Genomic DNA, 273,605 nt, shown 5'->3' with positions numbered 1-273,605 from the left:
TGTCAGTTTTTACAATGATGGTTGAGTGTGTAAACAAGCAGAGAATTAAAACAAAGCAAGTTCTGGCTTCACCAAGGGAGTAAAATGACAAGAAGCCTACTTAAAATAGTTACAGTTAAGTAATTGGAGGTTGACGCACAATAGAGGAATCAACTCATGGAATTCCTGCTTACTAATCCACCTATGGAAAAATGCAGAGAATAAGAGTGAAAAAACGAAACCAGCTACTGGTCTCTTTGATTAAAGGAAATGAGTTTGATAGCATCGCAATTAAGTTACTAGGCCGTTGGCCAGAATCTTAGACCAATGTGTTTGAATGTCACCGAGAACTGGGGAGTTTAAGTTCAAATCATTAAATCAATTTTGAATTTTATAAAATGTTAGTCTTACTGATGGTGATCATAAATGCACTGGTTTGTCATAAAAATATCCACTAAAGCTTTCCAAGACATGTCATCCTTGCTTGGTCCACGACTCCAGACCTATGAATTTGATTGACTCGAAATCGCCTCTTATACCCAGGGTATAATTGGGGATCCCGAGATATCGGAGCAGAAGTAGGCCCATTGGCAATCATGAGCTGATCCATCCTCCAACTCAGCCTCACTCCCTGGCTTCCTCCTCATATCCCTCGATGCCCTGACTCGATCAAATTCCTGTTAATCTCTGCCTTAACTACCCCTCACTTCCACTGCCGCCTGTGACAACAGGTTCCACAGACTCGCGACACTGACTAAAGAAATTTTGCCGCATCTGTTTTAAATTGACGCCCTTTTATCCTGAGGTTCTACCATCTTAACCGAGAATCATGGGAAACATCCTTGCCACATCTACCCACCCCCACCCCCCATCCTTCTGTACTACGGGTTCAGTCCAGGAGCCAACAAACATTACTCATATGTTAACCCTTTCATTCCTGGTATCATTCTAGTAAATCTTCTCTCAGCCCTCTCCAACACATCTTTTCACAAATAAGACACCCCAAACTGTGTACACAGTTCTCTCAGCAGTACATTATGCAGCAGGCAGCAGTGGGTCTCAACCTCTTTCCACTCATGTACCAATTTGCCATTAGTCTTCTTTGGCTTGGCTTCGCGGACAAAGATTTATGGAGGGGGTAAAAGTCCACGTCAGCTGCAGGCTCGTTTGTGGCTGACAAGTCCGACGCGGGACAGGCAGACACGGTTGCAGCGGCTGCAGGGGAAAATTGGTTGGTTGGGGTTGGGTGTTGGGTTTTTCCTCCTTTGCCTTTTGTCAGTGAGGTGGGCTCTGCGGTCTTCTTCAAAGGAGGTTGCTGCCCGCCAAACTGTGAGGCGCCAAGATGCACGGTTTGAGGCGAGATCAGCCCACTGGCGGTGGTCAATGTGGCAGGCACCAAGAGATTTCTTTAGGCAGTCCTTGTACCTTTTCTTTGGTGCACCTCTGTCACGGTGGCCAGTGGAGAGCTCGCCATATAACACGATCTTGGGAAGGCGATGGTCATCCATTCTGGAGACGTGACCCATCCAGCGCAGCTGGATCTTCAGCAGCGTGGACTCGATGCTGTCGACCTCTGCCATCTCGAGTACTTCGACGTTAGGGATGAAAGCGCTCCAATGGATGTTGAGGATGGAGCGGAGACAACGCTGGTGGAAGCGTTCTAGGAGCCGTAGGTGATGCCGGTAGAGGACCCATGATTCGGAGCCGAACAGGAGTGTGGGTATGACAACGGCTCTGTATACGCTTATCTTTGAGGTTTTTCAGTTGGTTGTTTTTCCAGACTCTTTTGTGTAGTCTTCCAAAGGCACTATTTGCCTTGGCGAGTCTGTTGTCTATCTCATTGTCGATCCTTGCATCTGATGAAATGGTGCAGCCGAGATAGGTAAACTGGTTGACCGTTTTGAGTTTTGTGTGCCCGATGGAGATGTGGGGGGGCTGGTAGTCATGGTGGGGAGCTGGCTGATGGAGGACCTCAGTTTTCTTCAGGCTGACTTCCAGGCCAAACATTTTGGCAGTTTCCGCAAAGCAGGACGTCAAGCGCTGAAGAGCTGGCTCTGAATGGGCAACTAAAGCGGCATCGTCTGCAAAGAGTAGTTCACGGACAAGTTTCTCTTGTGTCTTGCTGTGAGCTTGCAGGCGCCTCAGATTGAAGAGACTGCCATCCGTGCGGTACCGGATGTAAACAGCGTCTTCATTGTTGGGGTCTTTCATGGCTTGGTTCAGCATCATGCTGAAGAAGATTGAAAAGAGGGTTGGTGCCAGAACACAGCCTTGCTTCACGCCATTGTTAATGGAGAAGGGTTCAGAGAGCTCATTGCTGTATCTGACCCGACCTTGTTGGTTTTCGTGCAGTTGGATAATCATGTTGAGGAACTTTGGGGGACATCCGATGCGCTCTAGTATTTGCCAAAGCCCTTTCCTGCTCACGGTGTCGAAGGCTTTGGTGAGGTCAACAAAGGTGATGTAGAGTCCTTTGTTTTGTTCTCTGCACTTTTCTTGGAGCTGTCTGAGGGCAAAGACCATGTCAGTAGTTCCTCTGTTTGCGCGAAAGCCGCACTGTGATTCTGGGAGAATATTCTCGGCGACACTAGGTATTATTCTATTTAGTAGAATCCTAGCGAAGATTTTGCCTGCAATGGAGAGCAACGTGATTCCCCTGTAGTTTGAGCAGTCTGATTGCTTAAAGTGGTCGGTGAGTGGGAAGGGAAAGTTGAGAACCATTGTTATAGAGTTTCAACATTACGTCCCTGCTCTTATAAGCTATTCCTCTAGAAATGAGCGCCAACATTGCGCTCGCTGTCTTCATCACCAACTCAACCTGGAGGTTAGCCTTTAGGGTATCCTGCACGAGGATTTCCAAGTCTGTTGGCATCTAGGAATTTTGAATTTTCTCCCCTTACTTTCACACAGATAGGTGCTTACATAATTAATGATGTCCATATTTTTGAAAAACTATCGGAGGTGGGATTCTAATCAACCAGTGATGCATTCTGGTTAGCATATCTCACAAAAGGAAGATGGGATGTGGTTGTTGAAGGCAGAAATGGGCTATTCAGTCCATTTTACCCCTCTAACTGGCTTCTCCCCATAACCTTTGGTGCCCACAAGTGTTTCAGCCCCAGGCATTCCTCAGGCCACATCATTCTTCAGCTGCCTTGCCAATGACCTTCCTTCCCTCCCAATTCTCAGGATCAATTTTCCTGAGGGCTATTCGGATTTCCACCCCCTTACAAAAAAGCTTCCCATTGTTTGATAACATAGCTCAAATTTTAAGGCCCCGGTTCTTCATTCTGGACTTGTACGACTGGTTTGTTTAAAGGCAGAATATAACCAGCTCTTGATCTTCAAGGGCACTTAAGGGACATTGCAGAAGAACCCAGTTCTTTCAGTGCAATCATTCCTCACCGTGACAAAACCTTCTGAGAACATCAGGTCTCTGGGGTGTTTCGTATTGGAAGTCTGGATCAATTTAAACTCTCGATTAGCCACAGGAAGCATTTCTGATGACAAGGAATCCACGTGTCAGCATTAGCTATTAGGAGGTGCAGAGAACAGGGGAAGGATGAGTCAGTTACATTCAGACATTCCTTTAGTATAGTCAGTCCTTGAAGTATTGTCCTGTTCCAGTCATTTTATGGACATATTCACAAGTTGCCCCTTTTCCCTCCCTATAAAGAGGCAGCCATTACCCACTACTTAGGCCAGGGGTGGCTCAAATATGCTCAACACAGGAGCCTTGTATGATAAACTTCAGATGTTTGAGAGCCACAAGACATGAAAAAAATTAAACATTTTTACACTTACATGGACATTGTTACCATAATTTAAGCAAAAATACATGCATGTAATAATTTATTCATGTATGCATTGTTTAAACTGCTAATTTGTATCATTTCAATAATAAAAATGTACAAATACACTTGTGTAATAAATTAATTTTGTGGACCAATTTTCAGGGGAAAATTTAGGGGGTCGACCATTACACACATACAACCTTTGAAAGTACCGGAGTTGATCGAGGCTTCAGGAGCTTGGATGAGCAGCCAGCCAGGACTGAATGGTAAGCCCATATTCGGGGCGACGGGCAGGGGGCCGGGGCAAAGATCTGAAGTCAGGGTGTCGCGGGCTGAGACGGGAGGGCTCCCTGATCACACTTGCTAATGCCACTGCCCACCACACTGCGCAATCACATGCCACACCCACTCACACGACCCAGCCAAAATACCTCCGCGAACCTCATGTTAAAGAGGTGCATGTGGCTCGCGAGCTGCAGTTTGGCCACCTCTGACCTAGGCTAATATTTTGCATCTTGCCAAATCTATGCTGCAACCTGCAGTGAACCACCTAATTCACACTTACAATACATTCAATATAAACAAATTCACTGAACACAAGAACAAATTTCATTTTATTTTTTTTTAAACTTTAAATACAAGCAGCCATTTTTTTTTAAATTGAGAATCTTAGGCTATTCTCCACGGATAGTAGTCAATACAAAGGGTTTAAAGATTCTAAGCAAAGGTTTTTTAATGCAAGGGAGATACAAAGAGGAAAAACTCTATTGCAAAAATCTCCAATGGGAATTGAAGAGAAACCTCCATCTTGGGTGAAGAGATTGTAGAACTCACTCCTATTGGGTACAAGCAAAATTGGATACAATGGAGAGGGAGGTTATGTAGTGACAGAGCAAGATGGAGATGTGAGAAGAGACTGATGCACTAGCATCGACTTGTCAGGTTGAATGGCTGTCCTTGCTCAACTTTGCTCTTTTTTGTTAGGCTGCTGCAAGGGAAGTGCTGCAACCTTTCCACCACAGGTTCAACTGATTCATAACAATTCCATTACTAATTGAAAACTTCCACCACAAGGTCCTTGATATTACACTAAATTCTATTACAATCTCTCCCAAAACACAAACAGCTGTCAATGAGAGGGAAAAAGCAGCTGCTGTACAAAGTGGGACATAGTCTTCTGTCCCAGAAGTAGAGGACACTGCGGAATATTGGAGGCCCTGGATTTTTTTTTTTTTAAAGAATTTACCACGTCAAAATTAATTTTGTTTTCATCCTTTAGAAAATATTAATTTATTTTCGGAGTGTGTAAAGGAGATACCTGCCTGATATTTTAACCTTTGTTTTGGAACCCACAAAATTAGGAAATTCCACGTCTACATGGCAGGTAGAAGGTACAAGGCTATAATATCACTATTAAACATTTCTCTTTGCCTCAAACCCCTATAAATTCACAGTGGAGATCCCTTTAATTGGCCATGACCTCATCTGGGGAAAAAAATCATCTGAGAAAGAATAAAATGGGCACAGTCTAGATACCAAGAAATCAGTCTAACAATCAGAGCTAAACACTCACCTCCGAACAACATCTGTCTGAGCTAAACAGAGCAAATGATTGGGTGCATTCACAACCCTGGCATCATCAGGCAAGTCACTCAAGGTTAACATTTTCTGAGTATAAAGTAGTGTAGATGGAGGAAGACAAGAGACCATCAAATGCCTCAACTCACAATGGTTCAAACCCACCCTGAACAAGATGGGATGAGGAGAGTTCCGGGAGGGAGCAGGAGTGGAGTTTTACATGACAGGAGCACATTTATCCAAAAGTGCCTTCATTGTCAAGCACTAAAATGAAGTATGGTCTCCTGGGTTTACCCATCAGTGGTAACCAAGGGATCAATGGCCAATAAGTCACCTGATCTACATAGAGGGGGAAGGGTCAAGGACGGAGAGAAGGGTGTCTGTTGGGGCAGAGTCTGAGGTGGTCTAAAATCAGGAGCGCACAAGGAAAGCAGGATCTCTGATTCAGGAGCCTTCTCCGCTTCTTTTGTTTCGGAGAACACTACACGGCTAAAGCGAAGCCCACGCGGTTGTTGGCACGGTCAAAGACAGTATAATAGCGACCGATAAAGACATCGCCCAAGATCCAGAGAGGTCCAGCTGGAGGTGGGATGTCCATGCCCATGAAACCACTGAGGCACAAGGTTCTTCCAAACTTGGTGACCTGCAGAACAAAGAAACAGCCAAAGGTTAGGGTGAAGTTCAGAAATTAACCATACACTAATAACCACAACGAGTGGCCTGATATTAGGAATCCGATCACAGCAGATCGAATCCAAACTATCCGACTACCATGTCGCCCTCAGACCCTTTACAGAGATCAGGGTATTATAAAGCCAAAAATGGACGTTGGCACTTTAGCACTAAACTTACAATCCAGATCATACCTTGGGGGGTTTAGAATAGGTCATGAGGTGTGACCAAGATTCAAAATACTGCAGATGGTAGAAATCTGCTTTATAGTAAAACCCCTGTTATCTGGAATTCAACAGCAAAAAAAAAAATCATAGAAAATAAATAAGCAAAAAAATACGGGTTTAAATTGGCACACCTCTCTATTAGTTCACCAATCATAACTGGAAAATTCATTTATCTGGCATCTACCAATCCCTAAAGGTGCCAGATACTGGGGGTTTTAGTATATAATAAAACATGCTGAGTGACACCAACCGGTCAGCATTTGTGGAGAGAGAAACAGAACGTTTCAGGTCAATGACCTCTCAAGACTCGGCGATCAAACCTTTAAGGTTGCTCACAGGTCCGCACTGCTGCGGACAGGAAATGTTTAGGGAATTTTACTGTGCAGCAATATGAACAGGATCTCTCAATCTAAGGGTGGCACGGTTAGCCCAACACTGTTACGGTGTCAGCGTTTGGGGTACGAATCTGGCGCTTTCTGTAAGGAGTTTGTATGTTCGCCCTCTGCGAGGGTTTCCTCCAATCCTTCAAAACATACAGGGGTTGTAAGTCAATTGGCAGCATGGGCTCAAGGGCCAAAAGGGCCTGTTACAGTGCTGCATGCCTAAATTTAATAGTAACCTGCTCAGGCACCTTACTTACCCTTTAATAAGATAATCTGGGAAGAGACTGCTAGAAATGGAACGTGTCCCACTCCCAAAGCTCATCTTAATCAGCAAGGAGGAAAAAAAAAAATCAATCTGTTTCACCTGCATCACATACTCCTTCCCAGTCAGCGAGAATCTCTTGCCTCCCAGCGTGAAGGTGATATCGGGGAGAGACGGAATTTTTGCACAGTCGATCATATACTGTTGGCACCAAGATGACAAAAGATTTAATGTAAACTTTCACCGCAGCCACAAAGAGCATCTTGTGCTTACAGAGGCATTCCAAAGCATTTTATAAATTTAGTCACTGTAGCAGCGTACAAAAACCACCGAACACGGCCAGCTCTCAGAAGCAGCAAAGTAGATAATGATCAATTGCTGCTTCTGGATTAACTGAGGAATGAAGGTTGATTAGGATAATGAAAGACACTGTCTGGGAGAGTCACGTGTCCTCCATCTTCACTGTTCTGACCCTCCTTGTCAAGAAGTATTGGCCAAGAGTGAAATTATCTTCAACGGGATTCACTTCAGGAGCGAAGTCTGCAGATGCAGTGATTGTCGTAAAACACACACAAATGCTGGAGGAACTCAGCTGGTCCTGCAGCATCCAGAGGAGGACAAGATATTACTGACGTTTCAGCCTGAGCCCTTTAAGGTACAAGCTTATAGTTCTACGTTGCTCTGGAAATTGAATGTTTAAGAAATTTCACTGTGCAGAAGTACCAGCAGGATCTCTCAATCCAAGGACAGCATGGTTAGCACATACCTTGAGGAGGGGCTCAAGCCCAAAACGTCGGTAATACATCTTCACCTCCTGTGGATGCTGCGAGATCTCTTGTGCTCTTCCAGCATTTACACACTTCAGCAAGCAACACTTGGTTTAACTAAGTGGAATATAAAATACTGCCTTCTCACTTCGAAGAGGCTGTCTGGATTTCTGTGCTCAGGTTCATTGATTTCTGGGAAAGTGGGCTGGTTACAGGAGGTAAAGACATAATGCAACACCAGCCAACACTCTTGTGTTCTCTAGAAAAATGAGAGATGATCTTGAATGCCAATATTCCTGCTGTGGTGGTCAGGACAGTGGTGAAGGGGTGGGGTATAAGGAAGTCAGTGAAAATAAGAGTCAGCCATCAAGGGGCAAGATGAGAATAGATATCTTGACCCAGGGGATTGTAAATCTTTAGAATTCTCAACTGAAGAAGACTGTTTGTCAAAGATAATAGACCAATGTGCTGGAGAAACTCAGCAGGTCACGTAGCATCCATAGGAAGTAAAAGGGTAGCCAATGTTTAGGGTGTGGGACCTTTGCCAGGAATAAGAGCCCAAAAGATTACGTCCAATGGATGCTGAGTTTCCCCAGCACTGATCCCCCTTGACCTCAGCATCTTTTTTTTTTGTTTAACTCAATAGGGGTACAGATTTTTGACATTAAGGAACATCAGCCATAATTTGAGGAAAGGCAGGGGCACGGGGCCGAATGACTTGCTTCTTGGAGCAGGACTACATGGTTTAGGTTAAAACTTTCAAACAGAAGTGTCACCAGAATTTGTTGTCCAATTAATAAGGAGCAGGAGCAGTTACCTTGCTTGGCATCCCCAAAAGACCATTGGTGAGGTAGCCAGATACCAATCTGAAAGGGATTGAACTTAGATTTTTTTTCCTTCACCAAGCCTTTCATTACGGTGGGATTTGAACCCGCAGTCTTCAAGACCACCAGTCTAAGGATATTATTGAGGCCTCTTCCTTTTAGCAGCGGACCTTCTCCATCCTCACTCTGTATGGACAATTCCTTGCCAGGAAACCACACCAGTAACCTGTCAATTGAGAGTGTCCTGTTTGGCTTCATTGTCTGGTAGAGTAATTGTATTGACTTCCAATCTAATGCTATGCAGAGGATCCACAAAACAGCTGCAAAAATACTGGGGTTTCCCTTCCCACTACTGACGACATTTACTTGGAGCTTAAATAGGACTCAAAGTATTATGGAGGACCCTTTCCATCTAGCACACAGGACCATTGATCTACTGCCGTCAAGGAGGTGCAGGAACATCAACATCAGGACTGCCAGGCTGGGGAATAGCTTCTTCCCTCAGCCTGAAAGATTGAGAAAAAGTACAGTAAATGCCGTCATCCAGAATTCCAGCAATCGGCAGCCTCAAACCACCAGCAAAAAAATTAAAAACAGACCAAAAAAAAGTACAGAAGTTTAAAATTGGCACACCTTGCTCTTAGTTCACCAATCACACCAAATGCAATCTCAAACAACTGGAAAATTCACTTATCCAACATCTACTCATGCCCATAAGTGCCAGATGCCAGGGGTTTTACTGTATCCCGTAACCAAGCAAAATCCCAACATATTTATACTTAAAATAAGATCTTTATGTATATATGTGATTACTACGTGCTGTGTATTATGGGCATAATGCTCTGTGATCTGGAGAAACGCTGTCTCATCTGGTTGTTTATGTACAGTCAGATGATAATGAACTCAATCAATGTATGGGACTTTTTCAGGTTACTAAAATTTCCCACACAAAAGATTTGCATTTTATCAGCCTTTCAACACCATCATTATCAAGTCACTGGTTTTAGAGTTTGCTGTGGTCATTTCCAAGACTACAACAGAGACATTTGAAGAATAATTTGATTGACAATGTCATTCTCTGTGGCCACCCAAAGTTTATGTGAAGCCACATAAATGATCAATTATAAATAAAAACCAGGACTGCCAGGCAATCTGGAAACTTGCAAATTATTTTTCTTTACATTTATTTTGGATCGCTATGTATACATGTCATTTATGCATAGTGTGTGTGTGTGTATATACGTACTATGGTCCGGAGATGCACTGTTTCTTCAGGTTGTACGTGTACAATCAGATGACAAGATTGAACTTGACATCATCTTTAATAGAAATAACCTTGGGTGCAAATCCCAGGAGCATTTGCAATCCAAAAACAGGTAACCGTGTCACGCAAGGTTATCTGAGCAAGTGATTTGCGGCTGGATCAGAGTTCTTTAAAGGAATCCCATATGAAGAGATGTTGTATGGCAGGGTGGCATGGTTAGTGCTGCGGCTGGCGCAAAGCTGTTACAGTGTCAGCGATCCGGGTTCGAATCCCGCATTGTCGGTAAGGAGTTTGTACTTTCTCTTCCAGTGTCTGTGTGGGGTGCTCTGGTTTTCTACCACTGTTCAAAATGTACTTGAGCTGTAGATCAATTGGGTGTAATGGGGCGGCACGGGCTTGTGGGCTGGAAAGTCCCATACACTGATTGAGTTCATCATCATCTGGCTGTACATATACAACCAGATGAGACAGCGTTTCTCCGGACCACAGAGCACAAGCATATGCCCACAATACACAGCGTATAGTAATCACATATATACATAAAGATCTCATATTAATATACTTGGGAATATTTGCTTGGTTCCAGAATACAGTAAATATTGTGGAGGTTGGCCCACAGCCACCAAAGCACTGATTTGGAGCCGAACAGGACTGTCAAGAGCTGAGAGTTCTGGTGGAGGAGGATGCAGATATTCTGCGGCGGGACTACAATGGGATTTTAAAAAAATGAAAACGGGCGGGAATGTCAAGATTAAACTGCGGCCCAAGCAAGCACAGTCAGTGAGGTCTGGAAAACGTCGTCTGGGGAAGACCAGGGGAAAAGGGATGGAGAGGGGTTATAACTGCAGTTTAGTGGAGATTGCAATAGAATTTCAGTCCTGGAGTTTGCCCCACAGTAAACAGAATTTCTCTAATAATACTCCTGCGAAGCACTGATACTGGACACCAGCTGCTCCTGCTCGTTGTCCATTTAAAAAAAAAGGCTCCACATACCTCTCCCATAATGAGGGGAATTGCACCAATGGCCTTCTGCAGGGCTTTAATTTCTTCCACAGGCCCAACAATGAGTGATGTTCCTGTATCCACTATCGCCTGGCAACCGCCTTTGCACAGGGTCAGCTGACTTCCCACAAATATTCTTCATGGTTTGTGGGTGGAGGGAGGAGAGAGCAAGGAATAGGTGAGAATTGAAGAGGAATATTGTCACAGAATCAAATTAAAGAAAATGTCTCAATACAGCAAAACACCAATAATGCACTCTCCAATTGATCAAAGATCACATAGAATATTGCAGCCCAGTTTGGCCCTCAATATTGTGTCGACCTTTATATTCCTAGCAGAAAAAAATGGAAACCCTCCCTACCTCATAACACTTTCTTTCATCGATGTGCCTGTCAAAAGTATCTTAAATGCCTCTAATGCTTCAGCCTCCACCACCACCCTGGCAAGGCATTCCAAGCACCCGCAACTCTACAAATAAAACCCTGATGTCTCCCTTGATTTTGTACACATGTCCTCTGGTGTTCATCAACCATTTCAGTTTCCCACGCTCCTTTGAAACTTACCAAGTTCACTGGAAAATTCGTATGTTGATTAATTAAAGCATCTGATCATCTGGAAAATCTGCCAGCCTAATGCTTCTGTGTGATGGATTATGGGTGTTTTACTGTACAACTGAATTCCCAGGAGGCACTGGCTTCTGAAGGAACTCCTGGATCCATAATCCTACCCGAATCAAGAGACGTATAGCACAGAAAAAGGCCCTTTGGCTCAACTTGTGCATGCTGACCAAGTCATCTGTGGAGGCTAGCTCTCTGAATTTGGCCTCTACCCATCTGGACCTTTCCCATTCAGGTACCTCACAAATGCTGTAATGGTAACTGCTTCTTCCACTTCCTCTGGCAAAGTTGAGGGTTCTGCCCCAGTAAGTGTCACGTCCATGAGAGGTCAGGAGAGGCAAATCTAGTGAGAAGCTCTCATGATGGCCACAGATATAGTTTAGGCCAGCTATTTATGTAAAAGCCTAGTTTTCTTTTCACCTCACGAGACACAAATATTTTATGGGTTTTTTTTTTTTAAATGTGGTTGGCAGAAAAAAAATGGAAGAAACCACTGCTTCACAGGGAAGAGGGCCCATAAACTTTAAGCAGAGCCCAAAGGGGGGGGGGTTGCCAAAAAAAAGGTTGAGAATGGCTGGTACAGGCAACAGAAGACATCAACCACCCATAAGGAACAAATTTGAGAAAGAAAATACAAGAGGGGTGATCAGGAAGAGCCAAAGCTAGCCTGGACTTACTGGTCAGCTTTTATTTGCCAATAAGCCTGGCGTGTGACATTCAAATAGTGGAAATCGCCGGTGTAAAACTTGGAGTCAATGCCTCCCAGCAACAGCTCTCCTCCTGGCTGTGTGCTTGGATTCCTGAAACAAAGAAACAGAAGACAGCAGGAATGAGCACAATGGTAAAATACATGGCAAAACTTGGGGAAAAGGACTTTTAAAAATTCAGTGTAGAGGTATGGCATGACTTCTGGGCCCATGCTACACCTACGTGATCCATCAATCTTCGAACCTCGTAACAGCTTTGGCACGTGGGAGGAAAACAGAGCACCCGGAGGAAATCCCACACAGACACTGCAAGAATGCACACGCTCCTCATGAACAGTACCGGTTTGGAACCCGGGTTGCTGGGGCTGCCACAATGTTGCACTATCCATATGTAGGGAAGAGAGGAAAATGAACAGAAAATACTCCCGTCAGAACCCACCTGTTCAGGTAAAATGAGAAGACATCACTTTCAAGCAGTTTCTGTTTCATCATGGTGTCAAAGACAGGCAGGACGCCGTCGACAGAAATGGCTGGGTAAGCCATGCCAAGGATCCCATCAAACTTTGCAGCAATGAAAAACACCCCAGGCTGTTTAACTGCCTCGGCAAAGACCTGCTTTGGTATCGTCATATTGCTGATCTAGAGATCAAAGTGAACCAAGATCAGAGCTCCACACAGACAATTCACCATCTTCTGAAAACTCTGCCATTTCCACTCAACATCTCAATTTTTAAAAAAAATTCCATTCCTGTATTCGAAACTTTTCTACAATCCCTCCCCACTGTTCAACATTAAAAACACCATGCTGGAGAAAGTCAGCCGGACAAACAGTGTATTATGTAGCAAAGGTAAAGAGACATAATCAAAATTTTGGTCATGAGACCACCAAGATATGAGCAAAATGTAGGAAGGAGCCTGAATAAAATGGTGGAGGAGTGGGGTAGAGGTTCACAGGCAAGAGGTCAGAGGTGGTTATGGGAGGCAGGGAGAAAAGAGCTGAGGTGATAGGAGAGAGAGGTGGACCATAGGTCCTCTTGCTGAGGGCCTCTGCCCCTACCCCTCCTGTCCACCAATTAGTTCAAGCATCTGCCTACATCTTGTTCATACATTGATGAAGGGCTCAAGCTATACAAGGTACACTGTTTGACCTGCTGAGTTTCCCCAGCATCGTGTTTTTACTTCATTCCCTGCATCTGCAGTCTTTCATCTTTTTACTCCTCTCTCCTCCAATACTGTTCCTCTAAGTATGAACCCAATTGCCCCCAAATTAATCCCATCAAAGGTTTGAGGTTCAGCTTTGGAAGACCACTACTATCAATAAGGAAGTAGGGATCCAAGTTGCATGGAAATAAAGGAGAACCAAAAGCACCAAGAACAAAACCAAGTACAGTAAAATCCCTGTTATCCAGAATTCCAGGAACCTCAAGGAACTGGCAAAAAAAAGAGAGAAAATAAATAAATAAATTAGAAACATTTAAATAAAGAGTAGACAAAAACTTCAATAATTACTCCCTGGAGATGCAGCAATGGTTAAATGTTTTCAAATGAAAATTTTAATCAGTTTTAGAGAAATTATAGTTAGCACAGCAGTTAATGCACGATTGGGATGGGGTTAAAATCCTGCGCTGTTTGTAAGGAGTTTGTACGTTCTCCTCATGCCTGTGTGGGCTTTCCCCGGGGGCTCCGGTTTCCTCCCACTGTTTGAAGCGTTCTGGGGGGGGGGGGGGGGGGTTGAATATCAACTGGGCAGCACGGGCTCATGGGCCAAAATGGCCTGTTACCGTGCTGAACGTCTAAATTTAAAATTGTAAAAGTAAATGTGCTCTGAATTAACACGTAAACCTTTGGTGAAAATGAGAGGAAATACCCAGCCAGCGAAGTGTCTTGGGTTTACTCATAGCAGCTATTTAAATAAAGTTGTGTGAATAAAATGGCATCACCCAGGATGAAGAGGTGATTTATGCCACCCACCACTGGCTGCCTGCTTAGCAAGAGTCTTTTTCTTTATAAGTACATTATTAAGGCTTTATCTGTAAATTTAGGGAGGGGGGGTTCATTACCTATAATGTTATTGTTCATCGCTCGGGCGGCTCCGTGGAGATGCAGCAACAGTTAAATGTTTTCAAATAATGTGAATGAAAATAAAGTAAAATTCTGTAAGGTTTATATATTCTTGCAAGTGAAAGTTATTCAGTGTTAAGTACACTTCAGTATTTTTGTATTTTAAACTGTTTATTCTTAATAAAGTTGTATTAGTTAGGCGAGTCTCAAGCAACTTGAAAATTTGCAGATCTGGTATCTACCAATCTCCATAGACTCCGGATACCAGGGGTTTTATGTAAACAGTTTCCACGAACAAACCACAATCAAATTCCACTGGTTCAGAGAATATTTTCTTTTACAATTTTAATTTTGCATTTTTTTTAACCTATTATTTTATTCTCTTTTTTTTTAAATCTTTATTTTCCTCAATCTTTTTCTTGCCTCATTGCTTGAGGCTGGCAGTTGCTTAAATTCCAACACAGGTTTTTGAAGAACAGGGGGAATTGAAGGGTTATGGGGAACAGGTAGGTACGTGGAGCCAATCTCTTACTGAAGAGTGGCACAGGCTTGACAGACCAGATGGCCGACTCCTGCTCCATATGTTAGAATCAGTTGGTCAATTGTACACCAATGAGAAGGGCAGTTGATGGGAAGCCATTTGCTGAGGACGGAGAGGAGAGGTTTATATATTAAAAAAAAAACAAGCTTCATATCAAGAAGTCCACCCAGTTTCTCTACTCAGGCTGGTGAACCTTGACATTTCTATCTCAACCATCTGGGGATACTCAATTTATTCAAGGTTGAAGATAGAATCCAGTGACAAGAGCGGGTACACGAACCGGAACTGCCATGCATGTTCGAGTCTGTTGTCATGTATCAAGGCACAGTGAATGGTTGCTCTAGTGAGCTATCCAGCAAGTCAGCCCATTCATAAACACAGCAAATAAAACAGAGCAAAGGAAATGTTTTACTTATAGGAGGTTCGTACCTGCACTTGTTTCTTAATATCATCAGAAACAACCCTCAGTTTTATTTGGAAACGTTTAAAAGATCGTTGAATCAACCGCTTGTATTGATACGTTTGCAATGTATTGTAACGAAGTTTCAACTTAGCCAATGCCGCCATTTTATCCTCAGTAATATTCTTTTGGAAATCTTTTTCCAAATCAGCTGTCTCTCCAACATCAAACTTTCTGCCAAATATCGTTTCTTAACTTTTGCTGAATAACTAATAATTTGACCCCGTAAATATGCTTTCAGAGGATCCCACAAAATTAAATTACTCTGCACTGAATTAACGTTTACACTTAAAAAGGAAGCAATTTGTTACTTAATATAGCTAATGAACTCAGATGTTTTCAATAACATTGCATTAAATCTCCACCGATAAGTTGATTGCATAACTTCAGAACCAACACAAGATATAAATAGCATGGAATGATCAGACACAATCCTGCTCTTATATTCAGCCTGAATAATTCGAGCTTGTAGATGTGCCGATACTAAAAACAAATCTATTCTGGAAAATGAATCACGTCTTAATGAATAAAAAGAAAAATCTTCCTCTGTTGGATTTAATCTTCTCCAAATTTCCACTAAATTCAGGTCTTTCATCAAAGATGCCATATGTATAGCCATCTTAGATTTCTTTATATTTTTTGGGAGACACCGTGATTCAAGTGAAAACACAACGCTGGAGAAACTCAGCAGTCAAACAGTGTTCTTTATGTAGCAAAGATACATAACCAACGTTTCGGGCTTGAGCCCTTCATCAAGGTAAGAGCAAAATGTCGGCAGATGTCTGAACAAAATGATGGTGGGGGGGGGGGAGGGAGGAGCACAGTCCCACAGGCAGGAGGTTATAGAAGGATAAAGAAGGGAGGGCACATCAGCAAACGGGGGGGGGGTGGGAGAGGAATGGCTCTGTGAATGGCGAGGAAAGGGGGCAGAGAGCTGGAGAAGAAAGAGAGAGGGTTGGGGAATAAAAAGAGAATGGGGATTAGGTTTGCAGAAACCAGAAAAGTTGCTGTTAATGCCATCCGGTTGGAGAGTGCCCGATGGAAAATTAGGTGTGTTTCCTCCAATTTACAGGAATGCGACTTTTAATCACCATGGTACGACTTAAAACAAATATTTGTGGCCACTCTGAGTTTTACTTACAGATATAGAATCCTGGCTTAGGAATCCAATTAGGCTCCCCGTTCCATAACGTATACCAAACTTTGTTCCATTCGCCACGTATGTGCTGGATGCATCGGATTTGTACTTATGATGGATCCCTAAATGGAGAGGGCTCAGTTAAAAGGCCAGCTTGAAATCTTCATCCCCTCAACAGCGATAAAAGGGGTTAAAATCGAGACGGTAGGGTTACAGCATCAGCGACCGGAACTGGGGATCAAATCCGGCGCTGTCTGTACGGTGTTTGTACATTCTTCCTGCATCTGTGTGGGTTTCCTCCAGGGGCTCTGGTTTCCTCCCACTGTTCAGTATGTACTGGGGGCTGTAGGGTGTAATTGGATGGCAAAGGCTCATGGGCCGAAAGCCTGTTACCGTGCTAAATGTCTAAATTTATAATTTATAAAATATATAGTTGCAACTGTCCTTTATTTTAAAAGGAATTTTCTCTTCAATTTATGTTTTACACATGTTAAACATTCTAAGCCAAATACTCCAAGGCAGGAAAGCACTAAATACTTTGGTATGTCACCAAAACCTCTTGCAAAATTTCTATAGGTGTACTGCGGACAGCATTCTGACTGGTTGCATCACTGCCTGGTACAGAACATGAAAAGGCTACAGAGAGTTGGGAGCTCAGCCAGTACCATCATGGGCATTAGCCTCCACTCTATTAAGGACATCCAAGAAGAGACAGTAGTCTCTGTCATCAAGAACCCTTGCCACGGGGAGTCACGTGATGGAGTAGTGGCCGGACGGTGAACTCCAGCCCTCTCCAGAAAAGTCAGAAAAAACAAAGCAAAACACAAAGGCACAAAAATAAAAATCAAAGTAAAGTGAATATAAAGGTGGAAAGAAGATGGCGACGAAAAAAGAAAAGTCGAAACCAACGGTAAGAAGAGAGGAAGAGAAGACAACGGAAGATGAAGGAAAAGGCCTTACCTGTTCGAAGAGGCCCGCGGTGGAGAGAGAAACCCGCTCCCTCAGGTTGGTAGAAAGTGGACTACAAAAATGGCTCGTTGAGCCGAGTAAAAGTGGGCAACCGCGCATGCGTGACTCCTCGCGCATGCGCGGTGCGCATGAAAAAAAAACACACCGACGGGAGGGGTGACCAGCTGGGGAGTCGATCTCCACAGCCGGCAATGACAGCTGCAGAACACCTGCAGCAAGAGGAGAACATAGAAGACAACAAAAACAAGAAAGAAGAGAAGAAAAGGGCAACAAAGAAACAACAGATGGCCAACACAGAGGAAGAAGAGGAGGAAGAGGAAGAGTACAGTGAAATAGAAGAAGAAGGGAAAGACAAGATAAAGGATATACTTTCTCTTATTAAAGAATACATGGAGTCATTTAAAGAATGGCAAGCGCAAGAATTTAATGATTTAAGAAGAAGAATAAACAATACAGAAGAGAAAATGAATAAAATAGATATGACCTTATCAGAAATGGGAAAAAGAATAGACAAGGTGCAAGAACGAGAAGCAGCAGTAGAAATGGAGGTAGAGGACTTAAAAAAGAAATTAGAGGAATCTAATAAAAAAGTTAAAGAGACACAAGAACTGTTAGCTCAGAAAATAGATATAATGGAAAATTCTCTTTGGCTTGGCTTCGCGGACAAAGATTTATGGAGGGGGTAAAAGTCCACATCAGCTGCAGGCTCGTTTGTGGCTGACAAGTCCGATGCGGGACAGGCAGACACGGTTGCAGCGGCTGCAGGGGAAAATTGGTTGGTTGGGGTTGGGTGTTGGGTTTTTCCTCCTTTGCCTTTTGTCAGTGAGGTGGGAAAATTATAACAGAAGAAATAACATAAAGATAGTGGGCCTTAAGGAAGATGAAGAAGGCAAGAATATGAGAGAGTTTATAAAAGATTGGATCCTAGGATGTCCAGAACTACAGCAAGAAATGGAAATAGAAAGGGCACATAGAGCATTGGCCTTTAAACCACAATCACAACAAAAGCCAAGATCTGTTTTAGTAAAATTCCTAAGATATACTACAAGAGAAAAGGTACTGGAGAAAACAATGGAAAAAGTAAGAGAGGACAATAAGCCACTGGAGTACAAAGGGCAAAAAATCTTCATTTATCCAGATATAAGTTTTGAACTCCTGAAGAAGAGAAAGGAATTCAATACAGCAAAGGCGATTTTATGGAAGAAAGGGTATAAATTTATACTAAAGCATCCAGCGGTATTGAAAATATTTATTCCAGGACAACAAAACAGACTATTCTCGGATCCAGAGGAAGCACGAAAATTTGCAGAACAATTACAAAATAGACTGAGAGATGAAGACGTGTAACGAGAGTACAAAAGACTGCAAACTAAAAAGACATAAGTTTTGAACTCCTGAAGAAGAGGAAGGAGTTCAAAACATCGAAAACGACCTTATGGAAAAAAAACTATTCTCGGATCCAGAGGAAGCAAGGAAATTTGCAGAACAACTACAAAACAAACAGAGAGATGAAGACATGTAATAAGAGTAAAAATGACCACGATTTATATGTATGTGGGTAAAGAGGTATATGTGTGTATATGTATAATGTGCATACATGAATGTATCCGTATTTAGAGGAAAATATAGATAGTATAGACAAGAATTAATAAGGGAAGGAAAAGGAATAGAGGGAATAAGGAGGGAATTAAAAGAGTGACCTTTGTCACATATGACAAAGGTGGGGGGGTGTTACGGTCACTGCAAAATCAGCTGACGCTTGCGAGTGAATTCGCAAATCCAAATGGAGAGGGGAGATGTGGTTGTCCGACAAGGGATAAAGGACAACTCAGGATTGGGGCTAAAGAAGTTTTAAATAGGAGAATAAGGAGAATAAGGAATAAGGAAAATGTTTGATGTTTTAGGAATGTTGTCTTATAAAGGATTCAAAACAAGAAAACAGAAATGGATAAGAAGGAAAGGTAATGATGGAGAAACGGAAAGGGAAGATAAACAAAGTATAAAATGGCTACGTTGAACTATATGACTTTAAATATTAATGGAATACATAACCAAATTAAAAGGAAGAAACTGCTAAATTTACTGAAAAAAGAAAAAATTGATATAGCATTTGTGCAAGAAACACATTTAAATGAATTGGAGCATAAGAAATTAAAGAGAGATTGGGTAGGACACGTAACAGCAGCATCATATAATTCAAAAGCAAGAGGAGTAGCTATATTAATTAGTAAAAATGTGCCATTTAAAATAGAAGAGGAAATAATAGATCCAGCAGGGAGATATGTAATGATAAAATGTCAGATATATTCGGAGTTTTGGAATCTACTCAATGTATATTCACCTAACGAAGAAGATCAAAAGTTTATGCAAGATATCTTTTTGAAGATAGCAGATACGCAAGGGAACATATTTATAGGAGGGGATTTCAACCTGAATTTGGATTCAAATATGGACAAAACTGGGAAAAAAATTAACAGAAAGAACAAAGTAACCAAATTTATAATTAAATCGATGGAAGAAATGCAACTTTTGGATATATGGAGGAAACAACACCCAAAGGAAAAGGATTATTCATATTACTCGGCTAGACATAAAATATACTCAAGAATAGACCTATTTTTGTTATCAGCTCGTATGCAAGATAGAGTAAAAAAAAACAGAATATAAAACTAGAATACTATCGGACCATTCACCCTTAATATTGACAGTAAAGATAGAGGACATCCCTCCAAGAATGTATAGATGGAGATTAAACCCCATGTTACTTAAAAGGCAGGATTTTAGAGAATTTATTGAAAAACAAATTAAAATGTATTTTGAAATAAATACGGAATCAGTGGAAGATAAGTTTATACTATGGGATGCAATGAAAGCATTCATTAGAGGGCAAATAATAAGTTATGTAACCAAGATGAAGAAGGACTATAATCAGGAAACAGAGCAGTTGGAAAGGGAAATAGTAAATATAGAAAAAGAATTAGTAATGAAGGAAGATATCACTAAAAGAAGAGAATTGGCGGATAAAAAAATAAAATATGAAGCACTACAAACATATAAGGTGGAGAAAAATATAATGAAGACAAAACAGAAATATTATGAACTAGGTGAAAAAACGCACAAAATCCTAGCATGGCAGCTTAAAACAGAACACGCTAAGAAAATGGTATTGGCATCAAGGAAAAAAGACAAACAAATTACATATAATCCAAAAGAAATTAAGGAAAACTTTAGAGAATTCTATGAACAATTATACCGAACTGAAAACGAAGGGAAAGAAGGGAAAATAGATGAATTTCTAACTAAAATTGAACGACCAAAACTACAAATAGAGGAACAAAATAAATTAACAGAGCCATTTGGAATAGTAGAAATACAAGAGATAATAAAAAAATTACCAAATAATAAGACACCAGGAGAGGATGGATTCCCAAAAGAATTCTATAAAACATTTAAAGACTTATTAATTCCGCCCCTCTTGGAAGTAATCAACCAGATTGATAAAACGCAAAGCTTACCAGATTCATGTAAAACAGCAATAATTACAGTAATACTAAAGCAAGGGAAAGATCCACTCACACCAGCGTCATATAGACCAATATCTTTACTTAACACAGATTATAAGATAATAGCTAAATTATTAGCAAACAGATTAGCAGAGTATGTACCGAAAATGGTAAATCTAGACCAAACTGGATTTATCCAAAAAAGACGCACAACAGACAATATTTGTAAATTTATTAACTTAATTCATGCAGTAGAAGGGAATAAAGCACCAACAGTAGCAGTTGCTTTAGACGCAGAGAAGGCCTTTGACAGAGTAGAATGGAATTATTTGTTCAAAGTATTGCAAAAATTCAGTTTACCAGAGAAGTATATTAATTGGATTAAAGCATTATATAAGGGACCATTAGCGAAAGTGACAGTAAATGGGCATGTATCAAAGCAATTTAACTTAAGCAGGTCAACACGACAGGGATGCCCAGTATCACCTTTATTGTTTGCGTTAGCTATAGAACCACTAGCAGAATTGATAAGAACAGAAAATAAAATAAAAGGGATAAAAATAAAAGACAAGGAATATAAAATCAGTTTATTTGCAGATGATGTTATAGTATACTTAACAGAACCAGAACTATCAATAAAAGAATTATATAAGAAATTGAAGGAATATGGAGAAGTCTCGGGTTATAAGATCAACGTAAATAAAAGTGACGCAATGCCTATGAATGATGCGGATTTCTCAAAATTCAAGAAAGAATCACCATTTAGATGGCAAATGCAAGCAATAAGATACCTAGGTGTACAAATAAACAAAAATCTCGGCCAACTATATAAACTCAATTATTATCCACTAATGAAAACATTACAGGATGATTTAGAGCATTGGAAAGATTTACCATTAACACTAATAGATCTAATCTTGGCGCCTCACAGTTTGGCGGGCAGCAACCTCCTTTGAAGAAGACCGCAGAGCCCACCTCACTGACAAAAGGCAAAGGAGGAAAAACCCAACACCCAACCCCAACCAACCAATTTTCCCCTGCAACCGCTGCAACCGTGTCTGCCTATCCCGCATCGGACTTGTCAGCCACAAACGAGCCTGCAGCTGACATGGACTTTTTACCCCCTCCATAAATCTTCGTCCGCGAAGCCAAGCCAAAGAAAAAAACGAATAGGAAGGATAAACTGTATTAAAATGAACATTTTTCCAAGGATATTATACCTATTTCAGGCATTGCCAATACAACTGTCAGAGAAATTCTTCAAGGAGTTAAAGAAAATAATAAGGAAATTTTTATGGAGAGGGGGGAAACCGAGGATAGCACTAGATAAATTAACAGAATGGTATAAACAAGGAGGCTTACAACTGCCAAACTTTAAAAATTATTATTGAGCCGCACAATTAAGATACCTATCAGATTTTTATCAAACAAGGGAAAAGCCAGATTGGACTAGATTAGAATTAGATAAAATAGGGGAAAAGACACCTGAACACATATTATATAAATGGGATGAAAAATTGGTACAACATAGAAGTTCTCCAGTATTACATCATCTACTCAATATTTGGAAGAAGATTCATGTAGAAAGAAATAAAACAAATTATCAATTACCAAAACTAATATTGACGCAAAACAAGTTACTCCCTTTTACAATAGATAACCTTTCCTTTAGAAAATGGGAGAAAAAAGGGATTAAAAGAATAGAAAATTGTTTTTCAGGAAATAGATTATTATCCTTTGAACAAATGAAAGATAAATACAATATAACTCAAGATACAGCACTGGCATATTACCAATTGAGATCCTACTTGAAGGATAAATTAGGAAGCAGTTTGAGTTTGCCAGAGGGAAGTAACATTGAATATGTGATTACAGATACAATGATAATCAAAAGATTTATAACAAATATGTATATTAAACTGCAAGAAAAGGAAAATGAGGAAACAAATGGTAAAACTAAACAAAAATGGGAACAGGATTTAAATATAAAGATAAAAAAGGAAACATGGGAGAAGTTATGCTCTGGAACGATGAGAAATACAATAAATACGAGGTTACGTATGATACAATACAACTGGATACACAGGCTATACATTACACCTCAAAAGTTAAATAAATGGGACCCAACAGTATCTGATAGATGTTTTCGATGCAAAAAAGAAATGGGAACAACAATTCATGCAATCTGGACATGTGAAAAAGTAGAAAAATTTTGGGAAGATCTCAATCAGATATTAAATAAAATAACAGAAAACAATATACCAAAGAATCCAGAGATCTTTCTCCTAAGTAACATAAAAAACAAAGTATTTGGAATTGATTTGGAGGATGCACAAAAAAGATTTGTTAAGATAGCTCTAGCCGTAGCAAAAAAATGTATTATGTCAACCTGGAAATTGGAAGATAATTTGAAAATACAACAATGGTATATAGAAATGAATAAATGTATTCCATTAGAAAAAATAACATAGTTTAAGAAATAATATTGAAATATTCGAACAAATATGGGAGCCTTACATTAAACGCAATAGCGAAAACTTACCGGGGACAATCACTACCTAAGTTAACGGAAGGAAAAGGAAATGAAAAGAATGGACTCAGTGGAATTTCTGGTGTATTTTTATTGAAAGACAACATTGTCTGACTGGTTTAATGTATCCTAGATTTTATACCTTAAATGGACGGGAGGGGGGAGGTGGGGAGGGTGGGAGGGGAGGAGGGAGAAAATTACATTGTATATGTGTGAAAGGGAAAAAATGTGTATCATGGTTAATGTGATTTATGGTGTGAAAAAAAAATTATATAAAAAAAAAGAACCCTTGCCACTCAAACCATGCCCTCTTTTCACTGCTACCAGTGATGGAGGTAGAGGAGCCTGAAGACAAGCACCTAACAGTACAAAAACCCTGATTCTGTAGATTCCTCGACCTTGTCCCTCATAGGGACAATTCAAGCGCGACGCCCTTCACCGAATTGAGGGCACCTGCAGACTAAATAATAAACTCATTGGTGTCCACCCCCAATTGATTTTAAAAACAATGCACATACTGGTTTGTTACTTACAGCAAGCGATGTCTAGCAGGGAGCACTGGGATGAAGGGACCCACAGGTTGGACGATCCAGTATCAAAGACCACAGAGAACAGCTGTGCAGGCGTGCCGATGCCAATCTGGCCATAATACTGGGCCTGAAAAGACAGTGATAGTGAGCACCATGGGTGACGTAAACAACCCCACCAGTGAAACATTCACTTCATGGGACATAGAACGCTACAGCACAGTACAAGCTCTTCGATCCTCAATGTTGTGCCAACCTAATTATTCCTACCAAAGAAAAAACCTCATAACCCTCTATTTTTCTTTCATCCATGTGCCTGCCTAAGTCTCAAATGCCCCTAACGTTTCAGCCTCCACCACCACCCCTGGCAAGGCATTCCTGGCACACACAACTTTGTTTAAAAAAAAACTTACCCCTGATGTCACCCCTAAACTTTCCTCCCTTCACTTGATAGAGTGGTGTTTATTCCTGCCCTGGGGAAAAGGCACTGGCTGTCCACCCTATCTATGCCTCTTAGAACCTTGTAGACCTCTATTAAGTCTCCTCTCATTTTTCTTCACTCTGAAGAGAGAAGTCCCAGCTCTACGAACCTTGCCTCAGAAGGTTTATTTTCCAATCCAAGCCACATCATGGTCAATCTTATTTAAGTAGAGGCAGCATGAGGCAAGGGTTGGGGAAGGATACAGCAGACAGACAGCACAAATCAACACTTGGTTTGGTGGGGGGGTGATTTTAAGTGAGTACAAGCAACAGACGAGCCCGAGAGCTAGGTATGCACTGGGCAAGCCAGACATTACTGAGCTGCTGTCTGTACTCACGTCCATGTAGTTGGTGAGCATTTCTGGAATCTCTCCTTTCTTTCCCAGAAATACTGTGTACTTCTTGCTCCCATGACGTCCAGCAGCAACAAGATCCTCAATGGAACCTGCAGCATCAATCAGTGAGTGGCGCACGGACTGGAATTTTGTGAGCTGAATTCTGTTAAGACAAAAAAAAAATTAAAATTTTTCCCCTCGTAACCAATGCCATTGGGCGGCATGGTTAGCATAGCTGGACAAATCCCCGTGCCTGCGTGGGTTTCCTCCCACCATTCAAAATGTACAGGGGTTGTAGGTTAATTGGGGGTATTTGGGGAGGACGGCCACATGGGGGTGGAAGGGCTTGTTCATGTGTTGTATGTCCAAATTAAAAATTAAAATAGTCCCTTCCAAACCATTTCCCTACAAGAGTCTCTTGCCAAACTATTTGTGGGCTTGTGATCAGGTGACAACATGCACAGCAATTCCACAACATTTACACCGGTGTCTATAGTAGCTCAGTATAGAATACTTTGCTACATTGGTGACCCGGATGGTCCAAACAATATTTGGACCCCAACATGGAAAATTTTTCTTCAATGAATGCCAAGGATCTGAAACTGCCAATGTTTTGGACTTCACAGCCACGTGTATGGTTTGACCAAACAGAAGCTCAATTCCAGTTGAGGCAGTTAACATCTGATTCCACGCAGTACTACTATGTATTAAGTGCCCTGGATCAAGAGATGGCATACCGAGTTTCCGATTTTCTGTTTTCTTGCCTCTAGAGGAGGGCAAGTATGTGGCGCTCAGGAGTCTGCTCATCCATACCCTTGGCCTCTCACGACGTGATTGAGCGGCCCGTTTACCTCACTTGGATGGCTTGGGAGACAGAACCCCTTCCACGCTCAAGAATAAAATGCTGGCACTAGTGGAAGGGCATGTTCGATCAGGCTTTCTTGGAGCAGTTGCCAGAAGATATCCACAGGCTGCTGGCAGATGAAAGTTTCAGCGACCCACGGAGAGCCGTGGCCGGTGCTGACATTCTATGGTGGGCTAAGCAAGAAAGCGTGACATCCGTAGGACAGGTCACCAGAACCAGTTCACAGCAGCAAGACCATGCAATTCCGACATTAGACCGGCAGCAGGGTCGATCAAATCTGTTGTCAGTCAGCCAGGAGGTAATGAGATGAAGATGACACCCACCAGTGTTTCTACCATCAACAATGGGGCTCAGAAGCACGCTGCTGCCAACTTCCATGTGGGTTTCAGGGAAACACCGAGGCCAGCCGTCGCTAATGTTGCCCTGGCTAGCCATTGAGACAGCCTTTTTTTATATGTCTGGGATAGACATTCTGGTTGGTGTTTCTTGGTAGATACAGGGGCTGAGATCAGCGTGCTTCCCCCTTTGGGGCATGACGCACGAAACAGAAAACCCCGAGCCATCACTGAAAACCACAAACTGCAGTATTATCCAGACATTTGGCAGGTGTAGGATCCTGCTTCAGTTTGACAATACCAAGTTCACGTGGACGTCGTTCACACTTGGGTTACACAACTGCTACTCGAGCTGATTTTATTGGCCTGCTGATTGATCTAGAGCAAATGTCTCCAAAGTGGTTGATATTGATCCCTGGGGGCCAATGGGATTATCCAAGGGGTCGATAAATGCCAAGGGGTTGAAATGCGGTCGATAACGCCATGGCTGGTAAGGGGTGGGGGGCGGGGGTTGATTTTGATTGAACTTTTGTGGTGGAAAGTAGGGGCTGATCAACAGAAAATAGTGCCTAAGGCAGTGGTGGCAAACCTCTCACAAGAGAGGGCCTTGGTGACCACCATGTTGTATTTGACCAGCCTTTGAATAAGAGTGAACAGGCAGACGGACAAAACATAGAAGAAAGATGAATGTGGTCTTTGTACCTTTGGTAACACCCCCCCCACCCCCACCATGTCAAGCGCCGGGATTTCATGCCTGGGTGGGGGGCATCAATGAGGGATCAAATATTCCATGAAGGTGTCAATGGTCTAAAACTTTTGGAGACCCCCTGATCTAGAGGGACAAAGGCTCATTCATACCAACATTTTCCAGACCTTCGCCTAGATGAGGTCAAGCTACCAGCCCTGCATTTAGACTCTGTTACTCTTTCAGAGAATTAATTCACCAGATTGTTGGCAGAATTCTCCGCAATAACGACATCACAGTTCACCTTGGCAATGCCGAAACATGGGGTGCAGCACCACATACCAACTTCACTGCATTCCCAAGCTCACAGGCTCCCTCCAGATAAACTTCGTTTGGCCAAAGAGGAGTTTGAAAGAGGAGGACATAGGAGCTGTACAACAGTCCGATAGCTCCTTGACCTCCCCGCCCTACCCAAGGCCACAGGCAGATGGATCCCTTGCTGTAATTACCATATGTTGACCAAGGTTACTGCACCGGATCACTACCCGGTACTAGATTTACAGGACTTCGCGTCCAACCTGCAGGAGCCCACATCTTTTCCAAGGTAGACCTGGTCTGGGGGTATCATTAGCTCCCGGTCCACCTAGATGACATTCCAAAAACAGCTATTATTACACTGAATTCAGAATGATGACTTTTGGGTTCAAGAATGCCACGCAGACTTCCCAACGTTTAATGGACAGAGTGAGACACTTTCTCGACTTTACAGGTGAAGCAAAGCTGAAAGTGGAATCAGTGAGAATGGGTTCAATGTTTATTTCCTCTCTATACTGTATAGTCTTCTGTTGTTTACATTAATATGGTTAGCCTGGACAAGATGGGCCAAAGGGCCTTCTCATCCAAGAAACTTTTGTCCATAAAATCCATGCCAGTTCTTCAGAGCAATGTACCCAATTCCCCAGCAAATTGTCCTTTGGAAGCACAAATCCAATTCCCCCATTGAAAGCCTCCACATCGACCACACTTTCAGGTCGCTCGTTCACAGCTTCTCTTCACATCAAATGTGATCAGGCTCCAACCATTTGCCTGTCCAAAGCTTCCAGCAACTCAGTCGGTATTTAAAGAACAAGAACTACTATAATCTTCAGCAAACAAAACCTGAAGGAACTCTGTGGTTCACATGGAGAGATGTGGTCAGTCATCTGTTTTAAGGCAGGCCCCTTTTTGGAGAACAGCCATTCTCAACAGGGGCCCTAATCACTCCCCCAACACCCCTCCTCCACCAGAGGCCAAAGTACATTTATAAGCAAAGGCCTTGGATTCTTCTGACCTCACAAAAATAATTTTAAAAATCTATTTGCAATGTAGTCGGTAGGATGGAAGAAACGAAAGCTTGACTGCTTCACAGGGTAGGGGGCCCATAAACTTTGAGCAAAGTCCTATCTGCTCTAGAACATTACAGGCCCTTTCAGCACACATGTTTTGCCTCAAGACTCCACGATCTAATCTTTTCCTACCCCGCATGCATTTTTCTTACACCCACATTCCTACCCAAGACTCTTTTGAATGTCCCCACTGTCATTTGATCTAGTTTGAAACCTTTCCCCAGCCCACAAAGTGGAGCATGGATATGGAATGAGGAGGTTGTAAAATCACGTCAAGAGACGGAGGTCTGAAATTGGCAGATTCTAATATACTCTATGTACAGTTCCCAGATTTGTTCAAACCTTTGTCTTTTAGATTGTAGGTATTTTTTTTCTAATGGAACACACTTGTTCATTTATATATACCATTGTTGAATTTTTAAGGTTGCTTCCGTTTTCCAAGTTATCGTTATGTACCTTTTTTGATGCTATCTTTTGTGAACACTGTCAAATTTTAGTCCCAATTCTTTTATCTTATGTTGTTTAACAGGAAGATTTTTGGGTCTTTTGGCATCCTATTTTTTGTAATTCTATTTAATATTAGGTTTAAATCCTCCCAAAAAGTTTTCACTTTTGTACATGTCCAAACTGCGTGTATTGTTATTCCAATTTCTTGTTTACAACGGAAGCATTTGTCCGATAGTGTTGGATTCCATTCTTTTAACTTTTGAGGTGTAACATTTGGAGCCAATTGCATTGAATCACATGAAACAGAGTATTTATTGTATTAATCATGGTACCTGTACATAGTTCCTTCCATATTTCATTCTTTATTCGTACATTTAAATCTTCTTCCCAACCTTGTTTGGGTTTATATATTGGTTTGTAGCGGCTACAACGGTAGAGCTACTAAAGTAATACAAACACACAAGCTAGATTAGTCAATTCAAGACTGATTTATTCAGATTTTACAAGCTTCTTTTGTATAACCACATGTCCCAGGCTCCACGGACAAGGTGGGACGTCACTACGAGTTTCCTGCCGATCCACGGGACCAGCAGGTTTAAATTGAGCCCTGTGAGTCTCCCGCGACTTCCGGCTGGAGATTCAGCAGATCAACGTGCCGTTCCTCAGCCCTCAGTATCTCTCGCATGCGGTCCATTAGGTGAGTATTCAGCTGTCCGTTTTATGGTTCCGCCCGCAGGACCACACGCCGGCGACAGTTCGCGATAGCGCGCTGTGCGCCTGCTCGGCACGCTACAGCTTCATCATTTATTTACCTTGTATTCCAATTTGCTTACACATTTGTGATCATTTTTTTAAACTATCACAGTCTCTATTTAAGTATCATAGCAGCTACTCTCAGGTCAATCTTAGACTAGTTCCCAACTTTTTAAAAATGTTTTCAACTGATAACATGAAAATATTGTACCATGTGATATTCCATTGTTTTTAATTGTTCAAATGTCAATAAATTATTTCCCAAAAAGCAATCTTTTATTCTTTTAATTCTTTTTCTTGCCCGTTCCTTAAAAAATTGTCTATTGTAAAAGGAATTAATGGGCTTTGCATTAATAACATTTTTGGTGTTTGATAATTTATCAAATACTTGTTCCAGATGTATTCTCTTCCATATTTTTTAGTATATGATTTAGTATTGGTAGGTTGTTATGTCGCACCAGTTTCTCATCCCATTTATAGAGTAAATGTTCAGGGACCTGTTCTCCTAATTTATATAATTCTATCTTGAGCCAAACTGGTTTTTCCACCCCCGTCTGATAAAAATCTAATAAATATCTTAACTGTAATAGTTTTTGAAATTTGGTAGCTGCAATATGCCCATGTTCATTTTTCCAAAGTCACTCTTGATTTTTTTTTACCCTTCCATAGAAACTTTCTTATTAATTTGTTTAATTTCATTAAAAAATCCCCGTCAAGGGAATCAGTAGCGTTTGGAACAGGTATTGTAGCCGTGGAAATACAATCATCTTGATGCAATTTATTCTCCTTATTAGAGTTAGTGGTAAATCTTTCCATTTCTCCAAATCTTCCTTTATTTTCTTTATTAATGGTTGGTAATTTAATTTATTCAAATTATTTTAAATGATCTATTCTGGTACCTTGGTAATGTATGGCCTGTGATGGCCTTTTACATTTTGTAAAATTGACTTTGCTCATTGGCATCACTTCACTTTTATCAATATTAACCTTGCATCTTGATATCACCCTATATTCTTTCAATTTTATTGATTTATCTGGGTCCATTAAATATACTAAAATATCATCCACAGATAAGGTCATTTTAAATTCTTCTTTTACTTTTATTCCCTTTATCATAGGTTCTTTTCTTATCAGCTCTGCCAATGGTTCTATAGCCAAAGCAAACAGGGAAGGTGATAATGGGCATCCCTGTCTTGTTGACCTACTCCATTTCAAAATGGTCTGAAACATATTCATTTGTTACCACTTTTGCCAAAGGACCATTATACAGTGCTCTAATCCAATTAATAAATTTTTCTGGTAATTTAAATTTCTACAGTACTTTAAACAGACAACTCCATTCCACCCTATCAAAACCTTTCTCTGAATCAAGAGTTTCGTGTTGATCTTGCTTCTATCATTGTCTTCTCCGTGGCTTCTCTCATTATAGTATTGGCGTCCGTTCCTTTCAGTTTCTTCTTTAGCATGCGCGCTGGCATTTCTTTTTCTGGCTCTGCAAGCCAGCGTTCCAGACCGCCTCGTGGGACGACATCGCCGAGCTGCCCACTTACCAGCTTTGTAGCTTGGACCATCCTCTTCAGGAGAGTTCCCTGTTCGCGGACTCCGGTAAGGCCTTCCTCTCTCCCCCCCACCCCCAACCCGGTGATTTCTTCACCTCTTCTTTACTCGTCACTGTAGTTTTTTTACTTCTTTGGAGCCATCTTCACGTTCTTCTTATATTGTTTATCTTGCAACTTTTTTATGTTTTACTTCTCAGTTTTGTTTTTCTGCCTTTTTTCCCCAACTTTCTCTGTGGAGGGCTGGTTTTCCCTAACCAGCCACTACTCCATCACATGACCACCCCCCACCATACTGAATCTCTAAAAAAAAACACCAAGGGACATGGGATTAGGTTGAAGGGATTAAAACAAAGCTTTGGTATTACAGTCTGGAACTCAATATCTGGAAAGCTCGATGAGATAACTGCTTCCATTTTAAGTACCTGCATGACCACATGACATACCCTTTGAGGAATTTTTTGACCACCATGGCCGTGCTGGGGAAAGAACTTCATAGTTAGATTTCAGATTTATTGCCAGAGTACATACAACCCTGAGATTCTTTAAATTTAAAGCATAGAAACAGACCCATCAGTCCCAAGTACAAATTCTGTCCTACAAATATTCAAATTCATGGCCCTATAAGCACCAGCACTGAACCTCCAATTAGATTCAAGTTTATACTGGAAATTTGGGAAGCTTCTTCATTCTCAATTGCCCTTGAACTTGAGTGGTTTGAAAGTAACTTGCAGAACTACTGCATGTTGGAGTTATGTGGATAAAAGTAATGCATTTTTGTTTTTTTTAAAAAAATACATTAAATAACTTTAAGATCTGTAAAGGCAGCACTAGCTGTTTATTGCAAATGTAACAAATTGAAATTCCTTAGCCAACATGTATTTGCAATCAGTCGATTTTTTGTTCAAGCGACGTGGATTATTTCTGGGATTGTTTTGTGTCAATTCCTAATTGCTCCAAACTGAAATGGCATTGGATTCAAACATGTTGATGGTTTGGGCTCAGCCAGATTCCAGACCATTCTTGAACATGGAGGTGCTAGGCATCAGCATTCTGAACCTTCCCGGCTGATGGGAGTGACAAGAGATTGGGAGTCAGGGCAATGGGAGTCTTTTGCGATGTTAGCTGCCTTCTTGAGGCAGGATCGCACATGCACAGATCAGCGTCTGTGACAGACTTGGCTAGGTTTGCAACATTCTGCACTCCAGGGCATTGGAGTATTCAAATCAGGCTATGATACAAGTTTATTGTCATCTGATTGCACAATTACAACCCAACAAAATGGCATCCTCCAGCCCTCCATACAAAACATGCAGACACAAAACCAAATATAACACATACAAACAATACATATATACAAAAAAATTAATTGTTTTGGAAATATGAGAGTCTCGGAAGGTCAGTGTGAGCAGTTCCTTTGGTGGTTCACCATTCTCACTGCCTGGAGGGAGAAGCTGTTTCTCAGCCCGGTGGTGCTGGCTCTGATACTCCTGTATCTCTTTCCTGCTGTGTTCAGGGTGGAAGGGGTCCTCAATGATTTTGCACACTCTCACACTATGTATTCACACTATGATCCGAGAAGATCACGTCAATTTGGGGGGTGGGGGGGGGGGGCAGGAGGGAGACTCCAGTGATACTCTCTGCTACTCTTCTGGTCCTGTGGATTGACCTCTGATCCATTTCTCTGCAGCAACCATATCACACTGTGATGCAGCTGGCAAGAACACTCTTGATTGAGCGCCTATAAAAGGTTGATATAAAGGTGGCCAGTAGCTTTGCCCATTTCAGTCTTCTCACTGTTGTGCCTTCCTGACCAATGAGGAGATGCTGTGTGTCCATAATAGGTCACTAGTTAAGCGAACTCCAAGGAGTTGTTGATGTCTAGTGGAGAGTGGTCATTCCTTGTCTATGATCATCTCCTTCATCTTGTCCACGTTGAGACTCAGGAGTTACTCTCGCACCATATCACAAGATTTTCCACCTCTTCTCTGTTGTCCAGTGGTTCTCAACCTTTTTATTTCCACTCATATACCACTAAATATTCCCTAGGCCATTGGTGCTCTGTGATTTGTATTGCTTAAGGTGGGATGTGGTTGGAAAGAAAATGTTTGAAAACCATTGTAATTGACTCATTTATGTGCATGGTTTCATAACTCCAAAGGAAATGGGCCAAAATGACAATTTTCTCAAGCAAAATATTTCACTGTGGCAGATGATGTTCGTGCTCAGACACCATCACATTGAAATAACGAGACCACACCTAAAGTTGTCAGCCAGCGAAGAGAAAAGCGTTTGTGTGTGTTATCAGGCTTAATAGGGACACTCAGCATGTGACCTAGCACTTCTCAGTTGACCTACAGGTGCTGCTGAGTCACTAGGCCTCGTGGCTGTAGTGGCCAGTTGCCAGTGGACAAGAAGCTATTCTGTCTAGCTGTCACAAGACAGGAGCTGTTCATGCTGGTTCTGCCCACTCCCTCCAAGCCTACTGTTACATCAGTAACAATTGGGTCTAGAGCAGTGATTCTCAACCTTCCCACTTACATCCCACACTAATCACAGAGCACCAATGGCACAGGGATTACTTAGAGTGGGATGTGAGTGGAAAAGATTGAGAACCACTGTTGTAGATGTACTCATTGCTGAGGAGGCCAACGACTGCTGTGTCATCACCAAACCTGATGACACTGTTGAAGCTGGATCTGGCGATGCAGTCGTGGGTCAGTCACAATCCTTCTCACAGTAGACAGAGAAATTGAATATTATGCCACAGACTACTTGCCCTCTAAATGGATACCATTCCAGGCTGCAACCAGGTTCTGTGAAAAGATTCCAACTCAGAGCCAAACCATCTGTGCCCCTCATGAATTCATACCATTCAGCCCCAACGCTAAGGAAACCCAACCCAGCCCACCCACTCTCTCTCTCCCCCCCCCCCCCCCCCCATGTAAAGAATACAGATACACTCCCAATCTGTACCAGGCAACAATCCTGATGAATCTTCCCCAGGACAATCAGGTCGTTCCTCCCCCCAGAGTGGTGGAACAGAACCACAATGACAAGCGAGTGTTTTAGAAAGTTGCACCAAACCTCCCTGCCATTTAATTAAGTTTTGAGGAAGTAATGAATCATTAACAAATCAAAAAAATGTTTTAAAATCCTGGCCAAGGCTTCTGGAGACATTCAACAAAGTACCACAACCGCAGGCCGGTGACATTATACCCTTCAGCTGCTTCCTGAATTTTGCAACCAAGAGCTGAGCCGAGAGATACAAAGCTTTTGGGATTGCCCGATAATAAGGAATTAAAATTTAACCAAGCCGGACCCATTCCTCCGCCCAGATCACAAGGCAGACCAAACATTTGTTTTAACCCCCCCCCCTTCACCTCTCCTTCCAGAAACATCGCCCCAAAGTTAACAGCAGAAGACAGAATCAGCCTGCTCACCTAATGATGGCATCAGAAATCACCCATAACCCGCAAAACAACAGCGCCTGCATCCAATTCATATCCGTGGCACTGGGATCCGAATCTTGACCGGGCTCCCTCCCTCACAATGTCCTTGCACAGATCGATACACCGTTCCGGAACGCTGATTGGACCGCGGGTGCTGTCAATCATCTGAGGTCATGTGATACAAGGGGGCTGGTTGGCAGTCAAGTGATACACATCGTCAGTCGCAATTAGTGCGACAAAGAAATGGACTAGGGAACTCTGTTATGTGTGTGCACGCTTGTTAGAACACCATTTTACAATGTAGCCTGCCTACTGAAGCATACTAAAGCAGACTAAACGTAACATAAATGATTGCATTTGCTATTATATTAAAGTTGCTTTGGAAGCATTTTATTTCAATCACCTGCTTTGGCTTGCTTCCTCACTGGTTCAAACAGAAAGTGCGTAGGAGTTAAATCGAGACCCTCACCATTCTCTCGGGTGGTGGGGGGTGGGGGGTGGGGGGTGGGGGGGGGGGGGGGTAGATGTCCCAGGGCCACAATTTCTTCCCGACACCCTGCTACTTGTCAAAAAAAAGCACCAAAAACATAGTCATGTGGTGGCCGCGAGCAAGCCGGCGCTCCGGGCAACCAAACACCAGCAGACTGTGCAGTGGCACTGGCCCCAGCAAGCGAACCGGCGGACGGACGGCTGAAGCCGGCGGAAGGGCCAGCGACCGTAAAATGGCGCTGGCCCCGCTGTATGGCCAACAGAGAGGGGTAGCGTGCGGGGAAGAGGGCATTTAATGCAAGGGGGGGACCCGCGCACGGGAAACCCACCTTTGTTATGTGAGCTGTGACGTCTGTAATCGGGGCAAACGGCAGGAATTTGAATGGTATAAAAGTCGGGCTTGAGCCCTAATAAAACAGAGCTTGTGAGTGTCGTTCTTTCGAGTAGTCCGTGGCTACAGTCATTTTGTTTTTGCAGTGGGAGATGGCCATGTACCCGTTAGCAGTAAAATCTCAGAAATATTGGAGGAACTCAGCAGGTCTTGCAGTACCCATAGGAGGTTAAGGTACATAACCAAAAGCACATGAGCCCTTCTTCAAGGTCCTATGGACACTGAGAGTCCTGCTCAGTTTCTCCGCCCTAGTCTGTGTTTTTACTACAATCACCAAATCTGCAGACTTTCCTGTTTCACTCCATTTAGCAGTTGTCGGTGGGCTGGTTGACTCTAAAGTTCAAATTTATTGTCAGAGTGCCCTGAGGCACTCTGAAAACAAATGAAGAAATGTAAACAAACTGTGCAAAAGTATGAGTTTGTTGTTGAGGGGTCTGATGGTGGAGGGGGTGCGGCTGTTCCTGAACCTGGTGGTGCGAGTCTTGTGACACCTACACCTCTTTCCTGAAGGCAGCAGTGAGAACAGAGTGTATCCTAGGTGGTGTGAATCCTTGATCGCGGCTGTTCTCCATCGGCAGCGTTTCCAGTAGATGTTCTCGACGGTGGGGAGGGTTTGGCCTGTGATGTCCTGGGCTGTGTCCACTACTTTTTGCAGAGGTTTATGCTCAGGGGTATTGGTATCCCCCTATCAGACCGTGATGCAGCTGGTCAGCACCACTTTCCACCACAGCAGTCTCCAGCAGCCAGAGATTGGGACTATCTGTCATGACACAGGACCAAATCCTTCCATGGAGTTCAAAAATCAAATAATTATATAGAGAATTAAACTCGTCATCAGTAACAATAACCACAAAACTATGACCTTTCCTCCCTGCAGATGCTGTTCGTCTCTGCTGATTTTCTCCAACACATGTATGTTTTTCTTTTCTTTGGCTTGGCTTCGCGGACGAAGATTTATGGAGGGGGTAAAAAGTCCACGTCAGCTGCAGGCTCGTTTGTGGCTGACCAGTCCGATGCGGGACAGGCAGACACGATTGCAGCGGTTGCAAGGGAAAATTGGTTGGTTGGGGTTGGGTGTTGGGTTTTTCCTCCTTTGCCTTTTGTCAGTGAGGTGGGCTCTGCGGTCTTCTTCAAAGGAGGCTGCTGCCCGCCAAACTGTGAGGCGCCAAGATGCACGGTTTGAGGCGTTATCAGCCCACTGGCGGTGGTCAATGTGGCAGGCACCAAGAGATTTCTTTAGGCAGTCCTTGTACCTTTTCTTTGGTGCACCTCTGTCACGGTGGCCAGTGGAGAGCTCGCCATATAATACGATCTTGGGAAGGCGATGGTCCTCCATTCTGGAGACGTGACCCATCCAGCGCAGCTGGATCTTCAGAAATATGAAACTACTGGATTGTTATAAAAATGTTTGGTTCATTTTTTGAGACAAGAATCCAAAATCCTTACCTGATCTGGCCTATATGCGACTGCAGAATAACCAATGCAGTGGACTCTTAATTGCCCCAGTCCAGGGGTAATTATTTGCATGTTGGCATTAGCAGTGAAGGCCACAAAACAAATTGTTCCTGAATTACAGCCTTGAGGAGATTTTAAACTGTAATATACTTTGACTCAATGTTCCAAGTTAATAAAGCATTTTTCCATTTTACTTCAGAAAAAGAGATTCAACTTCCCAGGGGTGCACTTTTATTTAATTTTGCCCTACCTGGTGTTCTCAAGGATAGGACCAAAATCAAGTTTTCATTCAGTGCAGGTGACAATTATCAATTCAACATTTCTTAAGTGGACAATCTGATTATTATCAGATTACTTACCTGTGTGAAGCACAGGAACCATAAAGAAGGCCATTCTGGCCTCTGCATCTGTACCAGTTGAAAAATGGCTACCTACCAGATGGCATTAACATAGATTTTTGTTTTGCTCATACCTTGAAGAAGGGCTCAGGCCCGAAACATCAGTAATGTATCTTTACCTCCTATGGATGCTGCAAGACCGGCTGAGTTCCTATCATGTTTCACTCCATCAACATCGATTTCTCTGGTTTCTGTCAGCCACCCCCACCCCTCCTCCTCTACCCTTCCACTATCCCCCTCTCTCTCTCTCTCTCTCTCTCTCTCTCTCTCTCTCTCTCTCTCTCTCTCTCTCCCTTCTTTCCTCCAGCTCTGCATGCACAGACACCCCCTTCTCCTTCACTTTTCCTCTCCTGTCCTCCTATCCATGTCCATTTTATCAGCCTTTTGCCTCTTGGCCCATGCTCCCCTCCCTGCCCTTTCTTCCCTCATCACCCACCTTTTTTATTCAGGCGCCTGCCTGCTTTTTGCTTGATGAAGCGTTCAGGCCCAAAACATTTATCTTTACCTCCTTTGGACACTGTGGGACCTGCTAAGCTCCTCTAGCATATTTATGTTTTTACTACAATCACGGCATCTGTAGACTTTCATGTTTCACTACCTTTCCTAATTTACCTACCAGCATTATATCCATAGCCCTGCCTACAAGTACACATCCATGATTAAAGATTTAGAGGACTAAATGTTTTATTAGGTCATTCTATTTTGTTTGATATCAATTTCAGATTACATTTCTTTGCCTGTCTCCCTCCAATACTTTTAATATTTTCAAGTACAAAACATTTCCAGTCCTTGAGAGTTTGTTTTATTTTTCCATAATGGTTAACCATTATTCTGGTGAGTCATACCTTTCCGATGTGTTCCACTTGCCTTGTTATAATGTAGAGTGTGGCAGCACCAACCAAAGTGTCCCAATCTGATTGACATGAAACAAAATATTCAATGTTGAAATAGGCAAGATATTCCTGTAATGGAAGATTCTAACCTGTTTTTTTTAAACTTGCAGCTCTGGGTTCTGCAAGGCTGAGAACCTGCTTGTGTTTAGAATAAGCAGACATAAGCTAAATTCCACCAAGGGGCCAGAGATGCTGTTATCTGATGAAAGGACATCTGTGTACCAAGATCATTTAATCTTCCTGCTTGTTTTGGTCACAGACTGTCAGAGGCCTAGCCTTGATGCAAAATAAACCATTGTATTCAAAGTGATAAGCTGAAAATTATGTTATTCATTAGAAGCCTAGCATGCTAGCTTGCTTGCTTATCTTTCTTGCTGTGCTGGGAATAGGTGCTTGGGTAAGCAGTTTTTGGGTAATATAAGCCACGGTCCCGCTGCTGAAGTTTGAGACTCTCCGAGAGGTGGCAACATCTCTCAGCAAGAAGAAGAAGAACTTCTGGAGTCCAGCCAACGTCCCGGTCAGGGGAGATGGAGAAGCTGCTACCGGCGCCCTGACAACCTACTACAAATGTGCAGTCGTTGCCTCGCTTCGGCAGTTGGGACCAGTCCAAGCATTGATAAGTATAGTTGGGAAGGGCTTGCATATTGTAGTGTGAAATCAGCTTTTGAATTTGTAATAAACATTTGTATAATCCGAACTGCTCTTGGTGTGTGTGTCTATTATCTTTCGGTAGCTCAAACACTGTGACCAATCTAAAACGAACAAAATGAGAGGTATAAGTTTACCCAAGACAATTCCAAATGAAAGACATGGGGCAGAAACAATGTCTACTTGCTGATGTGAGATTACCCCATATCAACGAGGTAATATTATGCAAATTGGAAAGGCAAAAAGAGAAATAGATTGGGAAATTGTTACATGAATACAGAACGCTATGGTTAGCACAGCAGTTAGTGCAACATACAGTGGCAGCGATTGGGACTGGGGTTTGTACGTTCTCCCTGTGTCTGCGAGGGTTTTCCCTGGGGGGGGGGGGTTCAGTTTCTTCCCACTGTTTGAAACGTACCAGGGGTGTAGGTCAATCCGGTGTAATTGGGTGGCTGAAAGGGCCTCTTCCCGAGCTGTTTGTGTAAAATTTAAATTAAATTTAAAATTAGAACAGTACAGCACAGGAACAGACCCTTTGCCTATGCATCTGTGCTGAATATGTTTCCAAGTTAAACTAAAGCACATCTGCCTGCACATGATCCATATTCCTCTATTCCCTTCATATTCATGGTCAACAAAGGTGCAATGTGAATTTATTAAGTAGATACCTCTTAAGTTCTCACAGCACAGAGGGGATAATTCAGCCTCAATTCCATACCAGAAGAACAATCCAATCAGTCCCATTCTCCAACATATCTGTGTACACTGGACAATGAAGGTCCAAAGTTCAGATTTTCTGTCAAGTTTATTGTCATCTGATTGCACAAGTACAACCTGACTAATCAGCGTTCTCCAGTCCTCGGTGCAAAACAAAAAGGCACACAACCAAAAATAACACACATACATAAAAACAAAACATATGCAGGACATATTCATACATACAAATAAATAAATATTATTTCATGATTATGAGAGACTCAGAGGGTCAGTGTGAGCAGTTCCTTTGGTCGTTCAGCGTTCTCACTGTCCGTGGGAAGAAGCAGTTCCTCAGCCTGGTGGTGCTGGCTCTGATCCTCCTGTATCTCTTCCCCGACAGAAGCAGCTGAAAGATGCTGTGTGCGGGGTGGAAGGGGTCCTCAATGATTTTGTGGGCCCTCTTCAGACAGCGATTCCAGTGGATCATGTTGAGTGGGGTAGGGGGGGTGGGGGAGAGGGAGACTCCAGTGTTCCTCTCTGCCCCTCTTGTGGTCCTGTGAATTGGCCTCCGCTCCATTTTACTGCAGCAACTGTACCACGCAGTGGTGCTGCCAGCCAGGACACTCTCCATAGTGCTCCTGTGGAAGGTTGACATGATAGTGGCCGGTAGTCTTCCCTGCTTCAGCCGCTGTTGCGGCTTCCTGACAAGTGAGGATATGTGTGATCACTAAAGGTTAATTGAACTCCAAGGAACTTGTCAGAGTAAAATTACCAGAGTGGGCACTCTCTTCCTTAGATAACTTTCATTGCCACCCGATCTTGATGCCCTCCTTTCTTTGATGCCTTTTTTAGTGTCTTCCCCACCTCAATCCCCTGTCCCTTGTTACCAGTCTCAGTCTATCCACTCGGTTAGACCTCCTTTCTCTCAGAGCCCTGTTCCCCATCCCTGCCTCCTTTCTTTCCACTTCATTTTCCATGCTCCCCACCCTCACAACCTGGTGATAATATAACATCATGGCAGCCAGACTTGCAATCAGACCTGCAGTATGAGCGTATTTAGTTCCAAATAAACCAACAGGCTGTAAAGCAGCTTGTGGTACTCACATGTGAAAATTGGTCATGCTTCATGTTCCAGCATGCTGTGAGAAAACAATAGTGTTTTTCATTGAAAATTTAAAACAGGCAGTCAGCTGTACAATATGTGGAGGAGTAGCTCACATCACACAGAGATGCAAACAGCATGGACCAATAATACTGCCTGTTGAATTTCAACTATCTGCTCTTTTCTCTGAACTCCTGGGATCTGGATGTCTCCAAGTCAATGGGTAAATAATGAATGTGTTTCCACCGAGTACGTTAACCTAGTTCATTATTTTAATTTTTAGTTTAAACATACAGCACAGTAACATGGCCTTTTGCCTCCCAATTACACCCATTGACCACCGCCAGTGGGCTGATATCGCCTCAAACCGTCCATCTTGGCGCCTTACAGTTCGGCGGGCACTAACCTCCTTTGAAGAAGACCGCAGAGCCCACCTCACTGACAAAAGACAAAGGAGGAAAAACTCAACACCCAACCCCAACCAACCAATTTTCCCCTGCAACCACTGCAACCGTGTCTGCCTGTCCCGCATCGGACTTGTCAGCCACAATTGAGCCTGCAGCTGACGTGGACTTTTACCCCCTCCATAAATCTTCGTCCGCGAAGCCAAGCCAAAGAAAGAAGACACCCATTTGACCAACAACCCCTGTTATGTTTTGAACAGTGGGAGGAAACTGGAGCATTTGGAGGAAACCCATGTAGACACGGGGAGAACATACAATACAGACAGTGTGGGATGCGAACCCTGGTCCCGATCACTAGCACTTTAACAGTGCTGCGCTAACCGCTACCCTAACTATGCTGCCCATTATGTCAAACAATTCATGGACTTAAGTCATGTCAAATCAACTTTATTGTTATTTGATTGCACAAATACAACCTGAGGAAACAGCGTTCTCCAGTCCTCAGTGCAAAACATACAGATACTAGAAACTTCTAGAAACCCTTTGTTTGTCTTCACATTATCTGCCAAAGCAACCTCATGTCTTCTTGATTTCCTTCTTAAGTGTTTTCTCATATTTCTAGGACCTCATTTGCTCCTTGTTGCCTATATCTGCTGCACACCTCTATCTTCCTCTTTACCAGATTGCCAATATCCCTTGAAAACTGTGGTGGTACACCAGCGGCCTACTGCAGGGGGCAACACCTCTACATGTAGGAGTGTACCTCCGGCCTACTGCAGGGAGCAAAACTTGTACCTGCAGGAGTGTACCACCAGCCTACTGCAGGGAGCAACACCTGTACCTGCAGGAGTGTACCACCGGCCTACTGCAGGGGGCAACACCTGTACCTGCAGGAGTGTAAGGAGACAGGACAACACCTGGCTGGGTGTCAATCAGTCTGCCTGAAGGGATCAAGCCCCACCCAGTCGGGTGTCAATCACCCTCCGGGATATAAGCCTGCGACAGCCTCCCGAAGCTCACTCAGAGCTACTGCAGCTACAGCCAGCCTGGCTCTGTGGAGTCTTTGTGGATTAAAACCTGTTGTACAGTCTTTACCTTGTATGTGTCTGCTTCTGGTTAACAGCGCACCACAATGTAATCCACAAAATTTTCCCACGGCTGCCATTGAAAAATTCACGCCACCCGGAAGCCCAGACATGCTTTGAGATCTGGCAGCATACGGTCGAGGCAATCATCAAGGCACACGAAGGCGGAATCCTGGACTCAGATCGGAAGGTTGGTCCTACTCCAGTCAAAACTGGGTCCCCACACCTTCCAGGCAACCAAAGGCTGCTCCACGTACAAGAGCACAATGGACACTCTCAAGAACTTGTACAAACCCCCCCATAAATGTGGTCTGTGCAAGGTACCTCCTCAACACTCGGGGAGCTGGCTGAGTCTTACCTGGGACACTTGAGAGAGTTGGCCCGACCGTGTCTGGCTGAACCCGGGGTAGGTGCAGAGGAGGTCGAGAGGCTGATCTGGGATGCCTTCGTACAAGGGCTACACTCGAGGGCCATCCAGCCCTATCCAAGACAGTGGAAGTGGTCCAAACCCTGGAAACGGCAGCCCTGCACATTGAAGCCTACGATTCCAGGTTCCCCCAGGTTCCCTCATGGCCCTCTCACACTGCAGCTGAAGCCCCAGACTAAGCTGGGGAGGAAAACATCGCTGTGACAGGTGCCCAGCGCCCCTGTAAGTACTCTGGGTCCTAATGTGGGTCAGACCGACGATCACGTCAAAACTGCCCAGTTAGGAATCAGTATTGTTCCCGATGCGGCAAGAAAGGCCACTTCACTAAAGTGGCCTCTCAAAACCAGCCGGCAGCTCAGCGGCCCTCTATGACCTCCCCACCTCCCCCGTGGACCCCTCCATGTGTGCGGGCCAGGTGGCGCCATTGTCCCCGCTACGACTTCCGCCTTCCCTGACCTCGACAGTGCAACATCAGCCCTGCCAGCTACTGTCACAGCATATGGCCCAAGCACCTGGACCAGCCCCCACCCTCGCCAGTGCCGCTCGCCGAGAACTACAGCGATGTCACTTCTGGCTCACAGCGTGACGTCACTTCTGGCTGACGTAATGATCTCACTGCAGCCAGCCGCGATGACGTCATTTTCCCCGGCGCAACGAACATGGCTGGGGAAGGAGGCCATGTGCCACCACCATCTTGGGCCAGGCAGCGGCCAACCCGGAGGGCCCCCGACGACATTGAGAATGTGGTCAACACGGGCGGTAACCAGGCCGCCCTACCGACGCTCCCCACGCCTCTGGATACCATCGGCTACTGCACACTGCACCCCACGACCGATGTCGGCGTGGTCAAAATGGGCAAAGACCAGGCCACCCTACCGACGGTCCCTACGCCTCCGGATGCCATAAATTGCTGTGCACAACCGGAGAGCGATGACTCTGACTCCAAGACGGTCCTGGCCGCCACCACACTGACCAGGGACATCCCTCATGACCTCGGGTGCTCTATGATGGATGTGCAAGTCAACGGGCAGGTAATGAAGTGCCTGTTTGACAGTGGCAGCACTGAGAGCTTCATTCATCCGAGCGTGGCCCATTCCCTGAGATTAAAAGTACACCCCACCACCTGCTCGATCGCCCTCGCCGCCAAGGATAAGACCCTCAGGCGCTGCTCAGCCGATATAACTGTGGGAGGGGAGACTTACACAGGGTTCAGGCTCCTGGTCATGCCCAAACTCTGCGCCCAGTCCTCCTGGGCCTAGATTTCCAGTGCCAACTGCAGAGTGTCACCCTTGCCTTCGGGGGACCCCAACCTCCTCTCACGTTACACAGCACGCCAACCTACCAGCCCCGGCCAACCTGCGGCCTCTCCACACTGCGCATCTCCCCACCGGCGCTCTTCCCACATCTTGCGCTAAGCTGCAAGCCGATCGCTGCCAGAAGTAGGCGCTATTGCGCCGCAGACAGAGACTTCATCAAGGTGGAGGTCCGGCAAAGCCTGTGGAAGGTGTCATAGAGCCCAATAAGAGCCCTTGGAGAGCCCAAGTCCTGGTGGTCAAAGGAGGAAGTAAGCTGAGGATGGTCGTGGATTACAGCCAGACCATTAACCAGTACATCCAGCTGGATGCCTACCTCTGCCGAGGATCACTGACATGGTCAACGAGATAGCCCACTACCGGGTTTTCTCTACGATTGACCTGAAATCGGCGTATCACCAAATCCCCATCCACCCAAAGGACAAGCCCTACACCGCCTTTGAGGTGGACGGGCACCTGTACCAGTTCCGCCGAGTTCCCTTTGGGGTCACGAATGGGGTCTCTATTTTCCAGCGGGAGATGGATCGCATGGTAGACCGACACAAACTGAAGGCGACATTCCCGTATCTGGATAGCATCATTATCTGCGGCCATGACCAGCGGGACCACGATGCAAACATGGAAAAATTCCTCCAGACGGCCGGGGAGCTGAACCTCATTTACAAGGAGAAGTGTGTGTTTAGCACCATCTGCCTCGCCATCCTGGGGTATATCGTGGCCCATGGAGTCATCGGCCCAGATTCAGAAAGGATGTGCCCATTAATGGAGTTACCCCCTCCCCCCCCATGCTAAAAGCCCTCCGCAGGTGCCTTGGCCTTTTCTCTTATTACTCAAAGTGGGACCCTCGCTTCTTAGACAAGGTCCGTCCACTGGCCCAAGCTACAACTTTTCTCCTCCCACCCGAAGCTCAGGTAGCCTTCATCAGCATCAGGCAAGACATCGCTGACACCATGATGCAGGCTGTGGATGAGGACTCCCCCTTCCAGGTGGAGAGCGATGCCTCTGAGGTAACCCTCGCCGCTACCCTCAGCCAAGAAGGGCTCCCTGATGCTGTCTTCTCCAGGACCCTCCACGGCTCCGAGCTAGGGCATTCTGGCATTGAAAAGGAGGCCCAGGAAAATCGGTTGACGCTTGCGAGCAAGTTCGCAAACCGAATGGAAAGGGGAGTTGAGGTTGCCGTCAAGGGACAAGTGGCAATCCAAGGAGGGGAGGTTCATTTGGGGTTAAAGGGTTATTGCTTGTGGGGATTATTGGGGTATTTCATATCTTAAGTGCGTTGGCATATATTGAGATTAAAAAGGAAAACTTTTAAAAACTAATGGAAAAAAAGGGGATGGAGGTGGTGAAAAGGCGTAAAAGAAGTGAAAATAAAGATATAAGATGGCCACGTTGAACTATATGACTATAAACATTAATGGAATATATAAACAAGTTTAAGAGTATTCCATTGAAAAAAAAATCACATATAATTTAAAAGACAAAGTTACAATGTTTGAAAAAACCTGGGAACCATATATGGAACAAAACAGAAAGAGCAGGCCTCAGACCACCACCACCTAAAATGCTAAGAAGATAAACATGATCAGATTTAATGTGTATAAATAGATGATAGGTCTTTTTTGTTTGTAGTCCTTTTGTATAAAGATATTGCTTTATTGTATTTTATATGTTCAATATTTACTGTTTTTGGAGGTTAGTGGGAGGGATGGGGGAAAAAAAGAGAAAATGTCACTGTGAATATTTAAAGAGATGCATCTGTAAATATATTGGTTGATATGTTGGTTGATATGGTTCATAGTGCGATAAATAAAGAATTACAAAAAAAAGGAAAGGAGGCCCAGGCGATTGTAGAAGTGGTCCGCCACTGGCGCCACTAACTGGCTGGCAGGAGATTTACCCTCCTCACGGACCAGCGTCCCGTGGCGTTCATGTTTTTTTAAAAAATTTTTATTTTTCACACTATAAACCATATTGATCAAGATACATACATTTTCCTTTTCAAATATATACAGTGTCGTTTTCTCCCCCCCTTCTTCCCTCCTCCCTCCCTCCCTCACCTCCCCTCCCACTTATTTAAAGTTCAGAATATAAGATACATTAAACCCGTTAAACAATGTTGTCACTCAATAAAAATAAACAAGAAATTCCACTGAGTCAGTTCTTTTCATTATCTTCTCCTTCTGTCATTTTAGGTGGTAGATGTCCACGGTAGGTTTTCTCTATTGTGTTTCATGTATGGCTCCCATATTTGTTCAAATATTGTAATGTTATTTCTTAAGTTGTATGTTATTTTTTCTAATGGAATACATTTATTCATTTCTATATACCATTGTTGTATTCTCAAATTATCTTCTAATTTCCAGGTTGACATATACATTTTTTTGCTACAGCTAGGGCTATCATAACAAATCTTTTTTGTGCTCCATCCAAGTCAAGTCCAAATTCTTTGTTTTTTATATTACTTAGGAGGAAGATCTCTGGGTTTTTTGGTATATTGCTTTTTGTGATTTTATTTAGTATCTGGTTTGGATCTTCCCAAAATTTTTTCACTTTCTCACATTGTCCACATTGCATGAATTGTTGTTCCCATTTCCTTTTTACAGCGAAAACATCTGTCTGATACTGTTGGGTCCCATTTATTTAACTTTTGAGGTGTAATGTATAACCTGTGTATCGAGTTATATTGTATCTTACGTAACCTTGTGTTTATTGTGTTTCTCATGGTTCCGGAGCATAGTTTCTCCCATGTTTCATTCTTTATCTTTATGCTTAGATCTTGTTCCCATTTTTGTTTGGTTTTACCATTTGTTTCCTCATTCTCCTTTTCTTGTAGTTTAATATACATGTTTGTTATAAATTTTTTGATTATCATTGTATCTGTAATCACATATTCAAAATTGCTTCCTTCTGGTAACCTCAGACTGTTTCCCAATTTGTCCTTCAAGTAGGATTTCAGTTGGTAGTATGCCAACCTTGTATCATCAGTTATATTATATTTATCCTTCAATTGTTCAAAGGATAATAGTTTATTTCCCAAAAAAACAATTCTCTATTCTTTTGATCCCTTTTTTCTCCCATTCTCTAAAGGAAAGGTTATCTATTGTAAAAGGGATTCGCTGATTTTGCGTCAGTATTAGTTTTGGTAGTTGGTAATTTGTTTTATTCCTTTCTACATGAATCTTCTTCCAAATGTTGAGCAGATGATGCAATACCGGAGAATTCCTACGTTGCACCAATTTTTCATCCCATTTATATAATATATGTTCAGGTATCTTCTCCCCTATTTTATCTAGTCCAATCTGGCTTTTCCCTTGTTTGATAAAAATCTGATAAGTATCTTAATTGTGTGGCTCTATAATAATTTTTAAAGTTTGGTAGTTGTAAGCCTCCTTGTTTATACCATTCTGTTAATTTATCTAGTGGTATCCTCGGTTTCCCCCCTTTCCATAAAAATTTCCTTATTATTTTCTTTAACTACTTGAAAAATTTCTCTGTTAATCGTATTGGTAATGTCTGAAATAAATATTGTATCCTTGGGAAAATGTTCATTTTAATACAGTTTATCCTTCCTATCAGTGTTAGTGGTAAATCTTTCCAATGCTCTAAGTTGTCTTGTAATTTTTTTCATTAGTGGATAATAATTGAGTTTATATAGATGGCTGAGGTTTTTATTTATTTGTATACCTAGATATCGCATTGCTGCGTTTGCTATCTGAATGGTGTTTCTTTCTCAAATTTTGAGAAATCCGCATTATTCATTGGCATTGCTTCACTTTTATTTGTGTTAATCTTGTACCCCGACACTTCTCCATATTCCTTCAATTTCCTATGTAATTCTTTTATTGATATTTCTGGTTCTACTAAGTATATTATAACGTCATCTGCAAATAGACTGATTTTATATTCCTTGTCTTTTATTTTTATCCCTTTTATTTTATTTTCTGTTCTTATCAGTTCTGCCAGTGGTTTTATGGCTAATGCAAACAATAAAGGAGATAGTGGGCATCCCTGGCTTGTTGATCTGCTTAAGTTAAATTGTATTGATATATATCCATTTACTGTCACTTTCGCCAATGGCCCCTTATATAATGCTTTAATCCAATTAATATATTTCTCTGGTAAGCTGAATTTTTGTAGTACTTTGAATAAATAATTCCATTCTACTCTGTCAAAGGCCTTCTCTGCATCTAAAGCAACCGCTACTGTTGGAGTTTTATTTCTTTCTACTGCATGAATTAAGTTAATAAATTTACAGATATTGTCTGTTCGTCTTTTTTTAATAAATCCAGTTTGGTCTAGATTTACTATTTTTGGTACATAGTTGGCTAATCTGTTTGCTAATAGTTTAGCTATTATCTTGTAATCCGTGTTAAGTAAAGATATTGGTCTATATGATGCTGGTGTAAGTGGATCTTTCCCTGTCTTTGGTATTACTGTAATTATTGCTGTTTTACATGACTCTGGTAAGCTTTGTGTTTTATCAGTCTGGTTGATTACTTCCAGAAGGGGAGGAATTAATAAATCTTTAAATGTTTTATAGAATTCTATTGGGAATCCGTCCTCTCCTGGTGTTTTATTGTTCGGTCATTTTTTTATTATCTCCTGTATTTCTTCTATTTCAAATGGTTTTGTTAATTTATTTTGTTCCTCTGTTTGTAATTTCGGTAGTTCAATTTTAGTTAAAAATTCATCATTTTATCTTCTTTCCCTTTGTTTTCAGTTTGATATAGTTGTTCGTAGAATTCTCTAAAGTTTTCATTAATCTCCGTTGGATTATATGTGATTTGCTTGTCTTTTTTCCTTAATGTCAATACCATTCTCTTAGTTTGTTCTGTCTTAAGCTGCCACGCTAGAATTTTGTGCTTTTTTTCTCCTAGTTCATAATATTTCTGTTTTGTCTTCATTATGTTCTTCTCCACCTTATATGTTTGTAGTGTTTCATATTTTATTTTTTTTATCTGCCAATTCTCTTCTTTTAGTTGTGTCTTCCTTCATTGCTAATTCTTTTTCTATATTTGCTATTTCCCTTTCCAACTGCTCTGTTTCCTGAATGTAGTCCTTCTTCATCTTGGTTACATAACTTATTATTTGCCCTCTGATGAACGCTTTCATTGCGTCCCATAGTATAAACTTATCTTTCACTGATTCCATATTTATTTCAAAGTACATTTTAATTTGTCGTTCAATGAATTCTCTAAAATCCTGCCTTTTAAGTAGCATGGAGTTTAATCTCCATCTATACATTCTTGGTGGGATGTCCTCTAACTCTATTGTCAATAACAGGGGTGAGTGGTCTGATAATAGTCTAGCTTTATATTCCATTTTCCTAACTCTCTTTTGCATGTGAGCTGATAACAGGAATAGGTCTATTCTTGAGTATGTTTTATGTCTGCCCGAATAATATGAATATTCCTTTTCCTTTGGGTGTTGTTTCCTCCATATATCCAAAAGTTGCATTTCTTGCATCGATTTAATTATAAATTTGGTTGCTTTGTTTTTTCTATTAATTTTTTTCCAGTTTTATCCATGTTTGAATCCAAATTAAGATTGAAATCCTCTCCTATTAGTATGTTCTCTTGCGTATCTGCTATCTTCAAAAAGATATCTTGCATAAATTTTTGATCTTCTTCATTAGGTCAATATACATTGAATAAGTTCCAAAACTCTGAATATATCTGACATTTTATCATTACATATCTCCCTGCTGGATCTATTATTTCCTCTTCTATTTTGATTGGTACATTTTTACTGATTAATATAGCTACTCCTCTAGCTTTTGAATTATATGATGCTGCTGTTACATGTACTATCAAATCTCTCTTTAATTTCTTGTGTTCCACTTCGGTTAAGTGTGTCTCTTGTATGAATGCTATATCAATTTTTTTCTTTTTTCAATAAATTTAACAGTTTCTTCCTTTTGATTTGGTTATGTATTCCATTAATATTTAAAGTCATATAATTCAACATAGCCATCTTATACTTTGTTTATCTTTCCTTTCCGTTTCCTCATCATCACCTTTCCTTCTTATCCATTTCTGCTTTCTTTTTTTGAACACTTTATAAGACAACATTTCTAAAACATAAAATATTTCCATTACTCTCCTATCTAAAATTTCTTTAACCCCATTATCCCCTCCCCTTCCTGAGTTGCCCTTTGTCCCTTGTCGGGCAACCACATCTCCCCTCTCCATTTGGATTTGCGAAATCACTCACAAACGTCAACTGATTTCGCAGTGACCATAGTTCTTCCCCACCCAGCCCCCCTGCAGAAAAGATTTTAATCTTCATATATAACAAAGGTCACTCTCTTAATTCCCTCCTTACTTCCTCTCTTCCCTTATTTTCCCTTATTAATTCTTATCTATACTCTATATATTTTTTTTTAAATATACATACACACATGTACACACATATATATACATATACATATACACATACATATACACACATACATATGATTTGTGGTCATTTTTGTTCTCGTTACATATCTTCCTCTCTCTGTCTGTTTTGTAGTTGTTCTGCAAATTTTCGTGCTTCCTCCGGATCCGAGAATAGTCTGTTTTGCTGCCCCGGAATAACTATTTTAAGTACCGCTGGGTACTTTAGCATAAATTTATATCCTTTTTTCCATAGGATCACTTTTGCTGTATTAAACTCCTTCCTCTTCTTCAGGAGTTCAAAACTTATATCTGGATAGAAAAATTTTTTTTGATCTTTGTATTCCAGTGGTTTTTAATCTTCTCTTATTTTATTCATTGCTTTCTCCAATATATTTTCTCTTGTTGTATATCTTAGGAATTTTACTAGAATGGATCTTGGTTTTTGTTGTGGTTGTGGTTTAGGGGCTAATGTTCTGTGTGCCCTTTCTATTTCCATTTCTTCCTGTAATTCTGGTCTTCCTAGGACCCTGGGGATCCAATCTTTTATAAATTCTCTCATATTCTTGCCTTCTTCATCTTCCTTAAGGCCCACTATCTTTATATTATTTCTTCTATTATAATTTTACATTATTTCTATCTTCTGAGCTAACAGCTCTTGTGTCTCTTTAACTTTTTTATTAGAATCTTCTAATTTCTTTTTTAAGTCATCTACTTCCATTTCTATGGCTGTTTCTCGTTCTTCCACCTTGTCCACTTTTTCCTATATCTGACATGACCATCTCTAATCTATTCATTTTTTCTTCTGTACTTTTTATTCTTCTTTTTATTTCACTAAATTCTTGTGATTGCCTTTCTTTTATTGATTCTATATATTCTTTAAAAGAAAATATATCCATGTACTTGCCCTTCCCTTCTTCTTCCATTTCTCTGTGTTATTCCTCTTCTTCTTCCTCTGGGTTGGTCATTTGTTGTTTCTTTGATTTCTTTTTTCTCTCTTCTTTCTTGTTCTCGTTGTTTTCTATATTCTCCTCTTGCTGCTGTGTTGTGGCTGTCAATTTCAGTTGTGGAGGCCGACTCCTCAGCGGTCCCCCCTCCCGTCAGTGTGTTTTTTTTCATGCATGGTTGCGCACTTTTGCTTGGCTCCGCGAGCCATTTTTGTAGTCCCGAGTTCGGGGCTTCAACTGACCTGAGGGAGCGGGCTTCTCTCTCCGCGGCGGGCCTCCTCGGACAGGTAAGGCCTTCACCTTCTTCTTCCGACGTCTTTTCTTCTTCTCTTCTTCCCGTTGCTTTTGACTTTTCTTTCTTTGCTGCCATTTTCTTCCCACCTTTATTTTCACTTTATTTTAATTTTCGTGTTTGTGACTTTGTGTTTTCTCTGTTTTTTTAAAACTTTTCCGGAGAGGGCTGGAGTTCCCCAACCGGCCACTACTCCATCACGTGACTCCGGCGTTCATGTTTAACACTACCCACAAGAGCAAGATCAAGAACGACAGATTCTGCGCTGGAGAGTCGAGCTGGCAACTTACAGCTACGACATCCAGTACCTCCCCGGGAAATTTAATGACTCCCCTGATGCCCTCTCTTGCACCTGCGCGACTATGCACGATGACAGGCTGCAGGCATTGCATGAGTCCCTCTGCAATCCAGGTGTCACCAGGTTGTACCACTTCATTAAGTCCTGGAACCTGCCGTACACCATCAGGGACGTCAGGGATATGACCGAGGACTGTTGGGTCTGCACGGAGTGTAAATTCCGTTTCTTCCGCCCACCCCAGGCCCATGTTGTAAAGGCTACTTGGCCTTTCGAGCGTCTTGGCATGGACTTCAAAGAGCCGCTGCCTTCCATGAACCGAAACATCAACTTCCTTACAGTTGTGGACGAGTATTCACGCTTCCCTTTCGCTATCCCTTGCCTGGACTCCTCCACGGCCACTGTCATCAGGGCGCTGGGACAGATCTTCACCATGTTTGGCTACCCCACCTTCATCCACAGCTACCAGGGGTCTAGTTTCATGAGTGACGAACTATGCCAGTACCTGACGCCGAGGGGGAATCGCGACCAGTTGCATAACGAACTATAACCCGAGAGGCAATAGACAAGTGGAACGCGAGAACGGGGTGGTCTGGAAGGCAGTCCTCATGGCTCTCAGGTCAAAAGGGTGGGGTGTTGAGTACTGGCAGGATGCCCTGCCCGAGGCGCTCCATGCCATTCAGTCGCTGGTGTGCACGGCTACCAATGAGACCCCTCACGAATGCTATTCTCATTCCCCAGGAAGTCGGCGACTGGAATGTCCCTCCCAGCATGGCTCACATCCCTGGGACCGGTGCTTCTGCATCAGCACATATGGACACACAAGGTCGAAGCCCTGGTCAAGCAGGTCTTCCTCCTACATGCACACCACAACTACGCTTACTTTAGGTTCGGCAGTGGCAGGGAAGACACCATCTCAACCAGGGACCTGGCACCAGCAGGAGCACCCACCACACCACGCAACCCTCCAGCCCAGGACGACGCTGACCGGGCATACATCCCCGTCCCCAGGCAGCTATGGGGCACGCAGGACCTCCTTGACCACCAGGGGCCCGCTTCAGTCCTGGGAAATAAACCTACCCCCCACCCATCCAATATGACCCTCATACATTGACCCCAGCCCCCCTCCGTGCAGCACCACACCAGTCACACAGACCCCTGCCACCAGCCCCCCCCCACTTCCCCTCCGACCAGAGACCAGGAGCCAGTCCTATGATGGTCACAGAGACCCCGGTGGCCGCCAGACCGTCTCAACCTGTAAATATTTTATGTGTATAGTGGGTTCGATTCCTTGTTACTGCACCCCCCCTGGAATTTTAAAGAAGGGGGTGAATGTGGTGGTACACCACAGGCCTACTGCAGGGGGAAACCTCTGTACCTGCAGGAGTGTAAGGGGACAGGACAACACCTGGCTGGCTGTTGCCTTTCTCCAATTTAGAATCGCAACTCGAGGACCGGACTATCTTGAAACTAATTACATTATGGTCACTGGACCCAAAATGTTCGCTTACATGTACTTCTGTCCCCTGACCTGTCAGGATCCCTAATAGGAGATCAAGTATTGCATCCTCTCTCATTGGTATCTCTAGATATTGATTTAGAAAACTATCCCGAACACATTTGACAAACTCCATCTACCCCCTTTACAGTATGGGACTCCCAGTCAATATGTGGCAAGTTAAAATCTCCTACTATCACAACTTTCTGTTTCTTACAGCGGTCTCCTTTCTCTGCAGATTTGCTCATCTAATTCTCCCTAATTATTGGGCGTTCTATAATACACCCCTATCAGTGTGGTCACACCTTTCCTGTTCCTCAGCTTTACCCATATGGGCTCTGTAGACAAACAGATGGAATTCAACTCAGAGAAAGTCACGAGAAAAATACTAATGAGAAAGTATTTAATTTGGAAATTAAGTACCTTTCCTTGTCTATACCTCGAAGAAGGGCTCAGGCCTGAAACGTCAGCAATGTACCTTTATCTCCTATGGATGCTGCAAGATCGGCTGAGTTCCTCCAGCATTTTGGTTTGTTTTTAACTACAATCACAGCGTCTTTTGTGTTTTATTTAATTTGGTAGTTGACTGACATATTTTAAACCAAAAATTGGTTTTATTCACTATAAATTATTTACAAAAAGAAAACCGTTGAAACCTTTGTATCGTATCCATATGTAGGTGTACAGTGTTTCCATCACTGTACATTGTTAGATTCATTTTCTGTTAAGCAGCATTGCCACCACTGAGACACCTTGTTGATACTCATCCCTCTGTTGTTTAAGGGACTTCCCCTCAGTCTTAGCCCAATACCCTGTGACAGGACTCTAGATTGTGGTCCTTCCTTGCAACTGCAGATGTTTTTGTTGTCATTCAAACAGTAGATCAATTTCTTTTTCAGAGGTGATGTGTGGATTGTGGAGAGTCATGTTGTCTCTCCATCAGGTATCTGGTGGGAATGTGCATAGCGAAGGGTCATGTGGCCTTTCTGGTTGCAGCCTAGTTATAAAGTCACCTCACTTGCCAATGAAGGGTTAGATCTACCCACCTGTGAGGCTGATGTGTGATTGGCCTGGCAGCTGACGTAGATGAGTCCTGCATTGCAAAAGTAGCATGTGCAGTCTGTCGCTTTCCTTCCTTGCTTGCTGCTGGCTTCAAACCATCCCTGAAGTCCAGGCTGCAGGCAGCTCCGGAGGGCTGACTACAATGGGCCCATCCAAGATCCCAAGCAGCAGGGATACTGGAGACCAGGTTTATATGTATGTACTTTTAATCAGTATACCTTGCCTGTGGGTGGTGGGCGCTGAACAAGTTAAACCCTCATTTCTTGGTATACCTTGCCTGTGGGTGGTGGGTGCTGAACAAGTTAAACCCTCATTTCTTGGTATACCTTGCCTGTGGGTGGTGGGCGCTGAACAAGTTAAACCCTCATTTCTTGGTATACCATGGCTGTGGGTGGTGGGCGCTGAACAAGTTAAACCCTCATTTCTTGGTATACCTTGCCTGTGGGTGGTGGGTGCTGAACAAGTTAAACCCTCATTTCTTGGTTATACCATGGCTGTGGGTGGTGGGCGCTGAACAAGTTAAACCCTCATTTCTTGGTATACCATGGCTGTGGGTGGTGGGCGCTGAACAAGTTAAACCCTCATTTCTTGGTATACCTTGCCTGTGGGTGGTGGGCGCTGAACAAGTTAAACCCTCATTTCTTGGTATACCTTGCCTGTGGGTGGTGGGTGCTGAACAAGTTAAACCCTCATTTCTTGGTTATACCATGGCTGTGGGTGGTGGGCGCTGAACAAGTTAAACCCTCATTTCTTGGTATACCATGGCTGTGGGTGGTGGGCGCTGAACAAGTTAAACCCTCATTTCTTGGTATACCATGGCTGTGGGTGGTGGGTGCTGAACAAGTTAAACCCTTGTTTCTCGGAATACCAGGCCTGTGTGCTGCGCACATTAGTCTGTCAGCGTGTGTAAATAAAGACCACTGTTTGTTCATTACACATGTCCATTCTTGTTTCTCTTTGAACCCCTTCGAACCTATTCTGAAAACTACCAGAGGCCAATGAGTTCCAGCTCCTCTTTCACAAGCCTGGGCGCATCGTCCTTGGTATGGTACTGAGTGCACTAGTGTTGGGGGTGAATATGATGTTAAACAAAAGGCTGCCTGCCTTCTCCAACAAGGATTTCGATGAAGGCAAGAGCCATCTCTCTACCCTCACACCCGTATCCACCTATGACCTCCTACTTGTTAGGAGTAAAACACAAAAGCCTGCAGACACTGTGATTGAAGTAAAAGCACAACGCTGGAGAAACAGAGTAGGTCAGTGCCCTTTATATATAGCAAAGATAAAGATGCATAACCAACATTTCGGGCTTGAGACCTATATTTTGCTCATACCTTGACGAAGGGCTTGTTGCGATCGTGTTCTTACCTTCGTCGGGAGCAGTCCCAGCTGCCACTGATGATGCAAACGATGCAACGCGTGGAAGTAATGGCGCACATGCGCGGGTGTGTTAAGCGTCAGTATATGGGTGATATGTCACAGATGCAGGAGGAGGAGAGTGAGAGCGTCAGGATCACCTGTGTGGCCATGAGCCAATGAGAAGGTCAGAGGAGTTTAGCTGGGTGTTGTTTGGGGAGTTGAAGAATGCAATGTTGTGCCTAGTGAATAATTGAAAAGAAAGTTGACTTATGGTGTACTGAAAAAAAATGAGTGAGTGTACTCTTTACTTGTTTGTAAACTGTGGCAAATCAGTGCTGTTTAATTGAAAAGAAAGTTGACTTATGGTGTACTGAAAAAAAATGAGTGAGTGTACTCTTTACTTGCTTGTAAACTGTGGCAAATCAGTGCTGTTTAATTGAAAAGAAAGTTGACTCATGGTGTACTGAAAAAAATGAGTGAGTGTACTCTTTACTTGTTTGTAAACTGTGGCAAATCGATGCTGTTTAATTGAAAAGAAAGTTGACTTATGGTGTACTGAAAAAAATGAGTGAGTGTACTCTTTACTTGTTTGTAAACGGTGGCAAATCAGTGCTGTTATTGGCTAAAGTTCCAAACATTGGTTATGTATGTATCTATATATTTGCTTTATAAAGCTGTTTGACCTGCTGAGTTTCTCCAGCATTGTGTCTTACTTCCTACTTGTTAGCCTGTGCTCCTCTCCCTGCTCCTTCTTCCCTCACCTCCCCCGCCCACCTGCCTGGTTTTTGCTTATACCTGACCCAAAACGTTAGTTCCCCTTCATTTCCTATGGATGCTGCATGACCTGCTGGGCTCCTCCAGCACTTTTGAGTGTTTCACTTGACCCCAGAGTCTGCAAGGTTTCTTGTCTGCCCTCACCCCTGTGGATCACAAAGGAGCCACCTGGCTCCATTTTCACATCAGCGCCGAAACCCTCACCCATTTCCTCCTGACTCACACCCAACCGAAGTAAAATATGAAAGTCCGCAGAAATGTTGATTGAAGTAAAAATGCAATGCTGGGGAGATTCTGCAGGTCAAGCAATGTCCTTTACATACCAAGATACATAACCAAAGTTTCGGGCTTGAGCCCTTCTCCAAGGTATGAGCAAGATGTAGTCAGGTGCCCAAACAAAGTGGTGAGACGAGGGGAGGAGCACAGGCCCACAGGCAAGGAGGCAACAGGTGGATTGGGAGGGCACAAGAGAAAACAGGGGGAGGGAAATTGCTCTGTGAGTGGAGAAGGGAGGGGTTGGAGAGCTGGAGGAAAGGGGACGAGTGGGAGAATGGGGAGTGGGAGAATGGGGAGTGGGCTCGCAGAAACCAAAGGTCGATGTCAATCCCGTCCGGAGTGCCCTGATGGAATATTAGGCGACAGTGGTTTGGCAGAGCTTGAGGCCATGGGCAGACATATTGGCTCAGGAGTGGGGGTGCAGAATTAAAATGGTTGGCCACTGGACAGAGCGAAGGTGAAAGTGAAGCGATCTCCCAGTCTGCGTCTAACCTCTCTGATGTAGAGAAGGCCACAACGGGATCACCGGATGTGGTCGATGACCCACAGATTCAAAAACATCGTTTGGGGCCCTGAATGGTGGTGAGGGGAGGAGGTATGGTTGTGTGCTTGGCACTTCCTGGGCTCACAGGGGAAGGTGCCAAGGGGGCGATTAGTGGAAAGGAATGAGTGGACGAGTGAGTCACGGAGGGAACAGTCCCTATGGAAAGTGAAGAGGAGAGGAGGGAGGGGAAGGTGGTGGAAATTATGGAGGATATGTTGGATGAGGAGGCTGGTGGGGTGGTTGGCGAGGACAAGGGGAATCCTATTCTTGGGCAGAGGGGGCCAGGGCAGATATGTGGGAAATGGAAGAGGCTGAGTTGATGGTTTGAAGAAGGGCATCTCAGATTATCTGTATTTTAGGTGTTGCTCCTCCAATTCTGGACTCCTGACTATTTGCATATTTAATTTTCCCTTCATTGATGGCCATGCCTTCAAGCTACCCGAGCTCACCATAAAACATGGAGGGTAGAGTGTAAAGTGAAAAGTGCAATCGAACAGTGCAAGACATCTTATTTTACCAATAGGAAATCCATTCACTAGCAGCAGGAATTAGATCTGGAGCTGTGTGTTTTCAAACTCATGTATCTGGGGTGGCAGGGTAGGCAAAGAGTGTGACGGAGATGAAAATCAATGTTGGATAATTACTAATTACTAGGCTATCTCCCGTGGCATTGTAAGTGCGATGAAACAAAATGAGAATCCATATTCCCTTATTATCATAATTCACATATCTAGGGCTCTAAGGGCATTGTCTATAAATTTAAGAGCAGGGAGATTATACTGGGTCTATATACCTATATATAACACAATATAAACCATCAGAAGCTTCCACTTCACAAGTTAAGCCTTGGCTTGAATCCCTTATAAAATTCTCATCACAATGTTAAAGGATAGATAGGAGTGCTCTATAGAGATCGCAGAGATCTCCATGGCTGGAACATTGGCTAAATAGATGTTGCTTTACTTGTAACAGAGGAAACTAAAAAATAACACCATCTACAAATTTGCTGATTATACCACAGAGTAGGTTTTTTTTTGAATATTTTATTTTTGGGTTTATTTTCAAAAAATATACATAGTGACATTTTAATCATACAATATATTAAACTTTTTCTCTCAAAAACAACAACAAAAAAATTCCCCCTCTCCCTCCAACCTCCATACATACAGATCTGTTAACCATCAGAGCTTACATATATTTTATAGAGAGTACAGTTGGGGAAACTACTATACATATATATCTATTAAAAAATGAGTTACTTTTATACCCTTTTTTATTCCTGTATCTGGGCCCCTATGTGGTCCAGGTCTAGCTGCCAGACCTTTACAAAAATGTCATATTTAAGTTATATGTCATTTTTCCATAGTTGTTCATTTCCGCAGTCCATCGTGCTAGAAGTAGAGGGGAGTCGGTCTTCCAAGTGATCATGATACATTTTTTTGCTACGTGTCAATTTGTCCTGTGATCCTGGTTAATTTTTCTGTGATTTCTTGCCAAAATAGCCTCACTTTCACACGCTGCCATGTGGCAAGTAGAAAAGTTCCTGTCTCAGTGCCACATCTGAAACACATCTCTGAAATTTCGGCTTTTCATTTGCGAAACCTTTGTGGGGTAAGATATAATTGGTGTAAAAAAATTATACTGAACCAGTCCATATCTTGCACATAATTGATTTCATGTTGCCCTTACACCAATCTGACCAGCTTCTTTCTGAAATCACCACACCTAAGTCTGACTCCCATCTTTCCCTTGTCTCTGGAACCCTAGTTTTGCACTTCTGCACCACGGTAGTAGGTTGTATAAAGGAGGAAGGATGAGTCAGCCCACGGGATGGAGATTGAAAACTTAGCTGAATGAAGTACCAACAACTTTGCACTCAATATCCCCCAAACTACGGAGCTGATTGCAGACTTCATGAAAGGAAAGCCAGAGGTATACAATCCAGTGATCACTGGGGGAGAAAAGGTGAAGAAGATGAGCAAATTTAAATTCACTATCTTGGAGGATCTTTCCTGGATCCAACACACTAATGGCATCGTGGAGAAAGCACGTCAGTGCCTCTACTTCCTTAGGAGTTTGCGGAGGTTTGGTATGAGATCAGAAACACTGGCAAATTTCTACAGAGGTGTGATGGAAATTGTGCTGACCGGCTGCATCACAGTCTGGTATGGAATAACCAATACCCCTGAGTGTAAAGCCCTCCAAAAGGTAGTGGACACAGCCCAGGACATCACAGTCAAAACCCTCCCCAGTACTGACTACATCTACAGAGAATGCTGCTGTCAGAGAGCAGCAATTCTCACTGCTGCCACCCTGAAAGAGGTATAGGTGCCACAAGACTCACCCCGCCAGGTTCCGGTTCAGCTGCTATCCCTCCACCATCAGACTCCTCAATGACAAACTCAATCAGAGACTCATTTAAGGACTCTTACTTGTGCACTTTATTGATTTTCTTTTTGTTCTCTCTGTATTGCACAGTTTGTTTACATTTGTTATCTGTTTACAGTTCTTTGTTTCCACTGTGTAGTTTTATTTTTTTGCTCTACCAATTAGTGGTAATTCTGCCGCGCCCGCAGGAGAAAGGAATCTCAGGTTTGTATGTGATGTCATGTATGTACTCTGACAATAAATCTAAAATCTAAAAGGAGTAAAAACTCAATCATAAAAAATATATAGCCAACATTTTGGGCTTGAGCCTTTCATCAAGGTTTGACCTGCTGAGTTCCTCCAACATTGTGTTTTTATTTCAATCACAGTGTCTGCAGACTTTCGTGCTTTACTCTTGAGACTGAAAGGAGTCTGGATACAGGTGGGCTTAGGTAAAGTAAGCAGAAGCATTTATTTTCTTTAGCAGAGATTGAAAAGGGGTAGGGAGGTTGAAGGGTTTGGATTTAAATTAAAACATTAAAAGGGAGATCAACATAAACGTGTCTTCAGTCAGAGATTAGTGGGGATTTGATATTCATGGACTCAAAAAGGCAGGGATTCTAGCTCTTTAAGAACATGGATGAGCACTTAAAGAACTATGATCTGCATGGGCAGGGACTGAGGATTAGGTGTATGAGCCCATTTTGACCAGTAGTTGATTTGGGCCAAATGGGTTCCTATGATGTCTATTTTCCATGAATCGGTCCTATGTCCTCCTGTTAGTGAATACGCGCTTCCATTAAACCAGTGGTTTTCAAACTCCCCCCCACCCTCCTCCGCCAAACTCATATTCCACCTTAAGTAATCCCGATGCCATAGGTGCTCTGTGATTGGGATGCGAGTGGAAAGGGAAGGTCGAGAACCACTGCTCTGGACCCCATTGTTACCGACATGTTTTGCTTGAGAAAAATTGTCATTGGCCCATTTCCTTTGGAGTTCTGAAACCGTGCATCTGAAAACAGTAGTTTTCAAACTTATTCTTTCCACCCATGTCCCAGTTTGAGCAATCACAGAGCACCGATGGCATAGGGATTGAGTATGAATGTGAGTTTGCGGGGTTGGGGGTGTGTGTGTGTGTGTGTGTGTGTGCAGTTTGAAAACCCCCCCATTAAACACAAATGTACAATAACCTCATGACATTTTTCATTTATATTCAGTTTTACTATTGCACACATCCACATTAATCTTTGACACACAAGTGTGGTGCACACATTGTTCACATCGACATGATGGAGTGATTAAGAATACCTGATACACCACTTGGCCAGGTACAGGAGCAAGTCCGGGGATGCCAGCCTTCACTGGGAAAGGTCAGGGAGGTTCGGACTGGCCAGTCCATACATCTATGCAAATTGTGATGGAATATTTGGAAATGTTTTTGGGAGATAAATTGGTAAAAGTAGAGTAGGTTGCATACATACACACACTTTAAAATGGATCTTATTTGAAATACTGAAGAATTCATATTCAGTGACTTTAGTGAAACTGTGGAGAATGCGATGCACATTTCACAAGTAGGTGCTAATTGAAACGATGTCATAAAATGAATAGGCTATTGTCTTGGAAGAGTCAGGTTGTTGGTGTTGGACCTTTTTGCAAGGCTTTTGACCTCTCTACAAAGTGCTCACTCAGAGGTCATTGAGAGTTTTGTTTACCTAAAACAATCGATGGACTAGAAGACTGACTCCTATTGTTTGCTGGAGAAGTTTGTATCTCAGAGAGAGAGGGAAAGAGTGAACAGTGTCAGCCAGGAGAAGCTTGTTGGAATTGAAACAGAAGCTCAATGGCGGATGGCCGGAAGTGCTATCTGATGTTTCTCTTAGAATAAGGGGAACAGAAAGGAACTCTGTGATAGCCTGAAAGAAAGGTCATCATCTGGAGAACCCTGATGGGGCAAGTTTCATCATCAAGACATTGAGGTGAGTAATGGTGATACCTCAGTTGTGGAAATCCTGGAACCACAAATCTCTCTCTCTCTGCAAACCTTCCTGAGCGGTAACCATTTGGTGCTTTCGAGCACCAAAGCCTGGTGAACTTTGTACCTGTTAAATTGTGTGCACAGTAGAAGAAGTGCCTGCCACCAGTGAACTTGGAAGAAGGAGAAGTGAGATTGGACTGTGAACCAAAGAACCCTTCTTAAATTTACACACACCTCATACACGTGCGCTTAGAATTAGAAGGGAGGGGGCGGGTTAAGTTGGGTTAGTTAAGTTAATAGTGATGTTTGATTCTATTTTCATGTTGAAAGATCACTAAAAACAACTTTTGTTTAAGTGACCCTTTGTCGTGGTGAATACCCATTGCTGCTGGGTTTTGGGGTCCTCTGCCGTTCACCGTAATAAGGGAGCAAGGATTTTTATTTGGTAACAGCCTACTTTAATTGATTATAAGGGTCTTGGGGGGGGGGGGGGGGGGAAGAGAACATGGAACAAATCCAAGATTGAGGCCAGGCCCCTTCAGTGTTGCAGGCTTCTACACTTTTACCCTTTGCACTTTGTGCCAAATCATACCCACTGATGTTTTACTAAGTCATACGAACATATAACTGTTAAATGTGGTCAAATGGACCAAATGCTTTATTTCTTACTTGGTGCCCCAGTGTCTGGAGATAAGACTGAATGGACCTGCAGTCAAATGATAATAAACTTCAGCTCGACAATCCTAACTTCGTGTTTCTTTCTCTTTTGCTGTTTTAAAATCCATCACTTGCGGGCCTGGAAGAAAATTCCATCCATTGGGTTCTCATCGCCCTCGGCTGAGACCGCGACGCTCCGGCCACTCGAACTTGGCCGGCCTTGGCCACCCACCGCGCACGCGCGAGCGACGCTCCGGCCACTCGAACTTGGCCGGCCTTGGCCACCCACCGCGCACGCGCGAGCGGTTGCCGGGCGACCGTCGGTCTCTCCCTCTCTCTCTCTCTCTCTCTCTCTCTCCAACTCCCGTCATGCATCGGGAAAAGAAGGTCCTTGGCCTAGCAAGATGGCGGGCGGCTTGCAGTTGTTGTGTCTGTCAACTAGCAGTGGCGTGCCCCTGTATTGCAGGAGCAAGGGAGAGAGCAGGCAGGTAACCAATGCGTCTTCCCCCCCCCACCCTCCCCCTCCTCCTCCTCCTCCACTCCTTTCAAAACCATCTCTCAGTCTGAATAAAGTTTAATATTTGTTGAATTGCTTCAACTATAAGTTCATTAGGATGATGGTGATGGGACGGGCAACTGCCCATCAGTTCATTGCATCAGAAACTGTGCCATTTATTATTGAAATGATAGAAGTAAATGACACTTGGGGTGAGGGGCCGTACACAGCCTTTAGAGCCTCGTAGAAACCCCTGAAGAACAGCTCCAAGAAAAGTGCAGAGAACAAAACAAAGGACTCTACATCACCTTTGTTGACCTCACCAAAGCCTTCGACACCGTGAGCAGGAAAGGGCTTTGGCAAATACTAGAGCGCATCGGATGTCCCCCAAAGTTCCTCAACATGATTATCCAACTGCACGAAAACCAACAAGGTCGGGTCAGATACAGCAATGAGCTCTCTGAACCCTTCTCCATTAACAATGGCGTGAAGCAAGGCTGTGTTCTGGCACCAACCCTCTTTTCAATCTTCTTCAGCATGATGCTGAACCAAGCCATGAAAGACCCCAACAATGAAGAAGCTGTTTACATCCGGTACCGCACGGATGGCAGTCTCTTCAATCTGAGGCGCCTGCAAGCTCACACCAAGACACAAGAGAAACTTGTCCGTGAACTACTCTTTGCAGACGATGCCGCTTTAGTTGCCCATTCAGAGCCAGCTCTTCAGCGCTTGACGTCCTGCTTTGCGGAAACTGCCAAAGTGTTTGGCCTGGAAGTCAGCCTGAAGAAAACTGAGGTCCTCCATCAGCCAGCTCCCCACCATGACTACCAGCCCCCCCCACATCTCCATCGGGCACACAAAACTCAAAACGGTCAACCAGTTTACCTATCTCGGCTGCACCATATCATCAGATGCAAGGATCGACAATGAGATGACAACAGACTCGCCAAGGCAAATAGCGCCTTTGGAAGACTACACAAAAGAGTCTGGAAAAACAACCAACTGAAAAACCTCACAAAGATAAGCGTATACAGAGCCGTTGTCATACCACACTCCTGTTCGGCTCCAAATCATGGGTCCTCTACCGGTATCACCTACGGCTCCTAGAACGCTTCCACCAGCGTTGTCTCCGCTCCATCCTCAACATCCATTGGAGCGCTTTCATCCCTAACGTCGAAGTACTCGAGATGGCAGAGGTCGACAGCATCGAGTCCACGCTGCTGAAGATCCAGCTGCGCTGGGTGGGTCACGTCTCCAGAATGGAGGACCATCGCCTTCCCAAGATCGTGTTATATGGCGAGCTCTCCACTGGCCACCGTGACAGAGGTGCACCAAAGAAAAGGTACAAGGACTGCCTAAAGAAATCTCTTGGTGCCTGCCACATTGACCAGTGGGCAGATATCGCCTCAAACCGTGCATCTTGGCGCCTCACAGTTTGGCGGGCAGCAACCTCCTTTGAAGAAGACCGCAGAGCCCACCTCTCTGACAAAAGGCAAAGGAGGAAAAACCCAACACCCAACCCCAACCAACCATTTTTCCCCTGCAGCCGCTGCAACCGTGTCTGCCTGTCCCGCATCGGACTTGCCAGCCACAAACGAGCCTGCAGCTGACATGGACTTTTACCCCCTCCATAAATCTTCGTCCACGAAGCCAAGCAAAGAGAAATGACACCTTGATGAAGGGCTCCAGCCCGAAATGTCGGTGATGTATCTTCACCCTTTGCTACTTAAAGGCCCTGCAGGTCTGGGTTTCTCCAGCATTTGTATCTACAGAATCATGATTTACTTTGGGTAAAACACAGGATTCTGTTGACACCGTGGTTGAAGAAAAGAAAAAACCCCACAAAGTTGGTGGGGAAGCTCAGCGGATCAAACGGTGTCAAAAACACCGAGTTGGTGGGGAAGCTCAGCGGGTCAAACGGTGTCAAAAACACCAAGTTGGTGGGGAAGCTTGACACTGACCTCCTCCAGCAATTTCTTTTTTAAATTGAAACGATAGACAGGCTTGTGATAAGTCCTCACATCAAAGTACACCTTGAAAGTGGTGAGTTTCCCCTTGAACTAATGCAGTCCTGGTGAGGTAAAAAACACAAAGCTGGAGAAACTCAGCAGGTCAAGCGGTGCAGATTTTCGTGTTCTTCGGTCCCAATGAGGCTTCTCTCACAGACTGCATGAAGATGCAAGGTTTAGGAATATTCAAGAGGGAAATGTTTGTGTGTATTTTGATTAATATGGTTCATAGTGTGAAAAATTTAAAAAAAATTTAAAAAACCAGCAATGTCAGGTTTGCTGTCAGGTATGTGATGCTACATAAATAAATACTGGTCAATGATTTGTAAAAAAAAATGCAAGATGAATAAGGGAACTTACTAAGGAACTTAGGAAGGGAAGGATAGGGGACAATGTACCTGTCTTCACTGGCAGGATGGTGATGGAGAAGGGCTCTCCTAGTCCGGCAGATTGAGGCAACCTTGAAGAAAGTACACCCTCATCTCTCCTTTCTAATGAGCCTGAGGAAATTTGCTGTGTTATTGATTACTATATCAAATTTCTAGATGTATACAGGTGTACCCCACATTATGAAAGCAGAGTTCCTATGAAACGTTTCATAATCTGAAATGGCGCAAAGCGAAGACCCATTCACTACTATTGAAGGCTATTTTTGTGAAAATCCACTCAAATTTTTTTTCAGTTAGCGAACACAGGAATTTTCGTAAAACGAGTATTGGTAAAGCAGCGTGTACCTGTACTGTAGAAAGTACACCAGGCAGTGATCCTGGCTGGAAATGTGAGTGCCCAGGAATGCATAGAGCTGCAGAAAGTTGCTACTTTGCCAAGTACATCTCAGGCCCTGACCTCCTGTCTGTAGAAGACATCTACATGAGAGACTTCCTCGAGAGGGCAGCCAATATCATAGAGGACCCCCATTACACTGGTCACACTCTCCTCACTCCTACCTTCAGCCACCTCTAGGATCTAGAACAGTTCTTTTCTCCACTGCTATTGTGATCTCGAATCTTCCTATACTACTTTAACCAGAATACTACTCCAGGACCAAAGATCTGTCTGCACTATTGTAATATTCCTTTTTTTTTTGCATTAAATTTATATTCTGTCTGATTGCATCACTGTCTGCTATGGAGATGCCAATGCTCAGGTCAGGAAAAAAATTCCAGAGGATTGTTAACTCAGCCTGTGATATCTCGGGCAACAGTCTTCACTCCATCAAGGACATCTACATGAGGTGGTAGCTTAAAAAAAGCAGCCTTTGTCCTCAAAGCCCCCACCACCACCCAGGTCATGCCCTCTTCACTCTGCTACTATCTGGGAAAATGTGCAGGAGCCTAAAGTTGAGCACTCGGTGGCAAAAGGAAAGCTTCTTCCCCGCTGCCATCAGATTTCGAACAATTTAAAAACGAGCACTATTTTACTTTTTATTTTATTTAATTTGAAATGTGGGTTAGAGAAATGTTGGACCTGAGATGCTGCTGCAGAACAATTTTGTGTCCTTTTCATTTAAAAAAAGAGGGATTCTGATATTTCTTACTTTCTTTCTCTAGTGGCAGTTTAATATATGCTTAAAACCCAACACCCAACCCCAACCAACCAATTTTCCCCTGCAACCGTGTCTGCCTGTCCCGCATCGGACTTGTCAGCCACAAACGAGCCTGCAGCTGACGTGGACATTTACCCCCTCCATAAATCTTCATCCGCGAAGCCAAGCCAAAAGAAAAAGAAAAAGAATGTTTATTGGCTTCATAGCTGTGTGGTTGTAGCAAACAAAGAAATTTGGTGCACATTCACTGTACTTGTGTATATGACAGAAAACTCTCATCGTTTAGTTTGTGGTGGTGGTGGTGGTGTTAAAGTCGAGCTCCTGGCAGGATACAAAAAGGTTGACCAAGTCACACAGAACAATTCAAACCGACTTTATGTGAATAATGTTAGCAGGAATAGGCAGTCTTTAGCATTGGGTAGACAAGGTCACCTGAGTAAGACTGTTTGGTCTCATTCAAAGAACACAGTCACAGGGAACAATATTTAAGGCACTTTCCTGCATACAAATTGGATATGATTTGTTGTTGCTCATTTAATCTCATGTACCAGAACATCCTTCTGGTATATAAAAAATCAACAGAAGTCTGGAAGGGTTGCTCACAGTACTCATCAGTATCTATTCTCTGGCTGCCTGATTTCTGGTTTCCAACTTACACATGTTAATGGCTAGTTTCATACTAATCTTAGATTCTTGAAGTTGACAATGGTGACTAAAACTTCAGCACTGAAACAATGCCATTCAGGGACTGAATGGTGCTGGACACTTATTGCAGTCTTTAGATCGCGTCTAAGTTAGTAGTCAGTTAGTACTATTGTGTTAAAGAGATCAGGCAGATATTAGGATATGGCTCAGTAGAAGAGGTGAGAATTGATTCCTGTCTGGAATGTCCTTGGTTACTCTCTCTCTCCCAGCTTATTGGCAAAGTCTGTGTTATGGTTTCTTCATCATAATTCCCATAACTATATATTCTATAGCTAATATTCTACAGTGGTCTCATGCTCTTTTGAATGATGCACGAATAGGCTTTGGTGAGATACTGATGAAGTGGTCTTCTTGAGTTGCTATATTGCTTCTTGTATACATTGCCACAGAGCTCTGTTGATGGTATGTATGGGTGTTGAGGTGAACTGATGGTTAAGAACCATCCAGTCTCATTTCAATAGCCCATTCAATTTGATCACACCTGATCTTTATCGCAATTCAGATCTACAAATCTTGGTTCTTGTCTGCCGTAAACATTTTAATTTTGAATGTTTTTTTTATGGAGAGTCGATCCCTGTTTTTCCCCACTTGCTGCTGAATGATTCCAGCATTCCCTATGCCTATTTTTGATTTCCAGCCTCTGCAGTTGGTTGGACTTTACATTTTTGCTGGGTATCCCGTGGTAATGACTTGGCTCAATCTTCCTAACGTCTACAGGGCACAAGTTGGAAGTATTTTGGGCTCTGCTGTCAGATCATTTTAAACAGTAGGAATGGAGTCAGAAGAGCACAAACCAGTCCTCATCGAAGGCTCAGCAGTGGAGGCGATCAAGAACTTTAAATTTCTGGGTGTCAACATCTCCGATGATCTTTCCTGGAGCCTCCATATCAATGCGATCATGAAGAAGGCCCACCAGCAGTTATACCTTGTGAGGAGTTTGAGGAGATTCGGTATGTCACCAAAGACTCTCTAAAACTTCTATACCGTGGAGAGCATTCTGGCTAGTTGCAGCACTGTCTGGTATGGAGGTGCCAATGCTCAGGACAGGGAAAAAACTCCAGAGGGTTGTTAACTCAGCCTGTGTCATCATGGGTACCAGTCTTCACTCCATCAAGGACATCTACAAGAGGCAGTGTCTTAAGAAAGCAGCCTCTCTCCTCAAGGCCCACCACCACCCAGGCCATGCCCTCTTCACTCAGCTACCATCGGGAAAAAGGTACAGGAGCCTGAAGAAGAGGACTCAATGGCACAAAGACAGCTCCTTCCCCGCTGCCATCAGATTCCTGAATAAATAATGAACCACAGTCTTTGACTTTTTCTGGCACTATTTTTATTTATCCTGTAAAGTGGTTTTTATAGAAATGTTTGCATTACAATGCTGGTGAAAAACAACAAACTTCATGACTTGCACATGACAATAAATTCTGATTCTGAGTTCAGTGGATCATCTGATTTTCATGCATGCAGACCAGTTGTCCATTTTGTTTGCAGCTTTCATTTTCTGTGATTGGCTCTCTAAATGGAGTGCACATGTTTGGAAGTAACCAGGATGTTCTGCTGACCAGCACCAGCACTGACAACTGCCGGGTCTGTTGGAGAGTCTTCCACGATAGGTGAGATGTGACAATATTGCAAGAACGATTACTGGTAAAAACACACAGAAATGTTGGAGGAACTCAGCCGTTCTCGCAGCGTCTGTAGGAAGTAAAGATATCTTACCGACGTTTTGGGCTGAGCCCTTCTTCAAGGTATAAGCAAAGGGCAAGAAGGTGGAGACTAGCAGGGGGAGGAGTGCAGACCAACAAAAGGTGTTAATTGAATATAATGAGAGGTGAGAATTGATTTGAGAGAGCTGGGGAAGGGTGGGGGGGGGGGTGGTTACTGGAAACCATAGAAGTCGAATTTAATGCCAACAGGTTGCAGGATGCCCAGAGAGAAGATGAGGCAGTGTTCCTCTGATTTATGGGTGATTTCAGTGTGGCAGTGCATGAAACTACAGATAGACATGTCAGCAAGGAAATGGGATGGGGAATGGAAATGGGGGGGGGGGGGTCCCACTGGGAGATCCATGATCTTGGGTAGGAAGAGCTGAGATGCTCAACAAAGCGGTCTCCCAGTCTGCACCCAGTCTCTTCGAAGTAGAGGAGATGACAGCGGAATGATTACTGGGCCTGGGATATTCTATATACGTGTAAAAGTTGAATTTTCTAGACCATTTGTAAACAATAAATTTATGGGGTCGACTATCATGTTGGATGCTACTTTTGGCCATGGTAAGTATCTGGATCGATAGATGCGTTGGGAGTTCAGTGTGTGGGCAGCTGGGACCAGGTGGGAAGTCCGCGGTCGAAGCGTCGGGAGCCAGGTCGAAGTGAAAGACTAGAGGCCACTATTACACACGTTATATGGAAAATACGGTGAGGGGCAGCACAACTGCTCATCAAAAGGAGGTGTAAGGTGCTCCTTCCGTCTGATAGCCAACAAATCACGCTTGGGCAAGGTGTAGTACCTGTTTAGCTTTCCAATCGGGGTCATGTGAAGCCATGGATTGCAGATGGTGGATAGTTTTTACAAGCAGATTCTACAAATTAGAATTTATGGTGTAAAACTGAAAACACTGGGCAAATTAATCTGCTGACCAATGACCAGGATTACCCATCCAGTATGGCAAAGGGAAACCACTTTAGTATTTTTCCCTTGTATAATTATGAACTCAACATCGACTACAGGCTCATCTCAAAGATGGAGCCTTCACCAAAAGAGAACAGGGGAGGCAACAACTGCAATTTGGAGGGTCAGAGATTGTGACAGATGGAGAGACATGATCGCCCACACCCAACGGCAAGGCACCTGAATGATATGGAAAATATCAGATTTAAATGGGGGTCTTTTACATGGTATCAATTTTTGCACGAGTATATTCGGGTAAGACAAAATTACAATAATAAAAATCCTTAAAAGCAAAGTGCACAATTTATGTGGTGGAGGAAAGGATGAGAAGAGCATCTTAAAACATTTTGAGTCAAAATATACAGGTGGGGGGACTAGAATTTGCTTTGTCAATACTGGACTTTTCATATTCTTGGAGGAGCAAAGAAAGAATTGTTTCTGGTTAAAATTCCTGAATGAAAAACTTGCATTCAGTGCACAATATCTTCTCTGTTTAATTGGGGCCCAAATATTAATAAGGCTCTTTAAAATCCTCTGATGGGGTTCTGTTGAAAGGGAAGATGCATATTGCACCCAACATTTTGCAAATGATAATGGATCCCTGAGAATATCAATCTAAAATTAAATATTAAAATTAAAATAGATACCTTTATGAAGGGCTCAGGCCCAAAATGTTGGTTACTGTATCTATCTTTATCTTTGCTATATAAAGTATGACCTGCTGAGTTACTCCAGCATGGTATTTTTACAGCAATCACATCATCTGCAGACTTTCGTGTTTCACTCGAGGATTATATTTTTGTGTCTCTGGAGTGAGGATTTGAATCCACCATCTTTCGATTAGGTCCAAGAGACAGCTGTTGCATTCTCTTTGTCGAGATATTGGCAGCCCCGATGTTGCTGTAATCACCTATGGCTAAGCAGTGATTCTGCTGTAGTGTGACTTTTGCTTGTACCCTCATACAAGTAATTCAGTGGTGTTTCTGTGACGATCTGGCCCTTGCTTACATTGAAGGTGGTTCTGTGTCTTGAGCAGATATTTGAGGAATAGGATGTTTGTAAGTTGTTGAAGCAATGTATTTTATTTTCATGCAATATTTATTGTATGAGTTCCAGTTACACCTTATTGGCTCCTCAGTTTAGCTGTGCATGTGTTTGAAAAATATACCTGGAAGGTTGGTCCATACTGTGCTAACAGCTTGTTTCCATGGTTACGCAGCATCACGCTCATCGTCATGAGCTCCGAGGAAGATGCCAGTGACCTTTACTTTGGCCGCCTGTTAGAGAACGTTTTCAATGCCATGGTGAGTGGGCAAAGTAACGCATTTTGTCAGACTAGCAGTGTTTTTTATTAGCCACATGGGCAGGTATTGGCTGTGACAGGCAAGAAGAGTGGTCCTCTGGCTATGACCTGTGAGGTGACAGCCTCTGCTTGGCTGACCTGTCCGATGGATAATCAGGTTGCCATCAGTTCCAAAGCTGTGCAATGAAGAAGTTGTTGCTTTGTTAGGTACAGGCAGATAGAGTTGGCTCAGTCGATAGAGCTGTCTTATTCTTACCACCGACCCCTCACCTGCTTATAAACTAGGGGTAACTCCAGTGACCTACTACCAATCTGTGCATCTTTGGGATGTGGTGGATGTGGGGGGGGGGGGGGGGGGGGTGGGGGGGAACTGGAGCACCTGGAGGAAACCCATGCAGTCTCAGCACTCCATTCCAGAGCTCTGGATCACTGAGTAGCAGCTTCACTAGCTGCATAACCCACTCCAGTGCCCTGAATTCACACTGGCACTCCCAATATAGTTGCATTCTTGGAGGTTCTGTTGTTTAGATGAGCCATTGAACAGGGTTTCCTCTCAGGTGGATGGAAAATTCCCATGACATTTCTGCAGTGAGAGCAGGAAATTCATCCAGAGCCCGTATCCATCCCTCAACAACAAAGAACTGATATCCTAATCATCATTGTTTTGCTCTACATGGGTGTATTCATGTTTTTTTTAAAAATCCCACTACAGCAGGGTTAATTGGCAGTGGCCATGAGGGATTACAGACTCCAGGGAAGAGGTGGTCCGGTCGGTGCAGGGCACCGAGAAATGGGAGGACCCCCCCTCCCATTTGAGAAGGAGGAGATGACCTATGGGATGGTGACCAGTGAGGGGCTCTGAGGCTAAAGCAAGAGGCGAGCTGCTTGAGACTGGCTACAGGGGTACCAAGTATTGGACCTGGGGTATGAGAGGGTGCTGCAGCTTCCGGATCATGTCAGGGGTGTGCATGCAGAGCTCGAATTGCTGAGGGTTCTGACCAAAGCCTATGGCTGCGGGAGAAGCTATGGACATTCTTTTTGCTTCTCTTTCTTTCGCTGTAAGGGGCGCTTGGCAATTTTTGCCAATAGCGAATCTTTGTCTACCTTAAAGGAAATTACATGCATCACATTTTCTGTTTTATTACATGACAGGAAAATAATGTTGAAATTGCTTGTTGCCTCTGCTACTCCCGATATTGCATTGTAAAGTGCTTTGGGGTGGTGGAAGGTGTTAAATCTTTTAAGAAAAGGCACACCTCTCCTTACTTTGAGGGACATTGATGCTCGTATCTGTTTACCTGGTAGCTCTGGTCCCAATCAGTGTAAGGACTTTGCGCTAACTACTACGCCAACCGTACAGTCACTAGAACTCTTCTAAAAATGATAGATCAATGACCTGAAACTCTTTCCACAGATGCTGCTTGACCCACTGTTCATTTCTAGAGTTTGATTGTTTTATAAATCTATAAGGTACTGAGATAGATGTGTGAACAGAGTATACAGGCTTGCTTATTCCAATTTTTAAGGGTAACTAAATGAAGTCGTAGAGAAAAATGTACAAGATAGTTGGATTTGTAAACAAGGAACACAAAAATAGTGGATTCACTGCCTGGAGCCTCCGAGACTATACGCAAAGACGGATGTCAAGGTCCTGGGGAGAACCTGGGATAATGCTATGGGCAGGTAGCATTCATGATGTGGTGAGATTGTAGAAGGCAGTATTGGAGAAAATTGGTGGGGATAGGGGTGTAGAGGCCTGGAAGAGAGGCTTTGATATGAGGAGAAGCTGTTACCTTTGCAGATGTGTTAATCACAAGAAATCATAAACATAAAATAATTTCTGTATGAACCCCAGGGGCAATGGGAAAGAATATTTTCACGCTGATATTTTAAATCCAATGGCTTTGAACTCTTCAAGCACAATTTGTAGTGGATTTGTTTTGTCGTGTTGATGGGACAAGAAGTTAATTTTACGGTGAGTTAACTGGTCTAACTCTGAAATAAGAATAAATTTATGGAATATTGTGTCAAAATTGTAAAGAGAACAGAATGTTGTTATCTGATTCATAGTTTGGTCACATTTTACAGAGCCATTTGTGCATCTGACATTCTTCTGTTCAAAAGTTTCCTGCAAGTAGTTTCGTCGGGTCGGAACCATTTATTCTGGTTTCATTCCATGGTTTATTCCAATCTTTCATGTGACACAAAGCCCTCAGCGTTTGCTCACCGATGGCTTCCAGGGAACTGAGTGGTGAGGTGGGAGGTTTGTTAAGATGCAGGGGAAGGAGATAATTTTCAGCATTATGTAGGAAGAATCTGAGAATTGGAGCTAAACTGGGTAGCTGTTTCTAATACCAGCACAGGCCACAGTGACTGAAGGCTTCCTTTCCTGTAGGATTCAGTTCCAACTGTTGTTTACCCCTGTGCGCATCGCCCCCCCCCCCCCCTTTCAGCATTCGAGATGGTACCTAAGCCCCACACTTTGGAACTCTTGCCTCAGCTTTTCTGCCTTCTTCCAACCTCTAATGCACATGATCTTCTATGTTATACTAAAGCTGCTAAAAATGATGGCACTTCTTTGCTTAAAAGATTTTCTTTGGATACCTTGGTGTGCTATAAACTTCAATACGAGCACTCAGCAGGTTCTGAACGAACAGTGAACCACAGACACGACCTCAGTTAGTCTTTTTCTTGCACGATTTTTATTTTGAAATGTGGTTGATAGAAACCAATGGATTCCATGACAACAAATTCTGGCCAAGTGTTTGAGAGGGATGTTAGTTTAGAAATTAGCAAGTTAATTCCTTTAATGGGGAATGAAAAATAAAGACATATAATCTTAAAAGTGGAATAAAATCGTGAAGCTCTTTAACATACAAAATAAACAGGTTCTCGGGGATTGATTGGTTGGTTCTAGAATCAAATTAGAGCACCCAAGGACTTGGTCGAATTTTCAATCACTAATTGATTAGGTCAAGGATCTGAATGGCTTCCTGATGTCCTTTAGTTCCACCCCAAGAATAAATGCCTTAAATTGAGTTGACTCTTCAGGCAATTTTGAACTGTCTGTGCTGCAATTGTATATTGAATGGCTGATGGATCATGAGATATTGCTCACTGATATTGGTTCACCCTAACCTTTGTATTCCTAATTTTGGAAGGTACTGGTGATTGGCTTGGATGATCTAGTGAACCTCAAGAACGTCGAGCGATTGAAACGAGAACTGCGGGTGAGCGAAGCCACAAAATGACCAGACTCGTTGCTGGTGTTGGTGAGGTTCAGTGGGTAGCCTGAAGTTAGACACGTGAGCTCATAGACAAAATGTGAACCAAAACTCTATTGTTGCCTTGTCAAATGAGATATTAAACCCAAGGCTTGGTGAGCTTTCTCAAGAATACAAAAGTTTCCAGAAACTCTCTTGAATATGAGCAGTGCAACAGTCTTCGTATCTTTGCCAATGTGACAGTGGCAGAACATTAATTCATCATATTGACCTTCATGGAACCTTATGGTGGGTTAGGAAGAATTTAAGATTTGGGTCCTGATTTGACTCCTGTCAGGAGGTGCCAACGAAAGGAACAGCGATCTAACAGTAACATGACTCTCCAGTCTTGGAGTATAGGATTCTGGGGCCAGCAGGATGTGAACCAAAGATTAGAGCCAGACATCTCAGGAGCAATGTTGTGGAAAAGCATGGGCACATCATTGCAAGTAATAGAATCACTTAACACTGAAACAGGCCATTCAGGCCATCATGTTTATACTGATCATCAATTATCTATCCACACTAATCCTAATTTACTAAGCCTCAGTGATTCAAGAGTTTGCCCAGATGCTTCTTGAATATTGTGAGTGTACTCATTGAAAACAAACACAAATACAGCTGCAAAAACAAGCCTTTAATCACTTTGCAAAGCATCAGAACTCCGTTACAGAAAGAAGCACTGCCATAAGCAGGTTATCTCACCCCAAGAGAATCTGACTTTCAGCTCACAAGTCATATATTTATACCCTCAGACCCCCAGGTTTCTAGAATATTTGTACAGACTGCTCCATACAAATATATATTAGAATTCTCTTGAGATTTGTTAATTTAGATTCGTGCCCCTTACCCATTGGTTAATAGTCTTTCCCTACCTTGACAATTAAGGAGGTCGTTCTGAGCTTATGGCTGATAACAAGAAAGAAAGGAATGCAGCCAGCTTCTCTCTTCCAGTCAACATTTTAAAACTTATTCTCATATCTGCCTCAATCTCCCATTCAGTGGATCTGTTCCAGATTTCAATCACCCTCTGGGTGGAATGAAGAATCCCCTAAGTTTGGAACTCACTGCCACAAATGTCAATTAGGTTCTGCCAATTCTAAATTTGAAATGGAAGCCTGGTTGATTTTTGTTACTAAGCTGAGTGCGTTTGATGGGATTTCATTGGAACGGACTTTGAGTGATGGGGATACTAAATTGTTTTCTCCCATTACTGAATTTCTACTTCCGAATTAAAGTTAAGTTATGCTGTAAGTCTTGGCAGTCTAATCAGATTACTAATAAGATAGAGGTAAGTAAGTTTCTTCTATTGGGGGAGACTAAAACTAGGGGACATAGCGTCAAGATTCAGGGTAGTAGATTTAGGACGGAGATGAGGAGGAATTTCTTTACCCAAGGGATGGTGAATCTATGGAATTTGCTGCCCATTGAAAGAGTAGAGATGACCTCAGTAAATATATTTAAGACAAGATGTTTAATTAGTAGAGGAATTAAGGGATATGAGAAAAATGGAAGGTAGGTGGAGATAAACCTATCATCAGATCAGCCCTGATCTCATTGAATGCCAGAACAGGCTCAATGGGCCAAATGGCCTATACCTGCTCCTATTTCTTATGTTCTAATATTTTCTGATACTTTGCAAATAGTTCCTTCCACATCAATCAGATTGCCAGAGGCTTTGCAATGTCATGTTCATATCATTATACAACTAGAATTTTCATTCAGATGTTTGTTTGCAGTCTACCACGTGAGCTGAAAGTTTTCCTTGCTGCTTTCCCAGGCCTGTTATAAATTGATCGACAGTTTGCTGGCTGCGTCAGATTGGATCGGAGACCTGACAATGTGCGTGGATTGCGTAGCCTCTCCTGATGCTGCAGTACTGCAGGTTGGTGGTGGCAAAGACCCAGAAAAGCCGCACTAGTTTGTACAGTGAACAAGTGAAAGAGGTCACCTTGGTGCCTTAATTGCAAGTGATCAGCAATGATTTTAAAATGTGACATTATTTGCTGTAAGGTTCCTCAAAGCACTTGAGAAGTGTGAAAAGCAGCTGAAGAGTATCTAAAATTAGTTTAGTTACTCAAAAATTTTGAGTTAATTGGAGGCCTCAACCAGTCTCAGGACAGTTATAGCATGAGTTAGGTTTAGAGCAATGCTCCCTCTACACCATTCCACATCCTTTCGAGCACAGGTTAGATTCAAGTCCAAATTTATTATCACCGATTGTCCAATTACAACCTGACGAAACGGCGTTCTCCAGTCCTCAGTGCAAAAACATGCAAACGCACATACTGACAAATGTTAGACGTTCATTAAGTATATACATATTTATTGTATAAATATTGTTTAGTAAATAGGAGAGTCTCAGGGGAGCAGTTCCTTTGGTCATTCAATATTCCAACTGCCTGGTGGTGCTGGCCCCGTTACTCCTGTAGCTCTTTCCTGATGGGAGCAGCTGAAAGATGCTGTGTGCGGGGTGGAAGGGGTCCTCAATGATTTTGCCCGCCTTCCTCAGACAACGATCCCAGTAGATCACATAAATTGTGGAGGAGGGGAGAGATGTCAGCGATCCTCCCTGCCACTCTTATGGTCTTGTGGATTGACCTCCAATCCACTTCTCTGCAAATTTACAAGGATGTTGCTTGGAACAGTGGGTATAACCTATAAGGAATGGCTTGACAAACTGGATTGTTCTCTCTAGAGTCTTGGAGCCTGAGGGGAGACCTGATGGAAATTCATAAAATTATGAAAGGCATAGATTATATAGAAGAGACTATCAGAATTTTTTCCCGAGAGTAACATTGTCACATTTTAGAGGGCCTGGCTTTAAGTTGAGAGGGAAAAAAAACTTTAAAGGCGATGTGGAGGGAAGTTTTGCACAGAGAATGCTAAGTGACTGGAATGGGCTGTCACAGATAATGGTAGTAACATACACAATAGTAACTTACAAGGATTCTAGAAAGTCATGAATATATAGGGAATGGGGGGAATTTGGATCATGTACAGGCAGAATTTTAGTTTCATTTGGTATCTATTTGGCACAGATAAATTAGGCCGAAGGGCTTGTTCCGGTGCTGTGATGTTTGACAAGATGAATAATAAGGTTTTCCTCTATAGTGGTCTCTGCCAGTTAACAATGTCATTTAGAGCTCCTGCAGAAGGTTGACATGATGGTGGCATGCCGAGAAAATGCTTTTAATCTCAAATTTTATCACAACATGTTGTTCTCCGTCTGATCTCATCAGTGCCACCCCCTGACTAACTTCCCTGCCCATTGTTATTAGCCACTGTCAGGCCTTTCATACTAAGGATAGGAGTTTTTATTTAGCAGTAGGTAGGGCAGATGTGCAAGGAAACCACATTGCGATCCAAGTTCATTTAGCCTCTTGCAATTGTCAAGCCAGCTTTATCTTGAAATGGAGGTGAATGGTGCTACACAAACGCAAGTCCCCGTGTATTTTCTAAAGTTGCCCATTATCTCTGGTCCTACTTCAGGAAGCACTGGATGTATTTGTGGCTGCAGCAGAAAGCAACTTTGGGTGCCTCATGGTCATGGGCAAAACAGTCGTGGCCACAGAGAAATGGTGGCGGCTGACCACGCAGGAGCTGGTGCTGTTGGCGCTGTTGGTTGGATCGCTGGCACCAAATTCTTCACGGGACTACCCCATCTATTTGCCACATGGCAGCCCTACCGTGAGTAGCATAACCATCAGTGAAGTCAAGTTTATTGTCATTTGATTGCACAACTACAACCCAGCGAAACAGTGTTCTCCGGTCCTCGTTGCAAAACACAAACACACAGCTAGACATAAAACACATAAAGGCATAACCTACATACAGACAATAAATAATATTGTTTCATAAATATGAGAGTCTTGGAAGGTTAGCGTGAGCAATTACTATGGTCATTCAGAATTCTCACTGTCTGTGGGAAGAAGCTTTTCCTCAGCCTGGTGGTGCTGGCTCTAATACTCCTGTATCTCATTCCTGACAGTGGTGGACGCGGTCCTCAATAATTTTGCACGCCTTTTTCAGACAATGATCCTGGTAGATTACATTGATGGGGGGTGGGAGGGCAAGACTCCAGTGGTCCTCCATGCCACCTTTGTGGATTGACCACCGATCCATTTCTCTGCAGCGACTGTGATGCAGCTAGGCAGGACGCTTTGGATAGAGCTCCTGTAGAAGGTTGACATGATGGTGGCTGCTGGCCTTCCCCACTTCAATCTTCTCAGGAAGTGCAGTCGCTGTTGCCCCTTCCTGACCAGTGAGGAGATGTTTGATGTCCACGATAGGTCACTTGTTAAGTGGACACCAAGGAACTTGGTGCTCTCCATTCTCTCCACCACAGAGTTGCTAATGTGTAATGGAGGGTGGTTGTTCTTGGTCCTCCTGAAGACCACGATCATCTCCTTTGCCTTGTCCATGTTGAGACTCGGGTTGTTGCTCTCGCACCTTACGAAAGACTGGATGTGGGCGCCATTTATTTTATTGACGTCAATTAATTAGTCCCTATTTATCTTTGAGCATGTTGCCTTCAGCATTTTGGGAGGGACAGCTCATAAATCTGCTTCCTCCCAGTTACAGGGTTGCCTACCTGTTGGCCTTGTGGAGTGTACATGTTCCTGCTGCAGTTGAGTCACTTGGTAGGTTGCTTGTAGATTGTGTAGGTGAGTGGCAAAATCCTGGGGCAGTTGATAACAATGTTTGGAGAATACAATGGAATTAGTGTAGAGCAACCATCTCAACCCTTTTTGTTTTGGCTATGGCTCCCCTTAGGACTCATTGAGCAAAGTTTATGGGCTCCCTTCCCTGTAAAGCAGTCAAGTTTTGATTTCTTTTGTACTTCTCTCCTACCAACTACATTTAAAAAAATCACGTCATGTGAGGTGAAAAAAATAAGCCTTTCACTTAAATGTCCTTGGCCCCTAGTGGGGACTACAGGAACCTCATAGAGAATAACTGGGGAAGATGGGTAATTATGGTCAGCATTGACTTGATGGGTCTATTATTGATAATGTCTCTGCCATGGCAGCACAGAATTTAAAACTACTACACTGAGTTCTCAACTGATAAACTGATAATAAAACTGATGAAAGTTCATATCCTACTATTCCAAATTTACATTCGGTTAATTAAATTTGGAATTGAAATTGCCCAAATTCGTAATGGTAACTGTGAAACTGTTGGATTGTGAAAACCTATTGGGTTTATTGATGCACTTTAGTAGAGGAAATGTGCTTTCCTTGCACAGGCTAGAAAATAGGTGGTTGACTTATCCTTGACTATTGACATAGTGTAACAACTGAGTTGGTTCAAGGGACATTTCAAGATTGGCCACAAATTCTGGCCTTTCAGTGATGGCCACATCCAGCAAATGAGTCGACAGAAACGGTGACATGTTCAGATCATCTGTTCAAATCCCAAATTGTTGTCCTTAAGGGAGAAAAGAGGCTGCCATCTGCATGGCTAGGTCTAATTTCCACCCTCCACCCCCCCCCCCCCACTTCCAACGTCTGATTTCCTCTCCCACACCACACCCCCCACATCCTTGTCTGACTTTCAACCACCCCCCCACAATCCTCACTACATTCTACAGAGGATGTCAGCGGAAAAGATCACTGGGGGCTCTTTTCCTACCGTGAGGGACATCATCAACAATGCAGGCGAAAGGCAATAAACATTGTGAAGGACTCCACATGCACCCCTCAAGTAAACTGTTCACCCTTCTGCCATCTGGTAGGAGGTTCTGCTGTAGCACCATGGCACATATGTCCAGATTGGGCAACAGTTTTTTTTCTCCCCCAGGGCATCTTTACATATTTATGTAAATATGCTCCGTGGCCCGGAAGAAATGCTATCTTTATTGTACGAGCATAGTATGAACCATAAATAAAGGTGACTTGACATCACTCCAGTCATTGGTTCTTGGTGCCCTTAGAAGGGTGCTGGCTATCAATCTCAGGCCGTGAGGCCAGTGCAGCTGTGTCACTTTTACTTTCATTTTTAAAAAATGTACGTGTGGACTTTTTGGATGTGAGATAGTTGGTAGCTTGTTACACTATACAAAGAGGTGCCTTGGCTAAGATCGACTTGCTTGATATTTGCATGGAGATTCCAGTTTGCCTCTATTCTGTCATCTTCACTAATGAAGAGCAGAATAGCAGGATGGGTGAAGACAAGACTGATTTGACCAAAACTTGAATACAGTTACAGGAAAGGTGTGATTGCATTTGAGAGAGGGCAGAAAAGATTGGTTGAACAAAGACTTTGGGAGACCACATTGTTTCGGAGAGGGATTAAAAACCAGGATGATAATTGATCGTTTAAATGTCCAAAAGAAGAGGGAAGACGTTTTGCCTAGAGAGATTGTAACTCCTTCTCACCTGTCAGAGAATGGAAGCTGAAGCCTTCTTTCCTTTTACTTGGGTATGAAGGGTGACCTGGTACACTGTGAGCCAAGTGCTGGAAGTTGGCAGATGGCACCTTTTCAACCAACACTAACTTGATCACCAAGTAACCTCCATTTGTGTCAGAAATATCCTGTGGCTTGGAATCAGTGTCAACCTGAGTTGACACTCTTCCCCTATTCAATAAGTTGTCAGTAGTAGGCAAATGATTGGAAGGTGCTCTTAGAGATCAGATAGACAAGTATTTGGATAGCCAGGGTCTAAATAGGGATAGTCAATAATCATCAACTTCAATCCTCCTTACTTTAGTTATAAACCAATATAGCAAATCTAACAACCATGAGAACAAGGGATGTTGGACGTATGCACCTTATCTAATATGGGAGCATCAGATCTATGGAGATTTTTGAAGGAATTATTCTTTTTTTTCCCCAACTATCCATAGAGTTTATACCAGGATAAATATTTTTTAATTGATAATTAATTAATTTGGTTGAAGCGTGTGAGTATCAAAGTATCGTCTTTAAGTTTGGAATTTCAAATACTCCGAGTATCAAAAAGCAGTGGTGATTTAACACCATATTATTTAAAGATGCAAGGATCGACAATGATTTGCCAAGGCAAATAGCGCCTTTGGAAGACTACACAAAAGAGTCTGGAAAAACAACCAACTGAAAAACCTCACAAAGATAAGCGTATACAGAGCCGTTGTCATACCCACACTCCTGTTCAGCTCCGAATCATGGGTCCTCTACCGGCACCACCTACGGCTCCTAGAACGCTTCCACCAGCGTTGTCTCCGCTCCATCCTCAACATCCATTGGAGCGCTTTCATCCCTAACGTCGAAGTACTCGAGATGGCAGAGGTCGACAGCATCGAGTCCACGCTGCTGAAGATCCAGCTGCGCTGGATGGGTCACGTCTCCAGAATGGAGGACCATCGCCTTCCCAAGATCGTGTTATATGGCGAGCTCTCCACTGGCCACCGTGACAGAGGTGCACCAAAGAAAAGGTACAAGGACTGCCTAAAGAAATCTCTTGGTGCCTGCCACATTGACCACCGCCAGTGGGCTGATAACGCCTCAAACCGTGCATCTTGGCGCCTCACAGTTTGGCGGGCAGCAACCTCCTTTGAAGAAGACCGCAGAGCCCACCTCACTGACAAAAGGCAAAGGAGGAAAAACCCAACACCCAACCCCAACCAACCAATTTTCCCCTGCAACCGCTGCAACCGTGTCTGCCTGTCCCGCATCGGACTTGTCAGCCACAAACGAGCCTGCAGCTGACGTGGACTTTTTACCCCCTCCATAAATCTTCGTCCGCGAAGCCAAGCCAAAGAGAGAGGAAGAGAAGAAGAAGAGATTTAAAAGTTAAAAAGTTTTTGACTCTTTTAGAAAACCAGATTCAATTCTTCTTTGAGGTTAATTCAATCCCAGATGTTTCTAATTTAATGGTTTGGGATGCTATGAAAGCCTATTTAAGTGGCCAAATTATTTCCTATACAGCTAATTAAAATAAAAAGGCCAGGGAAGAAAAATTGGACTTGATAAATCAGATAGACCTACAATTTGAATAGGGACAGTCAACATGGTTTTGTGTGTGGTAGGTCGTGTATAACCAACCTTAAGAGTTTTTCGAGAAGGTTACCAGGAAAGTTAAATTTAAATTTTGGACCATGAGTCTATGCTTCCCAATTTACACCCAATTAACATAAACCCCCCCCCCCCCCCAGTATGTTTTGAATGGTGGGAGGAAACCAGAGACCACGCAGACACGGGGAGAACATAAAAACTCCTTATAGACAATGTGGGATTCGAGCCCCAGTCCCGATCACTGGCGCTGTAAAGGCTTTGCGCTAACTGCTTCACCAATTGATGCCGCCCAATCGTGTTGTCTACGCGAACTTTAGTAAGGCACTTGAAAAGGTCCCACACGGGAGGTTAGTTAGGAAAGTTCAGACTTCCGGTATTCATGGTGAGGTGGTAAAATAGATTTGACATTGGCTGGACAGGAAAAGCCAGAGAGTGGTAGTGGATGATTGTTTCTCCAGGATCGGTGCTGGGTCCATTGGTGTTTGTCATCTATATCAATGATCTACTTGATGATGTGGTAAACTGTATTAGCAAGTTTGCAGATGATGCTAAGAGGTGTCGGACAACGAAGAAGATTTTCAAAACTTGCAAAGGGATCTGGACCAGATGGGAAAATGGGCTGAAAAATGGCAGATGGAATTTAATGGAGACAAGTGTGAGGTGTTGCATTTTGGAAGGCCAAACCAAGAAAAGACATACACAGTAACTGGTAGAGCATTGAGGAGTGCAGCAGAACAGAGAGATCTGGGAATATAGATACATAATTTCCTGAAAGTGGTGTCAACAGTGGATAGGGTTGTAAAGACCTGTTGACATATTGGCCTCCATAAATCAAAGTATCAAGGATAGGAGTTGGGATGTTTTGTTAAAGTTGTATAAGACATTGGTGAGGCCGAATTTGGAGTATTGTGTACAGTTTTGATCACCTAACTACAGGAAAGGTATTAATGAGATTGAAAGAGTGTAGAGACAATTTACTAGGATAATGCCCAGACTTCAGGAACTAAACTGGCCTGTTCTGTGTTGAATATGGTTATATGGTTATATAAGACTGGATAATTACATGGAGGGGAGAGGATTGGAGGGGTATGGACCAGGTGCTGGTCAGTGGGACTAGGAGGGTGGGGATTTGTTCCGGCATGGACTAGTAGGGCCAAACTAGCCTGTTCTGTGCTGTGGTTATATGGTTATATAAGTTGCAGGGAAAGCTTAAACAGGTTAAGACTTTATTCCCTGGAGTGCTGGAGAATGAGGGGAGATTTGATAGAGGTATTTAAAATTATGAGGGGATTAGATAAGCTTTTTCTATTGAGGGTAGGTAAGATATAAACTAGAGGACATGGGTTAAGAGTGAAAGGGAAAAAGTTTAGGAGGAAATATAGGGGGGTGGTGGGAAGGACCTTCTCACGGAGAGTGGTGGGAGTGTGGAACGAGCTGCCAGATGAAGTGGTGAATGTAGACTCAATTTAAATATTTAAGAAGAATTTGGACAGGTACATGGATGGGAGAGGTATGGACTGAGTGCAGGTCAGTGGGACTGGGCAGAAAAATGGTTTGGCACAGACTAGAAGGGCACAGTTTCTGTGCTGTAATGTTCTATGGTGGCTGATCCTGTATAGTTCCAACCTCCAACTCTGCTATTTCTCATTCTATCCAGAGACTTGCAGTTTCACTTCCTGATCTATTTCACAAGCAGGAATTTCGGAACACTAATTTAATGGTGATTGGTGTAAAGAACAAGACTTCAGCAAGGAACAACTCATTTCCTGATTGTTCAATTAGATTCTATACAAGGTCTCAAAATACATCTATGAAATGAGAAGTTGCACAAATTTCTCAATCTGATGAGACCCCAGATGTAATCTGGTTGAACTTTTCTTCATTTTAATCTGGCGTCTGTCTCAAAAGGCATCGGCATTTGTTGATGTACAGCTCCTTTCTCTCTGCACACCTTGACGTTCAATGCTATGTGGCCATTCTTCATGTGCACGCCTTGGGTATGGGCCAGCGTTTACCACTTTGGAGTCAAAACTCCAAAATTACACAACGAGCGATAGCAGCCGATGTTGAGTGAGAAGGGCCAAAAGGCTCTGGAGTTAATTTAATTTAGAGTTACAGCACGGTAGACAAGCCCCTCCGGCCCAAGAGTCCACGCCGCCCAATTACACCCATGTGGCCAAATAACCTACCAATTCTGTCCATCTGTGGAATGTGGAAGGAAACCCACGCAGCTACAGTGTGAATGTACAAACTCCTTACAGACAGTGCTGGATTTGAACTAGAGTCTTTGGCCCTGTAATAGCATTGTGCTAACCGTTAAGACTAAGTGACTAAGCTAAACATGCTTGTAAGATGACAGTTGATTTTGTTGATGGAAAATCCCAGGGGCCAGAGCACATTTAAGCAAAAGTTGGAGAGAAGTACAGAAGGAACCAAAACTTGACTGCTTCAGAGGGAAGTGGTGAATAAACTTTGAGCAGAGTCCAAAGGGGGCCAGAGCCAAAAAAAAAAGTTGAGAATAGCTGATATCAAGCACTGGTGAAACCACATAAGCAGACCAATACCATAAAAATAATTCCTAATTTAAAGGAGGGAATTTAGAGAAAGTTTCCTTGATTGAGTTCAGAAAAGGGCAGGCGGACTTGTGAGGAAAGGTTGGAGTTCAGAGAGTGAGAAGATCTTCTGGGTCCCTGAATCAGAATTTACTGTCATGAACAAACATTTATTTAAACTACCTTACCAAATAAATAGAAATAATGGAAGAAAAAAACAAAGTGAGGCAGTGTCTGTGGTCCATTGATTATTCAGGAATCTGCTGGCAGCGGGGAAAAAGCTGTCCTTGTGCTGCTGGGTGCTCGTCTTCAGGCTCCTGTACCTTTTTCCCGACGGTAGCAGAGTGAAGAGGGCATGGCTGGGATGGTGGGGGTCTTTGAGGCTGCTTTCTTATTGTAGATGTCGTCAATGGAATGAAGTCTGGTGCCCGTGATGTCGCAGGCCGTGTTAAGAACCTTCTGGAGTTTTTTTTTGTGTCTTGAGCTTCGTCATTTCCATACCAAACAGTGATGCAACCAGCCAGAATGCTCTCTGTGGTACACACGTTAAAGTTTTTAAGAGTCTTCGGTGACAAACTGAATCTCCTCGGAGATGTTGACACCCTGATGGATGGAGGTGGGAGAACCTAAGAGTCACTTTAAAAATGAGAGTTGTCTATTTAAAGTGGGGATGAAGAGATTTTTTTCTGAGGGTTGTTAGATTTGGAGCTTATTTTCTCAAAGTGGGATCTTTAAATATTTTTCAGAAGATACTTGATTAGTATGTGAAAGGCTCCTTGAAATGGATGAGGTTACAATCCAAGCAGCCTTGATTGATGAATAATGAATTGATTAATGGCAATGAGAATGCTGAATGAGCAATGGAACTGTTCACATTAACCATCTGAGACTGCCATTTACCAAACAATATTTATTTATTCATATATGTGAATACTTGTCCTGCATATTTATTGTTTGTCTGTTGATGTGTTATGTCTGATTGTGTGTCTGCACATTTTGCACCGAGGACTAGAGAACACGGTACAAAGAGATGACAATAGACTCGAAATGTCAGAGTGGCTTTAATGGGCTGAATGGCTTCATTATGTTTCTTCATGAAAATAGAATACTGTAGATGCTGTAAATTTATCATTAAAATGCAACAGAAAATTCTCCAATGGCTCAGCAAATTGAGCAACACTTGTCGAAAGATCATTGACCGGAAATCCTACAAATGATGCCAGGCATCACAGTATTTGCAGGACTTGGGTTTTGCTTATTCATCAAACCCTCTAACTCTAACAACTGCCTAGACTACACTTCCTCACAACCTGTCCCCTGCAAAGGTTCCATCCCCTTCTCTCAATTTCTCCATCTCCACTGCATCTGTTCCCAAGATGTGGTCTTCCGGTCCAGATCTGCCTTCTTCTACAAACGTGGCTTCCCCTCCACTTAGCCCCCACACACATCTCCTCCATTTCCCGCTCATCTGCCCTGGCCCCCTCTGCCCCCAGACTCAACAAGCATAGAATCCCCCTCATCCTCACCTACCACCCCACCAGCCTCCACATCTAACACATCCTCCGCTAGAATTTCCGGCACTTACTGGAGGAAGACACATTTTTCCTTCTCCCCTCATATCCCTCCCCACATATCACCCTTCTGGCATCTTCCACTGTGGCCTTGGGAGGTACAACACTTGCGCCCACACCTCCTCTCTCACCACGGTCCAGGGCCCCAAACAAGCCTTTCAAGTGAAGCAACACTTCATTTATTCATTCATAGAACTTATTTACTTCATCTGGTGCTCCCTTTGTGGCTATGTCAGAGAAACAGGTTGCAGATTGGGAGATCACTTCACTCAGCACCTCCTCTCCATCTGCAACAACGACCTCCCAGAAGCCAACCATTTCAATTCTGAGTCACGCTCCCAAGCTCACATGCCTGTCCATGGCCTTGTATGCTATCCCATCCAGACCACCTGCAGATTGGAGGAACAACACCACACTTTCCATCCAGGCACTCTCCAGCCAGATGGCCTTAACGTTGACTTCTCTGCTTTCTGCTAAATTTGTTTGCCTTTTCTTTCCCCTCCCCCTTTCCAGTTCTCCCCTCCCTTCCCCCTTACCCACCCAACCATCCCTCCTCCCCCTAACTGTTGCTACACCCCCTCCCTCCTCTCTCTACCTATTATCTCCTGCCTTTGCCACCCCCCCTCCCCAACCTTTTTGTTCAGACACCTGCAGAGATTCTCTCATACCTTGATGAAGGGCTCAAGCCCAAAAAGTCGGTTATGTATTTTTACCTTTGCTACATAAAGGACACCGTTTGACCTGCTGGGCTTCTCCAGCATTTTGTTTTAACTTTCCCATTCGTTCAGTTCCAATTTGTTGCTGCTTTTGAGTTCTAATAAGGGTGAGCCAATCATATATCAGAAGATCTGCATTGAGTTTGTATTAAAACACCTATTAATAATGTCTGAAGTATTTCAGTTTTGGCCAGGGAGCAGAATCACTTGATTTCCTTTACCCTTCTTGTTCCAGGTACCACACAGGCTGTTGACCTTTCAATTAGTCCCTGGTGTGGATGTGTGCCTGCTGTGTGGACCAACTCCATCTCTACAGCAAGTTCAGACAGAGGTGAGCAAAGGTCCTTCCATGGTGTTGAGCTGTGGTCGTTCAAGAGTGACCATGCTATTGCCTCTTCTCAATCCATCTCAAAAATCTTATTGATGCAGCGCTTTTTTTGCACCACTTTCCAACTAAATTAATTTTTATAAAGTAAAAACACAATGCTGGAGAAACTCCGCAGGTCAAACAATGGTCTTTAAGTAGCAAAGATAAACATACATCATTAAGGTATGAGTAGTGGAAACAATCCTGGAGAAACTCAGCAGATCAAACAATGTACTTTATAAAGTAAAGATAAAATATGGGCACCTGCTACCTTGATGAAGGGCTCAAGCCCGAAATGTTGGTTCTGTACCTCTATCTGTATGACCTGCTATGTTTCTCCATCAATCTGCTTCAACCACGGCATCTGCAGACTTTTCGCGTTTCACTTCTTTCATTTTCATGAATACTTTTTCTCTTGTATTAATCATTTTCTCTTTGTGGTGTTTTAATTATACTTGCTCGTGTGGGGTATATTACTGGGAAGTGGCAGCAAGTAGGACTTTCATTGGGCATCGGTACGTGTGTATGACAATAAATTCTTATTGATTTTTTTTTTTCATTTTATACATGTCTTTATTACTAAATCTAAAGCTGAATTCACACTACAACATGCAAGCCCTTCCCAATTATACTTATCAATGCCTGGACTGGTCCCAACTGCCAAAGCGAGGCGACAACTGCACTTGTAGGTTGTCTGGGTGCCGGTAGCAGCTTCTCCACCTCCCTGGATGTTAGTTTGGAATCTTGAAGTAGTTCTTCTTGCTGAGAGATGTTGCCACCTCTTGGAGAGTCTCCTATAAATTCTTATTGATCATGGACTGCCTACGGCCAACTCCACCAACCAATATGGGGACAATGTTGGCATTGTCACAAATCACTGGGAAAATTTGTTCAGAATTGTTTCTGTCAAATTTACAACCTTGCTTCACATATTACTAAATCATATCAGTAATATTTGTCATAATGGACCACCCATTCGAATCCCAGAGGCCACCAGTGGTCCACAGGTTTTAAAAAAATACCTCCATGTGGATCCAGCCCCCCTGTACATCTTATCAAAAGTTACTGCAGAAAAGTCAGAAGCTGTAGCTCTGCCCTCACTCACCCCGACTGTGAGAACCACTTCCCTCTACTCGCCTTCACTTGTTTTCTCCTGTCTTCTAGTTGCTCTCCATCTCTTTTTCTCCTTTTACCAAATCCAGTGATTTTTTTGGGGGGGGTGACAGCATTGACCAGGTTTCAGTGCATCAGCGCCCCAAGCTAGAGGTTATTCTCTAGACCCTTCCGACTCACAAGCTCAATTGCAGCCCAGTACGTTTTGAACGGTGGGAGGAAACCCACGCAGACACGGGGAGAACATACAAACTCCTGGCAGACAGCGCTGCATTCGAACCCCGGCCACTGGTGCTCTACCAGCGTTGCACTATCCGCGCTGCCAGCAAATGTTTGAAAGAGGTGATACACAAATGTGTTGGAGAACCTTAGCAAGTCTTGCAGCGTCTACAGGAAGCAAAGTGAGGTAAACAACATTTAACGAGTCAGTGCAAGTTCGGAAGGGATTGGTCACCTGGGTTTAAGTGGTTGGAACATTAAACCCAATCTGCACTTTCTTTGCTTTTCCCCAGTTAGTCGAACGATTTTGGAGCCCTGTCCTTGAGTGCCTAAAAACGTGTCTCAGGGTGCATCAACGTTCTTTCCTCGCCAGCATTAATTTACACCACAGCATCGTTGGGTAAGTTGTCTTATAACATTTGAAATAGAATGAGATCTATCATCCAATCCATCAGATGTAAATAATGTACTGTGGGCTTGGTGACTGGGAATAATAGACCTCAATGTGGTGTGGCGTGGTTCGGAGTCAAGGGTTCTGTTAGTGGTGGGGTGGGGGGGAGCCAGTGGGAGCGATAAGGGTGGGGGCCTTTCCCTTACTAAAGCTCAGCCTAGGGGCCCGAGTGGGAATGAATCCACTCTAATAAATGACATTGCAACATGCGACATTTACAAGGACATGACAGCAGCCCGGTTGGTGTAGCGGTGAGCACCAGCTCAATTGTGCATGTAAATTGCCCGACCGTCAACTTTATATGCCATTTTTTTGAAACCTATGCTTGCCATAGCGTGTTATTTTACCTCGATACGCCACTGCTCTGTCTCCTTCTCCCCCTCTATTCTCTCTCTCCTCTCTCTATGCCCTTATAGAGTTTTTTTTTTAAATGCCTCTGTAAAAGGTGGAGCTCTCTGCACTCACGTCGCTGACCCTACCTTCATAAATGCTCTGGAGGTGGCTCCAAGGGGCCGACTCAGATCCTTCTATGGTGGAGCGGAGCGCTCCATAAATTTCCAGCTGCTGCAAGCGGGCTAGGGGCAGGCTGATGACATCGTGATGATGGAGGCAACTTGCGACCCAGGACTGTTTAGTGAATTGACGCTAAAAAGTTCATGTCCACCAGAACCCTGGGTGTGAATGAAGAGTGTGGGAGTGCAAAATTGCCCAGGCAAACTGATGCATTTCATTCCCAAGTGCGGCCTAATTTGGAGTTCTGTGTGCAGTTCTGGTCGCCTAATTATAGGAAGGATATAAACAGAGTGGAGAGAGTGCAGAGAAGATTTACCAGAATGTTACCTGGGTTTAAGCATCTAGAGTATAGGGAGAGATTGGACAGATTAGGTCTTTATTCTTTGGAGCGTAGAAGGTTGAGAGGGGATTTGATAGTATTTAAGATTTTGAAAGGGATAGACAGAGTGGATGTGGATAGACTATTTCCGTTAAGAGGAGGAAAGATTAAAACAAGAGGACATGAGTTAAGAATTAAGGGGCAGAGGTTTAGAGGTAACATGAGGGGGAACTTCTTTACTCAGAGAGTGGTAGCCGTGTGGAATGATCTTCCGGGAGAAATAGTGGCGGCGGAGTCAATTGTATTATTTAAGAAAAGGTTGGACAGGTATATGGATGAGAAGAAGATGGAGGGTTATGGGCATTGTGCAGGGAGGTGGGACTAGAAAGGGGTGTTTGGTTCGGTGCGGACTAGAAGGGCCTAATGGCCTGGTTCCGTGCTGTAATTGTTATGTTATATGTTATCGTCTCCCTAACATCTTGCAGATGAACGCATTATGCCAGTGCATTTAGAATAGTCCTATTCGGTGTGACCGCCGCTGCCACCTCTTCAGGGTCGCAGACTTTCCGCACCGCTCCCTCGTCCCTCTCAATCTCCCGGCCGTGACTAGTCACGGTCATGAACCCCACGACAATCGCTCTCAAGCAGATCAGCATGAGCAGTCTAACCCCCCCCCCCCCCCCCACCGCCTCCGGCCCAGCACCATTGTCCACCTAGCAGCTCTGGGGATGGCTCTGTGACCCTGACCCGCCGCAGCCAGGAGAGGGAGTGGAGCAGTAAGTCCAGAGCCCCGAAGGTGCAATGGTGATCATGCCAATGACAACTATTTTCACTGATGTAAAATCTATTTATAGAAGGGAAGGTTTTGTGCTCGACACCTTCGAGTACCTTGTCACTCTCGATACAGATCAATGGCCGACATCTTTACCCATATAACCCCACGTGCAGCTGGAACTGCTCTGCGTTTCCCAGAGGGATTCCAGATGTGTGGGGGATTATGGGTAATGAAGACGGCCATTGCTCACCACATAATTATGATGGGCTGCTCTATTTATAGAGGCCCCTCTATAAAAATACCTCCCTCTCTTGTTAATTTTTTTCTCTCTCTCTCTCCCCCCCCCTCCCCCCACCCTCACCTGGATGCTCCTTGCCGCACTCTCTCCACCTCTTAGTTGATGCTCCCTCTTTTATCTCCTTTTCTCAACCTTGGACTTACCTTTCTAATAATCTTTTAAGACCACAAAGTGCAGCATTTGATTGTTCAAACCAAAGCTTTTTTACCCCCTCTGAGGCCTCCAAGCCATATACCTCTAACCTTCACTTCCTCCTGCTGCCTTACCATGATTTCTTGCTCTGTCTTGCTACTTTTTCCTGTCCTCCAATTTGACACATTCAGATGACAGAGATAAACAGATTGCACATTTAGGTTCCCTTCAAACTTGGATAAAATTCATCTTCCACTATGCCATGCAGCCTTGTTTATATGAAATGCATTGCACGCTTTCTACATAAATGATTCATTCCCTAAACTAGGATGCCACTGATGTTATTTGCAAGTATTTTGACTATAGTGAAGGCTTTTAATATCTTGGGAACATTCACCCATGCCATGAAAATAAATGGAATGTGGGACATACTTGCGTATTCATTGATATTTTTTTTTTGGACCACTTTTTTGCACCAAAAAGGAGGGGTCGACTTCTACACGGGTCAACCTTTTAACCTCATTAAGTTCCTGTGACATTCAGGGCACCGGGAGCTCAAATGGGCTGGCGGTTGGTGCCAAAAAATAAAAGAGGTAGATTTTTACATGGGTACTACAAAAACACCCAATTTGGGGACTAACAAAAGGGATTGGGGGGGAGGGGTTCGACTATTACATGGAATGGACAATTACACAAGTATATACAGTTTGATGCAATGGTGGTGAATGGGGTGACAAAGTGCTTTCCAAGTTTTTTTTATAAAATTAAGGATGAGATGATGGAAAAGGGTGAATCCATTAAGATTGTGTGCAGGTATTCTGCCTTGTATCCAATAGAAGTGTTTGGAAGGGGGCTGGTCCCCTTGGTTGAGGTGGTTGGAACATTTGCATTTTCTTGGATTTTATGGATGGGATTTCAGTTCCTGAGAATTTTGAGGTAGGAGCTCTGGGGAGAGTTTAGCCTGTGGGGAATTTGTGTGGAAGCAATGGATTGTCTTTTGGCCAGCTGAGAAGCAATTGGTGTGGGAATGATAGCTAGAAATTCCATTGGGAAAAGGATTCCCTTCCAATTTAGCATCGGGTCTTGATTTAGATGTGAAATATTACTAATTGTTTTCTATTTGCATTTTCCTGATGGCAGGGATTTGGTTTGATTTGATGAGTGTACTTTATTTGGGATAGAGGACTGAAATTTGTTAATTGTTGACAGATATACCAATCTGAGCAATTCCCAGAACATTCATTACCATATCTCCCCATTCAGCTTGTTTTTGACATTGGCTGGAGTTACATTCCGATTGAGGGTTTGATTTTATTTTTGTTTCTCCAGTCTTCTGTTGATAAACAGGGAGCAGAACAAGAACATATTCACCTTGCAGCCCCATGCGGATGAAAGCAGTCAGCAGCAAGGTGAGCATTGAGCTGTGTTACCGCTGTTCTTAACACTGGCAAATGCTAGTTGTGTGGAAGGGCGAGGCACAACGCTGCCAGGAGGGCAGACTCTCCACATCCGATGGCATCCAGGACTTGCTCCCCCCAGGGGTAAGTGGAAGAAAAGATTCAACTTGTTTCTAACCATGTTGCTATTCTGCAGGGGTCATCTACTGCATCCGGTGCTCCCGTTGCGGTCCCCTCTCTATCGGAGAGACTGGGGGAAATCACTTTATTGAGCATCTTGGCTTTGTCTGCCACAATAGTGGGGATCTCTCATCCCATCACTCATCCCATTCCCTTATTGACATGTCTGTCCATGATCTCATGCACTGCCAGATTAAGACCACCTGTAAATTGGCAGAAGAACATCTCATTTTCCTTGACTTCTCTGGTTTCCATTTAAATTCCCTCCCCCTGTAACTTTTCTACAACTCTCTCCCACTCCTCCCCCTCCTTCCCCCTCCAATCCCCCCACCCCCAGTCTCCTTCCACAGAGCCAAAATCAGTTCTCATCTTTAGTTGGTCTGGTCTCCTTCCCAACCGAGTATTCAGTCTTTAATCTTGCGCCTTCCTGTTCTTTGCTTAATTCTTGAAGAAGGGCTCAGGCCCGAGACGTCATTGGTGTCAAGGTCAGCAGTAAGCACCTTGAACCAAGTGGTTTTCTCAGCCACTGGGGATCTGGAGACTTGGTCAGATCAGGTGAGGGTGATGAGTTACCGTCTCTGAAGGACATTGGTGAACAGCATTCAGGTCGTCACCTGCCCTCATAGTACTAAATTCCAGATGATTAAGTGAATTTAAATTGCACATGTTGGAATTTGAACTCTGGTCTCTCTTTGATTGCCAAACAAAGGTTCTTTTGATAACCAGTTTAGTAATTCAGCCATGACACCACTGCTGTGCTTGTCATTTAAAAATGTGCCTTACCCATTAAATGTTTAAAATGTAGACATTCAGCACGGTAACAGGCCCTTCCAGCCCATGCCACCCAATTGCACCCAATGGACCTACAACCCTGTTAGGTTTTTGAAGGGTGGGAGGAAACCGGAGCAGACACTAAAGGAGCCCATGCAGACACTGGGAGAGCATACAAACCCCTTACAAACAATGCTGGGTTCAAACTGGCGCTGTGCTACCATTAATTTTTGCCCTTGATAACATTGCTACATCTTAAGATGAAACAATGAGGTCACTCTGTGCAAGAAAAGGTTTGGTAAAGGTTCCATTATTATCACGCAATACATTTAAAATGTAGTACACATGAAATTCTTTAACTTTTGTCTACCATAAGGAAGACAGAGAGTCACCACTTTGTCCAGAGCCCCTCACAGAAATAAGGCCCCAGCAAGGACCGAACTCACGATATGAGTGCTTTAACCACTGAGCTATCAGAGCAGTGTTTTCTGGACCCTTGTTCCTTTCCCAAGATCTCTTCCATTTTCTAACCAGGCAGGTGCTGAGTAGAGTTGCTTTATTTCTTGTTCTGGAGAAATTCAGCAGGAAGAAAAGTGCCATCAACATTTTGGGCCTGAACTCTTCTCCGGTACGTTTGTGTATTGTACTTGACCCCAGCATCTGCAGAATTTCTTGTTTAACAAACTCTATTGGTTGTTGTGCTATGAAAGGTGTTGTGATTTCCTTTTTTTAATTAAACTTTTCCAGGTGCAGTGCTTCTTCCTGAGAGGCGTAGATCAGTTCTGCGGCAGTTTTACACCCTGGCTGTCTCGGCGTACTTTCCAGCAGATACAAGTGAAGACCAGCCGGGTAGGTGAATGTAACATGGACACAGACCTCCTCTGTTGAAACTGGGAATTTCAGCAGGTTATATTTAATGGGAGAGGTAGCGGCCCATCTCAGAAGGAAGGGACGGGGTGGGGGAGGAGGGGGTGGGTGACCACTTTCAACCTACATCGAAACATTTCTCGGCAGGAATTCCTGGACAATGATCAGGAAGCATTCTTAACAGCAGGGCTTCCTGGGCTATACATTAGATCAGATCATTGGGATACAGGGAAGGCTTCAGAAGGACTTACAGATTAGGTGAATGGGCAGATGAAACAATGTTGGAAAGTGTATGATCATGCACTTTGGTAGAAGGGAAAAAAAATTAGGCAGACTATTTTCTAAATGGGGATAAAATTGAAAATTTCCTGGTGCAATGTCATTCAAGATACACTGAAGGTAAACTTGCAAGCTGAGTCAGTGGTGAAGAAACCAAATGAAATGCTGGCATTCCTTTTAAAAGGAATAAAATAAATGTGCTAGGATGTGATGTTGAGGCTTTATATGGCACTGGTGAGACCTCACTTGGAGTATTTTAAGCAGCTTTGGGCCTTTAAGAAAGGATGTGCTGATATTAGAGAGGGTTCACAAGAATGATTCTGGGAATAAAAGGGTTATATTAGGAATGTTTGACAGCTTCTGGCTTGTAGATTTCAGATTTATTGTCAGAGAACATACATGACATCATATACAACTCAGATTCCTTTTTTCCTGTGGGTGTGGCAGAATTACCACTAATTGGTAGTGCAAAATATAAACTGTACACACCGTGAACATGTAAACAAATAACAAATGTAAACAAACTAACTGTGCAATACAGAGAGAACAGTGAAAATCAATAAAGTGCACAAGTCCTTAAATGAGTCCCTGATTGAGTTTGTTGTTTAAGAGCCCCATGGTGGAAGGGTAGCACTGTTCCTGAACCTGGTGGTGCGAGTCTTGTGGCACCTGTACCTCTTTCCTGATGGCAGCATTGAGAACAGAGCGTGATGCAGCCATTAGAATTTAGGATAATGGGGGAGAATCTCATTGAAACATTCAAATGTTAATGAAGCATCTCATTGTTGCATTTATTACAACGAGGAGATACATCCACATAAAAATGAGCTGGTTTGACTTTGGACATGTGAGCCCTATAGATTACTTTAAATTGTAGGAGAGAGGGGTGGACACATTAAGAAGAGGTATTAACCAATTTGAAAATTACATTCTAATTTCTTCAAGAATTATAAGCTGTAGGTCCTGTTCCCAGGTTTTTAAAAAAACTTTACCTGAGGGAGCCTCTCTTATTCCCAACAACATATCATAAATGTTAGATGCTGTAGATTAAAAATTACATCAATTAAATTCTCATCAGTCCTCTTAGGAAATATATGTAATTGAGATCATAAAAAATCTCAATCTGTAGATAATGAAAAATTGAGTATTTGGTCGAGCGTAGTTAACTGAAAGTTGTTCAAAGGAAGCGAGACTCCCCTTGACAAATAAATCTTTAAAACATTTAATGCCCAATCTATTCCTTTCTTTTAAAAAGTTACATCAATCATGGAAGGTTTAATTAGAAAAAATAGGACCAGAGAGAGAAAAAATCTCATTAAACCAAAATGTTTTCAAAATTGTATCCATATTATCATATGTTTAACCACCAGATTATTGGTTAATATATTTAGAGATATAGGAAGAGAGGATCCAAGTAGAGAAGTGAGAGAAAATTTTGTAACAGAATTAGATTCCAGAGATATCCATATTGGACAGTCTTCACGGTTAGTCTTCTTTCTTCTTCTTTGGCTTGGCTTCGCGGACAAAGATTTATGGAGGGGTAATGTCCACGTCAGCTGTTAGTATAATATAACCAAAATGTAAGGTCTCGTATCTTGAATGCCCAATAATAAATCCAAGGTTTGGTAAAGCTAAACCTCCATTCTTTTTAAATTTTTGTAAATGGACTTTATTTAGGCGAGGATGTTTATTCTTCATATACAAGGAGATAAGATTGAGTCAATATTGAGTTAAAAAAAAAAAGACTTGGGAGTATAAGCAAGAAAAGGTATAAAACTTTAGGTAAAATATTCATTTTAATAGAGTTGATTTGACCAACCAACGATAAAACCCCTCTTGTGTTTAATTAAGCTGAGAAAATTTTCTCTGAATAACTTTTTATGGTTTTTTGTAATGGTTACATCTAAATAGGTAAATTGATTTCTTACAATTTTAAAAGGAAGGTTAGTATTTATTGGTGCCAAATTATTCAAAGGAAAAACAGCTTTACTCTTATGAAGATTTGACATATAACCTGAAAATTGACTGGTGAGAAATTAAAAGAATGTTGAAAGGCATGGACAGAGTAGATGCAGAAAGATTGTTTTCCATGGTGGGAGAGTCTGGGACAAGATGGCACAACTTCAGATTGTAGAGTGTGTGCTTAGAATAGAATTGCTTAGGAATTTCTTCAGCCAGAAGGTGGTAAACCTGTGGAATTTGTGGCCATAGGCAGTTGTGGAGGCCAGGTCATTGGGTATATTTCAAGATTCAATTAATTGTCAGGTAAAGTAGGCAGATTCGCTATCAGCAGAAATTGAATGAAGTGCCTTTTACAGTCAGAGAAAGAGAAGCAAAAGACAGATTCCCGCCAAAGTCCCCATGTCCACAGATTTGCCTCCAGTGCCCCCACAGCCTCTGCAGCCACACAGGGTTCAGTCCAAACCATAGACAACCTGAGCTCCAGATGTGAACCTCCAATGCGATTAGGAATCCTCCATCACCCTCGGCACCCTCTTGCAATCCTGGTTCCGATACTTGGTACCCCCACCCCTGCCCCCCAGCCAGTCTCCAGCGATCTGCAGCCTGGTGTGAGTCCTTTGACCTCAGTTGCTACAAGCCTGCAGCCTGCGTGGGTTCCTCTCCTTGAGTCATCAACAGCCTGCCGCCTGTGTGTTCCTCAGCTGCAGAACCCCACACTGGTCCGCCACAGTGGTCACTGTCCTATGTGTTGTCTTCTCTGCTTCTCCTCTTCAGACAGGGGGTGGTCTCCGTTTTCTGGTGCCCTGTGCCAGTACTCCGCTTCCCTGGAATCTGCAACTATGATCTTGGGCGCAGGCCCTTTGGTTGCGGGTTTCTAAATAAAACCGTCGCTCCTTTAACAGGCTGTTTAAAGCCTGTACGGAGCTGATGGCAGTCGGAGTGGGCAGTTGGCAGTACTGCCATTTTCCACTCAGTGAGGGAGAGATTAATACATGCCTGAATAGTCAGGATATTAATGGTTTAGAGAGAAGGCCGGGCAGTGGAGTTGAGTGGGAGAATGGATCAGTTCATATTAGTCTTAAAAGGATAGGGCTGGGCCTAAGGCTGAGATTCTTGATTGGAACAAGGCTAATTTCGAGGAGATGTGAAAAGATTTAGGTGTGGATTGGGATAATTTATTTTCTGGGAAGGATGCAACAGATAGATGGAGGATTTTGAGAGCACAGAGTCCCTATGAGGATTAAAGGAAAGGTTAGATAACATAGGGAGCCTTGTCTTCAAGGGATGTCGTGAATTTGAGTTGGAGGAAGAAGGATGTGGACGATAAGTATAGGCAGCAGGGAATAAATCAGGTGCTTGATGAATATAATGAGTGCAAAAAAAAATCTTAAGAAAGAAATTAGAAAGGCTAAAAGAAGATTTGAGGCTTTGGCGGGCAAGGTAAAAAATAAATCCAAAGGGTTTCTACAAGTACATTAAAAGTAAAAGAATAGTGAGTGATAAAATTGGGCCCCTTAAGGATCAGAGGGGTAGGCTCTGTGAGGAGTCAGAAGAGATGGGGGAAATTTTAAATTATTTTTTTTCTTCAGTATTCACTAAGGAAAGAAATATTGAGTCAGATGAAGTAAAGAAAACTAGTAGTGAGGTCATGGAAATATGCAGATTAATGATGAGGTAGTGCTGGCTATTTTAAAGAATCAGGGTGGCTAAATCTTCGGGTCCTGACAAGATATTCCCTGGGAACTTGAGGGAGGTTAGTGTGGAAAGAGCGGGGGCTCTGACAATAGACAATAGGAGCTGGAGTAGGCCCTTCGGCCTGTCGAGCCAGCACCGCCATTTTACAGATCATGGCTGATCACTACCATCAGTACCCCTTTCCAGCCTTATCCCCATAACCCTTAACTCCTTTGCCCACTAGAGTCTTATCTAACTCTCTTTTGAACATAATCAGCGAATCTGTCTCTACCACCCTCTGTGGCAGAGCATTCCACAGATTCACACTTCTCTGGGTAAAAAAATGTTTTCTCATCTCCGTCCTAAAGGGCCTACCCTGTATTCTTAAACTATGCCCTCTAGTCCTCGTCTCCCCCATCATTGGGAACAAGTAATCCGACTTCACCCTGTCTATCCACCTGATGATTTTGTATACCTCAATCATGTCCCCCCTCATCCTCCTAAACTCCATCGGATACAAGTCCAGTTTTTCTAGCCTTTCAGCATAAGTCAACCCCGCCATCCCTGGAACTAACCTTGTAAATCTGCGCTGCACACCCTCTATAGCTAGTATGTCCTTCCTCAAAATTGGAGACCAGAACTGGACGCAATACTCCAGGTGGGTCTCACCAGGGCCCTGTACAACTGCAGAAGAGCGTCTCTGTTCCTATACTCCAATCCACTCTTTATGAAAGCCAACATGCTATTAGCCTTCTTCACAGCTTTCTGAACCTGCATGCTAGTCTTCAGTGACCGGTGAACAAGTACTCCCAGATCCATTTGCTCCTTAGCCATGGGGGAGGTGCCAGAGGATTGAAGGGTGGCTCATGGTATTCCACTGTTTGAAAAAAGCTCTAAAAGTAAACTGGGTAATTATAGGCCTGTGAGTCTGACGGTGGTAGGTAAATTAATGGATAGTGTTCTTAGAGATGGAATGTACAATTATTTGGATAGACAAGGACTGATTAGGAGTAGTCAACATGGTTTTGTGTGTGGTAGATCATGTTTAACAAATCTTGTTGAATTTTTTTGAGGGGGTCACTAAAAAGGTTAACGAAGGGAAGGCTGTGAATGTTGTCTGTGTGGACTTTAGTAAGGCCTTTGACAAGGTTCCGCGTAAAAAGTTAGTTAGGAAGGTTCAATCATTAGGTATTAATATTGAAGTAGTGGTGAAAAATTGTCAAATTTGGAGGCCAGTGACTAGTGGAGTGCTTCAGGGATTGGTACTGGGTCCATTGTTTATTGTCATACATATAAATGATCTGGATGATAGGCAAATGATACTAAGATTGATGGTGTTGTAGACAGTGAGGAAGGTTTTCAAAGCTTGCAATGGGATATAGGCCAATTAGAAGAGTGGGCTGGAAGATGGCAGATGGAGTTTAATACTGATAAGTGGGAGGTGCTATATTTTGGTAGGAAAAATTAGCAAAGGTCCTACATGTTGAATGGTTGATAATTGAGGAGTGCAGTGGAACAAAGGGATTTAGAAATTCTGGTACATAATTCCCTGAAAGTGGAGTCACATGTAGATAGGGTGGTGGAGAAAGTTTTTGGTATTTTGGCTTCATAAATCAGAGAATTGAGTACAGGAGTTGGGATGTCATGTTGAAGTTGTATCAGGCCATATTTGGAATATTGTGTGCAGTTTTGGTCACCGAATTATAGGAAAGATATCAACAGAATAGAGAGAAGATTTACAAGAATGTGGCCTGGATTTCAGGGTTTGAGTTACGGGGAGAGGTTAAACTTTATTTGCTGGAGCGTAGAAGATTGAGAGGTGATTTGATAAAGTAATTTAAAATTATGAAGGGGACAGATAGAGTAAATGGGGATAGGCTTTTTCCTTTGAGAGTATGGGAGATTCAAACAAGAGAACATGGATTGAGATTGAAGGGGTTTGAAAAGTACATGGGAGACATGAGGGGAAATTTCTTCACTCAGAGGGTGGTGGGAGTGTGGAATGAGCTTCTGCCAAAGTGATAGATGTGGGTTCAATTTTAATATTTAAGGAAAAGTTGAATAGGTATACGAACGAGAGAGGAATGGAAGGTTATGGGCTGGGTGCGGGTCAATGAAACTAAGTGGGAGGTTTTCGACAAGGACTAGAAGGGCCGAACTGGCCTGTTTCTGTGCTGTTATATGGTTATAATTGAATGGCAGGGCAGACTCAATGGGCTGAAGGGCCAGTTTCTGCTCTATGTCATATGGATGAGGTTTGGTCCATTTGGATTTTGTAATACCCTACTTGTATGTGTTTGAAGGTGGAACTTTCTCCCTCTCACTGGGTCAATTTAGATGGTCCTCTGATAGTCCTAGTTTTCCCTCAATATTTTATCATTGCTCTTTGTGGAAGCATCTCATGATATTTTTCCTCCAAAGAATCTCATACGAGTGCTTATTGGCACATTATTTGTGTATTGAATATCCAACACAGAAATAAGCAGGTCCCTGTTCTCCACGAGTTTCCCGGGAACCCATTTCCTTTCTTCCTCCAGTTCATTAAGGATTCCCTAAATTGAGGCCTCCCTCAACTATTCAGTGTTTGCGGCCTTCCCACCATTTCTAATGTGCAAGAACAAAATTCTGCAACTCCACAACAAAAAGGAAACTGAAAGTGTTGGAGGTATTCAGCAGGCCTGCTGGAGACTGCAGAGAGAGAGAAAGATTCCGTGTTTCTGATACAAAGTCCTTGGCGTGAAACATTAATCTCTTACCCCTTCTCCACAGAAGTGGTCCGATCAGCTGAGTATTTCCAGCATTTTCTACTAATTTTACGTGCATGTCTCCAGTTTTGGATTCTTAGACAGTGGAAACAAATTTTTGGTGTCACCTTGCTCAAAGACATTGAAGACCTAGACTTCTTTCTTCAAGAGTGAAGATCTGGTGTTGTCACTCTGAATGGTTAGGTTTTATGCTATGGATACCCGAGTTGTGCGCAGGGCTACAATTTTAATTTTTTTTTAAAAAATTCAGACCTACAGCCCAGTCGCAGGCCCTTCTGGCCCATGAGCTTATGCTGCCCAATTTACCAACAAAGTCCGCATGTTTTTGGAAGGTGGGAAGAAACCAGAGCCTCCAGGAAAACCCACGCAGGCCTGGAGAGAACATACAAACTCCTCGTAGACAGTGTGGGATCTGAACCCAGATCACTGGCGCTGCGACACTATTTGCTACACTAACTGTCAAATCCAGGTTTGATACACATGGCATGGCTCCTCTACTTTTCTAGCCATTCAAAAAAGAAACCCTTGAGGTATTTAGTCCGATGAACTTTTCCTGGTTTATCTACTTGAACCCACAGACCATTTTGCTCCTGTACCTGATTCAAACTTGTTTTCTGAACTTCTCTTTCCACCAGCTCTCCATGAGGAATTCCACACTGGCTTCACTCATCAACCCAAAGAGTGCTATATTACTGCTGCTGACCATAAGTGCTATGGCCTCCAGACCCAGCAGCACCAGCTCTTTCTGACCTTCACGGCAGACACCCCCACCTTTGCACTGCGGAGCATTGCAACCAACACGCTCGGCCTACTCACAAAAGAATTGCCATTCTGAACGAGCTGGGCTCGACCCCAGTTATCCCCGAGGACGTATCAGCCAAGTAGATTGCCCCTCCCTTGATGGGGGTGGCCGTGAGAGTTGCCGACGAGGGTGGAGGCCACAGAGCCAGCGCTCCCAGTTACATGGAGTGACAGTGAAGGGCTTTGGCATGCCCCTCCACGCTGCTTGTGGTCTGCCATTCTCCTGGAAATGGCTGTGGCAGCGTAACCAAGCATGCTGTGCTTTGGACCATCCGCTCGGGGACCACAATCCCTGTAAGTGAAACATCTGGCACCAAATTTGGATCTGTGCAGAACTGGAGAGATAAATCATGAAAGTCTGCAGATTGTAGTAAAACACACATAAAAATGCCGTGTGTGGGGGAGCTGTTGTACCATCCACTTCTGTTGTGACTGATCTTTGATCTAAACCTACCCCCAGTTTGTGGGAGAGTGCTTGAAATTTTCACCTACCTCCACGTGCAGAAGTATTTGCCCAGCCTCACTCTGGTACCCACTAAGAGGCTTTTCGATCGACACATGAATACGCAAGGAATAGAGGGATATGGATCACCTGCAAGGAGCGAGGATTTGGTTTAATTTGGCGTCGTGTTCTATTAATCTTAGAGGGGAGCAATGTTTACAAAACCCACCTGCAGGAGAAAAGTGTGGAGTCGGTCAGTTTGCCCTGCTGCTGGCCAATTAGCCTGATGTCTTTCAGTGTCCTGGGCCATGGGAAAACAGTAAATGCTCTGGAAATTGGAGAACATTACTTGAAAAGAAACAACCTGAACACTCAAGTGGTAGGCTAGTTCTAACGTTCGAGAAGTTTGTAGGGGCATGCCCAAGTGGTGTCTGTAGATTTTCTGTGGGATGAAGGTCTTAATTCTCAATAGCATTGTGGGTTCTGCTTTTTCCCTAGTGCCCAACCTTTTAAAGCCCCACCTCTGGGCTTCACAGTTGTTCCAGCTTAGTGCACTCTAGCATTTCAACTGAACAGGCTATGTAGGAGGTCAGACGACAAAAGCCGCAGTTGCCAGGGGGTTGCATTCAGTACATGCTGGAGAAACTTAGCAGATCATGCAACATATGCCTGTATTACCTGAAGAAGGGCGCAAAAGGTTGGTTACCCTTTACTTCCTGTGGATGCTGCCTGGCCTGTGGAGCTTCTCCAGCATGTTTCTGTATTGCAATGGGCTGTGCAGCTGGCATTGCCAGCAACAGGCTCAGCCAAGAACCCAGACCTCCTTAGTGGCTGGGATGCAAGTGAAGTGACATTCCAACTGTTCAAGTGTTATTAAATCAGGACGCAGAGCATCCTAAAAATCCACGGGGCAAGTCCGATGACAAAATGCCTTGCATCTCGGGGTAAATTGGGAAGAAAAAAAAAATCACAAGAACTGCATCGTTAAGAGTAAAACTTCCTCAAGCCTTCCATTGACTATTCTGGGCAGGGACAACACAGATCAAGACCTCCTAGGAAGTCCATCTCTACTGTCTCCTCTGCAGCCACGAACTATGACCTTGTGCTCTGCAGCTGTGACCTGATGAATTAATTGTTCCAGGGATTTGGCTCAAAGACCAAGGATTGTCATCACAGTCCTCTTTTAATGTGAGTCAATGCAGACGACTGTGGAGGTTCACTGCAAAGTAGCCATTGGAGGTACAAAGGTTTCATGAAAGCTTTGCAATTAAGCTGTACTTTAACACTGAATTAATAAATGCATCCACAGCCCTGAGTGTTTCAGTCTGCTTTCACAAAGTTAACTGTAATCTTGCTGTTTTATGTTACCATTTATTTTTGGGACCCAATATGCAGAAACCATATTTAACTAACATCGTGTTAATGGCCCAATTTATTTTTTTGTAAGAGGCCTTGGTGCCTTCCAGAACAACTGCAAGGAGCAGGTGTTTGCCTCTCTCTCCAAGTATTCTTTTTATGAATTAAACATAAATGATGCAATTTATTTTTGTCGCACTTTTGAAGGTCTCAGGACAGTGATCCAGGCAAAATCTTGCCTTCTCAATGTCTACAATATAAAATTATCCGCCAAGCATCATTACATAGTAGGCTAGGGATCCACAAGCTTTTTGTACAAGGATCCATTCAACCCCATTTCCTGCTCTTTCCTTCCTGAAAATCTATTTCTCTCAGCTGTTTATTCATGTTCCTGTTAAAAGCATTGTTTAATGCTTCTGATAGCCTTACAGATGGAAGAATGCCAAACCATAGAACATTACAGTACAGAAACAGGCCCTTCTAGTCTGCTAATTTTTTTTTCTTTGCTTAACCCATTGACCTGTACCTGTTCAAATTCTTCATAAATGTTAAAACTGAGCCCTCATTCACCACCTCAGCTGGCAGCTCGTTCCACACCCTCACCACTCTCTGTGTGAGGAAGTTCCCCCTTTCACTCTTAATTCACTTTCTCTGGTTTGTATCTCAGATACCTTCAGTGGAAAAGCCTATGTACATTTACTCTGTCTATTCCCCTCATAATTTTAAATGCCTCTATCACATCTCCGCTCATTCTTCTACACTCTAGGGAATAAAGTCCTAACCAGTTTAACCTTTCCCTGTAACTCGGTTCCTGAAGTCCAGGCAAATCTTTCAATTTTATTGATATTTTTCCTGTAGTTAGGTGATCAGAACTGCACACAATACTCCAAATGTGGCCTCACCAACATATACAACTTTATCATATCATCCCAGCTCCTATACTCAATACTTTGATTTATGAAGGCCAATATGCCAAAAGGTCTCTTTACAACCCTATCCATCTGTAATGTCACTTTCAGGGAATTATGTTTCCGTATTCCCAGGTCCCTCTGATGTACCGCGCCTCTCATTGCCCGACCATTCACCGTGAACATCCTTTCTTGGTTTGTCCTTCCAGATGCAACACCTCCCACTTGTCCTCATTAAATTCCATCGGCCATTTTTCAGACCGTTTTTGCAACTGATTCAGATCCCTTTACAAGCTTTGAAAACCTTTGTAGTGTGGTGTCATCTGCAAACTTGCTGATCCAATTTACTCTGATCTCTGAAAACCTTCCAATAATTTACCTACTACTAATGTCAGGCTCACCGGCCTGTAATTTCCAGGGTTACTTCTGGAGTCTTTTTTTAAACAACGGAACAACATGAGCTACCTTCCAATCCTCTGGCACCACCACACCCAAGGCTGAGGACATTTTAAATATTTTGCCAGAGTCCCTGCAGTTTCTACACTAGCCTCCTTGGGGATTTATCCCCCCCCCCCCCCCCCAATTTATTTGCTTTAAAACATCAGGCACTTCCTCCTATTTAATCTGCATAGGTTCAATGACCTCACGGCTTGTTTTCATTACTTCCCATGACTCTGCTGGTTTCCTGAGTGAATACTGATGAAAAAAAAACATTTACGATCTCCCCCATCTCTTTTTGCTCCATACAAAGCCGACCACTCAGATCTTCAAGGGGACAAATTTTGTCCCTTACTATCCTTTTGCTCTCAATATACCTGTAGAAACCTTTAGGATTATCCTAAACATCGTCTGCCAAAGCAATCTCATGTCTTTTAGCCTTTCTGATTTCTTTCTTGAGGTTCTTGCATTTCTTTTACATTCCTGAGGTACCCCATTTGCTTCGTGTACCTGCTATACACCTCTCTCTTCTTCCGAACCAGATCCCCAATATCCCTCGAAAACCAAGGCTCCCCCTATGGCTGCTAATCCCGACTGACAGGAACATACAACCTCTGTATTCTCAAAATGTCACCTTTGAAGGTCCTCCACTTACCTGGCACATCCTTGCCTGAAAACAACTTATCTCTATCCACCCACCCTAGATCCTTTCTCATTTCCTCAAAATTAGCCTTTCTCCAATATAGAATCTCAACCAGAGGCTCAGACCTATCCTTCTCCATAATAAATTCAAAATTAATGGCATTTTGATCACTGGACTCAATGTTTCCCTACACATACTTCTGTCACTTGTCCCATCTCATTCCCTAATAGGAGACCCAGTATTGCACTCTCTCAAGCTGGTACCATCATTTATTGATGTAGAAAACTTTCCTGAACACATTTGACAGATATCCAGCCCTTTCACAGTCAATATGTGGAAAATTTAAATCCCCTACTGTCATAACCTTATGTTTCCTGCAATCGTCTGCTGTGTCTCTACAGATTTTCTCCAATTCTAGAATACAATCCCATAAGTATAGTCATACTTTTCCCATTTCTCAGCTCATCTGAGCAAAGCTGTAATATTTTCCCTGACGAGCAATGCCCCCCCACCCCCTCCGCCACCCACCATTCTGTCACATCTAAAGCAACGAAAGTCCAGAACTTTGAGCTGCCAGTCCTGCAACTAAGTTTCACTAATGGCTGCAATGTCATAATTCCCTGTGCCTCTCCTACAACACTCCTTGCATTGAAATAGATGCACTTTAGAAAATTTCCACCACATACAGCCTATTCACCTCTAACGGTGCATGCAATTTTCACATAATCTTTTCCCTCCTCCTCTCGTCTATCTGCTCTGGCCTTCTGGTTCCCTCCCCCTGCAAATCTAGTTTAAACCTGTGAGGGAGCAGTAGCAAACCTTCCCACAAGTCCCCCTCCAGTTCAGATGCAAACGGTCCCATCGGAACAGATCCCGCCTTCCTTGCAAGAGAGCCCAATGATCTGAAAACCTGAAGCCCTCCCTCTTGCAACACGTCTTAAGCTGCATTATCCTCCTATTCCTCACTAGCACGATTAGCACTCCTGAGATCACTACCCTGAAGGTCCTGTTCTTAAACTAACCCCTAACTCCCTGAAGTCTCCTTGCAGGACCTCCTCACCTTTCCTACCCATGTCATTAGTCCCAATGTGGACCACGACATCTGGTCACTCACCCTCCCTCCTGAGGATGCCGTGAACGCAATCTGAGATATCTGGGGAGGCAACATACCATCCACAATCCTGAATCTCTTCCACAGAACCTTTCATTTGTCCCCCTAACTATGGAATCCCCTATCACTACAGCTCACCTCCTCCTCCCTTTCCTTCTTAGCCACTGGACAGACTCTTTACTAGAGACCTGATCACCATGGCTTGTCCTTGGTCGGTTGTTTCCCTCCCCCCCACCCCCCCCCATAGTATCCTAAAATGGTATACTTGTTATGGTGGGGAATGGCCACGGGGTGCCCTGCACTGCCCGTCTGTTCCCTTTCCCGTCACACATCTACCCTTCTCCTGCCAGTCACCTGTACCACCTGTCTATCAGCCCCTCTGCCTCCTGAATGATCCGGAGTTCGTCCAACTCCAGCTCCAATTCCTTAATTCGGCTTGTCAGGAGCTACAGCTGGATGCACTTCTCGCAGATAAAGTCAGGGATATCGTTGGCTTCCCTGGTGACCCATATTCCACAAGAGGAGCAGGTCTGTACAATAAAGTCTTCCTAAAAATCCTCCTGGAGTCTTTAATTCATAATCAAAGATAAATGCCTCCATTGCTCTCCAGACTAGTCCCGATATTGCACACCTTTATCAAAACTTTGACCATAAAACAAGCAACAAAAAATAAATTGGCTATTTGACCCAGAGTCTGCCCTGCCATTTAATGATCCATTTTTCTCACTCTTCCCCATTGCCTAGCCTTCTCCCTGGGACCTTTGTTGCCCTGGCTAATCAAGAACCTGCCTTATATAGACCCAGTGACCTGACCTCCACAACTACCCGTGGCAACATTCGCCACACCCTTTGGCTGAAGAAACTCCTTCGCATATCAGTTCTATGCAGGTGCCCTTCAAATCCGAAGTTGTGTCCTCTTCTCCCACCATGGGAAACAACCTTTCTACGTCGTCTCTGTCCATGCCTTTCAACATTCGAAATGCTTTAATGATATCTCTCTATCCATCCACCATAGGTCCAACAAATACAGCTGTCAAACACTCCTCATGCATTCATTCCCAAAATTGTCCTTGTGAACAACCTCCGAAGGGGAATAAGCCCAGTCTAGTGGTTTGAAAATCTAGAAAAAGTGTCTTTTCCTGTCTTCTGCTAGGGACCATAAATCAGTGGTTAATGGGCAGTGCTAGACAGAAACTCTGGCTTGATTCACCTTCGATGTGAACCTCTCAGTGTGTCATTTCTGACTCAATGACATCTGACAAATCTAGGTGTGGGTCCAACCATTAAGCTTTATGACTTTCCCTCTACACCATGTACAAATTAAACAACCATATTACCGAGAACCTGCCAAATGGACATTCAGCCCAACTCTCTGCTGGTCATAAGCAGAACTATTGAGGTTAGTCCCAGTTCTTAGATCTTGTTCTACAGGCTTCTTTGTTGCTCGGTGATGTTTTAAATTTATTCTGACTTCCACCACCCCTTGAAATAAAACATCTTTCTCCAACTCTCCAAACCTTTCAACTTAAATGTATATGGACACCTCCCCCCTCCCCCCCCCCCCCCCCCACACCGTGCCGCTTAGTTATCGACCTCTAAAGAGAAGCAGGCCCTCCAGACTTACCTCTTGACTATACATACCCAAACTAAACTTGGCTCAGCACGCCAAAGAGAGCAATGCAAGATTCAGTCTCTCCACGTAACCACCCATAAATTGGAGCATCACCTAACCTTCTGCCTGGGCCCTCTCCAACTGGATAGCAATAACGTCGTCTTCTCTACTTTCTGCTAGCCTAATCCCTGTTCTCCCTCCCTTCCCTGGACCTCCGTCTCCTTTCCTCCAGCTCTCCACCCAATTCCCTCTCCATTCCCACCCCCCCCCCCCATTTGCTAGTGAGTCCTCCCTCCCTTATCCAACATTTGCCTCCTGCCTGTGTTCATACCTTGATGGGCTCAATCCTGAAGCATTGGTTATGTATCTTTATTATATAAAGTACACTGTTTGATCAGCCAAATTTCTCTGGCATTGGGTTTTCACTTCAGTCACAGTGTCTGAAGACCGGTGGGTTTTAGTTCTCACCACATGACCAGATCCTTGTGATTCTCCTCCAGTCCTGAGCATTGAGTGACTGAAGCAGCCTCATTTTCATTTTAACCACATGCTTTTCTCCTGCTGTTGGTAGCCCTGTCCAACAAAGAATGAACACCATTTCCCCAGTACACACTCATTGTTCTGCATTTTAACATTGTCATCGGGGCCCTTGCCGTTTGGCGTGGGTGACCATGTCTCCATCCATCACAGTCCCCGACCCTCCGAATTATTGTTGCCTCTCCTGTTTCTGTGATATTAATTCATCTCTCATATTCTGTCTCCTTTTAAACAGTAATGGGGTTGGGGGAAGAGACCTCCCAAGGCTTAGATCTGAAACAAAAATGAGGAACTCAGCTAGTTGAGCTGCATTTCAGGTCAAACTCCCTTCCTTGGAAATGTTAACTGACTGAGTTCTTACAGTATTCCTGCAATTTTTTTCTGTATTGATTCATTGACCATGGAAAGGTGACATATTTTTGCACTAAATTTTCATTTTTAATTAAAAAAAAATTTGATATACAGCACAGTTTCAGGCCCTTCTGGCCCACAAGCTCATTCTGCCCATTTGACCTACAACCCCGGTACATTTTGAAGGGTGGGTTGAAACTGGATCCCCCGGGGAAAACCCACGCAGGCACAGGGAGAACGTACAAACTGCTAACATAGAGACAACACGGAACTCGAACCCCTGTCCCGATTGCTGGCGCTGTAACAGCGTTCCACTAACCGCTATGATAACTGTGCTGTCCAAAGATTTTGAGAACCGTTTCCCCAAGATACCATCACTTTCACTGGCTGCACTCTCCTTAAGCATCCTGCTCCCTCCAGACTGCATTCCTGTGCAAGGGAATGTACTATTAATTATTTTTTTGGACCAATTCAGTCAAGGTCAGGTTCTGGCAATGAGAAATGATCCCTGTCACTGATAGACCTGCACGATTCCAACTGTCCTTTTCCAAAGCCGGAGCAGAGCTCTTCACTGTGAAGGATGGCCACTTGCGAAGAGTGGGTTAGCTATTAAGGAACGTGGGGTTTCAAGGCAGCAAACCCAATTCAACTCATTCTGAATGGACTCCCATCTATTCCCAGTGTAGAGGTTATCCAACTGCAGCAAAATAAACAGACAAACATTTGACCATGATGATTGATCTGAGTCTGTCTAAATATTGTACACATCTTCAATTAAACTTTTGTCATTTAATACTGGGCAATATCTGGATCGGACGACGATATGTTCAACTGATTCCCTGTCCTCCATTTTATCCGGTTTTCCCTCCCAGAACACTGGAGTCCTGCTGAGGTATGGGCAATACTCAACTTCCAGGGGCTCCAAAAGTGCGCATGCTTGAATTGTGGCTACAGCTAGTCTGAAATTGAAGATGCCTGATCAAAATCAATTTTATGCAAAGCCACAGGGGAAAGTAACCACTTTCACGTGGGGGAAGAACTCTAGATGCATGAGGGCTGGCTCTGAATGAACAATTAACCAGATACTACCTCACTTTGTCTTGCACTATTTTATTTATTTTGAAGTGTGTATAGAAATGTTTGCTCCGAATAAGCCATATTCTTTGCTTATTCCTTGAAGAAGGGCTCAGGCCCAAAACATCTTTGCTTCCTGAAAAGACCGGCTGAGTTCCTCTAGCATTTTGGTGGGCACAGTTCAACATTAGATGGAGATTAGGGTTTGAGTGAGGGTTACCAACAGCAATACTTAGATATTGCCCACATCTTTTTAATGGAAGCAAAGTCACCTTTCCCAAACCTCTCCTTTTCCCTTTGTCTCCTTTCACAGAGCCAAAATCAATTCTCGTCTTTTCTCTCATCATATCCAATTTACACCCTTTGGTCTGGACTCCTCCCCCACTCATTCTTCCCTCTTTCTGTCTCCAGTCTTTATTCAGATGCCTTCCTATATTTTTGCTCAGGCCTGAAACGTCAGTAACACATCTTTACCTCCTATGGACACTGTGAGACTGGCCGAGTTCTTCCAGCGTTTCTGTATGTTTTTGCTACAATCACAGCATCTGAAGACTTCCATGTTTCACTCTTTTCTCTGGTACAGGTACATGATCCTTTATCCAGACATCTAAAATCCAGAAAGTTCCAAAATCTGGCAAGTGGGGACTGGCGGTCGGGGGAGGCGGCCGAGGGAAACAGCAGAAGGACCGCGGTCGGGTAGGAGGCAACACAATTCAGGTGGGCTTTCCGAAATCCGGAAAAATCCAAAATTCGGAACACACTGTCCCCCAGTGGTTCCGGATAAAGGATCATGTACCTGTACCTGTACATAATGAAGGGATTTGTTACTTCTCCTGGAAAAGGCAGTCTTCCTCTTGTGTGGATGACTCACTTGCCTGGATGAGTGCAATGTCAACGATACTCAGGAAGGGGAGGAGTTACGTGATGGAGTAGTGGCCAGTCGGGAAACTCCAGCCCTCTCCAGAAAAGTAAAATAAAGACAGTGAAAAAAACGAAGGCACAAACACAAAAACCAAAATAAAGTGAAAATAAAGGTGTGGAGAAAATGGCAGCGAAAAAAGAAAAGTCAAAAGCAACGGGAAGAAGAGAAGAAGAAAGGACGTCGGAAGAAGAAGGTGAAGGCCTTAACTGTCCGAGGAGGCCCGCCGCGGAGAGAGAAGCCCGCTCCCTAAGGTCAGTTGAAGTTCCGAACTCGGGACTAAAAAAATGGCTCACGGAGCCAAGCAAAAGTGCGCAACCGCGCATGCGCGACTCCTCGCGCATGCGTGATGCGCAAGACAAAAATAACACTGACGGGAGGGGGGACCAGCTGAGGAGTCGATCTCCACAGCTGAGATTGACAGTCACAACAAAACAGCAAGAGGAAGAGACAGAAAATAACGAGAGCAAGAAAGAGAATAAAAATAAGAAATCAAAGAAACCACAGATGACCAACCCAGAGGAAGAAGACCAGCAGCAAGACACTTCTAATAAAAATAAGAAGACTAAAAATACCCAACAAAATAAAACAAACAAACCAACAAGAAAACCAGAAGAGACAGAGGTAAAGGACACAGATCCTGGAGTGGACTCAAAAGAAGAGGAAGAACACAGAGAAATGGAAGATGAAGGGAAGGGCAAGAAAATGAAATTTTTTTTAAAGAATATATGGAATCAGTAAAAGAATGGCAGTCACAAGAATTCAGTGAAATAAAGAGTAAAAAGTACAGAAGAAAAAATGAATAGATTAGAGATGATCATGTCAGATACAGGAAAAAGAGTGGACAAGGTGGAAGAACGAGAAACAGCCGTAGAAATGGAAGTAGAGGACTTAAAAAAGAAATTAGAAGAATCTGATAAAAAAGTTAAAGAGACACAAGAGCTGTTAGCTCAGAAGATAGATATAATGGAAAATTATAGTAGAAGAAACAATATAAAGATAGTGGGCCTTAAGGAAGATGAAGAAGGCAAGAATATGAGAGAATTTATAAAAGAATGGATCCCCAGGGTCCTAGGAAGACCAGAACTACAGGAAGAAATGGAAATAGAAAGGGCACACAGAACATTAGCCCCTAAACCACAACCACAACAAAAACCAAGATCCATTCTAGTAAAATTCTTAAGATATACAACAAGAGAAAATATATTGGAGAAAGCAATGAAGAAAATAAGAGAAGACAAAAAACCACTGGAATACAAAGGTCAAAAAATTTTTTTCTATCCAGATATAAGTTTTGAACTCCTGAAGAAGAGGAAGGAGTTTAATGCAGCAAAAACGATCCTATGGAAAAAAAGGATATAAATTTATGCTAAAGTACCCAGCGGTACTTAAAATAGTTATTCCAGGGCAGCAAAACAGACTGTTCTTGGATCCGGAGGAAGCACGAAAATTTGCAGAACAACTACAAAACAGACAGAGAGAGGAAGATATGTAACGAGAACAAAAATGACCACAAATCATATGTATGTGTGTATGTAGATATATAGATATATATATGTGTGTGTGTGTGTGTGTAAAAAAATAGAATATAGGTAAGAAATAAGAAGGGAAAGAAAGGGAAGAACAGAAGTATGGGGGGAATTAAGAGAGTGACCTTTGTTGTATATGAAAATTAAAATCTTTTCTAGGGGGGGCTGGGTGGGGAAGAACTATGGTCACTGCGAAATCAGTTGACGTTTGTGAGTGATTTCGCAAATCCAAATGGAGAGGGGAGATGTGGTTGCCCGACAAGGGACAAAGGGCAACTCAGGAAGGGGAGGGGATAATGCGGTTAAAGAAATTTTAGATAGGAGAGTAATGGAAATATTTTATGTTTTAGAAATGTTGTCTTATAAAGTGTTCAAAAAAAGAAAGCAGAAATGGATAAGAAGGAAAGGTGATGATGAGGAAATGGAAAGGAAAGATAAACAAAGTATGAAATGGCTATGTTGAACTATATGACTTTAAATATTAATGGAATACATAACCAAATCAAAAGGAAGAAACTGCTAAATTTATTGAAAAAAGAAAAAAATGATATAGCATTCATGCAAGAAACACACTTAACTGAAGTGGAGCACAAGAAATTAAAGAGAGATTGGATAGGACATGTAACAGCAGCGTCATATAAATCAAAAGCTAGAGGAGTAGCTATATTATTCAGTAAAAATGTACCAATTAAAATAGAAGAGGAAATAATAGATCCAGCAGGGAGATATGTAATGATAAAATGTCAGATATATTCGGAGTTTTGGAATTTTCTCAATGTATATTCACCTAACGAAGAAGATCAAAAATTTATGCAAGATTTTTTTTTGAAGATAGCAGACACGCAAGGGAACATACTAATAGGAGGGGATTTCAACCTTAATTTGGATTCAAACATGGATAAAACTGGGAAAAAAATTAACAGAAAGAACAAAGTAACCAAATTTATAATTAAATCGATGCAAGAAATGCAACTTTTGGATATATGGAGGAAACAACACCCAAAGGAAAAGGAATATTCATTGTATTTGGGTAGACATAAAACATACTCAAGAATAGACCTATTCCTATTATCAGCTCGCATGCAAGACAGAGTTAGGAAAACAGAATATAAAGCTAGACTATTATCGGACCACTCACCCCTGATATTGACAATAGAGTTTGAGGACATCCCTCCAAGAATGCATAAATGGAGATTAAACTCCATGCTACTTAAAAGGCAGGATTTTAAGAAATCAATTGAACGACAAATTAAAATGTACTTTGAAATAAATACGGAATCAGTAAAAGATAAGTTTATACTATGGGACGCAATGAAAGCGTTCATCAGAGGGCAAATAATAAGTTATGTAACCAAGATGAAGAAGGACTACATTCAGGAAACAGCAGTTGGAAAGGGAAATAGCAAATATAGAAAAAGAATTAACAATGAAGGAAGACACAACTAAAAGAAGAGAATTGGCAGATAAAAAAATAAAATATGAAGCACTACAAACATATAAGGTGGAGAAGAATATAATGAAGACAAAACAGAAATATTATGAACTAGGGGAAAAAACGCACAAAATCCTAGCATGGCAGCTTAAGACAGAACAAGCTAAGAAAATGGTATTGGCATCAAGGAAAAAAGACAAACAAATCACATATAATCCAACAGAGATTAATGAAAACTTCAGAGAATTCTACGAACAATTATACCAAACTGAAAACGAAGGGAAAGAAGACAAAATAGATGAATTTTTAACTAAAATTGAACTATCGAAATTACAAACAGAGGAACAAAATTAACAGAACCATTTGAAATAGTAGAAATACAAGAGATAATAAAAAAAAACTACCGAATAATAAAACACCAGGAGAGGATGGATTCCCAATAGAATTCTATAAAACATTTAAAGATTTATTAATTCCTCCCCTCCTGGAAGTAATCAACCAGATTGATAAAACACAAAGCTTACCAGATTCATGCAAAACAGCAATAATTACAGTAATACCAAAGACAGGGCAAGATCCACTCGCACCAGCATCATATAGACCAATATCTTTACTTAACACAGATTATAAGATAATAGCTAAACTATTAGCAAACAGATTAGCCAACTATGTACCAAAAAATAGTAAATCTAGACCAAACTGGATTTATTAAAAAAAAGATGAACAACAGACAATATTTGTAAATTTATTAACTTAATTCATGCAGTAGAAGGAAATAAAGCTCCAACAGTAGCGGTTGCTTTAGACACAGAGAAGGCCTTTGACAGAGTTGAATGGAATTATTTATTCAAAGTACTACAAAAATTCAGCTTACCAGAGAAATATATTAATTGGATTAAAGCATTATATAAGGGGCCATTGGTGAAAGTGACAGTAAATGGATATATATCAAAGCAATTTAACTTAAGCAGATCAACAAGGCAGGGATGTCCACTATCTCCCTCAATGTTCACATTAGCTATAGAACCACTAGCAGAACTGATATGAACAGAAAATAAAATAAAAGAGAAGGAATATAAAATCAGTCTATTTCCAGATGATGTTATAGTATACTTAACAGAACCAGAAATATCAATAAAAGAATTACATAAGAAATTGAAGGAATATGGAGAAGTGTCGGGATACAAGATTAACGCAAATAAAAGTGAAGCAATGGCAGTGAATAATGCGGATTTCTCAAAATTTAAGAAAGAATCACCATTCAGATGGCAAATGCAAGCAATGCGATACCTAGGTATACAAATAAATAAAAACCTTGGCCTTCTATATAAACTCAATTATTATCCACTAATGAAAAAAATACAGGACGACTTAGAGCATTGGAAAGACTTACAACTAACACTAATAGGAAGGATAAACTGTATTAAAATGAACATTTTTCCAAGGATACAATACCTATTTCAGGCATTGCCAATACACTTGACAGAGAAATTCATCAAGGAGTTAAAAAAAACAATAAGGAAATTCTTATGGAAAGGGGGGAAACCGAGGATAGCACTAGATAAATTAACAGAATGGTATAAACAAGGAGGCTTACAACTGCCAAACTTTAAAAATTATTATAGAGCCGCACAATTAAGATACCTATCAGATTTTTATCAAACAAGGGAAAAGCCAGATTGGACTAGATTAGAACTAGATAAAATAGGGGAGAAGATGCCTGAACATATATTATATGAATGGGATGAAAAATTGGTACAACGTAGGAATTCTCCAGTATTACATCATCTGCTCAATATTTGCAAGAAGATTCACGTAGAAAGGAATAAAACAAATTACCAACTACCAAAACTAATACTGACGCAAAATCAGCTAATCCCTTTTACAATAGATAACCTTTCCTTTAAAGAATGGGAGAAAAAAGGGATCAAAAGAATAGAAAATTGCTTTTCGGGAAATAAATTATTATCCTTTGAACAAATGAAGGATAAATATAATATAACTCACGATACAGTGTTGGCATACTACCAACTGAAATTCTACTTGAAGGATAAATTGGGAAGCAGTCTGAGGTTACCAGAGAGAAGTAATTTTGAATATGTGATTACAGATACAATGATAATCGAAAAATTTGTAACAAACATGTATATTAAACTACAAGAAAAGGAGAATGAGGAAACAAATGGTAAAACTAAACAAAAATGGGAACAAGATCTAAACATAAAGATAAAGAAGGAAACATGGGAGAAGTTATGCTCAGGAACTATGAGAAATACAATAAAACGAGGTTACGTATGATACAATATAACTGGATACACAGGCTATATATTACACCTCAAAAGTTAAATAAATGGGACCCAACAGTATCTGACAGATGTTTTCGCTGTAAAAAGGAAATGGGAACAACATTTCATGCAATATGGACTTGTGAGAAAGTGAAAAAATTTTGGGAAGATCCAAACCAGATATTAGATAAAAATCACAAAAAGGAATATACCAAAAAAACCCAGAGATCTTCCTCCTAAGTAACATAAAAAACGAAGAATTTGGACTCTATTTGGATGGTGCACAAAAAAGATTCGTTAGGATAGCCCTAGCTGTAGCAAAAAAATGTATTATGTCAGCCTGGAAATTAGAAGATAACTTGAGAATACAGCAATGGTATATAGAAATGAATAAATGTATTCCATTAGAAAAAATAACATATAATTTAAGAAATAATATTACAATATTTGAACAAATATGGGAGGCATACATGAAACATAATAGAGAAAACCTACCGGGGACATCTACCACCTAAAATGACAGAAGGAGAAGAGAATTAAAAGAACTGATTCAGTGGAATTTCTTGTTTGTTTTTATTGAGTGACAACATTGTTTGATGGGTTTAATGTATCCTATTTTCTGAACTTTAAATGAATGGGAGGGGAGGTAGGGAGGGAGGGAGGGGAGGAGGAGAAAACGACACTGTATATGTTCAAGAGGGAAAATGTATGTATCTTGATCAATGTGGTTTATAGTGTGAAAAATAAAAAAATTTTAAAAAACGATACTCAGGAAGCTCCATCCCAGCCAGGACATGGCAACGTGATGGATTGGCTCCCCTGTCCATTCAACATCAGTAGCACAGTTTGTACCAGCGCAACTCACCAAACTTTATTACACCATGTGTGGCCAAACCACCTCAAGCAGCTCGAAGGGCAAAGGCAACAAAAGCATGGGGACTGCATCACGGAGTAAAAACACAACACTGGAGCAGTGTATAGAGCAAAGATAAAGATACATAACCAATGTTTTGGGCTTGAGCCCCTCATCAAGGTGTGGGGAAAAACCATCTCTTCGAAGTCACCTTGTAAGCCACATCCCATCCTGACTTGGACATACGTCACCCCGCTGGCCAAAATCTGAGAACTCAATTCCTACAGCAAGTACGGTAGTGGTGGAAGAAGGCAGCATCCCACCCTCTTAGAGGTTGATTATAGATGGTCAATTAAACAAGAGGAGATCAAGCTATTTAAGCCATCTATTTCAATGGGAATGCAAAATGTTCATTTATTACCCACCTAAAATGGTAGAAAGGCTCAGACTAAATGGGAAGGTGGAGTGGGGTCATTGGGGAAAAGACATTGGTGAAGTGAAATTGAAAGTATTGCGTGCAGTTTTAGTCACCCAAGTACAAGAAAGCTATGCATAAAATAGAGAGTGCGAAGATTTACTAGGATGTTGCCAGGCCTTTAGCTGAGTTACAGGGAAAGGTTAAACAGATTGGGATTTTATTCCCCGGAGTGTAGAGAACGAGGGGAGATTTGACTGTCAGAGTAAACGCAAGTCGGCTTTTCCCCCAATGAGATTAGGTGAGATATAAACCAGGGGTCGTGCGTTAAGAGTGAAAGGGGAAAATTTTCATGGGAACTTCAGAGATTAGTGGGAATGTAGAACGAGCTGCGAGCTGAAGGGGTGAACACTGGCTCAATTTACACATTCAGGAAAAATACAACACAGGAACATGATGGGAGTGATATGGAGGGATGAGAACTGGGTGCAGGACTCGTTAGAAAAGTTTTACATATACAAGAAGGGCAGAAGGGCTTGTTTTCTGTGGTGTAATGTTCTATGGTTTTTTTTTCTCTTTCTTTTGGCTTGGCTTCGCGGACGAAGATTTATGGAGGGGGTAAATGTCCACATCAGCTGCAGGCTCGTTTGTGGCTGACAAGTCCGATGCGGGACAGGCAGACACGGTTGCAGGGGAAAATTGGTTGGTTGGGGTTGGGTGTTGGGTTTTTCCTCCTTTGTCTTTTGTGTCAGTGAGGTGGGCTCTGCGGTCTTCTTCAAAGGAGGTTGCTGCCCGCCGAACTGTGAGGCGCCAAGATGCACGGTTTGAGGCGATATCAGCCCACTGGCGGTGGTCAATGTGGCAGGCACCAAGAGATTTCTTTAGGCAGTCCTTGTACCTCTTCTTTGGTGCACCTCTGTCACGGTGGCCAGTGGAGAACCTGCCATATAACACGATCTTGGGAAGGCGATGGTCCTCCATTCTGGAGACGTGACCTACCCAGCGCAGTTGGATCTTCAGCAGTGTGGATTCAATGCTGTCGGCCTCTGCCATCTCGAGTACTTCGATGTTAGGGATGAAGTCGCTCCAATGAATGTTGAGGATGGAGCGGAGACAACGCTGGTGGAAGCATTCTAGGAGCCGTAGGTGATGCCGGTAGAGGACCCATGATTCGGAGCTGAACAGGAGTGTGGGTATGACAACGGCTCTGTATACGCTTATCTTTGTGAGGTTTTTCAGTTGGTTGTTTTTCCAGACTCTTTTGTGTAGTCTTCCAAGGGCGCTATTTGCCTTGGCGAGTCTGTTGTCTATCTCGTTGTCGATCCTTGCATCTGATGAAATGGTGCAGCCGAGATAGGTAAACTGGTTGACCGTTTTGAGTTTTGTGTGCCCGATGGAGATGTGGGGGGGCTGGTAGTCATGGTGGGGAGCTGGCTGATGGAGGACCTCAGTTTTCTTCAGGCTGACTTCCAGGCCAAACATTTTGGCAGTTTCTGCAAAACAGGACGTCAAGCGCTGAAGAGCTGGCTCTGAATGGGCAACTAAGGCGGCATCGTCTGCAAAGAGTAGTTCACAGACAAGTTTGTCTTGTGTCTTGGTGTGAGCTTGCAGGCGCCTCAGATTGAAGAGACTGCCATCCGTGCGGTATCGGATGTAAACAGCGTCTTCATTGTTGAGGTCTTTCATGGCTTGGTTCAGCATTGTGCTGAAGAAGATTGAAAAGAGGGTTGGTGCGAGAACGCAGCCTTGCTTCACGCCATTGTTAATGGAGAAGGGTTCGGAGAGCTCATTGCTGTATCTGACCCGACCTTGTTGGTTTTCGTGCAGTTGGATAACCATGTTGAGGAACTTTGGGGGGCATCCGATGCGCTCTAGTATTTGCCAAAGCCCTTTCCTGCTCACGGTGTCAAAGGCTTTGGTGAGGTCAACAAAGGTGATGTAGAGTCCTTTGTTTTGTTCTCTGCACTTTTCTTGGAGCTGTCTGAGGGCAAAGACCATGTCAGTAGTTCCTCTGTTTGCGCGAAAGCTGCACTGTGATTCTGGGAGAACATTTTCGGCGACACTAGGTATTATTCTATTTAGGAGATACTGCATGTAGAATATCTGGACCACCTTGGTTGAGACCCATTGTTTTCCCCATTCCAAGCAGAAAATGCAAAAGATTTCCATAAATAGGTGGAATTAATATGGACAATTCCTTCTGTAAAATATCCTGAAGGCATTGATTTATCCTGGATAAGGTTTCTGGAGCTGCCAATTGCTTCATCTTTCAGCGAATGCCACCAGGTTTTGTTTCTCCCCAACAACGACTTCATTGACCAAATGGCTGCAGAAATTGCTGCACGATTATCAGAAAGGGTCGCCTTCCCAGAGTCACAGATGAAAGCCCCATCTGACAATCAATGCTTGGACCCTGACACCTTTGACCTGTATATCTGGGTGCCTCGAACCAATTGACAAGCCAAAGAGCTTGGCTTTCAACCAAATAGTTTGGTTGGAATAGCCACTGTGCATCAAAGACCATTTTCCCATTGGAAAATCATGAGATGTGACAGGGTCAACTGGAAATTCATTCAGTGACGACTACAATTAGGTAGACAGCTTCCACTTCAACCAATTCCAGATGGGATCCTGGCATAAAGGTGGAATATTAAAAGGGTACTCTGGGGTGCAAAAGTTGGCAATAAACTGAAACTATGGAAATTCTGTAAACAAAAACAATCTTCAAATGAGCACTGAATTGCATCCTATTTCAATTTTTAAAAAAAATTTAGACATACAGCACGCTAACAGGCCCTTTTGGCCTACAAACCCATGCTGCCCAATTAACCGACAACCTCCTGACAATTTTGGAGGGTGGGAGGAAACCTGGGGGAAATCCACGCAGACATGAGGAGAATGTACGAACTCCTTACAGTGCCAGATTCAACCCTGGGTGGTTGACAGTGTAAGAGCGTCGTGCTAACCACCACACTGACATAAATTCCCCATGTTCACATTTAAAATGGAAATGCCAGTATAATTACCTCCGCTTGCTAAAGCTGGTGCTCAGCAATAAATATGCACAAGTGTGAGAATAATAGAAATATTAAAAGGACAAAATCTGCAATATTGAAGTAGGCACTGAATTATACCCTTGAATCAGCCTTCCCAGGGCCTTTCACAATAGAATCTCACAAGCCCTGAAGTAATGAGAACGAGACCACCATTTGGAAATCATGCTGACTCCCCCTCCTTTTTCTTTCTTCCCTCGTGTATTTGCATTATTTTTTTAAATAATTGTTTTTTAAGGTTTTTACCTGGGTTGAGTGGGAGGGAGGGTGAAGGAGTGGGGAGGGGGAGGGAGGAGGAAAAAGGGAGGACTCAGCAAATAATGATCTGTGTAAGGGGAGGATTGTTCCCCTATAATCACTTGGCTAATACGAGTCTGTAAAGCTAGAAATACAATTTTCAAATTATACCCTTGAATCACAAGAGACATATTAACGCTGGAATTTGGATCAAAAAAGTTGTTGCTGGAGGAACTCAGATCAGGCGGCACCTGTGGAGGGAAATGGAGAGTTGACCCTTCATGAATTACGTCTATGCCCCCATCCACATTTCGCAGGCACCCACCGACACATCCATGGAAAACTTGAAATATTCCAACTAATTTGGATGGGGATTATACAATATCTTTCCAATTAGTGTTAAACAGCGAATGCCATTCCCAGAACAAGATTGGAGCTTGTGGGTTTGGAGAAGCTATCAACAGGTTGTGGACCCTTGAAATATCAAGCACAATGATTACATCTACGGAGGAAGTGTTAAATATTCTTTGTTTATTACACTATGATCTAACGTTAATGAAGTGATGAAGTAGTGGAAAAAAATTTAGAAGGGGAAGAGCACAAGTGCACCTCACTACCAGTGGTGGTTCTGCGGTCATTAACCTTGTTTGGAGTTCTTCTGGTGAGGTATTTCTTGCCCCAGAATTGCTGTGTGTATACAGCAGGATAAACTGAGAAGTTCCAGCTTTTTGTTAAGATGTAGAAATCCAGAATGGACACATGGAGTTGAATTGTCCATCTACCATGGTCTCATCCAGTCTCTCACATGTGAGGATCTGAATGGCCAACTCCTGGCCCTGAGCTTAGATGTTGTCACCTTTGGTTTGAAGGAGCTGAGCAAGAGACTCATCTTCCCTTTCCATCTTAACAATCTTGCTTTGGCACCTGGGGAGGGCAGATCACTTAGCCGGTCACTTGTGTAAACGTCGATACCTTGTAAAAGTCAACCCCCCCTCCATTTTTGGCCCAGGCCGCCTAGCCACTGGAGCTCCCAATGCTCCGATCGCAAGCTCTCACTTAGGTCCCTGCCGATCCGAGCGCTCGGCACCCTGAACACGGACTTACCACCCAGTCCCAGACGGAACGTCCGATGCTTCAAACGACGCAGAAGTAGTAGGCAGCCCCCTAAAAATTGGTCCACAAAATTTGACTATGACACAGGTATATAATTTTCTTATTATCAAAATGGTGGGGGTGGGAAGATTTCCTCCTAAGTGTCTTGAGGAAGATCATGGCAGGCAGATCAAGTTGAGGTGGCATCAATCAGAATCCAATTCCAGTAGAACAGCACTAATGGCCAACTGCTTTCATAATGATTGCACTCCATCATTTGTTTCTTGACAGACTAGAACAAGCTCTATTGAGCTGTGCTAAGACTGGCCCCATATTTGAATCCACCCTGTGCGTAAGGATCGATTGTGCCTGGTGCATCAGCCACACCCTGTGTGGTGGAGAACTCAGAGCCCCTTTTGCTCTTATTTCCTGATGACACGGAGGAGCCCAATTTGTCCATCAAGTCAAAGCTGGACCTCAACCTCAATCCCATCCCTCTATTTGCTTTCCTGTCACCTTTTCTTTTTACAGTGACCAATTTATTTATCTTTTGGGAGGAAACTGGAGAATACATACTCCACGTAGACAGTGCTAGAGGTCAAATTCGAACCAGATCTCAGGAGCTCCGAGACAGCAGCAGATCCACCCGGCATTCAGAACTCACAAGTCAGATGACGTTTGGATTGGAATGAGATGGGGGCGATTGATTAAAACCAAATGGTTGTTTACCCACATTGCACAACAAATCCCCCCCCCCCACCCAAAAAATGTTTGCTTCCTGAAAAAAAAATTGGGAATTATGATAGACAACTTCAAGCTGAACAAAGATAACTTCAGATTTGCTGAATCACATAGGAAGTTGGAGAAACATTCAATTAACTTTTATTGAATCGAGAATGTTTAATTTCTTAATGATGTGTCACATTGCATTAGTTCAACGGACCTAAAAATGTTTTGCCGCTGATTTTTGTTTGTACTCAGCATCTGATGCCTCTCATTATGTCCAACAATAGTCGGCTGGAACTGATGGATTCCAGTTGCCCGGATACCGCTTTTCCATGGTCCCAGTGTTCTGGTGAAACCTTTCACCGTGTTCGTCACTGACTGCACCAAGATCAGCTGGGAAGACGTCCAAGTGCAAAGGCAGAAAATGAATTTTCAACGACATGTTCCAGTTCATGGTTTTGTAGGGTTGAAATGCTTTGTATTAGAATATGACAGGAAATCATAAGAGGTTACATCTTTAAAAAAAACAGTACATGATAGGAAAATTTTATGATTTTCGTGATCAGTAGCCCAAAACCCATAAAATCCACCCAAAAGTATTCAGGAAGCAAAATCTTTGTTGTCCAGTGTGATGGCTCAAAAGTGACCTTGTGCAGTCACACCACCATTCTGAGGCCCACAGCTACCTCACAGCTTCTGTCTGCAGAAAGTGTAGAACTAGAATGGTCAACTTCAATTTTGTTTCCATGACAAGATCATCAGGAAAAGGACCATTGACAGTGGACGATTGGACAATTCAGGAGCTTGGAAGGAAGGCAGGCAGATTGGACAGAATACAGGTTGAGTACCCCGTATCTGAAATGCTTGGGACCAGGCAATTTTCAGTTTTTGGAACAATGGAACTAAGTAGCATCTCATCAGAATACCTCGATCAGCAGTTAAACAACAAACAAACGACAGGCTTTTTGAGCACCGACATGATGCCACAAGTGGAAAATTCACATGAAATAATGTTTAGTACCTACCCAAAAAAAAACCATGGATTTCTGCTTACAAAAGACCATCTCCCCACCGCCACGAGTTCCTATCTACGGCCCCCGCTCCTGCCCGGGAGCCCAAAGCGACTTCTTTGATGCGGACGGCACCGCCCCTGACGTTGAGAATGGAGTCACCATTGCCGACTCCAGCTGCAGACGACACTGAAGACTTGGACCCAGCTTCCCGGCCAGAAGCAAAGATTTTGTTTTGTACCATAGAGCTGTTGTTACCAAACTGGCGCCAACAGAGCATCAGATTCCCACATAGGTAAGTCGGATGGTGAATTTTTTTTCCAATCTGTGATGTCATGTGGGCGCTTAAAAAAAAAAATTTGGTTTTTGAATCTTCAGATACGGGGTACTTGACTTGTACTTGCCAACAGAGAAGGCAAGTTTGTCAGATGTTCTTCCACCATCCCCCACATCTAAAACGCTTATAAAAGCAAGGTTTCTGTTACGGGGGAGGCATTACATTCACAACCCTTTGCTGGTTTTCAGAATGACTTACAAAGCAAGTTGAGAGCCTGGTGTGTAGTGCATATTTCACAGAAATGACAAAGGCTGGGATTTTATTCACATCCTTTGTTCTCTTGTATTTTCCTTGCAGATTACAATTTGACAAGCATTTGTTTGAGGTCACAGCAACTCCATTAGTTATTGGTCCAAAGCACTTGACAATGTAGATTCAACATGGTCTCCCCCACCCCCCCCCACCCCACACATGAGCGCACTAGTCCTATTGTTAGAAATCTATCTTCAAAGCAACAAGATTTCTCCATTTCGTACAGCGCCACTAAGAAGCCCCATTGCCAGGTTATCCAGTTGCTCGACTTAATTTTATGTACAGGCATTAGGCAGATGGGATCCTTTTTAGTAGCAGAGAGGTTATATGGCTAATCTAGTGAACACACAGTACAAGTTTGCTTGCCATTTACAAGATGCCACTGAAGTAGCAGGTTAAAAGATGTGGAGGCAGGGGATTAACAAGTGAGCCAATCCTAAAAGGCACAAGATGTTCTCCAAAACACGAAGGAAAAAGAGCAGGAGGAGTAAAGTTAGACATTTAACCATTCAAAGGCAGAACTGCTCAAATTGCATTTTGCCTTCCTGACCCACCTCCCCCTGATAAGGGCTTGAAATTAGACGTCCTTCATCCGCTGCGGCCGAAATGGGAATCGGAGTGCCACAAGGCAGAGGTTGTGCCAAGCAGCCCAATTCATTGGCACCGATCTTGACGGCTCTGAAATAGGAAATAATCCTTCACTCGTAGTGAAAACAGGCTGGGGGGGGGGGGGGGGGGGTGAAATTGAGTCCAGTGCCACATTTTGTTCCCACAAAATTTAAGCGCTTGTCTGCAGCAGCGTATAACTCATGCTGGCTGCCGGTCTGAGAGAGAGAGACGAAAGGTGCAAGAGTGTGCAGAATTGGGGCAGGGAGGGGGGCAGGGAGGGGGAGAGCGGGTCAGTGGTTGCACAGAGCACGCGGCTTTCAAAGACGACCAGCAGATTGTGCATGGTTTCACAGGCAAGATGGGGAGGGAACATTTTCAGGGAGTTCCAGTCTTTGCGCATGTACAACAAAACCTTATGCCAAAGGTCAAAATAAAAAAGTGCCCACCCTTTAACTTTTAATGGTGACATTTAAACAGCTATTTTAACATCAGAGACCAGAGAGTAACTTGGTCGTACAGGTATTTCTATCCAGCTCTAAGAAAGAGTTATATACAGATACATTTTACAATTACTTCATACATTTTTTTAATATAAGAAAACTATATTGATTAACAATGAGATGGGATATCAAGTCTTTTGGTATTCGGGCATCATCCCCTTTTGAGATCTGCAGAGCGTGTAAAGGTGAGACATTGTGTGTCTTCCACACGCAGTTTTGCTCAATGTCCTTCCCTCTCCCACTCGCCACCTCTGACGACAGTAGCTTCTGACTGGAGAACAGCTCATCACACAATAGGCATTCTCCAACATCCCGTCTAGATCTCATGTCAGGTCACACAACTGAAGGGGGCAGTCGGTTACCTCCTTTGCAAGGCATCTGCAAAGCACTTTGAGAGAGGTACACGGATCGTCCCCTTTCCCCAGCTCTCGATTCTGAAGGAAAGGACCAACCTGTTGTCCCTGAACGCTTCCTGAATTACACAGGCTTTCACCACCACGTGGTGTGTGTACTGGCCCAACTGTGGGGGAGGGAAGAACCCCTCTGCTCCCCTCCAAAATAAAAAGAAAGAATTTGCGGTCATCTGACATTGCAGGAAGGAATTATAATCATTCAATGCCCCTTGTCAAACTCCACCTCAGGAAGTAGTGATGTCAGGAATAGTGTCGACTTCACTGCAACCCAGTGCCAGCCCTGATCACCTGTTTGATGCCTCGTTTACCAAAGAAGATTCCCAATCTCTCCACAATAGCAACAGAAGGCAAACCTCCACGGAACAATCACGTAAACATATACTGTAGTTAAAAGGACGACACATGATATTGAAGATTTCACTGGACGTGGCAGGGATCTACAACCTTCATGCACTCGTACACGCACACACGCGCCAAACACACACACACACACACACGCGCACACACACACACACACACACACTCAGACGCACATACCGCACAGGATAGTGTAAGAGATCGATTACATGTAGGAGACTTTAGAACTGTTGAGACAGCAATCCACATAGTCGCTTTGACACAGTCTCCTTGCTTGTGCGTAGTGTGAGACGATACATCTGTTGGTGCAGGGAGAGAGACAGAGAAATGTGAGATTACAGAGAGGGCAAAAACATTTCCAACCAGCATCTCCTGACCCCATGGGAAGAGGACAAAGGTAGTCAGTCAGACTAACCCCACCAAGTACAGGCAGAAGGGTGAGAGGATTAATGCAGCTGTTAGCGCAACGCAGTTACAGCGGCAGTGACCGGCGTTCGAATCCGACACTGTAAGGAGTCAGTACACTCTCCCCGTGTCTGCGTGGGTTTCCTGGTTTCCTCCCACCCTTCAAAACTTACCTGGGTTTCAGGTTAATTGGCTGGCATTGGATTTTTAAAAAATATCTAAGGATAATGAGCAACATGCATATCGGAACCTTCCATCCCTCCAGCCCCCTCCCCTCCCCCCAAATCTCACCCCATCCCCTGAAACCCACCCTCCTCGCACCCCCTGAAACCCACCCTCTCCAACACCCCATGAATCTGCACCTCCTGAACTCCCAGCACCCCCAAAACCCACCCTCCCCTGCACCCCCTGAATCCCACATTTCTCGCCCCACAAAATCCATCCTGCAACCCACCCTTCCATCACCCTATGAAACCCACCCTCCCTGCACCCCCGATCTTCCCACACCACCTGAAACCCACCCTCCTCACACCCCCTGAAATCCAATAATAGAGTTGCCTCATTTTTCTCCCTACTCTTTTCAATGTTCTCCCATTGGCCCCCACCTCCACTGCACACCAAGATAAGGGCCAAGACACACTGAAGGCCCCCCCTCAACCCCCTCCACCACTGGAGACCAACAGAGTGAAACATGCAAGTCTGCAGACACTGTGATGGTCATAAAAACACAAATGCTGGAGGAACTGAGCTGGTCTCGCAGCGCACGTACACGGTAAAAATATAACTGCCTCCTATGGAATCTGTCGGACCTGCTGAGTTCCACCAGCATTTCTGTATTTTTACGAGAGGTCACCAGGTTGCCTGCCAATCAAGTCCGAGTGCCTGCGTGTGCTCAGATGTCGGTCAGCAAGCTCACACGCTCAAACACGGTAAAGTTGAAATGTCCCAGGCACACCGTTCGAAAGCTCGTCGTATCGCAAGGTTAAATGTCACCAACCTGAGCCTGACTGTTGGGTTCCAGCCGCAACAAACACCCAACCTGGATGGATTTTGTGTGAACGATTCCTGCTCCAACAAAGTTATCACGATTGGGGTCCACATCCTGCAGCAGGGCAGTGCCAAAGCCTATCAACTGCGGGAAGGGAAAACAGAACAAACTTGAGTGCACATTCCCGGGGAATCTCACTGATCGCCTGCTGCCACAACAGTACCACAGGTATTCAGGCCATATTCCTTCACCAAACCCCTCCCCCTTCAAGTGGGCACAAGGCTCCCATTTGCTTTGTGTCTGATGCAATGCTCAAATATGCAGGAAAAACGCGGGTCATGCAGCATTCACAGGAAGTAAACAGCAACCAACACCACTTCTCTGTGGTCGACCCCCTTCCCCCTCCTCCTCCCACCTTTTATTCAAGCGTCTACCTGTTTTATTTTCTTCTTCCCGTCGAAGGGCTGCGTGACCTTCTGACTTTCTCCAGCACATTATGTGACCCCAAGCATCAGCAGACTTTCTTATTTAACTACTTGTGTTTGAGGTAGCTTCTGTTTGGTAACTGGGCAAAGAAGATTTTTGCTTTCTGAATACTTTTGGGTTTATTTATGGATTTTTCAGCTGATCACGAAAATCACCTTAAAAATTTCCATCATGTGCTGCTTATTTAGATGCAACTTATTTTAAGTCTACTTCAAGCATACAAACCCATTGAAAATTCATTTTCTGCATTCACTCTTGGACTTCCTCCCGGCTGATCCCGGTGCCGTCAGTGGCGAACACAGTGAAAGGTTTCACCAGGACATAGCGACCGTGGAAAAGCAGTATCAGGGCAACTGGAATCCATCAGTGCCGGCCGACTGTTTGACACTGATGTAGGATGCATCAGATGCTGAGTACAAACAAAAATCAGCGGCAAAACTTTTTTAGGTCAGTTGAACTAACGCAATTTGTCAACGTCATTATGCGATTAAACAGGCTCAATTCAATAGAAGTTCATTTACTGTTTCTCCAACTTCCTACATGATACAGAAAATCTGAAATTATCTTTGTGTTCAGCTTGAGGTTGTCCATCATAATCCCTAATTTTTGTTTTCAGGAAGCAAACTTTTTGAAAAAAAATTGTTGTCCAGTGAAATAAAACAAAAATAGACCTTGCTGGGACATTCTACCAGCAACAACAAGGCTGGAAGGTGGGAGTGTTTTAAGAGTGGTATGAGAGCACAACACACAGAACATTACAGCCCCATAGAGGCCCATGACGTGCCAACCAATAAAAACCTACTGAATAAACAAAACCTTCCCTATCTCACACCCATAAGTCTCTATTTTCCTTGCAGCCATGTGCCTGTCTAAGAGTCTTTTAAAAGTCCCTATTGCATCAGCCTCCACCACCACTCTGGAAATGCATTCCAAGTGCCGACTACTCTTGGTATCTTTGGCTTGGCTTCGCGGACGAAGATTTATGGAGGGGGTAAAAAGTCCACGTCAGCTGCAGGCTCGTTTGTGGCTGACAAGTCCGATGCGGGACAGGCAGACACGATTGCAGCGGTTGCAAGGGAAAATTGGTTGGTTGGGGTTGGGTTTTTCCTCCTTTGCCTTTTGTCAGTGAGGTGGGCTCTGCGGTCTTCTTCAAAGGAGGTTGCTGCCCGCCAAACTGTGAGGCGCCAAGATGCACGGTTTGAGGCGTTATCAGCCCACTGGCGGTGGTCAATGTGGCAGGCACCAAGAGATTTCTTTAGGCAGTCCTTGTACCTTTTCTTTGGTGCACCTCTGTCACGGTGGCCAGTGGAGAGCTCGCCATATAACACGATCTTGGGAAGGCGATGGTCCTCCATTCTGGAGACGTGACCCATCCAGCGCAGCTGGATCTTCAGCAGCGTGGACTCGATGCTGTCGACCTCTGCCATCTCGAGTACTTCGACGTTAGGGGTGTAAGCGCTCCAATGGATGTTGAGGATGGAGCAGAGACAACGCTGGTGGAAGCGTTCTAGGAGCCGTAGGTGGTGCCGGTAGAGGACCCATGATTCGGAGCCGAACAGGAGTGTGGGTATATACAAAAAGAATTACCCTTGACGCCTTCCTTCATAATGTATAGATGTCCACTGGTGCTTGCTGCACTCACCCAGGAAAAGGATGCTTGCTCTCCACCTTATCGATGCTTCTCAATCGTGTAGACCTCTATTAAGTCACTCTCATCTTTCTGCACTCCAACAAGAAAAGCCCTAGCTCTGTTAACCTTGCCTCATGAGTCACGCTCTCCAATCCAGGCAGCATCCTGGTACATCTCCTCTGCACCTTTTCCATCCTTCCTGTAATGAGGCGACCAGAACTGAACACTAACCAGAGTTATAGAGAGCTAAAGCATTACCCCACGACTCTTAACTCGATCCCCCCAACAAACGAAGGGCAGCATCCCATCTTTAACTACCCCATCAACCTGCGCGGCAACCTTGAGAGAGTTACGTCGGTCTTTACTTTGCATTATGTGGCTTTGCCTCACTAACACCTTTGTCCATGAAAATAGAATCAGGCATCAAACTACCAACACAGACAAAAGAAATTGTCGGAACATTTTCTGCTCTGGTAATTGTGGCTCAGGGGAGAAGTCATTGGGATTCTTTAGATTTTAGATTACCAGTTAACCACAAGACAAAGTCACAAATTCTAATTGCAAGGCACAGCCTCAGGATTAGAGTGCAGTGGGGCCATTTGATGCTTTTGGATTTTGAAGTTGTTTAGATTCTAAGATTGGAACGAGCAGCAAGCAGAAAAGGACAGCTTCTGCTTTGAAGGAGGAAGGCGAAGCTTGGCCCAACAGGATGTTGGGAATAAAGATTTTAGTACGACAGAGCACTCTATATAGGCACGATGAGGTGCAAAAACAAATAGGGGCGTTGATTCAATAGTGTGTCCCAGAGGAGGTCCTGTCCAGAAAATCCCATGGATGTGGAAGATATCATTGGGCGCAGCTGCGATGTACAGGAACGTGCATATAGCTGGGAGAGAAGGGTTCATTGTAGAACAGAAGGATGGAAGAAGGTTCAGGTGGCCCACAACAACCAATAAGATTCAGTTGGGCGGAATGGTCTGCTTCTTGCAGTTCTTTGCAATTTGTGCACGATTTCGAATAAGATCGACAATTGTTACTTCAGCCAAGATAAACGAAGGCAATAAATTACAGTCAGCATTTCAAATTCTCTCCTTACCAACGTTCAGCTCGACAACCTCAGTAATATTTTGCTAGGATTCTCCTCCTTGGTACAGACCAATGCAAAGAACTCATTTAGTATTACAGCTCTACCATCACCTGCTTTATACCCAATCAACCCACTCCGTTTACTTCGCACTTACTACATAGAGTGCTACGACACAGTACAGGCCCTTCGGTCCTCGACGTTGTGCCGACCTATATATTTCTACCAAAAAAAACCTAAACTTTTGCTACCCTCTAATCCTCTTTCTTTAATTCCTGTGCCTATCTAAAAGCCTCTTAAACACCCCTCATGTTGCAGCTTCCCTGGCAAGGCATTCCACAAGTCTCTGTGCAAAAATAAAATAATCCCTGATGTCTCCACTAAACTTTGAAGCGATATCCCGATTTTTATTTATATATAAATCGCCCTGGAAAAAAGGTGCTGGCTCTCCACCCTATCTATGCCTCTCAGAATCTCTATCAAGTCTCCTCTCATCCTACTTCGCTCCAATAAGGCTCATAAGCCTTATTTTCCAATCCAGGCAACCTCACCCTCTCCATAGATTTCACATCCTTCCTGTAATGAGGCGGCCAGAACTGAACACAATATTCCAAATGTGGTCTGACCAGAGATTTGTAGACTTCTCAACTCAAATTCAATCCCCTGACTAATGAAACCCTTAACTATCTTATCAAACTACTTATGAGCATAGAAGTCTCAGTCACAGATTAGAGACGTCCCTCAATTCATGCCAAACCTTATCTATCCTCACAAATTCCATTTCCCAGTATTTGGTCTGACCCTTCTCCACTTTGACTACAACTTTCCTGGCTGGTACAGTTTGCTCCTTGGCGTACTTGCGTGTTGAGGGATTCTTGCAGGGAGGGGTTCATGGATGGGGAGAAGAAATGCTTACCTTAGCCTTGGTGACCTCTGTGTCCATGGGGTGATTAGCTTTAAAGATCTTCTGTGCTTCCTGCTGGGGGCTGTTGAGTCAGCGAGAGGAAAATCAACTTTATTGTCATCGGATTGCACAAGTACAAACCAACGAAACAGCATTCTCTGGACCTCAGTGCAAAACAGGCAGGCAGACACCCAGATATAACACACATACCGACAAACAATACATATGCAGGACAGGTATTCATATATACAAATAAAGCAAAGAGATGATTAAGGACTTCAGGAGAACATGATCCGATCCTCATCGAGGACTTATCAGTGGAAAGGATCTTCACATTCCTGGGTGTCCACATCTCCAAGGATCTGTTGTTACGAGCCCAGAGAACCCAGCAGCAATAGATGTTCACCAAGACAAATGGTTAACTTAAACAAAAATTGCTTTTAATTATCTTTAAGCATGAAAACAGGATCAAACTTTAATTTATTACTATTAACTAACCTCGCTTAACCCCCTTCTAATTCTAAGCGTACATGTGCACGCAAATTCAGAAAAACTCTTGGATTCACAGTCCAATCTCACTTCTCATTCCTCCAAGTTTACTGGTTGCAGGCAATTCTTATACTGTTCACAGAATTTAACATTTATGAAGTTATGAAGTGCTTGAAAGGTAAATGGTTACTGCTCAGGAAAGTCCTTGTTGTTTTTCAGAGAGAGATTTGTTGTTTGCTGGACACCACAACTAATTCCTTGTAACCAGCCACTTCAGTGTCTTGCCGAAGAAATTGCCTCATCAGGGTTCTCCAGATGATAACCTCTTTCTTTCAGGTCACCACAGAGTTCCTTTTTGTTTCCCTTATTTCAAGTAAAACATTATGCAGCAAGTCCTCTCCTCTTGTATGGACCACAAGGATCTTGACCAGGCTGAACTAAGAACTCACAACCATCTTCAAAATGGGGTTTTCCACAAGCTATGCAGCTTGTCCTGTTCCAGTCCCAGCTGCTGCTGCTGACTGTAAAACTGCAGAACTGAATTTTCTCTCTCTCTCGCTCTCTCTGAGAGAGAAAGCCTGTTTTACTCTTTTTTTAAATTTTTTTATTTTTCACACTATAAACCATATCGACCAAGATACATACAGACATTTTTCTTCTTAAATATATAGTGTTGTTTTGTCCCCCTTTTTACCCCCTCCCTTCCCTCCCTCCCTCACCCCCTTCCCCATTTATTTAAAGTTCAATCTATAAGATACATTAAACCCATTAAACAATGTTGTCACTTAATAAAAATAAACAAGAAATTCCACTGAGTCAGTTCTTTTCATTATCTTCTCCTTCTATCATTTTAGGTGGTGGAAGTCCACGGTAGGATTTCTCTATTGTATTTCATGTATGGCTCCCACATTTGTTTGAATATTGTGATGTTATTTCTTAAATTATTTGTTATTTTTGCTAATGGAATACATTTATTTATTTCTATATACCATTGTTGTATTCGCAAGTTGTCTTCTAATTTCCAGGTTGACATAATACATTTTTTTGCTACAGCTAGGGCTATCATAACAAATCTTTTTTGTGCTCCATCCAAATCGAGTCCAAATTCTTTGTTTCTTATATTACTTAGGAGAAAGATCTCTGGGTTTTTTGGTATATTGCTTTTTGTGATTTTATTTAATATCTGGTTTAGATCTTCCCAAAATTTTTCCACTTTCTCACATGTCCAAATTGCATGAATTGTTCCCGTTTTCTTTTTACAGCGAAAACATCTGTCTGATACTGTTGGGTCCCATTTATTTAACTTTTGAGGTGTGATGTATAGCCTGTGTATCCAGTTATATTGTATCATGCGTAACCTCATGTTTATTGTATTTCTCATAGTTCCGGAGCATAGCTTCTCCCATGTTTCATTCTTTATCTTTATGTTTAGATCTTGTTCCCATTTTTGTTTAGGTTTACCGTTTGTTTCCTCGTTCTCCTTTTCTTGCAGTTTGATGTACATGTTTGTTACAAACTTCTTAATTATCATTGTGTCTGTAATCACATATTCAAAATTGCTTCCTTCTGGTAACCTCAGACTGTTTCCCAATTTGTCCTTCAAGTAGGTTTTCAGTTGGTAGTATGCAAACATTGTATCGTGAGTTATATTATATTTATCCTTCATTTGTTCAAAGGATAATAATTTAATTCCCGAAAAACAATTTTCTATTCTTTTTGATCCCTTTTATCTCCCATTCTCTAAAGGAAAGGTTATCTATTGTGAAAGGGATTAACTGATTTTGCGTCAATATTAGTTTTGGTAATTGATAATTTGTTTTATTCCTTTCTACATGAATCTTCTTCCAAATGTTGAGCAGATGATGCAATACCGGTGAATTCCTACATTGCACCAATTTTTCATCCCATTTATGTAGTATATGTTCAGGTATCTTCTCCCCTATTTTATCTAGTTCTAATCTGGTCCAATCTCGTTTTTCCCTTGTTTGATAAAAATTTGATAGGTATCTTAATTGTGCGGCTCTATAATAAGTCTTGGTAGTTGTAAGCCTCCTTGTTTGTACCATTCTGTTAATTTATCTAGTGCTATCCTCGGTTTCCCCCCTTTCCATAAGAATTTTCTTATTATTTACTTTAACTCCTTGAAGAATTTCTCTGTTAGGTGTATTGGTAATGACTGAAATAGGTATTGTATCCTTGGGAAAATATTCATTTTAATACAGTTTATCCTTCCTATCAGTGTTAGTGGTAAGTCTTTCCAATGCTCTAAGTCGTCTTGTAATTTTTTCATTAATGGATGGTAATTGAGTTTATATAGATGGCCAAGCTTTTTATTAGTTGTATACCTAGGTATCGCATTGCTTGTGTTTGCCATCTAAATGGCGATTCTTTCTTAAATTTTGTGAAATCCGCATTATTCATTGGCATTGCTTCACTTTTATTTGCGTTGATCTTGTACCCCGATACTTCTCCATATTCCTTCAATTTCCTATGTAATTCTTTTATTGATATTTCTGGTTCTGTTAAGTATATTATAACGTCATCTGCAAATAGACTGATTTTAAATTCCTTCTCTTTTATTTTTATCCCTTTTATTTTATTTTCAGTTCTTATCAGTTCTGCTAGTGGTTCTAAAGCCAACGCGAACAGTGAGGGAGATAGTGGACATCCCTGCCTTGTTGATCTGCTTAAGTTAAATTGTTTTGTTATATATCCATTTACTGTCACTTTCGCCAATGGCCCCTTATATAATGCTTTAATCCAATTAATATATTTCTCTGGTAGGCTGAATTTTTGTAGTACCTTGAATAGATAATTCCATTCTACTCTGTCTACTCTGCGTCTAAAGCAACCGCGACTGTTGGAGTTTTATTTCCTTCTACTGCGTGAATTAAGTTAATAAATTTACAGATATTGTCTGTTGTTCGTCTTTTTTTAATAAATCCAGTTTGGTCTAGATTTACTATTTTTGGTACATAGTCGGCTAATCTGTTTGCTAATAGTTTAGCTATTATCTTATAATCTGTATTAAGTAAAGATATTGGTCTATATGACGCTGGTGCGAGTGGATCTTTCCCTGTCTTTGGCATTACTGTAATTATTGCTGTTTTGCATGAATCTGGTATGCTTTGTGTTTTATCAATCTGGTTGATTACTTCCAGAAGGGGAGGAATTAATGTCTTTAAATGTTTTATGGAATTCTATTGGGAATCCATCCTCTCCTGGTGTTTTATTGTTCGGTAGTTTTTTTAATATCTCCTGTAATTCTTCTATTTCAAATGGTTTTATTAATTTATTTTGCTCCTCTATTTGTAATTTTGGTAGTTCAATTTTAGTTAGAAATTCATCTATTTTATCTTCTTTCCCTTCGTTTTCAGTTTGATATAATTGTTCGTAGAATTCCCTGAAGTTTTCATTAATCTCCGTTGGATTATATGTAATTTGCTTGTCTTTTTTCCTTAATGCCAATACCATTCTTTTAGTTTGTTCCGTCTTAAGCTGCCACGCTAGAATTTTGTGCGTTTTTTTCTCCTAGCTCATAATATTTCTGTTTTGTCTTCATTATGTTCTTCTCCACCTTATATGTTTGTAGTGTTTCATATTTTATTTTTTTATCTGCCAATTCTCTTCTTTTAGTTGTGTCTTCCTTTATTGCTAATTCTTTTTCTATATTTGTTATTTCCCTTTCCAACTGCTGTTTCCCGATTGTAGTCCTTCTTCATCTTAGTTACATAACTTATTATTTGCCCTCTGATGAACGCTTTCATTGTGTCCCATAGTATAAACTTATCTTTCACTGATTCCGTATTTATTTCAAAGTACATTTTAATTTGTTGTTCAATGAATTCTCTAAAATCCTGTCTTTTAAGTAGCATGGAGTTTAATCTCCATCTATACATTCTTGGTGGGATGTCCTCTAGCTCTATTGCCGATAACAGGAGTGAGTGGTCCGATAATAGTCTAGCTTTATATTCTGTTTTCCTAACTCTCCCTTGAATGTGGGCTGATAACAGGAATAGGTCTATTCTTGAGTATGTTTTATGTCTACCCGAATAGAATGAATATTCCTTTTCCTTTGGGTGTTGTTTCCTCCATATATCCAAAAGTTACATTTCTTGCATCGATTTAATTATAAATTTGGTTACTTTGTTCTTTCTGTTAGTTTTTTTTCCAGTTTTATCCATGTTTGAGTCCAAATTAAGGTTAAAATCCCCTCCTATTAGTGTGTTCCCTTGCGTATCTGCTATCTTCAAAAAGATATCTTGCATAAATTTTTGATCTTCTTAATTAGGTGAATATACATTGAGTAAATTCCAAAATTCTGAATATATCTGACATTTTATCATTACATTCTCCCTGCTGGATCTATTATTTCCTCTTCTATTTTGATTGGTACATTTTTACTAATTAATATAGCCACTCCTCTTGCTTTTGAATTATACGATGCTGCTGTTACATGTCCTACCCAATCTCTCTTTAATTTCTTGTGCTCCACTTCAGTTAAGTGTGTTTCTTGCTTGAATGCTATATCAATTTTTTCTTTTTTCAGTAAATTTAACATTCTTCCTTTTGATTTGGTTATGTATTCCATTAATATTTAAAGTCATATAATTCAACATAGCCATTTCATACTTTGTTTATCTTTCCTTTCTGTTTCCTCATCACCACCTTCCCTTCTTATCCATTTCTGCTTTCTTTTTTGGAACACATTATAAGACAACATTTCTAAAACATAAGATATTTCCACTATTCTCATATCTAAAATTCCTTTAACCCCAATAGTCCCTCCCCTTTCTGATTTGCCCTTTGTCCCTTGTCGGGCAACCACATCTCCCCTTTCCATCTGGATTTGCGAATCCGCTCGCAAGTGTCAACTGATCTCGCAGTGACTGTAATTCTTCCCCACCCAGCCCCCCCCAGAAAAGATTTTAATCTTCATATATAACAAAGGTTATAATTCCCTCCTTACTTCCTTTCTTCCCCTTCTTAGTTCTTACCTATACTCTATTTTTTATATATACACATATATATATTTTCAGTTGGTTGTTTTTCCAGACTCTTTTGTGTAGTCTTCCAAAGCCGCTATTTGCCTTGGCGAGTCTGTTGTCTATCTCGTTGTCGATCCTTGCATCCGATGAAATGGTTTTATATATATATATATATATATATATATAAAATATATACCTACATACACATAGTTTGTTGTCATTTTTGTTCTTGTTACATCTCTTCCTCTCTCTGTCTGTTTTGTAGTTGTTCTGCAAATTTTCGTGCTTCTTCCGGATCTGAGAATAGTTTGCTTTGCTGCCCCGGAATAACTATTTTAAGTACCGCTGGGTATTTTAACATAAATTTATAACCTTTTTTCCATAGGGTCATTTTTGCTGCTTTGAACTCCTTCCTCTTCTTCAGGAGTTCAAAACTTGTATCTGGATAGAAAAATTTTTTTGACCCTTGTATTCGGGTGGTTTTTTGTCTTCTCTTTTTTTTTCATTGCCTTCTCCAATATATTTTCTCTTGTTGTATATCTTAAGAATTTTATGAAATGGATCTTGGTTTTTGTTGTGGTTGTGGTTTAGGGGCTAATGTTCTGTGTGCCCTTTCTATTTCCATTTCTTCCTGTAATTCTGGTCTTCCTAGGACCCTGGGGATCCATTCTTTTATAAATTCTTTCATATTTTTGCCTTCTTCATCTTCCTTAAGGCCCACTATCTTTATATTGTTTCTTCTTCTATTATAATTTTCCATTATATCTATCTTCTGAGCTAACAGCTCCTGTGTTTCTTTAACTTTTTTATCAGATTCTTCTAATTTCTTTTTTAAGTCATCTACTTCCATTTCTACGGCTGTTTCTTGTTCTTCCACCTTGTCTACTCTTTTTCCTATATCTGTCATGATCATTTTTTCTTCAGTACTTTTTATTCTTCTTTTTATTTCACTGAATTCTTGTGATTGCCATTCTTTTACTGATTCCATATATTCTTTAAAAAAATATATATCCATGTACTTGCCCTTCCCTTCATCATCCTTTTCTCTGTGTTCTTCCTCCTCTTCTTCTGCGTCCACTCCAGGATCTGTGTCCTTTACCTCTGTCTCTTCTGGTTTTCTTGTTAGGTTGTTTGTTTTATTTTGTTGGGTATTTTTGGTCGTCTTATTTTTTATTAGAAGTGTCTTGGTGTTGGTCTTCTTCCTCTGGGTTGGTCATCTGTTGTTTCTTTGATTTCTTATTTTTTATTCTCTTCCTTCTTGTTCTCGTTATTTTCTATGTTTTCCTCTTGCCGTTGTGTTGTAGTTGCCTGTTTCAGCTGTGGAGATCTACTCCTCAGCTGGTCCCCCCTCCTGTCAGTGTTATTTTTGTCTTGCATGCGCAAGTATTCACGCATGCGCGGTTGCGCACTTTTGTTTGGCTCCGTGAGCCATTTTTCTAGTCCCGAGTTCGGGGCTTCGAATTACCTCAGGGAGTGGGCTTCTCTCTCCACGGCAGGCCTCCTCGTACAGGTAAGGCCTTCACCTTAAGGCCTTCACCTTTTTATTCCGACATCTTTCCTTCTTTTCTTCCCGTTGTTTTTGGTTTTTCTTTCTTCGCTGCCATTTTCTCCACACTTTTACTTTCACTTTGTTGTGGTTTTTATGTTTGTGCCTTTGTTTTTTCTCTATCTTTTTTAAAAACTTTTCTTGAGGGGCTGGAGTTCTCCGACCGGCCACTACTCCATCACGTGACTCTTCTGTTTTACTCTCTCTGCTTTCAAAACCACATGGCCCTCTTAGGACAGCAAGTTCCACTCCAGACAGCCTGCGGCTCTGATGAGTTCTTTCATCTGTTGCCTTTTTGTAATTAACAATCCATTAGTGAATTCTCATGGGCACTCTCCAAAGCTTTTGCATCTGGCCTGTCCAGCATGAGCTGAGCTCTAGTATTTTAAATAAGATCTGTTTTAGTATTTGTCTGTGATCTACACTAAAAAAACCTGTCCCAATTTATCTCCCAAAAACATATCTGTATACAATACAAACACAACATAATCTGACACACTGTCCTGGAACCTCCTTGTCAATGCAATCATGAAGAAGGCTCATCAGCAACTAGACTTTGTGAGGTGTCCGAGGAGATTCAATATGTCACCAAAGACTCTCATAAACCTCTACAGGTGGCTGGCTGGTTGCATCACTGTCTGATACGGAGATGCCAACACTCAGGACGAGAAAAACTCCAAAGGGTTGTTAACTAGGCCTGCGACATCACGGGCACCAGACCTCACTCCATCTACGAGATGTGGTGTCTTAAGAAAGCAGCCTCTATCTTCAAGGGCCCACTACCGAGGCCATGCCCCCTTCATTCTGCTACCATCAGGAAAAAGGTACAGGAGCCTAAAGACGAGCACTCAGCGGCGCGAGGACAATTTCTTCCCAGCTGCCATCAGATTCTTGAACGATCAATGAACCAAAGACACGACCTTACTTTCAACCTTTCGTGCACTATTTTTGTTTATTGTTGTAAGGTGGATTATACAAATGTTTGCACTGTGATGGCTGTTGCAAAATAATGAATTTCGTGATTTGTTCACGACAATAAATTCTGTTAAATAAATAATCACTGTTACGTGAATATGAGAGCCTCGGAGGGTCAGTGCGAGCAGTTCCTTTGGTCATTCATCATTCTCGCTGCCCGTGGGAAGAATCTGTTCCTCAGCCTGGAGGTGCTGGCTCTGATCCTCTTGTATCTCTTCCTTGACAGGAGCAGCTGAAATTTGCTGTGTGTGAGGTGGTAGAGGTCCTCAATGATTTGCACTCCCTTTTCAGATGATCCCAGATGATCACATTGATGGGGGACAGGGAGACTCCAGTGATCCTCTTATGGTCCTATGGACTAATCTCCGATCTATTTCTCTGCAGCATCCATAGCAGACTGTGATGCAGCCAGCCAGGACGCTTTTGTTTGAGCTCCTGTAGAAGGTTGACTTCATGGTAGCCTTGCCCGCCTCAGTCTTCTCAGGAAGTGCAGTCGCTGTTGTGCCTTCCTGACAAGTGAGATGTTGAGTGTTCGTGATAGGTCACTGGGTCAGTGAACTCCAAGGAACTTGGTGCTCTTCCCTCTCTCCACTAGAGAGTTTTTTTTTTTGTTTTTTTTTTCTAGGCGCAGAAATTTTATTGAATGACATATCATTTTGTTCCTTGCACTTCGTTTTATGAAAGGGTACAATTACCAATGACTTTTTGTGCACCATTTTGAAGAAATATTTGGAAAAGATGCTTTTGAATAACAATAATCAAGAGTTTTGCCTGCAGCTTTCAAAATGGGTAACATTGGACTAGAACTTCTTGTGCTCAGTTTAAGGTGATGTTCCCTTGTGCATAGATGAAATATTCAGTTCAAAGCACACTAATTTACATCAAAATGTTTAGGAGTGTCTTATCTGTGAGGACTATTGTCTTTAGCGCAGACTGAATTTTAAAGGAAAGGAATAACTTTAATGTCGCCTAGAATCATCTACCCTGGGAACGACTGAGAATTTACTTTATACATGCCCTTCTTGATTATATAAACCTCTACAAGGTCACCCCTCTGCCTACTATGCTTCAGGAATAAAGATCTACCCTATCTAACTTCTCCTTATGATCAAGCCCTCTGTCAACATCCTGATGGATCTTCTCTGCATCCCTTCCATCTTATTTATTTATTTTTTTAAATTTTTTATTTTTCACACCATAAATCACATTAGCCATGATACACACTTTTTCTTTTTCACACATATACAGTGACTTTTTCTCCCCCCCCCCCCTCCTCCCAAGCCACCCCCCCACCACCCCCCCTCCCATCCATTTTAGGTATACAATCTAGGTTACATTAAACCAGTCAGACAATGTTGTCATTCAACAAAAATACACCAGAAATTCTACTGAGTCCATTCTTTTCTTTCCTTCTCCTTCCATCAACTTAGGTAATGATTGTCCCCAGTAGGTTTTCGCTATTGTATTTAATGTAAGGCTCCCATATTTGTTCGAATATTTCAATATTATTTCTTAAACTATATGTAATTTTTTCTAATGGAATACATTTATTCATTTCTATATACCATTGTTGTATTTTCAGATTATCTTCCAATTTCCAGGTTGACATAATACATTTTTTTGCTACGGCTAGAGCTATCTTAACAAATCTTTTTTGTGCATCCTCCAAATCAATTCCAAATTCTTTGTTTTTTATGTTACTTAGGAGAAAGATCTCTGGATTCTTTGGTATATTGTTTTCTGTTATTTTATTTAATATCTGATTGAGATCTTCCCAAAATTTTTCTACTTTCTCACATGTCCAGATTGCATGAATTGTTGTTCCCATTTCTTTTTTACATCGAAAACATCTATCAGATACTGTTGGGTCCCATTTATTTAACTTTTGAGGTGTAATGTATAGTTTGTGTAACCAGTTATATTGTATCATACGTAGCCTCGTATTTATTGAATTTCTCATCGTTCCAGAACATAATTTCTCCCATGTTTCCTTTTTTATCTTTATATTTAAATCTTGTTCCCATTTTTGTTTAGTTTTACCATTTGTTTCCTCATTCTCCTTTTCTTGCAGTTTAATATACATATTTGTTATAAATCTTTTGATTATCATTGTATCTGTAATCACATATTCAAGGTTACTTCCCTCTGGCAAATTCAAACTGCTTCCTAATTTATCCTTCAAATAGGATCTCAATTGGTAATATGCCAGCGCTGTATCTCCAGTTATATTGTACTTATCTCTCATTTGTTCAAAGGATAAGAATCTACTTCCTGAAAAACAATTTTCTATTCTTTTAATCCCTTTTTTTCCCCCCATTCTCTAAAGGAAAGGTTATCTATTGTAAAAGGGAGTAACTTGTTTTGCGTCAATATTAGTTTTGGTAACTGATAATTTGTTTTATTTCTTTCTACATGAATCTTCTTCCAAATATTGAGGAGATGATGTAATACTGGAGAAGTTATATGTTGTACCAATTTTTCATCCCATTTATATAATATGTGTTCAGGTATCTTTTCCCCTATTTTATCTAATTCTAATCTCATCCAGTCTGGTTTTTCCCTTGTTTGATAAAAATCTGATAGGTATCTTAATTGTGCGGCTCTATAATAATTTTTGAAGTTTGACAGTTGTAAGCCTCCTTGTTTATACCATTCTGTTAATTTATCTAGTGCTATCCTCGGTTTCCCCCCTCTCCATAAAAATTTCCTTATTATTTTCTTTAACTCTTTGAAGAACTTTTCTGTCAGTTGTATTGGCAATGCCTGAAATAAGTATAATATCCTTGGAAAAATGTTCATTTTAATACAGTTTATCCTTCCTATTAGTGTTAGTGGTAAATCTTTCCAATGCTCTAAATCGTCCTGTAATTTTTTCATTAGTGGATAATAATTGAGTTTATTGGCCGAGATTTTTGTTTATTTGTACACCTAGGTATCTTATTGCCTGCATTTGCCATCTAAATGGAGATTCCTTCTTAAGTTTTGAGAAATCCGCATTATTCATAGGCATTGCTTCACTTTTATTTACGTTTATCTTGTAACCCGACACTTCTCCATATTCCTTCAATTTCTTATATAATTCTTTTATTGATAGTTCTGGTTCTGTTAAGTACACTATAACATCATCCGCAAATAGACTGATTTTATATTCCTTGTCTTTTATTTTTATTCCTTTTATATTATTATCTATTCTTATCAATTCTGCTAGTGGTTCTATAGCTAACGCAAACAATAAAGGTGATAGTGGGCATCCCTGCCGCGTTGACCTGCTTAAGTTAAATTGCTTTGATACATGTCCATTTACTGTCACTTTCGCTAACGGTCCCTTATATAATGCTTTAATCCAATTAATATACTTCTCCGGTAAACTGAATTTTTGCAATACTTTGAACAAATAATTCCATTCTACTCTGTCAAAGGCCTTCTCTGCGTCTAAAGCAACTGCTACTGCAGGTGCTTTATTTCCTTCTACTGCATGAATTAAGTTAATAAATTTACAAATATTGTCTGTTGTGCGTCTTTTTTTGATAAATCCAGTTTGGTCTAAATTTACCATTTTCGGTACCTGCTCTGCTAATCTGTTTGCTAATAGTTTAGCTATTATCTTATAATCTGTGTTTAGTAAAGATATTGGTCTCTATGACGCTGGTGAGAGTGGATCTTTCCCTTGTTTTAGTATTACTGTAATTATTGCTGTTTTACATGAATCTGGTAAGTTTTGTGTTTCATCAATCTGGTTGATTACATCCAGGAGGGGCAGAATTAATAAGTCTTTAAATGTTTTGTAGAATTCTATTGGAAATCCATCCTCTCCTGGTGTCTTATTATTTGGTAATTTTTTTATTATCTCTTGTATTTCTACTGTTCCAAATGGTTCTGTTAATTTATTTTGTTCCTCTATTTGTAGTTTTGGTAGTTCAATTTTCACTACAGAGTTGTTGATGTGTAGTGGAGGGTGGTCGTAGCATCTGGTTTGTCTTGTCCACGTTGAGACTCGGGTTCTTACTCTTGTACCATATCACTGTAGCTCAACTCATTGTTGTTGGTGATGAGGCCAACTACTGTGGTGCTATCTGCAAACTTGACGATGCTGTTGGAGCTGAAGTTGAAGAAGCAGTCGTGGGTCCGTAGCATGAACGGTAGCAGGCTGAGCACACGTTCTGTGGATAATAAAGGCAGTCCCTGCCAATGTTTGCTCAGACCAGAGCAGTTGCAATTCAAGAGAGCTGGGCCAACTAAAACCCCTTAGCATGCACAAACCCTCCACCGCCCCACATACTTCTCAAAGGCCTGTCATCCTGTTCCACATTACAAACTGATGAACCTTCCTGCAGCCTACGCTGCTCTTTCAGTACCTGCTGAGCTGCCTCCAGCGCTGGAAGAAGTCTTCAGACGCCATCTCTGTCGGCTGGAAGAATTTGTTGACAGTTATGGGCAATTTTAGGGTGATATTTTGCAAGGTTCCGCCATATCTACAAACAAAGGAAACGGAGTTCAGTGATCACAATTGCAGGTATTCTTTTCAATAAAAGACACGCGACTTGTTGGAAATGGGATTCATAACTGGATGAAGTATCCTCACTCATCTCCTGGATCTAGTTCCAAGGTATGTAGAGGAGGTCTTTTAAAGTTTCTGAAGAGGAAGAAAAAGTGAGATGCATGCTGAATAATAATAATAATCCGCGAGGGGAACGAGAAGAGGAAAATAACAAGGAAGTGAGTAGTTAACACAGAAGAAATCCAGGCAAGCACTCCATTCATCTAGGCATAGAAGGTGCTGCCCTTCTATGCTAATGGGGAAAATCGGGATACGGAGGCTGAAGAATACACAAGTGGCAGGTGACCCAGGCGAGGAACCCACTCAGGCTGTGGGTGACTGCAGTCAAGGGACTCGCATCAAGCTGCAGACTGCTAGAGACTTGGTTGAAGGGGTATCAGGTATCAGATCCGAGACGCGAGGGCGCTGAAGGGCTCCTGATCACGTCGCAGGTTCGGATATGGAACTCTGGTGGTTTGGACTGAAGGGCATGTGGCTGCTGAAGCGCTGGTGGTGAACTCAAGTGACTCTGTTGGGTCTCTCTTTTGCTCCTCCTTCTCTGACCATACGGGGCACGGGCAATTTCTGCTGATGGCAAATCTTTGCCTGCCTTACGGTAGACTAAAGGAGATTTCGTGTAATATCACATTTTCTGATTCATTACATGAAAATAAAAGAATCTTAATACAGAAAGTGCTTGATGGCTTGCATGGACTGAGTGGATTTAATTTCTTAATTTAGAGATAGAGCAAGGTAACAGGCCCTTTTAACCCATGAGATCTTACTGCCCAATTACATGCATGAGACCAATGAACCTACTAACCCTGCACGCCTTTCAAATGTGGGAGGAAACCCATTTGGACATGGGGAGACCATACGAACTTCTTACAGACCGTGGTGGATCATTAAGGACTTCTTTTTATGACCAAGTCTTCTAAACTCTCACAAGAATGAGAAGAGCAGGGTTGGCTGGCTATAAAGTTGATGCACGCATACTCTAGGATGGCAGAGCTGTAATACCAAGCAAGTGGTTTAGATCAGTCTTTACTAAGGAGGAGGATGGGAGGTAAACGTCACTAGAAGGAGAGGTAACAGAGTTAATGGGGAGTTGAAGATTGATAGGGAGAGAGCTTGAAAGGCTGGATGTCGTAACAACAAAATGTCACCCAGCCATCGAGGGACGGTTAGAGATGTGTGACTAGAATTTGCAGATAGCTTTCCATCATATTCCAAACCTCCCGGATACAGGGAAAATGTCAGGAGGACTGGAAAATGATAAATCAAGTTCTCAAAGAGAAAGTGTGCAAGATTTTTTTTTAAATTAAAGTATTGGGTGTCAGAGACAAGCCAACATTTATTGGCCACTCCCAATTTCCTTGAGAAGGCAATGGTGAGGCACATTCTTGAACTGCTGCAGTCTTTCTGCAGCTGGTTAAGGAGCTCTGAGATTTAGACCTAGTGACAATGGAGGGCCAGCAATAAGACAGTGTGGGACACAGGAGGGGAACCTGCAAGTGGTGGTGCCCCAAGAGATGCCAGGCCACCACTGGTCAGTTTAATCCTGCAGGGCAAACTTTTAGAAGGGAAAGGGTTTTGGAGAATTTGAGCTGATATATTAAATTTTAAATTTACAGAAAAACCCCTGTGGGGATTGGTAGATGACAGTTAAGTGTATTTTCAGGATGCTTGAGACTTGCTCCTATATTGCCTAATTAATACACCTGCATTAAGAATAAAGTTTAAAAGACAAAAATACTAGACTGTACTTACACTGAACAAACTTCACTTGCATGAATATATAAACCTTAAAGCATTTTACTTGATTTTTCAGTCACATTCTTTGAAAACATTTAACCGTCGCTACATCTGCAGGTTCCTCCCCCTCCACAGAGCCGCCTGACAGACAAACAATAACATTATAGATGATTAGCTCCCCCCTCCCTCCCCCAAAGTTTACAGATAAAGCCTCTGATTGGGGGTGACTCTTACTAAGCAGGAACAAGGAAATATTTTAAGTGAATCACCCCAATGGCGAGTAGCATCAACCAGCTCTTTATCCCGAGCGATACCATCGCTGTTTCATACAATTTTATTCAAACAGCTGCTTCGATCAAAGCCTGACCAAGGCACTCTGCTGGCTGAATATTTGCTCCCATCGTCACCAAAAGTTTATGTGTTATTTCAGAGAACATATACAATTTTAAACTTACATATTTTTACGTATTTTATTTTGTTTTAATATTATTTATTTAGTTTCATCGATTTACTCCCACCCCCATTTACTTGATTTCCAAATACCTGGGGTTTAACTGTTATTTATAGCACAATAGAAGCCGATTCTGGACATTGCTGCCCGATTATTCCTAATGAACCTACCAAGCCAAAGGCAGCGATTTGGCATAGGCAAATAGAGGTTGGCTAACCTGACTGAATTTTTTGACGTGATAATGGAAAGTTGAAGGGGATGTCATCCACTTTGACTTCCAGAAGCTCTCAAACTTTTGATAATGCCTCACATAGGAGGCTGGCTAGTAAAATTGAGGCCCTTGGAATTTAGGTCACGTGGATAGAACATCAGGCTCCACTTCACTGCTCTCCTCCCCAACACCTTGCCAATCTAATCCCAAATCTTCAAAAGGGACTCGGATCGAAGATTGTTAGAGGATTATGTGGAAAAAGGGTTTAGGACAGATGGGATTGATCTCCAAGGAATGGCAGAGATTCAACGTGCTGAATGACCTTCTGTGGTGACAATTTTATAATTCCAAGGAGGAATGGGCTGCAGTTACAAGATATAGTTAACAGCCAATCTAGTGAATAGCAATGGGAATTTAGTTAGCTTTTTATAATCTTTTTTATTTGGTGCGATTAGCATATGTTCAATATCTCATTTGTTTGTTGACCAACTGAACAGAGAACTCATCTAGTGTGAGGGAGCAGAGGGTTTGACTGATTGGAATTATTTTTTTTTGTTGAGGTAACAGAAGGGATGCCATACACTAGGCAGCAGAGAGTGAAATGAATGGCAAGGAGAGCAAACAAAGGCAGGCACAATTAATGCTGTAACAGTGCCAGGAACTGGGGTTCTAATCCAATGCTGTCTGTATGGAGTTTGTATGTTCTCCCCGTGTCTGTGTGGGTTTTCCCGAGGGTCTCCAATTTCCTCCCATCATTCAAAACGTACTGGGGTTGTGGATAAATTGGGTGGCACTGGCTCAAGGGCCGAAAGGGCCTGTTACCGTCTAAATTTAAACTTTAAGAGAGGAAATGGCAGGGTTAGTGTTGCAGTTAGCACGACACTATCGTAAGACCAGTTATCGACCAGGGTTCAAATCCTGTGCTGTCTGCAAGGAGTTTGTACACTCTCCCTGTGTCTCTGTGGGTTTCCCCCGGGGGCTCCGGTGACCTCCCACTCTTCAAAACGTACCGGGGGGGGGGGGGGTGGGGGGGTTGTGGGTTAATCGGGTGGCAGAGACTTGTGGGCCGAAATAGCCTGTTACCGTGCTGAATGTCTAAATTTAAAAAGAAATAAACCAAAGAGAAATAAGGGTGGAAAAAAAAGAGAAAGGGAGCTTTCATGAAGCCATGAGAGTTGATGATTTTGAGAACCCATTACCTGAACTGAATGTTGAGCAGTGGCGCTTCAGTGAAATCAGATAGGCATTCGATGTTGATTACTTGCTGAACCTGCGCTCCACCTTCCACAACCGGCTCCACGGGCTTCGCCTGAAGATTCAGCTGTGACAAGTGTCAAGGAATATGAGGCACTCACTTTCTGTATCATTTTCTAAATTCTTTTCTCAGGAAATCTCACTGGATACAGTTCAATGGCATTGGACAATGAAGATTTTGGCTCCTGAACACTTTGGTGTATTTTGTGGATTTTGGGCAGCTGATCATGAAAATCACCTTAAAATTATCCTATCGTGTACAGTTTTCTTTAAATATATGACCTATTTTTGTTATTTCCTATTTTAAATCTACTTTATGGCCGGCATCACTGGACCTCACTCATCTCCTAAATCTCTCACTTGTTGGCTCCTCATGTCACACCCTGGAAACCGCTTCAGCTAATGGGCGAAAACAAGCGAGGGAGTGGTGTCATTACTACGCCACCAGGTGATCATCCCAACGGCGGAGCAGGCCAAAGAGGAGACATCTCCCAACGACTGCAAAGGTGGATGAGGATGCCCCAACAATGGGTGGGGAGGCTTGCGAGCACGTCTCAAGAACTGCCGTGGACCCACAACACTCGGGGCTCGTCTACCCAGAGTGTGAAGCCTGGGTTCGGCAGTCTGTGTGGAAGAAACCATCACTGGTTCAACAGGCAGAAAGGTGATTCTCAGCAATGCGTCATGGAGCGCTAAGAGGGCACAGTGAGACACAGACAGAATACTGCTGGCCATCCGCTGCATCCTGACCCGTCTCCGGCCGTCTCGACTATGTCTTTCCACTGGGTCCAGATAGGCTGGGGCAAGTGAAGCTGACAACCTGCGCAACTCTCCCTCACTTTAATCTGTAACAATATTAATACTTGAGGAGAATTTATAAGATTTAGAGTAGGTCACATACATACATACACACATTTTAAAACAGATCTTATTTGAAAGACTGAAGAAATATTGAAGATCATCTATGGAGTATGTAAGCACCTTTCACAAGTAGGTGTTAATTGAACTGACATCATAAAATGTTTGGAACTAGAGCTGGGATGACTACAAGTATCTTTCTGCAGAGTGCACAGGAAGGTCAATTTTGGGTTGTTTACCTAAGATAGCAATTTGAGCAAAGGGAAGAATTCCTGTTGTTTGCTGGAGAAGGTAGAGGGTTTTGCAAGTCACATGCTTTTCACTGGAGTGGCAGTTGGAAAAGAGAGTTGCGTTAACAGCTCAGTCAGTCAGTCAGTCAGTGTGTGGGACACTGACAAGTAACTGAAAAGTGCAATCCAGGGAAAACTGTTTGAAACTGATGAAAGCAAGTTCCAGAGCAGTAGATGGCTGGAAGTGCTATCTGTCTGATGGTTCTCTTGAAATAGAGGAAGGAATAGAACTCTGTGGTAGCTTGAAGGAAGAGGTTACCATCTAGAAGACCCTGATGGGGCAAGTTTCATCAATGAGACCCTGAGGTGACTAGTGGTGGCACCTCAGTTGTGGAAATCCTGGAGCAACAAATATCTCTCCCTGCAAACCCTTCAAGAACTTTCCTGAGCAGTAAACATTTACCTTTCAAGCATCAAACCTGGTGAACTTTATACATGTTAAATTCTGTGCACAGTTTGGTGATTGCTTGCAAGCAGAGAACTTGGAAGAAAGAGAAGTGAGATTGAACTGTGAACCAAAGAACTTTTCTTGAATTTACACACACAATACATACACACATATGCTTAGAATTAGAAGGGGGTAATTTGGATTAGTATATAGTTAAGTATAAGTATAGAGTTAGGTTTGATTCTATTTTCATGTTTGAAGTTGATTAAAAATAACTTTTGTTTTGAAAGCCACTCGTCTTGGTGAATGTCTATTGCTGCTGGGTTTTGGGGTCCTTTGGGCTCATAACAAACCCAAGTCAAGCACAAATCATGACTTCAAACCCAACACTTTGAAGCCATGGTCATCTTCGACGATGAAGGACGACAACAGCATTTTAATCACAGTTGCTTTGGTCAGCCCAAGCACGCCTGGGCACGCACTCAGTGCATATTCGAAGATCTGCTTGTGAGGCTGGAGAAAATAAGAGATGGTTGAGAATTTTCTTGGCAACTACAGAGCACCAGGCTACATGCAGCTGATTGAAAAGGTGACAAACTGAGCAGACAAAACCATGAAGCGCAACATGTCGTTGAAAATTCATTTTCTGCATTCGCACTTGGACGTCTTCCCCGCTGATCTTGGTGCCGTCAATGACGAACGTGGTGAAAGGTTTCACTGGGACATTGCGACCATGGATAAAAAGGTATCAGGGCAACTGGAATCCGTCAACGCCGGACGACTTAATCAGTAGCAAAACATTTTAAGTCATTTGAACAAATGCAACGTGCCAGCATCACGATGCGATTAAACATGCTGAATTCAATAAAAGTTAATTTAATGTTTATCCAACTTCCTACGTGATACAGCAAATCTGACATTACCCCTGTGTTCATCTTGAAGTTGTCTATCATAATCCCCAATTGCTTTTCAGGAAGAAAAGCTTTTAATTTTTTTTTTTGCCCAGTGTGATCTGGCAATATTTAGCCAAATGCCTGTTCTTTGTCGTAGACTGATGATGCAAAACTCTGGCAAACTATAGAAAGTGTCTTTGATTCCACCTCCACCCAACAATTGGCTTTAAACACGTACAAAGATGCACAAATCCGGAATGCCTTTTTTCATCTCCCCCCCAATCACCCATCAAAGTTGGTTAGTTTACATCCAGCCCAGATCATCAGCCAATCAGAAAAGGGATTGAATTTGGGTGCAATAACCAAACTCCGTAGGTTACACCGCATCCATAGGAAGCAAAGGGTAACCAACATTTCGGGCCTGTGCCCGTCATTGGGTATGGTTTAACTGATTAAAGGAGTGAATTTGGGAGGCTTCAATTAGAAGATACTAGTTCCCATGTGCCAGCATTTGGCCCTATCCAAGTATTGGCCACAAATTCTTTTATAAGACGGAATTGTACCCATTTCTAAAGCACCCCCCCCCCCCCACCCCTTCACAGTTTGCTCTGTGCACTCACCACCCTCAAGGTTGCTACTCAGGTCCTTTTATCCGCCCACTTTAATCCGATGTCTCCCCTCCCCCAAAAGTATGAACCAACTACCTTGGAGAAAAAAAGTGACCAATAATTCACCTTCTCCTTATCTATACAATCACCCATCAAAGCTTACACCTCCAGTACGAAGCACAAGTCCTAGTTCAACTATCCACCCATTGCAGATATCTATGTGAGATGTGGCCTCAAGAACATCATGATAAACCACATCACCCTGGTCATAACCTCTTCTTGCTGCTCCCTTCCAGCACCAACACCTCTAAATTCAAGAACAGTTTCTTTCCACAGGCATCAGACTCTTGAACCTCTCCTTGATTTCCCCATCATAAACTGCTCCAATGACACAAAAGGGCTGATGGCACAATTGCATCACTTTTTGCACGAGGATTACTGTGAATATTTCTTATCTCAATTTGAATTCAATTACGGCTGTTTATATTACAATTTATCTTCACAATTTGCAATTCAAGTGTATTGTCGTCTAATTGCGCAAGTACAACTTGACAAAACAGCGTTCCCCGGTCCTCGGTGCAGAACACACAGATGCACAATCAGACACACATCCAGACAGACAACACATATGCAGGACAAGCATTCATATATTATTCATTCAGGTGCCTTGCTGCTCAGCGAAGGGCGATTATGTCTCGATCACTGTCCTTCCATCATGATCTCTGACTCACCGTTCTCCTTCGGTGAAGACTCCATCTTTGAGCCGAGACCACAGTTGATGTTGAATTCATGATTATACAAGGGAAAAAAAATACTGAAGTGGTTTCCCGTCGCCTTCTTCAGTTGCAGTGCCCACACTGGGTGGGTAACCCTGGCAGATTCATCTGCCCAGTGTTTTTAGTTTCACAACCATAAATTCCAATTTGTAGAATCTGCTTGGAAAAACCATCCACCAGCTGCAATCCATGGCTTCATGTGACCCTGATTGGGAGGCTAAACAGGACCTACACCTTGCCCAAGGGTGACCCGCAGGCTATCGGACGGAAGGAGCGCCTTACACCTCCTTCTGCTGAGCAATTGCGCAGCACCGACACTGATGTTCATATAGACAAATAAATATAGTTTTTAAAAGTTTGCAGCAAGTAAGAATATTGAACAATGTGTGGCATAGATAGCATAGCGGTTAGTAAGTACAAAGGTTAATTGGGCAGGACGGGCTCCTGGGCCGAGAGGGCCTGTTACCTGCATGTCCAAATTTTAAAATATTTTTTTAAAATTAAAAATGCAAATGACAATAAAATCATCTTATTATCTCATCTTATAACTCGATCCTAACCCTAACCTTTCCGACTTAATGACATCTTCACTTGTCACCCAAACTTTAAGATTCCCTGACAGTAGTTAAACCCAGTGGAGGAATTTCTGCCAGTCTTCAATTCATGCATCCATGAGGTAACGTCCACAACTCACAATTCTCAAGTTGAACCGAAGTACACTCCCAGTCACCTCCCTTGCTCACTGAGTAAAATTTAAAGGATATCATTCTGCAGCTCGCCTGGACAGCTAACATTCAGTGTGAAGTTGAGGAACTGGACAGACGTCTTGTTTCCGAAAAACAGGTACATTCGGCCTGGATGTAGAGACACAGGAAAGTAATCAGCACACTTAACAACTGCATGGCCAGGGTCCTTAGCTCAGGCAGCTAAAATGGCTGGCTTAGAAATAAAGACTGTCACACAGAAATCTAACCTTGAAAAGGGAAACTATCCATGCAGAGCCACAAGTTCTCTCAAATGCCTTTATGAAAATGACCTTAGGATGCGCGAGGAAGATGTACCCTGCGATGGAGATTGGGCAAGTACCTCATTTCCTCAACGGTATAATATTCCTCATGTCACATGAGGGAACCACTGGTGTGGCTATCAGCGAACAACTCAGTGGGTCAGTAGCATCCATGGGTGGCAATGGTCAGTCAATATTGCAGTAAAAACACACAGTAAATGCTGGAGGAACTTGGCTGGTCTCGCAGCGTCCATAGGAGGTACAGGTATATCACTGACGTTTCGGGTCTGAGCCCTTCTTCAAGGTGTAAGCAAAAAGCAAGCACACAGGCTTCTGAATAAAGATAGGGAGAGAAAGGAGGACAAATGGGAGGGGAAGGAATCCAGACCAACCAACAAAAAGGTGTTAACTGGAGATAAGAGGAAAGGGTGGCATGGTTAGTGTAGCGGTTAGCGCACTGCCTTAACAGCGTCAGCGACTGGGACCTGGGATTGAATCCCATGCTGTCTGAAAGGAGTTTGTACGTCCTCCCCATGTCTGCGTGGGTTTTCCCAGGGGCTCTGATTTCCTTCCACTGTTCAAAACGTGTAGGCTAATTGGATGTAAATTGGTGGCACGGACTCATTACCAGGCTGTATGTCTAAATTTAAAAATGTAAAAGGTGAGAATTGATTATGGCTCTGTTAAAGGTGATAGAGGGAAAAGGCTATGGAGAGAGTGAACCAGAGGAAAGAGACAGGGGGATGAAGATGGGGTTGAGGGTTTTTTTTAATGGAAACCAAAGAAATCAGTGTTAATGCCATCCGGTTGGAGGGTGCTCAGACAGAAGATGAGGTGTTGTTTCTCCAACTTGCGGATGGTCTCAGTCTGGCTGTGCATGAGACCATGGGCAAACATGTCAGCAAGGGAACGGGACGGGGAATTGAAATGAGCGGCCACCGGGAGATCCACACTATTGCGACGGACAGAGCAGAGATGCTGAATGAAGCGATCACAGAGTCTATGCCCAGTATTGAGACCAAAGTAACATTTCATATGTGAAGAGGGAGATGCTTGGGAATGGCTGAAGGTGAGAGGATATTGGACATGAAGCTGCGAGAGATGGAGAGGCAGGAAAAAGGAGAGACCACTGTGGGGGCAGGAGGAGGTAGGAAGTTTGAAAGAAAGAAAGAAAGAGATAAAGCTGTAAACAGAGGTGGGGGTTGCATTAAAGTAAAAGAAAATAGATGTTCACATCATGAGGTTTTTAAGGGGAAACGTAATGTGTTGTTCTGCATGTTTGTCCTTACCTGGACAATATGCTATCTGCTCTCAAAAAGTAATGCTGTTAAACAGACCCCAGCCCTAATCTGATGGCCAAACACAGCTTCCTGTGGCCAACCACCTCCACAGAGACATGTCAGTCCTGGGGCTGTTTTGAGAGCATTTAGCAGTTTGACAATTCAGCCTCTCGCGCTAATGGCTGCCAGAGGTGCGGTGGTTTCAGGAAACAGGAAAAAATACCAAAGAGCGAAAAAGGTAAAAACAACAAGAAGTTTGAAACCATGCTTTCAAAAATGCCAGTAACAGATGGGGAAGGTGTGACTACGAAAGTGTGGCTACGAAAGGGAACCTCTGAAAGATCAATCAAAGGCCATCAAAGCTGAAGCAAAGGAGTGAGCCACTCACCCAGGTTTTGACGGTATTCTGATTTTATTCCAATTTGGAGAAGCTGGTTTTCAAACAGGACCCCATTGTTCTTGCAGACAAATCTACAGTGGAAGAGGGAGGGACAGCAAGAAAGAAGTCAGTCATGTTGGCAAGTACTGTTCTAAGTCACAACTAGGGAATGCACTGGTGGAAATAGCAGCCACTCATCCTAGAGTTCTGTTTGCATTGATACCGACACCGCCAGAGAAATTGATGCGCATGTTTGTTCACCCACAAAGTTTACTCCCACTGGCAGGGTTGAACCTGACACCAGCTGTGCCCAGTTTGCACAACTCAAAAGTGCTCTCTTCCGATGCATCCCAAGCTGGGAAAGACAGAATCGTGAGAACATAAGAAATAGGAGCAGGAGTTGGCCGTCTGACCCATCGAGCCCGCTCCATCATTCAATGAGATCACGGCAGATCTGATGATAGAATCATCTCCACCTACCTGCCTTTATCCTCCATCCCTCAATTCCCCGACTACATAAAAATCTATCTAACCTTGTCTTAAATATAGTTACCGAGATCACCTCCACTGCTTCAATGAGGAGCAAATTCCACATCCTCTGGGAAAACCCAGTTCCTCCTCATCTCCATCCTAAATCAACTACCCTGAATCTTGAGGCTGTGTCCCCTAGTTCTGGTCTCCCCCACCATGGGAACAACTATCTTAACTGTGCCTTTCATAATTTTGTGTGTTTCTATAAGATCCCCTCTCACATTCTTCTAAATTCCAGAAACTACCAGTCCCAGACGACTCAACCTCTCCTCAAAGGCTAATCCAATTATGGTGGATAACTTACAAACGTCCAAGAGAGCAAAATATGGAGGTTTCCAGAGTAAAATCTTAAATGACAGGCCATTCTGATCAAATATCAGATTTTCCTTCAAATTTATAAAACAAGGAATAGCCCATTTGCATGTCACACCTATATAGACAGTAAACATTCAAAGGCAGCTTCCAGACATTCATCTTGCAGTTTTGTTATGCCACAGTGACACACTGTCACAATTGAGTCCCTTATTTCAAAACCTCACGCATGGCACCCAACCCACTTGCTCGGAGTGTAAACATCCCTGTTTACACTCCACCGACTGACAGGTCAAGAGAACAGCCTTGCTAATATTTAACCTTTTTTCTCCATAGTTAAATAAAGCCCAGGTTTCAGGCAGACAAGGTACAGAAATCTGCAGTCATTCAGCCTTGGCCAATGTTTACGGTTCCACTTGATAGCAACTGACCACTACAGCATTTATTTAATTTGGTCTCAAATACTGTAGTTAACTACAAATACTTCGTATTACTGTATTAAATGTTCTTTTTTGCTAAAACTATACACACAACTGATATCAATACATTTATTCCTTCCTGATGAACAGGTTATTTAGCCTGTCTTGTTGGATTTGTTTTGTCAAGCTATGCAAATAAATAATAATTTTCTCAATAATACAGCAAAGTCCTTGGTGTCCAGCACCTATGGGGAGTGATAGATGCCAGATAATTGTATTTTCCAGTTGTTTGAGATTGTGTGGTTGTGTGATGGGCACACCTCACTGTCAACATTTTCCACGATTTTTCTGCTTTAGTTGCTTTGGTTGCTTGAATTCCCGACACCAGGGGTTTTACTGGATATTAATCAGATAATTTCTCTATTCCAGTGAACACAGCTCTTCTCAAGATCTTGGTATCTTTCTAATGGACTGACTTTGCACCATTTAATTAATCCAACACTCATTTCTACAAATAGATGTCCCTCATTGGATCCAAAATTTGTAGCAGCATTTAATTTTTATTCGTGCTTTTTGACGGAGACACTACTGCTACTATCCAGCAGGTGGTAGTGATGTACCATGCACACACACTTCATCCCCTGCCTTTTCATGACATCATCGGCCTATCGATGTCTGAGAAACCTCACAATGAACCATCGGTTCTCATGCCAAAATTCTCCATCGCTGCTTAACCAATATGACACCCAACTGAACAAGCCAATGGTGTGCTCCGGTGACTAACCGGCGACAACTGCCAAGTCATAGAGGCACACTTTGTCAGGTGATATCAAATGAACAGGTGGACACACACTACTCTGTCCCTGTAGCCTGTTCTGCCATTCAACAATCAAGGCTGATCTATAACTGGCCCCACCTGCTCATTTTGGTTTTACATCACTCCCTTCCCTTTCCTCACATGAACCTTGCCAGTTTAAAAAAAACCCTTTAAAAAAAACCTGCTGTGGCTGAGGGAATGGAGCACGAGATGTGTGGAAGAACTTTTCTGACTTCACTCCACAACAATCCCAACTCATAATTTTGTGTGACCCTGTGGTTCACACCAGGCTGCGGGCTAGTGGAGACTGGATCGTGGGAAGCACGTACCGGAACTGGGATTTGAGAGGGCGTTGAGGCCGAGAAGGGCCTCGGGTGCTGAAAGCTTCCTGATCGAGTCAGAGGATCTGGAGCTCGGACTGCCAATGGATTGGACAACCTGAGCTTGTGACACCGTGTCTCCGAAGGGATTTTCTCTCTCTCTTATTATTGGGGGTGCCAGGTAATGCTCATGGTGACTCTTTCTTTGTATTATTACATGAAAATAAAGGAACCTCGAACCTCGCAAAAGGAAATAATTTTTCTCCACCTCGAGCTCATCAAACCCTTTAATTAACTTGGAGATTATAGAAAATCAAAGACTCTTCTAGTCAAACAAGAGAATACAGTCATCCGACGCCTAACGTCCATTCGGGCAACGTCCCACTGCATATATGTCTGTGGTTCCCCTAAGAGTTCAGAAATCGTGATCGGAGAATGGGACGTAATGGACACAACCGGATGTAGCAAACGCAACAGCTTCCCACATGCACGTATATCTCATGTCTCTTGTATACAAAACAATTGTGCTGCCAGGCATAAAATGGTACAATATATAACCTATAATATACACAAACACCTATGTTACTGTACTCTCCATTCTCATTTCCTTACTTGCAAATAAAAAGTTTACCGTATAACAGAGAATGCTTCGACTAATAGGCGGCAACATCCAATCTCGTGCATCACATGTCTCTTCAATGTTGTAGCTTTGGTAAGTATATAATATGGTGTTCACACAACATCCTATTTCGCAGGACGCATCATGGACATTAAGCAATACATATATCGATTGAGCTGATGAACTTGCACTTTTTACATTAAACACACCACACAAGGACTCGCTTGGACGAAAGAACATTCAATCCTCCAGGTCAGAAACATTGCAGCAAGCCACTAAATTAGTTGTGGATCAACAGCCAAGTAGTGACCACCGACACTTCGTCATCTACAGTGGGGTGGGGAGGGGGGAGGGTTTTTTAAAATGCACCTCAGCACTCACACAAGCATCGGAAAAAGACAAATGGATCCCCTTACTTGTTGAGGAGATCGTCAGCGTCAGGCACAGGCAAAGAAGCATCCTCAGAGCCAGTAGTAGGCACAGTCGTGACAGCACTGAGGGAGAGCGAGAGAAAAACAACAGAGAAACAGCACAAAGATAGAGTAGGACAGAGAGAGAGAATGTTAGAGAATCAGTGTGGGGGTAAAAAGCACAGTCCCAATAATTAGCATCAAATTGCTATGCAAACACAACATTATTTAAGGTGGAAAGATTATTGTTTTAATTGACAGGCAGAACTGTTAATGGCACCACGCTGCTTATATTTAAATTCCAAATCAAGTTTTAATACAATAACATGCTGGACAATGTCTAAACACGTTACTCAGGAATAATCACACGCAGGATTGCCTTCTCTCCCACCCGAGTTCCCCCCAAACGCCCCCCCCGCCCCCCAAGAAGTTGACTCTTCCTGCACATAAAGCACACCTGCCTCGCCCAGAAACCCAACTACCAGAACCAAGGTACAATACTGCCCTTGGTATACAGAGACAGCGAGTTTACTGGGAAGTGGTCAGAAACTGTACACCAGGCTGCTTGGCTCTCCGGACTAGAATCAGGGTCCAAGTTTCATCACTCATATCCACACGTTGTGAATGATGTGCTCATTCACTGAGTCATTCCACCAAGATTGTTTTTATAGGGTAGGCTGGACAAATCAGTGGAGTGTTTCTTTTGCAAGTTTGATCAGCAGCTCATTTTCCCCACTTCCTTCTGTGATATCGAATTAAGTGGAATAAACTGGCACTGCATGTCTTGGGTGATTTGAGTGCCCTGTGGGCATGGTCATAATGTAGGTGTCCACAGCCTTGGGTTAAGCCCCAGGGAGCTTGTGGAATTACAACCTTGCAGGAATGGCATTTCATTCCACATAGCACAAAACAATGATGGGAGTTCCGAGCAGCTGCTCAATACATGTATGCCAAGTCATAGCTTAGACCAGGGGTTGGCAACCTTTTTATTTAAAAAAAACTCACCTTAACTAATCCCTATGCCATTGGTGCTCTGTGATTAGTAAGGGATTGCTTAAGGTGGGATGTGAGTGGGAAGGGAAGGTTGAGAACCAATTGTTACTGAAATATTTTGCTTGAGAAAAATTGTCATTGGCCCATTTCCTTTGGAGTCATGAAAAAGCGCACATAACGAGTCAATGAGGGACGATTAAAACAGTGGTTTTCAAACTTTTTCTTTCCACCCACATCCCACCTTAAGCAATACCTTACTAATCACAGAACACCAACAACATAGCGAATATTTAAGGTAGAAAGCAAGTTTAAAAAAGGTTGCCCACCCCTGGCTTAGACAAATTTGTAAAGGAGGGTCAGAAAGTTGGAACCACAAGCCTTTCTTTTGATAGATGGTACATTTAATTGCCTACCAACAAGGGATGCAAAATTATATGAGAAAAGGCTGGAATAATGCTCTTAACAGTTGTAACAAAAGAAAACTGTTAATCCATGATGAGCTCATCAGCTTTATTTGCTGCTAACCTCAAATTTCATCACAACCTCAAATTCACTTGGTCCATCACCGGCCACACTCTCCCCTTTTCTTCATCTCTCCGTCTCCATCTCGGGAGATGGACTTTCCACAGATATTTTCCACAAACCTACCAACTCCAACGACTACCTCCACTACACTTTACACCCAGTCCCCTGTAAGGATTCTATTCCTTTCTTTCAATTCTGCCGTATCCATGACATCTGCCCCCAAGATGAGTTCTTCCATTCCACATCATCCGAGATGTCCTCCTTCTAAAACAAATGTGGTTTCCCCTCCACCACCATCAGCTCAGCCCTCACTCGCATCTCCTCCATTTCCCACACATTTTCCCTAGCCCCCTTTGCCCCCAGCCTCCACAATTTATCGTACCACCAGACACATCTTCCCTTCTCTGCCTTCCATAGGGACCACTCCCTCTGTGACTCCGTCGTCCACATATCCGTTCTCATTAATTGCTCCCTTGGCACCTTATCCTATGACCACACGAAGTGCCACACTTGCGCCCAACATCTCGCCACCATTCAGGGCCCCAAACAATCCTTCCAAAGCGAAGCAGCACTTGTGAGTCTGTCGGACTCATTGAATGCATCTGGCCTTCTCGGTGTCGGAGAGTCTGGATGCAGACTGGGAGATCTCTTCGCTGAGCGCCTTCACTCTGTGCGCATCAGTGGCAGAGATCTCCCAGTGGCCAACCATTTCAATTCCCCGTCTCATTCACACGTCAACATGTCTGCCCATGGCCTCAGGTACTGTCAAATCAAGGCCACACATGAATTTGAGGAGCAAAACCCAATATTCCATCCGGGCACTCTCCAAACGGATGGCATTAACATAGACTACTTCCCCTGTCCTCTGTCCTCTGTTCCCCCCACCCCTTCCTCCAGCTCTACACCCACTTCATTCACAGAGCTATTCCCTATTTTCTCTGGTGCTCTCCCCCCCCCCCCCCCCCCCAACCTTATCCACTTGTCTAAGGCCCTGTGCCCCTTCCCACTATTTTGTTCAGGGGCCTGCCTATATTTTGCGCATACCTTGATGAAGGGCTCAAGCCTGAAATGTTGGTTCGGTATCTTTATCTTTGCTGTATAAAGTCCACTGCTTGACCTGCTGAGTTTCTCCAGCGTCGTGCTTTTACTTCAATCATCACACCTGGTGTTTCACTCTTTTATCACAGTATGCAGTACTGCCAATCAAGATGAGTGGGATCCCAACTATCTAATCAAACCCAAAAGGCACAAAATGCCCAGACCAGAGCAGCAACAAACTGAATGAAATAAATGGAGGGGCAAGTGCTTTGGACCAGCCTTTGTTATTGGTTGCAATAGGAGTTTCAGGTGCACGAAAGTGTCAAGTTTTTGGATGACCGAAAATGGAGCTCGGACTCATTCAAATTGAGAGTAACAAGTTAGGAAACATTCAAACAAGCAACTCATTAGGGCACTATTTTGCACAGAAATTTGATCCGATTAAATCCTCCTTACGCAGAGCCACGGAGAAATTAGCTTCACTCAAGCCACATTAAACCTTTGCTCAGATTGAAGTACAGGCAAAGAACAAAGCAAGCAGAGAACAATCCCAGGCTAATGTATATAAACATACACATACCAAAATCCATGCAATACAGTATACCCCCCCCCCCCCCAACCTCTTATTTCACATTACTTCAAATATAAAGTCTGGCTTTTTGAATCTCTCTGCACAATATTTTTAAAATTTATTTTCAACACTGTAGAAGCCAACTCCGGCCATTGAAACTGGTGCCGCCCAATTAACATAAAACCCAGCATATTTTGAAGGGTGGGAGGAAACTGGAGCAGGGAAACCCAAGCAGACATTGCAAGAACGTACAAACGCCTTACAGATAGCGCCGATTCCTACCCAGTTGCTGGCACTGTTACAGCGTCATACTAACTGCCATATAAAACCTCCCAAAGATTATGTTTATTAATCACTTCCATTTATTAGTCTTCCACAATTTTAGCTGAGGACCTTGCTCGCCACTTGTAGGGCAGTCAGTAACCATCAAGACTAGGCTGAGGGAATGATAGGCTTTAATGTCCAGAAGAACCCTGCTGGCCCATATTTAGGTAAAGGAGTGGAGGGAAGGGAGAGGTGGCTCGACCTTTATGGCCCAAGACCACAGGGGAGGAGTTATAGGGTAGGAGTCATCAATGGCGGGCCAGCTCCATATATACAGTCGCCAACAATAACTATATACAATGGAGGAAACACATCACCACACCACTCCAGAGGGATGATAAGAGTCGGGAGCATTGCTGTGGGCCTGAATCACCTGTACAAGGAGAGCAATTTCCTCCCCTGAAGGATATCGGGAAATGAGATTGTAACTTAGTGCAACTAAACTCTGATAATATAGCATCTGATCATTTTGAATTCCTGATGGTTCAGCATCTGGCTCACTTATTAATCCAGAACATGAACCATGGTCCCAGAGTGCCTGTAGAATGTGTGCTTAGAGTTTTGGGGTGGGGGGGGGGGTGTGGGGTCCAAAGTGTGGCCGAGGCTGGGTCAAGGGCAGGAATGGAGATCCAGAAAACCAGCCACAAAGAATGCAGAATCAGACATTTTGGTACCCGCAGTTTGGTGCCGGACATTTTGATGATGGACATTTGGGCGATAAAAACCCAACTTTTGTAGTCCTTCGGACATTTTGGCGCCCATAGCTTGACGATCCTTGCCCCACTCATCATCTGCTGCTCCATGAACACCCAGTGTTGGCGGAAACTGCTCTCACGGAAAACATTTTGGGATTTATTCCCTATTCATATTTTAATAATTTTAAATTTAATTAATTATACATTCCATTATATGTAATTAAACTTTCAATAAATATAATTAATATATAATTTGGCCCACGCAACAGGTGAACTGGCTCACGGAGTCGCGGGCAAGTCCACGGCAGATCTGACAGAGAGCTCTGGGTGCGGGGCAAGCCCACAGCCTAGCAATAATGTCATAAAGGTCCCGGGAGTCGCAAACGTCCTCAGGTTCTGATTTAAGCGTGTGCGAGAGTTCTATTCCACTTACTTTTGACTCTGGTTCTTTCGCTCGCTGCCTGCCTAATGCGACTACACACTATAATTTACCAAAAGCCCTTGTTTTTAATAATTTATTTTATAAGCTACGAAAAGCCCACATTTGCCCAGGGAGCAGTTTCCTGGGGGGGGGGGGGGGAGAGAAGAGGGACTTTCTACAATGCCAGGGGTTCAGGCAGTGCAGCGGGACGGAGTCGGCCAGCAAGACTGTGAGTGGGGCAGACAGGGCAAAACGTCCGCCAAAACGCCCTAGACCCCCCCAAGAATGCGAGCAAGATTCAGCGCTCTTGTACGCTTCCCTCCCTCATTAAGTTGTTCAGTGAACCCTGCGAATTTATCTTGCAACATGCAAAACAAAAATGAAATAAGAGAATGTTTGGGTATTAATGGGAGTAACATTCACCTCATCTGGCACCAGCAAAGATCATCTGCTTTACTTATTGATACTAAATTAAAAAAATATTGATTTTAATTATTCTGCAGCTATGATTTGTGTCTCCTGAATATGCCTTTACCATCTGTATTATGCCCAAACGCGGGACCATAAGCGGACCCAGACTGCGTTTTACTTGGCCTCTCATTAGTAAACCACATGCTGTCTTAGTTATTGGCACCTTTAGATCATCGCTACATGTAACCAACTCAAAAGGAACGAGATGCCTTCGCCTGCAATCTTGACAAAAACTTTGAACTGAAAACTTTGCAGATGGTTGACTTGTTTTAGCAATTAAAGGCTTCTGAACGAGAGCAGTTACAGATCCCTCTCCTTCCCAGAGACTTGTGGCCCTGGCAGCAGAATAAAATGCAGTATGTTACAGGAACGCATATGGGAGTAAATAACGTTTGCTTTGGGCCCTGGACTGCCTCAGATCAGAGGGTGGGGAAGGAAGGAAGGTAGGATTTGAACAGTCCAGCTTTACTCAGCAGATTGAGGCTTACTCTGGACCCAAGGCTGCGTCCACCAACAACGAGGCAGGGCTCTCACCCGGCAGATCCAAGTTTCTGCTCCATCCCAAAGCAGAGGCAAGCATGCAGAGGAACAGTGGAGAAAAGGAGACAAACATCACAATGGAACCATTACTCAAGAACACAAAGTTTCTCCTACAAGTCTACAGATTTAAAAATGAGCATTATACAGCAAGAGATATTTGTACTGGGACAGGCAACCCTCCCTCATTTCAGATACTCGACATCAGGCACTTCACAGACTGACTAGATCTAGAATAAACCTCCATCCCACACTCATATAGCAGAAAGCTTTAGATTCTAGTTCAAGTTCAGAACACGGATCCTTAGTGCAGTGAAAGGATATTTTTACTCTCAGTTTTCACATTGATTTAGCATCGAATCAGTTCAGGCAGAAATAGGGCTACGCCTATTTCACTCATAAATGAGAGATGATACTAATCATATTTGGTCTCGGCTAAAATTAAACTGGAGGGAAAAGGAGTTCTGGTAACCTTTCCACACACCCCACTTTCCAAAGTATCGATGACAAAAATACATTGGTAACACTTTATCATATTATTAGAAAAATAACAAATAGGATTTTACATGTTTTGGACTAAAGTTTAAATCCAATGCAGATTGCTGAAAAAAATAATTCTGTGCAATACCATCAGGGTTTCAGGCAGAGTGAAATGTGTGACTCTTGTCACAAGAAGCAAGTAATTAGTACAAGGGAATCTGAGCAGCCCCCTTTATAAACTCCAGAAAAGGAAAACCTTGTTGCTTCATCTTGCAAGGTGATTCTAATGAGCCATCTGACTCAAAATGATTCGAAACATTTCAAAGATTCTATTACTTCATGGGCATGAAACCATTAATACTGAAGCTTCCAGGGGAGTTTAGTATTGTGATAAAATAGTCCAATAGGGCTCACATGTCCAAAGTCAAACTATCTTGTTTTTATGCCAATGTATCTCCCCGTTGTGATAAAGGGCAACTATGGAGATGCTTCATTAATTTACATGTTTTGGACCTGTCAGATTCTCGAGAAATATTGGAACGAAGTATTTCAAACTTTCTCTGCACTTTTTAGAGTTAATTTTAAACCTAATCCCTTAACTGCTTTATTTGGTATTGTTGGAGAGAGGGACACAACTTTAACGGCATCCAAGCTACAACTATTACCTTGTATTTTTCTTGATAGCTAGGCGGGTGGTGCTGCTCAGCTGGAGGGCATTACCACGCCAAATCGGGTTCAATGACTACTTGATGTCAAGTCAGGTTTAAGCTTGGAGAAGATGAAGATGCTCAATTTCCGATTTGAATTTAAATTTTCAAACGCCTTTTGAGTTACTTTTGTAACCTTTAATTTGTTATGAAATGTTCACAAATGAGGTGAGAATTCTGTCCTTTTTTTTTTGCCCAACAGTTTCTTTTTCTTGGTAGTGGGTTTAGATTTTTTTTTTATAGATCGTAAAATATTAATACAATATAATTAGTTTGATTGAGAATGTGGAGTACCTTGGATAACATTATATAATTTAAGTCTAATGTATCATATTGACTTTTAACACGTATGTACTCTAATTTTTTTTTAATGTGAATAAAATTATTGAAAGAGAGGCACTGCAATAGCACTGCACGCCCTCAGTACTATGTTTAGATTACACATTCAAAACCTGGAAATGGGGCTCAAATCAAATTTGTTATGAAAGATGAAATATACACAAATCCAAACCAAACTAACACTTGACACACGCTAACATGCAATTAACACTGAGCAGCGTCAGTAGTGACATGATGCACCTAGAGAAAACTTCTGCTGCAAGACCTTTAACTAGGACTGTGTACATGGGCTGAGTTCCGCTATTTTGCATTGTCTATAAGCTCAAACAGGAGCTTAGTGATTTTTTTTTTAAACTTGCTCAAAGCAATTAATGTCTTGCTCAGAAACTGTTCCATGGCCACAGAGTGTGCATGGAGCTACCCATCACACACCAACACCCCAACCTTCCAAGCCACAGAAAATAAATTGTTCTCAAGCGCAGTAACAACAATAATTTGGAGAGGCCAGTGGTAGTGCAGCCTTTCTGAGAAGGAATGTACGATCCAGTGATCATTGGGGATTCAGAGGCACAGAGTTCTTGGGAATCACCAGCTTGGAGGATCTTTCCTGGACCCAACACACTAATGGCATCATGAAGAAACCACGTCAGCACCTCTGTTTCCTCAGGAGATTTGGTAATGACATTGGAAACCGTGGCAAATTTCCACAGATGTGTGGCTGCATCACAGTCTGGAATGGAAACACCAATACCCCTGAGCATAGAGCCCTGCGAAAGGAAGTGGGCATCATCGAGAACAAGGAACACTGCCGTTGAAGAGCAGCAGCAATCATCAAGGACCCACACCATCCAGTTCTCGCTGCTGCCATCAGCGAAGAGGTAAAGGTGCCACAAGACTCGCACCACTAGGTTCAGGAACAGCTGTTACCCCTCCTCAACAACTGAAAGGTTTGAAAAAAAAGTAACAAAAATATACAAGGCTTCTTTGTTTATGGGGGAAAAAAAAACATTTTCTGAAACACATGGTGAATCTTCTCCTTCAACATACTCTGGCAGAGCACTGCACAACCCTTTGTGAATTGCCCAATTATATGCACCAACCCTCTTCAATCTTCTTCAGCATGATGCTGAAACAAGCCATGAAAGACCTCAACAATGAAGACGCTGTTTACATCCTGTACCGCACGGATGGCAGTCTCTTCAATCTGAGGCGCTCACACCAAGACACAAGAGCAACTTGTCCGTGAACTACTCTTTGCAGACGATGCCGCTTTAGTTGCCCATTCAGAGCCAGCTCTTCAGCGCTTGACGTCCTGTTTTGCAGAAACTGCCAAAATGTTTGGCCTGGAAGTCAGCCTGAAGAAAACTGAGGTCCTCCATCAGCCAGCTCCCCACCATGACTACCAGCCCCCCCACATCTCCATCGGGCACACAAAACTCAAAACGATCAACCAGTTTACCTATCTCAGCTGCACCATTTCATCAAATCCAAGGATCGACAACGAGATAGACAAGAGACTCGCCAAGGCAAATAGCGCCTTTGGAAGACTACACAAAAGAGTCTGGAAAAACAACCAACTGAAAAACCTCACAAAGATTAGCGTATACAGAGCTGTTGTCATACCCACACTCCTGTTCAGCTCTGAATCATGGGTCCTTTACCGGCATCACCTACGGCTCCTAGAACGCTTCCACCTGCGTTGTCTCCGCTCCATCCTCAACATTCATTGGAGCGACTTCATCTCCAACATCGAAGTACTTGAGATGGCAGAGGCCGACAGCATCGAATCCACGCTGCTGAAGATCCAACTGCGCTGGGTAGGTCACGTCTCCAGAATGGAGGTCCATCGCCTTCCCAAGATCGTGTTATATGGCGAGCTCTCCACTGGCCACCGAGACAGAGGTGCACCAAAGAAGAGGTACAAGGACTGCCTAGAGAAAGCTCTTGGTGCCTGCCACATTGACCACCGCCAGTGGGCTGATATCGCCTCAAACCGTGCATCTTGGCGCCTCACAGTTCGGCGGGCAGCAACCTCCTTTGAAGAAGACCGCAGAGCCCACCTCACTGACAAAAGACAAAGGAGGAAAAACCCAACACCCAACCCCAACCCACCAATTTTTCCTTGCAACCGTGTCAGCCACAAACAAGCCTGCAGCTGACGTGGACATTACCCCTCCATAAATCTTCGTCCGCGAAGCCAAGCCAAAGAAGAAGAAAGAAGAAAGCAACAGAGAGAGAGAAATCTACGCCAAGGAATGATAAGACTTTGAAGGAGAAATAGGCTATTCAGCCCAGGGTCTGCCCTGCCATTTAATCAAGAGCTGATCCATTTACCCCACTCAGCCCACTGTATGGCCTTCTCCCTAGTACAGGGGTGGCCAAACTACAGCCCCCGGGCCAACTACAACCCATTGCCCATTTTTAAGTGGTCCATTGTCCAACAATAAACTGCACTGTTCGTTTCAAGACTAGATGTTGCAGTGTAATTATTTAAATAAATAAAAACGATGCCGTTTTTCTTGCAGTGTCACTGCCGGGTTTAATATTGTTTGACCCATGACTCCTTATATTTTTCTGTAGGTGGCCGGAAACCAAAAAGGTTTGACCACCCCTGTCCTAGAACCTTTGATGACCTGGCTAATCAAGAACCTATCAGTCTCTGCCTTAAATACACCCAATGACCTGGACTCCTGTGGCAACAAATTCTACAGATTCACCACCCTCTGGCTGAAGAAATTCCTCTTCATCTGTGTTCTAACTGGACGCCCTTCAATCCTGTAGTTTTGCCCTCTTGTCCAAGACTATTACACATACTTACATGTAGTGTATATTAGTATTTTGATTAAACAGACCTGGAGGTGCACCATTGGCTTTGAGGGAGATACACCTTTGTACTGGCTGGAGTGAAATCAAGTGGTAACCCTCCCCCGCCACCAAACCAACGAGAGACTGCATACTCTGCACTTACCGGGAAAAATTGTCCTCAGCTCCTGGCGCCAGAGTCCCAGTGGTGGGCACAGCATCGGAAAACACATCTACTAGCAGACTGCCCCCACTGGCAGGGGCACTCTTCAGGACTAGAAGATCAGCAGAAGGGGATGGCGTGGACTGCAGGAGACAATGATAGATCAGCCACAAATTACAGTACTGACCCGGTTCATTAACACAGATCAAAATTAAAGGGCAGGGTTTCCTCATCTGTACCAGAAACACAATGCTGGAGAAGCTGAGCAGGTCAAACAGTGTACATTGTAAGGCAAAGATAAAGCTACATAAAGTTTTGGGTTTGAGACCTTCATCAAGGTATGAAACCCTTCAGCTTGTATCTTTATCTTGGGAACCCTTTTACAGGTTGAACTTCTTCAATCGGGCAACATCAGAACCTGGCCATTGCCAGAAAACAGAAATGGACTCCTAAGGGAACCAACCCCCTATGTAAACATATCGAAGGTAGAACAGGAAATAATACCGTGGGACAGCACATTGAGCACAATGATCTTATAGAGGCAGCAATTGGGACGTTAGTACAAATTCCATACAGACAGGACGGAACTCGAACCCCGGACCCAAGCGCCAGTGCTGTAAAGGTTGAATCTGCTGCTGTTAGTACAAATTCCTTACAGACAGCTTGGGATTCAAGCCCTGGTCCCAACGGCAGCAGATTCAACCTTTACAGCGCCAGCGAGTTAACAGTCACTCTGCATGAGAGGATTTACTAAAAGTTATGAAAACAATCGATTTTGGAATGTATTTGGGTATAGGACATGAGGAACTCAGTATTCATTGGGAGCAATCAATTTTGGACAGTGGTATCGAAAACCTGAATGGGAGCCAGGGAAACTAAGGGATATGGGCAAGAGGCAGGGAGGGGGAGATGAGCCAATCATCAGATCAGCCATGATTTCATTGAATGGCAAAGCAGGATCAACGGGCCGGATGGCCGACTCTTGCTCCTATATCTTTCCATGGATTGTCACCTTGTCATGGTGGAGAAGCTTGTGCAGTCCTGAGATTGTAAGAGCAATGCCGTCTGGAGCTAATGCTCCTGGTTGAGTCACCCATGGCAGCAAGGTTGAGGGCAAGGTCCCTCAACAGTGGAACAGGCGGACAAAGATGCTTCAAACTCAACAGCTGTCTAGGAGGACAAAGGCTGCAACAAATCCATCAGCTCCAACCGCCATAGTTTCCAAGCTAGTTTTTTGATTGGTGAAGTATCATGTGCTTCTTGGAGTGCAACATTAAATACACGTTAAACCAGTGCTTCTCAACAAGGGTTCTCCGGAACCCTAGGGTTCTGCAAAAGGTTGCTAGGGGTTCCGCGAGAAACAGTGATAAATAGGCAAATGCATTATTATTCATTATTTTACTATACACGGACGGCATATTGTTGGAAAATCCTTGGTTATTATAAAGGCTTCAACCTCATTATTTAAAATGAAAACCTCAGTGCGTGCATTGCCAATAAATTTGACAAAAAAAAGAGCAAGTTTTTCCTTAAAAAAGTTGTCTGGAAAAAAATGTTTACCATGTGGACTACGATAAAATACAAGAGATAGATATTAATAATGGTATATAATAACTTTTATGCAGGGGTTCCCTGAGACACGAAAACTATTTCAAGGGTTCCGCAAGGGTAAAAAGGTTGAGAAACGCTGCGTTCACATACACGCACAGGCACCTTCGCTCGGTGAGTCAACGGAACAAAGACCATCATCCTCGACTACGAGGTTTGGCCACGACGACGACGATTTCTTATGTTCTAACCAATGGGATCAGGTATGCAAATTTTTCCACCTGGACGTTTGAGGGGCCCAGTTTTTCACATGAGTGGAAGTTGCTGTCTGGAATGCGCTGCTATAAAATGTAGTGGAGACAGGAAAAGGAACAACATTTAAGAGGCACCTTGACAGCCACAAAGGAGATGGGCAGAGAGAGATGTAAATTAATGCTGGCCAGTATGATTAGTAAAGATAGGTTGTCATAGATCAGCGAGGTGGTGAGGCCCCCCTCAGTCACCATCACTTCAAAGAGAGGCTCTGTCAACCTCGTCAGAGGTACATCTGACAACACAGCACTTTCTCTACAAAGCATTGAGGCAACTGGTCAAGTCCCTGAAATGGAACCTAGAAACGGTGACCAGTACTCTGCCACGTTCAACAAGTGGCAAACAGGCTTTCTGGGCCAATGGCACACTCACCACTGTGCTGGCATTCACCACAGGGTCGACGCCACCGTTCACCTCGGCTTGCTCCTTCTTCCCTTCTTCCATTTCAGTCATGGTCCCTGGTCCTTTCTTCTTCTTCAGCTTAGCAAGAATGGAGGATTCCCGCTCAGGAAATGGTGGCATTTCTTCCAGGACAGTTGCCTAGGGTGGGGGTGAAACAGACGGGGGGGAAGAATGTTAAAAAAAAAGTGGGTGGGTGGGGGAGCATAGAAGAACATAGGTGCAGGAGGGGGGGGGGGAGAAAAATAAATCAGTTACCTGGGATGGAACAAACAACTTTCCCCTTTGTGAAACACCCAAGCAAAATGGCTGAATTTTTGAATCGTCCTTTTATTAGTCTTTTAATGTCCCCCTCCCTCTCTCTAGCCTCCTCAATGTCCCCTCCCTCTCTCTAGCCTCCTCAGTCCTCCTCCATCTCTCTAGCCTCCTCAGTCCCCCTCCTCTAGTCTCCTCAGTCCCCCTCCTTTCTCTAGTCTCCTCAGACCTGCTCCCTCTCTAGCCTCCTCAATGTCCCCCTCACTCCTCTCTAGCCTCCTCAATGTCCCCCTCCCTCTCTCTAGCCTCCTCAATTTCCCCCTCCCTCTCTCTAGCCTCCTCAATGTCCTCCTGGTGGGCATCTGGGAGAGCTTAGACACAATGCTCCTCTGTGGGGTTCTACTGTCCAATGATGTCGATAGCCCTGTATGGGTTTAAAACAGCCTGCAGAATAGGCTGGTGATTTTTTTTTTTTTTTTTTTAAAGTTAAACCACAGAGGTCTGAGCCCAAGTCGATGGTGCCCATGCTTGGCAGCAGACAGAGGAATTCAGGTGATTAGAACTGGTGCAGGCCACCAGAGTGTGAGAACGACACCGCCAAGAAGGAGGTGACACCACAGGGAAGGTGAGTGTAGCAGCAGACCAGTGAGGGGCCAAGCGGTTGAAGGACTCTTACCAGTCTGCTGGAAACCGGCTTCTGAGAACCAGGTGGCAGGACTGGAATTCACGGGGGTGCCAACGGCAAGAAGGACTTCCAAAGGGCCTTGGGCACTGAAATCCTCCTGATCATATCGAAGGTTCAGAACTGGGAGGTTAGGTTAGGTTGGCTGATGAAACAGAAGGGCTGCAGAAGTGCTGGAAGGGGAATCTTCGAAGGGATTTTCTTTTGCTTCTCTTCCTCATTGTTCGGGGCACTAAGCTAGTGGGACTTCTTTACGTCCCTTTATGACGAGGGAAAGTTGACAAATTGATAAATGTTTGCGTGTTTATTGATGACAATAGAGAAACCTTGAATCTTGTATTATTGCAGTCATTCCCGAAGTGGGGTGTGGAAAGATCCAAGGGGCAGTGAGGAAAAAGGGGACGGTCAAGGGGATGGTCCGAAGGTTTCTGACAAACTCAGCCCACAATGTTCATCGTGCACTGTCAGGTGAGAAGGGGGTGGGGGTGACTGCCGGGGATAGTGATAATCAGGGACAGTGATTTGCCAGGACGGGACCACTCAGGACTTGGTTTACTACGTTTTATTTGTAAAATACATATGCTTGTTTATAGTATTAGTTGTTTTAAATTTATAGTAGACCAAGAAAGAGATGTGTGTTCGTTGTATATGTGTGTGGGGGAGGCGCTAGGGACGTGGCCTGGGAGCCAAGGGGGTGTCAGCCTGAAAAAGTTTGGGAACCACAATATTAATGCCATAAATTCCAGATTATTCATTCAAATCTCTGAGATGGGTCAGCACAAGTCCTACATGGGCCACACGGTTGACATAGTGCTTAGTGCAATACTGTTACAGCGCCAGCGATCGGGATCAGGGATCGAATCCCATGCTGTCTGTACGGAGTTTGTACGTTCTCCCTATGTCTGCGTGGGTTTTCCCCAGGGTTTCCTCCCACCATTCGAAATTCCCTGGGTTGTAGGTTCATTGGGTGTAATTGAGTGGCACAGGCTACCGTGTTGAATGTCTAAATTTTAAAACTTACTCCATTAGACAAACTCCATAAGCAGTAACAATGAAAACAGAACACTGGATCTGGTCTTTTACATACCAGAACATCAGTGCTGGCAATGGAGCTGAGCTTGAGGTACTCTACAGCCCGCTGCTGTAATTCCACGTCAGAGTTTCGGAGCTGGCTGTCACTCCGCAGCACATCCTGGATGGTGGCCTTGGTCTCGGGGAAGAGGTTGACGAATTTGATGTAAGAGGAGAGGAGCAGAGCTCGCGTTGGAACACTGCACAAGTGGAATTTGGAATGTAGAAGGTTGAATTGAACCAAGGGGCTGAAAGGGAATAGGAAAATGAAGCATATTACAAACAACAGTCACAGTCATCAGGTTCTACAACACGGACACAGGCTCCACGATCCAAATACACGTAACAAGATAAAAGGTGACGAGTCAGGAGAGGACTAGTTGGTGCACCGACTTTGCTGCATACCATAGTGACAAAAAACAGAAATGCTGGACGAACACATCTGGTCTCTCAGCATCCATAGGAGGTAAAGATATACAGTAGGGGCAGCATGGTTGGCGTAGCGGTTAGCGCAATGCCTTTACAACGCCAGTGATCGGGGCCAGGCCAGGGTTCGAATTCCGCACTGTCAGTAAGGAGTTTGTACATTCTCCCTGCGTCTCCATGGGTTTTCTCTGGAAGCTCCGGTTACTGCCCACCATTCAAAAACTTACTTGGGGGGGGTGGGGGTCAAGGTTAATGGGGTGAAATTTAGGCCAAAATGGCAGTTACCATGCTGTTTGTCTAAATTTTAAAAAAAAATTAAAACCCTGGTGTCTGAAACCTATGGGGATTGGTAGATATGCAAATGTCCTGTTTGCTTGAGACTTAACATGCCTAACTAATGCACCTCTATTAAGAATAAACATTTCAAAAGACAAGGCAGTGCAAAATGTAAAGTAAATTGGAAAAAAAAAAATCAGTATTGTAACCCTTAATTATGTGTTCACTTTGAACAGGTAACTGCGTAACTTACAAAATTTAAATTCAAACCCCGGTCGCTGGTACTGTAACAGCGTTGTGTTAACAGTTACACGAACCGTGCCGTCGTCATAATTAAGCCCCCATCCCCCAAGTCTACAGATGAAGCCTTACTAATATACTTAATAATACAGTAATAAAGATAAAGACTAACTAAGCAGGGATAAGAAGACACTTTGAGTTACCCCAACTGCAAGTAGCATCAACCAAGCATCCTGACCGACACTATTTCACTCCACTGGCTGAATATTTGCTCCCATCTTCACCAAAGGCTTATGTATTATTGCAGAGAAAATTTACTTTGACAATTTTAGACTTTTTATTTATTTTTCAGGGTTTTTTTTTGCCAGTTGCTGAGATTGCCTGAATTCCAGATGATAAAGTTTTTTATTGTTATTGCTGACACTTCAGACCTGAGCCACAAGTTAAGACACAAGTGTAAAAAAAAAAGACGGGCATCGAGACGGGCTGAGCTCGTCCAGCATTTCTGTGCTTTGACCTCAATCACAGTGTCTGCAAACTTCTGTGTTTCCCTCCGTAGAGTGGCGAAACCTCGAGCATCTCACCCTTCACAAGGTTTTACCTTCATCTCCCAAACTGGCTCTCAAAGCTCCTCCCCAGTGGGAATCGATTAGTGGTCATTGGTCCAAATCCTGGAACTCCCTGCACTGTAGCAGGGAGGGGACCATAATTGGGGAAGGAGAGGGCAGCCTATCACCAACCTCAAGGAACAACTTATGAAGGGGCTGCTGAGCACAAAACGATGCCAGAGTCAGAATCCTACAACAGAATAACTGGCCTTTCAGCCCACCATTACTATCCCGACTTTTATTTTTCTTTGGCTTGGCTTCGCGGACGAAGATTTATGGAGGGGGTAAATGTCCACGTTAGCTGCAGGCTCGTTTGTGGCTGACAAGTCCGATGCGGGACAGGCAGACACGGTTGCAGGGGAAAATTGGTTGGTTGGGGTTGGGTGTTGGGTTTTTCCTCCTTTGCCTTTTGTCAGTGAGGTGGGCTCTGCGGTCTTCTTCAAAGGAGGTTGCTGCCCGCCAAACTGTGAGGCGCCAAGATGCACGGTTTGAGGCGATATCAGCCCACTGGCAGTGGTCAATGTGGCAGGCACCAAGAGATTTCTTTAGGCGGTCCTTGTACCTTTTCTTTGGTGCACCTCTGTCACGGTGGCCAGTGGAGAGCTCGCCATATAACACGATCTTGGGAAGGTGATGGTCCTCCATTCTGGAGATGTGACCCACCCAGCGCAGCTGGATCTTCAGCAGCGTGGACTCGATGCTGTCGACCTCTGCCATCTCGAGTACTTCGACGTTAGGGATGAAAGCGCTCCAATGAATGTTGAGGATGGAGCGGAGACAACGCTGGTGGAAGCGTTCTAGGAGCCGTAGGTGATGCCCTTAGAGGACCCATGATTCGGAGCCGAACAGGAGTGTGTGTATGACAACGGCTCTGTATACGCTTATCTTTGTGAGGTTTTTCAGTTGGTTGTTTTTCCAGACTCTTTTGTGTAGTCTTCCAAAGGCGCTATTTGCCTTGGCGAGTCTGTTGTCTATCTCGTTGTCGATCCTTGCATCTGATGAAATGGTGCAGCCGAGATAGGTAAACTGGTTGACCGTTTTGAGTTTTGTGTGCCCGATGGAGATGTGGGGGGGCTGGTAGTCATGGTGGGGAGCTGGCTGATGGAGGACCTCAGTTTTCTTCAGGCTGACTTCCAGGCCAAACATTTTGGCAGTTTCCGCAAAACAGGACGTCAAGCGCTGAAGAGCTGGCTCTGAATGGGCAACTAAAGCGGCATCGTCTGCAAAGAGTAGTTCACGGACAAGTTTCTCTTGTGTCTTGGTGTGGGCTTCCAGGCGCCTCAGATTGAAGAGACTGCCATCCGTGCGGTACCGGATGTAAACAGCGTCTTCATTGTTGAGGTCTTTCATGGCTTGGTTCAGCACCAAAGCCTTCAACACCGTGAGCAGGAAAGGGCTTTGGCAAATACTAGAGCGCATCGGATGCCCCCCAAAGTTCCTCAACATGATTATCCAACTGCACGAAAACCAACAAGGTCGGGTCAAATACAGCAATGAGCTCTCTGAACCCTTCTCCATTAACAATGGCGTGAAGCAAGGCTGTGTTCTCGCACCAACCCGACTTTTATACCATCTACTTAATCCCATTCCCTACACAAGGTCTGTAATTGCTTTCAAAACATACTGGGTGAGGACAAGAATATCATTTCCTCTCTGGGTTTTGCATAACGGGAAAAGTGCAAAGACCTTGCACTTCAGCCATTCCACTTGTGTATTCATTATTATTGGCTGAAGTAAAAATCCAATACACTTGGATGTTATGTCAACAACATGCAAATCCAAAAACAAAGATGTGGGGAAACAAACTATAGATGAGTCACCAGCTTCAGAGAAATATTTTGGCAAATACCCTTCATGATAATAAAGAGGAAGAGGATCCGAGCCAGAACCACCCAGGCTGAGGAACAGCTTCTTCCCACAGGTAGTGAGAATGCTGAACGACGAAAAGGAACCGCTCACACTAACCGTCCAAGGCTCTCGTATTCACTAAACGATATTTAGTCATTATTATACTTGTCCTACATATGTACGTGGGTTAGGTCTGGTTGTGTGGCTGCACGTTTAGCGTCAAGGACCGGAGAACACCATTTCATCGGCTTATACTTGTGGAGTGGAGTGGGGTGACAAAAGGCAAAGGAGGAAAAACCCAACACCCAACCCCAACCAACCAACTTTCCCCTGCAACCGCTGCAACCGTGTCTGCCTGTCCCGCATCGGACTTGTCAGCCACAAACGAGCCTGCAGCTGACGTGGACTTTTTACCCCCTCCATAAATCTTCGTCCGCGAAGCCAAGCCAAAGAAGAAGGAAAGACTTGTGGAGTAAGATGACCATTAACGTGACTTGAAGATGAGAATCTAGGTACTGGGCAAAATCCCTTTAGAAGCAAAACTGTCAATACCAAAAATTTCAAGCAGCATCGGTCTCGAGCAGGGTTTCCCCATCCCTTTCCTTTCCCCTCATATACCACTTTTAAGTAATCCCTATGTCAACGTGGTAAGTGAGGGGAAAGAAAAACCCCTGTTTTAATCGTCCCTCATTGACTCATTATGTGCGTGGTTTCAGAACTCCAAAAGGAAATGGGCCAATGACAAATTTTCTCAAGCAAAATATTTCAGTAACAATTGGGTCGAGACCAATGTTCTCCACACCACCCCACCACACTGCCCCCACCCATACCGCCTTAAGTAATCCCTTACCAATCACAGAGGACATGGCATAAGAATTACTTAGTGATATGCGAGTAGAAAAAGTTTGGGAAACCCTGGTTTAGAGAGAAATAGAGTTCTCATGTTTCTGTGAAGGTCAGTAGGACCACAAATGCACTGCTGCCTCCAAGTACTGTGTGACAGCTAAAACCGTGTCGGCTCTGCCAAGATAGTAGAGATTTTATGCAAGTTTCCTATTACATCATCCTTTAAAGTTGGATTCTAACATTTTCCTGACAACAGAATCACACCAATTGGTCCAGAGGTCCCAATTTCTCTGCCTCCTTTAAACGGCGATATGAATCTGCTTGCCTTGCATTCTGCCAGAACAGCTCCAGAATCCGGGGAATTTGTAGGTCAACTGCCACCTCTGTAGCCAGCTCTTACTGAATCCCTGGAAGCAGGCTCAGATCCTAGGGATTTGTCCTGTTTTACTCTCTTTGTACTACATTTGTTATCAGGCACAAAAATAAAAACACAACACTGGAGAAACTCAGCAGGACAAACAGTATACTTTACATCACCAATGTTTCAGGCTTGAGCCCTTCATCAAAGTGTGCGCCCACCTACCTTGATGAAGGGCTCAGGCCCGAAATGTTGGTGAGGTATCTTTATCTTTGCTGTATAAAGTACACTCTTTGACCTGTTGAGTTTCTCCAGCTTTGTGGTTATTATTTCTTTCCCCCACCCCCCCCCCCACCCCCAGACTTCCTTGTTTTACTCTATAGGACATTGTGCCATAGTGCTATATACAAATAACATTTTTCTTTTTCAGCCAATCTGACCGATTGACTATTCTTTCATCAACGATGGTTCATGACCCAAGGAGATTCCAACCTGCGTCAGGGCTGTGGTTCATTCCTTGGGCACTGGTTTATTATCACGCCTCAGGAGCAATTATAATTAGCCAATAAACCTACACCACAGAAGTAAATACTTAAAAGAAAAATGTAACTCAGAGGGGTCGGATTCAGTCGTCCAGGTGGACAGTGATGAAAAATTATCAGTTTGGCAAACTAGTTAACATACAGACACTATCCCATTTATACATACTTCTGTGGATGGGAAATGTGCCTGAAAGATTATACCTTCTGTGCAAATCCAGTCCAAGACAACAAAAGGAAAGTTGTCTTTTTCAATGAACACACCCACGTTTAGATGTAGAGGATACCCTTGACCTAGATTATTAAGAGATAAGTTTCAACCTATGTTGACCGGACATGATAGTCAGGGCAAAATATGGTAGAAGGAGGTGTTCTCCTGGAAAGGAATAAACTAGAAGGAATGTCACTGCTTTAAACATCTCAGGACAAGAGACTGGCGCACTGTGCAGAACGAGAAGCACAATTCACCTGTGATGGGCAAAACTTCGGACACAAATACAGAGATTGGGTCACAGAACTCAACGCCGGGGGGGGGGGAATACCAGTTGACAACACATTTTGAATACCCTCCAGTGATGACACTGTGTCACATCATGGTGTTACAGGAGCAAGAGCAAGAGAAGTCCCAGGTTAACTTCAAAGCAGTGCTGACACCCAAGGTCATTACAAACTGGCAGGATGCTCATCTTAATTCAAGTGACTGGCCATCTCCTCTGCTTTCTTTAGCTCACCTGGATCGTGGATCGCCAGCAATGAGATTCCCAAATTCTCCTAGAATATATCCACCAACTTTCACCATGTTCTCGTGGCAGGCTGGAGCCTGGAGTGCCTTAAAACCAAAATTTAAAAAAAAATAAATTAGTGCAACAGGATAGAAGTCATCTTTCAACAATCCTTCCGTCGCCACCCAGCACACGTTCTGTTCTCGCTGCTGCCATCGGGAAAGAGGTCTCGGTGCTACAAGACTTGCTAGGTTCAGGAACAGCTGCTCCCCCTCCACTATCAGACTCAACGACAAATTCAATCAGGGACTCATTCAAGGACTTTTGCACTTTATTGATTTTTATTATTCGCTCTGCATTGCCGTTTGTTTACCTCTCTTTATTTATTTACAAGTGTCCGTTGAGTAGTTTTTGTTGTTGCCCTGCCAATAGGTGGTCATTCTGCCTGGCCCACAGGAAAAAGAATCTTAGCTTGTATGTACTCTGACAATAAACAGTTGCTAGTAATTGGTAATTGCTGTCTAAGAAGGGACTGGGTTGTACTGTACTTATGAGTGTAAACAGTTGCTAGTATATAGTGTTGAGTCCAATGTAACAGATTATACAGTGTTGTGTGATTAAAGGCACCAGTGTGCATTATCCCTGTTGCATTCGCCTTACATGTGTTCAGTAAAGATTCTTCCTATGTTCACTCTATGACCAGACGTTGCTCTTTGAACCCACTGCACTGGTTTCCTTTCCCACACAATTGGCAGGTATAGCCGTGCCATTTAGTGGACTGCTGCTTTGAAGCTCCAGAGCTGTAGGTTCAATCCTGACACCGTTCACATGCCGGTTGCATGCTATCTTGTAGGCTCCAAGATTTCCTCCTCCTCCCCACCCCCCCTCCACCATCCCCAAAAAAAGTGCAGGTTGTTAGGTTACTGGTAATTGGCCACTGTATCAGCATGGGTTAGGGTAGGTGAAGGGCTAAAACAGGGCCTCAAGCTGAGCCTCTTGCTTGGGCCAAATTTTGTACAGCAAAGCAATTATCCTTTACTTTTTTAAGCAAGAATCACACAAAGAAAATGTTTCATAGTTTCTTAATTCTCAAAACATTTCATTGAAATCATCCTCTAGATGCAAGACTATGGTGTTTATCTCTGATACTTTTTGTCTAATAATGGAAACAGTGTCCCACATTTTTTGCATTTTTAGTAAAAGAAAGCTTGAGGTTTGTAAATCAACTTGAAGGATGATATCACGAATCTTGCCAAGCCATGATCAGAAGTGGATCATTTGTGCCTCCAGCTTTATATTTTCTGGGCTGCTTAAAAGAACCCTGGAACTCCTCCACTTAGTGTGTACATGCATTTTCCAATAACTTTTGTGCTATTAATCCAGTACTGCTTGGTCAAATATACTCGACAAGCCATAACACTAACTACCAAATAATTATCATTTTTTGTGCACCAAAAATCTCAATATGATGTGTGTTGCTCATGTTAAAACCAGCAAAAGGAAAAAAAAAGTCATTTATTGACCAGCATTCATTAATAAACCACTTCTCAAATCACTTTATAAAATTCCAGCGTGGCAAGTTAAATTTCCCAGAGCGGAGAGGTCAATAAGAGAATACAGATTCAAGGTACAGTACACTAGTTGAGTAAAGAGAGTTGAGCAATGTTCTTTCTAACTTTTAGCAGTCAGTGTGTGCAAAAATCTTACGGTGTGCAATTTTTTTTCTCCTGTGCGCACTGAATGCTTGTGCAAATGTAAACTTGAAATTGTTTCAAGCCTCTCTCTCATGGATGTTTTAGTTAGTGATGAGCAAATGTGGTATTTAAAAAAAAAACAACTAACTGGTTAACAGAAACAATGAGCTAAGAGATTATTTTCAATAAGTATAATTATTAGTTACGACATTATTGAAGGCAATTTGTGTGCACGTTAATTTCCTTTGCGCGCTGGTTGCAAAATGTGGGTGAGCGGGAACAGTCAGGTGAGCAATGTTTCCCTCCCCCCTCCCTTACCCAAAGAGCTGTGGGGATCTTGAATATGATACTTAAAAGGGTACGGAGGCAGAAACCCATCTTGCATATCTGTAGCAGTCTTCAGATTGTTGACAAGAAATTAGGAAGAAGTAGGACAAATAGCTCATGAATGCCCCAGACACAAATGTGACAATTTTAAAATTTACTTTCAAGTTAGATATACAGCCTAATAGGCCCTATCAGCCCACGAGCCCATGCCACCCAGTTACACCCATATGACCTACAAACCCTCCCCACCCCACCCCCCCCCCAGTTGGTTTTGAAAGGTGGGAGGAATTCAGAGTACCATGAGGAAACTCGTGCAGACACAGGGAAAATGTACAAACTCCTTAGTCAGTTCAGGATTGAAACCCCAGTCGCGGACGCTGGCGCTGTAAAAGTGTTGATGCCAACTGTGCTGCCCTTCTGCTAATCCCGCCACCCTAAAGCATGTCCATAAACATCAGCCTTCTGAAAAACCTGGACCACAGAAGTAAATGCTTAAAAAAAATGAAGGTGAGGAGTCGAATTCTGTTGCCCAAAGTGAAGAAAAACAATCAGTTTGGTGATCCAGACACTATACTTTCCCCTGTGGACGACAAATTGCCTCCTTTGGTATGATCATCTTGAATTCCTTTAGAATTTCATGTCAGATACTTACCTCAAATACAGTCTTTGCTGCATAACCTTGCACATCATCGCGGTTAATAACAATCTGAATAACTCTGTACCACACTTCTTCGCTGACATAGTCCCCAGCAATGCGGATGAGGTTCAGTATGGTGTCGACATACCACGTGTAATCCACTGCATACTTCTCTGCCAGGATTGCCACCTTTAGCACCTGGTAATTTTAAACAAAGAAAAATGGTAAGTGGGCATTCCTTCAAACTCAGAGGGGACCTGAGCACGAAGCATGCCTGTGAACTTTGATAGTTGAAGGCGCTCCCGGTCCCAATGAGTCAACAGTCGCTCAATCGGTAACTCTGCAATTGAAATGCAAAGTTTCTATCTTTATATCACTGTGGTTGCTGTGCACCAGATGCACTGTAGCAACCTCAGGTCAAGTCGTTTATTGTCATCTGATTGCACAAGTATAACCTGACAAAACAACTTTTTCTGGTCCTTGAAGCACCACATGCAGACACACAACCTGACATAACACACTTGTAGACAAGCAAAACATATGCAGAACAAGTAGTCAAATAAAAATAAATATTGTTTTGTGAATACGAGTGTCTCGGATGGTTAGTGTGAATGGATCCTTTAGTCATTCAGCATTCTCACTGCCTGTGAGAAAAAGCTGTTCCTCAGCCTGGTGGCGCTGGCCCTGATCTTCCCATAACTCCTTCTTGACAGGAGGAGCTGAAAGATGCTGTGTGTGGGGTGAAAGGGTCCTCAACGATACCTCAGACAAAAATTATGTTGATTGGGGGAATGGGGGGGGGGGGGGGGGGGGAGAAAGTGGCAGACTCCAGTGATCCTCTCTGCCACTCTTATGGTCCTGTGGATTGACCGCTGACACATTTCTCTGCAGTAATCTGCCACAATCAGCTAGCCCCACCACCAATCCTTCAGCTTTGTCCAGCCTTCTAGCTTCTCACCTCCTTGCCCGTAATCCTACTTGACAGGAGACTCAAGTAAAAGCATGATTAACTGAGAATTACTGTAAACTTCCAGTCTAGCCAAGCTATGCAACAGCAAGTTAAAAATATTGGAACCCACTTCTCCAAGTCTCCAAATACAGTGGCTGCAGAGGAGGGGAAAAAAAAGTGGTCAGGTTTGCACAGAAACACCACTCATCAATGTCCCAATATCAGTCACACCTGAAGGCAGCTAAGGAGGAAAGCCAAAAGGAAGAAACAGCTCTGCATATAAAGCATTCAGTGAGGTAAGGAAACGTATGGGAGAGAGCGACCCTTCTTTGCAAGAGCTAACTGGTTATTGGCGTAGTGGTTAGTGCAATGCTGTTACAGTGACTGGGGTTCGAATCTGCTGTTGTCTGGAAGGAGTTTGTATGTTCTCCCTTGTCTGTGCAGGTTTCCTCCGGGTGCTTCGGTTTCCTCCCACCCTTCAAAGCGGGTTTGTAGGTCAATTGGGCAGCAGGGGCTCGTAGGTCGATAGGGCCTGTTACCACACTGTATGTCTAAAATTAAAAATTAAATAAACAACATCCATTCTAACCATAACCATATAACCACTTACAGCACAGAACAGGCCAGTTCGGCCCTACTAGTCCATGCCGTAACAAATCCCCACCCTCCTAGTCCCACTGACCAGCACCCGGTCCATACCCCTCCAGTCCTCTCCTCTCCATGTAACTATCCAGTCTTTCCTTAAATGTAACCAACGATCCCGCCTCAACCATGTCTGCCGGAAGCTCATTCCACATCCCTACCACCCTTTGCATAAAGAAACTTCCCCTCATGTTCCCCATAATTTTCCCCCTTTAATCTTAAACCATGCCCTCTAGTTTGAATCTCCCCCACGCTTAATTGAAAAAGCCTATCCACATTTACTCTGTCTGTCCCTTTTAAAATCTTAAACACCTCTATCGACCCCCCCTCAAAAAGCCCTAGTCTGCACAACCTTTCCCTGTAACTCAAACCTTGAAATCCTGTCAACATTCTCGTGAACCTTCTCTGCACTCTCTCTATTTTGTTTATATCTTTCCTATAATTTGGTGACCAAAACTGTACACAGTACTCCAAATTTGGCCTCACCAATGCCTTGTACAATTTCATCATAACCTCCCTACTCTTGAATTCAGTACTCTGATTTATGAAGGCCAACTTTCCAAATGCCTACTTCACCACACCATCTACCTGAGTATCAGCCTAGAGGGTACTATTTACCATCACTCCTAAATCCCTTTGTTGCTCTGCACATCTCAACAGCCTAACATTTAATGCATATGACCTATTTAGATTTGCCTTTCCAAAATGTAACACCTCACACTTATCTGTATTAAATTCCATCAGCCATTTCTCAGCCTACACCTCCAGCCTTCCTAAATCACCTTTTAATCTACGGTAATCTTCCTCACTGTCCACAACACCACCAATCTTTGAATCATCCGCAAACTTGCTTATCCAATTCTCCACCCCTACTTCCAGATTGTTAATATGTATAACAAACAATAATGGACCCAGGACCGATCCCTGAGGAACTCCACTAGTCACCGGCCTCCAATTGGACAAACAATTTTCTACCACTACTCTCTGACACCTCCCATCCAACCATTGCTGAATCCATTTCACTACCTTATTTATACCTAATGCCTCCACCTTTTTTCCTAACCTCCTGTGGGGAACTTTGTCAAAAGCTTTACTAAAGTCTAAATAGACAACATCCACAGCTTTCCCTTCATCAACCTTTTTTGTAACCCCCTCAAAAAACTCAATCAGGTTTGTCAAGCATGATCTACCCCTGACAAAATCATGCTGATTACTCCCTATCAATCCCTGTACCTCCAAATATTTGTAAATACCATCCCTCAGAACACTTTCCATCAACTTGCCCACCACAGACGTCAGACTCACGGGCCTATAATTCCCAGGTTTACATTTGGACCCCTTCTTAAACAGCGGAACCACATGCGCCACCCTCCAATCCTTTGGCACTACCACCGTGGCCAGTGACATCCTAAATATCTCTGTTAATGGCCCTGCTATCTGTCCACAAGCCTCCCTGAGTGTCCTTGGGAATATTTTGTCCGGTCCCGGAGATTTATCCACCTTTATCTTTTTCAACACAGCCATCACTACCTCCTCGGTTATCCTTATAGGCTTCATGACCTCTCTACTATTTTTCTTTACTTCATCTGGTTCAATATTTTTTTCCCTAGTGAATACCGAGGCAAAGAAATCATTCAAAATTTCCCCCATTTCCTCAGACTTGTCACTCAGCCTACCCTCGCTATCTACAAGGGGTCCAATTTTATCCCTCACTAATCTTTTACTTTTAATGTACCTATAGAAACCCTTTGGATTTATTTTTACTGTCTGTCAAAGCCTCTTTGTGCCTTTTTTGGCCTTCCTAATTTCTTTCTTAAGATTCATTCTACACTCCTTGCAGTCCTCCTTCAAATTCTCAGCTCCCTGCTCTTTATACCTCTTGTTCACCTCCCTTTTTCTCCTAACCAAATTTCCAATATTCCGCGAAAACCAAGCCTCCCTATGACTTCCAGCCTTTCCTTTGATCCTCACTGGGACATATCTATTCTGTACCCTCAAAATTTCTTTTTTGAATATCCTCCATTTTTTATTTACATCCTTATCTGAAAATATTCTGTCCCACTCAATACTCCCCAAATCCCTTCTTATTCCTTCGAAATTTGCTCTTCTCCAATCCAGAACCTCAACTTTAGGCCTCTCCTTGCTCTTCCCTAAAACTAACAGAGTTATTATCACTAGACCCAATTTGTTCTCCAACATTAATGTTCGATACCTGACCTAGTTCGTTCCCTAACAGGAGATCCAGTATTACACCGTCCCGAGTCGGTTCTTCTACTAATAGATTTACCAAGAGTTGTAACCATTGACTTGTTATCTTCAGTGAAAAAGAGGTTCACAGAATGTTTTTAAAAATATATACACAAAGCGAGCCCTTCTTACAGTGGAGGTATGACAGGCTTGGTGAAAAATATAAATTTTAAAGATTCAGTTTACCGCCCTTGCCGTCATTACAACAAAGCAGGGTAGACGAGATTTCACACTATCAACTGATGCAAGTAACTAGTAAAGTGGAAACAGAGCAATACTCACAATTTCTTCACGAATGGAATAGTCTGCTGTTTCCAGGTAGCTTAACATCTCTGCTACAATCTGTGGTGCATTTGTTCGGTCGCACATGGCGTACAGAAGGTCTGCAGCTCGCTGGCGCACACTCACATCTCGCTCGGTCTATTCAACATATAACAACTCAGTGAGCAAATAAATGCACGTCAACATATTCTGTGCTCTGGGCAGCATGGTTGGTGTAACGATTAGCGCAATGCTGTGACTGCACCAGCTTTTGGGACCCGGGTTTGAATTCCGCCCCCCCCCCCCCCCACCGCTGTTAGGAGTTTGTACGTTCTTCCTTGTGTCTGCGTGTGGTTTCCCCAGCTGCTCCGGTTTCCTTCCATCCTTCAAAAAAAAGTACTGGGAGTGTAGGTTAATTGAGGGTGATTGGGGCAGCACAGGATTGTGGGGCTGTATGCCTTAAAAAAAAATTTTAATTAAAAATCTTTAAATAAAATTATTTTACCTGCAACATGCAAAGGTAGAAAATTACGATGCCATATAATTAACTGGTACCAAGGCGAACTTAATCAAACCTCTGCACATGAGACCCTGCCACGAAGCGGATAGAGATCACATCCTTCCTTTTGCTGTAACTTCAAGGGAGCAGTCACCTCTTCAATGCCTGGCCTAAAACCATGATACAGTACTCATTTTTGACTGCCAGCTCGTGAGCCTCATGGGGTATAACAGATGTTTGAAACCATCCTCAATAAAGGGTTTTGGCTCAAAACGTCGACCATTTATTTCACAGATGCTGCTAGATCTGCTGTGTCCCACCAGCAGATTGCAGATCAAGACTCTTTCTAGTCTGGGCATCTTGCTATGACTTTGGGCAACTTCTTTTATCTACAAGGTCTTTATAGCAAAGTTTAGACAGTGTTCTTTAGCTACCAAGGGGTTGTATTGAAAAGAATGACAGTTGACAAAGACTCAAAGATTGAACAAGGGATGCTGAAGGGCAAATTGAGAGGATTTTATTATAAAGCAGGCATAAAAAGCATGGATAGACACAAAAGATATTTCCATGCATGGGGGGGACGGGGGGAGGAGGGGTGCAAAGCTAGCGGAATCGGGACATTTTGGCATCTATAGTTTGGCACCGGATATTTTGGCAAAAAAATCAAGACCTTTGTAGCCCTTTAGACATTTTGCCATCCTCAGTTTGGTGCCCGCAATGGCATTAATTTATTGTTTTTTAAATGAAATATAACAAATATAAATTTATTAATTCATTACAACTTTAATTAGGGTTAGGATCAACTCCAACTCCCGCCTCCTTGCGGAGACATCTCCCCTCTTCCCCCCCCCCCCCACTGTGACAACTCCGCGCTCCCCTCTCCCCCACGGTGACAACGCCGTGCTCCCCCCTCCCCCACGGTGAAATCCACCTGTTAGCGCCAAACTCTAGAGGCCAAAATGTTCTAGGGAGTACAAAAACAAAATTGATACTAATAGATCAATCAGTTGCCAGCAGGAGAAATATCTTTATGAGCTCATGGCGAATATGATAAAGGCACTCGAGGGAAATCAAAACCAACACACAAACATGAAAGATCAGAAGTAGGGTGGGAGGAGGAGAATGATATATGGCATAAATGGCCAGCAAAGAATCACTGGGCAGAATGGTTTGGAATTGGGCTTGTAAGTTATATTTTAAATTGAGACATATAGCACGGGAACAGGCACTTTTGGCCCATGAGCCCTGCTGCCCAATTAACGAACAACCCCAGTGTTTTGAAGGGTTGCTATACACTGGAGCACTCAGAGGAAACCCATGAAGACACGAGGAGAATGTACAAACCCCTTACAGATGGCACCCCAGATTCATACCCCAGTCACTGGCACCGTTACAGCGCTGCTCGAACTGCTACTCAAACTGTGCCGTCCATGCTAAAGTCTTGCTGAAAATCTATTCTTACACAATAAAACCACCAGCTAAATCCCGTGGAAACAAATTTTACAAACCAGATTCTTTTCAATTATGTAGGCAAGGGATTTGATAAAGAGGACTAAGAAATAATGTTGACAAGGAAAGAAGGTTTGACATCAAATAAAAGAAGGAAAATAAGGCAAACCGAGACATCAAGGCTGATCTTCTCGTGTTGGTTTCAATTAAATGCTAACTGGAAGAATAGAGGGTTGTAACGACATTACGCATCGAGCTTCTGAAGTGTTCAACGTTAATTGCAAGAGCTCAATATAGAAAGAATTATTCCGTTTATACTGCCCTGACAAACAAAAAAGTTTACTTTCTTCAAGATAATGCGGCCTACCTTCAGTGCATTGATGACCGTCTCGATGTGTGTTTTGACAGCCTCGTGGGAGAACTCTGACCCTGCCAGTAGACACATGCTTTCCAGGGCCAGGTACCGCAGGTTAGTTTCACGGTGCTGCAAGAACTGGCCAAGTTGGTTACACGCACGCACCAACAGGTTAGGTTCGCTGCCAAGAAATTTAAAATAGTTGCTATTCCAAAGATCCATTTTCAAAAGCAAGCCAGTTCCCATCCCGATATCGCAAGGGTGCGGCTCCCAGCAAGAGCGTTGCGATAAAATATTGCCTGTGAAATAGGAGCGCCCACAATAACAGATTGGATCCTAACAGTAGTTAAATGACGGACAAAGAAATCTACTCTTGGTCTTTTAGCTTATTTTGCAATGCTTCACTTTGACACAGCTGGAATCAATGCTCTCACTTGTGCCATACACGGTGTACACTTTACCCCAAGTCTTAGTTTCCCATCTACAGTTTGGTATTTGTCCAGCATGGAGATCAGATGCAACCCTACTTTTTCACGCTTGCATCCGTTGCGATTGCAGACTGTCATCTGCTTTCACTTAACTGGCCACATTAATGGTGAACATATGCATGAGCAATGATGCATCATGGATGTGGAAAGCATCAAAACAAAATTCTCTCAATGACCAAGCTGCAGCAATTGCATGAGAATGTGACTACCCCAAGCACCATGTCACGTACCTGTCATAATGTATAATAAGGCTGATAGCTTCAAAAAGAATTGCATTCTTTGCGTTGGAGTGTTGTACCTTCTTGGACTTGGGGGGCTCCTGAGCCTTATTCAGAATGGTCTCCATACATTCAATCAGACGGCCTTTCACAGCAGTGTCCTCTGCAAGAGGAGGGGAGAGGAATGCAGAAAAACACTCACTGACCGATTAAAGAATTCTACTATACATCAATGCCCAAAAAATCTGACTCAAGGACATGTAGCACAGTAACAGACTCTTATGGCCCACGAGTCTGTGCTGCCCAATTAACCCACAACCCTGAACATATTTGAACAGTGGGAGGAAACCAGAGCACTCGGAGGAAAACCACGCAAACACGGGGAAAATGTACAAACTCCTTCCATAGACAGCGTGGGATTTGAACCCCGGTCATTGGCGCAGTAACAGGGTTACGCTAACCGCATTGCCCTGGTTTTCTCCTCAACTTGGCTCGTTGGCCATAATACATCAGATAAAATAAAACATCCGGTTGCTTATCAGATTTCAGGATCTGAGCATCACCAGCATTTAATGCCCCCTGCTAATTGCTCCGGCATTGGGTGAATTTCCAGGCCACTTCGTCAGCCATTTTGGTAGAGGTCAGGTGGCAGAATTCCTCACCTGTGAACCCAGAGGGCTCTTGCCACATTCCAGCAACTTGGGAGGGTCATCCTTGGGAGGCTTTTCTTTAATATACAAATTTCAGATCATTAACTTCCTTCAAATTCAAGTTAACATGATGGGATTTCAACTTGTGACTCTCAACTTTTAGTCCAGGCTTCAAGACGACTAGCCTGGTAATTTAACCATTGCTTTACTACCATTTCCTATAGAACTACAGAACAGGCATTCAGCCCATCTAGTCTGTGCTATTATTCTGCCTGGACCCAATGATATTATAATCAAAAAGAATTTTGCAGTTGGAGCAAAAGCTATATACACACCCTGCCTAGAGTTGACAACATTTCATTCATGATTTTACTATTATAAACTGCTTTAACTCCTTTTCCTTCATTGGTGTCAACTGCACACTGCCATTGCAGGGAGAACAAGAGGAGGTGACATGACTGCCATCTTCGGTTTAGCAATTACACAAGACTATGAATTGATTCATGGGTAACATTGCATGTCATTTAGCAAAAACAGATTTTTCTGCAACAATGCAGGTCACAAATATAAGCAACAGGAGTGCCTTACCAGGTGGAGGATAGCATTGCAGAAGTCGAAGAAGCTTGACAGAAAGCCAGGGTGCTGGAACAAAGTAATAGGTGTAGTCCTGTAGATCAGTGGAGGCTGATGACACAATCTGAAACAGCCATGGGAAAGAGCCAAGCAAAACTATTTGTTAAACATGAACCAAGCCACTTCTAAATCAAGCTCTACAACATCATAAAAGTAGGCCATATAATATTGGTCCAACTCTAGCAACCCTCTGCCTTTCCTCAATCTCTGTCTCCACCTCAGGAGTCAGGCCCTCGACAGGCATCTTCTACAAACCCATCAACTCCCACAGCAACCTCGACTGCACCCCTTCCCACCCTGTCCCCTGCAAGGATTCCATTCTCTCCATTCCTCCATCTCTGTCGCATCTGCACCCAGGAGGACTTTCATGCCAGATCATCAGGGATGTCCCCCTCCTTCAACCAACATGGCTTTCCCTCTACCACCATCAACTCAGCGCTCCACATATCCTCCATTTCCCGCACAGCTGCCCTGGCCTCCTCTGCCCCCACTCTTGTCCTCGCCCACCGACCTAATCCTCCTCTGCCATTTCCGCCACCTATTATGTTATCCCACCACTGGACACATATTCCCGTCACTGCCTTCCACAGGGAACGCTCCTTCCTCGACTCCCTTGTCCACTCCTCCCTCCCCACCAATAGTCCACCTGGTACCTACCTGTGTGATGGCAGGAGATGCTCCACGTGCCCACATTTCCTCCCTCACCACCATTCAAAGCCCCAAACAGTCCTTCCAAGTAAAGCAATATTTCACTTGTGAATCTGCAAGGGGTCACCTACTGCATCCGGTGCTCCTGTTGTGGTCTCCTCAACATTGGAGAGACTGGATGCAGACTGGGAGATTGCCTTGTTGAGCACCTTGGCTGCAATAGCATGGATCTCCCAGTGACCACCCATTTCAATTTTCCACCCATTCCCTTGCTGACATGCACTGCCAGACTGCGACCAGCCCCCCTTCATCTTCCAATTGGGCAACCTGCAACTGGATAGCATTAATATCTTCTCTGGCTTTCATTAAACACCCTCCTCACTTCTTCCCTTGTCTCCTTTGGCACAAATTCTCACCTGTCCCCTCATCCTATCCAATTAACTCATTTGCTCGGCTGGTTTCCTCCCCTAGCTGGCACTGCCTGAATTCTGAGATTTCCTGCTTCTGGCTCGTTCTGCTTATTCCTTCAAGAATGGCTCAGGCCTGAAACACCTTTGTCACATCCTATAGTTGCTGAAAGATTGGTGTGTTTTTTGGTACAGGTACAGAATCCTTTATCCGGAACCCTTGGGGGACAGTGTGTTCCAAATTTCGGATTTTTCCGGATTTCAGAACAAAAGCCAGTTGCCCCAGATTTAAGCCCACCTGAATTGTGCTGCCGTATCCACCCCCTTCTAGTCGCACTGGCATCTCGCTCTCCCCCCTACCCCGCCCACAGAGTCATGCTGCTGTCTTTCTCCCCTTGCCCGTCATGCTGCCGCCTCTCACCCGCCCCCTTTCCTCACCCACCCGAGTCGCGCTGCCGCCTCTCTCCCGCCCTCTTTCCTCGCCCACCCGAGTCGCGCTGCCGCCCCCTTTCCCCGCCCCCTTTCCCCGCCCCCTTTCCCCGCCCCCTTTCCCCGCCCCCTTTCCCCGCCCCCTTTCCCCGCCCCCTTTCCCCGCCCCTTTCCCCGCCCCTTTCCCCGCCCCCTTTCCCCGCCCCCTTTCCCCTCCCCCTTTCCCCTCCCCCTTTCCCCTCCCCCTTTCCCCTCCCCCTTTCCCCTCCCCCTTTCCCCTCCCCCTTTCCCCTCCCCCTTTCCCCTCCCCCTTTCCCCTCCCCCTTTCCCCTCCCCCTTTCCCCTCCCCCTTTCCCCTCCCCCTTTCCCCTCCCTGCTGTACCAGCAGGAAAAAAATGCCAATTTTTAGACCTTTCTGGATTTTAGATGTCCGGATAAAGGACTGTGTACTTGTAATATCTTGAACTGCCATACTCAATACTCTTCAATACTTTCCTCTCCCATCATAAACAGATTTTCCAACAGTCCAAAGATCACTCTCAAATACAGCAAGAATATATTCAATGACTCATTGCCTTTCATGTTCTAATTCCAATTCTGCCTTAATTGGAGAAAACAAGTTCTTCTCATTCTCTGCCCTGTGAGCAAACCTCGTTCAAGATGCCAAAGGCTTGCTAAGACACGCACGTTCACCTGCATGTGTCTAGATTTTGTTCAGAATTCTATTTTTTTTTTTAAATTGAAAAATGTTGATTCATTTCCTCTGAATTCTTTTCAGCTCTCAGATCAGTTGCATCTCGTTTGTTACTCTGTTCCGACAGTGATCCTCGAACCCAGCTTCAGAACAGTACAGCCTCTTGTGCAACATTTCTTCTCTGGAACAGAACACTACAGCACAGGCCCTTCAGCTCTCAATGCTGTGCCGACACATATATTCCTGCCAAAGCTGGGTGGTACAAATTTAGTGAGTTTGACGATGCTTTGCAAGTGAGAAGTAGTTTTGCACTGAGAGTCAATGTATATTACTTAGAGCACTAAAAACTCATTTCAAATTGGATAAGAGTCTCCATATCCGAATGAAAACAGTTCCATTAGCTTAGGTAGGATGTAAAGTTGATGTCCATTGATGAAAGAACAGTGTCTAAACCACTTAACCAACACATCTACACATCTTTAGTCAAGTAAAATTTTTGACATAGTGGAAAAGGATTGTGGGTACAGGACTCCAAATAATCACAATGGAAAGTACATTGATAAGGTTAGAGAGATCTCCCCCTATTCTCCTTGCGAAGTGATGGGGTGGGGGGGGGGGGGGGGGGGGAGATAAGCCTTCACTTAGCCTTTTACCCCTCTCCAAACAGCAAAAATCAAAAGGTGATCAGGCTTAAAAGCATGAACCGTGCCACACAACAAAAAAACTCTACACTGCCATACATTTCCTCACCATCTCATCCATCACACTCTACTGAAAGAACTTTCACTGGTATACAATCCTACAACGACAGTACATCCTCTGACATCCTGCCAAAGCAGCCAGGTGCAAGTCTATTTGTAGGCTTTTTGTACTTCATGGAATGTATGGCACAGAAACAGGCAATTCAGCCCTGGTTGTTACTGACATTTGTATTCCACTCACACATCTTGCTGTATTTCCATATTTATCACTCCAGCCCTCGCCTCCCTTCTCCAGCTTTCTTTTAAATGCATCTATTCAATCTCAACCTTTCTTCAAGATAGTGAATTCCAAATTCTCACCAATCCTGGCATAAAGAAATCCCCATTTGGCTTTTAATTACTATTTTATATTGAGCCTCTCTCTCTCCCCCACTGCAGCCATTTTCTCTCATCGCCATTTTCAAATAATTTTGAAAAATAAGTTTTTAAATTTAAAAGTATGGGTCCTCCACTGATGGGCATCCATGCCTGTAAACACTTGCTCCCTTCCTTTGTCAGTGGCCTCAATTTACTTTCCATAGCAGAATTTCACGCATCTCACCAATGTTTGATGCAAGATTCGGATTGGAGTTCTATGCCTCTAGTCACAAAAAGTTAATTTTTTAAAAAATATAAATGCTTGTACAGTTAACCTTCTCAACCTATGCATTTGTTTTCACAGACCCCTTAATGTAGATTCTCATTTTCAAAACAAATATACATTTTTTTTTAAAATCAAAATCCTTGGTACCTGGCATCTATGGGGATTGGTAGATGCTTGATAAGTGAATTTTACGGTTTCTTGAGACTGTGTTGCGTGATTGGTGAAGTAACGGCGAGGTGGCCAATTTTAAACTTCTATATTTTTTACCTATTTATTTTCTGAGATTTTTTTGCTGGTTGCTTGAATTCTGGATAACAGAGGTTTTACTGTTCATGTTCTAATGTATTTGCAAGCTAAAAGCCCATTCAGCAAGACTGAGGTTGCCTTGCACCCCTTTCCAGTCCTGAAAACTGACTAACCACACCACTCCATGCATACTTGGTGCCATCCAAGTCTTTCTAACTCTTTAACGAATTGTTTAGGATAAGTGAAGCTGCATCTTAGTTCAGTTCTACTTATTTTTTTTTTAAATTTTGTATTTACATACTTGTAATTTATAATAATGCTTGCACCTTATTCTGCAGCATACTGCTGCCACAAAACACATGTTTATGACAATAAACCTGATCCTGAACATGTAGAGTTTTCAGCAGTATCCTGTACTTAGAAGACAGTTTTTTAAAAATAAGAATAGCAACTTACTCAATGGCACAAACAGCCTGGATATTAAACCTGGGAATCTGTGTCCTTTTTGAGCAGGGCTCAAATTTCATGTTTTTCATTAGGGTACAGTTCAAAGATATTTTTTAGCATTCCACAAAAATCAGATACTTTTGGTGATTTCGGATTATGCAAAGTGTATCATCTTGTTCAGGCTACCATCACTGCACCAGTTTATCCAACATAAAGAATTCTTCAGTAGTCCACACGCTCATTTATAAAGCTACATGCAACATACTTAAAATATACATGTATGGAGACTACATGGTTGAAATTTATTGCCTCAAGGTTCATTTGGAGAAAAAGTGGTTTTTGGGTTTTTTTTTAAATTAATTTCTGAACATTTTACAGTATCTGGAATTCAAGCTACTGGCAGCCTCAAGCAACCGGCAAAAAAAAAGTACCAGGGTTGGAGTTCAATGGGGTTCAATTGGGAAGTGCAGGCTTGAAGGCCAAAAGGACCTTTTACCATGCTGTATCCTAAACTTTTTTTTTAAAATAGGTAAAAAAATTAAAAAGTGTAAAATTCGCACCCCTCACTGATAGTTCACCGATCTCAAACAACCGGAAAATTCATCAGGCATCTACCAATCCCCACAAGTTATGCATACCAAGGGTTTTACTGTATCAAGTTTACGACGGACCCATTCAGAGCAGTAAACACACTTTCTACAAAAGGATTAGATAATAGAAATCAACTGGTGAAAAGGAAGGAGAGCTTCTCAATGATGAAAAGTTAGTGTTTCTATAATCACTTACCCTACTAAGCCGAGAAACAGCCAGTGAGACGCAGGTCTTGAATTCATCAGGGTTCTTCTTGCTCAGACACGTTATCAGACTAGTAGCAGCGGTCACTACACCCTGCAATGAACAAATACATCTTTGAAATAGCTTTAATGGTGAAAGATACTCTGGGCCTTTTGTTCGTTCCCTCTGAATGCAGTGTTTTTTTTTATTTTTTATTTTTATTATTTTTCACACTATGATCCATATTAATCAAAATACACACAAACATTTCCCTCTTGAATATATATAGTGTCATTTTTCTCCCCTTTTTTCCCCCTTCCCATCCCCCTCCAAACCCATTAAACGTTCAACATATACAATACAATAAACCCATTAAACAATGTCATCACACAATGAAAATAAACAAGAAAATTGTGTCATCTACTTTTACACACTGGGTCAGTTCATTTCGTCTTCTTCTCATTTTATCATTTTAGGGGTGGAGGTCCGCAGTAGGCCCTCTCTGTTATGTTCCATGTAAGGTTCCCAAATTTGTTCAAATAATGTGACTTTATTTTTTAAATTATGTTATTTTTTTCCAATAGAATACATTTATTTATTTCTATGTACCATTGCTGTAATCTCAGGCTCTCTTCTGATTTCCAAGTTGACATTATACATATTTTTGATACAGCTAAGGCTATCATAATAAATCTTTTTTGCGCTTCATCCAGTTTGAGGCCTAATTCTTTACTTCTTATATTACTTAGAAGATCTCTGGGTTTTTTGGTATGTTGCTTTGTTGTCATTTTATTTAATACCTGATTTAGATCTTCCCAAATCTTTTCCACTTTCTCACATGCCCAAATTGCATGTACTGTTGTTCCCGTTTCCTTCTTACAGCGAAAACATCTGTCTGATACTGTTGGGTCCCATTTATTTAACTTTTGGGGCGTGATAATTGGCCTGTGTAACCAATTATATTGTATCATGTGTAACCTCGTATTTAATATATTTCTCATAGTTCCGGAGCATAACTTTTCCCATATTTCATTTTTTATCTTTATGTTTAGATCTTTTTCCCACTTTTGTTTGGGTTTATAGCTTATTTCATCATTTTCTTTCTCTTGCAACTTGATGTACATGTTTGTTATAAATATTTTAATTACCATTGTGTCTCTAATCTAAATGCAGTGTTACACCCCATTTTCCTATCCCAGATGGTAGCTGAATTACCCCATGGTAATAAATCTTTTCATCATAGTTTTGAAGTCTTGGTCAAACTTCAACTGAATGCTGTAGGAGACATCTGGATGCCTGCAAATTCATCACAATATAAATTATACCAAAAAAATTACACATGGACAAGGCATTACATTTCTGCCTTATTTCTGTCCATCATATTCTCATTTTAAACAAAGAAGAACAAGGCATTAAATTATACTGGCTGTAAAATTTGAAGAGTTGCACACTATGACACCACTATGGTTAATCAAAATCCTGACAACAAATTTGCTTCGGATTTGGAACAATCTTGGGATCTCAGGGAAAAGATTCCTCATAGCCATATTATCTGAGCCAAATATGATCATTAGCTCATTCCCAAGCACACCAGACTTTTAGAACTTGGTTACAGGAGATGCTTGGGACTGTACTCACTGGAATTTAGAAGAATGTAGGGGGGGGGGGGGAAATCTGATGGACACATTAAATTATGAAAGATATAGCTAAGATGGAGGCAGTCAAGTTGTTCCCATTGGCGGGTGAGACTATAACTAGGGGACATAGCCTCAAGATTCAAGGTAGTAGATTTAGGACGGAGATGAAGAGGAACTGCTTTTCCCAGAGGGTGGTAAATCTGTGGAATTCGCTGCCCATTAAAGCAGTGGAAGCGACATCAGAAAATATATGTAAGACAACGTTGAATAAATTTGTTTACACGGTAGGGGAATTAAAGGATATGGGGAAAAGGCAGGGAGGTGGAGATGAGTCGATCGTCAGATCCATCATGATCACATTGAATGGCAGAGCAGGCTCGACGGGCCGAATAGACTCCTGCTCCTGTTTCTTATGTTCTATGCAACATTACTAGTGTAGTAAATGGGATAGATTGCCACAAACATGGCAGCTCAAATTTGGCCACCCAGGAGACACAGAGAACCATCAATAGTAACAGAAATTTATTTTACAAAGTGTAATTTCATTGCCCGAAACATTCCTCCCTATATCAACTGAGGGAGTCAGCCCTGGTTCAATGAATGCAGAAGGACATGACAGGAAAAGTTCAAGTGAGGTGTCAATCTAACAAAATTACATCGGAATATATGCTAAAATGGTCCAGCAAGTCACACGATCGGATCCAAGTTTTACATTTCTGATGTAACTAGTCTTGAGCAGTGGAGAATAATTAAGCAATTAACCAAAGGCTCCAAGAACACCTCCATCCTCAATGAAAGAGGCTCAGCATGAGTGCCAATGACAAGATTGAAGCACATTCAGCTAGAGGTTTGTGATGGAGAAACCACCCTGACTTCCTCATGGGACCTCTTGTCTTCAGCCAATTTAATCCTTGACAAAGGCAAGAAATAGTTCACAGCACAGGGGGCAGAAAGGGTATAGGACCAGTCATCTGGTAGAAGCAGCTACACCTGTAGACAACTGCTCCAGTGCAATTAAAACACTATGTAAGGTAAAACATCATGAGATGGGAATGTGTAAGGAGTTACCCTGTACAGGGCTGTAACAAGAAGGGGAGGTGTCCTTGTACTCCTGTTAGGTAAAACATCATGAGATGGGAATGTGCAGGGCTGTAACAAGATGTGAATGCATCCTTGTACTTACAAGATAAGAGAGACATTGATGGATTGAGAGGCAGGAAGCTAGCAGGGAAAGGATAGCAACAGTTTTAGTCATTGGACAAGTAATGATATGATGATGTTCTAAGCACATATCCAAGGGTATAAAAAAATCACCATTTTGCTGATAACGGCAGAATGCATTCTCCGACTAACATGGTTAGTCGCAAGTGTTACAATCCGGTAATAAAGAACAAAGAACCCTGATTTCGACTCAGCCTGGTGTTTGTCTCACTCATTCATGAACAAAGCAGACCTAACAACTAGCATCTACTTAATGAGGTGGACAAACAATCTTTTCCACAAAGAGCATGCCAAATTCAATCGAATGATCTGTCATTAATGATTATTAAAGATGGCATTGCAAGCTATCAAGTGGTAATTATTCTACAATAATTTAGCATACTAATGTCTGTTTGGTTTGGTTTCTGGCAGGACCAAATTGCCCCAAAACAGGTCACAGCATTCACGCAGATATGGAATAAAAAGCTCAACCCCAGAGGTAAGGTGTGTGTGACTGACTGGCATAAGGAGCTCTGGTAAAAATTAAGTCATCGAGAACCGGGTGGGGAGGTTGGCGGGGGGGAAGGAAACAAATCCAATCGTTGGAGCCATACTTCACACAAAGGAAGGTGACTTTGGTTGATGATGGGTAATAATTCCAACTACAGCATATACAGGGCAGTATGGTTGGGGTAGTGGATAGCACAACACCTTTAAAGCACCAGCAATCGGGACTGGGATCCAAATCCCACGCTGTCCGTAAGGAGTTCGTATGTTCTCCATGTGTCTGCGCGAGTTTTCTCCGGGGGCTCCAGTTTCTTCCCACCGTTCGAAACAGACCGGGGTGGGGGGGGGGGGGGTGTAGGTTAATTGGGCAGACTCATGGGCTGAAATGGCCTGTTACTGTGGTGTATGTCTAAATTTTTAAAAAGTAAACCCCGTTATTCAACCAACTGGCAGTCTCAAGTATCCAGCGAAAGAAAATCACAGAAAATAAATAGAAAAAAATATATATGGAAGTTTAAAATTGGCACACCTCGTTGTTAATTTGCCAATCACGCAACACACAATCTCAAGCAACCGGAAAATTAACTTATCTGGCATCTACCAATTCCCATCGGTGCTGGATACCAGGGGAACTAATGTAGTTGCAATTCAGATAACTGTGTCATATCCAATTTCCTACAGCTAATTCCAACGATAATCACATAAGAATCATTCCATCTGTAACTGCTCATAAAGTTAAACAACTTGCATTTATCAGGCAGCTAACATCCTAATAACAGGCTAACAACCTATCTTTGTCCTTCAATGCATTAGAATTGCTCTGTTCCCCAGTAAAAGCTTCCCAAGGTTACCAATTAAAAGAAATTCAATCGCTATGATAGCAGATCAGGCTGGGTATCCTCCAGCAAATGTCCCATCTCATCTCATCCCAAAGCCTTTCTTCCATCGAGTAAATACACAAAATTGCTGGAGAAACTCAGCAGGTCCTGCCTCATCCATAAGAGGCAAAGATACAACCCAAGCTGCGGTCCCAAGCCCTTCAACAAGGTATGCTTACCGAGCATCTCCAGCAATTTTATGCATTTATCACACCACCTGCAGACTTCCTTGCTTCACTCCATCTTAAAGGCATGCCATGAAAACGATGGAATTCTCTCCATTTGGCTGGATGAATACATTTACAACAGCATGAAGGAATCCAGAAACAATCCCGCTTCCTTCGCGCCCCATTCACAACAGTCAGTATTCATTTTCTCTACCACGGCACATTGTGGCTCCAAGCATACTGCATCTGCAAAAGCAGACTCCAACAGTACCTCTGCTCTCAGCTGTGAGCACAAACATTTTGTAACCAGGACACAAAGTGCACACAAAAGGTTAGTTACCCAAAATGATGTAATAATTATACTTATTGAAAATAATCTCTTAGATAAGTGGTTGTTAACTAGTTAGTTGGTTTTTCCAAATACTACATATATGTCACCTCACTACTTCTGTTCCGGTTTTGACATTAAGCAACTGGATAGTTTGTCAACCAGCTTTGTAATTGAATGATTTTTGATTTAATAATTTCCAGCAACTTTAATAATAATCTGAATTTATAGGTGTTGTTATTACCGTAATTTATTTAGACATTGCATCACATAAAAATAAGAAATAGTCATTGATGTTTTATTTAATGGAACAACAAACTAAACAAAGTAGTTCAAAGTATAGAATAAAATATTAACGAAATACACCCTGTACGTTATTTCATAGAATGCAATAATACTTATATTACATGAAAGCATGCCAATACAGTTTCATTAGCCATGAGAGATAGGCTGTGCCAAAATTATCTTGCAACAAGTTCAAGTTTATATTTGCACAAGCATTCTGTGTGACATACTTTTGTCACGGGGGAAAAAAATTTGCGTAACTTAAGATTTTTGCGCACACGGACTACTAAACATTAGAGGGAACATTGATCACAGGTGCACCAAAAAAACCCCATAGCTCACAAGAATCCCTCCAACTCTCACACACACCCTGAGTGGATTCCTATGTCCAAATCTCAGAACCATATCCTACAGCATTGTGGGAGCACCTTCAGCAAAAGGACAACAGCAGCTCAAGATGGTTGCTGCAGCAGAGTGAAGGGAAACAAATCTTAGCCTTATTAACAAAAGTGTACAACCTCAAAAATAAATGAAATCCACAGTTAGGGTATCCTACAGCAAGTGACTCACCTCCTCTGGCACCAAAATCATCTCCAATGCAAATCCAGATGTGATGGAATTGAATCTACGTGCCTGGATTAGTCCAACGCCAAAACAACACAAGAATCAACATACTACCCAGCCATCACCATTAACTATTTGGACTCCATGTCTCTGCTTTCAGGTACTACCAACAAGCACATATACTCCGCATCCCCATTTTATAAGACTGGTTTTATTCCCAAAAAGAAACTGGTTCATACTGGTGTTCGTACTGTAGCTTACCCATGAATCCAGTCCAGAGTATACATTATGAAAGGTTAAAAAATAGCTGGAGTCCTTCCCCTACTAACCTTAATTGATTCATAGTTGTCAAAACTAGTTGGATATGGAGTTGCGGTGAAAATGTTGACTCAAGGTTCAGGAGTGATCATGAACCCATATTACTAGAGTTTCCATTTGTATATCCCCAGATCTCATTGATAATATTTTTCAATTGAATCCTTCTCAAAGGATTAATTGTAATAATTATTCAAATTACATCCCGAGTTTCAGGATAAGATTATAAAGGCTTGGGAATTGGAACTTGCGAGACCCTTACCAGAGGATCTATGAGACAAGATTCTTTAAATGGTGACTATATCTTCAATATGTGTCCGACAATCATTAATCCAACTCAAAGTGGTGCATCACATGGATGTTCACACATCCAAAGATAAAGAGTCTTATATCTTTCCTAACATTAACCCTACTTGTGACAGATGCAAATCTGATATTGCTACATTGACACACATTTTGGTCTTGTCCATCCTTAGAAATCTATTGGAAATAATTTTTTTATTATAATTTTTCAACTGTATTTCAGGTGGAGTTACAACCCAATCCAATAACTGCTCTTTTTGGGGTTATTGAACCAGATATCGGGTGTTTTTCTGTACCTGTGCAACAAGTGAAGGCCTTCTCTACGTTGCTGGCTAGAAGAGCCATCTTATTCAAATGGAAAGACTCTAGACCTCCAAAAGTGTTTCAGTGGCTTTCTTCATATGTTTAAGTTTAGAAAAAATTAGATATCATGTAAAATTATAGGTAAAATTTGAAGATACATGTTGACCTTTTAGGTCTTTGATTTAAATGTTTTTAATGTGATTAGATGTACTCACTCTTCCAGATGAGATATAGTGTTAGCTTTGTTTTACGGTATGAATCAAAAGCTTCAAAATATATGTAACCCTCAGGATAAGATGCTCAGATAATTTTTTGGTTAGTTTTTTTAAAAAAAATAGAGTAAATTAGGTAGGTTTATTATATACATATCTATATAGAAAATAATTTTGATGTCTTTTTTGTCTTCATCTAGTGCAGTGGAGGGGGAGGATCAAGTTTACACTGTTTGGTTTTATCGAGAGAGAGATAACGAGAGACATGATGTTGTATTTTTAATTCTGTTCCCTTTTCTTCATTGTACTCTATTTATTATAAAAACCAAAAGATAAAAAAGATCATGAACCCATTGAATATTGAAACAAAAATGGACTTGATCTCTTCGGATTTTATTCTTCCCAGCACTTAAGGAGAACGAGACCTTTGGCCAACATTTCTCCCCTCCAATTGCTTCGGTAATGACTCTTCTGACTGTAAACCATCAAATTTTGCTACAGTTTTAAACACTCTTTTGTACACCAAAAGGAGAACTTACTAAATGAGGTTGAATTTGATCCAGTTAGACAACAATGAAGAGATAACATATTGTTTACCAGATGTTGGTCATTCAGCAGATGCACAACTCGGGATGTCCACTCTCCCATAGGTACCAAATCTGGGGAAGTCTTGTAGAGACGCAGCAGACACAAGGCAGCACTCTGTTTCACACTATCCATTGTATCACTGACAACACAATATCAAAAAGTTCATGTCAGAAATGAGTTCTGCCCTTGCCAGTAAATCAATGCCAGATGCTGGAAAATCTGAAATTAAATATGGAATGGCTCGAAAAATTCAGCAGGTTAGGCTGTGTTCAGTAGAAAGTAAAACAGGTAAAATATCGGTCAATGACTCTTGTCCAAACTGGAAAAAGAGAATTAAAAGGTGGTTAACCAACAGAGAAGATGGCAGAAGAGATGCTACGGATAAATATCTGTGATCAGGCCAGGGTTGCCATGGGTATGAGTTATTAAGGGTCAGAGAGTATAGACAAATTCCCTGAAAGTGGCGTCACAGGTAGGTAGGGTTGTAAAGAGAACTTTTGGCATATTGGCCTTCATAAACCATTGAATACAAGAGTTGGGATGCTATGATAAAGTTGAACAAGACATCAAATTTGGAGTACTGTGTGCCGTTCTGGTCGCCAAACTACAGGAAAGATATCAATGAGGTAAAAAGAGTGCAGAGGATTTACTGGGACTTCAGGAACGGAGTTACAAGAGAAGGTTAAACAGGTTAGGACTTTACTCCCTGGAGCGTAGAAGAACGCGAGATATTTAAAATTATGAGTGGAATAGACAGAGTGAATGTAGATAGACTTTTTCCACTGAGGGTGGGTGAGATACAAACCAGAGGACATGGGTTTGAGGGCGAAAGGGGGAAAAGTTTAGAGGGGGAACATCTTCACACAGAGAGTGAGGGATGGGAGTGTGGAACGAGCTGCCAGCTGAAGTGGTGAATGTGGGCTCAATTTTAACATTTCAGAAGGAGGGTGCAGGTCAGTGGGACTAGGCAAAAAAAAAGTTTGGCACAGACTAGAAAGGTCAAAGGGGTGGTTTCTGTTTCTATGGTTCAAAAGAGATGCAATAGGCAACTCCACCCAAAACTTCTCCTTCCATTGATGCTGAATGGTTCTCTTTTTACTGCATTTCATGGCCCTAATTAGCTTTTTCCACACAAGAAAACAGTAGGTGTTTTTTTTAAACCATTACTTCAAGAGTATCAAATGGCAAAGGTTCAGGAGTAACATGAAGGGGAACTTCTTTACTCAGAGAGTGGTTACTGTGTGGAATGGGCTTCAGGGAAAGGTGGTGGAGGATTTTGTCATTTAAGAAAGAGTTGGATAAGTACATGGATGGGAGGGGGATGGAGGGATATGGGCAGGGTGCTGGTAAGTGGGATTAGAGGAGGGTACTTGGATCAGTGCCGACTAGAAGGGCCAAATTGGCCTGTTTCCGTACTGTAATTGTTATATGGTTATATGGTATTGGGCAGCATGGTTATTGTAGCGGTTGGCACAACAATATTACAGCGCCAACAGCCCCAGTTTAAATTCAGGGCTGCCAGTAAGGAGTTTGTGTGTTCTCCCAGTCTCTCTGGGTGGGTTTTCTGCAGTTTCCTCCCACCCTTTAAAAAAAATGTACCAGGGTAGTAGGCCAATTGGGGTATTTAAGCAACACAGGTGCGTGGGCTGGAAGAGTCTGCCACTGTGCAGTATGTCTAAATTTAAATAAAATTGAATTACAGTAAAACCCCTGGTATCTGGAATTTAAGCAACCGGCTTTTAAACTATTCATTCTTAATGCAAGTGGATTAGTTAGGCATTTTCCGAGAAAGTCTCAAGCAACCGGGAGAATATATTTATCCAGCATCTACCAATCCCCATAGGTGCTGGATATCAGGGGTTGTACTGTATTTGGTGCAGTGAAGTTGGATTTTCACATTAGGCACAGAACACATTTTATACGGACACTCGAGGTCATATGGAGTACTTCTAGGTCTGTCCCGACATTAATCAGTCAGCACGTCAGTAGCCCTATCCCTTAAATGAAAGCCCTATTTTGCACACATTAAAATAGGGCGAGTCCCCCTCCACCCCAAAAGATACCTGATGACATCACAGCCTGCACCTTTTAATTTGTGACAGCTGTCCCAGGGATTACTGAAACTGCTGGCAAGCTACAGTCAGGCAGCTAGCACACCAAGAGCAATTATTTTTTGTTCCTTTCTCCCCGATATTATTGTAGTATCACAGAATCCCTGCCCCTCTTCCCCAGGTGAGAGGTGGAGGGAGGGAGGTTTATACATCCAGAGTTAGGAACTATTGTTCTATGCTACCCTATCAAACATTTTCGCTGGTCTAGGTTTTGTCACTCATCCATTTTCCCCATACTTCTGAAAAAAACAAGACTCATCATTAATGTGCCATCTTCTCCATTTCACACATCACCCATCCTCTTCAGTGGAAACACCAATTATTACAAAATCAGATGCTGCTTGCAAGCAGAAAAAAAATGTTTGAAATACTCCACTTTCAATAGCACAAACAATCGGTTGATAAAGTCCGAAACAAAAATATGAACAACAGCTGAAGAACATACATACCCAGCGACCAGGATTTTGGGAATCTCAGAAGCAAAAGCTTCTGCCATTTCCCTGCTGCCGACATTTGCAATGCAGTGCAGAGCTAGACACATGAAGATTGGGTTACGGCTGGCTAAGTCATTCTTGATGGCGTTGTTAATCAGACGGATCAGCTCACTGTTGGAGTTTACCAGCACAGAGATGAAAAGATAGCCCTGAGAACACAAAACACAAGTCCAAGCCTGGATTCCAGAAGAACTGCCATGGTCGTCACCATTACAGTCTTAGAAAATGCGATGATCAACATGGAATCCAATTGCAAATAAAGAACCAGTGAACAAGACATGATTTGGATTCGCTAGAGTTGATGCACAAAAGGACAACAAACTGATTTTCAATGATGGCACGGTTGGCGTAGCAGTTAGTGCAATGCCTTTACGACGCCAGCAATTGGGACTGGACCGGGATTAAAATCCCATGCTGTAAGGAGTTTATACACTCTCCCCGTGTCTGCACGATTTTCCCCAGGGGCTCTGGCTTCCTTCCACTGTTCAAAACGTACCAGGGGTGTAGGTTAATGAGGTGTAAATTGGTTGACATGGACTCATGGGCTAAAATGGCCTGTTACTAAGCGGTATGCTACATTTTAATTAAATTATTTTTAAACTTTTTTTTAATGCTTTGAATTACCAGAAACAAACGGTTGACATATTTAGCTTTTCTTGCCAAACACCTGATCTTAACAGATAGCATCAACAGATAAATCTAAAACTGGCATTTTATTTGATATCAAATCATGGTATGAAGGTTGGCATTCACAAAATCAAATAGTTAAAGATCAATACACAACTGATGTACAGAGGGAAGTTTTAGCTCATTCAGCATGTGCCATACAACAGCTGAAGAACATACATTGACTTATATATCATCAAAACCAAGGGTGTGAAATATTAGAAATTCACACAGCCATCAATAAATGAATATATTTGACAAGGGAGCTTCCTATCCCGGGACAATGCACTCCCAATTAACTGGGATGCCAGTGGAATAGGGGCTAATGTATAAACTCTGGACTAGTTTAAGAAACAGCTTTCGCCAATGTTCTGGCCAATATTTCTCTCTCAAACTATGGAACTTAAAGAGTCAGGACTGGGCAAGATATACTTCAGGTTACTACAGGAAGCCAATGCTGGGGCATTGATATGGGTTCTTTGTGTCCTCCCTGGTCACAGGGGAGGTGTCAGAGGAATGGAGAATGGCAAATGTGGCCCCCTTGCTTAAAAAGGGTAATAGTGAGAGTTCTGGGAATTATAGACCAGCAAGCTATCTCAGTAGTGGAGAGGATTCACGAGCATTTAGAGAAGCAAAGCCTTCTCAGCGATAATCAGCATGGCTTTGTGAGGCAAAGGTAATGCTTTACAAGCTTCATTGAGTTTTTTGAGAAAGTAACAAAAGAAATTGATATGGGTAGGGCAGCAGAGGTGATCTATTTGGATTTTAGTTAGGCATTTGACAACCCCATGGTAGACTTATTCATGGAACCTTGGCTGTTTGGTTTCAGAATTGGCTTGCCTACAGAAAGTAGAGGGTCGCAGTAGATACAATACATTCTGCCTGGAGGTCACTAACTATTGGAGTTCTACAGGGATCGGTTCTTACACTCCTGCTATTTGGGTTTTTAGAAGTAGAGGGATGGGTCAGTTAGTCTGCAGACAACACTAAGGTTGGAGGTGTTGTGGATAGTGTAGAAGGTTTTCCTTGCAACCACTGCAACCGTGTCTGCCTGTCCCACATCGGACTTGTCAGCCACAAACGAGCCTGCAGCTGACATGGACATTATCCCTCCATAAATCTTCGTCCAAAGAAAAAAAAAGAGAGAAGGTTGTTACAGGTAACAGCAGGATTATAAACAGATTATAGAGTTGGGTGGAAAAGTGGCAGATAAAGTTCAATCTGGATAAGTGCAAAGCATTTTGGAAGGTCAAACTTGAAGGTGGAGTACATGGCTAATGGCTTCTCAACAGTGTGGAAGAACAGAGGGAGGAACCTTGGTGTCCAAATCTATTGATCTCTCAAAGTTTCAGTATAGGGTAGTTAAGAAGGTTTTTAGTATGATGGCCTTCATTAGCCGGGTTATGGCAGTCAAGAGTCATGAGGTAATATTGCAGCTCTATAAAACTCTGGTTAGACCACACTTGGAGTTTTGTGTTCAGTTCTGGTCGCCTCATTACAGGAATGGTGTGGAAGCTATGGAGAGGGTATAGAGGAGAATTACCAGAGTGTTGCCTGGATTGGAAAACATGTCTTATGAGGCAAATTAACAGAACTAGGGCTTTTCTCTTTCAATTGAAGAAGGATGAGAGGAGACTTAATAGAGGTCTATAAGATTATGAGAGGTATAGATAAGGTGGACAGCCAGCACCTTTTTCCTGGGGTGAGAGTAGCAAACACGAGAGGACATCTGTACAAGGTGAGGGGAGGAAAGTCAGGGGCTTGTTTGTTTTAAATACAGAGACAGTAGTGGATGTCTGGAATACATTGCCAGGGGTGGTGGTAGAGGCTGGAACTATCAGAAGATTTTAAAGACTCTTAGACAGGCACATGGATTCAGGAAAAAAATAGAGGATAACGAGGATGAGGTAGGGAAGGTTTAGTTTGTTGAGTAGGTTTATAGAGGTTGACACAAGATCGAGGGCCTGTACTGTAATATTCTATGATCTAGGCCACACTGATTATTATTGTCTGTTTTTTCTTTGGCTTGGCTTCGCGGACGAAGATTTATGGAGGGGGTAAAAAGTCCACGTCAGCTGCAGGCTCGTTTGTGGCTGACAAGTCCGATGCGGGACAGGCAGACACGGTTGCAGCGGTTGCAGGGGAAAGTTGGTTGGTTGGGGTTGGGTGTTGGGTTTTTCTTCCTTTGCCTTTTGTCAGTGAGGTGGCAATGCACAAACTTGTGATCTCTTTCCATTCAACTGTGGGTACACAGCATTTTGTGATGTGAAAGAAACTCTAACTTTCTTTAGGAAGTCCATATGCAGCTTGATCAATTTGACTGTGATATGCTCTTGTTGAAAATTCGTGACCCACTTGCTTAAAATACCCCGTTGAGACCATCACTTAATGTTTGCAACCAGATTCTTGAAATATAATTGTTCACCAGAAATGTTGCTAAAGAATCTAATCTTGAATAGTGAGCTTGATAAAAATAGGTTGACAAAGGAAAGCAATTTTTGGCGAGTGTTTACAAAACCACGTTTCCTTGATCTAACACTCTCAGTCTGTGACTACTGCGCTTCAATGAACCTCCCCGCAGTTCGGAGCGAGCACAATTAAATACTCACAATCTGCTTCTCTGTGTACTTATTGGAACTGAGCAGATTGACTGCCTCCATGTGGCCAAAGTCAATGTCATGACCGAGCAGGAAGATGAAAAGTAGTTTGCAGACATACTTCTTCTTACTGTAACCATCCAGGGCCTTATCTCCTATACCAGAAAAGAGAATTTCTCAGAAGTGTACAGAAGATGCAATAAAGCCGTAGGACTATTGCCCCTGCCCAGTGGCTGCACCAAATTGCCATTCCTCATCTCTATTCAGTAACCTCTGTTGTAAAGTGTGTAGACATAACATAGACTCTTCTGTGATCCTTTGTTTGATTGAATAAAGAACCGACTTTTGCTGCCAAAATGGGAAAGATGGCCAATTAAGCAAGTACCTCAAGCATCCCTTGGCAGCTTTGATATTAAATGGAGAGGTTTATTCAGATTGCTGGACCCCACAACTCACCTCAGATTTCAATAAGTGGTGATTCCGCCTCACCTGCAGGAAAAAGAATCTCATGGTTGTATGGGATGTCATGCCTGTACTCCGACAATAAATCTGAATCATACCCTCCAAGCCCTGGACACACTGTTAGCCTTTTCCGAGCAGAATGAGAGAAATTTTCAGAGAAATGCTGATGTGTGACTACAACAGGAAGCCAAGATGTGCTAAGGGAAGTAGCTGCTTTCTTTCAGTTCCACGAGTTGACAGAATTGAACTGGAGGTAGACAGGGTAAAGAAAAACACAGGAAACTAAAAATTGCACTGATCCTTGGTGTTTGGAGGAGGGAGGCAATCCCACGCTGTAAACTGTACCAGTAATGCATGTACTTCCACAGCTCAGGCCAGCATTACAACATCAGCTCAGTTCTCCAATTTTAATATTTTAAACAATTGCCTAATTCAGGTTCCTGTTAGCAGTTGCATTGCATGAAAACAGTTTTCCCTTCGGAACACAGAGGAAACCGAAAGAACCATGATATTCAAAGGATTCCTCTTGATAGTACAGTAAAATCTCTGTTATCTGGAATTCCAGCAAGTGGCAACCTCAACCAACTGGCAAAAAAAACCCAGAAAATAAATAGGTACAATGTATGGAAGTTTAAAATTGGTGTGCCTTGCTGTTAGTTCACCAATCACGCAATCTCAAACAACCGTAAAATTCACTTATCCAACATCTATAAATCTTCGTAGGTGCCAGATACTAGGGGGTTTACTGCATTTTACTTTGTCAAGGCCCCACTGCTCCACTAAATCTGAGTGAAACAACCTTCCTCAGTCTGTCATTCTCCACTGGCAGTTTATTCTATTCAAGAAATAAAAAAGAAAATGGTGAGAAGTGTCACATCTGTCCAAACAAAGTGTTAATCCTTCAGATTGAAGACCATTCATCAGTTCTTCAATCCAAAATATTTATTTCTCCACACGTGCTCCCTGAGTGCTTCCAATACTTCCTATTTGTTTTTTTTTAAATTTTCATATTCCATGACAAAATCCAATTATTACACTGCACAACGAAGATCTTGCTTCTTGAACACTTTTATGAATTTTGGGCTACTGATCACAAAAATCACCTTAAAATGTTTCTATCACATACCTTTTCTTTTTAAAGACACAATCTATTTTTGTGATTTCCTGTCACATTTTAAGTCTACTTCAAGCAGACAAAACCAGGTCAGAAAATTCATTATCTGCATTCGCACTTGGACTTCTTGCCGACTGATCTTGGTGCTGTCAGTGACTAACACGGTGAAAGGTTTCACCAGGACATTGCAACCATAGAAAAGTGGTATCAGGGCAGCTGGAATCCATCAGTGCTGGCCGACTATTGTTGGACACTGACATGAGAGGCATTAGATGCCAAGTACACACTAAAATCAGCGGGAAAACAGTTTTAGGTCAGTTGAACAACACAATGTGTCAGAATGATTATGTGATTAAACATACTAAATTCAATAAGTTAATTTAATGTTTCTTCAACTTCCTACATGATTCAGATAATCCGAAATTATCTTTGTGTTCATCTTGAAGCTGTCTATCATAATCTAGCAAACCTTTTGGGAAAAAAAACTGTTGTCCAGTGTTACATCGACAGCAACCATGCAATACAAAATAGGCAGAATCCTCAGCTCATCTTGTCCACCTTCCCCAGCCCAGGGAAGCAATAAGTCACCCTCTCACCACGACTGGTGCAAGAACAAAAACTGCAGAAGAAATCAGCCTGTTAAGTAGCATCTGTGGGGTAAACAGAAACTAGTCAACACTTTGGATCAGTGACCTTTCCTCAAAACACTCTCACTGCCACCTTAGCACAGGTCAACAAAGTGGAGAACCTTGGATTTCTACTTCTTGAAGCCTCGGGTGTTCCAGCCCCAATTAAACCACCAGAAAGTGCACCAGTTTCCAGTTCCCAAAATTCTTTCAATCCAGCTACAGTTAAAACTAATGGCAGAGAGCAGAGATTCATTAGATTGACTGCTGGTCTTGCATGAAGAGAACTTGGAGAAGCAATAGAATTCCTGTTTTTGTATCAGAAAGGTCTTCATTCTAAGTGGCTATTGTGATTTATGGTGTGAAAAATAAAAAATTTAAAAAAAAAAGAAAAAAAAAGAAAGGTCTTCATTCTGACATTTCCTGCTCTTTGCTTCTCCCTTGAAGAAGGGCTCAGGCCCAAAACATCAGTAATAGATGTTGGCCTTCAATGGACACTGCAAGACTGACTGAGATCCTCCAGCATTTCTGGGTGTTTTTACTAGTATTGGAAAGGGACTGATTTTAACATAAAATAGATCCCCTGAGTATTTTCAGCATTTTGTCTTTATTTTGATTTCAGAATTAATATTTCTTGTTTTCCTTGTCCAGAACAGGAGAAACAGAGGACACAGACTACACTAACCAGGCAAATTTAAAAACAGATCGGCATAAATATTTACTTCAATCTAAGGAACAGCCCCTGAGGAATTTCCATTGTGGGTTCAAATGCAAATGAGGCACTTTATTTCACAAAACAAGATTCCAACATCTGCAACATTAGCAAATTGAGTCGAGGAAATGTGTTGTGTACATCTTAGTCTGGGAGGGAGCGAGGACATGGGGGTGGACAGTTCCCAAAGCTCTGCACCACTCTGGGCTTTCCTTCTGTCATGTCTGGGTTATGTACGTGGCAGGCTAACAGATTAACTGCCAACAACTCAATCATCACATCATTAGAATATGAGGACAATAGAAGGTGAAGTAGGTGAGTCCAAGTCTATTTTTGTTTTGTTGCAATATTGAATTGGAAACAGGCTACAATGCAATTAATTTCCTGGTGAGGACACCTCTTTCTGACATTGTTAAAACATGACGCTGCATCAATAATTGCAGCTTCAATATTGTAGTAGCAGATTTTAGGGAGGGAGGTCAGGGATCGTCTTGTGAGTTTTTAAAAAGGGTGCATTAGATACCTCAGTAGATACAAAAACAGATAAACCCATGCCAGACTGCAAAGAAAGGGATTGCTGGACCTCTGACAAGAGATTTTAAAATCTCCCTTGGCTGCCAGGCACAAGTCTGGAAATTACGGGTCAGCAAATTTAATGTCAGTGGTAGAGAAATTAGTGGAAAAATTCTGAAGGACAAGATTAATCATCACTTGGAAAAGCAAGGGTTGATCTGGAATACATGGGAGCGTTTTATTGCATTGGAGATTATTAAGATGTTCCATGCAGTTATTTACTTAATCGGAAAAACGGGATCAGTTGGGCTTGTTTTTTCTTGGAGCAGGAGGCGAGGGCGAGGGGGTGGCGGTTCAGGGCGAGGGGGTGGCGGTTCAGGGCGAGGGGGTGGCGGTTCAGGGCGAGGGGGTGGCGGTTCAGGGCGAGGGGGTGGCGGTTCAGGGCGAGGGGGTGGCGGTTCAGGGCGAGGGGGTGGCGGTTCAGGGCGAGGGGGTGGCGGTTCAGGGCGAGGGGGTGGCGGTTCAGGGCGAGGGGGTGGCGGTTCAGGGCGAGGGGGTGGCGGTTCAGGGCGAGGGGGTGGCGGTTCAGGGCGAGGGGGTGGCGGTTCAGGGCGAGGGGGTGGCGGTTCAGGGCGAGGGGGTGGCGGTTCAGGGCGAGGGGGTGGCGGTTCAGGGCGAGGGGGTGGCGGTTCAGGGCGAGGGGGTGGCGGTTCAGGGCGAGGGGGTGGCGGTTCAGGGCGAGGGGGTGGCGGTTCAGGGCGAGGGGGTGGCGGTTCAGGGCGAGGGGGGTGGCGGTTCAGGGCGAGGGGGTGGCGGTTCAGGGCGAGGGGGTGGCGGTTCAGGGCGAGGGGGTGGCGGTTCAGGGCGAGGGGGTGGCGGTTCAGGGCGAGGGGGTGGCGGTTCAGGGCGAGGGGGTGGCGGTTCAGGGCGAGGGGGTGGCGGTTCAGGGCGAGGGGGTGGCGGTTCAGGGCGAGGGGGTGGCGGTTCAGGGCGAGGGGGTGGCGGTTCAGGGCGAGGGGGTGGCGGTTCAGGGCGAGGGGGTGGCGGTTCAGGGCGAGGGGGTGGCGGTTCAGGGCGAGGGGGTGGCGGTTCAGGGCGAGGGGGTGGCGGTTCAGGGCGAGGGGGTGGCGGTTCAGGGCGAGGGGGTGGCGGTTCAGGGCGAGGGGGTGGCGGTTCAGGGCGAGGGGGTGGCGGTTCAGGGCGAGGGGGTGGCGGTTCAGGGCGAGGGGGTGGCGGTTCAGGGCGAGGGGGTGGCGGTTCAGGGCGAGGGGGTGGCGGTTCAGGGCGAGGGGGTGGCGGTTCAGGGCGAGGGGGTGGCGGTTCAGGGCGAGGGGGTGGCGGTTCAGGGCGAGGGGGTGGCGGTTCAGGGCGAGGGGGTGGCGGTTCAGGGCGAGGGGGTGGCGGTTCAGGGCGAGGGGGGTGGCGGCTCAGGGCGAGGGGGTGGCGGCTCAGGGCGAGGGGGTGGCGGCTCAGGGCGAGGGGGTGGCGGCTCAGGGCGAGGGGGTGGCGGCTCAGGGCGAGGGGGTGGCGGTTCAGGGCGAGGGGGTGGCGGTTCAGGGCGAGGGGGTGGCGGTTCAGGGCGAGGGGGTGGCGGTTCAGGGCGAGGGGGTGGCGGTTCAGGGCGAGGGGGTGGCGGTTCAGGGCGAGGGGGTGGCGGTTCAGGGCGAGGGGGTGGCGGTTCAGGGCGAGGGGGTGGCGGTTCAGGGCGAGGGGGTGGCGGTTCAAGGCGAGGGGGTGGCGGTTCAAGGCGAGGGGGTGGCGGTTCAAGGCGAGGGGGTGGCGGTTCAAGGCGAGGGGGTGGCGGTTCAAGGCGAGGGGGTGGCGGTTCAAGGCGAGGGGGTGGCGGTTCAAGGCGAGGGGGTGGCGGTTCAAGGCGAGGGGGTGGCGGTTCAAGGCGAGGGGGTGGCGGTTCAAGGCGAGGGGGTGGCGGTTCAAGGCGAGGGGGTGGCGGTTCAAGGCGAGGGGGTGGCGGTTCAAGGCGAGGGGGTGGCGGTTCAAGGCGAGGGGGTGGCGGTTCAAGGCGAGGGGGTGGCGGTTCAAGGCGAGGGGGTGGCGGTTCAAGGCGAGGGGGTGGCGGTTCAAGGCGAGGGGGTGGCGGTTCAAGGCGAGGGGGTGGCGGTTCAAGGCGAGGGGGTGGCGGTTCAAGGCGAGGGGGTGGCGGTTCAAGGCGAGGGGGTGGCGGTTCAAGGCGAGGGGGTGGCGGGGTAGAGGGTCAAGGTGAGGGGGTGGAGGGGTAGAGGTTCAAGGTGAGGGGGTGGAGGGGTAGAGGTTCAAGGTGAGGGGGTCGAAGGGTAGAGGATGGCTGTAATCTGGAAAATACTACTTGGCAAAAAAAAAGTGGTGGACCCAGGTACTCCGGCAACATTGAAAAACATTGACAGACATATGAAATGCCAAGGTATAGAAGAAAACCTGATGCTGGTAAATGGGATCAATAGACGCTGGTTCTGGATGGGCCAGTTTTGTGCTGGATTTCTAATTCATAGGTGTTCTTATGCGGATATTGTCGGTTGGTACGAGAACTCTGCCTACAAACCAAAGTGCTCTCCATAATGTTTAAGACATTATTTTTCCTTTATTTGCCCCTGTGCTCCTCCGTTTTAAATCTGTTTTCAAACAATTCACATGTGATTAAAGTGCACATTCCAGATTTTATTAAAGGGTATTTGTGTACATTTTGGTTTGACCGTGTAAAAATTGCAGCACTTTTTACACCATCCTCTCACTTCAGGGCACCATATTGGGGACACAGCAACAGTACGTATATTATAGTTGACATTGTAGTGGCTAAAATGTGTAATTCTTTTACTTCCCTTGTTAGGTCGGCGTCTCCTTTTGTCCCTATGAACGTCAGAAGCGTCCAGAGTTAGTTTTTGTGCCCATGTGTGGTTCCAGGAGGATGGGTGTTGGAATGCCAGCTGGAGCGAGCGCGGTGGGACAGAGCGCGAATCGGGAGTTTAGATAGATTATAAACATGGAACGAGAGAAGGGCGAGTGAAACAAACACTCATAACTTTAGTTGACCGCGATTATAGATGTTACTGGAAGTTTATACAGATGTTATTTATGGATATTTCATTTCAACATTAAAGACGGAAATTTCAAGTTTATGTGTTAAAATACTGAAATACATCTGGACTTGCATTGAAACTAATTGAAAACGTGACACTATGAAGTGTCTCACTTAGCCTTCAAACGACTATTGGATTTAAGTCACTACATGTAGTCAACTAAAGTGTATTGTTTGGAACAAAAAAATTAAAAGTTAGAAGGACAGTGGAACGATGAGTAAGATGGCTGAAGCAGCTGTTGACTTTGCTGTTAAGAAGCAACATATTGAAGACATGAAGGCTGCAGATCTTAGAAAAGAAATGAGACAACAGAATTAGATCCAAGTGGAATTAAAAGTGTTCTCAATGCAAGACTGAATCTGGCAAGGAAAGAAGCCAAGGCTTCGGTTGATGGGAATGAAGACATTGCAAAATCATTGCAAAAGCCAAAAGATGATGAAGAAAACACTGAAGACGTGTCAACAAATGATGAAGATGCAACAGTTGATCAATTCGAATTCGAGAAGGAGACAAGTATTAAGTAAACATTAGACCTGCAGGAAGAAATACAAGCAGGAGACAATGAGTCAAACGTTGACTATAAAAGCAAACAAAGTTGCTCTAGTTCAAGCTGCAGTTTCTAGTGTAACATCAACAAGAGTTGAAAAGGCCATTATTGATACAGAACATGAATGGCTCAAGGATAAATATGCCTTGGAAGAACTAGATGAAGCACAGGGGAAGCAGCTACGAAGAGATGGGGAGCTAAAGTGGGAGCAGCAAAGGAAGCAAAAGGAGCAAATGGAATTGAGATAAATGAAGAGTTATTATTGATTCCTTGTCGAATGCACTAAAAGGTTCCAAAGTATCAGGTGCTCGAAGTAGATTACCTAAAGTGTAGGATGGTATGGAATTATATTTTAAGAGTGAACCACAGGAAACTAAACAAATTATTGAGACAGAAATTTTAGTACCACGGGTACAAGACATGCACATCCAACAAATCTTTCCAGAGCATGGTATAGCCAAGCCACACGTGCCAGTGGTAAAATCCACCGAAAGTGCTGCGGCTTGGGTTCAGTCAAATGCTGCAGCTTCCTTGGCATTTGAGTCAAGCATCAGGAATATGGATGAATCTACACATTAGATTTTCAGATGTTTTAACTGCTACGAGGTGTAGAGCAGAGCAACGAACAATCATCCCTGAGAATAAAAATAATTACTGCATCATTGATCCAGCTAGAGTCTCTCTTCTTTGCCAAAGAAGGAGATTCAAGCTTTTGATGGAGACCCACTTCAGTACCAAGCATCCATGAGATCTTTTAGACGCAATATCGAAAACAAGTGCCAAGACCCTGAACTTTGTTTTCATTATTTGGAAATGTGTACAGAAGGAGAGTCCAAGGAACTTGTAAAGAGTTCTCAACATTTGACCTCAGATAAAGGATTTGACAGAGCTAAATATTTACGAGAGAAGAATTTTGGCAACAAGCATTGAATTGCTTTAGCTTCTATGGATAAAGTTCTTAAATGGTCACCAATGATGCAAAGGCTCTCCAAGCATACACTCTCTTTTAAAAAGGATGTTGTAATGCCATGGAAGATATTGAAAGCATTAATAAGCTCGACATGCCTAGTAATATGTGAATCATCTTAGATAAATTACCCTTTCAAATATGGGATGATGAAGACATTTGGCTCATGATTTCCAGATAAAATTCGATCAAAGATTTTGGTGGATTTTCTTGAAGGGCAGGTGCACTTTGAAACAGATCCAATATTTGGAAATACAGAGAAACTTCAATGGGAAACAAAGATGCAGGGAGGACTAACTCACAGTCTCGTCCAAAATTGAAAAGGAGTACTTTTGCTATTATTGTGTCAATTATAAATAAAGAAAAAGATATTAAATTTCAATTGATCAAATGTAATTAAATGTCTACCTTGATAACAATCTTTGATAGATTTTATACCTTTTTAAAAAAAACAATGAATAAAATTTATATTACTCAATGTGAATGGGATCAATTGATTTTGTATTAATGGCATCCTTCCTGATCCATATCCCTTAATACCCAGCAGCATATGTACCTTGTGCCACACTCTAACCAAATGTCTTAATATCAGTTTATCTACTTCCCTTATTAATAGTGTCTTGTACCTTTTATATAAAAATTCCTCAGATATTTTTTCACCCATCTTATTTATTTCTTTATTAACCCAAGCCATCTTTTCTCCCTCCTCAAAAAAGGAAGAGTAAAATCTTAGCTGGGCTGCTTTGTAATAATATTCAAAATTTGGAAGTTGTAAACCTCCTAACTCAAACCTCCGCCTTAATTTTTCCATAGAAATCCTTGACATTTTACCTTTCCATAAAAATTTCCTTATAATTTTATTTAGATCTTTAAAAATCTTTTTAGGAATATCAATAGGTTATTTATTGAAATAAATATTACACTTATAGAAAAACATTCATTTTAATACAATTTACTCAACCAATTAGTGTAATCGGTAAATCCACCCATTTTTAAAAAACCCTCTTCTATTTTCTTAAACAATGGTCCATAATTAAGTTTAAACAGATTTTATAAATGGTTATCAATTTGAATTCCCAAATATTTTATCCCTCCATCTGGCCATTTAAATTTTGTATTTTGTCTACGTTGAGTATAATCACCCGAAGTTAAAGGCATCATTTCACTTTTGTCCCAATTAACTTTATATCCTGAAACTACCCCATATTGTTTCAATCGCATATATAATGAACTTACCAGATCTGTCAAATAAACAATCACATATCTGCAAATAAACTAATTTTATGTTCAGTATTCCCTGTTTTAATACCCTTAATATCTAAATCTGTTCTAATAAGTTCCGCTAATGGTTGAATCACTAATTCAAAAAGAGTAGGCGATAATGGGCAGCATTATACATCAGTTATATTTTACACCACAAAAGCTTAATAAATTGAATTCAGATATTTTGGACAAGTGTTTCTGATGTAAATAGGATGTAGGTATTTTTTTTTACATTCTACATGGACATGTCCCAAATTGAACTCTTTTTGGATCAATTTAATAGATTTTCTTGAGCAGGTAATGGGGGTTAGACTCCCAAGAAATCCTATGCTATTTCTTTTGGGGGATATCTCACGGATTAATCCAGATTTAAAGTTGGATTGGTTTCTAAGAGAATTTTTAAAAATTGCACTGGCAGTGGCCAGAAAATGTATTGCTGTTTCATGGAAATTGGACACGGATTTAGTGTTAAATAGATGGCATGGTGAAATGCCAAGCTGTATACCCATAGAAAACATTACTTATAATTTAAAGAATAAATATACTAATTTTTTTTTAAAGAATTTAGTTTCCATATATGCAAAAGATTAGTGTTATAACCTTATAAAGATCTACACTGTTAATTGGTAGATTATGGTTTGAGTTTGTCACGCCCTGGCCTCATCTTATCTCAACTACTTAGCTAGTGCTTTAGCTTATTGCCTATCTTATATTTAGTGAATATATTCATTGTTGTAGAGGTTAATATAATTAGGTTGCAATTTAATTATAAGATGACATCCAGTATTGTTTATATAATTAGTCTATTTTCTTTCTTTTCCTTTTCTGTTTTTTTTTATTGCTTTTTTTGGAGGTTTTCCTGTGTGGGAGGGAAGGGGGGGGGGGAGGAAAACAAAAAATAAAATAGCATGTATGGACTTTGATTTATAGTAATTTGGATATGCATACATTTTTGACGTACCAATAAAATAAACTGAAAAGAAAAGTGAAAATGATAAAGTAATTAGGGAAAAGGAGAGTTTACCTACTGAGAAGCGTTCTTTGTTCTATAAAGGTGGACATGTTTTGGAAACGTGTTTACAGTTAGGAAACAAGGAACACAAATATTTTTTAAAATCACTTTTTTTAAAAAAGGAAAATGTTCTGACTGTCTGTGTAAAGCACGCCTAATCAAAAATTGCAAGAAGCAACTTAGTTGTTGCATATGCAATTTGAAGCATCCTAGAATACTGCATATCCATCAAAGGAACAAGGAATGGGGGGGGGGGGGGAAGAGCAAACAGAAACAAAAGAAATGCCAGAAAACAGTTTTATAGGCTCGGTTCAGACAAATGGTCTTACTGGGGCCGGTATGGATAACTGAAAACTCTCAACAGTGTCTGAACAAGTCAAGAGCAAGAATGAGAATGTAATGATATGCACTTATGCATTTCTTGACCCAGGCAGCACTGCATCCTTTTGCACAGTGGGACTGATGGACAAACTTAACCTTCAAGGAAGAAAGTCAAAGATTACGTTGAAAACCACGAGACAAGAAAGGCCATTGAAACCGGCATTGTTTCAGGCTTAGAGGTTGCTGGATTGCATGACGAAAAATGTTGTGATCTTCCAAATTTATACACTCACAAGACTATGCCTGTGCACGAATGAAATATTCCACATCGTTTTGATGAGGAAGGTTTATCTACCTGGTTAATTCAGAGTTAGAGATGTTGATTGGTTCAGTCATACCAAAGGCTTTGGAACCACTAGATGTAGTACAAAGTAGGGGAGGTGGACCTTATGCTGTTAAGACTAGGCTTGGATGGACAGTTAATGGACCTTTAGAAAGAAATAATTATATTGCACAGGAACAGTTAAAGACAAGTGTTTCACAGGATTTCAATTGTGAAATTTGTTGAGTTGTGGGCACAGCAAATGTGAAAATAAATCTAAGGCATCTAAAACAATAGTGAAGGAATTATTTTCATCAGCAATGGATGAAAGTGAAGTATGAGACGATGATGGAAATTCTGCTGGTGGTTATTTCTGTGTAATTGAATTAGAGGCAGGACCAACAGAAGACGGAGCAAATTTGAAAGTAGTCTTTGTGGCTCAGAGATCACAGTAGACAAAGTTAATTAAGAATATCACAATATGCTGCAAAACTGGCAAATGCAGAAAATTACACTGATGGGATAAAGGAGCATGTGACTGAATTTGGTGCAATTGCATTCAGAGAACAAAATATTGAAAAAGGGTTTGGAACTATTAGATAATCATGTAAACAGTGAACAGAGAGATTTTAACTTTGTACTTGAAAACAAAACCGGATTTCAAAAAGAACGATTCTTTAATTTCAAAAGTGACTCAGGGAAAAATCTAGAGGAAGAAAAAAGTTGAGAAAAATATAGATTTAATTGTAAATAAAATTTGCAAGGTCAGAAAAAAAAAGAACAACTGCTGAAGAAATGAATACATTTGTTGAGGAAAGAGTTTCAGGATCATCAAAATGTATAAGATTGGAGGAAGAGATTCATTTTTGGAAAGAGAATGAGTCCTTGGTTAATAACACAAAACAGTTGACGACAGAAAACAAAAGAATGTAACTTGAAGTAATCAGTAATGTAACAAGCAAGATGAAGAAATAATGTCATTTGAATCTTATTTATAACCAATTGTAGAATAGAAAAAAAGAAGTGTGCAAATCTGTTGCAGAGAAGGTTAAAAGACACGTTTAATTAAATAGAGAGAAGCAAATACATTTTTCAAAATTTGGTGTTAAAGAGTTCAAAATCTTCCCATGAAAAGCTGTTGAAGAAACATGCTGAAAAAGTGCCTCATGTTAAATTCAAAGGGAAAGCAATGCTTATTTTGTATGAGGAAGATTTGAGGTCTGCTGATCAACGTTTTAACTCAAAGATTCCGGAGACAGAGGAACTTTTATATGTACAAGCAACTTCATTTTGTGGTTACAGACTTCACTAATCCAGAGTAACGGTAAAGATCACTCTTTTTCAAGGCTATGTGCTGGCCTTATGAATAAAGAAGATCTGTATAAAGTTTGAATTTTATAAGTATTATTGTGTGATTGTTACTTAAGACATTATGTCTAATTATAATAATTAGGGGCCAGTATTGTAGTGGCCGAAATGTGTAATTCTTTTACTTACCTTGTTAGGCCAGCACCCCGTTTGGTTCCCACGAGTATTGGGGGTGCCCCGTGTTAGTTTTACTTTCCGCGGTCATCTCAGTGGTTGTGTGGGTGCGTGGTTCCAGGAGCATGTGCAGTGCGTTCAGAGGTTGGAGTGCCAGTAGAAGCATGCACAGTGGGGCAGAGCGCAAATCAGGAGTTTAGATAGAATATTATAAACATGGAGCTACAGAGAAGTGGGAATGAAACAAACACTCACAACTTTAGTTGACCATGATCATAAATGTTACTCCAAATTTATACAGATGTCATTTATGGATATTTCATTTCAACAGTGAAGAAGATAATTTCAAGTTTGTGTGTTAAAATAAAGGATTAAAATACATCTGGACTTTTATTGAAACTAATTGAAAGCAATTATTTATTTAATGGATCAAAGTTGTGCATATTCCTTGCATGCAAGAACTGCTTGAAGTCTGATTCATAGACATCACCTTGTGCTGAGCATCCTCTCTGGTGATGCTCTGCTAGGCCTCTACTGTAGACATTTTCAGTTCCTGCTTGTTTCGGGGGGTTATCCCTTTAAGTTTTCTCTTCAGCATAAGGAAGGCACGCTCAATTGAATTTAGATCGGGTGACTAAGTTGGCCATTCAAGAATTTTCCAGTTTTTAAGCTTTAAAAAAAACTCCTTTGTTGCTTTAGCGGCACGTTTGGCATCACTGTCTTGCTGTAGGTTGAGGCATCCACCAATGAATTTGGAGGCATTTGTTCAAACTTGAACAGATAAGAGGTTTCTCAGAATTCATTTTGGTTCTGCCATCAGCAGTTACATCATCAGTGAGGACAAGTGCGCCAGTACCAGTGGCAGTCATAAATGCCTAGGACATAACACCCCCACCACTATGTTTCACAGATGAGATGGTATGCTTGAAATGTTGGGCAGTTTCTTTACACATCCATACTTTGCTCTTGCCATCATTCTGATACAGGTTAATCTTGGTCTCACATGTCCACAAGATCTTTTTCCAGAATTTTGCAGGCTCTTTTATATACTTCTTGGCAAACTGTAATCTGGCCATCCTGTTTCTGTGGCTCACGTCTTTTCCATCTTGCAGTCTAGTCTCTCTATCTCTGTTCATGAAGTCTTCTACAGATCGTCGTCATTGACATATCCCCATCTGCCTCCTGAAGAGTTTTTCCTGACCTGTTGGGCAGGCATTTGGGGATTTTTCTTCATTAAGAAATTATTCTGTCATTAAGCAATGGAGGGTCTTCCTTGGGTCCCCTTTAGAATTACTGAGTTCACCAGTACGCCCTTTCTTCTTAATTATATTGCAAAAAGTTGATTTTGGTCATCCTAAAGTTTGGGTGATGTCTCTTACTGTTTTATTCTTGTTTCTCAGCTTCATAATGGCTTCTTTGACTTCCCTTGGCACAACTCATGTTGAAATATGGCAACTACAAACTCCAAAAGTTGATCAAAAGCTTAGAAGCAAGCCAAGCTCTGCCCCAATAAAGTAATTAAACACACCTGAGAATTCAAAACATCTGTGAAGCCAAATGCCCCAAATATTATGGTGCCCTGAATTGGGGGAACTATGCATAAAGAGTGCTGTAATTCCTACAAGATCAAAACAAAAATGTATACAAATAACCTTTAATAAAATCTAGAAAGTGTACTATAATCACATGTAAATTGTTTGTGATTACAAATTTAAATCTGTTCAGCACAGGGGCAAATAAACGAAAAAAAGTGTCTTTGTCCAAAATAATATGGAGGCACTGTAGTTAATGAGTTATCTTGAAAAATCACATTTCCCCTCTCCCATGAAACAAGTAGACTTCACAAAAGTAGGGACAAAAGAATATCAAAGTGTCATGCCCAGTTACCACTTAAGCAAACATCAAGCAAGAATTAAATCTCTTTCGGACACACACTCATAATATCCAAAATATTTTACACAAAGCCTTAAGCTAATGGTTAATGTATTTTATATTGCTTAAGATGACCAGCATAGAACAAGCCATGGAAATGGTTCACATCAGCACTTATGCATAAAAAGCCTCCTCCCACTGCATTTTATCATGCCTTATCAACATAGTCTTCTGTTCCTTTCTCCATAATGTGTTTATCAGCTTTCTTTTGAATGCATTTGGCTCAAACTGCTGTGGTAATGAGTTCCACTTGAAGAAACAAACACAGCCACACCATTTTTTTTATATTTGCGAGTTTGCTTCTCATTTTCTATACGTGCTGTTCTTTCCATTAATTTCCAAGGCAATTAACAATTTCTGGGGAGTGAAACAAGAAAGTCTGCTGATGCTGTGAATGTAGTTAATGCACAAAAAGTGCTGGAGAAACTCAGCAGGTCCGGCAACACCCATGGGGAGCAAAGATATGTTACCAACAGAGACTTCCTCATAACATTTCCCCAAAGAGTCGTGCCTGAACGAATCAGTCTGTTCACAAACTATCGGCAGGTGCATAAATGTGAGCAGGGTACATCAAGCAGAGTGCTTCGGGAAGATGGTGGCACATTTATTGGAGAATAACAAAATAGCCCTGTGGTTTGTTCAGTAACACAATTGCCTCAAACACTGTGTGAGGCAAGAAAGAGTATAATATCCTCAGAAATACTTGCTGGTGCCTTTTGACATAGATTTTATACCATCCAGATTCATTGCCTAATAATTGCAAGTACTTTGGCCAAGAGCTCCAATGAGGTCCAAAATCACACGCCCCTTCATGTTCTACCAGTGCCTTTTAAGTAGGCAGTTAATTTGTGGAGGCATTGTCAGGTCTGTGGTGACTTTTTAAAAATCCATCACCATCTTGAAACAAATCAAAAGGGGCTCCCCATCAACAAATAAATTCACGTACCTTTGAACTTTGATCGGATGTTTGCCAGTTCTTTGTTTATGCGTTTAATTTCAGCTTCTTTGCTTTTACCTAAAAGAAAAGAAGGGTCTTCAACAACACAAAAGTCTAGCAGATCACATGTGGGGATATTTTTTTAAAAACGTACAGGGGTCATATGGGGTATTTGGGCAGCCTAGGTTCGTGGGCTGGAAGGGCCTGTCACTGTGCTGTATACCCAAATTAAAATACAATGGATGACCAAAATTATGAGGTTTAATAAGTAGGGTGAATGAATCTCCAATGGCAAGAGGGATATTTAAATAGCTAACATAAGCCCTTTTTCCACTGGAACCTTGTCCTAGGAATTAACAGGTTAAGGGTCCTGTGGAAAAGGAAAACAATTAGCACTGGGGCAACAAATGATATCAAATCACACCGGAGATCGACAGCCTCCAAACCTACTCATAGTCAGGCATCAGCTAATGCCTCTGTGCTGATTAAACCAGTGGAAAAAGGGCAACGTCTCTGATTCCCGACGATGAGTTGTGTTCAGTGGAAAAGCAGTCAGTGTCCCAGTTAAAGGTGGCCCAGTGGAAAGAGCACAGCTTCCTATCCCGGGACACTGCGCGGTCAATTAACTGAGATGCCAGTGGAAAAAGGACTACGGATTCAAAATTATGGATCAAAAACAAAAATAAAAATTAAGAAAGCACAGTCTGACCTGCAAAAGCAAATTCAATAGTATCATAAGGGAATTGGATAACATTTGAAAAAATAAAAGAGATTAAATCTGATTTTCGAGATAGGACATCAATCATCCCCGGTACCCAAGAAGAGTAGCGTGAGCTGCCTCAATGACTACTGCCTGGTAGCACTAACTTCTAATGCTTCTGGAGGCTGGTCATGGCCAGAATTTACATGACCGTAAGCAAAGATCTGGACCCACTGCAATTTTCCTATTGTCACAATCGCTCAACAGTAGATGCAATATCGCTGGCTCTCCACTCAGCAATGGATCACCTTGAAAGCAATTTATATACAAGGCTGCTCTTCATCGATTACAGCCCGGCCTTCAATAGCATTATTCCTTCAGTGCTGGTCAAGAAGCTACAAACTCTAGGCCTCTGTACACTGTCACCCACCACACCCCCCTCACCCCGCAACTGAATCCTTGACTTTCTCACCAGAAGACCAGAGTCAGTACTAATTGGAAACAACGTCTCCTCCTCAGTGATCATCAACACAAGGATATGGGCTTAGCCCATATCTACTCATTACACACCAACGACTGCGTGGCCAGGCACAATTCCAGTGTTATCTACAAGTCTGTCAATGACATCACAGTTGTCAGCAGAATCACGAACAGAGGAGGCGTACAGAAGGGAGATAGATCAGCTCGCTGAATGGTGTAATGACAACAACCTTGCTCTCTACATCAGCAAAATCAAGGAGATGATTGTGAACTTCAGGAGGAAGTCAGGGGAACACAGCCCAGTCCTCATCGAGGGCTCAGTAGTGGAGAGAGTCAAGAACTTCAAATTCCTGGGTGTCAACATCTCCAAAGATCTGTCTTGGAGCCTCCATGTTGATGCAATCACAAGGCAGCTATACATTGTGAGGTGTCTGAGGAGGTTTGGCATTTCACCAAAAACATCTACAGGTGTATTGTGGAGAGCATTCTGGCTGGTATGGAGGCACCAACTACCTGGTATTGAGGCACCAACTCTCAGGACAAGAATAAACTCCAGAGGGTTGTTAACTCGGCCTGCGACATCACAGGCACCAGACTTCACTCCATCGAGGACAACTACGAGTCGATGTCTTAATAAAGCAGCCTCTATCCTCAAAGATCCCCCACCTCCCCCAGGCCGTACCCTCTTCACTCTGCTACCATCGGGGAAAAGGTGCAGGAGCCTAAAGACGAGCACTCAGCGGCACAAGGACAGCTTCTTCCCCACCGCCATCAGATTCCTGAATGATCAATGAACCGAAGGGTTTGCCTGACTTTTCGTGCATTTTGTTTTCTAGTAATGTTGGAAGATGGCTATAATATGAACGTTTGCACTACGCCGCTTCCGCAAAACATTGAATTTCATGGCAATAAATCCTGATTCTGCATCTGAAACCTATTTTCTTTTTCAATTTCTTAACAGAGAAAGAAGGTTTTTTTAAGTAGGCATGAAAAATTAGAACTAACTGTAGAAACACTTGACATAGACTGCTTCAATTCCTTAAAGGATAAGAAATTTTATGTACCTTTAATATAACTTTTTATTGTTTCAGGCACAACTGGGATTCGATTCCAGAAACCCAGGTGAGGGAGATGGAAAGAGAGGAACAAGTCTCTGCTTACCACAAGAAGTGTACATGCTAGCATCTTCAACAATCAGATTGACTTACCAGGTCGGGCAGTATCCATGAAGAGAAGTGGTCAGTCAGTATGTTGGGGTCAGGACTCTTTTTTGAGACTCATTCTCTTCCCCTTCCCACACTAATCTAAAAGAAAAGGGTCCCAACCCAAAATACCCAGCACACAATCTATTAAATCTGAATCTGACCATTTCTCTTCATGGATGCTGACCCAGAGTCCCCCAAACTGCTCCTTGTTTGCCCATGCAATGCTTTTTGACTCGCAGATAAAGTTAAGATGCATTTATCCAGCGCTTTTAATGTGGTTTTAAAAAATAAATAAACAAGGTGCTTTCCTGGAACAGGATCAAATAAAATAGTTTTGGACTGATAACCAGAAAATGAATTAAGCAACCTTTTAAAATAATGGGGAGTAGAGTTTTGGGAGGGAATTACAGGACCAAGGGCCCTGAGAACTGAAGAAAGGAGACCAATTCACATCAGAGATACACAAGAGGCTCTTTGGCTTGGCTTCGCGGACGAAGATTTATGGAGGGGGTAAAAAGTCCACGTCAGCTGCAGGCTCGTTTGTGGCTGACAAGTCCGATGCGGGACAGGCAGACACGATTGCAGCGGTTGCAGGGGAAAATTGGTTGGTTGGGGTTGGGTGTTGGGTTTTTCCTCCTTTGCCTTTTGTCAGTGAGGTGGGCTCTGCGGTCTTCTTCAAAGGAGGTTGCTGCCCGCCAAACTGTGAGGCGCCAAGATGCACGGTTTGAGGCGTTATCAGCCCACTGGCGGTGGTCAATGTGGCAGGCACCAAGAGATTTCTTTAGGCAGTCCTTGTACCTTTTCTTTGGTGCACCTCTGTCACGGTGGCCAGTGGAGAGCTCGCCATATAACACGATCTTGGGAAGGCGATGGTCCTCCATTCTGGAGACGTGACCCATCCAGCGCAGCTGGATCTTCAGCAGCGTGGACTCGATGCTGTCGACCTCTGCCATCTCGAGTACTTCGACGTTAGGGATGTAAGCGCTCCAATGGATATTGAGGATGGAGCGGAGACAACGCTGGTGGAAGCGTTCTAGGAGCCGTAGGTGGTGCCGGTAGAGGACCCATGATTCGGGAGTGTGGTCATACAAGAGGCTAGTGTTAGATAAATGACTAAGGAAAAGATTGCAGACAATTTGGAATGAAGGTGGTATATTTTGAGCCATTTGAAACCTAAGAGCTGCAGATCCAATTATCATATGTAAATTAGATCCAGACTGCACAAGATAAAAATGTTCCACAAACAATCCCAAAGTGTTGTCCATTTCATCTCACAGCAACAAGGAAGGGAGACACGTAAATGGGGTCACCTAGTATGCAAGAGTTAACACTGGCTGATGGAATTGAAACACATTTTTCTATTCTGCGGCAAGTGAAACTTCAAAAATTGTTCATGGAAATTCATTTAAATACATAATGTTTTTTAAAATTACAAAACCAGGTGATATATGCTGGCACTCTGCAAATAATAATCAAGAAATTGTTCTTTAGATTTTAAACTTCAATCTTAGACAACATAAAAGCAAATGGATATGTCCCTGCAGTAGTGAAGGAGTCCTGCAATTGTTCAAAATGCTGTTTCTCAGACAAAAAGTTTAATTTATGTCCTGGCTGCTTCTTCTGAAAGATCCTACGAGAAACTGCCCTTAAAACTATTTACAGTTTTATTAGTTGCAGGAGGAAGCTCGGAGGCAAGAAATTCTACTGCACGTTTCGAATTTTACGTATGCATGCACTTCTGAGAATTTTGATGCAGAGATACAGGAAGTGAGAGTTAAACAAGCAAGTCTCCAGATGCCATGGTGAGTGCAATACACAAATATGATGGAGAAACTCGGCAGGTGATGCAGCATCGATAGGAAGTAAAGGGTAACCAACATTTGGGCTTCAGTCTTTCATCAGATAATAACCAAAACACAGGCAGGTGCCCAAAAAAATGTTTAGTAAAAACGTGAGGGAATACCTCTCAACTAAAGATTATAGACACCAGCTCTTCTCACATCTAATTGTAGAACCATAGAACGCTATAGCACAGAAACAGGCCTCTTTGGGCCTTCTAGTCCAAGCTGAACCATTTTTTTTGTCTAGTCCCACTGACCTTTTCTAAACAGAAAATTGGGAACGTAGAGATATTACCAAACATCTTTCTTGTCAGAGTGATTCCAAAAGTTTCTGCACTCCAGACAGAATCATTTGACACCAGTGTCAAGAAATTACATTTTTACTCATAGTCTTATCACAATAATCTCAAAAAATTCCCAGCTTTTCTCCAAATGCTATTGAAGGAATCTTTCAGGACATAGATCAAACTCTGATATTCCATAAAAGAATACATTATAACTGTCAACATCGCAATACAATTATAAATTCAAACTCTTGATTTACTATATTTGGAAAGAATGCACTTTAAAATACTTAGAGAATTCTTCGCTGAAAATAGTTCCAGCTTGTCAAAGTAGGATGCGATATGGTTTGGAATTCTCATCTGAGCTGATATCATTACACACAGGTGGCCATAAAATATTCTTACAAAATACTTCCAGCTGTATTATGGTAGTGAACTGTACTTTTCATATTAGAAAGGCCCAGGTTAAGTTCCCAATGCTGAATTAGTTGATCGTGATAGAAGAAAGTGTTTTTTAAAAAAATGGCCACTTCAGTTCCCTGGGTGAAGCAGTAAAACGTCAGTCACGGCGCACGGTGAAGACCTGATGTCATGTGGATATTAAAGAGCATCAGACTTTCAACAACTGATATTCTGCCAACGCTGTCGACCTGGACTCAACCTTGAAATGGGGCTTGAGAGACCTGCTTTTAAACTATGCTAGTGTGAGTCTGTGCCCCCAGGGAAAGGAGAGCTCTGAGGAGAGGGCAAAAAAAGCTATTAACCTTATTTTCTCAAGCAAGGTTTGAGCAATGCAGTAGAATCCTCAGCAATAAGTCACCCCCAGTCCTTCGTACCAAACCATTTTAATCACAACATCCTCTTCATTCAATGAGCTGTAGGAAACGAAGTAGCCGGTTGGCCTCTCTTTAGGATGCAGCGCAACACACCAGCAGAAAAGCAAACAGCACTGATCACGAGATACATATTCCATACAACTGTCCTGCAAAGTGCCTCTTTGATGCTCAGAAGGAACAAACCCTACCATTCTCTCAAACACCAGCAACATCCTATTCAAATACTTTAGTTTTTCATCTCAATGTAGCCAGATCCAAAACATCTAATGTTACTGTGTCAACTCATCCCATTTTTTATATAAACTAGTTACACATAAATGTACCTCACCAGCCAATGGTTACATTGTGGCATATCAATATTGTATCATTCTCTGCCATAGAATCAGTGCTATTATTCTCTGCTTTCCAAATTCTATTTAACTATTTGATTCCACATTTTGGAATATCACTTTGAGACAGGAAACTAGATCTCTGAAAGCAGGAACAATTACTCACTAGACTTTATCTGCACTAGTTTCTCAAGCAATGGGTTGATGGCAACAGGATAGAACTTTTCAACAAGATAAAGCTTTCCTATCCCCACTTATAGCAGCAACACCCAAGACTTTCACCCTTCCCCCTTGTTCCCCTCCTTTCACAAGTTGGCGTCTCTGCTAAGGCTGTCAGTAGATTCTCAATTCAGAATCGGACAGTTCACATACAACCCACTCCTAGATTTGAGCAGGTGACCTGGAGCAACAGGTAAGAATCTCAGACTGACAGAGATGAGACATTAAACCATAGCCTTGTCTTTCCACTTACTTGGGAGCAACAAACCCTACGACTATTATTATGAAGAGAAGCTGGGAGCTCTAACCTGAAGATCAGCGAGGCTGTTCAGTCCATCTGGTCCATGCGGTCTCTAAGCAGAACAGCCCAAAGATTCCTATTACCCCTCTCATTTCCTTTCAACATTCTCTCTATCCTTGTTTCTTGGTAGTGGGTTTAGTTTCCCTTTTCTTTAAAATAATAAAATATCAATGCAATAAAATCTGTTTGATTCAAATGTGGGCACCTTGGATGAAATATGATTTAAGGGTATTGTATCTTTTTGAATGTATTTTATTTTTGGATGTTAAATTTCAATGTTTATAAAAAATGTTGAAAATAAACATTCTCTCTTAACTGTAGAGGTGTGCACAATTGCAATATTTAAAAGGCATACATACCTGGATAGGAAATGCTTAGAGGCCCAAATGCAGACAGATATAACTAACTGACATAGTCAATTTGGCCCTGATGTGACAAAGAAGATTTGACCATTGAGGTTAGAGAAAGCTAGGAAGGGGGACTTGATCTCAGTAACTCTGTTTTTGGCCTGCAAAGATGATAGGCTTAGCTCACTGAATGGTGTAATGACAACAACCTTGCACTCAACGCTAGCAAAACCAAGGAGATGATAGTGGACTTCAGAAAGAAGTCAGGGGAACACGGCCCAGACCTCATCGAGGACTCAGTAGTGGAGAGGGACAAGAACTTCAAATTCCTGGGTGCCAACATCTCTGAAGATCTGTCCTGGAGCCTCCACGTTGATGCAATCACAAAAAAGGCTCGCCAGCGGTTATACTTTGTGAGGTGTCTGAGGAGGTTCAGTACGTCACTGAAGACTCTGTAAACCAGCATTCTGGCTGGTTGCATCACTGCCTGGTATGGAGGTGCCAACTCCCAGGACTAAGAATAAATTCCAGAGGGTTGTTAACTCAGCTTGAGACATCACAGGCACCGCTCCATCGAGGACGTCTACAAGAGGTGGTGTCTTAAGAAAGCAGCCTCCATCCTCAAAGCCCCCCACCACCCAGGCCATGCCATCTTCACTCTGCTACCATCAGGGAAAAGGTACAGGAGCCTAAAGACGAGCACTCAGCAGCTCAAGGACAGCTTCTTCCCCACTGCCAATAATCAATGAACCAAAGACACTGCCTTACTATATATATTTTTTTTATATGAAAAGTAAATTTGTAAGGTGGTTATAATACGAATGCTTTTGCTAAGATGCTGCCACAAAACACCAAATTTCCTGACAATAAATTCTGATTCTGATCCAAATCTCTCAGATTCTATTACATCAATGACTTCATTGGTACATACGAAAGTGCTCCATCGTCAAAGGCAAAAAAAACATTTATAGAAATGTTGGTCTTGTTTTTGTGACATTTTCCAAGAAGCATTAACTGTTGACTGAGGAGATCAAAGAGCTGTTGTCTTGCATTAACAACTGTTCAAGGGAACTCCCAGCAGCTTAATTTCAGCATCCCAAAAAACTGATGCAATAATGAGACCTCAAAATGAATGCAGCCTGGTATTTTTGATCATTAATTATAGTTTTGATATAAGAGTTCCTATTCTCCTCAGGAGATCATTTCCATCTATACAAACGCTTGCAGTTCCAATTGCAATCTTTGGTGACTAGTATACAAACATGCTGCAATGAGTTTATAAGCTGGTGTTGTAATTGCCCAGTGGTTATCGCATTTTTTAAGTGGACCTTCTGAAAAGTTGATGGAGACACAAAAGAATAACACTGGACAATGAAGATTTTGCTTCTTGAACACTTTTCGGTATACTTTATGGATTTTGAGCTGCTGATCACAAAAATAGCCTTCAACTTTTCCTATCATGTACATTTTTTTTTAAAAAAGATATAACTCATTTTTTGTGATTTCCTATCATCTTTTAAGTCTACCAAGCCTACAAAACCATGAAGCGCAAGGTGTCGTTGAAAATTATTTTCCGCATTCGCACTTGGACTTCTTCCCTGCTGATCTTGGTGCTGTCAGTGACGAGCACGGCAAACACATGGAAAACCAGTATCAGGGCGACTGGAATCCATCGATGCCGGTCGACTATAGTTGGACACTGACATGAAAGGCATCAGATGCTGAGTACAAACAAAAATCAGCGGCAAAACATTTTTAGGTCCGTGGAACTAATGCGATGTGTCAGCGTCATTGTGCGATTAAACAGGCTGAATTCAATAAAAGTTAATTTAATGTTTCTCCAACTTCCTATGTGGTACAGCAGATCTGAAATTATATTTGTGTTCACCTTGAAGTTGTCGATAATAATCTCCAATTTTTCTTTTCAGGGAGCAAACCTTTTGAAAAAAAATTTGCTGTCCAGTGTTAATTGTCACGGGAGTTGACCAAATGAACAAGCTCACAACCTCTGGCTCTTTCAAACAGACAAATTTGGTCCCAACCTTTCTGACATTGCTTTTATTTCTTTTAACATCAAGTCATTTCACTTTTTTGAAAACTATCCTGAAGCCCTCAGAAACAGCAAGAAATTATATTGGCACTTTAGGAGTGGACACTGCATGGAAACAGATAATGAAATCACCAGCCATACAGATTAGAAGATCCCACACTCATCTCTTCCATTCTGTGGCAAGCTAGTCAAGTTCCAACACATGGCTCACTATGAACAACTAAATTGCCCCAATACACGAAGTGAATGATGAACTATCGTAATGGCACTGTGATCAAGTCAACTTTAATGCTCGCACGGTAAATACGAGATACGTTTCTCCAAGAGCACATTTACACAAATACAAGTTAGAACAGAAGTTAAACACATTAAAATATTAAGATGTATATAGTAAAAGTCCACAGTATATTATCCACATATGCTCTGGGAATTCATGACCCTGATAGCTTGGGGGGGGGGGGGGGAAACTGTTGCCCAATCTGGACGCAAGAGCCCCAAGTGCTAAGGTCCCTCCTACCAGATGGCAGAAGAGAGAACAGTTTACATCAGAGGCGTGTGGAATACTTCACAATGTTTATTGCCTTTCGCCTGCATCAAGTGTGCAGACGTCTGTCATGGTAGGAAGAGAGCCCCCAATGATCTTTTTCGTTGACTTCATGATTCTCTGCAGGGTCTTGCGGTCTGAGGTGGTGCAGCCTCCAAACCAGGCAGTGATACAGTTGCATAGGATGCTTTCAATACAGCTCTCTAGAATGTAGTGAGGATGGCGGGGGGGGGGGGGGGGGTGGAGATGAACTTTCCTCAGCCTTTGCAGGAAGTAGAGGTGCTGCTGGGCTTTCTTGGCCATGGAGCTGTTGACCCGGAGACCAGGATCAGGAGATTCTCTGCCAAGTGCACTCCGAGGAACTTGGCATTCTTAACAAGCTCAATGGTTGAGCTGTCAATGGTCAGCGGAGAGTGGTCCACCGGGCCCTCCTGAAGTCAACAACCATCTCTTTTGCTTTAACATTCAGATACAGGCTGTTGGCTCTGCGCCAGGTCGTTAGCAACTGCACCTCATCTCTGTATACTAACTCCTCATTCTTACTAATAAAGCCCACCACTTGATGATGTGGTTTGAGCTGTGTTTAGTTGCACAGTCGTGGGTCAGCAGCGTACTAAGCATCAGCCCTGGATTGGGGGGGGGGGGGGGGCATGCTCGGTGTGATGATCTAGGAAATGCTGTAACGAATTCGGCTGCCTGAGGTCTCCCCGACAGGAAGTCAAGGATCCAATTGCAGAGGGAGATGTTTAGACCCAGTAGCTCAACTTCTTTATCAAGTACTAAGGTAGAATTGTGTTGAATGATTCTAAATAGTAAGTGAAAATAAGCAAACGCAGAGAGTAGATGGTTCAGATGACAATCTAGCTTATGGTATGCAGAATATCCACTCTAACTGCATTTTGGTAGCTAACAAATTGCAGAAAAATGCGAAGTTTGTACAAACTTACAGGAAAGGAACAAAAGCACACATAGCAAATTTGAACAAACAATTTCAAAAGGACTTTAGATTAGCATGAAAGCAGACACTGGGGACACATTATAGCCATTTTGTCATTACTATTGGCGGTTGGGATTGTGACATAATGTTTTAGGCAAACATGGACATTGCTGTCCCTGTTAACCTGGAATTATTGAGTGAACAATTTAACATGCACCATTGGTAATACATCCAGCAGGCTGGGAAAGTATTGGTAGGGCTTTGCAATCCATGGCAAAACCCAAGGGCCAAAAGAACTGCTCAACTAACCATCCGAGACTCTCATATTCATGAAATAATATTTATATAGATAAAATACTTGTCCTGCATATGTATTGTTTGGCTGTATGTGAGTTATGCCTGATTGCGTGCCTGCATGTTTTGCATCGAGGACCAGAGAACGCGGGTTCGTCGGATTGTACTTGTGCAATCAGGTGACAATAAACTTGACTTGCAAGTGAGGCACAGTTCTAGAACACAAGTGTAAGCAAACATTATCGCCGACTGGAGTGATAGTCTTTTTCTTTGAGTGGTCTCAGAAAAGAGCTGTATTTGTAGCTCTGATGTTGAAGATCAAAGTTCAATACTAATCAAGAGTATTGAGAAAGAAGAATACAGTGGCAGGATCAACACCAGGATTGCAGCATCCTATGTTAACCACAGACTTTCTAATGAATGCAGTCAACAACATCCTCACCAATTTGATCTTTCGACACTTCTCTACATTAACCCAAGCAGCAACGTTGCTCACTAATAACATCGTAAAGGACCCCCATCACCTTGGTCGCAACCTCTTCTGTTACGCTCGGCCAGAAGGTACAGCAAGCTGAAAACCAACACCTCTTGGTTGAAGAACACTTTATTTCCAACAGCTATCAGACCCTTGACTCTCCTCTTGTTACACCAATCAGGAATTGCTCCGACAGCACTGTCTGCACTATAGCAAGTCACTTTTTTGCTCTAGGATTACTGTAAATATTTATAATCTACCTTAAGTATTTATTGCCTTTTTAATTCAATTAAATTTACTGTAATTATGTTTTTTTTTTCGCAAACAAGTACCCATTCAGCTGCAGCAAGTACAAATTTTGGTGCTCATGTACAGTGTACAATGTGTATGACAATAAACTCATCGTCAGGCAGTCGATGTGACTAAAATCCTTGCCTTTGCCCTTGAGACAGACAATTCTCCTGGTGCATCTTATCCGATCCTCCTTTTCGAGCACCTGTACTCGTTTTTGCATTCCTTTCATCAACAACCTTTCCAGGTCCTGGCCTGCATTCCGAATTGGTTTGGTGGGGGGAAACCGTGGAGAATAAATGCAAGAATGGGGGAAGGTCGTCAGGAGGGTTCGAGGATTCGATCTGCTCCTCTCTCCTGCCCACTTTGCCTTAAAAAGCAAAATTGGCACAGGATTGCCCACTTTTGGGGGGGGGGGTGGGTGCAAAGGAGGAGGGGGGGGAAGGGGGAAGTCAAATTGGGGGCAGCCTGTAACCTGCCTCCCATCCACGCTGGAACCCGTTCAATAATACCCCCCTCCAAGCACCATCACAGGGTGCGACAGGAGGGGGGGGGGGGGGGGGGAAGACAGCCCTCCATGGCATCACCGTGGAAACCATGCAACACCTCCCTTCCCCACCCCTCCCCTCAACTGCCAGCAACAAGCAAATCAAAATATGAGGGAGAGATTAAAATGAATGACTGGGGAGGGAGGGGGGGGCTCATCAATATTAAAAGGAGGGCTCATGAATTATAAAGGAGCCCCCCCCCCACCACCGCCCCCACCCCGGCCCATCTCTGCAGCCACTTACAGTTCCTAATGTCAGAGATAAACACCGCCAATCCCCTCATCCCATCGCCTTTCGACACGGCGGGCATCTTCTCGGCTGACAATCGGCCGCCTCGACCAAGGGTATAGGGCGCAAGACCGCGGGGTCGCCGTACAATGGGGATCTCACACCAGGCCTCGGTCTCTGCTTGTCACTGGGCGCCTGGATCAGCAGGCCGGAACTGGGCTGGCCCTTCAAGACTCAACCCAACCCTCCTCCGCTGACCCCGTTGGCCAACGCAACCGTCAGTCACAGCGGTCTTCCGTTCAATTGGTCGGGGTTAATGCCATTTATCATGCATTTCAAGAGTCTATTGGTCCAAACCATGTCAATCAAGGTTGGATTAGTGTCAGCCCACCTTCTCAGACAATTGGTTAGGTGATACGTCAATCTACATTTAGTTATATCTTATTGATCCATTGTACCGTCAATCAAAGGAGACACTGGAATCTATTGGTTGATAACCGATTGTTCCACCCGGTAGGGAGGGGCTTATTCATATTTCGTTCTGTGACTGGACAGAATCCTTGCCTGTCAAGCAACTTGGTGCTTTGATTGGCTGGGGTTGATGGGTGGGGCGGTTGCCATGATGTCCGGAATGAGGCGCGGAGCTGAACGATCGGCAAATTCGAGCACCCCCCCACCCCCCCAAAAGTTGAAAGCCGTGTTTGTTTTTCTTTTGAAGTCGCGGCGGCTACTCCCAATGCCATCAATTTGAGGTGGGTGATCAGTGGCTTCGATGGCAATTAGTTGGAGAGGCTGCCGGTTACCGAGGCTGAGCATTGCCCAGGAGGCCTGTCCATCCTCACCATGGCAAGGCTCATGCAAGTTTCTTCCAACTCAGGAGGTTTTGTCGGACTCTGGCTTTAACTTACTCTTAATTTAGTCTATGTGTAGTCTGAGTCCAGCGCGTTCTTTGAATGAAGTGATAGGAGAAGGTATTCGGTTCAACAGTCAATTTATTACACAGCACAAGAATAAAACTTAACAGAGCTCTGGGTCACTCATTAGTTCATAGGTCACTTGCACAGTGAGCTACTCCCCAAGACTGACCCCTATTGTCCAGTTGGTTCAGTTTATATAGGTCAACCTTATCATACAGAACAAAAGTTGGCTTCCTTTGCTAGATCTTTTTGCATAAGGGTTATCACAAGTCATCTCCTGTTTTGCAGATATCTGGGGTGTAGCACTCCCATCTTAATCCTCCAGGCCAGACTATCCCGTTGTGTTGATCAGAAATTAATTCATCCCCAGATATCTCTAATCACCATTCTGTTCTTGTCCTGCCAATTTCTGCTGTTCTCTTTAACACCTCCTCCTGCCTTAATCTTCCTCCTAGACTTGTTTTCCATTCCCTTTGTTTCTTACAGGCCATTCTTTGTTCTGATCTGGCCTGTGTCTCCTGTGCTACTCACCACCTCCTTTAGTTTGAGCATTCCTCCTAAATCGTTTTATGCATTTCCTCTCCCTGTATTTTGGAGCAGACAATTTTGCTCAGCCAACTTTGCTCCATGCTGTGATTGCCACTTAATCACATTCCTCTTTCCCCCTGAACCATGCAGTAAATATACACTTATTAATTAATCATTTATTTCATAATGTTTTCACCCCTAGATTCCAACAGTCCCCCTTTTGGTCTCATGAAAATGAGACCAACCACTAGTTAACTTATTCGGCCGAGACCTCTGGAGTTATTGCCAGGATCGGCATCTCCGACCCCTTGTTAAACTTAACCTTACAAACTTGGCCATTATGAACACACTTCAGTCCAGTGGGGGCCCCAACACAGTGTTCAGGAACGTCAGTCCAATCCGCAAAGTACTGTTTCGGTTCGTTATGGGCCTCCCAGGCTGACCACAAACACTTTGTACAGTTGTTTCCTTCTCCAGATGCTTCAAGGGCTAGGAACAACATCACCCATAGTCCCCACATAGTGTCCATCACAGCTCCCTTCATTGTTTTGATGCCAATAAATCGATTGTTTTGATGCCAATAAATCGATTATGCCGTCAACCACTGATACACAGTCACTGTAGTCCAATAGTCTCTTTAAAAAGGGACGTTAAGTGTTCTTAGTCCGTGGTTGCTTCACAGGTTCTCAGTCACCTCCGTTCGAATCTGTTCCAGTGTCCGTGTCCGTGGGTCCGTTGCTGCACACTGACTCCAATGATACCACGTCTCGCCTTTTCCTTGTAGTCGAACCGCGTGGGACGTCCTCTCCACCACTCTGTAGGGTCCTGTCCACCTGGGCTCCGACCACTTTCTTTTGATGACCTTTAGCAGAACCCACTCCGCGACTGAAGGTATCGGTGTTTCCCCTTCTCTGTTGGGACTTGTGACCTGTTGTGAAAAATCTGACACCAGAGCCGTTAGTTTTTCATAATAAAGCTTGCATCCCATTGAGCTTACCTCATTCTTCGTTGTCTGAATTCCGGCTCCCGGTCCTGGAAACTGGTGCCCTGTTTGTAGTTCATATGGAGTAAATCCTGTCACAGAACTTACCGAACTCCTTACTGACATTAATGCCAGGGGCAACGCATCCACCCAATTTAGCTTGGTCCGTGCCTGTACTTTCCCGATCTTACTTTTTATTGTTTGGTTCATCCTCTCCACTTTCCCTTGGGATTGCGGATGGTACACCGTTCCAAAGGCATGTTTCAATCCCAACATTGCTTCTACCTCCTGTAGATTATTATTCTTAAAATGACTTCCATTATCAGACCTGATTTTTCTAGGGAATCCGTGTCTCGGAATATACTGGTTGATCAGGAATTTACATACCGTCCTTGCATCTTCTCTTTTGGCAGGGATTGCCTCCGGCCACCCTGTGAACACATCTACTGCTACTAAGAGGTATCGATAGCCACTTACCCTCTCAATCATGTCCGTATAATCCAGTACGATTTCCTGCCCTGGTAACTTAGGTAGAGGGAACTGACCTTCATGTGGCTTTACAGTCGCCTTTACATTGAAAGCTATACATACATCACACTCTCTAATATGGTTCTCCACCATCGCCGGCAGGAAGGGGTGCCACCAATGTATCAAGTACCTTATCATCTGCTTCTTTCCACAGTGTGTTAGCCCATGCGCCTCCTCGAGGAGGGGTTTCATGAGTCCAGATGGTAAAACTGGCCTCCCGTCTATCGATCTCCATAGTCCTTGATCCTTGGTTGCCCCCCTTTCCTCCCATACCATCCTTTCCTGAGGTGATGCCTTTGCTTGTTCCTGTACTATTACTTCTACCCTACACGGTGGTAATAAGTCATGTGCTGTTCTGTCTGCCTGTATCATAATAAACTGAGGGCCGTATCCTGCTGCCCTTTTAGCGGCCATGTCCGCTTCCTGATTTCCCCGAGCCACCATCGTATCTGTTCTATCATGTCCTTTACATTTAAGATCTGCTAATGCCCTTGGTTTCAGGAGGGCCTCAGCTAGTTTCCTAACGTCCTTCTCATGTTTAATTGGGGTCATTGCTGCTGTTAAAAACCCACTTCTAATCCATTGACTAAGTTCGACCTGAATTGTCCCTACCACATATGCCGAGTCTGTATATATATTGACCCCCTTCCCTTCTGCCCATTCTAATGCTGCTATCATTCCCTGTAGTTCTGCGAGTTGTGCTGACTCCTTTCCTCTCACTGTCCCTGTAATGATTTCTTCAAATCCTCCTGTAGTTTTTCGTACCACCGCATAGGCAGCTTTCAATCCATCTGTGGGGTGTCTGTAACAGCACCCATCTGTAAACAAGGTTTCATCTGGTTCTCTTAAGGGTGTAGCCTGTAGGTCAGGTCTTATTTTAATATCCTTCACTACCCTCTTCTCACAACAGTGTGGTTCTCCCTCTCCCATATTGTCTGCCATGTCCCATTACTATGTGTGCCACCTTTTGTAAAATCTTTGCTACTCCCGCTGCATGTCTCGTACATGGTGGGTGTCTGTCTTCCGTTGGGTCTAGTGTGATACTCACATACATAAGCACACATCTTCCACCCCCTTTTTTCTGAAAAAGAACACCATCAATTGTGTGTGCTTTTTCAGAAACATCCAAAAAGAAAGGCAGTTTATAATTTGGAATCGCCAAATCTGTAGCTGTTGTAAGAGCTTGCTTCAATAGAATAAAACTCATCTCAGCCTGTGCAGTCCAATCAAGTGTAGCTCCCAGGTTCCTCATCCCCTGCTCATTCACCAAAGTTCGCAGTGGATGTGTCAACTCACCATACGATGGGATAAACTGCCTACTATAACCTGACAAACCCAAAAACGAAAGCATCTCTTTAACTGTCTTTGGTTTTGTATGATGTAGTATCGCTGTTCGATGTGCAGGGGAAATCCCTGTGCCTTTCGCTGAGACCATTCTCCCTAAAAAGGTGACCACCTGCCTGCAGCATTGCAGCTTTGAGCGAGAGACTTTAAAGCCTGCCTTGAACAGCTGCACTAGCAGGAGACAGGTGGCCTCCAAACAGGAAGTATGATCAGGTGCTGCTAATAGGATGTCATCTACATACTGGATCAGAACTACCCCACCTGGCAGTGCTAGCCCCCCCAGCTGTTCTTTCAACACCTGATTGAAAATCCCTGGAGATAAAATAAAGCCCTGTGGAAGCCTAGTATACCGCAACTTTCTACCTCTATACGTGAACGAAAACACATCTCTTAATGGTTCTGCCAGCGGCAAGCAAAAGAAAGCATTCGCTAAATCTATGCAAGAGAACCACTTGTGGTTGGGGGTTAAAGCAGTCATGGCAGTATATGGGTTTGGTACTGGAACTGTGGGTGTACTCACAATACCATTGATGCGCCTTAAGTCATGGGCCATCCGATATTTGCCCGTGTCTTGTTTAGGAACCGGTAAAATGGGTGTATTCCAACTAGAACGCGAATGTTCCAACACCCCTGAATACATAAGGCCATCAATGGTCTCTGCCAAACCTTCCTCAGCTTCAGGTTTGTGGGGATACTGCATCTGCCAAATAGGGGTGTAATCTGACAGTTCGAAGGTTATGGGATCAACCTGCTGACAAAAACCCACATCTGCTGGTCCTTCTGACCACAGGTTCTCAGGGAGAGAATCTAGCATAGGGGCCGAGTCGGGGTGATCCATCTTCTCTCTACCATGAAAGCGTTCAATCTGTCTATGCTCAAGGAGGACTTGATCATATGTCGGAGACAAAATTCTGTATGCCTGACCAGATGAGGAGAACTGCACTGTCGGTATTTGGGTGTCAGACCAGTCCCTTAGGGACTTCAAGTTCCGACACATCGGACCCAAATCTTTTGCCTGATGAGTAGTGCCAATTGCAAGGGTGACATGAGGAATGGCCTCACCTGCCATCTCATACCATTCCAGCTGTTCAGATGTCAGTGCCACCGCAGCGGCCACTCCCTCCTTTCCTATCACTATGTAGTCCGAATTAATTTCCCATTGCCTGCCCTCTACCTCTTCATAAAAGGCATGCTGATACATTTCATCCCCATCCCTATCGTAAAAGAGGGTCATATGGGGAGGGTCCGAGGGAGGGGTATACGGGTGTAACGTCTGGATCCACGGCTTCCATTGATTATAAAGTTTTAGCAGCCCTCCCTTCTGAGGGTCCTCTGGTTGCAACAACCCCCAGTAAATGTCAGCGCATTGTCCCTCAGACACGGATCCTCCAGCTGCCGCCAACAACATCTGAGAACTGGAATGCAGTGTAGTTAATGAACAGTTCATAGAATATCCATTTGGAAAGGTGACCTCTATTCCGCTGGGTCCACAAAGGATCGATGCTCCGCACTTGACCAACAGGTCTCTGCCCAAGAGATTGGTAGGGCACCTGGCTGACAAAATATATTGATGTGTAAAAGTCTGTCCCGCCACAGAAGTGACTAGTGGTGTAGAAAACGGCAGATTTTCTGGTGTACCCGAGAACCATATCAGCTGGACGCTAGAGGATGATGTTTTATCTTGAAATTCAGTGCCAGTGAGTGTTGAAAATCTGGCTCCCGTATCCACTAAAAAGGATACTTCCATGTCCATAACTTTAATCTGCAGGAAAGGGTCTGCCAACCTAGCCTGCTCGTGGGTGCTCGGGCTCCGTCACTGTGGGCAATATTGCTCCTCCTCTGTCAGCAAAGGGAATTGTCTCTTTGGAGCTAAAGCCGCATGGGGTGCCTGATGTACCGGGGGTGGCACTGACGATCTCTGGGACTGGACCCAATGCTCATTTTGTGGTGGTCCATATCCCCTTCCCCCAGTGTCCCGAGGATCCCAAGCCAGGGGGCAGTCTCTCTTCCAGTGTCCTGGCTGACCGCATACAAAACATACGGCTGGTTGCATTCGTGGAGCACCCCGACCTCTCCCTCTTACTCGGAATCCCCCCATTGGACCTCCCATTCTGGCCACATAGGTGGGACCCGGTGCCCAATATGGGGCCGGGTGCCAACTCATATTATTCCCTTGTGGTGGCTGCGGTGGCTGCTGAATCATCTGGTTCGCACCCTTTGAGGAAATCTTTTTTGCCTCGTTTGCCTTTTTTCTAGCCTCTTCCAATTGAAGCTTAAGGAGTTGCACTTGTGCCGACTCCATAGTATGTTTGTCCTCCTTTTGCTTAGCCCTGTAACGTTTCATCAGATGGGTCAAATGTTTTTCCCATTGCTCACTCGAGCAGCCAGGAATATCAGGGTTATTCTCTAATGCCTCCCTAACTACAGCTGGCAGTCCACTCGTTACTGCAACCCTAAAGAGTGTAGTCTGCAAGGGATCTGTGGCTGGGTGTACTCCTGCTTTATCAGTCCAACTCTCCCTACACTGACTCAAAAAAGTCGAGATCTCCTCATCCTCCTTTATGGAAAAGGTCAGGGACTGCATGACACCGGGGGGAACGGGGAACTTATCTCTCATTGCCCCTCCTACTGCCGTAGCATGGTTGGCAAATGGCTCGGCATCGAGGCACCTAGTGATTCCTGCGATCATTTCTACCTGCTGTATCTCCCACAGCCCAAGCTGTTTACCCAATAATGCTCTCCAATCCCCTATGGCTATCTTATGTCCCATCGTATATTGGCAGAACTTTCCCATCCACGCTCCACCTCCCTCAGTCGGAGGTGGCATTTTATCCAAAATACAATTCATGTCAGTGAATGAGAAGGGTTGATACCTCTCCCCAATTTGCGGACCCTTATAAATTAGCGGCATCTGTCTATACCTTTCTGGAAGCCGTACTTCCTCCCTGTCCCGCAACGCATATCCCAAAGGGGAACGAGGGTAATCCTGACTCTGTCTTCTATGTGTGATCATGCTTCCCCTGATCGTGACTGGCTGTTCCTCCTCTTCATTCTCAACACTCACACTAGCTAGATCAGTATCCTCGTTCTGCTCTCTCTCCCGTTCCCATCTGACACTCGCTGGGTCATTTCCCTTCCTATTCTCCTCTTGTCCCAGCTCTCTCTCATCTGTACTTCCCAAGCCCCTACTATTTTTCCTTACTGCACATATATCGTTCTGTACTTCGTGCACCCACTCTTTTGTTTCCTCCACTCTCTCCTGTGCAACTCTCTTCAGTCTCTCCTTCGCCTCATGTAGTTCTGGACCTGTTAACTCAGTGACATTCACTATTCCCTCACTTATCTGCATCGCTGGCATTTGGGGAATAGGATAAGGTGGTGGCAATGTCTCCGGTAACTCTGGATATAACGGGGCTGACGGCTTCACCTCCCCCGTATTCTCCTTAGTGTTATGGGATCCCTGTTTAATATCATGTTGAAGGTTCGCTTCCACAGCCATGCAAGCCAATGTCATAATGTGTAAATCTGCCCTTCTCTGTTCCTTCACTTCTCTCTGTTGTTTAAACCTTCTTCTATTCCATATAGATCCTTGTCCTTTTGCCTCATGTTCCTGTACCTCCTTGGCTGCTTCCCTCTCTGCTTCTCCTAAGTACAGTACCAGCCGGATTTTTTCAAACCCTCATGGTACCTTCCCCTGATTCTGCAGCTCTCTCCATATCTGATCGTACCGTGCCATAGCCTGTACCTCCTCTCCCTTCGGTAATCCTCCCAGTAATTGATTCCTTGTTTTCTCCCACTGTCGGTTTACAGATGGGGGATCCCCTCTGTCTCCCCCGAGCTCTTGCCCTACATCCCTATTTACTCCTTCCATCTCCGTTCTGATCTTTAACCCTTTAGACTTCGTACTTCACTGGGTCTCTCCCCTGGTAGGATTTTGACACCCTGCAATCTACTTCGTCCCTTCCCACGTTATTATAAACACCAGCAGCACACTACACACGATCCTTAAACAAATACTTATTATAAACTATTATGATACACTAGACGATTCCTAAACAGATACTTAACCACTATAGAAGCAAATAACTATAAAACAATACACCTTATACAGATACTGATTATATACTACTATGGTATACGATCCTTAATCAAATACTTATTACACACTATAAAAACAAATAACCATCACAATGCACCTTATACAGATACTTATACACTACTATGGCACACGATCCTTAATCAAATACTTATTACACACTATAGAAGCAAATAACCATCACCATACACCTTATTCTAATTGGCCAAGTGTCTAAAGCTATCTCTCGAGATCGCTACGAGGGGACTCCAACCCCGTTCTACTAGGAGGACTCCAACCCCCTTTCTACTAGGAGGACTCCAACCCCCTTCTACTACAGGGGACTCCAACCCCGTTCTACTAGGAGGACTCCAACCCCCTTCTACTACAGGGGACTTCAACCCCGTTCTACTAGGGGGACTCCAACCCCCTTTTGTTTTATTCTTTGGCTTTAACGAGGGCTTTTGCAGAGTAGTGACAACACACAATTTATCTTTGCCAATAGCAGAACTTCGTTAAAACAGGCGTCTGCTTACCTCCCTTTGTAGGATGGTCACTTGTTGTTATCACCACACCACAATCGACCGGTGTTTCGTATCTTTTTCTTTCGTCACTTCTCCATCTTCATCACGTCGGGGTCACCAAATTGTCAGACTCTGGCTTTAACTTACTCTTAATTTAGTCTATGTGTAGTCTGAGTCCAGCGCGTTCTTTGAATGAAGTGATAGGAGAAGGTATTCGGTTCAACAGTCAATTTATTACACAGCACAAGAATAAAACTTAACAGAGCTCTGGGTCACTCATTAGTTCATAGGTCACTTGCACAGTGAGCTACTCCCCAAGACTGACCCCTATTGTCCAGTTGGTTCAGTTTATATAGGTCAACCTTATCATACAGAACAAAAGTTGGCTTCCTTTGCTAGATCTTTTTGCATAAGGGTTATCACAAGTCATCTCCTGTTTTGCAGATATCTGGGGTGTAGCACTCCCATCTTAATCCTCCAGGCCAGACTATCCCGTTGTGTTGATCAGAAATTAATTCATCCCCAGATATCTCTAATCACCATTCTGTTCTTGTCCTGCCAATTTCTGCTGTTCTCTTTAACACCTCCTCCTGCCTTAATCTTCCTCCTAGACTTGTTTTCCATTCCCTTTGTTTCTTACAGGCCATTCTTTGTTCTGATCTGGCCTGTGTCTCCTGTGCTACTCACCACCTCCTTTAGTTTGAGCATTCCTCCTAAATCGTTTTATGCATTTCCTCTCCCTGTATTTTGGAGCAGACAATTTTGCTCAGCCAACTTTGCTCCATGCTGTGATTGCCACTTAATCACATTCCTCTTTCCCCCTGAACCATGCAGTAAATATACACTTATTAATTAATCATTTATTTCATAATGTTTTCACCCCTAGATTCCAACAGTTTGTATTTGTTATAGTGATCAACAAGATAGAGGAGCAGATTTCAGATTTATTGTCAGAGTACATGCATGATATCACCATGAGGTTCAAGATTCAATTTATTTATCACAGCAATAAAACAGTGTCATATTACATGGAATTTCTTTATGGCTGCTGCAAGGCAGACAGATTTGCCACCGGCAGGAATTGCCAAAGCGCCTTTTACAGTCAGAGGGAAGCAAATGAAGAGTGTCCGTAGATTTGCCTCCAGCGCTCCCGCAGCCCAGTCCAAACTTCTGGCGGCCCGAGCTGCAGATCCGAACCTCCGATACGGTCAAGGGCCCTCCGTAACACCTCCTCACATCCAGGTCTGATATCTGGTCCCCCCTCCAGTCCGCAGACTCCCAACGGCAGTCACCGGCTGCCCACAGCTCCCCCTCCTCGAGTCAGCCGCAGAGCCCCCTCATTGGTCTGCCGCCAGGGTCACCGTGCCCACAGGTCGGCTCCTCGGCTTCTCCTCTGGCGGTGCGTGATCTTCCCGCCCTCTCCAGTCCCTCCGCTTCCCCGGTGTCTGCAGCCCCTCGTGGCTGCTGACAATGAATCGGAGCCGCCATCTTGGGCGCAGACCCGCGGCTGCAAGATTTTGAATAAAACCACTGTCGGAACCCTCAATGGGCCATTCAATGTCTGTGCAGAGCCAATGGCATTTAACTGGGCAGATGGACCCCACAGTAGCGCTGCATCTCCGCTTCTTTGATCCCCGCAGGTTCACACCAGCGGCAATGCTGCCACTACAACGCTACAGCAGCTCCAGTAGCACCAATTCTTTTTCTAGCAGGTGAAGCAGAGTTACCCCCTTATTGGTCGTGCAAAAATAAACTATGCTTGTAAACAAATAAAGAGTGTAAACTGTAAAAACAAAGCTGGGGGAACTCAGCAGGTCCAACTTTATATAGCAAAGATAAAGCGGCACAGTTGGCGTAGCGGTTAGCGCAACTCCGTTACAGCACTGGCGATCAGGACCGGGGTTCGAATCCTATGCTGCAAACTAAGAGTTTGCATGGTTCTCGTGTCTGAGTGGGTTTTCCCTGGGGGCTCCAGTTTCCTCTCACCGTTTGAAAAGTACTGGGGGTTGTAGGTTAATTGGGTGTAAACTGTGCGGCTTAGACACGTGGGCTGAAATGGCCTGTTACCGTGCTGTAAAATTAAAGATACATCACCATCGTTTTGAGTTTGAGCCCTTGATCAAGCAAAGTAAAGGCAGGTGCCCGAACTATGGTAAAGATAAAGATTTTCTTATTCCTCAAAGAAGGGCTCAGGCCCGAAGCGTCGGCAATATATCTTTGTATCCTATTGACACTGAAAGACTGACTGAGTTCCTCCAGCATTTCGGTGTGTTTTTAAAAATAAACATACACAACCAACGTTTTGGACGTTGATATGAAGATATGAAGGTCTTCATCAAAGAAATGTAAATAACTGACTGGGCAAATCAGTGAATTAAAAAAACAAAAAAATGCACTAGTAAGAGTCCTTAAATGAGTCCCTGATTGAGTTTGTGGTTGAGGAGTCTGATGGTGGAGGGGGAGCAGCTGTTCCTGAACCCAAGTCTTGTGACATCTATACCTCTTTCCTGATGGTAGCAGTGACAACAGAGGGTTTGCCAATCAGCAGTAGGCCAATCAGCCCATTAAGTCTGATCCTTCATTCTATCATGAGCTGATCCATTCTCCCACTGAGCCCCACTCCCTGGCTTTCTCCCTGTAATTCTTGATGCCCTGACTTATCAAACACCTGCCTTAAGTAGACCCAACCACCTCGCCTCTGTAGCTGCCTACAGCAATAAGTTCCACAAACTCACAGCCCTCTGGCTAAAGAAATTCCTCCGCTTCTCTGTTTGTAAATTGATGCCATTTATCCTGACATTGTGTCCTCTTGTCATAGACTCCCCTACCATGGGAAACATCCTTGTCACATCTACTCTATCCAGGCATTTCAACATTCGAAGAGCTCACCGTCTCCCCCCCACCACCTCCTCATCCTTCTGTACCCCCAATGACTTCAATCCAAGAGCTAACAAATGTTCCTCATGTGCTAACCCTTTCATTCCTGGTATCATATTAGTAAATCTTCTCTGAACCCTCACCAACAACAGCACACCCTTTGTCAAATAAGTTGCCCAGAACTGTACACAGTACTTGTGAGGTCTCACCAGTGTCCTATAGAGTCTCAACATTACATCCTTGCTCTTATATCCTATTCCTCTAGAAATGAATGTCTCCCGAGGTGAATATTCTTTACGTTTTTTGAGCTACAACCCCCTTATAAAGGCTTAACACTTACGACAAAGTGGCTAGTTTAAGACAAACCTCATTAATTAAAATCAAGAATGCCTGGGAGCAAGATTTGAACCTTTTAATGTCTAATGAGGTAGCATCAGTAGTAGTAGTTTATTTATATAGCGCATTTAACACAACGCACATTGATCCAAAGTGCTGAACATACGATTAGGAATAAATTGGTTACCATCTAAACAACGACAGGCAGCCAAAATACACTGGTGCAGCCATTTTCTTCACATAGACTATCCAACTTAGAACACTAATTATTTAAACCCTAACTCATTCCTCCCACTCGCAGCAATGAACAACTTCCCCATTTCAAATGAACAACAGTGCTGCAAACACCAGACTTCAAAGATCAAGCGGTGAACACAAATAAGCCTGGTCGCAATTCCATTTGGATTTTACATAAAGTCCAACCGCAGCCATCTTGGGGCTGGTTTACCAGCTGTCAGTTTCAACGGGTGTGGAATGCTTCTCTTAAAATGATGAACACTACATCCTTTTGTGCACGGCAATGCCTGTTACAATTTAAAGTGGTATTTTACGGCATATATATCTAAAATTAAATTGTCTCATTTTTATCCAGACATAAGTCTTCGATGTGACAAATTTAAAACAGTGATGCCTCTTTAATTCACATGTTCTGGACCTGCCCTAGCTTAGAAAAACTTTGGAAGGAAGTTTTGCAAACTCTTATCAGTTATTTGTAAGTTAAAATTGGAACCCAACCCTTTCATAACTCTTTTTGGAATACTTCAATTCAATGTCGCATTTTATCCTTTTCTTCGTTAATGGCCAGACGTGCAATTTTGAATAAATGGAAAGACAATGTTTCACCTACACATACACAATGGCTAAGGGATATTATGTCTTGTTTCAAACTTGGAATAAATTAGATATGCAGTCATTGATTCAAATATCAAATTACAAATGATATGGGGCTCATTTATGGACCTGCTATCATAACCTGAAGAGTTACCGTTGATTTGGAATTTTTTTTGCCCTCTGTCTCCAGGATTATGCGATTTGAATTTTTTTTTTAATGTCAACCTTTAACCTTGCTTAGGGGAAGGGGTTTAGAATTTATCCTTTTTTTTCTTTTGTTAGATTCTATTGTAACATTGTACTTCTGAATTGTTATGGATGATCTTTATGGTAATTTTTTTTACTAGTTCTATAGCACCTCTCATCAGTGTTCATTTTTTTCTATTGAACAAATATCAATAAAAATATTTTCAAAAGAAATGAATACCAACATTGCATTTGGCTTCTTCACTACTGACTCAACCTGGAGGTTGACCTTCAGGGGATCGTGCACGAGGACTCTCAAGTCACTTTGCACCTCTTGCATTTTGAATTTTCTCCCCATCTAAATAATAGTCTGCCCATCGATTTCTTCTACTAAAGTGCATGACTGTACACTTTCCAACAGTGCATTTCATCTCCCACCTTTTTGCCTGTTTTTCTCATCTATCCATCTCTGCATCCTTTCTATATCCTCAGTACCACCACCAACCTTAACGCATTGGTCCAAACATGAACCTGATTGGACTGAACTCAACATTCCTTTTATTACATTAAAAATGTAATATACAGTAAAACCTTGTGAGAACGTGGTAGTTGGGGCCCAAGATTTCATATCGCGTTACAGGCGAGTTGCGGAACAGATGCATATAGGTCATGATACAGGAAGCAGGAAAACAGAACACTGTGACTCAAACCCTATAATAAAACCTTTAAACTCCACATATTAACATATACATCTTGTAAATGAGTCCTAAGAGTTCATTTTTGAGTTTGTGGCTGTTAGCCTGGCAACGTAAAATAATTGTTTGGGGTCCACAGACACCCGCGCTATAAGCGATTCCGCGGATTAATGAATCGCGTTCTAACGAGGTTTCACTGTACACGACATACTCAACTTTTTACCCGCCATAAGGCAAATACAGAGTCGCCATGAGCGTTACCCGGCATCCCTAACAATAAGGGAAAGGGAAGCAAAAGAGAGCCCCTTCAGAGTCACTGAGTGCCTGTGGATTCCCTTCCAGCGCTCTGCAGACGCACAGAATCTTGTTCAATCCATCGGCAACCCGAGCTCCGGATCCAAACCTCCGACACAATCAGGAAGCTTCCAGCGCTTGAGGACCTTCGGGAGCCCTTCTTGCACTCAGCACCTTCTTGAATCCAGCTCTGATTCCTGGAAGCCAGTGTCCAGCTGCCTGCAGCCTGTGTAGGTCCTTGGACAGCAAGTGACCAGCTCCCTGCAGCCTGTGTGGGTCATTCGGTACAGTACAGAAATGAGCCTAATACTCCAGATAAGCCCAGTTACTTCATTCCGATATCCTTTTTTTTATTCTTATACATTGGACTGGCTTCTCTTTAAATGCGTCTAGGCCATTCAGGCTTGAGTTATAAGGAGATAATGGGACCTTTCTGAAGTGTAGGATGTTAAGGGGAGGGGAAACCTTACAGAAGTTCATGAAGTCATGAGGGGATGGATAAAGTTAATAGTCTTTTTCGCAGTGCAGGGATATCTAAAACCACTGGGTTTAATGTAAGAGGGGAGATTTAAAAAGGTCCTTTTCTTCACTTAAAAGGTGGTGGATTTATGGAATGAGCTGCCAGAAAAAGTAGTTGAAGCTGGCAAAATTGTAATGTTTAAAAGACAGTTCAGAATCAGAATTTTATTGTCACAAAAGTTGTTGTTTTGCGGCAGCGTCACAGAGCAAATATTTCTATAAACCACATTTCAAAATAGTGCAAGAAAAAGTAAATGACAAAGAAAGGTGATGTCTATAGTTTATTGATCATTCAGGAATCTGATGGCAGCGGGGAAGAAGCTGCCCTTGTGCTCGACTTCAGGCTCCTGTATCTCCTTCCTAAGGGGAACAGAGTGAAGAGACCGTGGCATGGGTTGTGGGGGTCTTTGAGGATAGAGGCTGCCTTTTTAAGACACCACCTCAAGTAGATGTCCTTGATGGAGTGAAGACTAACAATATTCTGGAGTTTTTTTCTTGTCCTGAATGTCGGCATCTCCATTGATGAAACCAGCTAGAATATTTTCCATGTTACACCTTTGGAGGTTTTCAGGAGTCTTCGATAACATACTCCTCACAAAGTATAGCCACAGGTGAACCTTCTTCATGACTGTATAGAAATGGAGGCTCCACGACAGATCCTCAGATGTTGACACCCAGGAATTTGAAGCTCTTGACCCTCTCCACTGCTGACTCCTTGATGAGGACTGGTTCATGTTCTCCTGATTTCATCCGGGTCTACAATCATCTCCTTGGTTTTGCTAATGTTGAATGCAAAGTTGTTGGTCTGACAGCACTCAGCCAACTGATCTATCTCCCTCCTGTTTGCTTCCCCATTGCCGTTTGTGATTCTGCCATCTGTGTGACCTGCTGAGCTTGTAGATAGCATTTGAATTGTTCCTGGCCATACAGCCACGGGTGAACTAAGAGCAGTGGTCTAAGCACGCATCTTTGAGGTGCGCCTGTGTTGTTCGTCAGTGAGGAGGAGACATTGTTTCCAATTCATTCTGACTGTGGTCTTCCAATGAGGAATCCAGTTGCAGAGGTGAGCTGGAGTGTGGAGCTTGTTGTTAAAACACAATGCTGGAGAAATTCAGCAGGTCAAACAGTGCCCAAAGATAAAATTACATAACTGACGTTTCGGGCTTGAGCTCTTCATCAAGATATCAACAGCAAGGGGAGTCACGTGATGGAGTAGTGGCCGGACGGTGAACTCCAGCCCTCTCCAGAAAAGTCAGAAAAAACAAAGCAAAACACAAAGGCACAAAAATAAAAATCAAAGTAAAGTGAATATAAAGGTGGAAAGAAGATGGCGACGAAAAAAGAAAAGTCGAAACCAACGGTAAGAAGAGAGGAAGAGAAGACAACGGAAGATGAAGGAAAAGGCCTTACCTGTTCGAAGAGGCCCGCGGTGGAGAGAGAAATCCGCTCCCTCAGGTCGGTAGAAATTGGACTACAAAAATGGCTCGCTGAGCCGAGTAAAAATGCGCAACCGCGCATGAAAAAAAACACACCGACGGGAGGGGGGACCAGCTGGGGAGTCGATCTCCACAGCCGGCAATGACAGCTGCAGAACACCTGCAGCAAGAGGAGAACACAGAAGACAATGAAAACAAGAAAGAAGAGAAGGAAAGGGCAACAAAGAAACAACAGATGGCCAACCCAGAGGAAGAAGAAGAGGAAGAGGAAGAGTACAGTGAAATAGAAGAAGAAGGGAAAGGCAAGATAAAGGATATACTTTCTCTTATTAAAGAATACATGGAGTCATTTAAAGAATGGCAAACACAGGAATTTAATGATTTAAGAAGAAGAATAAACAACACAGAAGAGAAAATGAATGAAATAGATATGACCTTATCAGAAATGGGAAAAAGAATGGACAAGGTGTAAGAATGAGAAGCAGCAGTAGAAATGGAGGTAGAGGACTTAAAAAAGAAATTAGAGGAATCTAATAAAAAAGTTAAAGAGACACAAGAGCTGTTAGTTCAGAAAATAGATATAATGGAAAATTATAACAGAAGAAATAACATAAAGATAGTGGGCCTTAAGGAAGATGAAGAAGGCAAGAATATGAGAGAGTTTATAAAAGATTGGATCCCTAGGATCCTAGGATGTCCAGAACTACAACAAGAAATGGAAATAGAAAGGGCACATAGAGCATTGGCCTTTAAACCACAATCACAACAAAAGCCAAGATCTGTTTGAGTAAAATTCCTAAGATATACTACAAGAGAAAAGGTACTGGAGAAAACAATGGAAAAAGTAAGAGAGGACAATAAGCCACTGGAGTACAAAGGGCAAAAAATCTTCATTTATCCAGATATAAGTTTTGAACTCCTGAAGAAGAGAAAGAAGTTCAATACAGCAAAGGCGATTTTATGGAAGAAAGGGTATAAATTTATACTAAAGCATCCAGCGGTATTGAAAATATTTATTCCAGGACAACAAAACAGACTATTCTCAGATCCAGAGGAAGCACGAAAATTTGCAGAACAATTACAAAATAGACTGAGAGATGAAGACGTGTAACGAGAGTACAAAAGACTGCGAACTAAAAAGACATAAGTTTTGAACTCCTGAAGAGGAGGAAGGAGTTCAAAACATCGAAAACGATCTTATGGAAAAAAACTATTCTCGGATCCAGGGGAAGCAAGGAAATTTGCAGAACAACTACAAAACAAACAGAGAGATGAAGACATGTAATAAGAGTAAAAATGACCACGATTTATATCTATGTGGGTAAAGAGGTATATGTGTATATATGTATAATGTGCATACATGAATGTATCCGTATTTAGAGGAAAATATAGATAGTACAGACAAGAATTAATAAGGGAAGGAAAAGGAATAGAGGGAATAAGGAGGGAATTAAAAGAGTGACCTTTGTCACATATGAAAAGTGAAATCTTTTCTGGGGGGGGCTGGGTGGGGGGGTGTTACGGTCACTGCAAAATCAGCTGACGATTGCGAGTGAATTCGCAGATCCAAATGGAGAGGGGAGATGTGGTTGTCCGACAAGGGATAAAGGACAACTCAGGAGGGGAAGGGGGGATTGGGGCTAAAGAAGTTTTAAATAGGAGAATAAGGAAAATGTTTGATGTTTTAGGAATGTTGTCTTATAAAGGATTCAAAACAAGAAAACAGAAATGGATAAGAAGGAAAGGTAATGATGGAGAAATGGAAAGGGAAGATAAACAAAGTATAAAATGGCTACGTTGAACTATATGACTTTAAATATTAATGGAATACATAACCAAATTAAAAGGAAGAAACTGCAAAATTTACTGAAAAAAGAAAAAATTGATATAGCATTTGTGCAAGAAACACATTTAACTGAATTGGAGCATAAGAAATTAAAGAGAGATTGGGTAGGACACGTAACAGCAGCATCGTATAATTCAAAAGCAAGAGGAGTAGCTATATTAATTAGTAAAAATGTGCCATTTAAAATAGAAGAGGAAATAATAGATCCAGCAGGGAGATTTGTAATGATAAAATGTCAGATATATTCGGAGTTTTGGAATCTACTCAATGTATATTCACCTAATGAAGAAGATCAAAAGTTTATGCAAGATATCTTTTTGAAGATAGCAGATACGCAAGGGAACATATTAATAGGAGGGGATTTCAACCTGAATTTGGATTCAAATATGGACAAAACTGGGAAAAAAATTAACAGAAAGAACAAAGTAACCAAATTTATAATTAAATCGATGGAAGAAATGCAACTTTTGGATATATGGAGGAAACAACACCCAAAGGAAAAGGAATATTCATATTACTCGGCTAGACATAAAACATACTCAAGAATAGACCTATTTTTGTTATCAGCTCGTATGCAAGATAGAGTAAAAAAAACAGAATATAAAGCTAGAATACTATCGGACCATTCACCCTTAATATTGACAGTAAAGTTAGAGGACATCCCTCCAAGAATGTATAGATGGAGATTAAACCCCATGTTACTTAAAAGGCAGGATTTTAGAGAATTTATTGAAAAACAAATTAAAATGTATTTTGAAATAAATACGGAATCAGTGGAAGATAAGTTTATACTATGGGATGCAATGAAAGCATTCATTAGAGGGCAAATAATAAGTTGTGTAACCTAGATGAAGAAGGACTAAAATCAGGAAACAGAGCAGTTGGAAAGGGAAATAGTAAATATAGAAAAAGAATTAGTAATGAAGGAAGATATCACTAAAAGAAGAGAATTGGCGGATAAAAAAATAAAATATGAAACACTACAAACATATAAGGTGGAGAAAAATATAATGAAGACAAAACAGAAATATTATGAACTAGGTGAAAAAACGCACAAAATCCTAGCATGGCAGCTTAAGACAACAAGCTAAGAAAATGGTATTGGCATCAAGAAAAAAAGACAAACAAATTACATATAATCCAAAAGAAATTAAGGAAAACTTTAGAGAATTCTATGAACAATTATACCGAACTGAAAACGAAGGGAAAGAAGGGAAAATAGATGAATTTCTAACTAAAATTGAACTACTGAAACTACAAATAGAGGAACAAAATAAATTAACAGAGCCATTTGGAATAGTAGAAATAAAAGAGATAATAAAAAAATTACCAAATAATAAGACACCAGGAGAGGATGGATTCCCAATAGAATTCTATAAAACATTTAAAGACTTATTAATTCCGCCCCTCCTGGAAGTAATCAACCAGATTGATAAAATGCAAAACTTACCAGATTCATGTAAAACAGCAATAATTACAGTAATACTAAAGCAAGGGAAAGATCCACTCACACCAGCGTCATATAGACCAATATCTTTACTTAACACAGATTATAAGATAATAGCTAAATTATTAGCAAACAGATTAGCAGAGTATGTACCGAAAATGGTAAATCTAGACCAAACTGGATTTATCCAAAAAAGACGCACAACAGACAATATTTGTAAATTTATTAACTTAATTCATGCAGTAGAAGGGAATAAAGCACCAACAGTAGCAGTTGCTTTAGACGCAGAGAAGGCCTTTGACAGAGTAGAATGGAATTATTTGTTCAAAGTATTGCAAAAATTCAGTTTACCGGAGAAGTATATTAATTGGATTAAAGCATTATATAAGGGACCATTAGCGAAAGTGACAGTAAATGGACATGTATCAAAGCAATTTAACTTAAGCAGGTCAACACGACAGGGATGCCCACTATCACCTTTATTGTTTGCGTTAGCTATAGAACCACTAGCAGAATTGATAAGAACAGAAAATAATATAAAAGGGATAAAAATAAAAGACAAGGAATATAAAATCAGTTTATTTGCGGATGATGTTATAGTGTACTTAACAGAACCAGAACTATCAATAAAAGAATTATATAAGAAATTGAAGGAATATGGAGAAGTGTCGGGTTACAAGATCAACGTAAATAAAAGTGAAGCAATGCCTATGAATGATGCGGATTTCTCAAAATTTAAGAAAGAATCACCATTTAGATGGCAAATGCAAGCAATAAGATACCTAGGTGTACAAATAAACAAAAATCTCGGCCAACTATATAAACTCAATTATTATCCACTAATGAAAAAATTACAGGATGATTTAGAGCATTGGAAAGATTTACCATTAACACTAATAGGAAGGATAAACTGTATTAAAATGAACATTTTTCCAAGGATATTATACCTATTTCAGGCATTGCCAATACAACTGACAGAGAAATTCTTCAAGGAGTAAAAGAAAATAATAAGGAAATTTTTATGGAAAGGGGGGAAACCGAGGATAGCACTAGATAAATTAACAGAATGGTATAAACAAGGAGGCTTACAACTGCCAAACTTTAAAAATTATTATAGAGCCGCACAATTAAGATACCTATCAGATTTTTATCAAACAAGGGAAAAGCCAGATTGGACTAGATTAGAATTAGATAAAATAGGGGAAAAGACACCTGAACACATATTATATAAATGGGATGAAAAATTGGTACAACATAGAAGTTCTCCAGTATTACATCATCTACTCAATATTTGGAAGAAGATTCATGTAGAAAGAAATAAAACAAATTATCAATTATCAAAACTAATATTGACGCAAAACAAGTTACTCCCTTTTACAATAGATAACCTTTCCTTTAGAGAATGGGATTAAAAGAATAGAAAATTGTTTTTCAGCAAATAGACTATTATCCTTTGAACAAATGAAAGATAAATACAATATAACTCAAGATACAGCACTGGCATATTACCAATTGAGATCCTACTTGAAGGATAAATTAGGAAGCAGTTTGAGTTTGCCAGAGGGAAGTAACTTTGAATATGTGATTACAGAGGGAGTCACGTGATGGAGTAGTGGCCGGACGGTGAACTCCAGCCCTCTCCAGAAAAGTCGGGAAAAACAAAGGAAAACACAAAGGCACAGAAATAAAAGTTACAGAAAAGTGAGTATAAAGGTGGAAAGAAGATGGCGACAAAAAAAGAAAAATCGAAAGCAACGGTAAGAAGAGAGGAAGAGAAGACAAAGGAGGAAAAAGGTGAAGGCCTTACCTGTCCGAAGAGGCCCGCTGCGGAGAGAGAAACCCGCTCCCTCAGGTCGGTAAATAATGGACTACAAAAATGGCTCGCTGAGCCGAGTAAAAGTGTGCAACCGCGCATGAAAAAAAACGCACCGACGGGAGGGGGGACCAGCTGGGGAGTCGATCTCCACAGCCGGCAATGACAGCTGCAGAACACCTGCAGCAAGAAGAGACCACAGAAGACAATGGAAACAAGAAAGAAGAGAAGGAAAGGGCAACAAAGAAACAACAGATGGCCAACCCAGAGGAAGAAGAAGAGGAAGAGGAAGAGTACAGTGAAATAGAAGAAGAAAAGAAAGGCAAGATAAAGAAGGTACTTTCTCTTATTAAAGGATACATGGAGTCATTTAAAGAATGGCAAACACAGGAATTTAATGATTTAAGAAAAAGAATAAACAACACAGAAGAGAAAATGAATAAAATAGAGATGACCTTAACAGAAATGGGAAAGAAAATGGACAAGATGGAAGAGCGGGCAGTAGCCGCAGAAATGGAGGTAGAAGACTTAAAAAAGAAATTGGAGGAATCTAATAAAAAAACTAAAGAGACACAAGAACTACTAGCTCAAAAAATAGATACAATGGAAAATTATAACAGAAGAAATAACATAAAGATAGTGGGCCTTAAGGAAGATGAAGAAGGCAAGAATATGAGGGAGTTTATAAAAGATTGGATCCCTAAGACCCTAGGATGTCCAGAACTACAGCAAGAAATGGAAATAAAAAGGGCACATAGAGTATTGGCCTCTAAACCAAAACCACAACAAAAACCAAGATCTATTGTAGTAAAATTCCTAAGATATACTACAAGAGAAAAGGTACTGGAGAAGACAATGGAAAAAGTAAGAGAGGGCAACAAACCACTGGAGTATAAAGGGCAAAAAATCTTCATTTATCCAGATATAAGTTTTGAACTCCTAAAGAAGAGAAAAGAGTTCAATACAGCAAAGGCGATTTTATGGAAGAAAGGGTATAAATTTATACTAAAGCATCCAGCGGTATTGAAAATATTTATTCCAGGACAACAAAACAGACTATTCTCGGATCCAGAAGAAGCACGAAAATTTGCAGAACAATTACAAAAATAGACTGAGGGAGGAAGACGGGTAATGAGAGTAAAACTGATCACGATTGATATGTATGCGGGTAAAGAGGTATAAGAGTGAATAGAGACAATGTGCATACGTGAATGTATCTGTACTTAGAGGAAAATATAGATAGTATAGACAAGAATTAATAAGGGAAGGTAATGGAATAGAGAGAATAAGGAGGGAATTAAAAGAGTGACCTTTGTGACATATGAAAAGTGAAATCTTTTCTGGGGGGGGCGGGGTGGGGGGAAATAGCGGTCACTGCAAAATCAGTTGACGCTTGTGAGTGGATTCGCAAATCCAAATGGAGAGGGGAGATGTGGTTGTCCGACAAGGGATAAAGGACAACTCAGGAGGGGAAGGGGAGATTGGAGATAAATAAGATAGAAATAGGAGAATAAGGAAAATGTTGGATGTTGTAGGAATGTTGTCTTATAAAGAGTTGAAAATAAGAAAACAGAAATGGAAAAGGAGGAAAGGTAATGATGGAAAAACGGAAAGAGAAGATAAACAAAATATAAAAGGGCTATGCTGAACTATATGACTTTAAATATTAATGGAATACATAACCAAATTAAAAGGAAGAAACTACTAAATTTAAATGAATAAATGGATTCCATTAGAAAAAAATAACATATAGGTTAAGAAATAATATTGAAATATTTGAACAAGTATGGGAGCCTTACATTAAATACAATAGTGAAAACCTACCGGGGACAAACATTACCTAAGTTGATGGAAGGAGAAGGAAAGAAAAGAATGGACTCAGTAGAATTTCTGGTGTATTTTTGTTGAATGACAACATTGTCTGACTGGCTTAATGCAACCTAGTTTGTATACCTAAAATGGATGAGATGGGGGGGTGGGGGGGGGTGGCTTGGGAGGAGGGAGGTTGGGGTGAGAAAAAGTCATTGTATATGTGTGAAAAAGAAATAGTGTATATCATGGCTAATGTGATTTATGGTGTGAAAAATTAAAAATTAAAAAAAAAAGAATATGTGATTACAGATACAATGATAATCAAAAGATTTATAACAAATATGTATATTAAACTGCAAGAAAAGGAGAATGAGGAAACAAATGGTAAAACTAAACAAAAATGGGAACAGGATTTAAATATAAAGATAAAAAAGGAAACATGGGAGAAGTTATGCTCTGGAACGATAAGAAATACAATAAATACGAGGTTACGTATGATACAATATAACTGGTTACACAGGCTATACATTACACCTCAAAAGTTAAATAAATGGGACCCAACAGTATCTGATAGATGTTTTCGATGTAAAAAAGAAATGGGAACAACAATTCATGCAATCTAAAAGTAGAAAAATTTTGGGAAGATCTCAATCAGATATTAAATAAAATAACAGAAAACAATATACCAAAGAATCCAGAGATCTTTCTCCTAAGTAACATAAAAAACAAAGAATTTGGAATTGATTTGGAGGATGCACAAAAAAGATTTGTTAAGATAGCTCTAGCCGTAGCAAAAAAATGTATTATGTCAACCTGGAAATTGGAAGATAATTTGAAAATACAACAATGGTATATAGAAATGAATAAATGTATTCCATTAGAAAAAATTACATATAGTTTAAGAAATAATATTGAAATATTCGAACAAATATGGGAGCCTTATATTAAACACAATAGCGAAAACCTACCGGGGACAATCACTACCTAAGTTAACGGAAGGAAAAGGAAATGAAAAGAATGGACTCAGTGGAATTTCTGGTGTATTTTTATTGAATGACAACATTGTCTGACTGGTTTAATGTATCCTGGATTTTGTACCTTAAATGGACGGGAGGGGGGAGGTGGGGAGGGGGGGAGGGGAGGAGGGAGGGGGGGGGGAGAAAATGACATTGTATATGTGTGAAAAGGAAAAAAATGTGTATCATGGTTAATGTGATTAATGGTGTGAAAAATAAAAAATAAAAAAAAATATAAAAAGATATCAACAGCAAGAGGTTGTTGGCCAGCACTGAGGGAATAGTGGTGTTGAAGGCTGAAACATAGTCGATCAAGACCATTTGGGCAGGTACATGGATATTAAAACATTTACAGGGATATAGACTGAACACTGGCAAATGTGACTAACCTGGTAGACATTGGACTGAAGGGCCTTTTCCTTGCTGAGGAGCTCAGTGTCTCATTTACCTCAATCACTCCAGAAGTCTGCCACATGATTACTGCTCTGGATGAAGCTGTTTCTTCTGAATTCCTTATTATTCACCATCCTGTAGACCAGCCATTCCCAACAGGGGCTCCGTGACTCTCCTGAGGGCCTCAGCACATTTAAGTAAAAGCCTTGTTTTCTTTTCACATTGGGTATCATAAATATTTAAATTTAGACCCAATTAGGCCAAATTGACCCACAACCCCATACGTTTTTGAAGTGGGAGGAAACCAGAGCTCTGGAAAGAAACTCATGCAGACACGGGGAGAACGTAAAAACTCCTTACAGACAGCGTTGGATTCGAACCCGGGTTGCTGGTACTGCAACTGCGTTGCACTAACTGTACCCCCACCCCTCTCAGCTATTTTTTACGCAATCAGTTGGAGACAGAAGAAACCAAGCCTTGACTCCTTTCCGGGGAAGGGGGGCCCATGAACTTTGAGCAGAGTCCTGGAGTGAGGGGGGGGGTGGGGGCAGAGCTGAAAGAAGGTTGAGAATTGCTGCTATGGACCATTGTCATCACCAAATGATGACATGTTTATCCCAATCAAAAAATGAACAATACTTTTATGATTTGCTTGAAACACCCTGGCACCTTGTCTTAGAGTGTAGCAAAGATTCAGTCGACCAGTTTTAAGAAAGATTGAATCTATCAGCCTGTATTCTGTCAAAGAGGTCTCACTGAAACTTGCAACATTACGACCGGGAGAAAGACGGTTTGGGAATTAAGGCCTTGAATTGGGGGAAGGTTGATCTCATAAGACAAGATCTGGCAAGAGTAGCTTCCTTCTTGCAGGCAGGTCTACACGAATAAATGGTGGCGCTCGCTGCTGGAGCTGCTGTGTCGGTAGGACTGCCGCTGGTGAGAACCCATGGAAAGAGAGGAGTCGAGTCACAGCCTGGTCCAACTGCATCGGCTTTAAATGACCCGTTAAAGGAACTGTCAGTGGTTTATTTTAAAATCCCGTGACCGCGAGGTTTAGGCCCAAGATGGCGGCGCCTATGATTGGCAGGAACACAGGGAAAACGGAGGACACCAGAAAACAGGGAATACTTGAACAAACTTCACGCATGCATAAACAGTATAAACCTTCAAGCATTTTACTTTATTTTCAGTCACCTTCCTTGAAAACGTCGAACTGTCGCTGCATCCTCCCCCTTCATGGAGCCGCCAAAAGATGAATTATATCTATTACAGCAAAGGCAAACAATAACATTACAGATAATTACAACACCCCCTCCCCGTTAACAGATAAAGCCTCTGACCAGGCAACTCTTACTGAGCAGGGATAAGGAGACTCTTTGAGAGGATCACCCCAACGGCAAGCGGCGTCAACCTGGGCGACACCATTTTATTCAAATAGCTGCTGGGAGCAAAGCACTACAAGGCACTCCGCTGGCTGAATATTTACTCCCATTTTTACCAATGTTTTATTTTACTTCAGAGAACATTTACAATTTTAAACTTATGTATTTTTACCTACTTATTTATTTTAATTTTTAAAATTTATTTTCATCGATTTTTTTGCCATTTCCTTGAATTCCAGATACCAGGGGTTTGAGAGAACTAGTGGATGTTGCAACATTTCATGGTCATTATTATAGACTAGACATCCTCGTCTATAAGACAGAGTAAGTAAAGCAGTATCGTTCCAATTAATGAAAAGCCTTGTTGAGATGATGCTCAGATTCGTGGGTACAATTTTTGGTCTCATCCCTCTTAAGAACATTCTCTCTTATAAAAAATACCATTATTGAGCAATTGCTAAGAACCTGAAGGGTCTCCATGGGCCAGGTAGGGATATAGATAGATATAGATAGACCCCTTAACGAGACTACGATGGGAAGGGGTGGTAGCAAAGGAGAAAGAGGGGCCAAGGGTAATAGGATTTTGGACTAATGAAGGCTGGAGAGGTGGATTCAGATTTTCAGATTTATTGTTAGGGTACATACATGACATCGCATACAACACTGAGATTCTTTTTTTCCTGTGTTTGAGACAAAATTAACACTTACAAGTAGTGCAAAAAAACCAACATGTAAACAAATAAAGAAACAAGCTGACTGTGCAATACAGAGAGAAAAAAAAATTATAAAGGGCAAAAATAAGCATCTTTAAATGAGTGGCAAGGGAATGGGACAAGTCATTGAAATGGATGGCCACTGGGAGCTTCACACTATTCCCACAGACAGAGCAGAGGTGCTCAACAAAGCGGGGAAGGGGTAGAATTTCCCCAGAAGATTTCAAAATCGACCGTATCATTTCAGTGCAAAAGAGGTGGACCGTTTTTGTTCTTCCACTGATGCTATTCAATCCGCTGAGTTCCTCCAGCAGATGGCTTTTTGCTCGAGGTTCTAGCATCTTGCAGCCTCCGGCGTGTCTCCGGGGTCATGTCAGTGAACCGCCACCAGAGGACGACCATGCAGCAAGAGCTTTCATAAAAAGAGCAAAAGTCTAAAGTGCATGGCTTCGAAACAACACTACAGCACAGAAACAGGCCCTGCGACCCATCTAGTCTTTGCCAAACTCAAGGCCCTTTCATAGGAGGAAAAAAAAAGTGAATGTAAAGACAGATATTCTCAGTCTTTACATCGCTGCACTTACCTCCAAAAAAGGTCCAAAGGTGAATTGACTGCTTGAATTCGCTCTGTTTTTCACCTGCCTAGTGGGATACACTTAGAAGTGCACCAGGTGGGGTGTCTGTTTGGCAGTTGGGTGGCGGGGCTGTCAGGCAGTGGCGCTGGGGGGCTGTCAGGCAGCAGGGAGGGAGGGGCTGTCAGGAAGCAGAGTGGCGGGGCTGTACCTTTTGCCCTGAGAAGCCGGCACATTGCTCTGGGCTACATAAAAGGACTGCGTGATCCGTCTTTTCCGTCCTCTGCATAAAAGGCAAATGCACCTTTTTTTTAAAACTTGAGCAGGCAATAACGCAGCTTTTGTGCATAAAAACCCATTATTATTCTACCTCGTCCCTGGTCATTGACACAGTCATATATTTTCAGGTGCATTTTCAACATTTATTGTCATGAATGGGTCATGAACATTGTTTTGTAGAAGCATTTACAGTCGCAAAATTACTATAAATTACATTTTAAACAAATAAATAAGTGCAAAAGAAGAAATGAGGTAAAGTCTGTGATTCATTGTCCATTCAGAAATCTGATGGCAGAGGGGAAGAAGCTGTTTTTGTACCATCGAGTGTTCGTCTTCAGGCTCCTGTACCTCCTTCCTGATGGTAGCCGGGTTGCTGAGGTGCCTTGAGGATACAGGCTGCTTTCTTGAGACACTGCCACTTGTAAATGTCCTTAATGGAATGATGTCTGGTGCCTGTGATGGCTCTGGCCAGGTTCACAACTCTCTGGAGTCTTTTCCTGTCCTGAATGTTGGCACCTCCATACCAGACAGTGATGCAACCAGTCAGATTGCTCTCCACGGTACACCTTGTGGTGCGCTATTAGCCAGAATCAGATACACACAAAGATAAAGACTGTACAACAGGCTTTAATCCACAAAGATTCCTGTGGCTGCAGCAACTCTGAGTGAGGCCTCGGGAGGCCGGCCACGGCGCAGGCTTATATCCCAGAGGATGATGACACCCAACCGGGTGGGGCTTGATCCCTTCAGGGGGCCAGGTGTTGTCCCCTTACACTCCTGCAGGTACAGAGGTTGCCCCCTGCAGTAGGACGGTGGTGTACCACCACACACCTGTAGAAATTTGCAAGAATTCTTTGGTGACGTACCAAATCTCCTCAAACTCCTCACAAGGTAATAGCCATTGGCGAGCCTTCTTCGTGATTGCATTGACAATGGAGGCCCCAGGATAGATCTTCAGAAGTGTTGACACCCAGGAATTTGAAGTTCTTAAACCTTTCCACTGCTGACCCCTGGATAAGGCCTGGTTCATGATCTACTGATATCCCCCTCCTGAAGTCCACAATCAGTTCCTTAGTCTTGCTAAGGTTGAGTGTAAGGTTGTGACACCAGCTGATCTATTTCATCTCCTTTTCATCGCCATCTATAATTCTGCTGCCGACCATGGTGTCATCGCCAAAGTTCTTCTTTGCATTTAAATTGTGCTGAGCGACACAGTCATGGGTGTAGAGTGAGTAGAGCAGTGGTGCACCTCGAGAACCACCTGTGTTGATCATCAGTGAAGAGATGTTTGCAATCCGTACAGACTGTGGACGTCCTTTGAGGATGTCAAGGATCCAATTGCGGGGGGAGCGGGGAAGAGGGGGGGTTGCAGAGGACCAGGTTTTGAAGCTTTCATGACCAGTGTTCTAAGGGGATGATGGTGTTGAAAGCTGAGCTGTAGTCGCTGAGGAGTAGCCTGATGTACATGTCACTTCTGACTCGGTGGATCCAGAGCTGAGTGGAGAGCCGGTGAGATTGCATCTGCTGTGGAGCAATTGTGATGGTTGGCATATTGCGGTGGGTTCAGATCCTTACTTAGGTACGAGTTGATTCTGGCCGTGACCAACCTCACAAAGCATGTGAGTGCCACTGGACAATAGTTAGCCTTCCACATTTTCTCCCTTGCAAACAATAAATAGACAATCCAGACTCAGATAAAATAGAACTGACCCCAAAATCCAGCAAAATCTTCTGCCTTTCTTTACAAATCGTTCACTGGCCATTCATCCCCTCTATATCTACCCTAGCCCTCAGTCTTTGGCGATCTCTTAGCTCCTCCAAATACTTTCCTCTTGTCTTCCTGATTTTAATGGTTTCACCATTGATATCCTGGCCTTCATCTGCCAAGATCTAAGAGCTCTGATGTAGTGTCCCTAAACCTCCCTGCCACTCTCTTTTTAAAAAAACCTCCTTTAAACCTACCTGCTTGACCAAGCTTCTCTTCTCTTTATCAAACCTGTGGGAATCAAGTTGTGTTTGATCATTTTTCCAGTGATGTTGTCTTTCATTAAAGTGCACTTCATAAGCTGCCGCTGTAATCAGTGCCCCCAACTGCTTGGCCAGCTGAGGTCAATTACTCTTTGTAATCTGCAGGTGGTGAAGCAAGGAAGTCTTCAGATGCAGGCACCAAGCATCAGTAACATATATTTACCTCCTATGGATGCTGTGAGACCAGCCAAGCTCCTCCAGCATCTCTGTGTGTCATCTGCAGGTGAACTGCAATGCTGTGCTTTGTGCAGAACTCTAAATCCCTCCGATCCCTTGTCTTTCGTACCCTTCTTCTTGTCTGTTCTGTTCCACCTGAGGCAGCAAATGTTTAATGTCTTCCCCAAAACATCATCCATCCCATAGGGCCAAACTGTTTTGGTGGATGATGTGCTCGCACAGAAAGCAGCGGATCGAGCAAATCAGTGGTGGGGAGGGGGGGGGGGGGGAGTTCACGTTGTGGTGTGTAAATCTCCATCAAGCCATTCTCCTTCTTACGCTGGCCTCCTCCAGCAAGTTGACCTTTGCTCCAGATTCCAGCATCTGCCGTCCCCTGAGTTGCTCAAGCCTCTGACCTGCAACGACTTATGTATTCACGGTCAGGATGCGGGCATGGGCAAAGCCAGAGGTTAATGCTGTAGCTTGAGTGAAACACGAAAGTCTGCAGTCGTACAATTGTGGTAAAAACACACCAAAATGCTGGAGGAACTCAGCTGGGCTTTCAGCGCTCAGAGGAGACATATATTGCCAACATTTTGGGCCTGAGGCCTTCTTGAAAGAATAAGCTGAATGAACCAAAACACAGGAAATCAACCCCTCCTTCCCCCAACTCTGCCTCTCCCTTTTCCCGCTCACCTTTCCACACAGACATAATCAGTTCTCACCTCTCCCCTTATCATAACACCTTGCGTGGGTCTAGATCCGCAGTCATTGTAGTTGAAACAAAATTTCTGGAGAAACTCAGCAAGTCACGCTGTGTTCCTTATCTGTAGTGAAGTTAAAGATACGTGAAGAGCTCGTCGAAAGAACCAAAGCCTTGTTGATCCAAACCAAGGCTTTTATTAGCAAAAGACAGGAGCTCTTCACAGGTGGCCGACCAGTCCGGAATGATCCGACCTGGCTAGGGACACAACCCTTTAAGGCCCAGTCAGTAGGCATGGCAAAGCTCTCAGCCAATCGCTGTAAGCACAGTCATTACACTCTAGATACTGTAACTATTTACATTGGTGATAGGTCTGTACTATCACAATACGTAACCAATGTTTTGGGCCTGAGCCCTTCATCAAGGTATGAGCAAAATGCAGGCGGATGTCTAAGTGGGAGGAGGAGTCCACAGCAAGAGGTCATGGGGGATGTGGGAGGAAGGCAGAAGAGAGAGAAAAAATCTGAGCGCTAAGGGGAGGGGATAGATCTCGGAAGGGGTGGCGGGTTGGAGGAAAGGAGACAGAGGGATGGGAGAGAGAGAGAGAGAGGGAATCGGGGGAGTGGTCTATCGGAATATGAAGAACTCAGTTTTGGAGAGTGCCCAGACAGAATATTAGAGGTTGTTCCTCCAATTTACGGGTGACCTTGGCTTGGCCATTCATAATTGCATGATTGCGATTAGGATTTTCCAACCAAATCATATTTTATGAACTAGATATACTTTTACAACAATCCAATGGTTTCATTGTTGACATTCCTGATGCTATTTTAAAAAAATTAATATTTAGAACCGTAGAACAATATAGCACAGAAACTGGCTTCCTCAGCCCTTCGAGTCTGTGCCGAACCATTACTTTTTTGCCTAGTCCCACTGACCTGAACCCAGTCCATAGCCCTCCATACATGGGAGCATCCGTGTACCTGTCCAAATTCCACTTCAATGTTAAAACTGAGCCTGCATTCACCACCTCAACTGGAAGCTCATTCCACACCCCCACCATACTCTGTGTGAACCCCTCAACCTTTCCCCTCTCACCCTTAACCCATGTTCTCTGGTTTGTATTTCACCTACCCTCAGTGGAAAAAGCTCATCTACATTTACTCTGTCTATCTCCCTCATAATGTTAAATGCCTCGATCAAATCTCTTCATTTTTCTGTGCTCCAGAGAATAAGGTCCTTTCCCTATAAGTCAGTCCCTGAAGTCCCGGTAACATCCTATTAAATCTTCTCTGCCCTCTTTCTATCTTATTGATATCTTTCCTGTCATTAGATGACCAAAACTGCACACAATAACCCAAATTTTGCCTCACCAATGTCTGATACAACTTTACCATAACATCACAACTCCTATACTCAATACTTTGATTTATGAAGGCCAATATACAAAAAGCTCTCTTTATAACCCTATCAACCTGTGACGCTGTTAATATAGTCAGGATACTGTGAACTATTTTGTAACTGTGTAAGAATACATCCTTCTCAGTGGTAACTGTAGGGCACCACTGTGGGGCATATGTATATGTATATGTGAGTGTGTGTAAACAGTTTCCTGAGATGGTGGAAGGCATCAGTAATAAAGTCTTTATTGTTATTGGAATCTTGTATCTCTAAGTTATTTAAGAAGCCTCCCAAGTAACACAGAGACATAACAGACGCCATTCAGAGAATTATGTATCTCATCTACTGCACTCCTCAGTGCCCTACCATTTACTGTGTATGTCTTTCTTGGTTTGTCCTTCCAAAATGCAACACCTCACACTTGTCTGCATTAAATTCCATCTGCCATTTTTCGACCCATTTTTCCAGCTGGTCCCGATCCCTCTGCAAGCTTTGAAAACCTTCTTTGCTGTCCACAACACCTCCAATCTTAGTGTCACCTGGAAACCTGTTGATCCAATTTACCACTTATCATCCAGATCATTATTATAGATGGCAATCACCAATGGTCCCGGCACTGATCCCTGAAGTACACCTCCAGTCACAGTCCTCCAGTCTGAGAAGCAATCATCCATCACTACTCTCTGGCTTCTCCCATCCAGCCATTGTCAAATCCATTTCACTACTTCACCATGAATATCTAGTATGAACCTTCCTGACTAATTTCATGTGGGACCTTATCAAAGGCCTTACTAAAGTCCAAGAAGACAACATTCACAGCATTAACTTTCCTGGTAATCTCCTTGAAAAACTCTATATGATTGGTTAAACACGACCTACGGTGCACAAAGCCATGTTAACTATCCCTAATCAGTCCATGGCTATCCAAATAATTGTATATCCAATCTCTTTGAACACCTTCCAATAAATGATCTACTTCAGATGTCAGGCTCACTGGCCTATCATTTCCAGGTTTGCTTTTGGAGCCTTTTTTAAAATAATGAAACAACGTGAGCTACCCTCCAATCCTCTGGCAGCACACCCATGGCTAAGGACATTTTAAATATTTCTGCCAGGCCCCCTGCAATTTCTACACTAGTCTCCCTCAAGGTCCTTGGGAGTATCTTGTCAGGCCCTGGGGATTTATATTTGCTTTAAGAAAGCAAGCACTTCCTCCTCTTTAATCTGAAAAGATTCCATGACCTCACTACTTGTTTTATTTTCTTCCCATGACTCTGTGCCCCTTTCCTGAGTGAATACTAATGAAAAAAACATTTAAGCCCATTTTTCTAACTGGTCCAGATCACTCTGCAAGCTTTGAAAGCCTTCCTCGCTGTCCACAACGCCTCCAATTTTTGTGTCATCTGTGAACTTGCTGAACCAATTTACCACATTATCATCCAGATCATCAACGAAGAAGACCAACAACAATGGTCCCAGCACCGATCCATAAGGCTCGCCGCTCGTCACAGGCCTCCAGACTGAGAACCAATATTGTCGGCTCAGTTTGACAAAGATAGTGATGGTGGTTTGTGATGGTTGGAGAGAGAGGAGTTGGCACTGGAGAAGTCAACACATCTTCCAAACAAACCAAATGTGTACTTGGAAGCAGCTTAAGCAAGAAGCTTCCTGTAATTCATTGCTGATTGTTAGGATTGATAGTGGCCAAGTGGGAAACTCCTCGCATGAGAAACAATAGTTTACTTTTTAGTACAAAGTTGTCTGTGACCCTGGAATTCATTGTCATTCAGTTCTTTTGTTGGAACTTCTTTGCAAGTTGTAAAACAATTGATCCATTTTAGCTCTTCCAGTGTTGGATGAGGCATCCCAGTTCATTATTAGTAACAGAGAGTTTTGCATGGCCCTCCTCCAATTTGTCTATTGCCTTTGGTATTGTTCATGTGGCCACATCTACCTTGGCGAGAGCAAGTGTAGACTAGGGAACATTTTGTGAAGCACCTGAGCTCTGACCACAGCAGTCACCCTAAGCTTCTGATTACACGTTCAAAGTCAAAGCTCAAAGTCTGATTTCCAGGTTCAAACATATAAAAATGTTATTTTTTAAAAAAACCCACTTTGTGGGCAGCTGGTGACTGTGGTCAAAGGACTCGCACCAAGCTGAGGACTGCTGGAGGCTGGCTCGAGGGGCTCTGGGTATCGGAGAAAGGATGCGAGATGGGTGCTGGAGGCTTACTGATCATATCAGAGGTTTGGATTTGGAGCTCAGGTTACTGATGGTTTGGACTGAAGGCTGTGGCTATGGGGAGCGCTGGAGGTGAAGCCATGCATATTCAGTGACTCTGGGGGAGCTCTCTTTTGCTTCTCTTTCTTCGGCTGTAAGGGGCTCTGGGTAATTTCTGCTATAGCCTACCTTTGTCGGTAGATTCACATTTACTGTTTTATTGTACGACAATAAAAGTAATCTTTTTTTTTAAACTTTATTTAAAATTTTATGACATGAATAAAATAAAAATTACATTTAAAGAAATAATAAAAAATAAGATAATAAAAATTAGAATACTACATTATTAAACTACACAAATTAACCCCCCCAATAATTATAACACAACATTAATCATCTAATTTAAAATTAGTCCAACCCTCCCCCCCAAAATAAAGAGTGAAGAATTAATTAACAATATTGTAAATAAAATAGAAAAAACCCCACTTACAAAAAAAGGATAAAACTTAACAACAAAAAAATTACTAACAACAAAAAAAATCAATACTAAAATAATGCCCTTAAACATATATTTAAATCAAACATAATACCTGTATTTAAACAGCGTCTTCATTGTTGGGGTCTTTCATGGCTTGGTTCAGCATCATGCTGAAGAAGATTGAAAAGAGGGTTGGTGCGAGAACACAGCCTTGCTTCACGCCATTGTTAATGGAGAAGGGTTCAGAGAGCTCATTGCTGTATCTGACCCGACCTTGTTGGTTTTCGTGCAGTTGGATAATCATGTTGAGGAACTTTGGGGGACATCCGATGCGCTCTAGTATTTGCCAAAGCCCTTTCCTGATCACGGTGTCGAAGGCTTTGGTGAGGTCAACAAAGGTGATGTAGAGTCCTTTGTTTTGTTCTCTGCACTTTTCTTGGAGCTGTCTGAGGGCAAAGACCATGTCAGTGGTTCCTCTGTTTGCGCGAAAGCCACACTGTGATTCTGGGAGAATATTCTCAGCGACACTAGGTATTATTCTATTTAGTAGAATCCTAGCGAAGATTTTGCCTGCAATGGAGAGCAACGTGATTCCCCTGTAGTTTGAGCAGTCTGATTTCTCGCCTTTGTTTTTGTACAGGGTGATGATGGTGGCATCACGAAGATCCTGAGGCAGTTTACCTTGGTCCCAACAAAGCTTGAAAAACTCATGCAGTTTGGCATGCAGAGTTTTGCCGCCAGCCTTCCAGACTTCTGGGGGGATTCCATCCATACCTGCTGCTTTGCCACTTTTCAGTTGTTCGATTGCCTTATATGTCTCATCCAGGGTGGGAACCTCATCCAGCTCTAGCCTTAGGGGCTGTTGAGGGAGCTGGAGCAGGGCGGAATCTTGGACTGAGCGGTTGGTACTGAAAAGAGATTGGAAGTGTTCTGACCATCGGTTGAGGATGGAGATCTTGTCGCTGAGGAGGACTTTGCCGTCTGAGCTGCGCAGCAGGCTTTGGACTTGGGGTGAGGGGCCGTACACAGCCTTTAGAGCCTCGTAGAAACCCCTGAAGTCGCCAATGTCCGCGCTGAGCTGTGTTCGTTTGGCGAGGCTAGTCCACCACTCATTTTGGATCTCCCGGAGTTTGCGCTGAAGATGGCTGCATGCGCGACGGAAGGCTTGTTTCTTCTCTGGACAGGACGGCTTTGTAAGGTGAGCCTGGTGGGCAGCTCGCTTCTTTGCCAGCAGCTCCTGGATTTCCTGGCTGTTTTCGTCAAACCAGTCCTTGTTTTTCCTGGAGGAGAAGCCCAGTACCTCTTCAGTGGATTGCAGTATGGTAGCCTTCAACTGATCCCAGAGGGTTTCAGGGGACGGGTCCGTGAGGCGGGTTGCAACGTCGAGCTTTGCTTTGAGGTTTGCCTGGAAGTTTCCTCTACTAAATAGAATAATACCTAGTGTCGCTGAGAATATTCTCCCAGAATCACAGTGCGGCTTTCGCGCTAACAGAGGAACCACTGACATGGTCTTTGCCCTCCAAGAAAAGTGTAGAGAACAAAACAAAGGACTCTACATCACCTTTGTTGACCTCACCAAAGCCTTCGACACCGTGAGCAGGAAAGGGCTTTGGCAAATACTAGAGCGCATCGGATGTCCCCCAAAGTTCCTCAACATGATTATCCAACTGCACGAAAACCAACAAGGTCGGGTCAGATACAGCAATGAGCTCTCTGAACCCTTCTCCATTAACAATGGCGTGAAGCAAGGCTGTGTTCTCGCACCAACCCTCTTTTCAATCTTCTTCAGCATGATGCTGAACCAAGCCATGAAAGACCCCAACAATGAAGACGCTGTTTACATCCGGTACCGCACGGATGGCAGTCTCTTCAATCTGAGGCGCCTGCAAGCTCACACCAAGACACAAGAGAAACTTGTCCGTGAACTACTCTTTGCAGATGATGCCGCTTTAGTTGCCCATTCAGAGCCAGCTCTTCAGCGCTTGACGTCCTGCTTTGCGGAAACTGCCAAAATGTTTGGCCTGGAAGTCAGCCTGAAGAAAACTGAGGTCCTCCATCAGCCAGCTCCCCACCATGACTACCAGCCCCCCCACATCTCCATCGGGCACACAAAACTCAAAACGGTCAACCAGTTTACCTATCTCGGCTGCACCATTTCATCAGATGCAAGGATCGACAATGAGATAGACAACAGACTCGCCAAGGCAAATAGCGCCTTTGGAAGACTACACAAAAGAGTCTGGAAAAACAACCAACTGAAAAACCTCACAAAGATAAGCGTATACAGAGCCGTTGTCATACCCACACTCCTGTTCGGCTCCGAATCATGGGTCCTCTACCGGCACCACCTACGGCTCCTAGAACGCTTCCACCAGCGTTGTCTCCGCTCCATCCTCAACATCCATTGGAGCGCTCACACCCCTAACGTCGAGGTACTCGAGATGGCAGAGGTCGACAGCATCGAGTCCACGCTGCTGAAGATCCAGCTGCGCTGGATGGGTCACGTCTCCAGAATGGAGGACCATCGCCTTCCCAAGATCGTATTATATGGCGAGCTCTCCACTGGCCACCGTGACAGAGGTGCACCAAAGAAAAGGTACAAGGACTGCCTAAAGAAATCTCTTGGTGCCTGCCACATTGACCACCGCCAGTGGGCTGATAACGCCTCAAACCGTGCATCTTGGCGCCTCACAGTTTGGCGGGCAGCAGCCTCCTTTGAAGAAGACCGCAGAGCCCACCTCACTGACAAAAGGCAAAGGAGGAAAAACCCAACACCCAACCCCAACCAACCAATTTTCCCTTGCAACCGCTGTAATCGTGTCTGCCTGTCCCGCATCGGACTGGTCAGCCACAAACGAGCCTGCAGCTGACGTAGACTTTTTACCCCCTCCATAAATCTTCGTCCGCGATCATCCTGCTTTGCGGAAACTGCCAAAATGTTTGGCCTGGAAGTCAGCCTGAAGAAAACTGAGGTCCTCCATCAGCCAGCTCCCCACCATGACTACCAGCCCCCCCACATCTCCATCGGGCACACAAAACTCAAAACAGTCAACCAGTTTACCTATCTCGGCTGCACCATTTCATCAGATGCAAGGATCGACAATGAGATAGACAACAGACTCGCCAAGGCAAATAGCGCCTTTGGAAGACTACACAAAAGAGTCTGGAAAAACAACCAACTGAAAAACCTCACAAAGATAAACGTATACAGAGCCGTTGTCATACCCACACTCCTGTTCGGCTCCGAATCATGGGTCCTCTACCGGCACCACCTACGGCTCCTAGAACGCTTCCACCAGCGTTGTCTCCGCTCCATCCTCAACATCCATTGGAGCGCTCACACCCCTAACGTCGAGGTACTCGAGATGGCAGAGGTCGACAGCATCGAGTCCACGCTGCTGAAGATCCAGCTGCGCTGGATGGGTCACGTCTCCAGAATGGAGGACCATCGCCTTCCCAAGATCGTATTATATGGCGAGCTCTCCACTGGCCACCGTGACAGAGGTGCACCAAAGAAAAGGTACAAGGACTGCCTAAAGAAATCTCTTGGTGCCTGCCACATTGACCACCGCCAGTGGGCTGATAACGCCTCAAACCGTGCATCTTGGCGCCTCACAGTTTGGCGGGCAGCAGCCTCCTTTGAAGAAGACCGCAGAGCCCACCTCACTGACAAAAGGCAAAGGAGGAAAAACCCAACACCCAACCCCAACCAACCAATTTTCCCTTGCAACCGCTGCAATCGTGTCTGCCTGTCCCGCATCGGACTGGTCAGCCACAAACGAGCCTGCAGCTGACGTGGACTTTTTTTACCCCCTCCATAAATCTTCGTCCGCGAAGCCAAGCCAAAGAAGAAAAGAAGAAAGAATACCTGTATTTAACAAATGAAATCCACTTTAAAACTAAGTTCAAATATTAAAATCATATATCAACCACATATCTGTTATTCAAAAAAATCATAATTAATAATACATAAATACAGAATTTCCATTAATACCGTTTCCTTTATAATTCATCGAGAGAACAAAAACATCCCTTAGAAAAACAATCAGATAAACTTTTTATTCCCTTCCCCTCCCCTTATATAAAAAAAGAAAAAAAAAGAAAAAAGTTCAAACTCATAAAATTCTCCATATTCTTCATTTATAACATCTTCAAAATTCTCTATCGAAATTAACTTAATTTTATTAAACTCTTCTCCCTCAATGTATTTGTACTTAATTTTCTTCTTTTTCTTCTTATCACCTTTCCCCTCATCTTCCTCTTCATCTAATTCAACATCCTCAATTTTTGAATTATCTTCTGTGACATCATCCTCTTAAAAAGAAAGAAAAAAGAGAAAAAAAACCCCAAAAAAGAGAAAAAAAAGGAGAGAAAAAAACCTCCTAATTCCCTCTCAATTACAATCAGAAAACAAAAAGAGTTAAAAAAAATTATTTATTTAAAAAAATAATTTAAAAAAAACCTTCACTTCTTAACCCAAAAATTAAAAAGAAAAAAAAACAGGTTGGAGGTCACAACTACCTCCTCCTGTTTAAACCGCCCAAAGCGGTAACTCCCCCAAAATATTGGGTGTGAGATAACTCACAGATAGCTGATGACTTCTGGAAACTAGTGCCCACCCAGTTCCCTCTCCCAACTCCCATTTCATTAAACTATCATCATTATTTAAACTATTTAAACTCTTCTCAAAAAAAAGATAAAAGATTTATTTTTTTTAAATCAACGTTACTACTTTGGTCACCATTGCTTCCATTTCTTTTAAAAATCTGGATCCCATCTTACATCTCTACTCTCTTTGGAGACTTTGAAGGACGACATCGTTCCTGAAACTGCATGATTGGTAGAAACTGAGCAAAGTCCATAACCTCTTTAGGATTGTCAAAGAACTTTGGCTAATTTCCATCCTAAAAAATCTTCAGTACCGCAGAATACCTGAATTTTGCCTTATGTCTTTTTTTCCACAACCGTTCTTTCACAGAATTAAATTCGCGTCATTGAAACATAATTTCTTGACTCAAATCTTGATAGAAGAAAACAGGATTATTCTGAACCATCA

General features: G+C 42.8%; 3 protein-coding genes and 1 long non-coding RNA gene across 13 annotated transcripts; 1 reads left to right on the top strand and 3 right to left on the bottom strand.

Moving 5' to 3' along the window:
* Nucleotides 1-4,359: 4,359 nt before the first annotated feature.
* Nucleotides 4,360-34,224, bottom strand: LOC138748718 (cathepsin D-like). Its single transcript, XM_069909362.1, has 9 exons — nucleotides 34,090-34,224; nucleotides 24,624-24,783; nucleotides 23,812-23,935; nucleotides 16,280-16,398; nucleotides 12,516-12,715; nucleotides 12,047-12,169; nucleotides 10,744-10,888; nucleotides 6,998-7,096; nucleotides 4,360-5,994 (listed from the first exon to the last, which is right to left on the bottom strand). Exons 1-9 carry the CDS (start codon nucleotides 34,149-34,151, stop codon nucleotides 5,833-5,835), a joined length of 1,194 nt encoding a protein of 397 aa, XP_069765463.1. The 5' UTR covers nucleotides 34,152-34,224; the 3' UTR covers nucleotides 4,360-5,832.
* A 23,622-nt stretch (nucleotides 34,225-57,846) lies between these two features.
* LOC138748289 (uncharacterized) lies at nucleotides 57,847-62,107 on the bottom strand. Its single transcript, XR_011347918.1, has 2 exons — nucleotides 61,838-62,107; nucleotides 57,847-58,425 (listed from the first exon to the last, which is right to left on the bottom strand). It is a non-coding gene; the product is annotated as an uncharacterized lncRNA (long non-coding RNA).
* A 76-nt stretch (nucleotides 62,108-62,183) lies between these two features.
* fuz (fuzzy planar cell polarity protein) lies at nucleotides 62,184-148,003 on the top strand. 7 transcript variants are annotated; one of them, XM_069908544.1, is made up of 11 exons: nucleotides 62,184-62,313; nucleotides 68,073-68,194; nucleotides 70,471-70,555; nucleotides 73,716-73,784; nucleotides 75,598-75,702; nucleotides 77,310-77,507; nucleotides 86,891-86,986; nucleotides 88,648-88,754; nucleotides 92,172-92,251; nucleotides 93,938-94,039; nucleotides 147,866-148,003. In XM_069908544.1, exons 1-11 carry the CDS (start codon nucleotides 62,230-62,232, stop codon nucleotides 147,919-147,921), a joined length of 1,104 nt encoding a protein of 367 aa, XP_069764645.1. In that variant the 5' UTR covers nucleotides 62,184-62,229; the 3' UTR covers nucleotides 147,922-148,003. The 7 variants fall into 7 exon arrangements, with proteins under 7 accessions (XP_069764645.1, XP_069764640.1, XP_069764639.1 ...); XM_069908539.1 differs by lacking the exon at nucleotides 147,866-148,003 and adding an exon at nucleotides 101,373-103,291; XM_069908538.1 differs by lacking the exon at nucleotides 147,866-148,003 and adding an exon at nucleotides 100,988-101,458.
* ap2a1 (adaptor related protein complex 2 subunit alpha 1) lies at nucleotides 124,156-234,446 on the bottom strand. 4 transcript variants are annotated; one of them, XM_069908535.1, is made up of 25 exons: nucleotides 234,233-234,446; nucleotides 222,318-222,386; nucleotides 207,040-207,182; nucleotides 203,720-203,913; nucleotides 201,169-201,298; nucleotides 193,885-193,986; nucleotides 188,839-188,947; nucleotides 187,613-187,763; nucleotides 186,907-187,075; nucleotides 184,613-184,750; nucleotides 180,508-180,690; nucleotides 177,844-177,941; nucleotides 171,988-172,219; nucleotides 169,937-170,104; nucleotides 167,708-167,847; nucleotides 163,165-163,227; nucleotides 157,645-157,722; nucleotides 154,220-154,302; nucleotides 152,310-152,399; nucleotides 147,678-147,801; nucleotides 143,880-143,996; nucleotides 131,539-131,608; nucleotides 127,432-127,566; nucleotides 126,239-126,328; nucleotides 124,156-124,828 (listed from the first exon to the last, which is right to left on the bottom strand). In XM_069908535.1, the coding sequence occupies exons 1-24, from the start codon at nucleotides 234,297-234,299 to the stop codon at nucleotides 126,251-126,253; spliced, it is 2,931 nt and encodes a 976-aa protein (XP_069764636.1). In that variant the 5' UTR covers nucleotides 234,300-234,446; the 3' UTR covers nucleotides 124,156-124,828; nucleotides 126,239-126,250. The 4 variants fall into 4 exon arrangements, with proteins under 4 accessions (XP_069764636.1, XP_069764635.1, XP_069764637.1 ...); XM_069908534.1 differs by having other exon boundaries at nucleotides 124,156-126,328; XM_069908536.1 differs by lacking the exon at nucleotides 157,645-157,722 and having other exon boundaries at nucleotides 124,156-126,328.
* Nucleotides 234,447-273,605: the final 39,159 nt, after the last annotated feature.

The sequence above is a fragment of the Narcine bancroftii genome, chromosome 13 (genome assembly GCF_036971445.1).
Source record: "Narcine bancroftii isolate sNarBan1 chromosome 13, sNarBan1.hap1, whole genome shotgun sequence".
NCBI lineage: Eukaryota > Metazoa > Chordata > Chondrichthyes > Torpediniformes > Narcinidae > Narcine > Narcine bancroftii.
Note: the sequence above shows the minus strand (reverse complement) of the source record. Positions and strands in the feature narration are given on the sequence as shown.

Bases quoted from the DNA above. Each gene is read 5' to 3' on its own strand.
- LOC138748718 (XM_069909362.1), bottom strand. From the start codon at position 34,151: ATGAATTGGATGCAGGCGCTGTTGTTTTGCGGGTTATGGGTGATTTCT. The intron at 12,716-16,279 runs GTAAGTAAAACT...TTTGATCTCTAG, and splicing joins TAAGCCAGGATTCTATATCT to ATCAGCAATATGACGATACC. The intron at 10,889-12,046 runs GTAAGTCCAGGC...CAAACCATGAAG, and splicing joins TGGCAAATAAAAGCTGACCA to AATATTTGTGGGAAGTCAGC.
- fuz (XM_069908538.1), top strand. From the start codon at position 62,230: ATGGCGGGCGGCTTGCAGTTGTTGTGTCTGTCAACTAGCAGTGGCGTG. The intron at 73,785-75,597 runs GTGAGCGAAGCC...CTGCTTTCCCAG, and splicing joins GATTGAAACGAGAACTGCGG to GCCTGTTATAAATTGATCGA. The intron at 92,252-93,937 runs GTGAGCATTGAG...AAACTTTTCCAG, and splicing joins TGAAAGCAGTCAGCAGCAAG to GTGCAGTGCTTCTTCCTGAG.
- ap2a1 (XM_069908534.1), bottom strand. From the start codon at position 234,299: ATGCCCGCCGTGTCGAAAGGCGATGGGATGAGGGGATTGGCGGTGTTT. The intron at 187,076-187,612 runs GTACGTGACATG...ATTTCTTGGCAG, and splicing joins CTTATTATACATTATGACAG to CGAACCTAACCTGTTGGTGC. The intron at 131,609-143,879 runs GTACTGAAAGAG...CTGACTCAACAG, and splicing joins CGCTGGAGGCAGCTCAGCAG to CCCCCAGCAGGAAGCACAGA.